Raw genomic sequence first — 288,358 nt, 5'->3', positions numbered from 1 at the left:
ACCTCAAGGAGGTAAGGGTGACAACAAAAGGATCACAGAGGGAGAGAGAAATACAAAACTAGGTTAGAGAGGTAGTACATGTTGTGTCTGTGTGAGGGCTCAGAGGCTCTGTTTTTTGCTCTGAAGCCACTGGAGAGATTTAGCAAGGAGACACATGCTCAGTGGGAGATGTCCAGGCAATCGCTCTGGCTGCAATGTTGAAGATCAACTGAAAGGCACCAGGGACAGAAGAAGGCAGAGAATGAGGAGGCTATTGAAATGATCCAAGTAAGAGATGACTGTAGTTTAGACCAAGGTGCCGGAGGGAGCAATGGGGATAAATGGCTGGACACCAGATACATTTAAGGTAAAGTCATCAAAATGTGCTGATGGGTTTGGATATGAGGTGTGAGAGAGAGAGAGAGAAGAGTAAGAACAGTGCCAATGTTTCCGGCCTAAGGATATAGAAGAGGGCCTCTGATGGTTAATACTGAGTGTCAACTTGATTGGATTTAAGGGCGCAAAGTATGGTTCCTGGGTGTGTCTGTGAGAGTATCGCCAAAGGAGATTAACATTTGAGTCAGTGGACTGGGAAAGGCCGAGGCAGACTCACCCTCAATCTGGGTGGGTACCATCTAATCAGCTGCCAGCATGGCTAGGATAAAAGCAGGCAGAGGAACATGGAAAGACTAGACTGGCTGAGTCTTCTGGCCTCCATCTTTCTCCTGTGCTGGATGCTTCCTAACCTCGAACATCGGACTCCAAATTCTTCAGTTCTTGGACTCTTGAACCTACACCAGTGGTTTGCCAGGGGCTCTTGGGCCTTCAGCCACAGACTGAAGGCTGCACTGTCAGCTTCCCTGCTTTTGAGGTTTTGGGACTCAGGCTGGCTTCTGGGCTCATCAGTTCGCAGATGACCTATTGTGAGACTTCACCTTGTAATTGTGTGAGTCAATACTCCTTAATAAATTCCTTTTCATATATACATCTATCCTATTAGTCCTGTCCCTTTAGAGAACCCTGACTAATACAGAGTCCATGTATTAACATTGGAGGTTCTAGAGGAGAAGCAGGTTTGAGGGTGGAAATAGGGTCTCTGATTCGAAAATGTTAACTTTGAAATGTCTATTTTAACTCCAAAAGAAAATCTAGGATAGGCCAGGTACTCATGCCTGTAATCTCACCACTTTAGGAGGCTGAGCTAGAAGGATCACTTAAGGCCAGGAGTTTGAGACCAGCCAGGGTAACATACCAGGACACATTTGCTACAAAATAATTTTTAAAATAGCCAGGTATGGTGGCAGGCATCTGTAGTCCCAGCTACTTGGGAGGCTGAGGCAGGAAGAGTCCTTGAGCCCAAGAGTTTCAGGCTTCAGTGAGAAATGATCACCTATCCCTACAAAATAAAATAAGACCAGGCACGGTGGCTCATGCCTGTAATTCCAGCGCTTTGAGAGGTCGAGGTGAGCAGTGAGGTCAGGAGATCGAGACCATCCTGGCCTACATGGTAAAACCCTACCTCTACAAAAAATCCAAAACATTAGCCAGGCATGGTGGCACGTGCCTGTAGTCCCAGCTACTCATGAGGCTGAGGCAGGAGAATAGCTTGAACCCAGGAGGCGGAGGTTGCAGTGAGCCGAGATCGCGCCACTGCATTCCAGTCTGAGTGACAGAGTGAAACTCCATCTCAAAAAATAGTACATAAATAAATAAATAAATAAATTAAATAAAATTTGGTGTAGACAAGCATGTATGCAATTTTCAAGAGAGGTCTGAATTGGGAATATATGTTTGGAAAAATCTAAGACTGTGAATATTATTTTAAATGAGGTTGAAAAACATTTCCAAGGAAAATTGTAAACATAAAGGAGAATAGAAGTCTAAGGACTGCCTTTAGTTTTATCTAAATTCATTGGTCAGAGAGATAAGAGAAGGGCAAAAAGGCTTAAGAAGGACTAGTCAGGGAGGCAGAAGAAGCCAACAAGAAGGTTGGTGTCCCAGAAAACAAGTGAAACAAGTGTGTAAGAAAGAGAGTGATCACCTATGTCAGTTGCTGTTGATTGGTCTAGAAAGGTCATTGGATTTGGCAACATGGATCCATTAAGGATTTTTTTTTCCAGACATGGGGTTTTGCTCTGTCATACAGGCTGGAGTGCAGTGGCACAGTCATACCTCATGGCAGCCTTCAACTACTGGGTTTAAGGCATACCCCCCCACCCCCCACTCAAATAAACCTGCCCAGTTGCTGGGACTACAGGCAGGTACCACCACACCTATCTAATTTTTAGATTTTCTTTAAATATAGGGTCTTGCTTTGTTGCCCAAATTCCTGGACTCAAAGGCTTTTCCCACGTAGTTGGGAATACAGGCCATCAGTAACTATTCCCACCTCATTAAGGATATAAGCAAAAGATATTTTGGTTACATGGAAAGAATTAAAGCCTAATTTGAAAAAGTTTGCTAGATTTTTTTTTCATATATGCATAGCTGTGACTGACTGTACACTCATGCATGTGTAAGATACACATAGAATCACATCAAGTGGTCAGGAAGTTAATACTATCATGTGGCTGAACAGTGAATAAAGACTATGCTTTTTGTTATGAAGAAAAAAATTCCCAAAAGGCAATAATTTGGAAATGCTTTTGATATTATGGTTCTAATATTTATGCAAAAATATGAGTGACATTAAGTTTTTTTTAAGATGAACATTATTATTAGTTTTTATTATTATACTTTAAGTTCTAGGGTACATGTGCACAACATGCAGGTTTGTTACATATGTATACATAAGCCATGTTGGTGTGCTGCATCCATTAACTAGTCATTTACATTAGGTATATCTCCTAATGCTATCCCTCCCCGCTACCCCCTGCCCACAATAGGACCCAGTGTGTGATGTTCCCCTTCCTGTGTCCAACTGATCTCATTGTTCAATTCCCACCTATGAGTGAGAACATGCGGCATGTGGTTTTGTGTTCTTGCGATAGTTTGCTGAGAATGATGGTTTCCAGCTGCATCCATGTCCTTACAAAGGACACGAACTCATCCTTTTTTATGGCTGCATTGTATTCCATGGTGTATATGTGCCACATGTTCTTAATCCAGTCTGTCACTGATGGACATTTGGGTTGATTCCAAATCTTTGCTATTGTGAATAGTGCCACAGTAAACATATGTGTGCATGTGTCTTTACAGCAGCATGACTTATAATCCTTTGGGTATATCCCCAGTAATGGGATGGCTGAGTCAAATGGTATTTCTAGTTCTAGATCCTTGAGGAATCACCACACTACTTTCCTCAATGGTGAACTAGTTTACAGTCCCACCAACAGTGTAAAAGTGTTCCTATTTCTCCACATCCTCTCTAGCACCTGTTGTTTCCTGACTTTTTAATGATTGCCATTCTAAATGGTGTGAGATGGTATCTCATTGTGGTTTTGATTTGCATTTCTCTGAGTGATGATGAGCATTTTTTTCATGTGTCTGTTGGCTGTATGAATGTCTTCTTTTGAGAAGTGTCTGTTCCTATCCTTTGCCCACTTTTTGATGGGGTTGTTTGTTTTTTTCTTGTACATTTGGTTAAGGTTCTTTATAGGTCCTGGATGTGGCCCTTTTGTCGGATGCAGTAGATTGCAAAATGTTCTCCCATTCTGTAGGTTATACCATTCACTCTGATGGTAGTTTCTTTTTTGCTGTGAAATCTTTGGATTTGGTGGTCGTTTTGTCCGGTTTTGACTTCCTGTTTGATGTGTTTTTGGACATGAGAGTCAGCGCACATGCCTGTATGTCCGCAGAGGAATTATTACCTAGGTTTTTCTTCTAGGGTTTTCATGGTTTTAGGTCTAACATTTGATCCTCTAATCCATCTTAGTTGGTGCTGTATAAGGATTAAGGGAGGATCCGTTTACCGCCTTCTGCCTTGGCTAGCCAATTTTCCAGCACCATTTAACTTCATCGAGGAATCACTTCCCATTTCTTATTTATCCAGGTTATCAAAGATCAGATGGCTATAGATGTATAGTATTATTTCTAGGGAGCTCTATTCTATTCCATTGGTCTATCTCTCTGTTTGGTGCTTGGTACCATGCACTGTTTTGGATTACTGTAGCCTTGTAGTATAGTTTGAAGTCAGGTAGCGTGAGGCCTCCAACTTTGTTCTTTTGGCTTAGGATTGTCTTGGCAATGTAGGGTCTTGTTTGGTTCCATATGAACTTTAAAGCAATTTTTTCCAATTTTGTGAAGACAGTCATTGGTAGCTTAATGGGGATGGCATTGAATCTATAAATTACCTTGGCTCATGGATAGGAAAAAATTGCCCACTTTTATTGTACTCTATAACCATACACATTTGATATCAAGCCTCTTCTATTATGCTGTCTCTAATAATTTGGAAATGTTTTTGATATTATGGTTCTAATATTTATGCAAAAATATGAGTGACATTAAGATATTTTTTAAAACTCCATATCTTTCCAGATGATGTCATTCTAAATTAAAAGAAAATTAAATTGACCTATGCATTTATTTTGATAAAAACTAATATTTGGAAGGTGGTAAGTACTAAAGTTGACCAACCATGCTCTGTCGTATCAAGTACCATTATAGTTTTTTTTAAATGATAATTTGATTTTTATAATATATCCATTGTCTTATTATTAACTATTTTATTTTCATCCTCTTGCTAAAGAGTAAGGCAGAAGGAGTTTTTAATATTTCAGTTACAAGCAAACTCCAAATGTTAATATGGCTAATATTCTATAGTATGACATAAACTCCAGTAGGTTTTTATTACAACGTAACTGTCCAATAAAATGTGATATAAATATATGAATCAGAGATCAAGCAATGGCTCTTGAAACAACTATCTCATACCAGGAAGAAAGTCCTGATTTTAACACACTATGATGTGTACAAGAACTCTGATTACCACACAACTCAACATATCCATCATCTTTAATGAGGTCCCAAGTTTTAACTATATTGGGTATTTTTCACCTCCTACTCTAGAAATAGAGATTAAGGTTGAAGATATATAAACAAGGTATCAAATTTTTGAAAGATGACAGGATTAATATTAATTTAAAGGGAATGTTGGCACGTATTTAAATATCGGACATCATGTGTATAGAAAATGTCCATTTTCATCTGGTAAATCACAGCTTTCAGTGTCTCTGTGTCTCCTTCCTGTCTCCTTCAAGTTAAAAGGTGTTCTATATAGCTTTCAGGTCCTCTTTTTGTAATCAGAGTTTGTAGAACCATCTTTACAAAAATAAAGCACACACTCTGATGCTGCTGAATAGACAAGAACAGAGATAGGTAAATCACAGAATCACATGGATTCATCCCAAGTGGCATGGAATTTGAGAGAAAAAAATGTACTTAAGGAACAAGGGGGAACTGCTCGGGCTGAAAAGTGAAAAGGTCACTCAAGTTTGTATTTCACATCTCTAGTCTTTCAAGTAGATCAAAGGTGCTTGTCTTTGTGTGACTGATTCATGGGGTTGCCAGATGACCACATATGGCAGGGCAGCCTTCGTTTTAAGAACCTGCCCTACCTGGTGTTCTCCTTAGGGGTCCTGACTTCCTATTGACCTTGCCTGTCTTATTCTGGCTGCTCCATGCAACATGGGGAGAAAAGGAAAACTTTGATTTTAGTTTCTTAGGGGATGTTGCACATTTTAGATAAATAATTGTAAGATTTTCAATTTTCTTTTGCTTCATTCACCAGAGATTACCCAGAGTTTTCAAGAAGAAAATGTTTCCAAGATAACTATTTGTAGGGTCTCAAAAAATTTTACATTTGAAACACCTTGGCCTGATGCCCAGGAAAGCATTCCTATGTCTCAGCACATGAAAATCTCAATCTTACTTTCTAGAAGAGCAAACTAGACTAATACGCTTTGTTTGAAACCTGAAGATAATTGGGAGAAGAAAAAGAAAACTCTAAGAGAAGTAGAGTTGAAGGAAGTTAGGAAACGTGGACTACTATGATGGCATTTATTGCAGAGTGTTAGAGTTGCAAAGTGTTTTTTACTTATCTTATAAAATTAGTTCACATTTTTAGTCCCCAAATCAACTATATTACTGATAATGAATATTAGAAAACTGTTTATGATATTACCTTATTACTTTACATTTTTTACAAAACTATATCAATCATTTTTTATTAAGTGAATTGTTTGTCATGCATATAAAAGTATTTAAAAGATTGTGTAATCATGCACTTGAAAAATCCAATAAATTAATACCTGAATTAATCTTCAAAAATTCATACTTTTGTAATATCATTGACTTATTGATGTTACATTTATTCACAAATATTCTTAAATGTTTAAATAAAATGTTTAATGTCAACGATTTTTTTAACTTTTTTTTTAAATTGTACTTTAAGTTCTAGGGTGCATGTGCACAACGTGCAGGTTTGTTACATATGTATACATGTGCCATGTTGGTGTGCTGGACCCATTAGCTCGTCATTTACATTAGGTATATCTGCTAATGCTATCCCTCCCCCCTACCCCCTCCCCACAATAGGACCCGGTGTGTGATGTTCCCCTTCCTGTGTCCAAGTGATCTCATTGTTCAATTCCCACCTATGAGTGAGAACATGCAGTATTTGGTTTTCTGTTCTTGTGATAGTTTTCTGAGAATGATGGTTTTCAGCTGCATCCATGTCCCTACAAAGGACACAAACTCATCCTTTTTTATGGCTGCATAGTATTCCATGGTGTATATGTGCCACATGTTCTTAATCCAGTCTGTCACTGATGGACATTTGGGTTGATTCCAATTCTTTGCTATTGTGAATAATGCTGCAATAAACATACGGGTGCATGTGTCTTTACAGCAGCATGACTTATAATCCTTTGGGTATATCCCCAGTAATGGGATGTCTGGGTCAAATGGTATTTCTAGTTCTAGATCCTTGAGGAATCGCCACACTATTTTCCACAATGGTTGAACTAGTTTACAGTCCCACCAATGGTGTAAAAGTGTTCCTATTTCTCCACATCCTCTCCAGCACCTGTTGTTTCCTGACTTTTTAATGATTGCCATTCTAACTGATGTGAGATGGTATCTCATTGTGGTTTTGATTTGCATTTCTCTGATGGTGAGTGATGATGAGCACTTTTTCATGTGTCTCTTGGCTGTATGAATGTCTTCTTTTGAGAAGTGTCTGTTCCTATCCTTTGCCCACTTTTTGATGGGATTGTTTGTTTTTTTTCTTGTAAATTGGATTGAGTTCTTTATAGGTTCTGGATATTAGCCCTTTGTCAGATGAGTAGATTGCAGAAATTTTCTCCCATTCTGTAGGTTGCCTGTTCACTCTGATGGTAGTTTCTTTTGCTGTGCAGAAGCTCTTTAGTTTAATTAGATCCCATTTGTCAATTTTGGCTTTTGTTGCCGTTGCTTTTGGTGTTTTAGACATGAAGTCCTTGTCCATGCCTATGTCCTGAATGGTATTCCTTAGGTTTTCTTCTGGAGTTTTTATGGTTGTGCCTTTGTCACGTAGTTCTCGTGTTACGGTTTTCATCTCTATCAGTTATTTTAAGGACTTCTCTACATTGGTTATTCTAGTTAGCCATTCATCAAATCTTTTTTCAAGGTTTTTAGTTTCTTTGTGCTGGTTACATAGTTCCTCCTTTAGCTCTGAGAAGTCTGATAAACTGAAGCCTTCTTCTCTCAACTCGTCAAAGTCATTCTCCATCCAGCTTTGTTCTGTTGCTGGTGATGAGCTGTGTTGTTTTGGAGGGGGAGATGCACTCTGATTTTTTGAATTTCCAGCTTTTCTGCACTGCTTTTTCCCCATCTTTGTGGTTTTATCTGCCTTTGGTCTTTGATGATGGTGACGTACTGATGGGTTTTTGGTGTGGGTGTCCTTTCTATTTGTTAGTTTTCCTTCTAACAATCAGGACCCTCAGCTGTAGGTCTTTTGGAGTTTGCTTGAGGTCCACTCCAGACCCTGTTTGCCTGGGTATCAGCAGCGGAGGCTGCAGAAGATAGAATATTGCTGAACAGCGAGTGTTGCTGTCTGATTCTTGCTCTGGAAGCTTCCTCTCAGAGGTGTACCCCACCGTGTGAGGTGTGAGGTGTCTGTCTGCACCTGGTGGGGGATGTCTCCCAGTTAGGTTACTCAGGGGTCAGGGACCCACTTGAGCAGGCAGTCTGTCTGTTCTCAGACCTCAACCTCTGGTGGGAGATCCACTGCTCTCTTCAAAGCTCTCAGGCAGGGGCATTTGCCTCTGCCAAGGTTTCTGCTGCTTTCTGTTTAGCTATGCCCTGTCTCCAGAAGAGGAGTCTGCAGAGGCAGGCAGGTGTCCTTGAGCTGTGGTTGGCTCCACCCAATTCGAGTTTCCCAGTACTTACTTAAGCCTCAGCAATGGCGGGTACCCCTCCCCCAGCCTCACTGCCAGCTTGCAGTTAGATCTCAGACTGCTGTGCTAGCAATGAGGGAGGCTCCAGGGGCGTGGGACCTTCTGGGCCAGGTGTGGGATATAATGTCCTGGTGTGCCGTTTGCTAAGACCCTCGGTAAAGCGCAGTATTAGGGTGGGAGTTTTCTGATTTTCCAGGTGTTGTGTGTCTCAATTTCCTTTGGCTAGGAAAAGGAATTCCCTTCCCCCTTGCACTTCCCAGGTGAGGCGATGCCTCGCCCTGCCTCAGCTGTCACTGCTCGGGCTGCACCCGTGGACCAGTGCCAACTGTCCGACATGCCCCAGTGAGATGAACCTGGTACTTCAGTTGAAAATGCAGAAATCACCCATCTTCTGTGTTGCTCACACTGGGAGCTGGAGGCTCCAACATTTTTAATTGTAATGTTTTTGTAATATCTTGAGACTCGAGCATTCTGTCTTAGCTCTTCTCTTAAAGGCATCTCAGCATAGTAAATGCCCATTTTCTACACAATATTACAGACAATAGCTGAAATAACTAACTCTCTAAGCACTTTTTGCTTATGATAAACCTTCTTTTAGTTTGATTTAGCTTTCTAAGCATTTCCCAACTTTTACTTTTTTTTTGTTCTATGATGCTATTACGTAAGAAAGTCTAATGATTGTTCTCTAAGTCATTTAGAATCATAGAAACCACTGGACCCATCTTATGCAGCTGATCTTTCACTATTCCCAATATGAACAAACTACTTAAAACCTGACTCACCCATCTAGACTCACAACACAGACTGTGAGGAAGGTGTGCATGGAGGACATGGTGGAAGACTCTTGTAGATACCATGCCACATGTAAAATCGACTCAGTCTCATGAAAATAGGGTGTTATTAAACATGTATTAAACATGTATGCCTTATCTCAAGAATATCCAAAGAGTTTCTTGACTTCTCACCATTAGGAACACTCGTGATAAATAGACACTGAAAAATAAAAGTTACGGGCAAATTTAAAACAGAGATGAAGGTGATTAAAAAGAAAGTCATAGAAATAGAGTACAAAGAAGGCCAAATTACTAAATGAAATATGAATATGCTAACATATAACAGAAGGAACTAAACACTGTGTCCCAGAATAATCTGGTACAGAATAGACAACACTGAGTTTTGCCTTGTCAAATTTACCTTACTTCAAGGGTAATAACTCTTCTGGACATTTAAGAAAAAATAAAGTTTCTAAATTGGAGAGGGACAGAATTTAGAAAATCTGGGTGGTCTCAAACTTTTCCATGACAATATTCAAGGATAGAATATTGTTTTAAAAATGGCTATAACATTATACAGAAAAAAAAATAGTATGACCCAATAGTCTTAAATTGAACTAAATTCTTCTTCAAGTACAAAGGCAAGAGACATATCATGATTTGGGGAATATAATACTTTTGAATTTTTCATGAAAAACATTCTGATTTACAGAATCTAGACAATTAAGAAATGAATCAAAATATAGAGTTCAGAAATAATAAAGCCCCAGTAGGAAATAACTAAGGCTACATACCAGCTATAAATACAAAAGAAAATACAACATTATAAGACCTAAAATGTTAGGAAACACGACATGTCTAGCTGCAATTAGGAGGTTATGAGTGTGCTGAGGACACTGGGGGAATGTTAACTGCACCAACTTTCTGATTTTTATTAAGAAATAAAGGTTTGGTGTAAAAACATGCATTAAAATCAGTCCCTAGCAGCAAGATCTAAAAGTTATTTTCTACAGATTATGATATAAAGTACTAAGAGAAAAAAAAAGATATCATTTAGCAGGTAATAAGGCAAACCTCACTGAATTCCAAAAAGTTTCAGTATTGTTAACTCTTTTATTATAGCCCAATAAAACTAGAATTTTCTTTTCAAAAAATAGACACAAAAGAGAAAGAAACTAAACAACTTTGACATTCCACAATTTTGTTATATCACTGTTGATTCAAAAAGGACAACCTAAAATTTAAAGTTGCAGAGTACTTATAAATTAGAAACAATGAAGTCATGTCAGAATTATGAGATATGGTTACAGCAGTTCCTAGTGTAAAGCATAGTATAGATACACAAGAAAGAATCAAAGTAAGTGAATACAAATAAGAGAAATGCAACCCAATACAACTTCAAAAGGGAAGTAACAGAATTTCATAAAGATAAAAAACAACTTAAAGCAATGATAGACAGAAAAACGTAGAACTAATAAATAAATGTAAGAAATTAGAGACAAAAAGAAATCTATAAATAATTTGTGGATGTATAAGTATAAAAAGAAAGCACAAATGCACAAATGTAAAGTATCAGTGGAGAAATAATTTAAGTAAATGGAAATCAGAGTAATAAAAAATCTTACTCAAGTTTATAAACATTACGTTAAACCTAAATAAGTAGGTTTTTTAGGAAAATGTAAGTTACTGAAATGGGCCCTGGAAGAGACAGAAAAATCTAACCAGGATAACGACCATGGAAGAGTTTAAAATAGTATCAAGAAGCTGTATCTACAACAATACCATGAAGCCTACATGGGCAACGATTTTACAATGTGAAGGAAAAGACTATTCTAGTGATATTTTAACAATCTGATGATATATAAAGTGGAAAGTTTACAAACTCTGTATACAAAACACATGATAGTGATAAAAAAGGTAAAGTCAATCTATTTTTATTGACATGAAATCCTAAAATAATTATAAATAAAATGCAACTATTCTTTATAGCAATAAAAATGACATAAGATAATAAACAGAAAATAATGAAGTATAAAAAGGGACATGCCAAATTAAAACAATCTTTAAACAGTGATTTTTTTTTGATATGTAAATAATCATTGTAAATCAATAATAAAAAGACTTCTCCCCTTACACCCCAAATGAGGGGAATTGGCGTTCACCAAAAAAAAAAAAAACAAAAAAACAAACAAACAAAAACAGGCAAAAAGGTCAGAAGCATATTTAAATAATGATACTTATGAAGAAGAAAATGCAACTTAAAATGTGAACACATTTCTCACTTTCAATGAATTAACACTTTGAAAACCCAGTGTGGATGGGAGCATGAGAGAGCATGTTCATCACTACATATTTTGACAGTATACCTGAAGTACCATTGGCAATAGTTGACTAAATTAAAATGCATATGCAATTAAAAAATATATTCCATATATTTACTTCTATATGTATACACATTGTATGCATAAAAAATTTCACAATAGTATTACATTTAAATTGAGATCAAAATAAATTTTTTTTATTATACTTTAAGTTCTAGGGTACATGTGCACAACATGCAGGTTTGTTACATATGTATACATGAGCCATGTTGGTGTGCTGCACCCATTAACTCGTCATTTACATTAGGTATATCTCCTAATGCTATCCCTCCCCGCTACCCCTTACCCACAATAGGACCCGGTGTGTGATGTTCCCCTTCCTGTGTCCAAGTGATCTCATTGTTCAATTCCCACCTATGAGTGAGAACATGTGATATTTGGTTTTCTGTTCTTGCGATAGTTTTCTGAAATGATGGTTCTCAGCTGCATCCATGTCCCTACAAAGGACACAAACTCATCCTTTTTTATGGCTGCATAGTATTCCATGGTGCATATGTGCCACATTTTCTCAATCCAGTATGTCACTGATGGATATTTGGGTTGATTCCAAGTCTTTGCTATTGTGAATAATGCTGCAATAAACATACGTGTGCATGTGTCTTTATAGCAGCACGACTTTTAATCCTTTGGGTATATCCCCAGTAATGGGATGGCTGGGTCAAATGGTATTTCTAGTTCTAGATACTTGAGGAATCGCCACACTGTTTTCCACAATGGCTGAACTAGTTTACACTTCCTCCAACAGTGTAAAAGTGTTCCTATTTCTCCACATCCTCTCCAGCACCTGTTGTTTCCTGACTTTTTAATGATTGCCATTCTAACTGATGTGAGATGGTATCTCATTGTGGTTTTGATTTGCATTTCTCTGATGGTGAGTGATGATGAGCACTTTTTCATGTGTCTCTTGGCTGTATGAATGTCTTCTTTTGAGAAGTGTCTGTTCCTATCCTTTGCCCACTTTTTGATGGGGTTGTTTTTTTCTTGTAGATTTGATTGAATTCTTTATAGGTTCTGGATATTAGCCCTTTGTCAGATGAGTAGATTGCAGAAATGTTCTCCCATTCTGTAGGTTGCCTGTTCACTCTGATGGTAGTTTCTTTTGCTGTGCAGAAGCTCTTTAGTTTAATTAGATCCCATTTGTCAATTTTGGCTTTTGTTGCCATTGCTTTTGGTGTTTTAGACATGAAGTCCTTGCCCATGCCTATGTCCTGAATGGTATTACCCAGGTTTTCTTCTAGGGTTTTTATGGTTTTAGTTCTAACATTTAAGTCTCTAATCCATCTTGAATTAATTTTTGTATAAGGAGTAAGGAAGGGATCCAGTTTCAGCTTTCTACTTATGGCTAGCCAATTTTCTCAGCACCATTTATTAAATAGGGAATCCTTTCCCCATTTCTTGTTTTTGTCAGGTTTGTTGAAGGTCAGATGGCTGTAAATGTGTGATATGATTTCTGAGGGCTCTGTTCTGTTCCATTGGTCTATCTCTCTGTTTTGGTACCAGTACCATGCTGTTTTGGTTACTGTAGCCTTGTATTATAGTTTGAAGTCAGGTAGCGTGATGCCTCCAGCTTTGTTCTTTTGGCTTAGGATTGTCTTGGCAATGTGAGCTCTTATTGGGTTCCACATGAACTTTAAAGCAGTTTTATCCAATTCTGTGAAGAAAGTCATTGGTAGCTTAATGGGGATGGCATTGAATCTATAAATTATCTTGGGCAGTATGGCCATTTTCACAATATTGATTCTTCTTATCCATGAGCATGATATGTTCTTCCATTTGTTTGTGTCCTCTTTTATTTGACTGAGCAGTGATTTGTAGTTCTCCTTGAAGAGGTCCTTTACATCCCTTGTAAGTTGGATTCCTAGGTATTTTATTCTCTTTGAAGCTATTGTGAATGGGAATTCATTCATGATTTGGCTCTCTGTTTTTCTGTTACTGGTGTATAAGAAAGCTTGTGATTTTTGCACATTGATTTTGTATCCTAAGCCTTTCTGAAGTTGCTTATCAGCTGAAGAGATTTTGGGCTGAGACAATGGGGTTTTCTAAATATACAATCATGTCATCTGCAAACAGGGACAATTTGACTTCTTCTTTTCCTAACTGAATACCCTTGACTTCTTTCTTTTGCCTGATTGCCCTAGCCAGAACTTCCAACACTATGTTGAATAGGAGTGGTGAGAGAGGGCATCCCTGTCTTGTGCCAGTTTTCAAAGGGAATGCTTCCAGTTTTTGCCCATTCAGTATGATACTGGCTGTGGGTTTGTCATAAATAGCTCTTATTATTTTGAGATATGTTCCATCAATACCGAATTTATTGAGAGTTTTTAGCATGAAGGGGTGTTGAATTTTGTCAAAGGCCTTTTCTGCATCTACTGAGATAATCATGTGGTTTTTGTCTTTGGTTCTGTTTATATGCTGGATTGCATTTATTGATTTGCGTATATTGAACCAGCCTTACCTCCCAGGGATGAAACCCACTTGATCATGGTGGATAAGCTTTTTGATATGCTGCTGGATTCGGTTTGCCAGTATTTTATTGAGGATTTTTGCATCGATGTTCATCAGGGATATTGGTCTAAAATTGTCTTTCTTTGTTGTATCTCTGTCAGGCTTTGGTATCAGGATGATGTTGGCCTTGTAAAATGAGTTGGGGAGGATTCTCTCTTTTTCTATTAATTGGAATAGTTTCAGAAGGAATGATACCAACTCCTCCTTGTACCTCTGGTAGAATTTGGCTGTGAATCCATCTGGTCCTGGATTTTTTTGGTTGGTAGGCTATTAATTATTGCCTCAATTTCAGAGCCTGCTGTTGGTCTATTCAAGGATTCAATTTCTTCCTGGTTTAGTCTTGGGAGAGTGTAAATGTCCAGGAAATTATCCATTTCTTCTAGGTTTTCTAGTTTATTTGCATAGAGGTGTTTATAGTATTCTCTGATGGTAGTTTGTATTTCTGTGGGGTCGGTGGTGATATCCCCTTTATCATTTTTTATTGCGTCTATTTGATTCTTGTCTCTTGTCTTCTTTATTAGTCTTGCTAGCAGTCTATCAATTTTGTTGATCTTTTCAAAAAACCAGCTCCTGGATTCATTTGTTTTTTTGGAGGGTTTTTTGTGTTGCTACCTCCTTGAGTTCTGCTCTGATCTTAGTTATTTCTTGCCTTCTGCTAGCTTTTGAATGTGTTTGCTCTTGCTTCTCTAGTTCTTTTCATTGTGATGCTAAGGTGTCAATTTTAGATCTTTCCTGCTTTCTCTTGTGGGCATTTAGTGCTATAAATTTCCCTCTATACACTGTTTTAAATGTGTCCCAGAGATTCTGGTATGTTGTATCTTTGTTCTCATTGGTTTCAAAGAACATCTTTATTTCTGCCTTCATTTCATTATGTACCCAGTAGTCATTCAGGAGCAGGTTGTTCAGTTTCCATGTAGTTGAGCAGTTTTGATTGAGTTTCTTAGTCCTGAGATCTAGTTTGATTGTACTGTGGTCTGAGAGACAGTTTGTTATAATTTCTGTTGTTTTACATTTGCTGAGGAGTGCTTTACTTCCAACTTTGTGGTCAATTTTGGAATAAGTGCGACGTGGTGCTGAGAAGAATATATATTCTGTTGATTTCGGGTGGAGAGTTCTGTAGATGTCTATTAGGTCCACTTGGTGCAGAGTTGAGTTCAATTCCTGGATATACTTGTTGACTTTCTGTCTTGTTGATCTGTCTAATGTCGACAGTGTGGTGTTGAACTCTCCCATTATTATTGTATGGGAGTCTAAGTCTCTTTGTAAGTCTCTAAGGACTTGCTTTATGAATCTGGGTGCTCCAGTATTGGGTGCATATATATTTAGGATAGTTAGCTCTTCCTGATGAATTGATCCGTTTACCATTATGTAATGGCCTTCTTTGTCTCTTGATCTTTGATGGTTTGAAGTCTGTTTTATCAGAGACTAGGATTGCAACCCCTGCTTTTTTGTGTTTTCCATTTGCTTGGTAGATCTTCCTCCATCCCTTTATTTTGAGCCTATGTGTATCTCTGCATGTGAGATGGGTCTCCTGAATATAGCCAACTGATGGGTCTTGACTCCTTATCCAATTTGCCAGTCTGTGTCTTTTAATTGAACCATTTAGTCCATTTACATTTAAGGTTAATATTGTTATGTGTGAACTTGATCCTGCCATTATGATATTAGCTGGTTATTTTGCTCACTAGTTGATGCAGTTTCTTCCTAGCATCGATGGACTTTACATTTTGACATGTTTTTGCAATGACTGGTACCTGTTGTTCCTTTCCATGTTTAGGGCTTCCTTCAGGATCTCTTGTAAGGCAGGCCTGGTGGTGACAAAATCTCTAAGCATTTGCTTGTCTGTAAAGGATTTTATTTCTCCTTCACTTATGAAACTTAGTTTGGCTGGATATGAAATTCTGGGTTAAAATTTCTTTTCTTTAAGAATGTTGAATATTGTACCCCACTCTCTTCTGGCTTGTAGAGTTTCTGCTGAGAGTTCTGCTGTTAGTCTGATGGGCTTCCCTTTGTGGGTAACCCGACCTTTCTCTCTGGCTGCCCTTAACATTTTTTCCTTCATTTCAACTTTGGTGAATCTGACAATTATGTGTCTTGGAGTTGCTCTTCTCGAGGACTATCTTTGTGGCCTTCTCTGTATTTCCTGAATTTGAATGTTGGCCTGTCTTACTAGGGGAAGTTCTCCTGGATGATATCCTGCAAAGTGTTTTCCAACTTGGTTCCATTTTCCTCATCACTTTCAGGCACACTAATCAGACGTAGATTTGGTGTTTTCACATAATCCCATATTTCTTGGAGGCTTTCTTCATTTCTTTTTCCTCTTTTTTCTCTACACTTCTCTTCTTGCTTCATTTCATTCATTTGATCTTCAATCACTGATACTCTTTCTTCCAGTTGATCAAGTCAGTTATGAAGCTTGTGCATTTGTCATGTAGTTCTCATGTTATGGTTTTCATCTCTATCAGTTCTTTTAAGGACTTCTCTACATTGGTTATTCTAGTTAGCCATCCATGAAATCTTTTCTCAAAGTTTTTAGTTTCTTTGCGCTGGTTATGTAGTTTCTCCTTTAGCTCTGAGAAGTTTGATTGACTGAAGTCTTCTTCTCTCAACTCGTCAAAGTCATTCTCCGTCCAGCTTTGTTCCGTTGCTGTGGTGGGCTTTGTTTACCTACTAAGCCTCAGCAGTGGTGGGTGCCCCTCCCCCAGCCTTGCTGCTGCCTTGCAGTTAGATCTCAGACTGCTGTGCTAGCAATGACGGAGGCTCCGTGGGGGTGGGACCCTGTGGACCAGGTGTGGGATATAATCTCCTGGTGTGCTGATTGCTAAGACCCTTGGTAAAGTGCAGTATTAGGGTGGGCATTACCCGATTTTCCAGGTGTTGTGTGTCTCAATTTCCTTTGGCTAGGAAAAGGAATTCCCTTCCCCCTTGCACTTCCCAGGTGAGGCGATGCCTCGCCCTGCTTCAGCTCTTGTTGGTTGGTCTGCACCTGCGGACCAGCACCAAATGTCAGACACGCCCCAGTGAGATGAACCCGGTACCTCAGTTGAAAATGCAGAAATCACCAGTTTTCTGTGTCGCTCACACTGGGAGCTGGAGGCTGAGCTGTTCCTATTCAGCCATCTTGGGCGCGCCCCCCTCGTATCATTACTATTAACTTTGGTGCACATAAACTTCAAATTCCTTCAGGGGTTGCCTCACATTATAGTGCTTAATGAGTGGAGCCTGGAAGCTATGGGGTTTTTCATTGTCTTCCAACTCCATCCTCATGTTTAGATGTTTTTATACAACTGTGCAATAGAGGAGTCAGAAAACTTTTTCTGTAAGATACTAAATAATGTGGCTTTTTAGGCTGCATATGGTCTCCGACCCATATTTTTCCTTAGTTTTATTCTACAATCCTTTAAGACTGTAAATACCATTTCTTAGTTCACAAGCATTACAGAAACAGTCTGCTGAGTGGAATTGGCCCACAGGCTGTTGTTTGCCAACTGCTTCTCTTGCTCTGTCTCCCTGGGTAGACTATTTCAGTGCCAGCGTCATGGTGGAGCTAGGTAGGTCCCCTGTTTCTTTGTTCTAGTTTTAATATTAGGAAGATTCTTGAATGTGGGCATTTGGGGGTGGGGCTTTCTCATTTTTCTTGCCCCTTTGTCCTCAAAGCAACCAAATTCTACCTTACATCTCTTGAGGTTCTAGAGCAATAGGGAATTGTCATTTCTTCCCTTAGCATCACATGGAGTCTGCTTTCTATTGTTGCAGTATTATTGGCCCACGAGGTTTTCTTGTTTCTCTCCTGGAAACAAAATGCTTTCATTGGAAGCAATAGATGTTCTCTTGATTTCTGATGGCATGAAGTAGAGCTTTCTATCCCTCTTCAAGAGGCAGAGGGGTTTTGTATCTATCCATCCCACAGTAACCCTGGGGACAATAAGGTTTTCCACCCCTTTCCCAGAGGTGTAAGTCCTTCACTTAGAAGATGACAGTACTGTAACAATAACTACCTCAAAGCAAGCACTAGCTTTCTGTATGCCTGAGCCACTGAGGGGTTTGCAGCAGCCTCCAGCTCTGCCTCTTTCTTGACAGCACTCGGCAGGGTTCATGAAGCACAGCCTTGGAGTGAATGTGTCTTTGGCCTTCTAGGTATTCTAAACTGATGCACTAGCTTGCACTTTAGCCTTTAAAAATTCATTAATCTTTTAGCTAATATCCTCTCACCTGCCTCTAAAGCAACCACCTTCCCCTCTTCAGTTCTTCCAAAGGAGAAACAGGTCATGCTTCCCATCTCTCCTCAAGAAATCTTTTCCCTCTTTGGAATTCAGTTTCCTTCTTTGTGTTACAATCTCAAGTCTTGGATGGGTTTCAAACTAGTTGTAGTGTTTTAAGTTTTCTGGCACTCTCTCATGTTTAGGGTAGGAACGACTCCTTAGGCTTTCGACATCCTAAGCAGAAGCCCTCATAGTACTTTACTCTTTGGGGAGGAATGGCTCAATAAATATTTAGTGATAGATGCATTATTTGAGAACTCACAGACTTTAACCCTTGTTCCTTTACAATAGTGTATTTCATATTATTTATTGTTTTGCTGTATATGGATTTTACATACAGTGAGTATGGCCTTTTAAAATATCTAACATCCCACACACCCAGGGAGAATGACAATTAAACAAAACTCAGTAGTAGAAAAATGTCAGTTCTATTTGTTTTTTGAATAAACAGCTTCTGGAGGAAAGAAGATGACCTGGTAAATTTGTTTAATGGAAATATAAATTTTTTTTTTTACTTTTACATGTGCTGATTAGAATAGAGATATTGTTGACTACTCCAATATATTACTTAGTCATTATTATTTTTTATTATTACTCATTCTTTTTACAAACATTTTGTTTTTATATATGCACTGCCAGACACTCTGAAGCAGGGGTTGTTTTTTCGGTCCCTGGGCCAAATCTGGTTCACAACTTGGTTTTGTACAACTTCCAAGCTAAGAATGTTTTTCACATTTCTTAATGGTTATTTAAAAAATGGAGTTTTGGGACAGAGGCCACCTGTGGCCCAAAGAAACAAAAATATTTACTATTACACCCTTTATAGAAAATATTTCCTACTCCCTATGTCTGGAGGATACAAGGATGCGTAACACATTGTCCCTGTCCTCGAGGCCCTTTCACTCTGGTCAAACAAATCAGCCATACATATAAATAAGTAAAACGTGAATTAGAAGATCACATACCCTGTGAAAAATACCAAATAACATTAAATAAAGAAATAGTGACAGCAATAAATACTTTCAGCGAAGGCATTCTGGAAACCGCTTTGCTGGAGATGGTATTTTAATGGGACAGTAAAATATGGGTAGAATTAATATATGCAGGGAACTAAATAAATCAAAGAAGCAATGGATACCTAGGACTTCAAAACAAGAAAACTGATTTTACAACATATGGATGGGAAAATCATGTGATTCATTTTTCTTTTTTTTTCATCCTCAGTCATTAGCCCTGCTTCAATAAGATTCAGTTTCACTTAAGATTTATTTTAAATATTTTTAGACTTGGTACATAATCTCGCAGAAATTTATAGTTTTGCTGAGGAGACTGATAAAAATAGCTGCAATTTAATCTTTAGGTATACTCCATAAATTGTACTGATGACATAAAACCAAATAGTCATTCTTAAATTAGTGCCTGCATATCCCCTCGTGTTGCACACTTAGGCACCCAACCCATAGAATAATCATGGTGTAGCTACCCACAAAATTAATTTTACTGCAAAACTCGGGCAGAGTCTTTTTCGGTCTTGTGTTGTTGATGTCTTTGAGCAGTTTGTCACATACGTACACAAGAATCGACAGAATGTATATTCCGTGTCAGCTAATCTTTTGCTTTTTCATGAAAGTCCAAAGAATAAAAGGTTTTTGTGTGCTGAACAAGAAATCTATTTTTGTGACAACTGAAAACCTAGCATGCCATTTACATCATGAACAGGGAACACTGCTGTGACAAGACCAGACTGGTTACTAGTCACTGGTCCTCAAGGCTAATTCTTGTCTGTCCAAATAAGTTACAACATGCAAATTTGAAGAGAATTCTCACTGGTAACCCATTTGGGCTTTCCTTTTATTTTATAGATTGGTGTGTTAACTGATAAACCACTGTTTGCCATTTTTGTTTTGAATATATACACTCATATACAATCATTGGTTCTTCCTGACACAACCACATTCAATAATATGTTTTACATACAGAGGATGGATTTCATGATCTTAAAAGTCTCTCCCATGCACTTTCCATTTTATATTCATCTCTGTTCCTAGATTGCATAAAACTTTCATCCTCTGTCTTTGGGGAGCTTATAAATTATCCAAGCTGCTAAAAATGGAGGCTGCTGAAAATATATCTACCAGGGAAAATCGATCAGGTGTCTGCAAAGTATCAGAGCAGATACATTCTCTGCTGGATGATGCATTAGTATATTATGCCCGCTGCTGAGGATTAAAAGGGCATACCCCATTCTCAAAGGGCCTTGGATGATCCACAGGAGTTGGTGGACCACCTTGGCAGCTTCTTGGAAATGAACATTGGTGAGTCTCCTAATGCTGCTCCCAAACCTGTTCATATAGTTCTCTGTGGGCTGAATCTTTCCCGTGTTTGACTTCTCATTTTTCCCTCCAGCTCAATCACCCCCAGGCATACGAACTTCAGAGAAAGAGGGAATTTTTACATCTGTCTCTTTTCCTAATTCCATTGACATGGATTGAACACTTGTTTTCTCAAGTCTCCCCTTCTGATTTTCAAAATCCTGTTCTGGATGTCAAAAAAAACACAAAAAACAAAAAAAAAAGTGAACACCTAGAGGTCTTTTGAAGGCCCATAAAAACATCTCAAGGCAATAGGGATATCTCTTACTAGTCAGCGAAGGCCACATTCAAGTTGGATATAAAATGCACAAAGATAAATATTTCAATCTATGATTCAAATAACTTATGAACACAACTAAATTTAGCTGTAATTTCCACCACAGTAACTGCCACAATATTACAAAATAGCCAAAAATGTTACTTTTTATTATAGTATCACTACTATTGTTTTAAATTACATTTTGTAATGAATGTATAAAATATTGGCTTAGGCCGGGTGCAGTGGCTCACATCTGTAATCCCAGCACTTTGGGAGGCCAAGGTGGGCGGATCACAAAGTCAGGAGATTGAGACCATTCTGGCTAACACAGTGTAACCCCGTCTCTACTAAAAATACAAAAAATTAGCCAGGCGTGGTGGCGGGCGCCTGTAGTCCCAGCTACTCGGAGGCTGGGGCAGGAGAATGGCGTGAACCCGGGAGGCGGAGCTTGCAGTGAGCTGAGATCCGGCCACTGCACTCCAGCCTGGGCGACAGAGCGAGACTCCGTCTCAAATAAATAAATAAATAAATAAAAAGTTGTTTTTTGGCTTAAACCAGAAAGACCTAATGAGAAGCTTTGAAACCTGTGACTGTTAATTTATACAAAATTAGAAAAATAAAATTAGAAAAATCTGAAGGTATTGAGAGTGATCTCAGAAATAGTGTTCCAGAGACTCGTCGTATCTATGATGTTTAGTACATTTAAACTGCTACCCTATAAATAGTAAGCATCTGCAAAATAAAATATATTTTGATGTCTATGTAAAATACGGGTTTTTACAATGGAGGGATAACAAACCTAATACCTGTGAAACCTTTTGCTAAAAAACATTAGGACAAAATAGTCTGACACTATCACTTTTGCAGCAGCATTTAAAACACAATTAGCAAATTTTGAAGAATAATTACTGGAGACGTTTTTCAAATAAAAAAATATAGAACACTGTGCTAGAGAGAATTCAATCAAAATATAAACAGGGAAACAAAATATCTTTCAAAGTTAACTTCAAGGGCATTTTCAAAATACTGTAAAAGATGAAGCTAATGTAACAGGAGACTATTTGATGGCACTCATGCTATAGGCATGGCTAAATCTATTTTGGATCAAAAAGAGGCAGCCAACCTGAAAAAAAGGTGCCCCTATCAAACTTTGGGAGTGGTAACCCGCATCAAGGACATTGCTCATTCTGAATGACCCAGCAGCCTCTGCATCACTTACTAAGAATACTCACCTCAAACAATATGCCTTCTGATTTCCTCAGTGTGTTCAATGGGGTGGCAAAAATGGAAACTTTTATTTAACAAAAAGTCTGGTGATTTGAATAACTTTTTTAAAAAACAATAGGAAGTGACTTTGAAAACTTACTTCACAGATGAACTCTAGCTTCATCTGGAAAATTGCAACCCACCTGTGCAGCAGGGTGCCACAGCATTGTAACTCTGGCTTCAATGATGATTTTCCTCACAGAGAAGGGGAATTAAGACATCCAGCAAAAGGTCAGGCTTTGAATAAGATGAATTAATTCCTTTTTTTGTCCTGCGTGATAAAGAATGTTTAACAAAATTGGCTTATCCAGCCGATACTTTTTCAAGGCTAAATAATGTCAATCAATAATGGCAGGAACCCTCAAGGTTGTTATTGCCTATGACAAGATCATTGCAATTAAAACAAATGCTGGGAGATGAAACAGGAGAATTGCTTGTGGGAATGATGAGGTATTTGAGCATTTTAGTTCAATTAAAAGTAATGATGTTTACAATGTCTTTGTTAAAGATAAGAATAACATCATCATTCATCTTTCTTCACTGAAAAGGGTCCTTTGATGAGTATATGCCAGTGATAGTAAAATGGAACGCCCACCTGTGGAGCCGAGAACTTTCAACCCCATCATATTACTCAAATACACGAACAATTTATAAAATTTCTGACAAATACAGTGTGAATATACATTGTCTTGAACTGTCTCTTTGGCAACATTCTTGGCATTTTTATTCAGTGATTATTACAATACAACCTATCCATCAGTAAAAGAAAAGAGCTATGATCTGGCTTTGCATACATACCCATACTTATACTCCTGAAGGTAACACCAGGATGGATTTCTTGGTCATGGGACCTTCCTCATTTCAGTCCATTTAATTTTTAAAATTCATCAACTCAGTGCAATGTCTTATCCAACAACCAAGAAATACAGAAAACAAATTATCTAAGTGTAAGCAATGGCATTTAAATCCATAAATAATTTACATTAAAGCAAGCACAAATATATTATTGAATAGAATGCAAAATTTGAAAGAATCATTAAGATAAAATATGGTAGCTATTATCTTTGAAGAGTCAACCAAAACACCCAGGACATATTTCCCTCTTATTTTAGGGCTACTAGGAAGAAAAACTTGTGAGGTTTGGCATTATTTAACCAACGGTGATGCTTGTGTTTTCCACGTACTTCTAGTAAGCTAGCCACAGAAGTGACCAACACATTCTCAGTCACTCTCCCCTGTGAAAAGTGGTTTTCAAATGAGATGGTGATGTTTAGAAAAATCAATATCAGTTTTTTATCAAATGAAATATTTAATCATTTTAATCAACTAGGTTTTCTCCACAAGATGAGACACATCATTTTTAATTCATAAATGAATTGGAGTGATCATCATTTTTAAATAAAATGAAATATAACTCATAACATAAACTTATTTCAGTGTATTCATGTCTCTGGTTTAACTATTTATTAAATATATATTTAGAAAGAAAATATATCCTTTAAGGAATCTCACTAAGCATTGGGAAAACTCAGTCTCTTGGTCTAAGATAGCAAAGTTATTTTCTTCAGTGAATTCTGTTTTTTTTAAATTATTATTATACTTTAAGTTTTGGGGTACATGTGCAGAACATGCAGGTTTGTTGCATAGGAATACACGTGCCATGGTGGTTTGCTGCACCCATCAACCCATCACCTACATTAGGTATTTCTCCTAATGCTATCCCTCTCCTAGCCCCCCACCCCCCAACAGGCCCCAGTGTGTGATGTTCCCCTCCCTGTGTCCGTGTGTTCTCATTGTTCAGCTCCCACTTATGAGTGAGAACATGCAGTATCTAGTTTTCTGTTCCTGCATTAGTTTGTTGAGAATGATGGTTTTCAGCTTCATCCATGTCCCTGCAAAGCACATGAACTCACCCTTTTTGGTGGCTGCATAGTATTCCATGGTGTATATGTGCCACATTTTCTTTTTCCAGTCTACCATTGATAGGCATTTGAGTTGGTTCCAAGTCTTTGCTATTGTGAATAGTGCTGCAATAAACATACATGTGCATGAAAAAGTTGGAAGTTAAAAGTTAATGAATAAAAGAACAATGTGGATGCATCCCAGTTTTGCTTAAAGCCTAAACATCAGATACAGTTCGGAGAGGAAATTCTAGTTTGTTAACTGCTAAATGTACGAGTTTGACCAACTTACTTAGCCTGTGTGTCTATCTTCTCATGTATCAGATGATCATAATGTAATCACTGCCACATGGTTGATTTTGTGTGATTATTTTAGATCATGTATGCAAAGTGGTTAGTCCAGTGACTAACACAGATTAAGTATTCCATAAAAGTTAGTATTTTTTAAAGAACCTCAGGATATAATAATGCCAATGTGAGGTTTCAACACAGTAAATGTATTGTTCCTCTCCTCTACACCAGGAAGACCCTTCACAGACAGGTGTGCTCATGGATGTCAAGCCTGGAGAAGAGGCACAGTACTGAGGAGCCTACAGTTATCAGTACAGCTAGGAGCAAGTTCATCCCAGAGTCGCAAATGCTCCAAACTGAATTAAGCTTGAGAAATTGGAGATTTCAAAGGAAGACCGAGATTGGTACAATGGAAATGGGCTTCAGGGCACCCTTCAAACCACAAAGAACCTGAGAAAGAAGAAATAACTGAAATATGAAGGCTGAATAAACATTCAAATTAGAAATTATTAGGAAAAGGTACCTATGCAGATGACAGTCTGCAAAATTCAGAATCAGCAGAAGCAAGGGCAGTCCTGCTTCTGGCTTTTCACATCTTTTCTACCATGTGACACATGGGCAATTTGGGTCTATTTAAAGGATCAATAATACAGCAGGCTACTTGCGGTGTGTCCTGGGGGAACTTGAGATATCCAGAGAAAGAGCAAAATAAGTGATTCGGGTAACATAAAATAAGTCCTATGAAGACCAATTAGAAGTATAATGGCTGTTATGTCTCAATAAAAGGGGAGTAATTATTACTTCAAGCACTTCAATGAAAGTACAGTATTAGAGATTTGACAAACAGCTGATTTCAATGTTCATGGAAGACTCAAAGGACAGAATGCACTTGGATATATTTCTGTTTATAAAAAAAGAAAACCATTTGACAAAGCTTTGTAAAGATCTGCAAAGATGTACTGTGGGAACCTTGACTCTGATATCAAGACAGTGGTCAATCATCTTCCTGAGATGGTGTATTATTAATAGTTAGCTAGGGCTTTCATAACAAAATACCATTGGCTGGGTGGCTAAAACAAAAGGAGCATGTATTTCCTGACATTTCTGGAGGCTAGAAGTCTAAGATCAAGGTGTTGGCAGGTCGGGTTTCTCCTGAGAATTCTCCCGGGCGCACAGATGTTCCTCTTCTCGCTGTGTGCCTGCATGCCCTTTTCTCTGTGTGCCTGCATGCCCTTTTCTCTGTGTGTACATCCCTGGTCTTGATTTCTGTGTCCAAATTTCTTCTCGTGAGGACATCAGCCAAACTGGATGAAGGCCCACCCTAATGGCTTCATTTTAATTTAACCAAACTCTTTAAAGACCATCTCTAAATAAGATTCCATTCTGAGGTACAGGGGGGTTAAGACATCAACATATAAATAATGGGAGGACACAGTTTAGCCTGTAACAGATGACTTAACTGGTGATGGTAACCATGAGTCACCAAAGACCTCTTGCATTATCCCTGCCCTGTCCTACCCCCAACACACAGGCACATAGCCCGTGTTTTCAAAATTTTAACCCACCAAACCATATGTTTAAAAATCTAATTACTTTGTTTACCAGATTTCAAATTAAGACTGCTGTAACTACATATGAGAGTTGCTTAACATCATGGGGAAAAAAGTGTTTTATGGTGGATAGATGTGTATTTGATCCCACACGAAGAAACTTGACCTTTCAATTCTGAAAGCAAATGCATAATTTTGGTTAGATTTCAAAATACTGAAAATTTCTTATGGATTTCCATATCCACTTTGGAGAGGCTGGGGTGGAAACCACTGCATTAGTTGTTAACCTTTCTAAAAGTGAGTCTCTGGTGAGGTTATTTTCTTCTGTCTTCCAACTTTGTGGTTTTATGATAACACTTAGAGTTGGCCTTTGAAAAATAGCTGGCCCCTTTAGTAGAAGGCTCACAAACGATGTGGCAGACATATACGGCCACCCAGGGGCCTAGTCCCGTACTTCTCATAAAAACACTCTACCCGTTGGTGGAGAATTTTTCCCCCAGCATGCATAGTTCAGTGAATTATGAAAAAAAAAAACATTTTGGTCTCCCTTCTGAAGAGGCAGACACTTCAGCTATGCTGAGCTAAGTGGACAGTCTCTTTCTGGAATCTGCATCTTAACCAAAGTAAAAAAAAAAAAAAAAAATTACCTCATTGGAATGCATTCACCCAAAGAATTATTGCCTGCTATCAAGAACACCATTTGTTTGGGTGCCTATCATTCTTAAGCTTGGCTTTTTCATCCTTTCATTCAGATCTGGGAGCACTCTCATGACCTAACCATGAAGTTCCCTTTTCTTCAGTTATCTCAAGTTAGTTTCTGTTACCCGAATGAGGAAAAAAAAAAAAAAAAATCCTAATAATACCAACTACACTAATTTATAAGACTTCAGACAATTAACATCTGTACATGGCTATCTTACTTCTTTCAATAATCCCTATCATCCATATGCCAACTGAGAGTGGAAATACCATTGCCAAGCAAAAGAATTTTCCCGAATGAGGCATTAGGAGAAATGAGGGGGATTTAACTGTGCAGGGATACTCTTCCTGCAACCGAGAATCAGCTGAACACTTACAACTGCAGTCCTCAGATGTCATTACATAGCCAACTAATTTATGAGAAAAACCTACTTTACTAATATTTGTATGTAAATGTACCTTTTATGTATTTGGAGCCATTTGGTCCTTCATAGCAAGTTCTGGGTCAACAGTTCTCAAACTGTGGTTCCAGGACCAGCAGCATCAGTGTCACTTGGGAACTTGTTTAAAAAGCAAATACTTGGGTACCACTCCCAGACCTACTCTATCAGAAACTCTGCAGGCTGGACCAGCAATCTGTGCTTTAACAAGCCCTCTAGATGCTTCTGATGCTTACTGAAATTTAAGTATCTTTGGGTTAAAGTATTGGACTGGAATGAGATCCCTCACCTCAGTAGCTAACAACTTTTCTCGTGGCTAGAGAATATAAGAAATTCTTAAAGGCATCCCTTTAGGGGTCTTGTCCTAGTTGGACCAAAGCCCTCCTCTTCACTCTACTCCTAGCACTTCTTCATCAGTTGCCTCAAGAAAGAGAGGAATGGTCATTAATGAAAGGCAGGAGGTCTGAAAATAGAGCAGTGCTGTCATTTTTGCAAAGCCTGCAACCTCATTTCCAACTATTTGATTGTTTTATTTGCCCAGAGGCACTACTTCTCACACATTTGGCTCCTCTCTTTAGAAGGACCCCCCAACTAATCATTTTCATGTGCTTCAATGCACTGCTCTCCCAAGTATTCTTTTTAAATTGAGTGAAAATTAAAACTAATGCATACAGTTCCATAATAACATTTCTTTTAATGAGACCCGTCTTCTAATGGAAAGGACTGCCCTACTAAATTAAAAGTACGGAAATATATAAAACACATAATCCAGCACATGAAACCAAAAACCTAATTTATTCATTCATTTCACTAGACAATGTGATGAAGCATAACAGTAACATGAGAAAATGAAGTTGTGTTCCCCGTCTCCTCCTGCCATTTCCCCTTTTCTACTTAGAAAAGGTCAGCATGAGAAAAACCTGACCTTAAAATCTACTTCCCATAAAACGAAACCAGTGAAAGCAAATATATTCCATGTCCTACTAATCTGCAAATCTAATTGTAAATTTTTAAAAAACCTCTTCATTATATATAATCTTTTTTTATTTCAAATGTCTTTAAGATTTAAAAAAATTATTTTTAGCAAGCCCAGGATAATTCCAAGTAATTTCAAAATCGCTATCGCAATAGTACTTTGGTTATAGGTTAAAAAAAACAAGTACATAATCTGCAGTGTTTTATGAGGTTATTAATTTGAATTATGAAATTCTAATTGCCTAGGAGTTTGTCCATAAACCACCACTCTCCTCTAGTAGGATGGAAAAGAACACAAAGTATTCCCACCAGGAAGCTTGGAAGCTTGTCAGAACCTACAAATGTTTCTCAGACTTCATGGTTTCTTTTAGAGCTTTGGATATTTTGCAAAACCTCTGATCAAAAGGTAACCATGACCTCAGAGGTAGGGGGGTATGTGTGCATGTGTGTGTCTGCACGCACGTGCATGTGTATATTTAGCTTTCTCTTGGCATGGCTATGCATGCTGAAATGCTGGCATTGCAAGAGTCCAGACTATGTTAACTCCTCTAATGACTGAGATGTTCTTATTTTATAATGACCGCTAACTAAATGGAGATTATTTGATATGTGTTTGTGTGTGTGTGTGTATTTGTGTGTGAGTGTATATGTGTATTAGAAGCTTTTACTTTTTATGTGTGTAACTACTCTCATTTTTTCCAGTCACATAATAATGCAAGTATCCCCATATTTATTTCAGACCTTGGTCATTAATACATTAAGACCACAAATCTTGTTTTAAGATAGAATACTTTTCTATGAAGGATGTCAGCTCAATTATTTATTCTAGTTAGCTTTTTTCATTTTTAATAAACAACATCTGTTTCCTTAAGTTTTCACGATGCAGATAAAAAGCTCTTCATTCCACACATCTCATCATGCAATTGACCTACATGTACACAGAATCAGAGGATTAATGTTGAACTTATTCCCATAAAACAGCATGAGGTCCAACTACAAGCCACACAAAATAAATGTTAGTTGAGTAACATTATAAAAGTAGTAGTGACAGTTTTAAAATGCCTGTACAAAGGAAACTTGTCCACAGCTAAAGCTAAAAAAAAAAAAAAAAATTCAAGAAACAAAACAAATGGAAAAAAAGAAAAAAGAAAAGAAATAAGAAAACCACTTGAAATGAAACAATGTTATAAACTTCTTATGTAAACACCCTTATTTTCTGTAGTTTGTAACCAGAATCTAGTTCCTAGTGGAATCTTGAAGTACATTGTAAATACTAATTAACAAATTCATACTACCCTCCCTGGGTGGTTAAAAAGAAAAGCGTGTAGTGATCCAGGCAGTTCATGAAATTTAAAGATGAGTACGTGGACTGTAGGATCAGTCATAGCAATGATGTGTTGTAAAGAAAAGTATCTTTATTCAGACCTTTGCACAAGTCAGTGGCTGTACTGGACGAATCACCAGCTTCTAGACATTGAGACCAATCATTCAGCCGCAGTGTTTCTTAATTGACTTTATTTGGTTTTGGTGTTGAAGTAGTTTTCCTCCAATGAGTAGGTGGCTCAGTGAGAATCCCAAAAGAAAACAGCTTCTAAAAGGGCTTTTGGTACTTAGAGGTTTTGGAAAAATGACAAGAAGAAGCATTTTCCTGGAGTAAATATTATTCCTTGGAACAAATCAAGGTATTGACTCTAACAACAACAAAAAAAGTTAACAAAAATTCTGTATAGCAGCAACTGGGATAACTTCTGAGAAATTACTTTCTAGTGACATTAAAACAGTAAATATTCAATCTGATTTATAGCTGTTTTTTCTTTTGACTGAAAATGTGCAATGTATGTGGCCTGAATACATGTTCTTGTCTCAAATATTCTACCACACACATTTCCACCAACTGTGAAGGCAAACACATTTTGACTAATGTTATTGCTTATGAAAATTTTCCTTATAACTTAAAATCCTAACTCTGTGTTTTCTTTTGAACATTCACATTTATAAATGGGCAATTGTTAAACCACTAGCTATTTCTCTTAGAGTTACCATAATAAGGTGATAAAGTAAGTGATCCAACCTTTCAGATACGATGAATTTTCTATTTTCTATTTGGGAATACCATGTAGTAAGAAAAGAATCCTTAAGAATGAGAAAATTTTAAGAATCATTCTTAGATGCCACGGTCTCTCCTTACCATTTCTCCAACAAGGTTGTTTCAAGTTGTCTGAAGTTGTCTTTCATACAAAAAAGCAACTTAGGTAAAACTTGTCTGATCTTGTATTTTTAAAACCATTGGCAACATGCATTCCTCATTTAGCTGGACTTGGGGATTCACCCAAATGGAATAAAAATACACCAGCCTATTCCCCTAGTGTTATAGATAAAATTTGGCTAGAACACTTCCTTAGAAGTAAGACATCATTCTCAAAAATCATTTTATATGGTATTTAGAACACTTTATATGGGACATAAGGTGTTTTATGAATTAGTCTCACGCCAGATGCGGAAGATGAATCCCAGAGGACGTGAGCAAATCTCTGTCTCCGATTCAGGAGCAGAGTCCACGTCAAACTGTTTTCTATTCAAGCAGAGCCTCAAAGGGTTTTTCAAATCCCAGTGGCACCTATTAGCTGCCAGGAGTCTGTAAGGTGTGTGAATGTAAGTTTCTGCCAACACTGGTACCTCCTATAGCCTGATGCTGCTAGGTTCCCTGATGGGGGCCTGTGATCAGGTTTGAGTGCCCTGTAACAATGGCATTTAATGAGCCATTCATCCAAATAATACCAACTGTTATAAGGGAAAGAAGCATGGGAGGGTTAGGCTGTGTGAGACAACCTCGAATTTCAGTTCTGACTGTGCTATGTGTTGATTGTATGACTCTAGGGTGCTGCTAAATTTTTCTAAGTATCACACATTTTGAGTAAAATGATTGTGCTGGTCAATCTGCTATGTCTCAGATCCTAATTCACCTCACTACTTTCTGCTTTGTGTGACTGAAGCTGGGACTCTATCCACTACATTTCTTTGGTGCTCGCTGGCTTCTTGTTAGGTTATTCAGAAGAAGGGAATGGGGAGGCCTTCCTTCTTCTCTTTTTCTTTCAGTTCTCAGTGACTCACCTGCCATGAGTCTTCCCATAGCAGGGGAAATGTTGGACCCAATTTTTTCTTGTTGTTGTTGTTTGTTTTTGAGACATAGTCTCCCTCTGTTGCCCAGGCTGGAGTGCAGTGGCGCAATCTCAGCTCACTGCTACCTCTACCTCCCGGGTCCTGGTTCAAGCAATTCTCCTGCCTCAGCCTCCTGAGTAGCTGGAATTACAGGTAACATGCCACCATGCTCAGCTAATTTTTGTATTTTTAGTAGAGACAGCATTTCACCATGTTGGCCAGGCTGGTCTTGAACTCCTGACCTTGTGATCCACCCACCTCAGCCTCCCAAAATGCAGGGATCACAGGCATGAGACACCATGCCCAGCAGCCCCAGTTTTTACTGTCCTATTGGCACTCACAAAATGAGGCTCACAGTCTCATAGAGGTATCAGCAGCAGACACGCAGTGACTCCTCCGCCTAAGTTCCAACTTCTTGGCACCCATTGATTGACATTCTACATTCTGATATTTTTAATTACTTTCCTTTATTGCTTCAGTATTAGGGGTTGTAGTGACTTTCTTGATTACCTCCATCTTCCTTTTTCCTCATTCAGCAAACCAACACCTGTGTACCAACAGCCTATACTAAATTCTTTCCATTGGATTACCCAGTGTGGTTTCCATTTCCCTGACTGGTTCCTTACAGATACAATATAAGATAGAACTACTTAGTTAATCTTTTATGTGGATTAAATGAGATACGGTATGTCAAATGCCTGTTACAAGGTTTGACATATAAAATAAATTATATATCTCATCCTCTTATAACATTATCTCATATTATTCAAAAGTTATCATCATACCCATATCATTATTCATGCCATATCCATTTTTATTTTACACTTCAACCTATCAAAACTCCTCTCTCCATTTGTAAAAGCTAATCTCATTGGCACAATTCCCCTCTGCCAATATATTAAGTTTCTGCAAGTTGTGGCCTTAGATATAAAGTATTTGAATTGACAGAAGAACCCTGGTTTTCTAACTCTCAGCTGCTTTCAATAAGGTATGGAATCATAGAAGACATTTTTAACCACAAGCTCCCTGATGCACTTTTAAAATATTATTATTATTTTAGTGTTTGTGAAATTGTGCCACTAGAGTTATCTTTGCATATTGGAATAAAAAGCTTTGTTGCTCAGTCTCAGTAGCCACATGACAGGACCATAATGTGTCATCAGAAGATCTTCCAGTTCTTCTCCTTAATCATCTATTTTCAGTAAGAATTAGTAAGCCATTTTTATCCATAATCAGCCCTTACTGTCTTTAATATCAAAGTGAATATTCTTTATTTTCTCATCCCCTTCTAATATTATCTGATATTATTCAAAAGTTATAATCATGCCCACATCATTATTCATGCAATATGCATTTTATTTCACACCTAAATCTACCAAAACTCAGTTGAGAAAACTTTCTCCAAGTTTACGAGAATATCTTTAATGAATAGGAATTCATGAGAGATACCTATTATAGCTTCTTGCAATATAGTAATTAATTGTTCTCAAACTAGAAATTTTGTCAGCTCACATAGTTAAAATATCCTAACTTTATTGCATAGAATATGTTTTTTATCATGACTTGTGACTGCCTAGAGAACCTGACATAAATATTTGCTGTCTGATTTGCCAACCTTTAATATTTTTATAATGGGATACATCATCTGAGACTTCCATTTTTTTCTGAAGGCAAGACCAAAATGCCAAAATAAGTACATACATAGTATATTTCTTGAAATTTATCAATGTAGATGGTTAAAATAAATGTTTTAAGATCTTTTCTAATTACAGATTCAGTGAAGAGAACTAACCTTTGAAATAATGCTAGGGACAATATGCCATACTTTTTCTTTCTTTGCCCTATAGCTAACTGCCCCTCCATAGATGTATTAAGACATGTGTAAAGAAGCACAATCCTAATGAAACAACTAGATTTTTAAGTAGAAAAATAGAAATGTTTGATCTTGCATTGTTTTATTCATGAAATCAATAGTATGTGCAAGCTGAAAAATTCCCAATATGTTGGCACAGAAATTAAATTTGTGAAATGAGGAGTCGATCTCTTTGCTTTTCAATTCTCCATCATTATGATGATAAACTCAGTGGATGACATAAGTTATTGCCTTAGAACAACTAATGAATCCAGAAATGGCTACTCACTTTGAAATATGTGCAGATAACAATAACGACAGAGCAGGAATCACCTGATCCTGAAATTAACAAACTCAGCATGAAAAAAAAAAAAAAAAAAAAAACTTAATCATCTCATGACTAATCCCTTGAGTGAATCAATTATTTAACAATATTATCTTTCCTATGCCAATGACCCCTCTATGTGTCTGAACAACTTGAAGGCGTAACAAGGATAAAGAAATCAATGAAAACATAAAGTCTACATTCAGTTTGACTTTCAGGACACCTGCAAAGTCATGAATGTGATAAAGATTTATGATAACTTCCTCACTGTCTCCCCCTATAGTATGCATGCATCATCCTTTACTCCTAATCCATAGGTAGGTAATAAAATTAGAGAGTTATGATGATAGGGACTTAAGAGCCAAGTGTTTCTTACAAGGCAGGGGATAAAATGAGATTGAAACTCTGATAATACTCTCTATTAATTTGAAAGGATACATTTTTCATCTTCTCAAAATGTGCCTATAACTCTAGTACTATGCTTAGAATAAAATTTCCTAGCAATTCTTTACTTCTTTTCTCCAAAATAAGGAAACAATGCTTTCAAAGAAAAATCCTATCTTCTCATAACAATCATGATTCCAGTAAATAAAAACATATATGTGCAAACAAAGCAATGAACCAGAAAAGGGTACTTGTAGTTTCATTCTCACAAATATCTTCAAGTGTGCTTCTAGAATCAACAAAATTTAAAGGGACAGGTGAAGAATAAGCTTTGTTGGCTGAGACTTTAAAAAGTATGCACTAATGGTTTAGAGTAAAAATATGTATATATATCGATCAACTTAGATTTATTTAAAAACTGGAAAATGTAAGTTTGTAAAATTATATGTGAAGATTTGGTAACATGAATGTCTTCTGAGCAGTAAACCACATTTGTAGGAAAGAAATGACTTGAAATTTCAAAATATTTGCATGTTGTTAGAAATTCATAACTCTCTAAATTTAAGTTAGTTTTAAAACTTGGCTTGTGTGAGTCTCCTAATTCTTTGAAAACTAAAAAGGAATGTAAAGCAAGTAAATTTCAGAGGTTTCTTTTCCCTTGGAACAAACTGATGGTTCTATAAATTGCTTTCAACTGATTTTACCACTCCTAATACTTAAACTGAATGCTAATCGTTCTGATATATTCTTGTTCATGTGTATTAGTTTTCTATTGCTGATGTAACACATCACCACAAACTTAGTAGATTCAAATACTGTAAATTTTTAATCTTTTGCTTCTGGAGGTCATAAGTCTAATTGGTTCTATGAGACTAAAATCAAAGTGTCAGGAAGGCCGGGCTTCCTATGGAAGCTCTAGAGAATTATCTGTTTTCATGCCTTTTCCAGTTTGTAGGAACTGATTACCTTCCTTAGCTCATGGCCCCCGTTTACTACAGCTTCAAATGAGACAACACCAGGTTGAGTCCTTCTTAGATCACATCAGTTTAAACCTCCTCCTAGTCATATTTCCTTCTGACTCTCCTACACATCCTTCCTTCTCTTCAAAGGACCTTTGTGATTAGAGTGGGCCCTTCTGAAGAATCCAAGGTAATCTCACCTCAAGGTGCTTAAGATAATCACATCTACATGATCTCCTTTTCCATGTCAGGTAACACATTCACAGGTTTCAGGGACTACACTTTGCTCTCCACTTTTGGAGAAATCCTTGGAAGATACTCATTTCATTTAGCATATGATGTAGAGGCACACAATACTCCTCACAGTCAGGACACTTGAGCATGTAATTATATCCCAAACATTTTTAAAATTACGTTTATGTTGTTTTACTTGGTAAATGAGATTTTTGCATATGTGATTGAGATAGGAAGATTACCTAGGTGGGTAATTGCAAGAATATTTGTAAGAGAAAGAGGTAGGTATGAAATAGAGTCAGAGAAGGAGATGTGATGACGGAAGCAGAAATCAGAGCGATGTGATTTCTGGCTTGGAAGCTGGAAGGAGGCTGTGAGCCATGGAATATGGGCAGGCTTTAGCAGATGGAAAGGCATGGAACTTGACTCTCCCCTAGAGATAATTATTTAACTCTGCTACTGAGTCTAAAAAAGGTCTTATCTATCATCCCTGTGACTGTCAAGAGAATAGATCCTCCATACTCTCTCATACACAGGTTTTGTTTTCTCTTTCCCGTTAAGCAGTTTTCCTGTTGCTTACTTAAGTGGTTTTTTTTTCCGGATAGAGGAGGAACTATTACGTGTTATTTTGTAAATACATACCCTAAATAAACATATGTGTGTACAAATACTGTGTCATTACATACATTCTGATGATTTCTAATTTGTTGATTGTATCACACACTGTGGTTTAGTGTCAAGCATCCAATCATTTGGTCTTTCATAACGTTCTTCTCAGTGTATACATTCACCAACTTGTCATACTTCTTGAATTATATTTGTTTCCTTCAGTAGTCAACATGTTTCTAATTTATCTTAAGAATCCCTTCAAGCCATTCTAGCCTCAAATGAAAAAGTATAATCATTACCTCATTTTCTTCTGCAAACAGATATGCAGCAGCATTTTTTTTTCCGTATTTCTAGAATACTCCCAGAGTTGCAGTTCATGATCATATAAGTTGTACTTCACACAGCTCCAGGGGCACTGTTTACCTCAGAGTCATCATATAATAGGTTGGCATATTACTGATTGCTGCAATTTGAAGGTGGTAACTAAGTACCTTAAGAACGGTCAACTGTTCCTATATTGCACGAAGGTGGCATTCTGGCCAGTGAGTGCTACTTAAAATTTGATATCAAAAACTTATAATTTGATAAGAATGACCAAATTTTTGCCCTTAGATCTGATGGAATAGCAAGGATCAAGCTTACTTTTCTGGAGTAAATAACCAGACAACTGGACTAAATATATTTATCAATTAGTTTCAGGCATTGAACAACAGAACAGAACAGTGAAAGAAAAACAAGGCCAGCTACATGTTCACTACAGTTTTCTGCATAGTTAAAATTTCTGAATCACAGGCACAGAAAGGAGCCCAAATAAAACTTCAAAGACTTTCCGAGTTGAGGATATAGAAACCAAAGAGTGGAGAGACAGTGGGTGCATGGCAGAGCTCCAGAAAGGAGGAAGGTATGAAGAGAAAAAGCTCCTGAAATATGCTTGGGGTACCCTTTGCATTTGTGCAGAGAACTAATCAGTGCATGCATAGAGTTCAAGTCCATGAGACTGGCAGAGGATAACTAGGAATATGCAACCTGAACAATACCCAGAGTTGAAACAAAGAGGAAAGATATATGCATTCTGGCTACTGAGAGTCCCTGGTGATAGCTCATGGGGCCGTGCCTTAGTAGTCAAGCTAAAGTACATCAGGAATGAAGGCTATCGTATGCCAATCATAATAACGCTTAAAAGGAGGCCTTGATGAACTTGATCAAATTTACAAGAAAAAAACAAACAACCCCATCAAAAAGTGGGCAAAGGATATGAATAGACATTTCTCAAAAGAAGACATTCATACAGCCAACAGACACATGAAAAAATGCTCATCATCACTGGCCATCAGAGAAATGCAAATCAAAACCACAATGAGATACCATCTCACACCAGTTAGAATGGCGATCATTAAAAAGTCAGGAAACAACAGGTGCTGGAGAGGATGTGGAGAAATAGGAACACTTTTACACTGTTGGTGGGATTGTAAACTAGTTCAACCATTATGGAAAACAGTATGGCGATTCCTCAAGGATCTAGAACTAGATGTACCATATGACCCAGCCATCCCATTACTGGGGATATACCCAAAGGATTATAAATTATGCTGCTATAAAGACACATGCACACGTATGTTTATTGCAGCACTATTCACAATAGCAAAGACTTGGAATCAACCCAAATGTCCATCAGTGACAGATTGGATTAAGAAAATGTGGCACATATACACCATGGAATACTATGCAGCCATAAAAAAGGATGAGTTTGTGTCCTTTGTAGGGACATGGATGCAGCTGGAATCCATCATTCTTAGCAAACTATCACAAGAACAGAAAACCAAACACCGCATGTTCTCACTCATAGGTGGGAACTGAACAATGAGATCACTTGGACTCGGGAAGGGGAACATCACACACCGGGGCCTATCATGGGGAGGGGGGATGGGGGAGGGATTGCATTGGGAGTTATACCTGATGTAAATGACGAGTTGATGGGTGCAGCACACCAACAGGGCACAAGTATACATATGTAACAAACCTGCACGTTATGCACATGTACCCTACAACTTACAGTATAATAATAATAAATAAATTAAAAAAAAAAAAAAAAATACAGTGAAAAAAAAAAAAAAAAAGGAGGCCTTAAAAGATCACACTGATCTACAGGTAACTCAAACTGCTTGCGACAGGAAAGTACAGCACTTTTTAAAGGAAAACAACAACAATACAACTGCTCACATTCCCAGCATTAAAAAAAATTACTAGACATGCCAAGATGCATGAAAATGGGAAGCATAATCAGGAGTAAAGTAGACAATAGGAACCAAATCAGAACGGTGAAGGCTCTTGAAACTAGAAGATAAAAATGTGATTAGAGTTCATAAAACTATGTTTAACTATTTTGAAAGTGAGTATCATAAACGATTTAGTGTTAAAAGCAACAGCAAAGATGCAAAAGAGTCTCCATAGTATACTATGCTTCATGTGGAAAACGATAGGATTTAAGGAAATATGCATGTATGATCTTCTGTGCAAAATAAATACAGGGAAATGAAATCCAGAAACACGGGATTGTTTACCTACAGAGGGTAGGTGTGAATGGGATGGAAAGAATGGGATAACAGAAACCTAATACCACAAAAGAGGAAAGAATGACATTTTGCGGAGCATTTTTTGAATTCTGATTCTTAGAGCTATAATAATATTTCACATGCCTTCAAACAAATAAGTAATTAAAATTTACCAGGATGTGGGGGAATGGAATACAAACAGTAACAAATGAACTCAACTCTTTTACAAATGATAGTTACAACCACACAGATAGAATTGGGGCAGAAAAGAGCGAAACAAAGTAACTTAAAACAAAAAAAGCAACAGTTTTTGACTGTATCCTCAAGGCTAAAGACAAAAAGAACTATGCACAAATATTTTACTGTAGTTTACAAATGTGTTTTCACAAGGGTATGAGTTTGCAAATATGAAATTACTTTATGTGTATGCTAGGATTGAACAAAATGTAAATATACTGTGGATAATGAGAGCCAGGTTTTCCACCATCAGAGCATGGAGTTACAAATAAGGGAAAGAGAAAGGCTATAATGCATCCTGTAGTGTTGGATTGGAATCAAAAGTATTATATGAAATCATTGTTTTTAGTATACATACAGATGGATAATTGTAGAAATAAATATAGATGTGTATAAATGTGTGACTATACATACATACATTTTCTAGCTCTTCTAACAAAAGGGCCTAGAAACACCACCATCTCAGTAACAATGAGAACACCATTCTCCAATTAAACGAACCAAGGCTCCTTGGAGACATTTTTGACATCAGGGTTGGGCAGGGAAAATACAAGATTAGTTTGAAATATTTTGTCATGCCATAAAGTAAGGAAATGCTCACAAAACAATGGGAAAATGTGAAAAGGAAACAGAATCCAATTTGAGTAAACTTTCGTAGCCAAATTTGAGAACATTTGGGCAATAAAATAAATAACAATAGTGATAGATTACAATCTATAGAAGAAAAAATTCAATTAATGCAGGCCAGGCACGGTGGCTCATGCTTGTAATCCCAGCACTTTGGGAGGCCGAGGCAGGTGGATCACCTGAGGTCAGGAGTTCGAGACCAGCTTAATCAACATGGAAAAATCCCGTCTCTACCAGAAAAAAAAAAAAAAAAAAAAAAATTAGTTGGGTGTGGTGGTGCATGCCTGAAATCCCAGCTACTCAGGAGGCTGAGGCAGGAGAATCGCTTGAACCCGGGAGGTGGAGGTTGCGGTGAGCTGACATTGTGCCATTGCACTCTAGTCTGGGCAACAAGAGCGAAACTCTGTCTCAAAAAAAAAAAAAAAGAATTTAAAGGGACCCTTCCTATCTTATTTTATGAACCCAGTACGGTATTGCCCTGATTCCAAATCAAGACAAGGGCATTATAAGTAATACAACTTCTATGTTTAGTCCTCATAAACAGACTCAAAAGTCCCTAAAACAAAATAACAAATTGAATGTAGCAGTACATAGAACAGATAATAAACCATGAGCAAATGAAATTTCTAAGAAGATTGCAAGGTTAATTTATTATTTGAAAAATCAATTAATTAATCAAATTTATTCATCTGGGCCATTACATCAGCAAAACTCAGCAAACTGTGCACTTAAAATAGGAGTATTTATTTTAGGTAAATTATAGTTCAATACAATTGATTTTTTAAAAAAGTGTTTCCCAAAGTGATCAAAGTGGAGGGCAGGGAACAGTAAACATCAGTGCTTATGTTATAGTTGCTTCTAACACCTTAGCGATAGAAGTGAGAAGAGGGTATTGGACAAAGAAAAGGTGTAAAGCGTTCCAAATGTATTCTCTTTCCAAAGGACACTCATGAATCCAGTGGAAAGCCAACAAGCTGCTAAATAAGTCGCAAGCATGTTCTCATGCAGTTTTGGAATTAACTAAATAGGACATTCAACCAATAAAATTTGTTTTACATAGTTCCTCCTCTAATAGGATGAATTTGTGGATTATGAGATATGGCTGATACAATTTGTTTTCTCTATTTGCTTCTGTTATTTTTTTCCAAGTTTCGGTTGCAATACATTAGGAAAAATATAATTGGGCTATAAAACGAACAAACAAATTACCTATGAAATTATCACTCAGATGTACAGATTGTTACTTCCTATTGGCCTTACTTATGAATATAAATAAGCAAAAATAAATATATGAACATAAGCATGTTTATTGTATAATTATATAAATGTGTGTATAATGTTATATATAACAATAAAGTCATGCTTATACACAGTTTCAATTCATGCTTCTAAAAACCATCACTCAGTGTAGTCATTATCATATGTTAATAAATAATCTCTTAAAATATGCTTGTAGTAGTTGCACAATATCCCATCATAAAGATTGTCATTCCCTTTTTAAGCCATACTTTTGGTTATATAAGTTATATCTGATATTTTCCTTCTACATATATACTATTATTATACATCTATTAGAAGTTGACTTTTTGTCAACACATATGATTGTTTTCTCACAAAAGAGTACAAGAGTTGGTTGTAACTTTATTTCCTTCCAACTTTTAGGTTCAGGGGGTACAAATGCAGATTTGTTACATGGGTAAAATGTGTGTCAATGGGGTTTGGTGTACAGATTATGTAGTCATCCAGGTAGTGAGCATAGTATCTAATCGGGAGGTTTTTGATCCTCACTCTCCCCGACCCTCCACCCACAGTAGACCTTGTGTCTATTTTTCCTTTCTTTGTGTCCATGTGGACTCAATGTTTAGCCCCTACTTGTAAGTCAGAACGTGCAGTGTTTACTTGGTTTTCTCTGCATTAATTTACTTAGAATAATAGTCTCCAGCTCCATTCATGTTGCTGCAAAAGACATTATTTCATCGTATTTTATAGCTGTGTAGTATTCCATGGTGTATGTGCGCTGCATTTCTTTAAATCCAATCTACTGTTAACAGGCATCTAGGTTGATTCCATGTCTTTGCTATCGTGAATAGTGCTATAATGAACATATGTGTGCATACGTCTATGACAGAATGATTTATATTCCTTTGGGTATAAACCCAGTAATGGGATTGCTGGGTTGAATGGTAGTTCCATTTTAAGTTATTTGAGAAATCTCCAAACTGCTTTGCACAGTGGCTGAACTAATTTACATTCCTGATGAAACTGGAGAGTTCCCTGATGGGATGTGCAGGATGTGCAACAGGAGTGTGGCTTCTCTGTTTGGTCATCACATATGGTGTCAAACCCTTTACTAGGTGGGGGGACATGCAGACAGGAAGGTGCAAAAGCCAGGGCAAATGGCCATGGTAGTGTTTAGGGGTGGGTGCCTGTGACTCCCACAGCCCAAGTGGGTGTGTGTTACAGTGCACTCTTTTAGCTTTGCCACCCACAGACAGCTTAAGTGTTAACCAGCTCAGTGCCCTCTTGGTACCCAGGTCCTTGTCCAGCATCAGAAAGAATCAAGTTGCACACAGACTTGAGGATGGTGAATGTGGGGGTTTTATCAAATGGTGGAAGTGGCTCCCAGCAGGATGGATGAGGAGCTGGAAAGGGGATGGAATGGGAAGATGATCTTCCCCTGGAGCTTTGCTGTCCAGAGGCTGATCTCCTCTTCAACCACTGCCAGCCAAACTCCTCTTGGCATTCAGATGCTCCTTCTCTTCTTTCTGCCACATCATTCTGCCATTCTTCTGCTCTTCTGTTCATCTCCTCATCTCCTTGTCTGCTTCTGGAGCCTGAGGTCTGGGGTTTATATGGGTACAGGATAGAGGGGCGTGGTGGGCTGAAAGGCAACTTTTGGGTGCAAAAGCAGAAATGCCTGTTCCCGTTTAGGGCCATGGGTTTCCAGGCTTGAGGGCAGGGACTGTGCCAGGGAACCACCCTCTTCTACCCAGTATTTCCGTGTCTCCTGTCTATCACCACCAGCAGTGTATAAGCATTCCTTTTTCTCCAGAAGCTCACCACCATCTGTTATGTTTTGACTTTTTAATAATAGCCATTCTGACCAGTGTGGTATGGCATCTCATGGTTCTGATTTGCATTTTTCTAATGATTAGTGATGCTGAGAGATTTTTCATATGCTTGTTTGCCACATGTACATCTTCTTTTGAAAAGTGTCTGTTCACGTTCTTTGCCCATTTTTAATGGGTTTGTTTTTTGCTTGTTAAGTTCCTTATAGATGATGAATATTAGACCTTTGTCAGATGTGTAATTTGAAAATATTTTCTCCTATTCTGTAGGTTGTTTGTTTACTCTGTTGATAGTTTCTTTTGCTGTGCTGAAGCTCTTTAGTTTAATTAGGTCCTGTTTGTCAATTCTGGTTACAATTGCTTTTGGAATCTTCATCATGAAATCTTTGCCAGCATCTATGTCCAGAACGATATTTCCTAGGTTTTCTTCTAGGGTTTTTATTGTTTTGGGTCTTACATTTAAGTCCTTCATCCATCTTGAGTTTGTTTTTGTATATGGTGAAACGAAGGGGTCCAGATTCAATCTTCTGCATATGGCTAATCAGTTATCCCAGCATAATTTATTGATTAGGGAGCCTTTTCCTCATTCTTGTTATTGTCAACTTTGTCGAAGATCAGATAGTTGTAGGTGTGTGGCTGTATTTCTGGATTCTCTAACCTGTTCCATTAGTCCATGTGTCTGCTTTTGTAACAGAGCCATGCTGTTTTGGTTACTATAGCCCTGTAATACATTTTAAAGTTGGGTAGTGTAATGCCTCCAGCTTGCTTCTTTTTGCTTAGAATTGCTTTGACTGTTCAGGCTCTTTTATGGTTTCATATGAATTTTAAAAGTTTTTTTCTAATTTGGTGAAAAGTGTCATTGGTAGTTTGATAGGAATAATGTTGAATCTGTAAATTGCTTTGGGCAGTATGACCATTTTAAGACTATTGATTCTTCGAATCCATGAGTATGGAATGTTTGTTTGTGTTGTCTCTGATTTCTGTCAGCAGTGTTTCTTTAGAAGTTTTTATTGTATTGACTGTCACAGCACATTGCCAACTGATTTCCAAAATATTGTACCTATCCACACTTCAAACAATTGTTAATAAACGTGATTATCTCATTGCAGGAATAGTGTTTGCAAACAAAAAGATTCCGCTGGTCTTGGGTGCCATCATCCCGACTTTTCCTCTGTTTCATTTCACCCTCAGTGGCACAAAGGGCATCACTCAAAATTCATTTCTAAAAGGAGGATTGAAATAGTATTTTTTATAAATTGCAAATGAAGGTGTGGGTGGATAAAGGTGAACATTTGTTTCTATGCTTATAGGTTATTTGTATCTCTTCATCTATATATTTTTAATAATCTTGACTCACATTTTTCTTAAGGATATTAGTTTTACCACCCAAATGGTTAAAACTCCATAGATTAATAAAATTAATAATTCCACTAATAGAGCTTTATAAAGAACTTTTCCCAATTTGTCATTTTAATGTTTACTCTTTTTGCTCTTTGGACACTAGTTACAACCAGTCTATCACAGGAGTTGTGTCTTCTTTTTCTGCCCAGGAGAGTGGGTAGAAACAATGTACCAGTCCTAGGATACGCCTGCCATTTTTGTTTCTTCTGTATCTTTCTGTTAACACTGTGTGAACAAATGAAGTAAAATTGATGCTCCAAATTCATTTCAAATTAAATGAAACATCTTAAACAATTAAGAAGAAGTAGTGAAGGGAAAATGGGAAAATCATCAGAAAGGAGAATATTGCTGGAGAAGATGAAAGGAGAGAAGAAACTGACAAAAAGTAAAGAAAACCCATAATATTGTCATCATTTGGGAGACATGATTAAGTCTGAAAATATGCAAGGGAGCTGGAACTTGATTTGGAGTTGGATGTTTATGATGATAAGGAAATAATCGGATCCACTTCAATCTGTTTAGTATTGTGTAGTATCTTTCTGGTATCTTCAATGCCTGTTGTTTAACATTTCAGTGATGAGAGCTTGAGAATTACAGTGCTACCACTGGTATTTGTTAATGAACCTTTAAATTGGCCATTACTGTTATAGCCTGTTTATGTTGGCTTGGCTATGTTGGCTCTTTTATTGAAATAGACAGCATGATTAATTTACTTGAGTCCTCTAACATGTTTGTGTTGAATCCAGTTTAAATGACTGTCAGAAATAATGCCAGATTTTAGACGTGACAGAACATTCCTACAAAAATCTCCAACAAGGAATGCCACTTCTCAAAGAGCAAAAGAGGGAGAAGTGGTCGGAAGAGGATGAAAGAGGTGCACGTTCATGTCAATTGCATAGATAAGAGAAGAAAGAAATCAGATTACAAGAAAATTGTAGAAGTGTTGAGCCTAGTTACCAACACAGATTGCCTGCCCCATTATGTCAATCTTTGGTGGTGTTATGGATTAATGATTTTTTGACAAATATATTTTATTACCTTCTGTCCACTAAAATGTCATATAATACTAACTACTGTATGAAACCAACTTTTCAGTTTTTTTCATATAAAATGTTCATGGTGCATAGCAACAACCAGACACATCCCAGACTTAAGCAGTGAAAAGCAAACACTTCAGCTGGAGAAAACATAAAACAAAGACACATTTTCCATGCCTCACAGATTTTAAGATGCTTTTCGGTAATTTTAATTTTCAAAAAAATTCTGTCAGGTTAGCCATTGATTTTTGTCTTATGCCACTGCCTTTTAAATAAGGTGGTGAAGCAAAGGTGGTATTGACTTAGTTTACAAACAGACTTAATAAAATGTCACATTTTGCTGGTGATTTTGCTGTTATTCTGAATGTTTGCTTTCAAAGATAAAACAGAAAACGGCCTTTGGCAAAGAACTCAAAATAAAAAGAATTTTATTTAAATTGTTGAAATTCTATGTGAAAGAGATATTGTTTTATCTTCTGATATCCAGCATAAAGAATTGAGAGACAAAATTTTTGAGGGTTAATTTAATTTTTAGTTTTCTATGCATATCTTCACATGCTTGTGTTGAATTATTTTATAGTTCAGCCTCTTTGAAGCTGAATTAGTTTGGGAGTTAAATATTGAAGTTTGGAGTAGATAAGCAGATGCATCAATGATTCCACATAATACAAGGACACAAAATGTTAACAAAGTTATTGCATGACAATGAAATTATGATGCTATGGATATTGTCCAATCACTTTCAACTACCTAATAATAAGGTGGCTTGAACAAAAGTTGGAGACAAAGTAACAATCATACCTGCTTAGACATTGTGAAGTAAATTCATTTGTAAGGCAAATGAATTTGACGGTGTAAATAAAAATTAAAATATTTGTGTACCACTGATTAACAAATGATGGATTCTTATATATTTATAAGCTCTCTTTCCACACACATGCACACACACACTAGGAGATGTAAATATCTCTCATAATGTGTAGAAAATTTTTTAGGGGGGCACAAAAATGATGAAATCATTTCTGAAAAGGTTTTCTGGAAATGTATGCCTCCTGCTTCCCTTCCTTCTGCATGTTAAGTGCCAAGAACAAAAAAAAATTTAAGAGTTCAGCTCTCAGTATTTCTGTACAAGATTTTTATTTTTAAACAATTACACAAGAGATTCATGTTCATTATAGAAGAATTAGAAAATGCAAATAAGTGGAAAATACAAATTTTACATTGCATATACTCCCCAAACACAAAAATATTTTCTATGTATTGATGCATATCTTGTATATGTATAGACATGTATATGTATATGTTTATGTATATGCATTTCACTCATTCAGTAAGTGTCTACTAGGATTCAAAGGACACATCAGAGAAGGAAACTGACAAAATTTCCTGCCCCTATAAAGCTTAGCTGGTCAAGCCAAACAAAAGTAAAACAAAAACAATATACAGTATGTTAGAGAGTGAAAAGTGCTAAGGAGTAAAATAAGGCTGGTAAGGGAGATAGGAAATGCTGGAGATTCTGTTTTAAACAGAGTTGCCAGACAATGTTTCATTGGTGTGAGAGCTGAGCAAACCCCTAAAGGAAGCAAGGGAGCAAAGCTATAGGGATGTCTGCTGGAAGGGTTTTCTAGGCAGAAGGAACAGCTATGTCACAGCTTCCTGATGAGTTGACCTAGTTTTTATTATAAATGCCTCTCTTTGTCCCTGAAATGTTTCCTTGTTCTGAAGTCCACTTTGTCTGATTTAATAGGACCATTCCAGGATTCTTTCAAGTAGGGTTTTCAGGGTACAACTTTTTCCATTCTTTAATTTTTAACTTATGTCTTTATACTTAAAATTGGTTTCCTGTAGACAGTATACATATGTAGGTCATAGTTTCCATCCAATCTGACAATCTTTACTTTTATTGGAGTGTTTGGAACAGTGCTATCCAATAAAAATGTGAATCACAAATATAAGCCACATATGTAATTTTAAAAAACTTTAGTAGATACACAAAAATCGAGTGAAAAATTACTTTAATATATTATTTTATTTATCCATACATATTCAGAATATTATCATTTAAGCATGTTATTAATGGAAAAAAATATCAATGAGATATGTAACAATATTTTAACTTATACTAAATCTTTGAAATTCAGTGTTTTACACTTATATCATATTTCAGTTTGGCCTAGCCACAAATTATACACCTAATAACCAAATGTGACTTTAGTATCGGATAGCACATTGTATACAATGTGGATATCAATGATATGGAGGTTAATTCTTTCATCTTGCTCTATATTTCATAGTTGTTCCACATATTCTCTATTTTTCCCCGAATATTCCAATTAGTGAGCTTAGGAAATTAATTTAATGATTATATTGTGCCTCTGCTGTTATCTATAACACATGTTTTATTTTCAGTGATTACTCTATGGTTTATCATATACACGCTTAGCTTGTTAGAGTCTATGTTAAGATACAATTATCACTTACATAGAGTGTTATAACCTTATAGGAGTGTATCTTCATTTCCGCTTTTCCTTTTTGTGCCATTGTTTGTCATATATTCTACTAATGCTATACAGCTCACCATACATTGCTATTATTTTTGCTTTAAACAGGAAATTCTCCTCTACAGAAGTTTTTTAAAGTAAAAAAAAAAAAAAAAGTGTCTTTTTGTATATTCACCATTCCCTGCACTCTTATCCCTTTTGCAGATTGAACTATATATTTGGTATTAATTAATTTTTATCTGAAATTTTTCCTTTAGCATTCCTTTCAGTGCAGGTCTTCTTAAATTTTCTCAAATTTTATTGGTCTAAAAGTCTTTATTTTGCCTTCTGTTTTGAAAGACATTGTCATGGGTGTAGCATTCTTTTTTTTTTTTAGTATCTGAAAATATTATTCCAATGTCTTCTGGTTTTCATAGTTTCTGACAACAGGTCTCCTGTAATTTTGCTTCATGTTTCTCCCTTCGGCGTGTGTGTCCTTTTGTCTCTTGTTTCTTTTAGGATTTATTCCTTATCACTGATTTTTCAGTGATTTTATTACTGAAATTATTCCATTGGTATTGCTTTCTATATCCTTATTATGTTTGTTTTTTCAGATTTATTGAAGTTTTATGTCTATGATGGCCATCACATTTATAATTTTTTTTACCATAATTGTATAACTTTTTTCCTGCCTTGTTCATTTCCTTCTCTTCTGGAACTTTTATTACAAATCTGATAGCGTGCTTAATAATGTCATTACACATTTTTTCCTCTTGCCTTTAAGTTCAATGACTTTTCCTACTCTGGTGCCTAGTTTGCTTTTAATCCCTCTCAATGTATATTTTTTCATTCCATATATGGATTTTTTATCTCTAGACATTCAAGTTGAATTTTGTTTGCAAATTCATTATGATCTTTCTGTTTAAGACATCATTATACTCACGTTTTGTTTTATGCCCTTTCCCATATTCTATATTAATCACACCTATTTTTTAACTTCACAGACTATCTTTTAGAGCTGCTTGAGGTTTATAGAAAAAAAATAGGCAGAAAGTACAAAGTTCCTATATACCCTCTCCCCCAAGATTTAAACAGTTTCCCCTATTCTTAACAGTGTGGTTAACTTGTTATAACTGATGAACCCATATTGATACATTCTTATAAAGTTTATAGTTTAAATTTGAGTTCCCTCTTGTACTGTTTTATGGTTTTTGACAAATGTATTATGACATGTATACACCATTACTGTTTCATACAACAGTTACAATGTCTTTAAAAATCCTCTTTGCTCCACTTATTCATCCCTCCTTCCCTCCTTGAATCCCTAGTAAGCACTGCTCTTTCGACTTTGTCTTTAGTTTTGCTTTTTCCAGAATGTGATATAGATTGAATTATCCAATATGTTGCCTTCAATTGGCTTCTTTCACTTACAAATATGTATTTAGGAACCTTCATGTATTTTTGTGGCTTGATAGCTTATTTTTTTTAATTGCTGAATAATGTCCCATTTTAAGTGTATACCACAGTTTATCTGTCCACCTATTGGTTGCTCCCAAATTTTTGCAATAAGAAAGCTATTTTAAACATTTATATTCAGGATACTGTGTGAAAATCAATTTTGAATTTAATCAGGTAAATACCTAGGGCCACAGTTGCTAGATCAAATGGTAACACTATCTTTTGGATTCTAAGAAACCACCAAAGTGTCTTCCAAATAAAAATGAAGATACAACTCATCAAAACTTGTGAGATGTAGCAATAGCACTGTTTCAAGAGAAATTTACAGAAGTGAAGGCATATACTAGAAAACAAAGAAAATCTCAAATCAATAATCATAACATTTATCTGACAAAACTTAAAAAAAAAAAGTAATAATACTGCTTGCTGCACCTGTTACTTACCTATAGAATGATAAACTGTCTCCAACTATCATAGTAGGTTTGCACATTTCTTCTTGTAGTTTTATCATTTTTTTCCCATACATATTTAGACGGTCCATTGTTAGGCACATATACATTAAAGATTTTATGTATTCTTGGAGAATGGACCACTTGGTCATTATGTAATGGCCTTCTTTATCACGGATAATTTCCCTTATTCTGATATCATCTTTGTATGAAATTAGTATAGCACCTCCAGCTCTTTTTTCATTCATTTTGGCATAATACATCCATCTCCATTCCATTACTTTTAATCTATTTATGTTTTGACATTTAAAGTGCTTTCTTGTAGAAAACATGTAGTGTTCTTTAATTCACTCTGATAATACTTGTTTTTAATTATTGTATTAACCATTTATAATAAAGTGATTACTAATATGATTGATTTAATATCTACCATACTTATAACTATTTTCTATTCACTCCTCCTGTTTATCTTTTTCTTTCTTTCTCTTTCTTCTTTTTTTATCTTTTTGTCTTTTCTCTAGTTTTAATTGAGCATTTTACATGATTTCATTTCCTTTCCTCTCTTAGCACATCAATTATATTGCTTTTCTAAAAAATAATGTAGCGCTTTTCCTAGATTTTGCAATATACACTTAGAACTAAATACATTTTCAAATAACTCTATATCACTTCACGTGTAGTACACAAATCGTATAACAATATATTCCTATTTTTCTCCCTTCCTTATGATATGGACCTCACTAATTTCACTTATCCTTAACCAATAATCACCATATATATAGTTGCTATTAGTATTTGGTACAAAGTATTATCTGTTAGATAAACTAAGAATAAGAAAAAAATGTATTTTATTTTTATTTATTCTCTAGTGTCTGTCTTCCTATTTCTTTCCCTCCCTCCCTTCCTTCCCATAGTTCTGTTTCCAACCTTATTATTTTCATTTTCCCTAAAAATAAATTTTCCAACCTATATTATTCTTACCTGTATTATCTTCACTCACTCTGAAAAACTTACTTTAATATTTCTTGCAAGGCCAGTCTACTAGTAGCAAACGTCCTCAGTTTTTGTTTGTTGGGTGTTCACATTATGTACATGTTAGCTCTCCTGTAGTTGTCCCACAGTTCTTTTGATATTCTGCTCCACTGTTTTTATTCTTTATTCTCATTTCATTTCAGTTTTGGAAGTTTCTATTTATGTATGTTCAAGCTCTCAAATTTTTTCCTTTCCATATCTTGTCTACTGATGAGCCTATCTAAGGCATTCTTCCTTTCTATCAGTGTGTTTTGATTTCTAACATTTTTTCTTATTCATTCTTAGAGTGTCCATCTCTCTGCTTATATTATCCATCTTTTCTTGCATGTTGTCATTTTTTTCATTAGATTTCTTAACGTAGTAATTATAATTTTTTAAATTCCTGGGCTGATAATTCCAGTGCTTCTGCCACATCTGGGTCTATTTCTGATGCTTTTCGCTGTATCTGTTTTTTTATCTTTTAGTATCCCTTGTAATATTTTGTTGAAAGCCATACATGATGAACTGAGTAAAATGAACTGGGACAAAGAGGCCTTTGGTGTGAAGTTTTATGGTTATCTGGCTGAGTTAGGCTGTGTTTGTTGTTTGCTATACATATAGAGGTCAGGAGCTATAATCCCCTTTGGTGTCCTTGTTTTTGTCTCGAATATTACCTTTGGGTTTTACTGGAGATTCCTTCTTAAAAGAGCATGTGAGCCTCAGATTTCTTTTATCTGTAACCCACTGTTACTATACAGGAACCTGGTTGAAATGTCACTAAACTATGAGGGTAGGGAAGTTACAATTCAATCCTATGATTTGGTTCCAGTCTTTTACTGAGCCTATGTTTCTGGCCTATAAGTTTCCCCCATGCCCTCAGGGGAGACAAAATGGCTAAGGGACTTGGGATTTGGGCATTTCCCTTCTCCCGTGTCAAAGGCCAGAGGGAGCTAGAATTAGATATTCCTTTCTCTAAATTGGTTAAGCTCTGGCAAAACGCAAGTCAATTGGCTCTGTTAAAATAGTTTATTTTGAGGGTAGTCCTATGTTAAGTAGACCAGAATGTTCTGGACTTATTTCAGAATAATAACTTTCCTCTTCCACTATTGGAAGCATAAGATAAGTTTTCCCCTGTGTTCACCCTGAGAAGCTGATGGGACTACTAAAGGTAAAAACGCTAATCAAAGTGGGGGATCCTACAAAGCTGTTTCTCATGCAGGTTCTAACTTTCAAACTAGTCCTCTCTGAGCCTCTGACAATTCATCAATTATGGTTTAAGCATTCCTACCAGAACTGGGTTGCAGTGGGCTTCTGCTCTAGAATGTCTGATCCTAGTGAACTGTGATTCATAGGATATGACTCTTTCTCCAGTTTTCGAGTTACATTGTGGTTTATCCTGATCTCAATTCTCTGATGAATCTATAAAGATTGTTGATTTTTAATTGTTCATCTTTTCTCTTTTTGAGTGTATAAAGTGACAATCCAAACTCTCTACACATTGGACTGGAAACTAGATCATAGTATTTTAAGGCCTTTGTATGTTAATTGTGTTATGTTTCTTATTTCTGCATTTCTTTCAGTTGAATTATATTTCTCCTAATCCAAGTTTTTTTTTTCTGCTTCTTTGATAGCCTAGTTTTTTTCTTTTTTTTGAGCATTTTTTTTAAATTATACTTTAAGTTCTAGGGTACATGTGCGCAATGTGCAGGTTTGTTACATATGTATACATGGGCCATGTTGGTGTGCCACACACATTAACGTGTCATTTACATTAGGTGTATCTCCTAATGCTATCCCTCCCCTCTCCCCCCTCCCCACAATAAGACCCGGTGTGTGATGTTCCCCTTCCTGTGTCCAAGTGATCTCATTGTTCGATTCCCACCTATGAGTGAGAACACACGGTATTTGGTTTTCTGTTCTTGTGATAGTTTGCTGAGAATGATGGTTTCCAGCTGCATCCATGTCCCTAGAAAGGACACAAACTCATCCTTTTTTGTGGCTGCATAGTATTCCATGGTGTATATGTGCCACATTTTCTTAATCCAGTCTGCTACTGATGGACATTTGGGTTGATTCCAAGTCTTTGCTATTGTGAATAGTGCCGTAATAAACATACATGTGCATGTGTCTTTATAGCAGCATAACTTATAATCGTTTGGGTATATCCCCAGTAATGGGATGGCTGGGTCAAATGGTATTTCTAGTTCTAGATCCTTGAGGAAACGCCACACTGTTTTCCACAATTGTTGAACTAGTTTACAGTCCCACCAACAGTGTAAAAGTGTTCCTATTTCTCCACATCCTCTCCAGCACCTGTTGTTTCCTGATTTTTTAATGATTGCTATTCTAACTGGTGTGAGATGGTATCTCATTGTGGTTTTGATTTGCATTTCTCTGGCCAGTGATGATGAGCATTTTTTTCATGTGTCTGTTGGCTGTATGAATGTCTTCTTTTGAGAAGTGTCTGTTCCTATCCTTTGCCCACTTTTTGATGGGGTTGTTTTTGTCTTGTTGATTTGGTTGAGTTCTTTATAGGTTCTGGATATTAGCCCTTTGTCAGATGAGTAGATTGCAAAAATGTTCTCCCACTCTGTAGGTTGCCTGTTCACTCTGATGGTAGTTTCTTTTGCTGTGCAGAAGTTCTTTAGTTTAATTAGATCCCATTTGTCAATTCTGGCTTTTGTTGCCATTGCTTTGGTGTTTTAGACATGAAGTCCTTGCCCATGCCTATGTCCTGAATGGTATTACCTAGGTTTTCTTCTAGGGCTTATACAGTTTTAAGTCTAACATTTAAGTCTCTAATCCATCTTGAATTAATTTTCTTATAAGGAGTAAGGAAAGGATCCAGTTTCAGCTTTCTACTTATGGCTAGCTAATTTTCCCAGCACCATTTATTAAATAGGGAATCCTTTCCCCATTTCTTGTTTTTGTCAGGTTTGTCAAAGATCAGATGGCTGTAGATGTGTGGTATTATTTCTGAGGGCTCTGTTCTGTTCCATTGGTCTATATCTCTGTTTTGGTACCAGTATCATGCTGTTTTGGTTACTGTAGCCTTGTAGTATACTTTGAAGTCAGGTAGAATGATGCCTCTAGCTTTGTTCTTTTGGCTTAGGATTGCCTTGGCAATGCAGGCTCTTTTTTGGTTCCATATGAACTTTAAAGCAGTTTTATCCAATTCTGTGAAGAAAGTCATTGGTAGCTTAATGGGGATGGCCTTGAATCTATAAGTTACCTTGGGCAGTATGGCCATTTTCACGATATTGATTCTTCCTATCCATGAGCATTGTATGTTCTTCCATTTATTTGTGTCCTGTTTGATTTCACTGAGCAGTGGTTTGTAGTTCTCCTTGAAGAGGTCCTTTACATCCCTTGTAAGTCGGAGTCTTAGGTATTTTATTCTCTTTGAAGCTATTGTGAATGGAAGTTCATTCATGATTTGGCCCTCTGTTTGTCTGATACTGGTGTATAAGAATGCTTGTGATTTTTGCACATTGATTTTGTATCCTGAGACTTTGCTGAAGTTGCTTATCAGCCTAAGGAGATTTTGGGCTGAGACAATGGAGTTTTCTAAATGTACAATCATGTCATCTGCAAACAGGGACAATTTGACTTCTTCTTTTCCTAACTGAATACCCTTGATTTCTTTCTCTTGCTTGATTGCCCTAGCCAGAACTTCCAACACTATGTTGAATAGGAGTGGTGAGAGAGGGCATCCCTGTCTTGTGCCAGTTTTCAAAGGGAATGCTTCCTGTTTTTGCCCATTCAGTATGATATTGGCTGTGGGTTTGTCCTAAATAGCTCTTACTATTTTGAGATACATTCCACCAATACCGAATTTATTGAGAGTTTCTAGCATGAAGGGCTATTGAATTTTGTCAAAGTCCTTTTCTGCATCTATTGAGAGAATCATGTGGTTTTTGTCTTTGGTTCTGTTTATATGCTGGATTATGTTTATTGTTTTGCATATGTTGAACCAGCCTTGCATCCCAGGGATGAAGCGCACTTGATTTAATTTTTAAAAAATTGTTTGTTTATTTTAAAATAAATTTTATTACGTATATTTAAGGTATACAATGTGCTGTTATGAAATACATGTAGATTGTAAAATGTTACTGTAGTGAAACGAATGAACATTTCTATCCTCTTACATAGTTACCCATTGTTTGTTTTTATGGCAATAACAGTTAAAATCTATTCATTTAGCATGAATTCCATGTGTGGTAAAATTTTATTGCCTATAGTCCTCATGTTATACATCATGAACTAGCCTAGAAGTCTAATATATATCTTATACTTTGTATCTTGTGACTGACATCTCCCAATTTTCTTCCTTCCTCCTCTGCCCCAGAACCACTGTTTTCTTCTCTGTCTTTGCATATTTGAGTTTTAAAAAAATCCTCATTTAAGTGAAACCATGTAATACTTTTCTGTCTTTGGTTTATTTCATTGATGTTGTGTCAAATGAGAAGATCTCATTTTTTTTTAGGGCTGAATAATATTTCGTTATTATTACATGGGATATAAAGAAATATACCACAGTTTCTTTATCCATTCATCCCTTGATGTACAGTTTGGCTTTTCTATATCTTGGCCATTATGAATAATGCTGCAATGAACATGGGAGTGAAGACATTTTTATGAGGTGATTATTTCATTTCCTTTGGGTATATTCCCAGAAGAGAGATTACTGAGTCATATGGTAGTTTTAATGTCTTTAGAAAACTCTATGTGCTTTCCCATAATAACTGTGCCAATTTACATTCCACCAACAATGTATAAGAGTTCTCTTTTCTCCTCATACTTGCCAACATTTGTTATCCTTTGACTTTTTGATAGTAAGTTAAATCATCTCCTAACAGGTATGAGATGATATCTCATAGTGGTTTTGATTTGCATTTCTCTGATGATTAATGATGTCGATTACCTTTCAAGCCTTCTTTTTGACCTTTGTTTTTGTTTTTTCTTATTGAACTTTGTACCCAACCAGTAATTTATCCACTCTCACTCTCCCCCATTTTGTAGTTTCCAATGCCTATTAGATCCATCTTTATATCCATGTGTACCCATTGTTTTAACCTTTGCTAATGTGTTCAGAGGAACCTTGGTTTGAAGGCAAAGTCTCCTTTATTACCAAGGCCCAATGTTTCTGAGTACTCTACACAATTCCCCTATGAATTAGGTCTCTCCTGTCTGCTCTTGAGAATACAAATTATTTCCATCTTTATGTGTGAATTCCTAAAATTCTTTACCCCCTGGCTTTTCCTATTGTTCTTTCTACAACTTCATGACATTTTATCCAACATTTATGCAGATCAATGCTCAGCTAAAAACTTGTGGGTTTTTTTTAACCCTTCTACAGGTCTCTGAACCCTTCTCACTATGCAGCTTCTGCTCTCATATTCTTCCCCATAAGTTCTTGACACTCCAGCTTTCCAGCACCTTGATCCCTGTATCTTTAACTCTGTGAGACTACATGGCTCTGCTTGAGTTTCTACCCCTGGCCTATGCTTCAGTAATCAAGCAAGGTTAATGGTAATGGTCAATTCATATGTTTTCTTCTATCAAGTATCACAATCTCATGCTCCTAGAACTCTGAATACCCTTGTAAATCTGTTTTCTTCCTGGTCTCTAGTTATGGCTTATTCCTACAGCAGTTAGTCCTTCACAAACCTTTGGCGATGTCTCTGTCCTCACACACAACAACCATCTAGATGTGGGGTCACCTTGTTAATTTAGGAAAAATGTTATTTGGAAACTGGTGTTGTCTGATAATTGTTAATAATGAATAAAGGTAATTCTTGATTCCAAACCATTTACATTCATTGTTCAAATATCAATGATGTTTGTCTTTATTAATGCAATGAATTCATTTAATATAATTTGTACACTGTAGAGGAACTGGAGGGTTAGCTGCCAACCAGCAATTAGAAGATTTCTCCTTATAATTCTAGAAATATACATTTCTTCCTTTCCTTTTTAAAATATAAACTTATCTGTTGTCCACTTGGGGATATATCTTTTGTTTAAGAGCATTTGTGGGACATGTAAAATCTTACCAAATCATTTTTTCCAGAGAAAGCAAACTGAAGGTACTATTTATTTGTTATGCTCTGCTATTCAATACTATAAAAAATAAAAGAAAAAGCATCTAAATTATTCTATTTTTATCAGTTATTTTACACAGAAAAACTATACAATTAGAGTTGAATTTCATAATTACTTTTTACTCCAAAATGGAAAATGTGTAATTAATTAAAAGACTCAGAGTACTGCAAGATTTATTTTTTGCTACCTATTTTCTAGTACCTAAAATAGATGAAGGAGGGGCATCCTTAGATCAGCACACCTCACCTTCCCAAACCAGTCACTACTTTTTACAAGTTTGATGTAACCCAAAGTAAAGTTTAATAGCAAACTATTAAATATAGGCATAGTGTCTTTTTCAACATTGTTACTTCAGTGGTGAGAACCACTCTTTAAAACAATTGATATGTGGCTCTAAGTCGTTGGAATAGGAATGGGCAAATTTGCATCATGAATCCACAGCACTTGGAGTAAAGAGTAATTATGAAATTCAAATAACCAAATCCAGTTTGCCTAGGATGCTTTTGTTATGGATATACATGTCGACGTTCAAAATTCAGCATCACAGGGAAGCAATAAAGCTAGTCAAAGAAAATATACTGAAGGTAGAAAGACACGTGTCAATGACTCAATGTATCAGGTTGGCATATAGGTGAAACAGTGATTTTGGACTTACCATACAGGGGACTGAAACATTTCAGCCTATCTCTCCTCAGAGTAAAATTCCACTGTGGAGAGGAGGAGCTTTGTGAGGAATTCCAAAGAGCTGTAACATTGCATGAAATATCTAAGGATGAATTTAATATCTCACTCTCGGTTCAATCTTTACATCTAGATTGACAGAAAATAAAATAAATGTAATCAAAACCCTTTACAAGTTGCCATTCACTAATATTGTCTGTTTAGTTGAGTAGTAGTATCCTATCACACGTTTCTATTTTCCTTGGTATTCTGTCCTTACACAGGTATTTGTTTCTTCTTTTTCTTATTCACAACCATCAGGTAGGCAATTGACATTTCTAGTGTAATGAAAGAGAAACTAGAGACACAATAAAATTAAGCAAGTTACCAGAGTTTATAATCATAGCTACCAAACCCTGTATTCCTAGTTTATTTTTTCACATATTTGCACTATCTCCTGGGCATATATAAAATAGAGACATGGGCCAGGCACCATGGCTCACACTTTTAATCCCAGCACTTTCCACTTTGGGAGGCTGAGGCAGGACAATTGCTTGAGGCCAGGAGTTTCTGTCCAGCCTGGGTAACATAGCAGGACACTGTCTCTAAAAAACAAAAAAAACAACAACAAAAAACCATATATGTATATGTGTTATATATATATACACACACACACACACACAGCTATGGTGGCATGCACCTGGAGTCCCAGCTACTCAGGAGGCTGAGGTAGGAGGATCGCTTGAGCCCAGGAGTTCAAGGCTGCAGTGAGCCATAGTGGTGCCATTGCACTTCAGCTTGGGTGACACAGTGGGATCCTGTCTCAAAATAAATAAAAATAGTTTTAAAAATAAAATAAGAAAAATAGAGACCTGAAAATGAAAGATGACATATACATTCATTGCCAAATATGGAGACAGAATACACTTATTACAGATTATAACTGCCTCCTCCTCTCATCCCTCCTTAGTAAATGCAGTTCTTATATAGATGGTACAGTTTCTTATCCTAAATGTTTAAGTCTAACTCATGAGAGAGACAGATTTGGCATTAAGAGTAATAACATATTTTCTAACATTCAATATCATTTCTCATCAATTATCTTATTCAAGTTTGCTTTGCAACTATATTCCTCTCACTTGTTAAATATCACTGGCAAACTGTAATAGAATTCCTGGACCTTGGTTCAAAGCTTTAAAGAAATTTACTCATGAAAATCTCTTCTGCATAATACGTAACATGTGGATTTCTTGGCTTATGAAGAGACCTTCAGAAGGCATGATTCTTTAATAATCTACCATAAAGAAAGAAAATGTTTTTAAAGTATGTTTAAGATAAAAATAATCTAATTATATAATTATGGATAGAGAAAGAAAGAGCTCTATGTGGTTAGCCTGGATCTAACTATGAGAATGTGATTTTCATGGAATTGGCATAGTTTACCAACTGAGACCACAAATATTAAATTGCTCACTATAGGTGGGCTTTCTGTAAGATTTTAATTATGGACAGCCAATGACTGCTCACATATCAATTCAGCTTGAAATCAAACATGGCTGTACTTCCTGTATTGAAAGATCACATTTGATTAATATGTAAATTGCTGGCAAAAAATGCTAAAGCTCCCTGTTGACCCATTCTTCTTCCTTGGTAGCCAGGGTAGGAACACATTTTACCAATGTGAGAAGTTTTTCAATTTTCATAGGTTGGGAGATTAATTCCAAACTTAGGAAATACTTTAGTTTTTTATGTTGTTTACACTTAGCAAAGCACAATTGCCAGTTTCAACAAAAAATATGGACTTAAATACTTTCTAAGCAAATAAACAAACACATAAATATTAAAAAGACTTGTAGGACCAAAAAATAAGAAATAAAGCCATATAAATCTCTTTTGGTTGCACAAGGATACATAACCTAGAAATTTAAGGATCTAGTTTTCTTTAATAAATGCCTGGATTTAAAAGTCACAGGGAAAAGTATTGAAAAAATAAAGTTGAGGTTTTATTTTAACTGTATTATTTATAAAAATAATTTATGAAGACATGACTTCAAAACATAGCTGTGTCATCCTTTTCTAATTCATGTATAACAAATGGCAACGCTTTAAATATGTGTCTGTCTTTCATAATATGATGCATGTTTTCCTTCCCCATAAAACCTCAACTCATGTATAACAGTATTTTTAACTAATAAAACTGCAGTCATCCAAGTAAATTTAGACAAGTATAAACTAACTAAATAGATAAATTTTTTCATTTGACATTACTTCAAAATTAAGGTTAACAAAATATCACCTGGGACTAATTTTCTTAGGCTCAGACTGTTCCACTCTGTGTTTGTAAGGAATGAGAAATGAAGGAAGAATTTTTTCTCTCTCAAAGATTTTCAACTGGGCAGTGGTTAAAAAAGAATCAGTCATCGGAAGCCATTTTGAAAATTTACAATCTTTTCAGTGGAAAATGATGTTTTAGAGTGTTTATCTCTTTCGATTGTATATATCTAGTGCATACGTATAGACCCAAGAAGCCTACTTGTGGGTGTAGAAGAATTTTAGAGCTTGTTTTTTAAAGTATAAAATTCCTAGTGTAGAAATTTATATAAAAGTAAACAGATGGAAGGCAAAAGAACATGTGGCCCATAATTTTAAAAATTGGGAAAAAATATTTTTCTTGATTCATATTGGAATAGCAACCATAAATGAGGACAATTAGCAGCTCTTCTTTTCCCTTTGTTTGAGTAAAATGTTTGTTTGGCTGAAGTAATCAGAATATAAATTTTCCCTGTAAGGGAGTTGCAGAGAATAGCTCAATAGTGTATTGGAATTTTATTTTCAACATTTTTTCTTTTGCAAAAGACCAACAGAAAATTGTTATGGTTAATAAAATAGGATTTATAGTAATAGTGATATCACATGTCTAATGTGAACCATAGCAGCTGTATCCAGGGCAATAACCCTTCTCCTTTTTTGTACACTTATTTTGTTCTATACCATCCCAATAAATATGCCTCATTGCAATTCCACTTTCCTTCAAATATTGTTTTCTACAGATCATTTCCAGAGAGTTACATAGCTATTTTTTGCCACTGATTAGAAAGAATAGGCATAATTTTTTTTTCCACTGCTATCTTTTATTTGCTTTGTAAGATTATTATGACCAAATATGCCAAAGTAGTATATAATATTGGCCTGTTAAAATCTAAATATTTGAACAAAATTTGAGCAATATTTAAAATGAATCATTTTGTAAATTTTCTAGGTATTGGAGAAAAACAAGGAGAAGGATTAGCTTTCTAATTTATATCAGGATATGAATGAAAACCACTAGGTCTTCTCAAAACGTACACCATTTCTCCAGGATCAAGATAAGATGGCTGACCCGTTAGTTTAGTTCTGATTTCAGTTTTAGCAATGTCTTAGTTGGAAAATGGCAAAACAATGTTGTCATGCAAGACTTCCAGGAGTGCATCTGTTTCTAATGTACAGTGCACAATTTAATGACGAGACACTTCAGTGGTCTACCCACTGCAAATCTCAGTTGTTAAATATGTCTGGAGCGAGATGTCTTTAAATAGTAGGCACTTTTTTGGTACATTAGTTTCCTCACACTCAGAAGCACAAAATGTGATTCTAGCTGTCACTTCATGTAAAGCTTTGTTTACTTTAAAATGCTATTTACAGCCTCAATGTCTTGTTCAAACTGATTAACTATAGTGGAATTTAAACTTTTATAAAACCTATTTGTTATGGTTAATGGTTTCAGAATTTTTTCTTTCCCTTCAGACTATGAATTAAGGAATCACTCTAATTGGCATTCAAATGCAGAGCTCTCAAGGTAAATCTTGAAAAAGATAAACCAACAGTATTCCAGAAGAGATTAAAATCTTAAATGTAGCCACAACTTGGTGTAGAGTTTGGACTATAATCATAGGATATAAACACTTTTTTTTATTCTCCAAGAGACTAGGAATGAAGAGACAAAGTCAGAAAAACCATCCTCACACCACAATACCAAAGTAGTTACCAAACATTATCTTCATTGATGACTCAACTTGGCTAACCACATGCTTGCTGACTTGCTTGGTATCCATCAAATCTTTTACAGCGCATAACATCCCATTATATGTGGTTAAATGTGGTTGTCCTATTTAGAGTTAGTCTAACCAGTATTACAAAGAGATAACAAATGTTGAATGATAATCCCATATTTTACCAGCAGGGTAAGGAAAAAACTCATACTAAGGAAATATAAATTGAACTTTTATTAAAATTGTTAAAATACTATTATAAGCCCCTGTTTGAGCTATGGAGAGATAGTACCTTAAAACAATCTACTTCACACCTCGTTTAGAATATCAAATAACTCCTGAATTTAATACCATCCTATTTAGAGTTGAAAAAAAATTTTCCTAGCGAGATCTTGTTCTTTTTGCATCAGGTCATTGTGAGATAAATAGGATTCTCCTGATTAATGTAAAGAATGTGAAGATAGCTTTACAATTAAGTTAATAATTTTATGTAGCTGACAGAACTTTTAATCCTTGAGTCAGCAAAGACGATTGCAATCAGTTTCTTAAGAAAAATTATGGAGATGATAGATGATGTGACGTCAAAGATTTATTTTGTCATTACTTCTCTAATTCAGTCTCTAACTCCTATTTTAAGGGAATTATAAAGATATCTTCCATACATTATTGCTTTCCAAATGCCTGGGGCAAACATTTTTCCTGTAGCCAGATCTTTCCCAACAATTTAGTTTTCTCCTGATATCTTTTTCATGACTCCCAACCACTGTGTACACAGAAAATATAGGAAACTTGTAATAAATGACAAATTCTCACTTCAGAAACTTAACTTTGCTGGGAAAATAAATCATAATTAGTCAAATTTAAATTATTATTTGATCTATCTTCTTATTTGGGTGACTGCTATAAAGATGATTACATGAAAAGGGACACAACTGTGGACTTTTGATTGGCTATTTTTATTAAACCTTTAAAATTTAATTCAACACATCATGCTTGATTACCTACTATCTGTTGAAAGTTTTTATAAGTATTTTGGATAAATAAGTGAAGACACAAATAGGAATTTCTTGCCATATTCAAGTGAGGAGACAGAAAACAAACAACAAACAGGATAAGAAAAATATAAAATAGGCGAGAAAATGAAAAGTCCTACATACAAGGAAAGGAAAATAGAGAACGGGGAATCAACAGTCGGGTGGTTGGAAAAATAAGATGCGTGTTGCCATACGAAATAGAGTGGGCTGGCCAGGCTTTATTGAAAAAGTGAAATTTAAGCAAAGACTTGAAAGAGATTTTGGAGTTACCTAAATGAGCATATTTGAGAAAAGAACTTTTCAGGGGGAGGAAATAGCTAAAGCAATAGATGAAGAAAGGTGAATAAAATAGGGATGATGAGGAGGTTGGGGGTTTCTGGCGATGGAGGAGTAAGTGAGAGACCCATAGGTGAGGTCAGAGTGGTATTGGTGGGGTTTGCAGAGCAAACATAACATCCACGCAGGGTCTTTGGGCATATTCAAGGACTCTCCCTTTTTCTCCAAGTACAACAGGAAGCCATTTCAGAGTCTAGAGCAGAGGCATGCTATGACACGACTCATATCTTCAGAACAGTACTTGAAATCTTGAGAAGAGACTGCTGGGAAAGCAAGTGTAGAACCAGGAAGCCTAGTTGAGTGAATATTGCAGTAACCCAGGTGAGAAATAATAATGGCTTAAAACAGAGTGATAGCCAAGGAGTTGGTGAGAAGTGATCAAATCCAGGACATATTTTAAAGAAAGACCCAACAGAATTTTATAATGAATTAGGTATGAGGTGGGAGATGATGCAAAGGTCTTGAATTGAACAATCAGAATGTAGTTGCCATCAGCTAAATTGGATAAGCCTATGCTCAGTTTGGAGGGCACAGATGAGGCCATCAGATTAAGGAAGATAGAGTAAGCAAGCCTGTGAAATGGTACTGTGAGGTCAAGTAACATGAGAACCAAAAATTGACCATTTAGACTAGTGATCTGAAGGTTATAAGTAAGCTCAACAGTATCATTTTTTTGGTGGAGTAGTAGGAGTAAAAGGAAAAGAGAACTTGGAGACAAAACATCTGCATATCTCTGAAGAGCTTTACAGTGACGGAGAGCAAAGAAATGTGATGGCAGCCATTAGAGGAGAAGTGGTTAACAGATATTCTTATTTAAGATGAGAGAAATGATAGCATGAAAATAAGAGAAGAGTGGACAATTTATGAACACATGTCTGAGTGGACATAAGGTGATTGACATCTAGTGCACAAGTTGAAGAACTGCATTTGGATAGGAAGATGGAAGAAAAAGCACACTGGTAGATGGGAACATGGCAGTAGAAGCTTTATAGAAATTCTCTTAGAATTGATTTAAATGCTATAAGCTAAGAGTAAAGGTGAAAAGGGAGATTTTGAGACAAGCATAAGGTATTAAATAGTTTTTGAAGAGACTGGGTGCAATGGCTCATGCCTATAATTCCAACACTTTGGGAGGCTGAGATGGGAGGATCACTTGAAGCCAAGAGTTTGAGATCAGCCTGGGCAATATAGCAAGATCTTATCTCTGCAAAATTAAAAGCTAAAAAAAGATAGCTGGGCATGGTGGCATGTACCTGTAGTACCAGCTACTGAGGAAGCTGAGGCAGGAGAATCGCTTGAGCTTAGAAGTTCAAGGTTACAATGAACCATCTATGATCACACTGCTGCACTCCAGCCTGGGGAACAGAGTGAGATCCTGTCTCTAAAAAACATAAATGAATGAGAGATTTGTCTTAGTGCCTGGCAAACTGGTTTGAACAAAACTGAAAAAGTGCCTCCAGTTTAAGAAAATCAATCCTCAAGTTTAGAGAGTTATAAGAAGCCTAACTCTATTCTAAAATTAGAGACTGTATTATTTTTTATTTCAGTTTTATTATAGAATATATCAAAAACATAAAAAGTAATATAATGAATGGTTATGCATTGATCACTCAGCTTTAATAAGCATCAACTCAAGGCTAATATGGTTCATTATACAACTATACCCTCTTTTTTTCATTGACTATTTTAAAACAATCAATATATATAATCTTATAACCTACATATCATTTTATTTAATCTGCAAACACTTCAAGATGTATCTCTAGATGACAGGCACTCATTCTGATAAATATGCCACTACGATACCTAAAATATAATAACAATGACTCTTTATCATTGATTAACTGCTCATTGTTCCCATTCTACCAATTTGCTTCAGCTGAAATCCAATTAAGATCACAGCTTTGCCGATGAATGATTTTTTAATATATCTTTAATTCTATAGTTTGCCATCCATCTTATTTTTTTCTTTGCAATTTGTTTCTATTATTGATTATTCATCTTAAACAATTTGTCACACTCTGAAATTTGCTGCTCACTGCATGTTCCTGGTGAATTTCATATCTCCTTCTGTTTCCTTTACTTTTTATAAATTGACAGGTAGATCTGGTGGTTCGGTCATATTTTGGTTTATTTGGGTAATTTAATTTTCATAGGTGGTGTTGTATAACCAAATCAGGATTTGCACATCAGTGGTCTCTCATTTTGTTATTTTTTTTTTCAGCAATTTCTGATAATTGTCTAGATCTGTTAACTTAATAGGAGTTATAAAATCTTGACATTCTACTACTTATTTCTCACGTATTAACTGAAATAATCACAGAGCAAAATGTAACCACAGACTAGTTTCTCATCCTGAAGTACAGCTCATTTAGAAAAAGCTGAAAAAAATCTTGACTATTTATTATTATATGGGAATTTTCAAAATAATAACTTGGTTCGTTAGTATCCTCAAAGGTCACCTACCAATGTTTATTTTAATACTGTTATAAACAATTGAATGTACATAAATACAATGGATTTCAACCCATTACATTATTTTTAATGATTCTCAAATTCCCCTGTGACTAGTATAAGGCAGTTCAAATGGATTCTGAGTCTTACTAACCTAATTTTTTACTGAATCACAATAATTTTCAAACATTGAAAGAATAACTTCTCAAAATTTTGTACTGTTCACTTTGCAATAGCTACAAATATGGCACACTTTTAGTTTAATCAGCATAATTAACACTTTTCTATTGCTTTCTTTAGTTTAGACCAGTCATAGGCAAACTATGGCCAGTGGGCTGACCTCTTGGTTTGAAAATGCAGTTTATAGATGGCCGAATAGGAACAGCTCCAGCCTCCAGCTCCCAGTGTGAGCAACAGAGAAGACGGGTGATTTCTGCATTTTCAACTGAGGTATTGGGTTCATCTCACTGGGGCATGTCATGTCAGACAGTTGGTGCTGGTCCACAGGTGCAGCACAACCAGTGAGAGCTGAAGCAGGGCAAGGCATCCCCTCACCTGGGAAGCGCAAGGGGGAAGGGAGTTCCTTTTCCTAGCCAAAGGAAATTGAGACACACAACACCTGGAAAATCAGGTAACTCCCACCGTAATACTGTGCTTTACCAAGAGTCTTAGCAAACGGCACACCAGGAGATTATATTCCACACCTGGCCCAGAGGGTCCCATGCCCACGGAGCCTCACTCATTGCTAGCACAGCAGTCTGAGATCTAACTGCAAGGTGGCAGTGAGGCTGGAGGAGGGGCACCCACCATTGCTGAGGCTTAAGTAGGTAAACAAAGCCACTGGGAAGCTCAAATTGGGTGGAGCCCAGCACAGCTCAAGGACGCCTGCCTGCCTCTGTAGACTCCTCCTCTGGGGACAGGGCATAGCTAAACAAAAAGCAACAGAAACCTCGGCAGAGGTAAATGCCCCTGTCTGACAGCTTTGAAGAGAGCATGGATCTCCCAGCATGGAGGTTGATATCTGAGAACAGACAGATTGCCTGCTCAAGTGAGTCCCTGACCCCTGAGTAGCCTAACTGGGAGACATCCCCCACTAGGTGCAGACAGACACCTCATACCTCACATGGTGGGGTACACCCCTGAGACGAAGCTTCCAGAGCAAGAATCAGACAGCAACACTCACTGTTCAGCAATATTCTATCTTCTGCAGCCTCTGCTGCTGATACCTAGGCCAACAGGGTCTGGAGTGGACCTCAAGCAAATGCCAACAGACCTACAGCTGAGGGTCCTGACAGTTAGAAGGAAAACTAACAAACAGAAAGGACACCCACACCAAAACCCCATCAGTACGTCACCATCATCAAAGACCAAAGGCAGATAAAACCACAAAGATGGGGAAAAAGCAGTGCAGAAAAGCTGGAAATCCAAAAAATCAGAGCACATCTCCCCCTCCAAAGGAACACAGCTCATCGCCAGCAACAGAACAAAGCTGGATGGAGAATGACTTTGACGAGTTGAGAGAAGAAGGCTTCAGTCAATCAAACTTCTCAGAGCTAAAGGAGAAACTACGTAACCAGCACAAAGAAACTAAAAACCTTAAAAAAAAGATTTGATGAATGGCTAACTAGAACAACCAATGTAGAGAAGTCCTTAAAAGAACTGACGGAGATGAAAACCATAACATAAGAACTACGTGACAAATGCACAAGCTTCAGTAACTGACTCGATCAACTGGAAGAAAGAGGATCAGTGATTGAAGATCAAATTAATGAAATGAAGCACGAAGAGAAGTGTAGAGAAAAAAGAGTAAAAAGAAATGAACAAAGCCTCCAGGAAATACGGGATTATGTGAAAAGACCAAATCTAGGTCTGATTGGAGTGCCTGAAAGTGACGGGGAAAATGGAACCAAGTTGGAAAACACTCCACAGAATATCATCCAGGATAACTTCCCCAACCTAGTAAGGCAGGCCAACATTCAAATTCAGGAAATGCAGAGAACACCACAGAGATACTTCTCAAGAAGAGCAACTCCAAGACACATAATTGTCAGATTCACCAAAGTTGAAATGAAGGAAAAAAATGTTAAGGGCAGCCAGAGAGAAAGGTCGGGTTACACAAAAAGGGAAGTCCATCAGACTAACAGTGGATCTCTTGGCAGAACCACATGATTATCTCAATAGATGCAGAAAAGGCCTTTGACAAAATTCAACACCCCTTCATGCTAAAAACTCTCAATAAATTCGGTATTGATGGAATGTATCTCAAAATAGTAAGAGCTATTTAGGACAAACCCACAGCCAATATCATACTGAATGGGCAAAACCAGGAAGCATTCCCTTTGAAAACTGGCACAAGACAGGGATGCCCTCTCTCACCAATCCTATTCATCATAGTGTTGGAAGTTCTGGCTAGGGCAATCAGGCAAGAGAAAGAAATGAAGGGTATTCAGTTAGGAAAAGAAGAAGTCAAATTGTCCCTGTTTGCAGATGACATGATTGTATATTTAGAAAACTCCATTGTCTCAGCCCAAAATCTCCTTAGGCTGATAAGCAACTTCAGCAAAGTCTCAGGATACAAAATCAATGTGCAAAAATCACAAGCATTCTTATACACCAGTAACAGACAAACAGCCAAATCATGAATGAACTCCCATTCACAATAGCTTTAAAGAGAATAAAATACCTAGGAATCCAACTTACAAGGGATGTAAAGGACCTCTTTAAGGAGAACTACAAACCACTGCTCAGTGAAATCAAACAGGACACAATGAAAGAACATACCATGCTCATGGATAGGAAGAATCAATATTGTGAAAATGGCCATAGTGCCCAAGGTAACTTATAGATTCAAGGCCATCCCCATTAAGCTACCAATGACTTTCTTCACAGAATTGGAAAAAGCTGCTTTAAAGTTCATACGGAACCATAAAAGAGCCCGCATTGCCAAGACAATCCTAAGCCAAAAGAACAAAGCTGGAGGCATCATTCTACCTGACTTCAAACTATACTACAAGGCTACAGTAACCAAAACAGCATGATACTGGTACCAAAACAGAGAGATAGACCAATGGAACAGAACAGAGCCCTCAGAAATAATACCACACATCTACAGCCATCTGATCTTTGACAAACCTGACAAAAACAAGAAATGGGGAAAGGATTCCCTATTTAATAAATGGTGCTGGGAAAATTGGCTAGCCATAAACAGAAAGCTGAAACTGGATCCTTTCCTTACTCCTTATACAAAAATTAATTCAAGATGGATTAGAGACTTAAATGTTAGACCTAAAACCATAAAAGCCCTAGAAGAAAACCTAGGTAATACCATTCAGGACATAGGCATGGGCAAGGACTTCATGTCTAAAACACCAAAAGCAATGGCAACAAAAGCCAGAATTAACAAATGGGATCTAATTAAACTAAAGAGCTTCTGCACAGCAAAAGAAACTACCATCATAGTCAACAGGCAACCTACAGAATGGGAGAACATTTTTGCAATCTACTCATCTGACAAAGGGCTAATATCCAGAACCTATAAAGAACTCAATCAAATCTACAAGACAAAAACAACCCCATCAAAAAGTGGGCAAAGGATAGGAACAGACACTTCTCAAAAGAAGACATTCATACAGCCAACAGACATATGAAAAAATGCTCATCATCACTCGCCATCAGAGAAATGCAAATCTAAACCACAATGAGATACCATCTCATACCAGTTAGAATCACGATCATTAAAAAATCAGGAAATAACAGGTGCTAGAGAGGATGTGGAGAAATAGGAACACTTTTACACTGTTGGTGGGATTGTAAACTAGTTCAACCATTATGGAAAGCAGTATGGCGATTCCTCAAGGATCTAGAACTAGAAGTACCATATGACCCAGCCATTCCATTACTGGGGATATACCCAAAGATTTTAAGTCATGCTGCTATAAAGACACATGCACACGTATGTTTATTGCAGCACTATTCACAATAGCAAAGACTTGGAATCAACCCAAATGTCCATCAGTAGCAGACTGGATTAAGAAAATGTGGCACATATACACCATGGAATACTATGCAGTCATAAAAAAGGATGAGTTTGTGTCCTTTGTAGGGACATGTATGCAGCTAGAAACCATCATTCTCATAAAACTATCACAAGAACAGAAAACCAAATACCGCATGTTCTCACTCATAGGTGGGAACTGAACAATGAGATCACTTGGACACAGGAAAGGGAACATCACACACTGGGTCCTATTGTGGGGAGGGGGGAGAGGGGAGGGATAGCATTAGGAGATATACCTAATGTAAATGACGAGTTAATGGGTGCAGCACACCAACATGGCACATGTATACATATGTAAGAAACCTGCACATTGTGCACATGTACCCTAGAACTTAAAGTATAACAATAAAAAAAAAAAGAAAATGCAGTTTATTGGAACAAAGTCATACCTACTTATTTATATATTGCCTATGACTGCTTTCAGTCAACAGCAATATAGTAGTTGTAATAAAGACCAACTACATAGTCATCAAGCCTTAAATATTTACTATCTGGTCCTTTACAGTAAAAGTTTGGTAACTCAATCTTGACAATCAACATAATAAATCATGCCTTTATTTACTATTTCCAGTTTCTGTGTTGTGAATACATTATGCCAATTTCAAATCACTAACATATCACACTGAAGGCAGAGTTGAGAAGAAACACACAACATATCATTATATACTGTTTTCAATATATAGATACAAATGGCATAAATAACTACAAGAACATAGATAAAAGCAAATTTAGTGAAATAATTAAGAATTTGTGAATTTTAAAAATGTATTTTTGGTCTGGCGCAATGGCTCATGCCTGTAATCCCAGCACTTTTGGAGGCTAAGACAGGCTTGAGCCCAGAAGTTTGTGACTAGCCTGGGCAAATTGCAAAACCCTGTCTGTACTAAAAATACAAAAATTAGTTGGGTCTAATTAGTGGTGTCTGCCTGTAGTCTCTACTACCTCGGAGGCTGAGGTGGGAGGATTGCCTGAGTCTAAGAGGTCGAAGCTGCAATGAGCTGTGATTGTGCTACTGTACTTCAGCCTGTATGACAGAGGGAGACTCTGTCTCAAACAAAACAAAACAAACAACTGGGTGAGGTGGCTCAGGACTATAATATCTCAGCATTTTGAGAGGTCAAGGCAGGTGGATCACCTGAAGTCAGGAGTTCGAGACCAGCCTGGCCAACATTATGAAACCCCATCTCTACTAAAAAATCCAAAATTTAGCTGGGTGTAGTGGCAGGTGCCTGTAATCCCAGCTGCTTGGGAGGCTGAGGCAGGAGAATTGCTTGAGCCTGGGAGGCAGAGGTTGCAGTGAGCCAAGCTTGCCCCACTGCACTCCAGTCTGGGCAACAGAGTGAGACTTTGTCTCAAAAAAACAGAAAACAAACAAAAAACCCAGAAAAACAAAAAGAATGTATTATTTTAAAGACGATTTACTGTTACGAGTTTCTACAATTGAATGGTTAATAAGAGCTGTGTTTAACGACCTGCTCACAATAGTGCTGATAATTTAACAATCAGTTCTCACAAGTTAATGCAAGCTGGTTCCAATGAACCACTTCTTATATTCCCACTAGTTGGAGCTTACCAGATTTTATTTTATTTTTTTTGAGACTGACTCTCACTCTCTCGCCCGGGCTGGAGTGCAGTGGTACACTCTCAGCTCACTGCAATCTGCGCCTCCCATGTTCAAGCGATTCTCGTGCCTTAGCCTTCCAAGTAGCTGGGATCATAGGTGCACACTACCACGTCCAGCTAATTTTTGTATTTTTCGTAGAGATGGGGTGTTGCCATGTTGGCCAGGCTGGTCTTGATCTTCTGGCCTCAAGTGACCCACCTGCCTCAGTCTCCCAAAGTGCTGGGATTACAGGCATGAACCACAGCACCCAGCCTCATTAGTTTTGATTTTGAACCCTTAGTAGAGACACACATCCATTATCCTATTGGTAGTGTTGGCTGGTAAGTTAGCTATGAATGACTAGAAAGACTTTAAAACCTAAATACCTTGGTATGATTAAATATTAAAACTAAATATAATCATAAAAGTGCCTCTTGTAGAAGAAAATCAATTTAGCTAAATCTAAAGAGTGTTTGGGAATTGAGAACACTATTTGAAAGGGAGGCACTAGTAAATTTAAGACAAAAACAACATGTATTTGACCTTCGAAATGCTGTCTTTGTCAGCTGCTTACCATATGTACTTCACCAAGTCCAATCGTAAGTGACTTCCTAGGGTCAGAGTGGACACTATAGGACATGAGTGTGTTATTCCCACCTTCGACCAAAATGACAAACAATAATGATTTATCAAATAATTTCTACCTTTAGAGGTCGGCCACAACCTCACCATCCCTCTCAACATGGAGTTCCAAGCAAGTCACTAGTGACTGATTATAATTAAACATGAGATTAAGCCCCAAAGTCATTTTTGATTTAACATTTCACAGATACATATATATAATATATATATTCTTATTTTCAATATGCTTCAGTGTACTTCCAGAATAACTTTTAAAATATCTTAAGCTTTTATAAGTAGAATAATACTCAAAATTCTGTCATCCTAACATTTTGGAAAGGCAGAGTATAATTGAAGCCTGCAAAAGGAAGTATTACTAAAATTTATCAGAGATTTGATTTATGAGGTGTTGAGTCTACCCAATTATTTTTCTGCTTGTTAAACAGCACTGAAACTAAAGAAGATTTGGGCTGCTAGAATTAAGGAGCTTTTTCCCAGGCTATATTGTCAATAATATGCATCAGACAAAATGTGAGAAACCTTTCTACATTACGGCTTGTGATCCAGGAAAATCAAGGGGCAGTACCTTCATTCTGAAGTCCCAATAAATGATCTTCTTTGATCAAAAAAGTGAGCCAGACACTAAAATATTGTCACGGAAGAACTGAAGGCAGGGAGATGCTCAAATCCTCCCAAGTCTGGCATTCAGTGCACCACCTGAAAAGAAGTTATTCAAATACAAAGGAATTACCATGTGAATGGTGTTTCCGCACAATTTCTGCATATGCTGCCTTGCATTTTTATCAAGACGACAAACATAAACCAGCGTGAGAAAGCAGGTGCCTTTTTCCACCATATCTTTTGAACATCAGTATTTCCCAGCAGTTAACTGCATGTGATAATGGCCAGAGCACAGAAACGTATTGATTTGGATCCAAACTCTTCACCCAGAAGCAGCTTTTTGTTGTATATTTTAAGCTTGGAGCTTTTGATCCAGATTCATTAGATGGCAGATCATTTAAATAAGAAGGCAACGAGGCTGATTGAGGGGAAACTTCATAAGATGTTGAAGTCTCAAAGAATATTTCAGCTCAGAGGGATTTCTTTCTTGGAGCCAAATTCAGATCCCACCTACAGAGTTAAAGCCATTAATTATTAACCACAGTATTACATATTAAAATTACAAGATATCAGGTTGACAGCACATTGCAACGAGCCTTCAGATTGTGATTTCCCATCCTAATGATGATGATAAGATAGGACTGAATGGCAAATTGCTATTGCTTTCAGTTGAAAATTTGAAAGAGCTGTGCCCTGATCCCTCGTTACAGAGAACTGCTATTCATTCAGCAGCACTGCTAGCAGAAATAAACCCAGGGTCTAGTGCGGTGGCGGCAGAGATGTTAATTCACAAGACAGCAAGCAGAGAGAAGCTGCTAAATGGCACAGTGGGTTAATGACGCACTACAGTGCTTCACCATGGGAGACATATGGGTTGAATTCTGGCATTGTTCACAAGTGAAAATTGGTTTACCAATCTTAGCTTGGTCCCTGGTGGACAGTTGTCCTTGTCCTAGACCTCCTCAGATGTTGTCCTAATTTTCTACACAGGAGAGGCTCAAGTCTGCAAGAGAAGGAAAGTTACTTATGAGAGTGAAATTGGTTTAGCAGAGTTAGAAGAGGAAATGGGCCCAATATCTTCCCTGTTTTAATTCCGGTTGCTGCCAGTATCTCATTTTCACAAGCATAAAAATCCACTCAGGGCCGCAAAAGAAAGGGTATAAGCAAGGCCAATTTTCTTTCTGCTAAAACTACATCCCCAAGAGCTAAGCAGGCTTAGCACTAATTTATTAAAAACAGGATACTTATTTGAAACAGGCCTTGCCCTCACTAGAGAATCTCAGGACTACCAGCTTAAGAGCAGAATAGCTTAGTCAAAAACTTACGCATTTTAAAAAATAGTATAAGATATAAAATAACAGGATTCTATGTAACTCTTCTTATTATAATGCACATGTTCTTAACAGCAAGAGAATGTGCGGAATACTTTTCAAAATGTATTTGTATATTTTAAAGTACTTTTTTTTTTTAACATTAAATAAAAGCCTTTCCTTTAACAGAAAGACACTCACTTATTTACTCTCCTATGTGAAAAAATAGTCACTGGTAATAAACATTTAAAAACGGCAAATGAAATAAAATGATGAGAGACAATGTTTAATAAAACTTTAAAGAACTCAAATGAGAAATAAAAGGAAATTACAGAAGTGGATAACAATTTTTTCTAATTCAGAAACTAACAAAGGCTATGGTGACAGAGACTAAAGCATTGAGAGATTAATGAAATGAAAGATTTCAAAAAGTAGAAAGAAATATCCATGGCCTAAAAAAGGAAAGAAGATTTAATAATAAAAATAAAGACTAATATCTATAAAAGACTTTTGAAAGTGACAAAGAAAAAATAAAAATAAAAATGCTGAAATAATTCTTGTGAATTTCAGGCTATTCAGATATTTTCCATCTCTACAATCATTATTATTTTCTGGGATCATGTAACAGATTCTCTCATTAATTCTGCCTTCAATCAATCATTCCTTCTCATCTATCTGTTTTTTTAACTTTTAATTGGTTTTGAGGATGGCTAATATTCATTGTTAGCTCTTTTCCCGTTTAGGGGGGAAAAAAAGTACAGCTCATTGCCAGTAATCATTTAATTTGACATAAACACACTCTTTGAGGCTGAAGCAAATCTGAGTTTCATCATAAAACTAAAATATAAAAACTGTTCTTGGAGTTATTTCTAAACAGAACAAACATCAAAATCATCGGAATCATCAGAATTGTCTAGTTTGGAAATATCGACTTCATCAAATTCAGCCAACAATTGTTTGAGAATGATGTTAATATCACACATAGGAACGCTACATTTTCTAGGATTTGACGTTATCATCCCTCGAGAATTACTATATTTTGTAAATGGAAATACGACTACTAAAAACAGAATACTGTAAATACAATGATTTCTTTTGTTTCAAAAGTCGACACACCAGAGTGATGTGAAAATAACAGTAAAAGCCAGATACGTTGTGGCAAAGTTCTCAGGGTAAATGCTGCAGCCCCAAGCACTGTTGGCAGGTATTCTTGGGGCAAAAGGGAAAAAAGTTAAAAGTACATACTCGGTAGCCAAACACTTTGGCAGAGGAATCAAACAGAAAGCAAGAGATTTATAAACATCATATTAAAGTAAAAAATGAGAGAAAAATTCAAATGCAAACGTATTTAAACAAATAATTTACTGATTTCACAACTCATGATCCCTAAAGATGGTAGAGGCATCCAGTCCGCAATTCCCTTTCTTTTGGAAACCAGTCTCATCCTCTCTAAAAATAGTCAGCTTCATGAAGCTAAAGTCATCCCTTATTTACTTCCAACAAGACTCATTTGTTCGTGATCTGTTTGTCCTTCAATTCCCATTCCCGTTCCTATACCCACAGCTGATTTTCAAATGAGTTTTCAAAATCCTCTTCTTACATGTGTCTCGTTCTCTGTTTGCATTGCCTCCACTCTCCTGGCCTGCTCAAATCTAATTTGTCTCTATTTCCTCCCTATAAAGCTTTCATTGATACTTTTGGTCCATAGCGATCTCCTCTTCCCCTAACGATAAATGACTCCCCCTTATAGGAATTAGAAAGCAGCCAAATCCCTGACTTGGAATTTCCTATTTGATTTTATATGACTATGAATTTTTCAGGAGTCTTTCTCTAGTTTCTCCAGATTTTAAGAAAAATAACTTGTATGTACAAAGTCATTTTTTAATAAATATAGAAGTATATATGGGTGTGTATATATTCCTCTTCTGACTTTATATATTTATTTTGATATTTCATAATACCTAGCACATTGCCTTATTCAGAGGAGTAGTTTAATAAATATGTTTGAATGAATGCCCACCATAAAATAATTACAACTTCTTTTTCTCTGTTAACAGATTATCCTCCCCAATTCTAATCAGCTATTTAAAACCTTCATAAAATTTAAATGGAACACAAAGCAGAATCATTTAATTCTTAGCTATTAAGGTGATAATGACAGATTTTGAAAGTAATGAGACAGCATTTTGATTTTAAAATACTCCATTTAATACTTTTAAAATTATGATATGATTCAAGTGCAATTTTGGATTATTTTAAAATAAATTGTGACAAATTTGAAATTATTTAAAACCCTTTAAGAACTTTCCTACATAGAGCATTAGATAAGGGCAGTTTTTATTTAATTTTAGGGAAAGTAGCAGGTTCAATGAGAAATATTTATGTATAAAAGAACTTGGACTGCCAAGTTGGACTAAGTATATCTAAAATTTAAATTACTACATGGAGACTTTAAGAACCTGTAGCTCCATGTCAATGGGACTTTGGTCCACGTGCTTTCTTCTGGCACAAATGATTTTGAATAGAAAGTACCGAGGCCAGGCACAGTGGCTCACGCCTATAATCCCAGCACTTTGGGAGGCCGAGGCAGGCAGATGACGAGGTCAGGAAATCGAGACCATCCTGGCTAACACGGTGAAACCCCGTCTCTACTAAAAATACAAAAAAATTAGCCGGGCATGGTGGCGGGCGCCTGTAGTCCCAGCCACTCGGGAGGCTGAGGCAGGAGAATGGCCGTGAACCCGGGAGGCGGAGCTTGCAGTGAGCCATAGCCGTCAAAAGGAAGGAAGGAAGGGAGGAAGAGAGGAAGAGAGGAAGAGAGGAAGGGAGGGAGGGAGGGGAAAAGGGAGGGGAAAAGAGAGAGAGAAAGAAAAAGGAAGAAAGAAAGAAAAGAACTGAGCATGGTGGCTCATACCTGTAATCCCAGCACTTTGAAAGGCTGAGGTAGGAGGATTGCTTGAGCCCAAGAGTTTGAGACCAGCCTAGGTAACACAGCAAGACCTCATCTCTTTTAAAAAAAAAAAAAAAAAAAAAAAGTCTCTAAAGTCACCTTCACAGGGTTAACAAGAATTCTAGGCAAAAATATAGTTATAATTAAGCATTAACTAGGCTGTGCTCTGACCCACTTTTTCATAATCGAAAGTCACATAGCCCTAGATACTGACCATTTGCATCCCAACTATTCTTATAAATAGGATTCCTGATTATAGAATCATAAGGTTTTTAAGAATTGCTTAAGCAGATTCTGAATTTCAGAGAAAGAGCTGACACCAACCAGTTTGAAGACCCTCACAGAAGAATCGAATCAGTATTGAAAATGTCGTTTCTTCATCTCCCTTTCCCAAGACTTCACCCTGCACTTTTCAACCATTCAACGATCTCCACACTTTAGTCCACTCCAAAACTCTTAAAGTCCCTAGCCCCAGACTCCTTGGGGAGATGAATATGAAGTTTCCTCCCACGTCCTCGTTCAGCAGCCCTACGATTAAACCTCTTTCTCTGCTGCCACCCAGTGTCTCAGCGTATTGACTTGCCCTGCATGCAGGGCAATGAACCTATTATGGTTATACACCCATAAATAGAGCAATTACCAATAGAAAGGTAATTTTGCTGTAATAAAAGAATAGCACAAATAGCAGAAGGAAGAAACTCAAGGGGAAAATTTGTAACCACTAGCAGCGTAAGATGTTTTTGGAGATGTATCCACAAGGACAGCACTATAGCTGGGGACCGTGGACAATAGATGAAGCCAAAGGGAACCATAATTCTGTCTATGGACCAGCACCTGATCTGGATGGATTTCTTCATTCAAGAATCTATTATCATTTTTAAAAAAAAGCAAAAACAAAAAACAAACAAAAAAAAAACCCAGCAGTCACAACTATAAGGCAGGCTATAAAATGTCTGCAAAATAGAAAAAAAATATTATCTGAAATGATTTTCTAGAGCCAAGGTTACTAACCAGTGTACTGTGGCATACCTAAAGGTTGCAGATAGGCCACAGATGACTGAAATTTAATCTTCTCAGCTCTCAAAGTAACCAGAGAGAACTTGGGGTAGCTGGGACCCATGCAGCAGTCCAATCAGTTTGCCCTGGGACATCATCAAATGTTACCCTTTTTCTACATGTGTAAAGAATGGTGCCAAAAAAAAAAGTTCAAAAAATTATTTATCATTCTCATTAGTATCCCAGTTGACATGACTTCTATAAAAAAGAAGCAGGAAGTTGATAAGATTTGAATATCTGCATTTGTTTATATTATTCTAAATGCAAACATAAGGTTTCTGGATCAAGGCAGATTGTAACCATAGTAGTAGCTATATCTGTTACCTACACTTCAATTTCTTTCCCCCCTCTGGAAAGAAGAGCCATGTGGATAGGCTGGCATGTGTGTGTGTCATACAACAAGAGAAGAGCCCTATAATTAGGAATCTGGCAGTTAATATCCATGCTGTCCAACTGACATCTTTACCTCCTGTGAAAAGAGGAAATAATCTCTCCAACGTAAACAAATTATTGGGTAGAGAAGGGGAAGATTCCTAGGTTCTTACCTTTGGCATACAAATAAATATCTCTAGGTGTTCTATAAGAATAAAATACAAATTTCTGACCTGTCATATAAGCATTTGCACGATCTTAACTACACATATGTCTCCAGCTTTATATCCTGACCCTGTCTTAATTAAACCCTGCGATTCAACCACAGTGAACTTATTTTACACTGCAGTATGCCATAATTTGTGCTTTCAGGTTTATATCTCCTGGAAATTATGCAAGGATCCTAGTTTCATGCCCCTTGGAATATAAATATACAAACATGTTCAAACAAACAAGGACGTCATCAGGTAAAATTTGAAAGGCTGAAATAAGACTTCCATATACATACAAAAACAGAATTTTTCTGCATTAGAAAATCTAAAATAGAAAAAAATTTTATCCTAGTCATAAATTGGCATATGCACAAAATTAAATTATCACGGCAAACACCAAATCTCATAGGCATAAGGGACAAAACAAAGGTTAGAACAAGTTAGCCATTGCTACAGCCAGTGTTTTCAGAGTGGTTACAATGTTTCAAGACTTTTGATATGAAGCACCCGATGTTTGCCTTCAGGAACTTATTCAGATGTGGGATTTAGACAGAAAATGACAAGACAGTGAGTAAGTTCTAGGAAGGGGAAAATTAAATAGGGGCAGCAATCTCAGTAAGGGTTTGGAAAATGGTCTGAGATGGCTGATTCTGGAATGATGAGTGAGTCAGTATAAAGACCAGGAAAGAATGTTCCAGAAGGGGATGGAAACAGGGGTGTATGATTTGATGGGAGGGGTTTGTTACGCAAATGAAGGCAGAACGCTGTGGATAAAACAAATGATGGCATACTGCAGTGTAATTAAGTTTACTGTGGTTGAATTGCAGGGTTTAATCAAGACAAGGTCAGGATATAAAGCTGGAGACATATGTGTAGTTAAGATCGTGCAAATGCTTATATGACAGGTCAGAAATTTGTATTTTATCCTTATAGAAAGAATTGCTTTTGAAGGATTTTAAGCAGAAGAGCGATCTTTGAGAAATTTTCATTGTAGTCCTTTAGGGTTCAAATCCTCTGTCTACCATTTGACCTTTGGCCTAATAGATATTTCCTCCATGTCTCAGTTTCCTTATCTGTAGAATAGAGATAATAACAATACTTAAACAATACAGTTGTTGTAAGGATTAAAGGAGAATTATTTGGCAAGTACATGACACATAGTAAATTTTCTACAAATAGCTATTATTATTAAGGGATTTTAAACAGAAGAATAATACGATTGGAATTTAGGGAAGTCTTTCTGGCTGCATTGTGGAGGCAGATTCAAAGGTGTAAAACTGCATGTAGACAGAACAGTTAAGAAGCTGTTACACAAGAATCCAGAAAAGAGAAGAAGATCCTTTGAGACAGAGTATTGGCAAGGCACACAGAAATAGACACGTACAAGCTATACGTAGAAGGAAGAAGCCATAGACAGAATGATTAAATGAATATAAGGATTGAGTGATTGCACCCTGTACTTTAGAGCATTGAGAATTGGAGTTCAATAATTAAACATTTGATGATGATTTTGATTGTTTCCAATTAACTGATTGACTTTGTCTTTCCCTATCAGATCCATTAGGTGTCTTTTTTTTTTTTTTTTAAAGACAGGATTTTAAGACAGGATCTTGTCTGTCACCCAGACTGGACTACAGTGGCACTATAACTCACTGCAGCCTTGAACTCCTGGGCTCCAGTGATCCCCCTGTCTCAGCCTCCCAAGTAGCTGGGATTACAGGAGCACACCACCACTCTTAGCTAATTTTTTAAAAATTACTTTTATAGACTTGCTATCTTGCTCAGACTGGTCTCAAATTCCTGGCTCTAGCAATACGTCCACCTCAGCCTCCCGAAAGACTGGAATTACTGGTGTGCACCACCGTGCCTAGCATTTTCATCATCGTATTATAGTGCGTAAAAAACAATAGACATGTTTTAATATGTTGAGTATTTTGTTTGTGTGGTAAGATGATTAATTTGGCTCTGGGAATATAAATGTGAGTATGATTTTGTAAGGCAAGATAGCAGTCTGTACAGGGGTTGTATATGAAAATTTTAGCTGTTGGAGTGAGTGTGGTTATCAAGGAGATAATAGGCAGTGAGAAGACAGTGGGTTGGGCATAGAACCCTGAAGAACATGGGCAGGTAAAGGAAGAAAAGCCTTGAAAGGATTCTAAGAAAGAATGTCTGAAAATTGGAAGAAAGACATGGAATTTGTGTGTCAACAAAAGTGGAAAATGGTGGTTTAAAAGCAACAGCAATACAAAACAGTCTTTTAAGCAATTAAACAGTAGGAAATGTTAAGAGGTCAAGTATAATAAATAGCAAGATACTGGCTAGTGAAGTTTACATACATTATAGGATAAGGAATATAAAATGGGATTCAAGTAGTGACAATAAAATTTAACTTTTTAGAGGTTACTAAGCTACAAAAAAAAAAAAAAAAAAAAAAAAAAGCCCCAGCAGAAATAGGTAAGTAATCAGAAAGAGAAATCATGTTGTGCAGATAAGTGTGAAACTCCCTAAATGTTGACAGGATAATTAGTAGAGTAAAAATCCTGAAAAGGTCAGGATTGGAGCTGGCATATGGAGAAATTATCACTGGGCAGGGGGAGGAATCCTTCTTCCACTATAAGAAAAAGAGGAGAGGATGGGCCAGGTATGTTTTCAGGTTCAGGGACAGAAATATAAGACTTATTTTCTCCATGCATCAGAAGCGGGGGCCAAGAGGGACACATGGGAATCCTAAAGAATGTGGGTAACTATTAAAATAGATATTATAGAGAATGGAGGACTGAAACAGTAACAAAGAAAGACTGCTAGGTGGTAATGAAATTGGAAACCATTGTGTCATTTCCCTAAGCATTGCTTAAAAACCCAGGAATAGGAATAAAGAAGATAGACTGTAGGGCTGTTCGGGACTGGTATGCCTCCAGGCTATTGTGACAGGTGGCCAATGCATAAATCAGTAAGAGGACATTGTAAGGAAAAAAAACAAGAGTTAATGTTGCAGGTTTTCATAAGGAACAATTTTGTCCCCTAAACCCCAGAGAATATTTGACAACGTCTGGAGACCTTTTTGGTTGTCACAACTTGGGAGGGAGGTACTAATGGAATCTAGGGGGTAAAGGTCAAGAATGCTTCTAAACATCTTATACTACAGAGAACAACCCCTCACAAGAAAAGGATTTTTCTGGGTTAAAAAAATCTAAACTGGTTTGGGAACTGAGGAGAGGTAGAAGGGAGCTTACAGGGAGAAATGAGAGAATCGAAGTACAGAATGCCTCCTGTAGTAAAGGGCATAATTTTATCAAGTGGAGAGAGGGAGGGAGAGAGGGGAAAGGAGAGAGGGAGAGAGAAAGACAGTGAGAGAGGGGATGTGAATGAGAAGGAGAGGAGAAGGTCATGGTCTGAGAGTGGTTTATCATTGTTAGTGTTTCATTACATAACATTTCAGAGTTGGAGCAGTCTGGAATGACAACAAATGTGTGCCCATAGAAATGAATGGCTGAAGCAGAGTGGAGGTGAAAATCACTAGAGATGAGTAATTCAAGGATAGTTTACGTCACTCAGAATAATGGCTAGGCTAGGGAGAGTGAGAAGGATATCAGTATAAGTGATAAAATCTTTAGTGAATAAGGTCTTGGAGGAAAGATTGTGATGCAGCAAAACTTTTTATGTATAAAGTCAACATAAATAACACACAGTTCATCTATAGAAAAAAGAATGTAAAGGAAATTGTAAAATATACTTAAAATATTGTCTAAAGGAGAAGAAAAATAGTGATTTTTCACTGGGTGGCATTTTTCTATACTTTCTGAAATAAATATTTGTCTATGATAAGAATAAAAATTAGTAAACATGAGAATAAAATACTTTTAAAAGGAAAGAAACAGTGAAATGCTGGTGTGTAGTTCCCTCACAGCCCATCAGCTGAAATCTGAATAGTTGCTGAATTTACAATTATTATTTTGGATCCAGTCATTGCCTCATTTTACCCTAAAACAAACAATGTATGTTTTGCTCTAAAATAAAAAAGGAAGTATAAAGAGGTTCTGCAACTATCTATACAAGATTAACTTGACTCAGTTATAATACTAACAGGGATTAAAGGAATTTGTGAAAATTGTTGTGGAGAATATGATCAATAGGTGAATAAATACAGTTTCTATGTATCTAAATTGTTGAAACCAGATAGTATCTTCAGTGATTGAAAGATGATTCCTTGATTTTTTTGTTGTTTTTGTTTTTTTTGTTTTTAAATGTAGTCCCTGACTACAAATTCCTTAAACTCACGGGAGGTAAATAAACTCCAACACGTCACCAAAATCATATTTAGTGCTTAGAATCTATCTACTCCTTACTACTTTTGAGAGGAAAATGTGTTTGCCAAACTTGATCTGGACCAGGCTTATCAATAGGAGAGTACCCATAACAACACTAAAGAACCCCAAATAATCATTATTCATCATAAGATGTTTGTTTCCTAGAGACCTTATTTTCTACTGCTAAAAGTATTTACCAGATATAATTTTAGATATATCATTAGTGCAACGAAAAGTTAATACATTTCTTAGAATTTATTTTACGTCCAGAAAAATAAATCCACTTGTGAACAACCCCTCTAAAAAGCATCACACTGATTTCTAGATATTATTATTTGTGACAATAAATCTAAATTTCCCTTTCTTAAGAAGTTTATAAGATGTACATCTTCTAACTTATAACCCTTATGAAAGCCAGGATGAAAAGACAGTGCTATAGTTTGATAATGTTCTGAAACTGGTAATTGCAACTTCCTAGATTTGCCAAATATCTCAGCAGTTAAACATTCTAAAAAATAAGAGTCTAGTTCTGCCCTCTAACATACTATCTAGAGTTAATGGAATAACTTCAAATCAAATCAAATATTTCTAATTCAAACTTAATCTGCCTCATCTTCTGTGTGTTTATGTGTCACATACAAATTTTTGTCTCTTAAGGTAATCATTGCAAACCAAATTTTTGGGTCAAATTTTTGTCTCTTAAGGCAATCATTGCAAACCAAAATATTTAGTTTGCTAATAACTAAAGAGTTACATACAATGGCTAGAGTGTGGAGAGGTGATATGATATATTCAGTCTCATAGATGGTGAAGAGGCCCTTCAGGGTGATGTGACAACTACAGAACATTTAGATGCACTTTTTATGAAGCCAACTGGGTATGAGTATTCAATAATATCTCAGGAGATTTATCTGAATGACAATATGATAATTACAATAGCTCTTTAATGTCCAACACAACTGGCAATATGGGATCACTTGCTATCCTTACGCTTACTAAAATTACATAAACACATACTTTATAAGAGGTACATAATTGCCGACTAAAGCTATATTAGCTAAGAAAGGAAGGGATTTTAATCCATGTCAAGGCAGTGTAGGTTTACATTTTTTAGTTCATGTGTTTATTTTTTTTTTACCATAAGCAAGTGTATTAAGAAAAATTGTTTTGTTGAAATAAATAATTCATTTAGAAGTCTTCCTCATCCCTTTCTTTGTAATGCTACATGAATTTATACATCTGCTTTTTTGTGCAAAATTTTAAAATAATGTGTATATAAATTATATAAGTGAAAGTTATTCTGCACTAATTAATGGGATGTTACTTCCTATAAAAAGAAGACTAAAAATTAAATATTAAAATTATGAGAATAAAGTTCCATATATCTCAAAGCAACATTAGTATCAATTATAATTAAGTATGACTAGACAGAGTCAATACACTAAATTCTGAACCAGAGTGTGTCTGGTCACCTTTGTATTTTTTTCCTTTGCACATTACTAGATATGTAGTTAGTGCATAATAAATGCTTATTAGAACAGGTTAATTATGGACACTTAAGGTCAAGCTATGAGATGAGTACATGAAAAAAATTGAGCCAATTGCCTTATTATCACACATTGCATTTTAATAATAGACATATTTTTGAAGAACTCTAGATTATTGTAGGCAATGATTTATTGGGAACATTCTTTCCTCTAAGAGTTAATCAAATGAAAAGCTAGTGTCAGTCTGTAGTATAGACATGATCCTAGAATGAAGGAAAGGTATAGAATGAGAGTGAATAGCTTGCAAAATTGGTGCTTATGAAAGTTCCACAAATATTCTGAGACAATGACACTTTAAGACCTCAGAAATTTCTTTTCATCTCTGCTTCAGAGAGGGAATAATACATCAGGACTCTAATACCTCAGGATTTCAAAATTTATCTTTCTATTATAATAGGGAAGACAATAAACTTAAAGTACATATAATTATGATTGCCCATGATCCAACTTTAAAAAAGAATAAACTATGGTATGAAGTAATTTAAGCATATTGCTTGCATTGGCTACATAAAATATCAGAAACAGGGTGTTACTTTAAATTATAGCTCTTCCATTAATTTTAATACAAAAAGTTGAGATAATTGTTAAAAGAATTGCCAAAGGGCATAAAGTGTTTTCATCCAATTTTAGGCTTACCCTGATAATCAAAAGGGATTCTTTTTAGATGAAATGACATGTTAGACCTTCAAAAATCAGTCTAATTTCCATGTATTTGTGAATTTTCTAAAATTCCTCCTGGTATTGATTTCTAGCTTCATATCACTGTGCTCAGAAAGTATTCGTAACATAACTTCAACCTTCTTAAATTTGCTGAGGCCTCTTTTGTGCCCTAACATGTGATCTATCCTAAAATTAAGAAACAATTCCATTTACAATAGCTATGAAACATGAAATGCCTGGGAATAAATTTAACCTAGGAAATGGAAGGCCTGTACACTGGAAGCTATAAAGTATTGATGAAAGAAATTGAAGGAGACACAAATAAATGTCCTGTGTTCATGTATCAGAAGAATTAATATTGTTAAAATGTCCATACTACTGAAAACAATATACAGATTCAATGTAACCTCTATCAAAATTCCAAAGTCATTTTTCATAAAAATAGAATAAACTATTTTATAATTCACATGGAGCCACAGAAAAAACCCAAATAGCAATAGAAATCATGAACAAAAAGAGCAAAGCTAGAGATGTCACTACCTGATTTCAAACTATACTATAGAGCTATAGTAATTAAAACAGCATGATACTGGCAAATAGACACATTGACCAATAAAACAGAATAGGGAGTCCAGAAATAAACCCATGCATGTTTGGTCAATTTATTTGCAACAACAGAGTCAAGAATACATGAGTCTCTTCAATAAATAGCATTGGAAAAGCTGAATATTCATATGCAGAAGAATGAAATTGGACCCTTATCACACAACATATAAACAAGTCAGCTTAAAATGGATTAAAGACTTAAATGTATGACCAGAAACTATAGAACCATTAGAAGTAAACATAGGAGAAAAACTATACCACATTGGTCTAGGTAATTGATTTTTGGATCTGATCCCACAAATGCATGCAACAAAAGCAAAAATGGATGAAACTACATCAAACTAAAAAGATTCTGTACATCAAAGGAAACAACAGTGTGCAGAGACAATCCACAGACTGGGATAAAATTTTTGCAAGCCATACATTCACTAAGGGGTTAATATCCAAAATATACAAAAAACTCAACCCAATAGCAAGAAAACAAAACAAAAAAACCTCAATTAAAAAATGGGTAAGAGACAAGATTAGAAATTTCTCAAGAAATACATACAAATGGACAACAGATATGAAAAATGCTCAACACCGAATTAATACCGCTATAAAGACACATGCACACGTATGTTTATTGCGGCACTATTCACAATAGCAAAGACTTGGAATCAACGCAAATGTCCATCAGTGACAGACTGGATTAAGAAAATGTGGCACATATACACCATGGAATACTATGCAGCCATAAAAAAAGATGAGTTTGTGTCCTTTGTAGGGACATGGATGCAGCTGGAAACCATCATTCTCAGCAAACTATCACAAGAACAGAAAACCAAACACCGCATGTTCTCACTTATAGGTGGGAACTGAACAATGAGATCACTTGGACTCGGGAAGGGGAACATCACACACCAGGGCCTATCATGGAGAGAGGGGAGGGGGGAGGGATTGCATTGGGAGTTATACCTGATGTAAATGACGAGTTGATGGGTGCAGCACACCAACATGGCACAAGTATACATATGTAACAAACCTGCACGTTATGCACATGTACCCTAGAACTTAAAGTATAATAATAATAAATAAATAAATTTTAAAAAAAAGAAAAGAAAAATGCTCAACATTGCTAATCATAAGGGAAACACAAATTAGACACACAATTAGATATCATACCTGTCAGAATAGGTATTATCAAAAAGATGAAAAATAACACTTTGGCAAGGATTTGGAGGAATGGGAACTCTGTACACTGTTGATGGGAATGTAAATTAGTACAGCGATTATGGAAAACTATATGGAGGTTTCTCAAAAAACTAAAAATAGAATTACTATATGACCCAGCAATCCCACTTCTAGATATTTACCAAAAGGGTTTGAAATTAGTTCGTCAAAGAGATGTAAGCTCTCCTATGTTCATTGAAGCACTATTCACAGTAGCCAAGTTGTAGAATCAACCTGTGTCCCTGAACCAACAAAGGAAGGAAGAAAATGTGGAACATATATATATATATATATATATATGAGGGACTACTAATCAGCCTTTAAAAAGAAGGAAATTCTCTTAATTGCCACAACATGGATGGAATTGGAGAACTTTAAGTGAAATCAGCCAGTTGTAGAAAAACAAATATATCATATGTTCTCATTTATATGTGGCCTTTAAAACAATCAAACTCATAGGAGCAGAGTGTAGAATGTTGGTTGCTGAGGTTGGAGGTGGGAGGAATAAAGAGATGATGGTCAAAGTGTACAAAGTCTTAGTTAGACAAGAAATATTTTTTTAGTTCAACTTCACAGTATAATGAATATAATTAATAAGAGTATTATAAATTTCAAAATCACTGAGATTAAATTTCAAATGTTCTCACCACAAAAAATGTTAAGTAGGTGAGATGATGAATATGTTAACTAGATTGATTTAATTATTCCACATTGTATTCATAAATCATAACATCACTCAGTACCCCATAAATGTATATGATTATACATTGTCAATTTATAATAAAAAGAGAAAAAAACAAAAATTAGTCTAAAAGGTAGTTAAGAATAAAGATGCACTCACAAACAGATATGGTTTCCCTACTCTTCTGAACCTCCCTCTTCTGATTATTCTCTTTGTAGAAAGACTTACACTTCTATATATCAGTGGAATTTCTGATGCATTTATTTACCACCACAGACCATAATTTTCAGATGCTTTTGCAAATAAAATGCCACAAATTATTTCTGTTGGATGAACCTCTTTGTTATTCCTTCTGAAAAGTTTTGAAGAAAGCATCATTTCATCTGAAGACAGAAAAAGAAAGATAACGTTGAACCTAATTCAACCGTGATAGTTGTTTCTGAGGCAGAATTAAAATAGCATAATTTCGGCAATTTTCTTTTTTACACGAATGCCATAGTTCATTATTTTACACATTGAGGCACTTTAGAAATACTCACATGCTTTTAATCTATCACTTACTAGTTGGCAATTACTACTTCATCTTCGGTCTTTATGCTCTTAAGAATTTTAACTCATAAAATAACATTGTTCTTATAATTGTGTAAAAACCACAGGAAAAGAAAAATTCCCTGTCTTTATCGGGCCCACTTGTGAACATTTTTATGTTCATTATGCTTATTATGCTGTAACATGTTTTAAAATTAAGATGGATTTGCATGCTCTCTTTGGAAAAAAGAGAAGAAATCAAGAAATGGTTCTCACTGGACTAAATGGGAAAAGTACATTTAAAGGGATTTCAAGAAAATTGAGGTCACTGCCTAGCTTGCAAAATGAAGTTTCAAAAGTGTGCAGTCATAAAAAAAGATGAGTTCATGTCCTTAGTTATGGACATGGATGAAGCTGAAACCATCATTCGGAGCAAACTATCTCAAGGACAGAAAACCAAACACTGCATGTTCTCACTCATAGGTGGGAATTGAACAATGGGAACACTTGGAAACAGGGCGGTGAACATCACACACCACATGGGGCCTGTCATGGGGTGGGGGGCTGGGGGAGGGATAGCATTAGGAGAAATACCTAATGTAAATGACAAGTTGATGGGTGCAGCAAACCAACATGGCACATGTATACCTACGTCACAAACCTGCACGTTGTGCACGTGTACCCTAGAACTTAAAGTGTAATAAATAAATAAATAAAATAAAATAAAATGTGTGTGAACTAAAGGTTGGTACCACCTAGGGTCCATACCCAGGTGGAGTGGAGTGGTCCTGTATTATGCTTGCTATGTGAGAAAAATTAAGGGACCAAAAAACATATATATATATATACTTATGAGGAGCCTTTATAAACTAAGCCAATGGGCAGTTCAAGAAAAATTTATGGAAGGGAAAAGAAAGCCCAAGAAACAGAAGACAGTATCTAGTGAAATAGGTATCTATGTGTAAAAAAAAAAAAAAAATGACATTAAAGAATACTGAATGATGAAAATCTTGAAGCAGAACATCAGAAACAGTTCTTTCAAAAGCAAGCTGGTTATCTGTAAAAGTGGAGTCTTCATAAGGAACGTCTAATGAATACTGATTTTCTGCAAAGGCCTACTTTTCAATGGGTCACTTACATACTTTCCTGTAGACCAGGAGCATAGTTTAAAAAGGGCCAAAGCCTTCTTTAAAAAAATCTCATAGATTGAATACATCTTAATTCTATGTTAAGATTATAGCGTCAGAATTGTTGAGAAGGGCAAATTTAATCCATATTATTAACTAATTTTTAATATACTTTTTAAGAAGACTATGTTTATTTTTAGTACTATGGAATTTTGCCTCAAAAGCTTGAAAATTTAAACATCCATCCATGTAACAGTCAACAAAGTTTGTTGATTTCTTTCTTGATGGACATTGAGTTAAGGTCTAGAAAATATAAGGAAAAAAACTGACATGATCATGTTTTCAGTTATCTTACTGGCCAGAGACAAAAATAGACATTTAACAAACAATAACACAGGTAACTATTATAAGTATAATTGATGAAAAAATCACAGTCTACTTCATCTAACTTAAAATTCTGAGTGTGCTGCACATTATTTAGGGCTATAAGCCCATTTCCTGTATTTTGAACTTTTTAACAAAATAATCTCTTTAATAAATCCTGCGATTCCAAATAATGATATTATTAGATAAGTGCACCATCCTTTATTTCTGAAGATGCTGTGTTTCAAAAGTAAATACTTTGAAGTTTGAGAAACATTAAAAATCAGGGAAAAAATCATAAGAGAATATCTTTGACTTTTTGTTTCCCCCAACAAAAAAAAAAGAATCATACTATTAATATATTTCAAGGTAGTAACAGCACTGAAAAGTATATGTTGGCACTTTTTCACTTACAATAAGTTTATAGAATATAGTCTTTACTTTGTGTTTTTTTAATCCTTCTTTGAAATGAAATGTAGAAAGGTCCAACAATAATCAGGCAGTTTGCCACTGAGCCTGTAGCATTTCAAGAATCACAAAGGAAAAATGAATCACTCCTATATACCCTCAAACCACAGTTTCATATCTACCAATAATTTTTACAGCACTTGGGATTTGTTAATAGCTCACTGAAATCATTTCAGCATTCAAACCTCCCATTTTCAATTGTTGATACTTTGTTATTCCAAAATGGCCAGTTAGTCTAGCCAAATCTTGATTCACATCCTACCACAAAAGGTATCTATTTCCAATCACTTTTGCTGGTTTGCATTATTCTTAGTGACTGACTATTGCATTAACAGGTCCAATTTTCATTTTTACTTGCTTTGATTTAGTCAATACAGATACTTAGCTAAGGTGGTGAACTTGGCAAAAGAGCAGCTCCCTTGTAGAATCTGGACAACATGAGAAGATTTAAAGAATGTGTTAAATTATATACAAAACCATGAAAAGCCATGGTTGTTCATTGTCTGAGATTCATATCAATAGGAAAATTGAGACAAAATCAGTAGGGCTGCATTTCAAACTAAATGATATCAAGCCATGTCAATGTCTGGCATCAGTGTGAAATTCCTTAAATACAACCATATGATTTCGGTTTTAAACAAGGTCTATCACTTTAATGATCCAAATGAAACCTTGGATTCCAATTCCACAGGGCAATTTAGTGAAAGCCCTACAGTATTTTTTTGGTCTAAAACCAAGAATTAGGAAGCAATTAATGATGATCAAATGTGAGTGCCATTAAACCCGTATATTTCAATTATATTTCAAAACAGTGTGTTTTTAAAAATAGGTTGTCATAGGGAGTCCTCAGTAAAACTGCAAAGCCCTGAAAACCAAATTAGTTTGAGTCTTATCCTTCTAATATAGAAAAAAGGAAAACAAATATACATGTAGATACATGAAATTGGTATTATTGTGCACAGCATCTGGGCCATACATCATATATGTCACCTTCAATAGCAATAGTATCTTGGAGTTATATGGTGATGTGCCTCCAGATAGCCAAAAATTCTCCTTTATATTAAAGAGTAAAGTATTACTATTAGTAGCAATCATGTTTATAGATGAAGATTTTAATGCACAAAAATACATAATTTACTCAAGGTCACAAGTTCATCCACATTAAAGTCAGGTAAGAATCTAAGATTGCTGTTTATAATCAAATGTCCTATTCATTTGATTAAGAGCTCTTAACCTGGAGCCAAGAGTTTCAGGGACCTTTCAACATATTGAAATTAGACGCAAAATGACATATATGTATGTTTTTCTCCCCTTGCGAAGAGGATCAGATTATCAAAAAGAGTCATGACACAAGATAAATTAAATATTACCTTATTTGACTAACCCATTTATGTACTAGATTTCTATTTAAAAAGATTATATTTATTTCCATAATAAATTTAAAGTTCAGCCAATGTTTTCAAATGGTATGCTAGTAGTCAGATTAAATTAATGTAGCTTGTAAATAACTTTGCAGGAAACAAGTTAGATGATGAGGAACTTAAATTCTTAACTTCCACATGCCTTGACATTTAGTCATATTGCATCACAGAATTCACATAACAAAAGCAGTTAAATGTATTTGGATTATCATTACTGATTTATAACTTTCAGTAAATAATGAAAACTTCACGTTTTATATGAAAATTGTTCAAAACAGGAGGCAATATTTTTCCCCACATATGTGTAACATCAAATCAGCTGTTTTTTACTCATGAAAATACAACCCAATTTTCTTTCTTTTCTATTTTACCTTTTTGGAAATTTAAACACACACACACACACACACACACACACACACACACACACACAAATACTCTAATTCAGAACATAATATAATATTAAATATATTTAATTTTCAGAGTAGAAATGCCATACTCTACATTTGCATTTATTTTAATGCTAAAAAAATAAAAGTCAAAAGCAGTTTAAATATTGATTTTCATGTGCACTTACAGGTAATTTGGATTTGGCTCTAAGTTGAGTACATTTACCATTGCTCCAATAGAAATAAAACGGTGCAGCCTTTATATGAAATCTTCATATCTCCTCAAATGGGGTTGTATCAATACAAAACATTCAGACTGAGTGGACTGAGTCATTCAAGCAACTCAATAAAACAATCTGTTTGATAATCTTTACATAGACTTTACAGAAAATTTTTGATTCATCTTGAATATTATTAAAAGCCATGCCATGACATGTGGAGAAATAGGAACACTTTTACATTGTTGGTGGGACTGTAAAGTAGTTCATCCATTGTGGAAAACAGTGTGGTGATTCCTCAAGGATCTAGAACTAGAAATACCATTTGACCCAGTCATCCCATTACTGGGGATATACACAAAGGATTATAAATCATGCTACTATAAAGACACATGCACACATATGTTTATTGCAGCACTATTCACAATAGTAAAGACTTGGAATCAACCCAAATGTCCATCAGTGACAGACTGGATTAAGAAAATGTGGCACATATACATCATGGAATACTATGCAGTCATAAAAAAGGATGAGTTTGTGTCCTTTGTAGGGACATGGATGCAGCTGGAAACCATCATTCTCAGCAAACTATCACAAGAACAGAAAACCAAACACTGCATGTTCTCACTCATAGGTGGGAATTGAACAATGAGATCACTTGGACACGGGAAGGGGAACATCACACACTGGGGCCTATTTCGGGGAGAGGAGAGGGATAGCATTAGGAGATATACTTAATGTAAATGACAAGTTAATGGGTGCAGCACACCAACGTGGCACATGTATACATACGTAACAACCCTGCATGTTGTGCACATGTACCCTAGAACTTAAAGTATAATAATAAAAAATGCCCTATTTCAATTGCTGAAATTTGTTACTGCCCGAACAACACGCGAGCCAATGTTTCTTGACTATGAAATCAATGGTTGAACCATAGACATCAATAGATAGAATAATGATTGCTAATGTTTATGGTCAATCTCAGGAGTAGGGGAGAAACAAAAACAGCAGCTAGAAATCATAGGTTTTCCTATTCTTTGACCAAGGGATGCCTCACACAAAACAAGGAATAAGGGAAACCAGAGTAGAGGCATAGAAACCATTTATTGGTGAAGCTGACTACAAAGAGCCTACAGCAATGGAAGACAGACTTCATTGGTGCATTTTTGACAGCTGGACTTTCTCTGTTACATCGGTTTGTTGTCTGTTTGTTTGTCTGTTTTTGACGGAGTCTCACTCTGTCACCAGGCTGGAGTGCAGTGGCATGATCTCGACTCACTGCAACCTCTGCCTCCTGGGTTCAAGCGATTCTCCTGCCTCAGCCTCCTGAGTAGCTAAGACTACAGGTGTGCATCACCACATTCAGCTAATTTTTGTATTTTTAGTAGAGACAGGGTTTCACAATGTTGGCCAGGATAGTCTTGATTTCTTGACCTCATGATCCGCCTATCAGAGATGAAAAAAAAAATGTTTCTCTAGATAAAGGCAGTCTTCCTAGAATGAATGAAAACAAGTATGTCTGCTTTTGTGCAGGTGGTTGCAGAACAGGTACACTCTACTTCAATGTGGGAGTACTTATTCATAAAGGAAGTCATCCCAGAAAGACCAAATGATACTAAACCAATCCAAATGAACAGAGATGTTTCTCTTGCCACAGATGACTTCATCAGGACATCTAGTTTATCAAGCATAACATGAATAAATTATGCCAGGTATGTTTGAGTGATAAGTCTTATTATTGCATTTCCAGTCTCTAGTTTGCCATGTAATATTTCTATTCTATTAAGCAAGTCACATACCATTTCTGTTCTTTACTCTCCTTGTTGATAAAATGAAAAAAAAAAATTCTTTTATTTTTAGAAGAAACGTTAGATCTGCAAATTAAGTTAGGAACAAATAGAATTTATTGTCATTATCATCAATGTTGCATTTTTAGTGCTTTAGCTATTTTCTATCTAGATCATTATCACTTTTGGAAAATATTCTGGAATAAATAACCCTCCTCTGTGCTTCCTTAATGCCTTTATTCAAATCTTTTTTTTTCACTCATGACAATTTAAGGAACTTTTTGTGTATCTATTTCTCTGAATGTACTAGAAGCTCCCAAAGCTGAATCTACATCGTACTTACCCTGAATCTCCAGCACTTACTACCTGGCAAATAATATACTTCCAAAATGCGATATGCTGAAACAAATTACTGTATGTATCTTTCTCACATGGCACAATGCTTTGTATGTAGTAGGTGTAGTTGCTTTCCTTATTGACTAATTAAACTAGAAATCATTCATCACCCTCAGTTTATCTTAGAATTTCTTCTTGCTCTAGATCAGTTTATTGACTTACGTAGTATATAGCAAAACAACTTTTTTTTTACAGCAAATCAAGCACTTTTTAAAAAATGAGAAAATTATTTGCCTATATAACTGTGGCACATAATTACAAACAATTATAAAATATCCCAAATGGCATGCTAATATATAAAAGAAAGTCAATAACTAGACATAGTTCAAACTCATGGCCAATATTTAGGTTATGAGAATATAAAAGTTGTGCCATGAACTCTTTGCTGAGAGTTTGCATCTTTGAATTATGCAAAGGCAATAAATTACAAAATACAACAAGAATTCCATTCTCCAGCTCCTTTCTTATCACTCTGATCACCCCCATCAAATCACACCCCTCACCTTAGTGTTAGAAAACCTGAGAATAAACATAGTAATGCCTGAACAAAGCTGTAGATTTCACTTTGGTTTAAAAAAGTAAGAAGGAGCAACTTCTGCATGGGGGAAGGTGGTCAACTTCAGCCCCATCTAGCCTTCCATGTGAGACAGGAAAATACTAAACTCCACCCCCATCTAATCCTTCTTGTCTCACCTAAGGTGAACCACCTGTGAAGGTCACAGCCCAGGGCACAGGCTCACCGAAAGACTGAGACTAAATCCTACGACTACAGAATGTTTCTTCTCACCCACATCTTATCAACATATTACTTAGAGACCTAAGTAACCCAGTTCCTTTTGTGCAGTACATCATGTCAAGCTTTCAAAAACAACAACAAAAATTATAAGGTAAACTAAAAGCCAAAAAAAAAAAAAAAAAAATCCACAGTTGGAAGCAAGCAAGCAAACATTAGAATCAGACTTAAATATGGCAGGGATGTTAGAATTATCCTGATTGGTATGTTTTGCTTCCTATTCTATTGATTATTAACAGAGAAATTTTGAAGTCTCTAAGTATACTTGTGAATTTGTGTATTTCTGTTTTCAGTCGACCAGTTTATTTTTTGTTTGTTCTTGTAGGGAAACCCTCCTAGGTAGAAACATGTTTAGCATCTTCATGTTTTCTTTGCTATTTTGACCACATTTTTGGTATTTGATGTCCTTTCTTATTTCTGTTAATATTTTATGTTCTAAATTTTAATTTGTATTTTATTAATATAGCCATTATAGCTTCATTTTTAGTAATCATCACATAATATATCCTTCATCATATATTTACTTTTAACCTGCCTACATCTTTATATTTAAAGTGGTTTTCTTTTTGACATCTCATAGTTAGGTCTTGCATTTTATACAGGTTGGTAAGCTCAGCCTTTTAATTGCCTAGTTAATTTGCATTTAAAGTAATTATTGATAATGTTACATTAAATCTACCCTTTTAAAATTGTTTTATTGTGTCCAACCATCCTATGTTCCTTTTACTCCTCTTTATCTGCCTTTTTTATTTAGTATTTTTTATTATTCCATTTTATATTTATGCCTGGCACATTATTTATACCTCTTTTAAAAACTTCTTGCTAAATGGTTTCCAATATACTTCATTCTACAATCTATAGTCTTTTTTCGGTCTTGTAAATAAAAAAAGAAGAGCCTTACAATTCCCAATTTATTGCCACTATCTTTTGAATTAATACTGTCATACTTTCATTTTTTTCTTATTTTGTTATAGCTAGTGAAATAATTTTCCCTTGTTATATTTACTAAGCAGCAACAACAATGATAATTAACTAACAAATTCACATTTATTAATATTTATTAAGTGCCACATGCTTTGCTAATTTACGTGAATCATACCATTTAATATACAGACCTCTATAAGGTACATACTGTTATTACTTTCATTTAATAGCTCAAGGAAGTGAAGCATAAGGAATATAAGTGACTTATCCAGTTATATATCTTTGTGGTATTATGAAACAGCCAGTCTAATTCCAGCATTTGCAATCTCAATAAATATTTTACAGTTACTGGCATATGCTAAATTTATTAAATTGTAAAAATTGTTAGTATTTTTTTTTTTTTTTTGAGACGGAGTCTTGCTCTGTGGCCAGGATGGAGTGCAGTGGCATGATCTCAGCTCACTGCAACCTCTGACTCTCAGGTTTAAGTGATTCTCCTGCCTCAGCCTCTTGAGTAGCTGGGACTACAGGCACACACCACCACGCCCAGCTAATTTTTGTATTTTTAGTAGAGACGGGGTTTCACCATGTTGGCCAGGATGGTCTCCACCTCCTGACCTGGTGATCCGCCTGCCTCAGCCTCCCAAAATGCTGAAATAACAGGCGTGAGCCACCACACTGGGCCAAAATTGCTAGTATTTTTAGTTTGTTTTCTAAGATTCCCTACAGAAAATGTTATTTTGTATGCAAAAGGCAACTTGCTCATCTTTTTATATTCACCTACTAGCTAATATTTTTGTTTCCTATTTTATTGTATTTTTAGTACCTCCAGAAAAACCAACAAGAATGGTAAAAATAAACATGTATTTTATTCTTGATTTTATAGGGAATGTTTCTATACTATCTTCAGTTTACTAGGATTTTTAACAGTAAAAAATGAGTGTATTTAAAAATATTTAATAAATATTTTAAATTACTCCTTTTCTCTGCTTTTAATCTTTTATCATCACATATGGCATTATGATGGTAGCCAACAAAAATTTCTAAAGAGAAGAAAAGCTATTAGAGCCAAGTAAAACAAAAATTCTCTAACTCGATGGAAAAAATCATATTCACCAATAAATATATAGTAGTTCCCCCTTATCCACAGTTTTGTTTTCCATGATTTCGACTACCTATGGCCCACCACAGTCTGAAAGTAAGTTGGTACAGTATACTAAGATACTGTGTGTGTGAGAGAGTACCTATGAGAGAGAAAGAGAAACCACTTTCACTTAGCCTTTATTACAACATATTTTTGTAACTGGTTTATTTTAATAGTTGTTAATCTCTTACTGTGCCTAATTTATAAATTAAACTTTATCATAGGAATGTCCACATAGGAAAATCATATTATATACTGGTCGGCACTATTCACGGCTTCAGGCATCCACAGGGAGTCTTGGACAGTATCCCTTCTGGATAAAGGGTGACTACTGTAGTGGCAAATAATTTAAACATTCTTTCTAGTAGACATGATATGATAACATGCAATACATTTACACTACGTGCCTATTATGAACCATAGGATTTGCACAGCTCATAATGACTATCATTTTCCATATGTCAAGTGCCACAAAGACAGAATTTTCCCCACATTCAAATAATGACATTATATTGCTGCAACCTGTTTGGATTTGGTATCCAAATCCAAAAGTTGACTTAATAATTTTAGTGAAGTACAGTGCTGAGTCCAGGGCATTATATTATCAAACACATTTAATTTTTTTGTTTATTGAGGTATAATTGACAAGTAACATTGTATAGATTTATGGTGCAAGACCTTGTGAAATGATTATCACAATCAAGCTAATTAACATCTCCATCACCTCACATAGTTACTTTTTTGTGGTGAGAACATTTAAAATATACCCTTAGTGATTTTCGAGTATATAATAGTATATTATTATTAACCATAATGACCATTCTGTACAATAACTCTCTAGAATATATTGTATCTAACTGAAACCTGGTACCCTTTAACCAACATCTCCCATTTTGCTTTCACCTCCAACCCCTGACAACCACCATTCTACTATCTGCTTTTATGAGTTCAGCTTTTCTTGATTTCCCATGTAAGTGAGATCATGCAATATTTGCCCTTCTGTGTCTGGCTTATTTCACTCAGCATAATGTCCTCCATGCACTTGTTTTAAATGCAGCCAGTGTATTACCATGTGTCATCTAATCCATTCCAAAGGTTAAATGCCAGATTCTGAGAATACAATTATATTTGTAGGATAACCAGAAGTTCTAAGGATTAGGGAAACTCCGGTACAAGTTCTTAAGTAGTAAAAGAATCTCCTTGATTTTGTCTTCTAAATATCAACCAACTGATGAACACATTTTATACACAGAAATTTTCTTTCATCTATCACTACTGATAGCTCCTTGAAACGCAATTACACACACACATGCACACAAACAGATAGACATAGAGATTGAGATAGAGATAGAGATAGATGATAAATAAATAAGATAGATAGATAGATAGATAGATAGATAGATAGATAGATAGACAGACAGATGTTTTCTCTCAGTCATTATCACCATACTATGGTTAAAAATCAGTACTATAAATCCAAATATAAAATAGGGCTACACAGATCGATTCCAAAACAAATATCTGGACAAATTTTCTGGTTATCCTCTAAGGCTGCATTATTGAATATTGCAGCCCCTAGCCATAACTGTCTATTTAAATCATACTTAATTAAATTAAATAAAACAAGTGACACTTCAGGTGCTCAAGAGCACATGTGGCTGGTGGCTACCCTCCTGGACAGCACAAATATAGAACAATTTCATCATCACAGAAAGTTCTATTGGACAGTGCTGCTGTAAAAATCACAGATGGTCCTTCATCACTCAAAAAGAAGAACTTCCACAAAAATTCTACATACTTTCAAATTCTTCTTCATACAGCTCTGACCATGAAGCCTCAAGTCTCACTAAACATAAAGGGCCTTCAATCATAGGACAATGGATGTTTCACAATAACGGATGGAAAGTGTTAAAGAAATAATGTCCTGAGTCATGCCAGAATTGTGACTGCCAAGGAAATATTTAATAATGCTAAAGAAGGAATGTCACAATGTTGAAAATATGGAGAATCAATTTTTTGTTTGCATCTTAAATAGGCAGCAACTCTTTGTATGAAAGGGGGTTCAAAATTCTACATTATCACCACTGCAAAGCAAATACATGTTGAACAGAAACAATACAGTTGCCCAAGAGAGCAAGAGCTGAAACATCTCTCAACTATGGCCAGCATCCTGCAGAGCTCATCAGAAAGGAGCAAAATCATGCGTGAGCATAAATTAAGACTCATTACTTGAAAACAAGATGTACTTTTAGCAAGTACATAAGTAATACATGCATACATACATATGATTTAGTAATAGAGTCCTAAAGCAAGAAGTGGTTCCAGCAAAGTAGATGACTGGAACAAAAACAACATAGGATACAATTTAAAAGTTCAGCTGTTTGTAAGCCATGTGGTTTAAGGTTTATCGTTTTTTCTTACGCAAAGTCAGCAAGTTGACATTAAAAAGAAATATATATCCATTTTACTTTAATTTATGGGTAGATATTTGTAAAATTCTAATTTTTTGAATTGGGTTTTAGTCTTTGAAAAAGTATCTTCCTTTTTTCATCTTTACACACTTCTTAAAGAATATCTAGTTGTTACCATCTGAAAAGGCTCGATTAAATGCAATCCACCTGTCTATAGGAGTCCACATGCTTGTTTCTAGAGTAGAAAACCAAACCGAAGTCCTTTCTCTCTTTATAAAATTCTGCTGAGGCTTATTTCTGTGTATTTATGTGTGAGCACGTGGGTGTGTGTTATATATTACAATCATTCAGATTTTCATGTGATGTGTGATGACATCACTCATTTTTTTCTGGTTGAAATGGAAAGCAGGTCAAAGTTTCAGAAAGAGGTTACACATCTACTGAGATTATTATTTAGGAACAATAAGAATTATTGTTATACGTAGGTTCCTTCTGAAGATGTAAGTTATTTAAAAATATGTCAGAGGATGTCACCCTTCTTATGCTCAAGAAAATGTTGTGTTCCCCTTGCTTATTTCTTGCATGTGACTATAACATAATAAAATACAGTAGATAAAAATTTAAAAATATCAAGGACAGCAAACCAAATTCACCTTCATCAGTTGAAAAATAATTCAAAGCAGTTATTTGTTATATGATATGATATTACAGTACATTATCTGATTTTATATGATAAATATGATAATAGTAGTACCAGTTTCAATACAACAGTAACTTTAAAATACTAATAGGTTATTAACTTAAATGTTATAGGCACAAATTGTAAAACCTCTTAAATGTTTTATATTTTGTAATTTGTAAATTATACATTTGTAAAACATTTCATGCACATTCGACTTCCACATGGCTATCAAATAAACCCAAGAATGATGTATAACATCATTCAGTGCCCTTTCAGGTATGATTTAATATCTGCAAATTTTATTCCTTCTTATTTACTACCCTCTGTAGCTGTATTCTTGGCACTAAACTGTTCCTCCTTCTGAGGTCAGACAGTATGATTTAGAGCATGACTTCCTCCTCATTCCCTACAGTAATTAGTCTGCCTAACTCCAGAAAGTTGCTTGCCAAGGAATATTTTAATTGGGCACTAGTTTCCATAATGAACTAAAAGTCAAGGTTGGTGGCCCTGAAGTGTGCTGCTGAAACATCCAGATAACTCAATATCATTGGGCCTAGATCTGGTTGGAAATTTTAGTTTCCCCTAATGGCTGTTGAATTAACTTAGTTCTTTATAATAAGAAGCATTATCTATTATCTTAGAGTCATTAAAGTCTGTATCCAGTGCCCACACAAACCTCCCAGTAATTATGAAAACCTACACAGTAACCCCAGACTGTTGTTAGATTAGGGTTTTATAGGATGTAGTTACCTGCTCTGCTTAGTTTCTTTAAAAACCCAAATTCACCAAAAGCTCACAAGAGTGAATGTGCCTTTATTGAATTAGTAAAATTATTAGCAGTAGCAGCAACACTATCAAATCATCTATTCATGTATATTGTACTAAGTGCTATACCCTTAGGATATTTGATATGCAATAATTATAATTTCAAAACCGTAGCAAGTTACAATCTAAAAAAATACACCTATGTACTTGTAGTTAAGAACATGCAAATTTTTATTTGTCCATAATCAATTATTATACATGGCACTCAGAATCATAATTCTCTCTTTGAAGCCTTTCTGCATTCTGAGGAGAAAATACATTGACTTTGGAGCCAAATTGAACTAGGTTTTAATTATGCCTCTGCTACTTAGTAACTGTGTGATGTTGAGGATTTTTCTTAACCTCCCTGAGCTCCTTTCCTTATCTGTAAAATAAGAGAATAAAATCCTACCTCATGTACTTTGTAAAGAGAAAGAAGACCATATGTGTGTCAGGACTGAAATACACTGTGGCCTCTACTAAACAGTCAATCTATGAATGCCCTTGTTCCTTGAAAGTACCAATAAACACACAGATATAGACACACAAACACACACAGATACACAGAGACACACACACATAGAAATCCTTTTCCAAAAGGTCTATCTGGAAGCACCTTTGAACTCCTCTAAACACACAGCAGTATTCTGCTGGCCTTGCTTCTACTGAGTGGTTCACCCAAAGTGTGTTTAATAAATATCTGCTGAGATATGCTTGCTGAGACATATATATATATATATATATGGCAAATTTTGCTGTTGTCTTATTTTAAGACATTGACATAGCCACCCCAGCCTTTAGCAACCACCACCTTTATTAGTTATCATACATCAACACTGAGGCAAGACCCTCTACCAGGAAAAAGGTTACAACCCCTGTAACCTTATATATATATATAGATGCTAAAGATTACATATATATATAGATGCTAAAGATTCCATATATATATATATGGATTCCCACCCCCCTTTTTGTTTTCAAAGAAGATTCTTCAGGTAAGCAATATGTCTTTTAAACATTTTTTTAGAAGTTATCATCAAAAATCCTCACATTTCTATGCTTATTTTTTATGTAAAGAGTAGGATCTATAGTAGCTAATAATATATTATTTTAACATGACCTTATCACGGTTACCTAAATCTAGCAGATCTGTAATTTTGTAAAGGATATGAAATACATGTGCAAGCATGCATGCACACACATATTCATAGATCGAACTTCCCAATGGTTCTATCTCTAATTTATGGTGAAGATATTTGTTCCATTTTTCTCATTTCATATTATAGACAAAGAAGTCTTGCATAACAAGGCCTATTTTATTCTTTTAAATGCATTGAAATTACCATTTATATTTCATATGCGTTTTTTAAATGTTAGACAAATCCTCCCACATCAGAACTTAGAACAGGAGAATCCTCCTATAATGCATTTGAAATACTATCACTTCACAGAATGAATTTAACCTGAGCACGAAGCTAATTTTTATCTGAACCAGCTCCTTTGCATGGAAAATGGAACTATAGAATGAGATAAGGAATGTTAGTTCTTTATCGCTCATGTAACAAATCTCTTAATAGTACAGAATGGCACGTTAGTTATTTCTAGTGACAATATTAAGACGGTAATGAGAAAAGAATAGCATTACATATTCATTCTCCTGACAGGTATTACAATAAGATTGGGAATGGACCAAAAATATTAATCAATTATACTTAGCCAAAAGGGAAATTGGAATAGTAAGAACATCCTGGAAACAGGAACAAAAAAATTTAAAAAACAAAAAAACCATACTGAACAGGTTCAATACCTGACCAGTTCTGGAGACTCTTATCCAGTGCTTATCAGAATCTACTTAAATTTCTGTTCCTTGCTCTCAGAGTCTTTTATTGATTGCCCCTTCATTGGAAAATACCTCTGCTAGTTTTCCTTTCTTAACTGCTTCTGCAGTACAACCACAGGGCCCAGCTTCCTGCTACCTCCTAGACAAACTCTCATATCAACAATCCCAGGATTAGAGCAAAGGAAAGGGCCTGTGTTGAAAACAAAGGATTCTTATGTGTGGAACAAAGCCCTAGGAAACCTGACAGTTTTCATTTTAGAAAACTAATTATTTGATGTTCCTAATTACAACAGGGAGAAAATATTTTTGTGAATTAATTCTCGTGAATGGTAGGTGTTTCTTTCTTTGTGGTCATAGTGCAAGTATCAAAGAATGGAAAGAGCACTTATAGGTTTGTGTAAATTTTTATGTTTAAAATACTGGACTAGTAGCTTCTGATCGTTTTAGTAAACCTGAGAATATCATATTACCTGGACCAAAAATTTGGTTTCTTGAGAACTTTCTGAATTTTATGACATTTAACGTATGTTCTTAATATTTTTAAATAAATTTTTTTTGTACTTTTTAACTAGTCTTTGTAAATTAGGAGCTAGTAAAATAATGAGCTGATAACAAATAATTCTGTGAATATAACCAAGGACTCTGACAAATTAAGCTTCTTGTGAAAAAAAAAAAAAAAAAAGAATTAACATCACAAAAATTAGGAAGAATAAGTAACAATGTTTTATGGCAAAGCTCAGCTTGAGATAGCTAGGTCTCTATTTTGGGCCACAGAAATATAAAGCAATGAGAGGAATTTATTTTTAAAAAATTGTCTAGGTTCTGCTGTTCAGTTTTATTCTCCACCAAGATTAAGGGTTGCTTTTGTGATGCTCAATGGCTTCAAGTTTCCAGTGCACTCCGAGATGGCAGAGGTGGTGGCATTTCTTTCTCTTTTGATGCAGGTAGTGCTGAATTCATAAGACATGGAAAACCATACATACCAGTGGTTCTCCAGGTAATGTTCTCAGACCGGTGGCATCAACATCACCAGAGGATTTGTTAGAAAAGCCACTAAATCAGAAACTCTGGGGGCAGGGCCCAACTGTCAGTTTTAAGAAGAGATACCATCTCACACCAGTTAGAATGGCGATCATTAGAAAGTCAGGAAACAACAGATGCTGGAGAGGATGTGGAGAAATAGGAACACTTTTACACTGTTGGTGGGACTGTAAACTAGTTCAACCATTATGGAAAACAGTGTGGCGATTCCTCAAGGATCTAGAATTAGAAATACCATTTGACCCAGTCATCCCATTACTGGGGATATACACAAAGGATTATAAATCATGCTGCTATAAAGACACATGCACACGTATGTTTATTGCGGCACTATTCACAATAGCAAAGACGTGGAACCAACCCAAATGTCCATCAGTGACAGACTGGATTAAGAAAATGTGGCACATATACACCATGGAATACTATGCAGCCATAAAAAAGGATGAGTTTGTGTCCTTTGTAAGGACATGGATGCAGCTGGAAACCATCATTCTCAGCAAACTATCTCAAGAACAGAAAACCAAACACCGCACGTTCTCACTCATAGGTGGGAATTGAACAATGCGATCACTTGGACACAGGAAGGGGAACATCACACTCTGGGGCGTATTGTGGGGAGCTGGGGGGGAGGGATAGCATTAGGAGATATACCTAATGTAAATGACGAGTTAATGGGTGCAGCACACCAACATGGCACATGTATACATATGTAACAAACCTGCACGTTGTGCACATGTACCCTAGAACTTAAAGTATAATAAAAAAAAAAAAAAAAAGTCCTCCAGATGATTCTGGTGCCTGCCAAAGTTTGAAAATTGTTGATTGAAACCACTCTAAGATATCCCAAGCAAGGATCAGGAAAAGACATAAAATCACCAGCTCATATCCATGTGTGCCATATATACTTTTGAGTTCTTGCCTAAATACAAAATATAACATTATAAAAATGAACATACCATGAGTACTGATTTTTTATATCTTGAAAGAAATCTGAATTTATCAAAGGAAAAATGTTTTAAAAGTTTGATGATTCAGTAAGTTTAATTCCCATGGTTTCATATGAAAACCATATTATTACTAGAAGGGTGCTGCATATAAAAAGACACTTAACTTAATCTTTGGAAAATGTTTGTAAATTGGGATCCTTTTACATTGGAGTAAAATATAAAGTGATATAATTGAGTTAGAATTAGTTTAAATATATCCATATGAACTCAGTAGTGAAACAGTTCGCTCAGTAAAATTTTTTTTTCTTTTTTTTTTTTTTTTGAGACGGAGTCTCGCTCTGTCTCCCAGGCTGGAGTGCAGTGGCACCATCTCAGCTCACTGCAAGCTCCGCCTCCCGGGTTCACGCCATTCTCCTGCCTCAGCCTCCTGCGTAGCTGGGACTACAGGCTCTGACCACTACGCCCAGCTCATTTTTTGTATTTTTAGTAGAGATGGGGTTTCACCGTGTTGGTCAGAATGGTCTCGAAGATCTCCTGAACTCGTGATCTGCCCACTCGGCCTCCCAAAGTGCTGGGATTATAGGCTTGAGACGCCGCTACTGGCCCTAAAATCTTACAAACTTCTATAATCACTTTGTATGCAAGCTTTAAGGAATGAATGAAGCAAGCATCACAATTTTGGATTTTATTCCATTTGAAGGAGCCACTGCTTTCAGTGGTAACTGGAACCGGATCTTCGAGGTCAATAAAGCAATGTGGACCTTGTGGTCAAATAAGGATGTTTTTAAAGGTATCAAAGAGTTTATCTCAAAACCTAGTCATGGTTTGTCCTCAAAATATTTAAATAGATAGATGATGTTATTGTCTATTGGGACACAGTATTTTTTTTTTAAGTTCAGGGTATATATGCAGGCCTGTTACATAGGTAAATGTGTGTCATGGAGTTCATTGCACAGATTATTTCATCACCCAGGTATTAAGCCTAGTACCCATTAGTTATTTTTCCTGAGCTCTCCCTCCTCCCACCCTCCACTCTCTGATAGGCTCCAGTGTGTGTTATTTCTCTCTCTGTATCCATGGGAACACAGTATGTTCAAAGGGCCGCAAGTCTGAGATCTGCAAAAAACAAAAGATAGGTAACATTAAGTGTGCACATGGGTTTTTGATAATGCTTACAGGAAAATGTTATATATTTATCAAATTATATATTTATGTATTAAATTAAATATAGCCCAAACTATAAGTGTAATCAATAATTCTCATAATAATTCTGAGTTACTCATCAGAAAATGTAGAAGAGTCTGAAGGAGGCAGACTTAGAATATGCTTTATGAGATGTATTGTTTGTATTATTTTGAAGTGTAAGAGTAATTAAAATATTCATCAGGATGGTAGTATCTTGCATAAAAATTGAGAAAACAGGATGGGTAATACAAGCATACTTCAAAGATATTGTGGGTCAGTTCCAGACCACTGCAATAAAGCAAGTATCTCAATAAGGTAAGTCACACAAATTTTTTGGTTTCCCAGGGCACATAAAAAATATGTTTATATTATACTGAATTAAGTGTGCAATGGCATTGTGTCTAAAAATCAATGTGCATACATTAATTAAAAAAATATTTTATTGTTAAAAGTGCTAAAGATCATCTGTGCCTTCAGGAGTTGTAACCTTTTTCCTGGTAGAAGGTCTTGCCTCATTGTTGATGTATGATAACTAATAAAAGTGGTGGTTGCTAAAGGCTGGGGTGGCTGTGTCAATTTCTTAAAATAAGACAGCAGCAAAATTTGCCACATCAACTTACTTTTCCTTTCAGGAAAGGTTTATCTGTAGCATATAATGCTGTTTGGTGGCATTTTCCCCACAGTAAAACTTTTCAAAATTGGAGGCAATTCTCTCAAAACTTGCTGCTCTTTTATCTACTAGCTGTATGTAATATCCAAAATTCTTTGTTGTAATTTCAACAATTGGTCACAGTATCTTCACCAGTAGTATTCATAGATTCCATCTCAGTAAACCACTTTATTTGCATATCCATAAGAAGCAACTCCTTGGTTTTTTAAATTTCATTATGAGATTGTAACAATTCAGTCACATCTTCAGGCTCTACTTAAATTTTATATCTCTTGCTATTTCCACCACATCTGAAGTTACTTCTGCCACTGAGGCCTTGAACCCTTCAAAATCATCCATGATGAGAGGAATCAACAGCTTCCAAAATCGTGTTAATGTTGCTATTTTTACCTCCTCCTATGAATCACAAATATTCTTAATGCTATCCATCAGTGGATAGCATTAAGAATTGTAAATTTTTCCCAGAAGGTTTTCAATTTACCTTGCCCAGATCCATCAGAGAACGCATTACAGTTATAGCCTTACAAAATGTATTTCTTAAATTCTAAGACTTGAAAGTAAAAATTACCTCTTGATCCATGGGTTACAGATTGAATGTTGTGTTAGCATGCATGAAAACTTTAAGGATATTTCCTTGTACATCTCTATCAGAGAGCTCTTGGGTGACCAGGTGCATTGTCAATGAGCAGTAATGTCTTGAAAGGAATCTTTTTTCTAAGCAGTAGGTCTCAACAGTGGACTTAAAATACTCATTAAACCATGCCGGGAGCAGATATGCTATCATGTAGGCTTTGTTCTACTTATAGAACAAAGGTAGAGGAAATATAGCATAATTCTTAAGGGCCCTATGACTTTCAGAATGCAAAATCAGCATTGACTTCAATTTCAGGTCACTAGCAGCCTTAACCCATAACAAGTGAGTCAGCCTGTTGTCCACTGAAGATTTGAAGGCAAGCATTCACTTCTCTCTAGCTATGGAAATCCTAAGTGGCATCTCTTCCAATATAAGGCTGTTTTATCTATTAAATCTGTTGTTTAATGTAGCACCTTGATCGATTGTATTAGATCTGAAAAACTAGTTTCAACTTCTATATCAGCACTTGCTGTTTTACCTTGTACTTTTATGCTATGGAGATGTCTTCTTAAACCTTGGAAACTAACATCTGCTAGCTTCTAACTTTTCTTCTGTCACTTCCTCACCTTTCTCAATTTCATAGAATTGAAGATAACTATGGACTTTCTCTGAATTAGGTTTTGCTGTGGGGATTGTTGTGGCTGGTTTCATCTTCTATCCAGACCACCTAACCTTTCTCAACATCGGCAATAAGGCTGTTTTGCCTTCTTATCATTTGTGTGTTCACTGAAATAGCACTTTTATTTTCCTTCTAAAACGTTTCCTTGGATTCACATCTTGGCTTAATGTTTGGCACAAGAAGCTTAGTTTATGGCCTAGCTTGGATTTCAACATACGTTCTTCACTAAGCTTAATCATTTCTGTCTTAGATTTAAAGTGAAAAATGTGAACACTTGCTTTCACTTGACCATGCAGAGGTCACTATAGGGTTATTGATTAGTCTAATTTTAGTCTTGTTGTGACTCAGGAAATAGAGAGACCCAGTGAGAGACAGAGATGGGGAAATGCTGGTCAGTGTAGCAGTCAGAGCACACACAACATTTACTAACTTCACCATCTTATATGGGGATGGTTTGTGATGCCCCCAAAAAATACAATGGTAACATCAAAGATCACTGATCACAGTTTACCATTATAACACATTTAATAATAATGAAGAAGTCTGAAATATTGCAAAAATTACCAAAATGTGAAACAGAGAATTGAAGTGATCACATGCTGTTGGAAAAAAATGGTGCCAAAAGACTTCCCTGACACAGAATTGCCATAAACCTTCAATTTGTAAAAAAAATGCATTATCTGCAAAGTGCAATAGAGAGAAACACAATAAAATAAGATATTCCTGTATGTATATTATATATATTTTGTCAGTGATGCACCACATAAAAGGTAAAATTATGTAGCCATGTGTATCTGGTCTTATTTTATTACATTTTACTGGGAAATAAAACAATGTCAAATCAATAGAATTAGGCTAAACATGGCAAAGGCAGGAGGAAGACATTTTGAGCTTCATGAAAGGTACACTTGGTCACACAGTGGAAAGGAAAGGAAAAACAGGGTATGAGCACACAGCTGTTAGAGGAATGAGGAACTGCTGGGAGTTTTAGAAATGCATGCAGAATGCAAGACTGAATCCATATGGGAAAGCATTTTGTATAAAGGCATGAAAAATTGGCCGGGCGCGGTGAATCACGCCTGTAATCCCAGCACTCTGGGAGGCCGAGACAGGCGGATCACGAGGTCAGGAGATCGAGACCTTCCTGGCTAACACGGTGAAACCCTGTCTCTACTAAAAAATACAAAAAATTAGCCAGGCGAGGTGGCGGACGCCTGTAGTCCCAGCTACTGGGGAGGCTGAGGCAGGAGAATGGCATAAACCCGGGAGGCGGAGCTTGCAATGAGCCGAGATCCGGCCACTGCACTCCAGCCCGGGCGACAGAGCAAGACTCTGTCTCAAAAAAGAAAAAGAAAAAGAAAAAGAAAAGAAAAAAGAAAAATTAATATTTTCCTAGTGATATTCTTGACCAATTGTGTCTTCATAAACAAATTATCTGCCTCACAACAGTTCCCTCCACTGCTCTCATGGTCCTTTTTGACACCAAGAGGTTTGACCCCCAAAGTAGAAGATAAGGGATGTCACATTGTATCTATAGGTTCATCAGTTAAGATGTGGGTAGACATGAATGAGGTCTATCTCATTCCTTTCTATCAGGATTTTCTCTGATAAAGAAAGTGTTTCTTAAAAATGAAGGGCAGTAATTTCAGAGCTTTATGTCCTCCACTCAGAAGGATGTCTCTTATTTATGAAATTAGTTACCCCAAATGCTTTAATGATATTACCTTTCTCTATTTCCAATAGATTGGAAAAATTATAGACATGTTAAAGCAAGTTCTAATAAGTTTTTTCTAGATATGTTAAGATTATTAGGGAGAAGAAAACCGTGAATTCGTAACCTCTGGGAAATCTTGTAATCTCATGGACAGCAAGACTTGACAGGCAAAACAATATGCTGTTCCTTGAAGTTTTATTTGGCAAAGTTTTGAGACTGACTGGTAACTGATAGAGGTCTACTTTCCCCTCTTGAAATATTGGGGCCAGATGTATATAATAATTCAGATAAATTTTCATATTTAAGAAAGCTTATGGTACGTTTGTTTTATAATATAAAACTACCCACAGATGGGTCTAGGGTAATACTCTGTAATCAAACATGTTAACTTTTCTGCAGTGAAACAGATAAAGTCACACTAAGTTATATAAATAAAAACTTTAACTGTCACCTCAACTCATTTTGCATCCAAAGTTTGCATCATGTCTCAAAGTTATGAAAAAAGACTCAGTTTTTAGAGATTTTTGGAATTGAAATTGCAGCTAAGGGATTGTTAATCCCCCAAACAAAAATCACTGTTATTATTTACTATTAGTACTATTACTATTATTCATACCGCTACTATTACTATTTATTATATGGCAGACATTTCGCTAGAGGCTTACTAAACACTTTCTAAATCCTCACAATAGTCTATTAGATGCAAAGTAGAAAACTTTTGTTGTTGTTCAAATATTTTCCTGTATTGTGACCATCTGTAGTCCATCGAAGGGTTGTTAAGAGCTTTAGTGCCTTCATTTATCTCAAGACATAGGTATAAGAAACATTTAAAAACTCTAAGAGTCAGGCAGCTGGTAAGAAGTAATGTCAAGATTCTATTCGATAAATGTCCAACTCGAAAATCCACACTGTATATTAAAGTTTCCATTATTTTTTCTTCCCTTCATATTGAACAAATACTTATTGAGTGTCAAGCATTATTATTGACACTATTATTGACTGTCAAGCTTATTATGTGTCAAGCATTATTATTGACACTAGGGAGACACTAGGAAACAAAGGTTCTGCTCCCATAAAGATATTCTAATATCTAGAATATCTATTATCTTGAATATTTAACATCTGGACTATCTAGAACCTAATGTCCATATTCCAATGGAAGAAAAAATAATAAATGAGAATTTATTTAAAAAACTATAAAGTAGTAAAAAGCACAATGTAGGATAAGAAAATAATAAGTAATGATGTGGAGACACAGACAGATATTTGTAGGGACCTCCCTAAGTCCTTTGAGATTAGACCTGAATGAACTGAGAAAATGAGGTAATGAGAAGAGTGGCCCAGGCAGAGGGAAGAGGAAATGTAAATGGCCTGAAGTGCAGGGTTGCCAGGTAAAACACCAGTACAGTGCATCCCAGTGTGCTGCCAGTATGTCCCATGTAATCCAGAACATACTTATACTGAAAAATTACTTGCTACTTTTCTGAAATATAAGTTTAAATCGAAGTCCTCTATTTGTATTTGCTCAATCTAGCAACTTAACTGGTGTGAAAATGTGTTTGCCCTATAAAGGAACATTAAGCAGACTGAGCTAGGAGTCCAAGCCAGCTTGAATAGAATCATCCGAGGGAGAGAAGATGAAGAAGAGACTGTCCAATATGGTAGTCACCAGCGTCATATGACTATGGAGCCCTGGAACTGTGGCTGACGACATTGAGATGTGCTGTAAGTCAAATATAACCTATATGCAAAAGACTTAGTATTAATTTTGAATATGACATATTTCAAGTTTTTTACATTGAATGCATGTTGAATTAATATTTTAGAGGTATTATGTTAAATTAAATCAATTATTGAAATTGATTTTACCTACTTTTTTATTTTTTTAATGTTTCTACTAAAAATTTTAAAATTATATGTGTGAGTTACCAGTGGACAGTGCAGGATTAGAAAGAAAATGCTAGGGAAGGAAAGAGACCATGCAGAGTCTTGAAGACCATGGTAAGGATTTGGGGTATTATTTGAGTGAGACAGAAAGGCATTGAAGGGTTTAAGCAGAGGAATGACAGGACCTGACTAATTGTTTAAAAGAATCACTAAGATTGCTCTCTTGAGTCCCCTCCAAAGAACCACAACTGAGATAACTTAAACAAATATTTCTTACTGGTGATGACTGTTATTACTATCTGCAAAAAAAAAGTTATTGTGTATTCCCTCAGCTTGTCTCCTCAGCTCCTGGCTAAGGTTCTACATGGATTGCAGTTTACAGGCACAACTGACTTATTGCCTGATCTAAAAACGGCTTCTCCAGGTTATTAATTGAAAACTATTTTTGGAAAACCTACCATGTGCCAGATACTATTCCAAGTGCTAGGGATGAAGGAGCAGTAAAAGAAGGGGGGAAAGCAGCAGTGAAAATATGCCTCATGGGGGTTATACTTTAGTAGAGACAGCTTATATTAATAAAACAAAAATGAACAAATATATATAGCATATGAGATTTAAAGTGGTATTGTAAAAATGAAATACAAGATGGTTAAAGAGTACATTTTAGTCTGTTCTTACACTGCTATAGAAAACTGCCTGAGACTGGGTAATTTATGAAGAACAGAGATTTAACTGACTCACAGTTCTGCAGGCTGTACAGGAGGCATGGCTGGGGTGGCCTCAGGAAACTTACAATCATGGCAGAAGGTGAAGGGGAAGCAGGCATAGTCTTCACATGGCAAGACCGAGAGAGAGAGAGAAAGGGAAAGTGCTACACACTTAAACAAACAGATCTCCTGAGAACTCTATCACCAGAACAGCAAGGGGGAAGTCAGTCCCCATGACTCAGTTACCTCCCACCAGGCCCTTCCTTCAACACCTGGGGATCACAATTCGACATGACATTTGGGTGGGCACACAGAGCCAAACCATATCAGAGGACCAGGGTGGAATGGACTACTTCCATTTTAAATGGAATGATTGGCTGAAAGGCTTCACATGAGAGAGGCGTGCGCAACCTGTTTTCATGTGAACGTTTGTGCCCCTCATATTAATATGTTAAATCCTAAACCCCAATGTGATGATGCTAAGACATAGAGCCTTTAGGTGTAATTAAATCGTGAGGGAGAAAACCTCATGGATGGGATTAGTGCCCTTATAAAAGAGCCCCCAGGCTGGGCACAATGGCTCACGCCTGTAATCCCAGCACTTTGGGAGGCTGAGACAGGCGGATCACAATGTCAGGAGTTCAAGACCAGTCTGACAAACATGGTGAAACCCCATCTCTACTAAAAATACAAAAATTAGCTAAGCGTGGTAGCATGCACCTGTAATCCCAGCTACTCAGGAGGCTGAGGCAGGAGAATCACTTGAACCCATGAGGCAGAGGTTGCAGTGAGCCAATGTCATACCACTGCACTTTACCCTAGGCGACAGAGAGAGACTCCGTCATAAAAAAAAAAAGTCCCAGTGACATCTCTTGCCCCTTTCACTATGTGAGGTTGCAGTGAAAAGATGGCCATCTATGAGGAAACAGGTCCTCACTAGACACCAAATCAGCCAGAGCCTTCATCTTGGACTTCTCAGCCTCCAAAATCGTGAGAGATTTCTGTTGTTTTTAAGACACTCAATCCATGGTATTTTGTTCTACCAGCCTAAATGGACTCAGAAATGACCCAAGTGGATATAGAGGAGAGGGGAGAGATCTGGTCATATAAATCAGCTAATGCAAAGGTTCTGAGACTGGACTGTGCTGGGTATGTTGGAGGAACGGCAAAGAAGTGGAGATGTCTAACTAGATGGAGTGAGCAGGTGGGACAGTAGGAAATAAAGTATGCCTTGACACAACTACCTACTTCAAGGCTCCTAAGATACAACTAGAGGAAATGATGTGGTCTTGGGGAATTTTGAGGTTCCTAGAAAAGCAAAAATGGATCCGGTTTCTACTCACAGGTAGGCTACTAGTACCCTCGTCACAGGGTTCTCCTGAAGCACATGCAAATTCTTTGGATTGAAAAGTGCATTTAAGTGGGTTCAATGTAATCAATGCAATGTTAAGCCAGGTAGGTTTCAAATTAGTGTAACCCTCAGGAACTCCAGAACTCACCTAGTAGGAACTGCAACAGGGATGTCGAATGGATGTATCATTAGTGTCAGTATCGCAACTTGTAAATAAGTCTACCCTGAGCTTGTTTAGTCTTCTGGGGAGATGGGTGAGAAGAAAGTTAGGCTAAAATTAAAGATGTACTTTCCCAGAGAAAGTTTCATATAAAAAAGGTAGAAAGAGCAACTGTGGTTTGTCAGAGAAGTGGATGGAAGACAACTAAGAAATTTCGAAAGATTTTATATTCTTAAAACAAAACCAGGCTAATATGTAAAAACCAAATAGAGAATTGAGAAATATTAAACACATCATCGTCAAAATATAACATTCATTAAATAGGCTGATTATCGTAAGTTAGTAAATGGTGTGTTTTAAATGCTAATCAGTGATGAGAAAAAAATAAAGCAGGATAAGTGAAACCAGGAGTGCCAGGTGCAAAAGGGGAAGGGGCAGGAGAGAAGACCTGGGCAAAGGCCCTGAGGCAGGAACAAGGTAGAGAAGCCACAGTGGCAGGAGCTTTGCTCAACACTTAAACACCCTCAGACAACCTCTGGCTCTGTTTCACAATTAAAAAGGCCAAAGGGAAGCAGATGACCTCTGTGGGGCCTCGGGGTCATCACGGACCCTCTAAATGTGCATTTGTTTGCATCAGGAGGAGGGAACAAGGAATAAGGAGACATGACACACAGGAAGAGCTATTTGGAAGGAATGAAAGAATATTTGAAAAAACTGATACGAAAGTAAATCAGGTCTATGCATTCTGTCACTGTGCATGTTGGCCTGCTGACTCATCAATAATTATCCTTTAGTTATTCAGTAAGTGTTCTACTGTTGTGCTCTCGAGGAGGTCCCAAGCTAACCTTGAAGAAAGACATACATGTTGGGTCTACCACTGGAGAAGGTAAGACTCCCCCAATGCAGAACTGAATTCAGGATTTCCCAAATGTGTTCTGGGGGTTGCTTGTCTCATTCTGTGTTTCGTGATAAAATGATTGAAAGATTTGGTATGTTAGGAAACCACTGCACACTCGATCTCTGTCTTGGTGATTCCTAAATAACTGGCACATTAAAGGCTTTCAGAAGCCCTCAGCATAAGACTGAAGGGCTTTGTTAATCCATCACTTCCCAAATTTACTTGAGAAAAAAAAATTTTTATTTATGTAACACATGTTCATATGTATCAGAGTTAATGATCCATAGAATCTGCTATGGGGGAGCAGCCTCTGGGTCAGCTTTCTAGCACACTAAGCAGGGCGGTGTGCAAGCATCCTTCCTCCCACCAAGTTTAGGGTCTTCATAAAGTGCTATCCCTGCCTGGCAGGATGTTGAACTAGAACTCATCCAAACAGAACATAACAGGGTGGCCTGTGATCCTCACCCACTTCTTATTCTTCTTTTTCTTAACAGAGAGAAGAATTATCAGTAATGTCCCCATCAAACTCTCTCTCTTTTTCTTTCTCTCTCTCTCCCTCTCTCTCTTCAGCATTAAAAATTATCTATCCTCCTTTCCTCTTCTTACTGCCTAATTCTCCTTTATTAACTATTATGAAAAATAAATAACATAACTCAAATAATGTAGGTTATGACATCACCAAAGATATAGGATACTACAAAAGAAGCACATGAAATAAGTGCTATTGCAGTTGAGGCCACTGGTAACTGGAGTTTCACAAAACACCAAGGCCTCACAGAAAATGTGAAGGGCTGGTAAAACTAAAATAAATAGAGGATAGGAATGGGCATTCTGGAAAACAAGAATGCCAATATTCTGAGGAAAGAAGTATTAATATCCAAATCATGTTTTCCTCTTCTATTAGCAGTGATTTTACCCTTATGGCTTTAAGTAACCAATTCAATATTTGAAATGCATATTTTCCGAAACATATTTATACGTGTCTATTCTATTAAAGTTTTCTTCTGTATTAAATGTTCAAAGAATAGTAGCATTCTCAAGTGGAGACATTTGCTTTAGCTAAGGTAATGACAAAACCTAGAGGGGAAAGTTGTCTTTCTTCTTCAGGCTTCTAAGGCAACAGGGGGACTGTTTTTATGTGCAAAACATAAAACCGTGAGCAAAAAATAACAGAACGTAATGTGGAATTTTGATATTTTGTGTCCTGCCACTAACTGGCCCATAACAGTGGCAGGCTCTTTTAATCTCTTTGGGTTTTGCTTTCCTCATCTGCAAAAGGAAGCAATAGTATCTAAACCAGGAGTCAGCAAACTGCAACCAATGAGCCACATCCAGTCACTGACTATTTTTGTAAATAAAGTTTTATTGGCGCACAGCCACACCCACTTGTTTATGTGTTGTCTATGGCTGGTTTTGTTCCATAATGGCAGAATTGAAGAGATTTTAGTAGTTATGACAGAGACTGTGTGGCCTGCAAAGCTTTAAATATTTACCATGTGGCCCAGTACACAAAAGTTTGCTCAGTATGGTTTCTGCCAACTCTCACATCATATGATACAAGTATAACCCCACAAGAGGCTTAACTGTTGTCACTGGAGTACAGGTGTTAAGAGTCGAGTAAATGGCCTCAGCAAACCACCCCAATTTAAATATTTCATGTGTCCTTAGTTGATTACTTTTGCCACCCACAGCATTTTGACAATGAACCACACACCAAATTGCTGCAACCAGTGCCAAGGAAACCCAGTTTGAAAACAAAGCTTGCTTTCTGGTCCATGCCTTATGAAAATGTATGATGTGAATCGCTCTCAAATAAGGTGTGTGTTGTGCTGTGTCTCTGGCTTTGCATCCCAGAAACCACAACGTTCCTCAACTCAACCTCCTTCATAGAAGAGGGAGAGCTTGCCTTGCAAACCAGATGAACCAACTCTGACATTTTATTTATTTTTCTTTCTGGAAATGCTCACTCAAAGGGAAAAGGGTCCCCAAATTTTCTGCAGCTGCTGTCTGGATCATTTTTTAAAAATATACTCAAGGAAGCTGCCTGGGTGGCCATAGAGAGTGATTGAATCAGCCTGAATTTCACATAGTGAATGCTTTGAACAGGTCTCAGTGATCAGATTATCACAGGGTCCTGACCATGTCTAGCAACCCTTTCACAATTGACTCTCTGCTATTGCCTAACATCTGCTACAATACCAAAGGGAATTTCCTGGTTGATTCTCTCCCCTTAACATTTAACCCAATATATTGAAAGACAAGCAACTATTCCAGATTTAGCATCAGAGAAGAATTCCTTTAGAAAAATGTCAAAAACATAAAAACTCAATCACCAAGTGATTATTAGACACTAAACCTCAAAGTCTCAAAAAGATTCTACATTTCACAAGGGTACAGTTTCTCATCTTTTATATGTTTTTGAGGGGAGGTGTGCTCCTGTTCTCTCAAACAATGGCATAACCAAGCTATCAATTTTGAATAATTAATAATGGCACATAAAATACAAAAAATAACAACAGGTAAGAAAAGTCAATCATACTGGAAATTTGAAGCAGTTCAATAAAATTGCTACTGGTGGATGTTGAAACATGTTTATGAGTTCGTTCTGACCAACCGCTGGCGCTGTTTATTCTCTTACATCATAGAAGACATCAGACACTGGGGACAGAACCTTACAGGGTTTGGGGTAGGGCCATTTCTTCATATATATGTCACATCTCTATCTACTTTCTATGTTGAAATATGATGCTGCAAGACAAATAAGTATTTTGGTAAGAAAACAGTTTGGAAAGTACTATGGTTTGAATGTGTGTGCTCCAAAATTCATATTGAAACAATCTTGAATGCAATAGTAATAAGAAGTGGGGCCTTTATGAGGTGATTATGTCACCAGGGCTCCCCCCTCATGAATGGGATAAATGCCCTTAAAAAGGAGGCTTCGAGCAGTGTTCAGCCCTCTCTTTTGCCCTTCTGATCCTCCTGCTATGTGAAGACCCCCAGATGGCTCCATCTATAGGAAACAAGCTTTCCTCAGACACCAAACTTACCGGTGCCTTGATTTTGGACTTCCCAGCCTGTGGAACTCTGAGAAATAAATTTCTGTTGTTTATAAATGACCCAGTCTCAAGTATTTTATAATAGCACAAACGAACTAAGACAGAAAGTTTGGGGTATTTAGCTGAACAGACTATGCTTCTTGCTCCCATGAGACTGAGCACTTTGTACACCTGTGCCCAGGAAGTGAATCCCTCCAATTCCTCTCTTGCAGAGGAAAAGAAGAAGAGAAGGAACAGGAGTGGGAATTGAAGAAAATAAATCCCAAACTACCTTAAACCTCTGCAAGCTCCACTTCCCACAGGAACATCCCCAGAATCTGAGGCTTTTCTTGTGTTGAGAAAGAGATGAGGGCAGGTCCTTAGGTTTCCCTGCAAGCATCCTCTTCCCACTTCCAGTGTAGGTACAGGGAAGCTGACATTGACTAATGCAAATCAATATGCTTAGGTGGCATGAATATATTATTTCATATAAAGCTTACAAAGTTGCAAGGTTAACATTATTATATGATGATTATCCCTATTCCATAGTTGAGAAGATTTAGACTCAGACCAGGGAAACTGTCCACAGTAATATATTTAGCAATAGCAAACAAAAAAAATTGATTTGTTTTGTTCCAAAATTCTTGCTGATCACATTACATCCCTCTATGAAGAGAAGTCCTCCTTTTTCAGAGTCAAGCTTTCAAGCTCTCAAGATAAAACCATTACCACTCTCTTTTATCCACAGAGGATGAGAGAACCCTCTGATGTGGAGAGAACAGGACCTAAAATTATTTCCAGAACTATCCTTGGGACACACTACAAAGCCCCAAAGCTTTGACTTCTGAGTTTCTGTAGTCTTGCTGGTCCTGCCCTGGAATGACTCAGCAGGATCAAGACCAATTACAAAATTTTACCACTTCTCTTTGTGCCCAGTCTAGAAAGATTTCTGAGAAGGGTTGTGATGTATCCCAAATGATATGCAGAAGTGTATGTGATACTTCAGTATAGGTGACTATGCTGCAGGTATGTTTGTTTGCCCAGTGTACATTTGTGAGGTCCTGGTCAACATAAAGAATAAAGAGAGGTTGCCTTTTTGTTTTCACACTCAACTCTTCCCACTCTGCTGTGGCTCTTTGCTGCTGTCAGGGACATAGCTGTCTCTCCTCCATCATAACATAAAGCCCACATGGATCTCAGCAACGCAGATACACCAAAGTCAGGAAGAATTCGAAATTGTGAAAAGTTCAAATTTTATATGTAGAATTATGTATCTTACAATCTTATATAAAAGTTCATATATATACATAATTACTTGAAAGTATTACCCATGTGCATACACTTACGTATTTGCATATATGTGCAGGCAAAGAAAGCATTAGAAAGTAGACAGTTGATATTTTCAGATCCTTTGAGAGGCTATTTTAATGAAGAGCTGAGAATGATTTACAAAGCTTAGTTCTTCTAAAGTACTTGAAAGCAATTTCTTCTCAATGGTAGGTAAGGAATCCCTGTTTTTGATCTTGTTTCACTCACTTTTTTAGAAAATGTAAATAGAATATACATATAAATAAGATGATGCAGCATTTGTTTTTCTGTATCTGGCTTATTTCACTTAGCATAATATCCTCTATGTCCACCCACTTAGTTGCAAATGACTGAATTTCCGTTCTTTTTAAGGCTGAATGGTATTCCATTGTGCATACAATGTTTACCAGAGGCTTGGGTAGGAGGAGAAAAGAAATAGAGAGTCACTGGTCAAAAGCTAAAAAATGTCAGAGAGACAGGAGGAATACATTTGAGATCTATTGTACATCAGGGTAACTATAGTCAAGAAAAAATAATGTACAAAAAGGCATTTAGTCAAAAGTGGATTATCAAATTTCAGACTTTGAGAAATTACAGAAACGAAGGCATATCTGAGAAAGTATTTGCAAATAACCACTACTTCACTATTCCAAAATTAATGTCTAAAAGGCCTCTCTGATTATCCAAATCCAGAGAAAATAAATTTTGTATACATAATACAAGGATATCCTTGTAAAAAGTGACAGCAGCTGCCCCTGCACAGAGCAATGGAGGGACTTAAAGGGAGAATTACATATGTATATACTTTTGTGTCTGTTAAATTTTGAATCAGGTGTTTTCCCTATTCAAAAAAAATGGAAATTAACATTTTTAAAATTACTATTCAGTGTTACTATTTTTATTTAATCCCTCTTTGACAAGCCATTTATCTTACATTTATTCTCCTCATGTATTTGCCATGACTTCCAAAATCTTCAAGAAATCCCATTGCTTCGTTTTTATCTCTGCACCATGTTCATTTCTCCTCACTCATATGTCGCACCAAAAATATTCTTCAGCGCATTTCATGTTATTATGCTGCGTGTCTGCATTTGGAAGATGGTTTTCCCAGGGAGATTGCAAAGGGAGGTAATATGAGTGTTAGTTCTCGTTGACAGCCTAGATTAGAATTTTAGCTCCGGCTTCTTACTAATTTTATATCCATGGTCACACGACTAAAAATCTCTAATACTCAGTTCCTTCATTTTGAAAAGAGGATAATAATAGTAATAATATCTTTTTGTGTTGTCAAAATATTAATACATGTAAAATACTTTGCCTAGTACTCTGTACACAGTATTCACTCAACAAATAATCATTGTTATGCCTTTGGGTCTAGTACACTATAATTCTCACTTCAAATTCTTACATTTCAGGAAATCATGTTGTTAGTTTAAAAATTGGGACTGACTGAAGCTAGTCATGCAAGGGGCCAACAAACACATGAAAAAAAAAAAAAAAAAAAAAGCCCAGTATCACTGATCATTGAAGAAATGCAAATCAAAACCACAATGGGATACTATCTCACACTAGTCAGGACATCTATTATTAAAAAGTCAAAAAATAACAGATGCTGGCAAGGTTGTGGAGAAAAAGGAACACTTACACATTGTTGATGGGAGTGTAAATTACTTCAACCATTGTGGAAAGCATTGCGGCTATTCCTCAAAGTGCTAAAAACAGAACTACCATTTGACCCAGCAATCCTATTACTGGGTTCATACCCCCAAAATATAAATCATTCTACCATAAAGACACATGCAGCACTATTCACAATAGCAAACGTGGAGTCAAACTAAATGCCCCTAAATGGCAGATTGGACAAAGTAAATGTGGTACATATACACTATACACTACAGAATACAACGCAGCCTTTAAAATAACTAGATTATGTCCTTTGCAGGAACACAGATGGAGCTGTAGGCCATTATCTTTAGCAATCTAACACAGAAACAGAACAGCAAATACTGCATGTTCTCACTGATAAGCGGGAGCTAAATGATAAGAACACACGGACACAAACAGAGGAACAACAGACACTGGAGTCTGCTTGAGGGTGGAGGGTGGGAGGAGGGTGGGAGGAGGGAGAGAATCAGAAGAAATAACTATTGGGTAATAGGCTTAGTACCTGGGTGATGAAATAATCTGTACAACAAACTCCCATGACATGAATTTACTTATATAACAAACCTGCACAGGTACCTCTGAACCAAAAATAATTTTTTTTGAGATGGAGTCTCACTCTGTTGCCCAGGCTGGAGTGCAGTGGCGCGATCTCAGCTCACTCTGAGAACCCAGAGGCAAGCTCTGCCTCCCGGGTTCACGCCATTCTCCTGCCTCAGCCTCCCTAGAAGCTGGGACTACAGGCACCCGCCACCACGCCTGGCTAATTTTTTTTTTTTTTTTGTATTTTTAGTAGAGACAGGGTTTCACTGTGTTAACCAGAATGGTCTCGATCTCCTGACCTCGTGATCCACCCGCCTCGGCCTCCCAAAGTGCTGGGATTACAAGTGTGAGCCACCGCGCCTGGCCTAAAATAAAAGTTTTAAAAAATAAAATTTAAAAAGTCGTATATAGACAGTGATGGGAATTGGAAAACATGGACAAATGATAGTTGTCATCCAGAGATTACATTTCTTCTACTAATTTCCACACAACAAAATGAAAAGGGAAATGTAAAAACCAGGTAAGAATATTCCCTTTCACCTTGTTTTTTCTTGAGTTGCTTTCTTGATACGTTGCCAACCAGAGTATGGAATCTAGGTTCTGTCAGTTAGACGCTGTGTTCACCCTGAGTTTTCCTCCATGGTCTTTTGGTTTCTCAGTGCTCCCAATTACTTAGAAATAATTCCCAGCCATAACCCAGCCTCCATCATTAGCCATTTGCCTGTCTGGCAAGACCTGCTCCAAAGAGGAAGTGAGTGGAAATGCTTTCATGGTTTGAGTCAGTAAACTTTTACCGAATGTCCAACACATGCTGAGTGGTATTCTCCAGCCGCATGGGGTGCACGCCTACATCCTAGACATAAAAGAAATAATAGATCTGGCTCCATTCCACTGTGGTCTTATACAAAGTCAAAATGAGATACACAAAAGCAAACTTCGTAATATACATGGATGCACTTTGTCTTGTACAACATTGGGTTGACACGTACAAACGGTGCCAGGCTCTTGCTTTCTCCTCTTTCTCCTGTTCTCAGCAAATGTTTGACCTATCATTTCTGACTGAAATATGTTTCTCTGGCAGGAATATCATCTGGCACACATATTTGGACCAATTCTCAAATAAGAAAATAAATAAATAAATAAATGGGTTTGCCTCAGCCTCATGTGTGGAACAGACCGTGGGTGGTCATTCTGAGTTTGGACTCCAGGGCAGGAAACACCCAGCTTGTGCTTTTCAAAGTGCTAAGCAGTCAATTACCTAATTACACTCAGATATATTCTTCTAATCTCCATGGCAGGACAATTCAGCACTGCCAGATACCAACTGTATTGCACCCAGATCTGGGAACGTGTGAAATGGCCATACGTAAGGAACAAAAGAGAATTTTAAAATATGTGGGCAATGAAGCATAATTGTGCCTCTTGTACCAGTCACACAGATCCTGACCCTCATATCCACATTCACTTCATAGACTTGATAGTGATCTTGAATGCAGTCAAGAAAAAGCAAACATTTCACATCCCCTGGTAGAAAGCAAAGGAACATCTTGTTCTGCTTGCTGAAACTTGGCCGTTATACCCAACAGTAAAATGTTCACAGGCGGACTGTGTAGGAAGAACACCTGAATGCTGGGGGAAATGCATCATTCATCACTTTTTTGCTTTAAATACTCAGAAATATTTTTTCTATCATCTTGTGCCTTTTTATAGGCTGTTAATGATGGGAGAACCTGATTAAATGCAGGCAGGCTTTCACATTTAGAATGGGTAAGAGAAAGGGAACGAATGCTAAACATGTGTCGTTCACTACCAGCCCGGGCACAGCTTTTTATTATGTTTTATAAACTTTCAGATTGACATTGAGTTGGAAGAGCATTCACGTTTACATAAACGTGCCTTATTTTGCACACAATTGCTACTAATAATAAACAGTGAATGGTTGAACTAATTCCGTCACTCCTTGTGGAAGAGATTAACTTTCCTGCCATTTGTTTGATATTTGCTGGAAATTGGGAATTCCAAAGGTCATGATGTACAATTTCCCAAATATTTAAAGCCCAGATGTCTATTAAAGAATGCAGGAGCCTTATAGATCCCTTCTTCCATGGGAGATGCTTTCGGAATGCCAGATTTGACATTGTTTTAGCCAATCACATGACTGCCGAGTTCCCAAATGAGCACCAAGATGCCTGCAGCAGCCAACTCACAGAGGCACTGGAGAATATTTTCAATGTTAAAGAAAAATCCAGCAACAGCTGTCTAACACCACACAAACTAGTACTATTAAGTTATTTGGACCTCACTATTAAAAATAATAATAATAACAGAATGGTCAGGTATTTCTCATGAGTTAGAAGTGCCATGACAAAAATTACTAAGACATTAGGGTGTCAGGAAATCAGAAAGTTTGGGAACCTCTAATCTCTCATTTATACGAAACCTAAATTCAAGAACATGAACTTATGTATGGTGTTTAACATACATAAAGCATATTATGTATGCCATATTATGTGCCAGAAAGCATATTATGGGGAGTAGAGAAACCTTAATTAAAATAACATTAATGAAAAAAAAATTCACAGAACAGGGTCTCAGCTTTCTCTTGTTCTCTATGATGATTGCTATTTCCAACATCCTAAGGACTTCCCCTTGAAAGAATGACCAAACAGTTCTCAGCAGGGAGGATCCATGGAATCTGGACTTTGTGTTGTTTGCTGTTTAGCAGAGGGGGATAGAAGTGAGATGACATCTATTGCTCTCATTTCATCTTTCTTCTCTAATGCAAGTCTTGAGGAGCTTGTGTAGTGCTTTTGAAACAACTTGCTCTAACAAGAATTGTGCAAGGCCATGGATGTCAACAGTGTAACAAGGAAAATGCTCCCTGCAGCCCTCCAGAAGAGTCGAGGAGAGTGGCAAGAACTATCAAGCTGTAGAGGGAAATGATCTGTTTAAGAAGCAAGGAATTTGGAGATTAGGAAACTTGTGGAATAATAGGAAGATCTGGAATATCAGGACTCATAGCTAAAATAGAAAATACTTTGGTCACAATCCTTTAAGGAATAGCTGATTGAATTGGGACACTAGGATGTAAATATTGTCAGTTTGTCAAGGAAGCGTAGGTAGGGGAAAAGTACCTGTGGGCAGAGGATAGCATAATCTTCACATGGCCATTGTGGAGTCTGTTGAAGGATTAACCTGCCTCTTTTGCCTTACAAAAGCTACTTAATGAGCCATTCGTTCTTTATAGTTAATTCTACAACATCTTTGGGAAAAAGAAAGTAATGTGACGAATTTCAACCTCAATTGTACTCTTGTAGTTCTGTCCCAAAGACAAGAGCTGAATAATAACATTCCCTCTACAAGGGAGAATCGCACCAAGCATTGGGCATGTGACATGAATCTCTTTCTCTGGGCCCTTCTCTGCTGAACCTCTAAATGTGCCCCAGGTCCTATGACGCCCTTTGCTCCAGAGCCAACTTCTCTCTAGAAATTTCATTCACACTTCCCTTATGGCTTTAGGGGATACGCATCTACTGCTAAAACATATATTTATTTCTCTAACCCAGATCTCTTTCCTAGACTCCAAATTCATGTATCCAATCATCTATTAAACTAGCTCTACCTGGATATCCAATAAATGTTCCAAACTCAACATATGAAAACAGACTTCTTGTTCTGAGATCCAAAACCTGCTCCTCTCCCAGTCACTGTAAATGGCATTGCCACCACTCAGTTATTCAAACCCAAAGCTTATTGATTTCTCTCATTCTTTCATTCCATAAAGTCATTCCACCCAGAAATTCTTTTGATTCTACTGCTTAAACCTCTCATAATCCCTCCACTTCTCTCCATGCCATTTGCCACCAGCCATTATCACTTTCCTGGATCTATAGGCCTTGAAACTCATATCTCTTCCAACCAATTTTCTACATGTAATCTTTAAAACCTAATTAACATCATTTCACCTCTCTACGCAAACCCTGTAATGGCTTCCAAATGCATTAGAATGCAACTGGAACTCTGTAACCACATCTGAGGAGCCTACGTAAGTTATCTCTACCAACTATCCAAACCCATGTGTTACCAATCTCCTCTTCACTCTCCTTCAATCCCTTCAATGCTCTGCTCATATATATATTTTTTCTTTCCTCCAAAGACACCACCATGTTCCCACCCTTAGGACTTTCAGTGCCTGTGTTATCTTCCTGAAATGCTTTTGCCTCAGTTCTTCACATGCCTGGCTCCTTCTTGCCACTTAGGTCTCATTTTAAATGTTATCTTTTTTGTATGGTCTTTTCTGCCCAACCAGTTTGACAAATTTTTTAGTCACTTCCTATCATCATCACAAAGCAATAATCTTGAATACCTATTTATGTATTTATATACTTGGTACATTTATTACCTTCCCCCCCCCCCCCGCCCCGAGATGAACTCTCTCTCTGTTGCCCAGGCTGGAGTGCAGTGGCTCTATCTCGGCTCACTGCAAGCTCCGCCTCCCGGGTTCACGCCATTCTCCTGCCTCAGCCTCCCAAGTAGCTGGGACTACAGGTGGCCACCACCAGGCCCTGCTAATTTTTTGTATTTTTAGTGGAGACGGGGTTTCAACATGTTGGCCAGGATAGTCTCAATCTCCTGACCTCGTGATCAGCCCGCCTAGGCCTCCCAAAGTGCTGGAATTACAGGCGTGAGTCACCACGCCCAGCCTATTATCTGTCTTACTCCTACTGAAATACAAGCTTCAGAATTACAGGAAATTATCTTCTCATTCAATACTGTATGACAGAGCATGCTGCCCAGCACATGGTAAATGCTCCGTACACATTTATTGAAAACTTTTAAACTAATGAATGGGTATCTCCAGCTAGCTCTCCCATTTTGCTGCTAGTTATATATGTCTTCTACAATGGTCACTTGTGGACATGATAACTAAAACTCACTTCTCATCAAGATTTACACAGATAAGAATAACTACATAATACAAAATGAGAAAAGAAAATTGAAAATGGTATGGCAATTCCAGCTTAAATTTAAATAGTTGGCTGTATTTTGCCTGGCGTGGTGGCTCACACCTGTAATCCCAGCACTTTGGGAGGTCAAGGTGGGTGGATTATCTGAGGTAAGGAGTTCAAGACCAGCCTGACCAACATGGTGAAAACCCGACTCTACTAAAACTACAAAAGATTAGCCAGGCATGGTTGTGGGCACCTGTAATCCCAGCTACTTTGGAGGCTAAGGCAGGAGAATTGTTTGAACCCAAGAGGTGGAGGTTGCAGTGAGCCAAGATTGTACCATTGCACTCCAGCTTAGGGTGACCTATCATCCAATTTATAGGCCTGGAACATTGAGAAATAAATAAGGAGTGAAATTGAGGGAGACAAAATAATATTTAATGTTTGAGGTTTGGCCTGAAATGAGACAGAGCGAGACTCTGTCTCAAAAAAAAAGTAAAGAAAGAAAATAAATAAATAAATAGTAGGCAGTATTTTGATACTTAAAAAAACTTCTTTGTATATCTGATAAACGAATAAGACAAACATATTCCATTAAAAATATATATATTTCTTGAATTAGGGGCCAGGCGCGGTGACTGGCTCACGCCTGTAATCCTAGCACTTTGGGAGGCCAAGGCGGGCGAATCACAAGGTCAGGAGATCGAGAACACTCTGACTAGCACGGTGAAACCCCGTCTCTACTAAAAATACAAAATATTTAGCCGGGCGTGGTGGTGGGCGCCTGTGGTCCCAGCTACTCAGCAGGCTGTGGAGGGAGAATGGCGTGAATCCGAGAGGCGGAGCTTGCAGTGAGCTGAGATCCCGCCACTGCACTCCAGCCTGGGAGACAGTGCGAGATTCTGTCTCAAAAAAAAATAAAGAAAAATGAATAAATAAATAAATAGTTGGCAATATTTTGATACTTAAAAAAACTTTGTATATCTGATAAATGAATAAGACAAACATATTCCATTAAAAATGTGTATTTCCTGAATTAGAAAATAGTTCCTACATATTAGAATTTTTTCTAAACTAATTTCACAGCCTTTGATACGATACATAGAACTGGTTGTATTTTAAAAGATTTTAAAAGATTAACATAATTAAACACATTTAAGTAGCTTCTATTATGCTCCCCTCCTGAAGGTTGGGGTGTAAATAGTAGTATAGGATTGTGTTATGTCACATTAAACTCTTGTGTTTCTTGGACGTCTATTTTAAGAATGTTTACTGGGGCCAGGCGTGGTGGCTCACACCTGTAATCCCAGCACTTTTGGAGGCCGAGGCAGGCGAATCTGAGACCAGGAGTTGGAGACCAGCCTGACCAACATGGTGAAACCCCGTCTCTACTAAAGACACAAAAAATGATCCAGGCATGGTAAGGCACTCCTGTAATCACAGGTACTTGGGAGGCTGAGGCCGGAAAATTAGGTGAACCCATGAGGCGGAGGTTGCAGCGCGCCAAGATCATGCCACTGCACTAGGGCCTGGGTGACACAGCCAGACTCTGTCTCAAAAGAAAAAAACAAACAAACAATGTTTATTGGCATGTTTATTGCTCTACTTGAATAAAGTATTACTTGATTCTTTTTTGAATTACCTAAGTTAAGCTAAAATTTTAACATATGTCTTTAAAGCTTTTACAATTAATGTATTTCAAGGGCATAACTCTAAAAGCTTGCTTTGGGGCATGATTTTTTAAAACCCTGCTTTTTTTGATTCCTAGAATGGTAATAAACAACTTATATCAATATTTAGGTTCAAGAGTGTCAAGCAGTCATAAATTCCCTCTTGCTTTCGTTTTACTAGATATTTGCTGCCTAAATAGGTGATTTTCCAGCCCACTGAAGCCTATACATTTAAGCATTTCATTTTATAATTTTACTAATTGGTGTATAAAAAATTACGAAATTTATTATTTCCTTCCTTCTTCCCTCAAAGAAAGAACATGTATTCCTTATTCTTTGAGTTCTCAAAAGTAAGCATTTCCCTAAGTACTTCCGGTATTTTGCCCAAACCCTTAACTATTTCCTGTGGATTTGAAATGAGTTATCTGTTTAGTAAATGTCAATGTCTCTCAATTGAATGAGGCCAATCTTTGAATAGGACTCAAGAATGAGAGATTTGGCCTTTTCTGCCCTCTCTACCACAGAGAAGTGGAAGGCAACCAAGATCTAGATTTTTTTATTTTTTTATTTTTTATTTTTTTGAGACGGAGTCTCGCTCTGTCGCCCGGGCTGGAGTGCAGTGGCCGGATCTTGGCTCACTGTAAGCTCCGCCTCCCGGGTTCACGCCATTCTCCTGCCTCAGCCTCCCGAGTAGCTGGGACTACAGGCGCCCGCTACCTCGCCTGGCTAGTTTTTTGTATTTTTTAGTAGAGATGGGGTTTCACCGTGTTAGCCAGGATGGTCTTGATCTCCTGACCTCAAGATCCGCCCGTCTCGGCCTCCCAAAGTGCTGGAATTACAGGCTTGAGCCACCGCGCCCGGCCCCAAGATCTAAATTGAGGAGCAGGTATAAATATCACACCCACTTACCTAGCCAACTTTACCCATAACCTCCAATATAACTATGTCAATCATATAGGTGACATTTACATGTCCACTATCTCAATTCTTTAACAATCTCTTAACAGGTTCTGAATCTGGATAGGGCAGAAGAGTTTTACTGATTGAATGCTGTCAGCACCTATCATCCAATTTGTAGGCCTGGAACATTGAGAAATAGAAAAGCAGTGAAAAGGAGAACAAAATAATGTTCAATGTTTGAGGTTTGTCCTTAAATGAGGCTAGGATATGCGGCTTTATACCTTAAGCTTTTGCAAGTATGGACCAAGAAAGTTCTTGATCTTGACATTTGCAGCATCTTATATTGTTCCATGCAGTCGGTTATTAAAATGGTGTGGTTTGCTTTTTAAGTGATATGGTTTAAAAGAACAGCTTTAGGACTAGTTACAGCAAATGGTGGTCACATGTTATTTTGACTTTGGTGGATTACTGCAGGTCATCATGACTTTGTTCATACCAGTGGCTATTCATGGGCAGGCAAATGGCTGTTCTGATATAGCCTCAGGCTTCTTAGAAACACATACTGCTTATGGAAATATTTCATTATAGAAAAAAAGAGCTTTTAAAATTTTTAATGAGTTGGCATATTTTCTTTCTGCAGTTTACTGTGTTTCTCAGCCAAATATGGGGTGGGTGGGAGACCAGGAACTTTAATCTTGAGAGAGCTGAGTGTTTTAATCACTATAAGGCCCTACTGATATTGTAGTCTTCAGTGGTTGAACTTCCCGTTTCAGCTACAATACTTGTACTTTCAGCTCCAACATGTAAAGTGCTTTGAAACTGTCACTCCCAACTTTACGACAAGGGAAAAAGTTTGACAAACTGAAAAATGACTTTTCTTGGATCTATCAGAGAATAGAAGTCTCAGGGTAGACCACCACTATGAAATCTGTAGAAACAGGCAAGATGAATAGTCACAGCCAAGATTTGTTTATCCAGAGCAGAAGCTACTGGAGCCATAAACTGGTAGGAACACTGAAATGGTAGTTTAGACAAATTGCTGGAGGCTGAGTATGGACATCCTGGGAGCCATGGTCTTAGAGGATTCCTCACACTTCAGGGCGTTTTACCTCCAGGAACCAAACCAGGTGCTCACCATGAAGGGTCAAAAAAGATTTCCTCTGCAACAGGGGGAAAAACTAATCCTCGTAAAATACACCAAAGTGTTCTCCATAATAAAGGTCTACTTTATTGACCGTGTCTTTTACTTTCTGTATTATTATGCTGTGACATTTCTGGGTCTTGCTGACCGTGGAAGGGACTGTCCTCCAGGGTTATCTAGTTCCTAGAGATAATTAATAACTCATCTGAGAGTGTACTTTTCAATACAAGTCAACCAATCCAGAGCCCACACCCCAACTACCACCTTTATCAGGGTCTTGTACTCTTTACCTATCTGCTCTAATCACCCTAAAGCCACGTGTGAAACAACTAGGGACAGCCTCTATGCCCCAGAGCCCAGTGAAATTATTCACGGTGGCCAACCTTAAACCTGCTTATCTTAGCCCACCCATCTCTTCCCTCAAAAAGCATAATAAGGGTTGTTCCCATAGTTGCTCCACTACTTCGGCCCATGATGGACCCCAGCATCTCCCCTTGTTGCCTGTGACGGGGTGGCATGTCTTCTCCTCTTAGGAACTGTGAGAATTCAATGACAATTGTCTCCTGATATGTTGGCCTAACTAGACCTCCAATTTTGCATTAGTATACTATATTTTAGAACATCTACTCTGTGTAGGGGGAAAAAAAAAAAACTTTACCCGAGCCTTATCCCACCGACTTGGGAGAGAAATGAAGCAATGCTAGCCTTCCTGTTTCACATGAAGGGTGAGAAGATAAGGGGCATAAACCAAGAAACCTTTGCAAAAGTCACAGCCCAGGAACACAGGTCAACTAAAAGATTGAGATTTAGTCAGAATATGATAGAACATTTCCCCTCTCCAGCAATTTACCTGTCCAGATCATCAACAGGGCTTCTGTGTAATAAGTGTATTACAGCTAAAAGAGCTTCAAGGTATAGATTCTACTTAAGGAGGAGTTTATAGGGAAGTGCAAAGAAAACAAGGGAGACAAAATTAAAACTAGAGGAATTTGAAACCTCTCTTACCTTCAGCTGCAACAGAAATTAAACATACCCCAACTCCTAGTTACACTAACATAAAACCCCATACTAAAGGCTGATTTACCTTAGTTCCTATTTCCCAACATAGCATGTCTGACTTTCAACAAAAAATTACACAGCATGCTAAAAGGTAAGAGAAAATACAATCTGAAGACACAAAGCAAGCATTAGAGCAAGAATAATGTATTTTGGAATTATCAGACAGAGAATTTAAAAATAAATGTAATTAATATATTAAGAGACCTAATGGAAAAATGAGGTAACATAAAAGTCCATATGAGTAATGTAGGAAGACATACAGGAACTCAAGGAAAAATCAAAAGGAAAGGTAAAAATCAAAAACAATGGAAAAACATCCGTAAATGACTTTCCTGGGTCCCTCAGTAGATTGGACACAGCTGAGGAAAGAATCAGTGCGCTTAAAGATACATCAATAGAACTTCCAAAACTGAACAACAAAGAGAAAAAAAGATGAAAACAGGAAAAAAGAAAGCAATCCAGACCCATGGTGCAATTTCAAAAAGTACACTTACACTCAATGTAAATACCAGAAGGAGAAGAAAGAGAGAAATATGTAGAAGAAATATTTGAAATAATAATGGCTGAGAACATTTGAAAACTAATAACAGACACTACACCACAGATCCAGGAATCTCAGAAAGCACCAAGGATAATTAATAGGGAAAAAAAAAAAAGTACATATTTAAACTGCAGAAAATAAAAGACTAAAAGAAAATCTTGGGCCAGGCATGATGGCTCATGTCTATAATCCCAGCGTTTTGGGAAGACAAGGTGGATAAATCACTTGAGCCCAGGAGTTCTAGAACAAACTGGCCAACATGATGAAATCCCATCTCTATAAAAATTAGCCAGGCAGCCGGGTACGGTGACTCACGCCTGTAATCCCAGCACTTTGGGAGGCTGAGGTCGGAGGATCACGAAGTCAGTAGTTTGAGAGCAGCCTGGCCAGCATGGTGAAACCCCAAAATACAAAAATTAGGTGGGCATAGTGGCATGCGCCTATAATCCCAGCTACGTGGGAGGCTGAGGCAGGAGAATCGCTTGAACCCAGGAGGCAAAGGTTGCAGTGAGCTGAGATTGCACCACTGCACTCCAACCTGGGCAACAGAGAGAGACTCCATCTCAAAATAAATAAATAAATAACAAATAGCCAGGCATGATGGTACATGTCTGTAGTCCCAGCTACTAGGGAGACTGAGGTAGGAGGATTGGTTGAGCCCCAGAAGTCAAGGCATAATTGTGCCACTGCACTCCAGCCTGGGTGACAGAGAGAGACCCTGTCTCAAAAAATAAAAAAAGAAAAGAAAAAAATTAAAGAAGCTAGAGAATTCTTTTAAAAAAGTAAAACTATAGAAGAATAAGAATTACAGACCTCCCTTTTGAAACCATGCAAGCAAGAAAAAAGCAAGGTGAAATATTTAAAATGTTGAAAGAAGAAAAAAGAACCACCAACCTAAAATTCTATAATCAGTGAACTTATCTGCAGAAGTGAAAAAGAATTAATTTATCAAACAAAAATGGAGGGAATTTGTTGCTGGGACTGCCTTGCAAGAAATGTTAAAATAAGTTATTTAGGGAGAAGGCAGATTATATAGGTCCAAAACTTGGATTCACATAAATAAGAGTGTCAGAAGGCCGGGCGTGGTGGCTCACGCCTGTAATCCCAGCACTTTGGGAGGCCGAGGCAGGCAGATCACCTGAGATCGGGAGTTTGAGACCAACCTGTCCAACATGGATAAACCCTGTCTCTACTAAAAATACAAAATGAGCCGGTCCTGGTGGTGCATGCCTGTAATCCCAGCTCCTCAGGAGGCTGAGGCAGGAGAATCCCTTGAAGCCAGGAGGCAGAGGTTGCAGTGAGCCGAGATCGCATCATTGAACTCCAGCCTGGGCAACAAGAGTAAAACTCTGTCTCAAAAAAAAAAAGGTGTCAGGGAAGGAATAAATGAAGGTAAAATATTTTCTTCTTATTTTTAATCAGAAGCATAACTATTCACTTAAAGTAATAGTAGTTTAACTATATTATAGTATTTATACTTTATTTACAGTAGCTTATACTATTAATACTAATAGTAACTTCACTATACTTTATTAATTACCCTATATGCATGGTTATATATAGGGTAATTCTAGCATATGTATAAGTGAAATAAATGACAGGAATTTTCATAAAGGATGGGAGATATAAGGTACCTATACAACTCATACAACACATAAGCCAATGTAGTGTCATTAGAAGGTGAACTTACATTAGTGATCAACATACATTGCAAATTTTAAGGCAACCACTAAAAAAAAGTGAAAAAGAATCATAACTGATATGCTAAAAGAAGAGGTAAAATGCTCAATTAAAATCAGAAAAGGAGCAGGCCACAGTGGTTCACACCTGTAATCCCAGCACTTGGGGAAGCCGAGATTGGTGGATCACCTGAGGTCAGCAGTTCCAGACCAGCCTGGTCAACATGGTGAAAGCCCATCTCTACTAAAAGTACAAATATTAGTCGGGTGTGATGGTGCACGCCTATAGTCCCGGCTACTCAGGAGGCTAAGGCGGGAGAATCACTTGAATCTGGGAGGTGGAGGTTGCAGTAAGCCGAGATTACACCACTGCACTCCAGCCTGGGTGACAGAGTGAGACTCCATCTCAAACAAACAAAAATCAGAAAAGGCAGAAAAAGAAGAAGGAGTAAAAATAACAAAGAACAAATGCAATTACTAGAAAAGAATTAAAAACAGGTGGATATTAACTAATGCAGCCATATTGATAATCACTTTAAATGGCAAGGGTCTAGATAAACCAATTAAAAGACAAAGATTGCGAGAGTGGATTAAAAAAAACAAGACTAGTTAATGTTGTCTAAAAGAAAACTGCCTAAATATAAAAACTCAGCTTAGAAGTAATGGAGAAAGATATGTCATGTTAACACAAATCAAAAGACAGCTGGAGTACTATTAATTTCAGACAAAACAGAGCTCAGAAAAAGAAAAATTATCAGAGGTGAAAGGGGACATTACAAAGTAATAAAAGGTTCAGTTTTCCAAGAAGATATAATCCTTAATGTGTATGAACCTAGCAACAGAAACCCAAAATAACTGAGGCAAAAAAACTGATAAAATTGGCAAGGAGAAATATAGTAATCTACCACATAATTGCTGATTTCCATATTCTTCATTCAGTAATTGAATATATCAAAAAAAAAAAGGTAGAAAAACACTAAGGATGGAATCAACTTAAATAAGACTATCAGGCAACTTAATCTAATTGACATTTGTATAATAATCCATCTAACAACACTAATACACATTCTTCTCAAGCTCACATGAAACATTCACCAAGATAGACCACATCCTGGGCCATATTTAGCAGAGCTAGAAGAAGGTAATAATACTGGATCATATGCCCCAAATTCTGTTTGTCATTTATTTTTTTTAACTAGATTAGGCCCTCAACAGTCACAAGTTACAACATAGTCCTCAATCAGCTTTAGATTTGTTAATGCAAAAGCTCTGACCAAGGTTCTAGAACCAGACGCCAAGACTTAGAGGGCTATTTTATTAACAAACAAATGAAAAAGAATGGGGTTCTTATTTAGGATATTTCATTAACACAGGTCAAAGAAGAGAAAAATATTGCTAGAAAAGCAATTTAAAATGCCACATCCATGAAACAGTTCTCTACAAATCAAGTTTACTCAGGAATATAAATAGTTTAAATGGTTTGACAAATGTATTTCAGTCTTACTATCAAAACAGGAGCAGTAAAATGTGAAAAACACAGTAAGTGGAATCAGAGACTGATTACAAATAGGGGAAGAAATGTTTCCTAGTCTTCATATATCAGATCAAGATATACACATAATGGAACATAAGGAAATCTAATAAAAGAAGGGAACCAAGATCTCAGAGAGACTAAAATTATTCACTCAGTAGAAGCCAGAACTCAAGGAAATATTGAGACCACACCCTCTAAAAAGTTGTGTACTTAAACTTTAGCAAGAGCTACTGAGAATTACCTTTTGAAGGTGGAGAAAACTTGGCCAATTGGTTTTGGGCATATTTGTGATCTGGAAAGTCAGATAAAATTCCTAATGAGTTCTAGGTGAATTTCAAAAAGATTCATCAGTTTTAGGTGGAGACACAAGTACCACCTTTGTCCTGAGAGCTTGTGTCTAAGGAATATAGAATGAAAAAATAAAGCACCAAAATGGTGAGGCATGTCAATGTAAAGCCAGTCCTCTGGTAGATGCTGTTCGAATGGAAAGTGGTCCCAGCTACTAGGGAGACTGAGGTAGGAGGATTAGTTGAGCCCCAGAAGTCAAGGCATAATTGTGCCACTGCACTCCAGCCTGGGTGACAGAGCGAGATCCTGTCTCAAAAAATAAAAAAAGAAAAGAACTCTTCTCGAGGAGTATCTTTGTGGCGTTCTCTGTATTTCCTAATGCAAATCAAAACCACAATGAGATACCATCTCACACCAGTTAGAATGACAATCATTAAAAAGTCAGGAAACAACAGGTGCTGGAGAGGATGTGGAGAAATAGGAACACTTTTACACTGTTGGTGGGATTGTAAACTAGTTCAACCATTATGGAGAACAGTATGGCGATTCCTCAAGGATCTAGAACTAGATGTACCATATGACCCAGCCATCCCATTACTGGGTATATGCCCAAAGGATTATGAATCATGCTGCTATAAAGACACATGCACACGTATGTTTATTGTGGCACTATTCACAATAGCAAAGACTTGGAATCAACCCAAATGTCCATCAGTGACAGACTGGATTAAGAAAATGTGGCACATATACACCATGGAATACTATGCAGCCATAAAAAAGGATGAGTTTGTGTCCTTTGTAGGGACATGGATGCAGCTGGAAACCATCATTCTCAGCAAACTATCACAAGAACAGAAAACCAAACACTGCATGTTCTCACTCATAGGTGGGAACTGAACAACGAGATCACTTAGACTCGGGAAGGGGAACATCACACACTGGGCCCTATCATGGGGAGGGGGGAGGGGGGAGGGATTGCATTGGGAGTTATACCTGATGTAAATGACGAGTTGATGGGTGCTGACGAGTTGATGGGTGCAGCACAGCAACATGGCACAAGTATACATATGTAACAAACCTGCACGTTATGCACATGTACCCTAGAACTTAAAGTATAATAATAATTAAAAAAAATTAAAAAAAATAAAAAAATAAAAAAATAAAAATTTTAACTTGCCAAAAAAAAAAAAAAAAAAAAAAATTAAAGAAGCTAGAGAATTCTTTTAAAAAATTAGACCTCCCTTTTGAAACCATGCAAGCAAGACTACCAACTTGCCCTGGACTACCAACTGCAAAAGTTGAAGGTGGACAAAGATTTGTTGAGCATTCCTGTAACTTTCTAGTTTTATCTCAGGATGAAACCAAGCAGAGTCTGTTTAAACAACAGATAATTGGGTTGAAAAGCAGAAGAAAGGAACAAGAAGAGTGTCAGTCTTACATAAAGTAGAGAAGGAAAGAGACCAGAGAAGTGAACATGTTACCAACTCTGACAAGTGTTCAGTGAAAGAGAAGGAAATGTAATGCTAGGGGAAATAGAATGCATGGCTAAGGTTCCGAGCATCACAAAACTCCTCAGGCAAGCATTTTCAAGAGCAGCTTCTCACAAATGTTTTTCAAGGGTAGTATGGATTAAATGAAGGAATGTAGGTGAAACATGATTTAAGGTTCTATCACTGGCAGAACTCAGACCTCGTTCATCCTAAGAATGCACAAAAAGATAAGGAACAAAGGAGAAATGGAAATTTAAAAGTTTTTAAGATTCTGAGTGAGAAGAAAATATGACCAAAATAAGACCTGGTTGGATGCCATTCATGCAAACATCTAAACTTTGCAATAAAAAAAGAATATCCCCAACCTCACCTTTGCAGGCAGAGATATTTTCAAACTTTTGCACCAAGATATCTCTGGTTGAGATTTTTGTTTGTTTGTTTGTTTTTTAAGTTCACAAGTGAAAGATTTTGGTCTAGACTGACTTTGCAAAGCAGAAATCTTGACTTTTTTTCATGTATCTTCCTTTTCTCAGGTAACTCTGAGTCCTTAATATGGTCTTTGGCAACACGTAAGTGTTGAGTTCTAGGATCATAATTTTAACCAGTTTATCTGCTTTAAGGGGTAGAGGCTCATTGCATTTAAATTTCACAGGCAGTAGTGTGAAAATCTCATATATCCTATTAGCTTTTAAGATTTTTCAACCTGAAGCTCATGAGAAATTTGCATTAAAGTAATGCAGTTTCTGAGGCTCTGAAAAAAACAGCAGAGGCTAAAAAGCTTCTGAAGGATTCCAAGTGTTGAGAACCTTTCTGACTAAGCCTGAACAAAATATGACATTTGGGAGGGTATTAATTTCTCTGGACTTTGAGCTTTTAACTCATATGGGTTAAGAAGATTTGATTGCAGGTTATAAGTTACTTGGGTATAGGACTTTAACTGCAAAGGAATTTAATCTTTGTTAAATTCTTCTTGGATTTTGATTATAAAAGGGCATTCATACTATTATCAATGGAAAAAACCGCACTTACTTTTGCACCAACCTAATAAAAATGTGCGATATCTCTAGATTGTTGGATTTTCTATATGTGGATTTGTAATCTTTGTACAGTACTTTGAATGTGCTTTCCTAGACAACATGGCCAGACATAAATTGGTCTTTGGTTACAGCAGTGTCTTAGAATTAATGTAATTGTGTACTATTTTGGTCCATGTTAGGGCTTTCTTAGAACAAATCTGAAATAACCAATAGTGGACCCGAGATCATCTAAAACGGAAAAGCTGTTGGTATTAACATCATAAAGGTGGAAATAGGCTGGGTTGTATTCGCAGACTGTTGCTTTTGATGACTGGTAAATCTGATGGAAGAAAGTAAGAATTTATGCCTCAGCCCTCCTTCCTTGGACCCACCTTCTCATGAAGAAAGAATATCTGAGTTATTTCATGATGTAAGCTTTACATGTCAAGGCCAGTTATTCAAATTTATCTAATTATGGGGTGCTTATTAGCAATGAATTTCCATCCAGCCTGAAACCATACCCTTCAAAATAAAACTTGTAATAATGTTAATATTTTGGTTTCTGTATGAATACTGTGACTCTCAGTTGGTCCAAACTCAAGGAACAGGATTGCTATTTATTAGCCCCCTAAACTCCAATAACATGAAACGTAATTTATGTTTTTCTGATGGTTTCAGGAATATGATTTTGTTATGTTCATCAGTTAGTAATATTTTTGGCCACAAGTAACAGAAAACCTATCTCAATGGTTTAAATAAATAGAAGTTTATTTTTCTTGCGTAAATTATAATGTAGAGGTGTGTGACAGTTGGCAATGATTCAACACATCAAAGGTATGAAGGATGATGTTTCAGGGATCTATGTTTACCTTCCCTGCAAGATCACAAGATGTTATCACAGCTGCAAACATCATAGTCATATTTAAGTTATTTTTTTAAAAAAAGGTGGGGTGGGGAAGAGGAGAGAGATGTCAGCTACTTCTGTCTCTTTTATCAGGAATGTAAAAATCTTTTCAGAAATTTTCCAACATAATGGTTCATGTTGTGTCATGTGGTCACTTCTCACTGCCAGGAATGCTGGGAAAATGAGTAATGAGTTTTTCTAGCCTTTATAGTAGAAGGTAACAAATGCATTAGGGGCTGGTAATGCCTATCATAATAGTCAACAAATAGTGTCAGCCACATATGGGTAGTGATGCTTTCAGAGGGTCTTGAGTGGATAAAGTATTTTCCAACATTTGGGTAAAGATTTAATGTGGATGTTAACTTTCCCTCTCATTTTTTGTTCTTGTTTGGTGTATTACCATCTGTTTTTAACCTACTGCCTTACTTTTAAGAACTATATTGCTTGATGATAACTCTTTTACGGAAAAAAAAAAAGTTCATGAGCTTTGTGATTTTTTTTTTCTCATACTGCGGGTACTTTTTTCTTTTATTCTCATGTTACGTGTCTGTCAGAGCCATTAATGTTACTGGATGTCTGACTTTGTTATTATTTTTGAAGTTAAAAAAAAAAAATCCCATTCTTATTTTTTTCTAGCTGGTCATATTTTAGGTTTTAAAAGAGGAAATTTTTATCATATTCAAGAGATTATTTATTTAAATTCTGATAATACTTGGTGAAGGTTACTCAAAATGTGGCTTTCTGTTTTATTTTGTGTTGCCCCTGTTGTTGTCACCACTTTTCCCCTCTCATCTCTTGAAGCTTAGTAAAATAGTATAAGGTGCTAGCCCTACACATTTCATCCAAATGTTTAGCTAATTTTGAGTTTCATCCAGATCGCCATGGGATTCACAATAGATTTATGTCCTGCTTTTCATGAGAACTTAAAAGTATGTCCGTTAAGATTTTTTTTTCTACTTTCAACTTTGAAATATTTGACTAATAGAATGGTATTATTACATTATGATGTAATGTCTGTTGACTTTGCAGAGATTTTAAAAAAATGTCTTGCTCTGGATTAGCATTGGCAAAAACTTGTTAAATGTGAGTGGATTTGTTTACAACATTAACTGTTATAAATGTAAGTTTACTTTTTGTAAGCTTCCTGCTTCATTTGGCTAGAGAAAAAGTACAACGCCATGTATGGAATTTAATAATTTGCATGCACAAAGACTTTAGGTAAGTCTTTCCAGAAAAGGAAATGTTAAGAGAATTTAGCCTTTAAAATAAGAGCTAGCATATCTAGTATAAATAAAAAGGGTTGCTTTTCATGTATGCGTTTTTCACATAACTGTTCATTTTCAAGTTTCCCACATGTGTCTTACATACAGATCACAAGATGGAAAAGGAGCACACCAGCAGTAAGCAGTCCTCAGAAAAATGCTGTACATCACTTTCGCACAAGCTCTCTGCCAGAATAATTAGTGCAGAATCTGCCTCTCATTATGGATACATGACAGGCCTTTTGCTCTGTGTGTGCACCAACTGCATCCCACCACCAGAATAGACAAGCACACAGGGCAGGGCTGGCAGTGACACTGAGGCCCTGCCAGACCACTGCTAACATTGATTGGCGTTCACACTTCATTTGAGTGGGTTTGCATTTGGACGCAGTCTTCATTTTCACCTTTCTTTCTATTTCCTGGGGAAAATGAGCAATTCAGTGAGGCTGGTGTGCTTTTCAATTCTAGGATTGTTCACTGACCCTCCTTTCTTTATAAAAGAAAGGTCTGCATATTTGAAACGTGTTAGATAAAAGGGTGCTATATTCAACTCCTGCATTTTTCAAATAGCTTTTTCTTCTTTTATTATTTTTTTTTCTTTCCTCACTTAGCTTAGGAGCTGTGTGAATGGTTGCTAACTGATAGCATAGATACATAAACTCATCATTTATCTACAGAACGAGGACAAAATTAAACTAGAGAAAATGACTGTACATTAGTTTTCGGTAAGTTTGAACCAGACTTAAAAGAGGTCCCTGGGGAAAAGTTATTGACATACATATGAGCACATGATTCTTTCCACCGAGATGGAGCAATCTGTTTTCTCCTCATAAGGACTTGGCATCGGTCAGTGGATTTTAGAAATGTCACTCTGTAGTCAATTCACGTCAAAGCTATGAGAGTGCTGCTGATACTCATTTGATTTTTTAAAAAGCTAAAACGTAATAATGTCAGACTGCATCAGAATTCCGAACTCTTCTTTCTGCACTAATCTCAGGAAATATAAACCACACACACACACATACACATTTTTGTTATTATTCATGGAAAGAACCTGGTTAATATGAGGCTGCAAAGAAAATTGACCTGAATTCTCGAGATCAATTAACTGTCTGGTGCAAACCACCTTGACAATTAGTCACTTCTACACTGTATTTCTATCATGGTTTTCTCCAAAATTTTGTGCAATCAAAAGACTGTGAGAAAACTTAATAGGTTATTTCAATTATGAGATAAATTCCTATCTTGTGATTAGAGGAAAAGTAGCTTCTTTTGAAATAAAACTCAGATCTCAAGGTCTTTGTATGTCTTCATTCTTCCCCCCGGCAATATTTTCCTGCTTTTTCCCATTCTTTTCTCCTTTATTCCCAAGTGGATCCAGCATACCTTCAAGACTTGGCTCAAATGTCTCAGTGATTACTTCTTTGACTCTGTTTCTATTCATTCATTTAAAAGGTGAAAATACGAAAAATACAAATGTATTTAGTATCGCAATGCTCTTTGTTATAAGATATAGTCTTTGTCCCATGGAGCAAGTCCACTTGATATGTGGCGAGGGTAAATTGAGATGTGCTGTCAGTATAATATACACACCAAATTTTGAAGACCCAGAATGTAAACACAAAATTTATGACTTATTAATAATGTTTCATATTATAATGATATAATAAAATATTTCAAGATGCAGGGTAAAATAAGTTATTACAATTAAATTCACCTATTCCTTTCTGTTTTTAACATGGTTATTAGAAAATTTAAAATTACAAATGTGACTGGCATCAGATTTCTATTTGACAAAATACCTTAGACTATAAACATCCTCAGAATAAGGATTATGTTTTACTAATTTCTGTATTTAAATATCAATTACGTAGAGAATGAACAGGTGCAATAAATATCTTTAACTGAATGTGTATTTTAATAGCCATCATTAACGTTCTAGAGCTAAGAACAAGATGCTAATTTGCAGTGTTAAAAGTTACTTTAGGATTGAAACATTTGATGCTCTAATTTTTTCGTATTTATTTTTTAAGCTATAACAGTTTGGGAAAAACTCTAATGTTTTCTTTGCACAGATGATTTGATTTAGTTCCCTTTACATCCTGTTTGTTCGTGCCCACAATCCTGTCACCGTTATTTGGCCTGCCACATTATACAGAGGTGACTTTCCTCAAACACTGCCTGATGGTTCAGCAGAGGGCCAAATGCTTACCCCAACTTTGCCTGGCAGGATCATGAGCTAGAGATGTAATGAAAAAGATAGCAGGTAATAGCAAAATGCTTGAGTAAATCTGTTCATTTACCACTGGCATTCCAATTAGCTGTCCAGCAAGCCTCAGGAGATCCTCAAATCCATTTTTCATGACTTGTATAATGGAGAGCAAAATCTCTAAGAAATTTTTTATTGCTTTGGGAAGTCCAAGAAGTAGGTAATATATCATTTCCTAGTGGCTTCTAGAATCTCAGTTCAGTCTCTTAAGACTTCAGGATTTGGATTTTGCTTTGTTTTATTTATTTATTTATTTATTTATTTATTTATTTATTTATTTATTGGCAAAAGGTGGGGAGATGAGGACTGTGACTGATTCTTATTTGCTGTGGTCCCAAAATCAATAACTGATCAAGGAGACTAATGAGATACATCAACTAAATACAGATTGAGGATCCTTAATCCAAAAATCAAAAATCCAAAATGCTGCAAAATTCAAAATTTTGGGGGTGGTGGCATAATGCCCCAGGTGAAAAAATTCACACCTGATCTCGTGTGATAGGTTGCAACTATAGGTTCTTATCATGCACAAAATAATTTAAAATTACATAAAATTACTGCCAGGCTATATATATATATATATATACACACACACACACACACACACACACACACATATTATGTATATATAAAACATAAATGAATTTCATGTTTAGAGTTGAGTCCCATCCCCAAGACATTTCAGCACAGCATGCAAATATTCCCAAATCCCAAGAATATGAAGCATAAAACATTAGCATTTTGTTTGAGAATTTTGCATAAGGGATACTCAATCTGTACCACATGTAATCCTGGATTTGATTTTGGGTTAAAAAAAAAGAATATTCCTGGGACAATTCACATAAGTTGAATAAACTCAGTAAAATAATAATAATTAGATTAATGTTAATTTCCTAATTTAGATTATTGTACTATTGTTATGTATGTACATTTACATTCATATTACTATTTTTTCAGAAAGTACATTTTTCACATTTTATGAAATTCTGAATTCTTGACCACTTGAAGTTTGCTGATTTTTTCTAAATTCCAGTTATATTTTTATAATTATATTTATAATTATATTCATAGTTAAAAATATTCATATTTAACTTTCTGAACCATATAGGCTTCTTCTGGTGGCCAAGTAATATTTTCCATAAATTATTTTAGATATTAATATAGTTTTAGGCCGGGCGCGGTGGCTCAAGCCTGTAATCCCAGCACTTTGGGAGGCCGAGATGGGCGGATCACGAGGTCAGGAGATCGAGACCATCCTGGCTAACACGGTGAAACCCCGTCTCTACTAAGAAATACAAAAAATAGCCGGGCGAGGTGGCGGGCGCCTGTAGTCCCAGCTACTCAGGAGGCTGAGGCCGGAGAATGGCGTGAACCCGGGAGGCGGAGCTTGCAGTGAGCTGAGATCCGGCCACTGCACTCCAGCCTGGGCTACAGAGCGAGACTCCGTCTCAAAAAAAAAAAAAAAAAAAAAGATATTAATATAGTTTTAATCTGAGGAATAAGGCTATATATACATTGAAATGAAGTTAAACCAAACATACATATGGATTTTCCATTATGTTTGTTCTCAGTTTCAACTTAAAATATGCATGTTCCACCCAAACTATCTCTTTAAATATGCTTCAAAAATTTCAAGTTGCTCTTAGAATCCTGAGGAGATATCACATTTCATTTTATGGGAATTAACTTTCATTCCTGACTTGGGGTACGAGGAGTTATTTAACTATTTCTAGGGACAAAGTGGAAATTTTAGAAGGAATCTATGCTGACAGTATAAAACAGAGACAATAAAGGGGAGAGACTGGGATTGCAATTGTACGACCAATGATGGGACCACAACTAGAACAGTGGCAATAAAATGAAACAGAGAGTCCTGTTGCAATAGCCTTTTCAGAGGCAGCATCACACTATTGGAATGCCCATGTTGAGGCAGAGAGAGCCCATCTTTTCACTAGAATTGCCAAGACTGGTGACTCAGGGGCCTGAGAGAAGGTGTCCAACAAACAGCATAAAGGGAAGGTATTTTTGCATTATTTTATTAATGCTCAACATTTGAAAAGTTTTTTAAAATATATATACTCTTTAAGATACATTTTCTGTAAAACTTTAGGTATGAGTCCATTATAGATAAGGCTAAGGGAATTTGCATGGAGAAATGTGTGAATCAATTAAGAGGGTGCTCCTGTGAAATCAGAGTCACCCACGTAGATCTGAAAATGTTTTATAGAAACCACACTCACTATGGCCACTGTATTCCTTAATTTTTCAGATTTTCCACAGGACAAAAATACTCAGCTTTAGAATATTAGCATGTAAGGAAAGGGCAGCTGATATTTTCCCAAAATGTCATAATTTATTTTTGCCTATGTATGTCATATGGTAAAAATATTTCTGGACAGATAATAGGGAAAAAAAGAGAGACAGTGAGAGAAATTGGGGTAGGGAAGGAAGGGAGAGAAACAGGAAGGATAGATGGATCATCTGTTCCAACATAAATCCATGTAAACTAACCCAGAAAATAACTGATTGAGTCAAAGGCAGATATGAGAGTTTAAAATGCTAGTCACAATCAAAAGTCTTCTTTTCATCAAAAGCTGACAGCAACTGGCCAAGGCCTTCACTAAGTGATGTGCTAAAGAATCTCCAGTCAAGAGGCAAAAATGAATAAAGCGAAAATTACTGCTATTACCCTGAATTGAAGATGACCGATCAGGCCAAGTCGACCTGTGAGGATTGAAAGTCAGTGAGCCGAAAGCTGTGTCAGAGACCGGGCCTGCCCTGAATCCCAGGAATCCTCCTTCACCCATCAGCAATAATCACTGCTAAAGGCCTGTCATCCTCTGCTTTTCATCATCGCTAATCGGCACATGGGAGTGCCCGCAACCATGCCGTATCATACTCTCCTTAGGCCGAACCTGAAAACCGCCAGTATCCTTTACAATCTGACCTTTATAGAGATTTACTTTCCTCAATTTCCAAATTCTCTTTAGTATTTCTTTCCAACCTCGAAAACAAACAAAAACCCTTGACTATGAAGTAGCGAATATATCTTAGTATTGTTTTTATATACCCTTGATTTAGATTATCTTTAATCTTAAGTGACATGAAATCATTTTCTGATAGCTTCATTTAACCAAACTGCTATTTGTACTTTAACTGGTGGTGGTACAGTGGTTTTGCTGTTTATATCCACAGAGAATTTGGCTGTTTTTCCCAAGAACCTTTCACCTCTTCATCACCTCTACTTCTGACACAGACACGTACATGCACAACATACAGTACACACACAACACACAACTTTTTATTTCACTGTCTACTAAAAAGTGAGTGAGTTTGCTTTACCAAATAGCTGACTAGACGTCAGATTTGAAGTAGGTGGTGCTGAAGATAATTCTAAGCATGCCGGGCTTAGGAATTAAGAGGGTAACTTAAATTCTATGAAAACGCATCCTTTTCTGTTATGCATTCAGCAGTCATTCTCCCCAGCAAAGGGGAGTTAACTCAGGCAATGGCAGGCTCTCTTGAGCTATTACATGGCAAGCTCCATTAATCCTCCAAACAAAAAGAGCAGCTGAACAAGTCTTAGTTCCAGATGTGTCTCTTCCTGCCAGTCCCTGTCCTGCCCAGATACAGGGGCCAAAGTTCTGCCCCTGCTAGTTCACACACCCATGAACATCTAGCCTGGCAGTGGGATAGGCGCAGCTGCCCTATGAACACTCAAGCCTGGAAGCATCTTCTGTGTCCAGGGAGAATTTACTCCTCTGAGGCTTTCATGGCAACTCACAAGGCTGTCACTGTACCTAATCCCAAATGTGTGTGGCTGTTCTGTCTGACTATCCCCATGACCAGGGCTCTTGGTCCAAATCTCCAAAATGGCTTCCTCATTATGGCTCCCACAAACTGAAGCTTAACCCCAATGACCTTGATTGTTTCTACCAATGACATTTCATGGGCTTCGATCTTGCTCCTCAAATCAACTCATACCCCTGGCACTGAGAACTGCTTCCACTCAGAGTGCAGCCACCCCAGAACAGTGGCTCTTAACACTAGGTGTGCATCAGAATCCACTCAAAGTTCAATTTCCTTTCCTCCAAATAAGAAATAGTGACTTAGGTAGCAAGGCCAGACCCAGGACAATATGATAACAATTATGTGCAATTACAAACAATTCTAGTTTGAAAACTGTTGCAAACGTTTTTAGAAGTAATCCGGCTACAAATCATTAAATAAAGTAATAAATATTCTGGTATGGAAACAATTGCGATAATTATTTGCCATGTTAATCTTGGCGTGATTAAATTATTGCTTCAACAATTTCTTAAAATTAGTGAATATCCTTTTTATTTATTTATTTTTTTTTTGAGACAGTTTTGCTCTTGTTGCCCAGGCTGGAGTGTAATGGCGTGATCTCGGCTCACTGCAACCTCCGCCTCCGGGGTTCAAGCAATTCTCCTGCCTCAGCCTCCTGAGTAGCTAGGTTTACAGGCACCCGCCACCATGCCCAGCTGATTTTTTTTTTTTCCTTAATTTTTAGTAGAGACGGGGTTTCACCATGTTGGGCTGGCTGGTCTTAAACTCCTGACCTCAGGTGATCTGCCCGCGTTGGCCTCCCAAAGTGCTAGGATTACAGGCGTGAGCCACCACGCCCAGCCCAGTGAATCTCCTTTCTACTCCCCTACTAATTTCTCCTGAATCTCATGCTATCTGATACTTCTCAGCTCCTCTGACCTACCAGGACTATTGTCATGGCAAGCTACCAGCACTATACAAAAGCAAACCTTATAAACCACTTGCCCTACCTCATCTTGCAACACAGTTCCTGTTTTGTTTTGTTTCTATTTTCTCTGGCATTTGACCTCAGGATTCATCTAGACTCCCTACTACTTATGGTTGGTTCTGATTCTGCAGCTAAAGGATTCACTTCTCTTCTTCTCTATCAATTCAACTTTCCCTCCAGAACAACAACCTTTAGCTGTAAACTGTCCTTAGATATTATCTGTTTGTGCTGCTATAACAAAATGTCTAAGAGTGAGTAATTTATAAGCAACAGAAACTTCCTTTCTGAAGCCTGGAAAATCCAAGATTAAGGCACTGGCAGATTTGGTGTATGGTAAGGGTTAGTTCCGCAAAAATGGCACCATCTAAGTGTCCTCACATGGTGGAAGGGATGGAAGAGCAAAGAGCAAAAATGGTCTTAGAGTGATACCTTCAACCACCTTCATAAAAGGGAAGCCCTCATGACAATCACTTCCCCAAAGGCCCCACATCTTGATACCATCGCCTTGAGGTTTAAATCTCAACGTAAGAATTTTGGAGGAATACTCATTCAAGCCACATAGGCATACACAAATTTATTTCTGAGTTGTAAAGTTACAGGAATTGTTTTCTTCCTTATGTTTCTGTAGGTAAAGACAGTTTAATAATATCTTTATAATGGAAGGTGGAAAAAAACAGTTATTTTTATTTTTATATAAAAAAAAAACTAAACAATATAATCCATCTAATCATCGCAATCTCTGGAATCAATTCACTTTCTACAAACAGGACTTTCACCAAGTTCCTCATGGTCTTCCCTACTGATGCCCACTTTTTCTAAAACTCCTTTTGTGCACCCTCATTTAGCTAATTTAGGATGCTCTAGATGTTAGTTCTGTCCCTTTGTACAATCCTTACATGTGGATTTAGCATGCCTCTCTCCTGGTCCAAAAGATTCATTGATTTTATATTTCTAAAAGTGACCATTACTTGGTGGGACATATCACACTTGGAGAAGTGACTGAATATTTGGGAAATAGGTCCTTCAAAAAAAGCTACTTTAATATTATAAGTATAATTCCAAACCATATTTTGGAACTTTCAAAAACCACATATTGCTTCCATAATAAAACCTATAAAACAGAAAGTTCATTTCCATTCATTTACCAATTATTCGTCACATGCATACTATGTAGCAGACATGAGTCTAGCTGCAAGGCAAGCTTTGTTGGCTTAGTAAGAGGAAGCAGACAAGCTGTGGGTAGTGCTAAGAAAAAATGGTCAAAGTAAAATATGGGGAAGGTTCTACAAAGTGGAAAATGACTTTTCCACTACTTTTGATGCAGTTTACTACATCACGTCTCAACTCTGAATATTTTTTAGCAGCCTTGATAACACAGCTTCACCTAAGTCATTATGGAGGATGGAATAGTGCAACCAAAAAGATATGCCCATGCTGTAATTCCTAGAGTGTGTGAATGTGATCTTATCCAGGTAAGAGCTAAATCCAGTGACAAGTGTCCTTACCGGAGACACACAGGGAGAAGAGGAGAAGGTCATGTGAAGACAGAGGCTGAGACTGGAGTGATTACCTCCACAAGCCAAGGAATACCACCAGAAGCTGAAAGAGGTAAAGAGAAACTCCTCCCTGGAGCCTTCAGAGAGAGCGTGACCCTGCCAACACCCTTTAATTTCAGACTGTGACCTGCAGAATTGTGAGAGAATACATTTCTGTTGTTTTAAGCCACCAAGCTTGTGTTAATTTGTTACAGCAATCACAGTAAACTAATGAAACCATATCCTCTCATTTGCACTCAAGTTTCCACACCCTATAGCAACAGAAGGTGTGTATAGTTGATACATAATAAACTCTTAATGGACTCCAGACCAATGTTTTATATAGTTTAAAAACTAGCTCTGGGGTAGGGGAGAGAGTTGAGGGCAGCCCAAATTGATTCAAAATTATTCTTCTGCTCATACAATATTCATAATCTTACTCTAGAAAAAAATATGGTAAAATACAGTATATTTTTCTTTCCTTGCTTACCATAAGCTATACCAAACAAGAAAGGAAAAACACAGTACAAACAATTTTGATATTTTTTCAAACACAACATGCTCAATTTTTGAGAAAAATTATTCTCTAAATAATTTCAGAAATATTATTTATCTTTTCCATAGATTGATTGGACCCTTATTTTTATTCTTTTATTCTTTTATTCTTTTCTTATCTAAAACATCTCCCATTAATCTCTTCTCTTTAGCTATGTCACTAACACAAACATGACTTTTCATTTGGCAAGAATGGATTTGGAAATCCAATATTTATTCTGAAGCCATTCAGAGTTCTAACTTTGTTACCTAGTTATTATAAATTAAACCACAAACCAAGACTGTACAATACTCAATGCTAAATGTAAAGAAGTTTTACATTCAAATAAAATAAAAATTTCACATAAGAACTAAGCATAAAAGAGCATCGAAAATAGGAACACACTTATATAAAACTTAAAAGAAAACACAGAAAATGAGAGAAAAAGTTAACAGTTATATTTCTGCAACACTTGACCGTAACCTCCTAAAACTACTTTGGGCTGTAATTAAGCAAAAAGATAAGATAGATGGTGAGTGGAGGAAGGAGAAATAAATAAAGCTTGAGTGGGAATTTCCTAACAAATGTGCCTTACCATTGGAGCTGAGCAACATCTGCATTGCTTGCATTTCCTTTCATTACCCCAACACCAATCACTTGCTCATTTATCATCCCCATACATACGGCATTATTGAAATGTGATGATTCATTGCTTTCCATTGATCAAAAAACATTCAGAGTTACTTTTCAAATGCTTTGCATATAGAGGTGACTAAATAACTAAAAACCTGTGCACCTTCCTTTTTAATAACACATTGAGGAAAAGATTTGGTAAACCTGATTTCTAATAATTTTTCCCTTTAGCATGGAGCCCATGCTCTCTTCACCGGCTCCATGGACCTTCATGCCAGTCTCCCTCCATGCCTGCTCATTCCACATGCTTTCATGTGCAAACAAACAAAAAATGTGTCAACTGAGAGCACTTGTGAGCCATTTACCTTAAATAAAAATATAAAGAGAACTGGGAGCAAATGGATGTGACAATTATGTAGGAGATTCTTTAGTATGTCATCTGGGAATATAGTATATTATACATGAACAGACCAAACTTTGTAAATCTGAAGTCATACTGCCATCCTTTCAGACTGTGACTAAGAGAGAGAGTGTGTGTGTGTGTGTGTGTGTGTGTGTGTCTGCTGAATGGAAAGAAATATGATCTATATGTGAGTCATTTCTGTAACCCTCTGAGAGCTTAGTAATATGTCATTGGAGATGTTCAGAAACTGTTTATTGATTGTAATGGACATGAGGATTTTCCTTTTCTACATTGTAGAATCTCAGAGATGCCAGCAAGTGGAAGATTTCGGTTTAGTAATCCAAATGGAAGATGTGTTAGCCCTACTGAGAGTTTCTAGGGCCTCTATGGTATGGCAATCACACATCTAAATTCAGTTCTGAGCAAACTGCTGAAGGCAGCTGTCACCCATGCTTCCCTCCACAGGTAAGCACAGCTGAGGCAACGGCTAAATTCAACAAGAGAATGTGGGCAGTTGTGAAAGGACAAAATCTCTACTATATTGAATCTGAAAAATCTTGTAGTACAACACATATTAGAGTCTCTCTTTCCCATCCTCTTCCGTTTTCCCTTTGTCTCTGATAGGCAGAAAATGGGTGAAACGTTGACATTTATAGAACACCTACCATGTGTTAGTTAAGTTGTGCACTAGGTGCTTAACCTTACTTTAACCCTAACTAACTCAGTTATGGTAACAGTATTGTCTTTGGAGAAACCTCAGCTCAGAATTCTTGCCAGTCCACTGTTCAGAAGTATAAACTGAGGCACAGTTAGCCAACACACACATCCACCATCTTTCAAAGGAGCGCAATAAGATCAATTGCTCAATACGGAAACCTTAGGGCTGAGCCAACATATGAGCAGACTAAATGGAAAAGTTTTCTTTAAATTAAAATGTAAGAACATATTTTATTGATCACAATTAAGGTCGTAAGGCAAGCAGACTGGGGTGCAAATATTCAGAGAATGTTGCAAATACTGGTGGGAATAAGGCTATAGTTTGTAGCCGTAGTCATAGATAAGAATCAAGTCAAATGAAGTAGAAGAAAAAGAGAAGTGATCTACAACCTAGGAAAGATTAAGACAAAGATAAGTTCAGTCTCCAAGTTGGGAGCAAACATAGCTGATAACTCCATAGGTATTAATAGTTTTAATCAGTATTTAAAGCAAATAAAGAATTAGCCAGATGTATCCCAATGTGAACAATGTTTCCCCAGGAGGCAAAAATGTACTGTACGGTTTTCAGGTATATCTAAGTTGTCCTCCTCTAGTTTTTGGAAACCTTCTTAGAGCTAAAGGGACACTAGATTCAAGCCTTGGTTTCCCTTCATTGCATCTTATGCATCTCTCTCTGTGTTCTGTGAATTTAAAAATTTAATATTAGCAAAAATATATCTACCCAATAACTTGGACTAGATATTCCAATTTGTATAGCATATATGTTATGGACTGAATGTTTATGTGCCCCTCAGAATCCTAACCCCCAATGGGATGGCATTTAGAGGTGGGGATCTCTGGGAGGTAATTAGGCCATGGGGATGGCACCATCATGAATGAAATTAGTGCTGTTTTAAAAGAGATCCCAGGAAGCTCCCTTGCCCTTTCCTCCATGTGAGGTTACAGTGAGAAGATGGCTGCCTATAAATCAGAAAGAGGTCCCTTATCAGACACCAAATCTACCAACACCTTGATCTTGAACTTCCCAGCCTCCAAAACTGTGAGAAATAAATTTCTTCTGTATATAAGCCACCCAGTCTATGGTATTTTTATGATAGCAGCCTGAATGGACTAAGACAATGAATGTTAGCAATTTTAACCATATTTTCCATGAATAGCTAATACCATTATAAAACTCTATCCTCAAATGAAAAATAAAAAATGTGATTACAATAAAAATGACATTTAAGATTCTTAACATTTACTTGATGTATCATGTGAGACACTTTGTCTCTGACAACTCCAGTGAAAATGAGCTAAACACGCAATGGATATAATGCTGCAGTGAGTTCAAAATAGACATCTTCTGTAGTATAGAACTGATATGATTTGGCTGTGTCCCCACCAAAATCTCATCTTGAATTGTAGCTCCCATAATTCCCATATGTTGCAGGAGGGACCACGTAGGAGGTAATTGAATCATGGAGGTGGGTCTTTCCCATGCTGTTCTCATGATAGTGAATAAGTCTCATAGGATCTGATGGTTTTATAAATGGGAGTTCCCCTGCACAACCTGCTGCCATGTAAGACCTGACTTTGCTCCTTCTCGCCTTCTGCCATGATTGTGAGGCCTTCATAGCCATATGAAACTGTGAGTCCATTAAACCTCTTTTTCTTTATAAATTACTCAGTCTTGGGTATGTCTTTATTAGCAGCGTGACAACAGACTAATACAAGAACACACATATTCAAAACACACCTGTTTTACTTAAGCAGAAAAAAGAAAAATTGTGTGTATGTTTTTGTTCTATAAAGAAAATATAGCTAAAGAGTAACCATTGTGAAATATAGGGGATAGGTGTCCAGGTCATTCATTTCACTTTTCTCTCTACTCTTGTATATGTTTGAAATTTTCATAATCAGATATAACACATGTATACTCCAGTATGTAAAGCCAGTGGCTTCTATCCCATTGGAGTTTCCCATCACCTCATTGGGAGCTGCATGTGAAATGCTTGTCTCATTCATCCATGTAGCAGCCTATGCCATTATTCAAATGTCTAACAGGTCTCCCTGTTAGGGAAAAAAAGCACTTAACAATGCTTGTCTAATTGTGTCCAGACAATGTAAACAGCCCATCTTTATCCAAGTTGAATTCCTAGTCTCCACAGTAGCATTTCAGTAACCATCAATCAATGTCTTTTTAGACTAGGCCCTGACAAATTGATAATAAAGATAATCTAACACTTCAGAACTGATAAATATTGGAGTAGTACTGATAAGGATGAAAATAAACATTTTCCATGAGGGCTTTTGGAGACAAAAGCTCCAGCATTAAAGAAGTATTGGATATGCAAAATAAAAGCGCTAACACCCCGTTAAGGTGCAAATATAAGACTAGGCTAGACAAGAATGCAGGTGGTACAGATTCTCTGTACTATACTCTCTCATGTAACTTGGTAGATGATAAATCCTTTGGATCTGGACATTTCGAGAGGGGAAGTTGGTCAAAATCTTAAGAGAAAAGGGTGGTAAGGATTTATCAATATATTATCTCTCCACAATCTCCAGAGCTCTGCTCCTAAATATGTTTGTCAAAGAAGAACTTGCTATTGTGAGTAACTTAAGAATTTATGAAGTCAAAATGGCTTAGAGAGACAGGGGTCATAAATACCCTGTGAAATTATTTAAAATATTATTTTATATATAATAATAACAAAAAAGGAAGGAAAGACGATGACAGTTCACAACAAAGAAAAGTATCAATGGTTTCTTACATGTCTTGAATGTGTAAAAAGTGATTATGAGACAGCCAAGTAGAAAGGGGTCCCTGCAGAACCTCTGACAGGTCTGCCCACTGGGAGGAGTGTGCATTGCGGTGGAGCTTTGGGAATTTTGCGCCATTTGCAGTGAGGAAGAACTTGGCCTCTCCTGTTCTGGGGTGGTAACCAGGGTTTCAATTTGTGAGGTGGAAGCCTGCTAGCAGGACTCTTGCTTTGTTGAAAGCCCTTATTTCCCTTTTCACTCAATAAACCCTGTCCTTCTCACCCTTCAAAGTGTCTGCAAGCCTAATCTTTCATGGTTGTGTGACAAGAGCACCTCTTATAGCCGACCTAAGGAGAAAGTCCTACAACAGTTACTAAATGATACATTTCCATGATCTGTCTCTTGCTCACTTAAAAACTTGAGTGTATTCTTTATAATGATGGTCCTGCATATGTTCTGCTTTATGCAGTCATATCCACATGCAAAGACACATAAAAATCTCTTTGGTCCTTCATCCTACTTTTATTTTTAATTAATTTATTATTATTATTTTTAGAGACAGGATCTTGCTCAGTCTTCCAAGCTGGAGTGCAGAGGTGCAACCATAGCTCACTGTAACCTCAAACTCCTGGACTCAAATGATCCTCCCTCCTCAGCCTCACAAGTAACTAGGGCTACAACTGCATGCCACCACACCCATCTACTTTTCACAATTTTTTTTGTAGAGATGGGGTCTTGCTATGTTGCCCCAGGCTGGTCTTGAACTCCTGGACTCAAGTGATCCTCCTGCCTTGACCCCCTAAATATGCTAGAATTTTAGGAATAAACCACCATGCTCAGCCCCTGCACCCTATTTTTAAATTTTTGTCTTGTTTTGTTTTCATCTTACTAGTCAGAATAAATTGTGATTTCTGTATATTAGAAACCAAACTCTCACAAATGTGGAAAAGATATTAAAAGTATTTGTATGTTGTGTTAGTTTACTCTCGCTTTGCTGATAAAGACATGCCCAAGACTGGGCAATTTACAAAAGAAAGAGGTTTAATGGACTTACAGTTCCATGTGGCTGGGGAAGCCTCGCACTCATGATGAAAGGCAAAGAGGAACCATGTCTTACATGGATGGCAGCAGGCAAACAGAGAGAACTTGTGCAGGGAAACTTCCATTGTAAAACCATCAGATCTTGTGACACTTACTCACTATCACAAGAACAGCATGGGAAAGACCTGCCCCCATGAGACAATTATCTCCCACAGGGTCCCTCCCATAATATGTGGGAATTATGGGAGCTACAAGGTGAGATTTCAGTGGGGACACAGAGCCAAACCATATCATATGTCAAATAAAAATTGGAGTTTGGAGGCCGGGTGCAGTGCCTCACACCTGTAATCCCAGCACTTTGGGAGGCTGAGATGGGTAGATCGTGAGGTCAGGATATCGAGACCATCCTGGCTAACATGATGAAACTCCGTGTCTACTAAAAACACACACACACACACACACACACACAAATTAGCTGGGCATGGTGGCAGGCACCTGTAGTCCCAGCTACTCGAGAAGCAAAGACAGGAGAATGGCGTGAACCCTGGAGGTGGAGCTTGCAGTGCACCAAGATCATGCCACTGCACTCCAGCCTGGGTAACAGAGCAAGACTCTGTCTCAAAAAAAAAAAAAAAAAGAATTGGAGTTTGGGGTAAATAATTGAACTCTCTCATTAATTAAAACATTGATTCATTGTGGCCTACCTGACCAGTGAGAAAGCCTGCATAAAAGCTCATGACTCTCATGATCATAATCTACTCATTAACAGGTTGTATCTAAATTGTGGGGGGAAAAAAAAATTTACCAGCAACAATCCTATGAAAGCACATTTTAATTTCCTATCTATTTTTTGTTTAAAAATTGTTCTGGCAATCTCAAGCATGAACTACTGTATAGGAATTTTATATTTTACAATCTCTATTTCATGTTTTTCTCATTGCATACTATCAAGGCCTTCTGGTCTCTTACTCTCCCTCACCCACACTCTCTTTCTGTCACTCTCATTCCCTTAACCCACAGATTATTTCTGAGAGCAAATAAAATGAAAAATGACAGAAAAGACAGATAATACATTCTTCGGTCTTTGATATTCACAATAAGTAAGGAAACAGGGTTTTTGTGTTTTTGGTTTTCCCCAGATAGTTCATAGCCTACACTCAACCAATCCCCTTCACCATAATCTAGGAGTACTATTTTTGTGAGAGCTAGAAAGAAACGTAAGCCCTTAAGACTTGACTTCTCTTGGGTGAAGAGGAGTGTGGTGGCCCAGGAATGCCACCATCTCCTCTACATTGCTCAGGTTTTCGCTCCATTTAAGTGAACCTGTCATGAGCATTCTGTTTCCCAGAGCATCTTCCTCACTGGTCATCAGAAAAGGAAACTGACATGAAATTAAATCTCATTCTACAGGAAATATGATTGAGGGCTTTAAGCTTGTCTTGATTTGTGGAAACATGAATATCTCAAGCCATTATCGTTGGGCCAGGGGCACTAATAATAAAAGCACTGTTTGATGAAGTAAATATCTACACAGGAAGAAACCATAAAAAATGGGTAGTGAAATTAGTCACTGTTCCTGCATTGTCCTTCTGAGAAATGAGATGCGTTTAAAGTAAGCACCCTACACTTTAAGAGGGAGCCATGATGAATGATTACGCTTCAACTTATCCAGCAAGGAAAATAATTTTACATCAAAACAGACACAAGGTGTCTTAAAAATTGTAGATGAAGTAAGAAATGTATTTTCTACCTTAAAAAGAGGAAATAAAAAGCAACAAGCAAGTAATTGCTGCCTCCTTTCAAAGGGTTAAGCGTTTCTGATTAGCTTTGGGTCATGCATCACATTTTGAGTGCCTAAGCTTAACCACACACTTCATTGAACCCCATCTAGCAAGCTTCATGCTTATGAAGGTGTTCCTCTTGATTGCTTCTCATCTGGGCTACAAAACGATTGGGTTGGAGACTGACATTGATTAAGTGCAAGAGAACCATGTTTTACTGTGACAGCTGCTAGGCCTCTGTCAACAAATCAATGTATTTTTTTTTTTTCCTTTTCGTCTTAACTCTCCCGTTAGCATCCTGCTGTTACTAGAGATGAAAAATATCTCTGTAACTGTCTGCTGATTGACCACTTTCTGATTTGCCAATCACATAAAATGTTTTTATGATGGAAAAGACTAACCCTTCATTCTAAGCAGCTTTTTGTGCACAAATAGTGCAATTCACTGGAATTCTCTGGAGTGTGGCTGCTGCTCCTGTAATTTAGAATCACAATAGAGTAAGACATATTTTGCAGAAAAATGTCATGTTACTTCCTGAATTTGATTGGGAAGAGTACAAATGCACCCCGTCCATGAATCTGGGGAGTGTTTTAGCAGTGGTCTCACTCACAAATCTTCAACTGTCTAGATAAGGCAGTCATCCTTAATAGCTTTTTGCTCACAGAATACCTTTAGTTATTTATAACAGGGTGAGGTTGTTAAAAGCTGACCTCCCTTAGCATCATGCTGTGCAGGAGGTGTGGCTAGGAGATAGCAAATACAGAGATCCCCAAGCAACAGTGGTTCAAAATAGGACTTTTACAGATATATTGCTTAAAATAGCAGACTAGCCTCCAGCCTTCTACCACCAACTGTGTGGCTTGGGATTGAGCCCCAAGCTTGCTTGATTGGAACAAACACATGGGGAAAACCTATATAGAATGTGCAAATTACTGCCTAGAGACAAGACAGAACACTCTGGGACTTTTTAATGAAAAGTATATTTTCATATGCATATGCATTTGTATATGATTTTATTTCATAACCAAATAAATAACCACAAACCAAGATTTTCACCTGGTAAAGCTCGGACAACATGGCTTATTTTGCCTAGCCAATTTCTCTTCATGCTGTTAGTAATAAACCCAAAGGACACACAGAATTTCACTGAAAACTTGTTACGTCTTCAACAGGCCAAGCCGCCAATAGGATTTCAGCACTAGAAGGTGCTACTTGATGTTGGAAGTTGAATGTAGCCATGAATTGCCCTAAACTTTCTGCCAGCTTGATTAGCAAACCACAAGAAATAAAGGAAGACGGGCTGGGCACGGTGGCTCATGCCTGTGATCCCAGCACTTTGGGAAGCCAAGTGGGGGTGGGTCACCTGGTATCAGGAGTTCCAGACCACCCTGACCAACACAGACAAACCCTGTCTCTACTAAAAATACAATATTAGCCGGGCTTGGTGGCACATGCTTGTAATCCCAGCTACTTAGGAGGCTGAGGCAGGAGAATCGCTTGAACCTGGGAGGCAGATGTTGCGGTGAGCCAAGATTGTGCCACCGCACTCCAGCCTGGGTAACAACAGCGAAATTCCGTCTCAGAAAAAAAAAGAAAGAAAGAAAGAAAAAAGAAAAGAAGGAAGGAAGGGAAGGGAAGGGAGAAAGAGAGAAAGAAAGAAAGAAAATTCAAATCTCCTGTATAATATGGAAAAAAAACCCTACTTGTTCAGATCAAGGAAAGCATCACTAACCATTTTAAAGAACACAAAGAAATAGTCCACTTAAGAGGTCAGGTTTCCAAGTGGGGTAGCACTGGACAGAAACTCGGGCTGCCTGCCGACTGTCCTCTAACTTACTCCTCCTGGGATGCCCCCTGAAGGCCCCATGCTGCACAAAATCCTGCACAACAGAGAATAGCTATAGTAACGTTAATATGAGTTACTATAGCTAGAAATAGAGTTAATATGAAAAAGTAATGCGTCCAAAGGTAAAAAGAGAAAGAGGGAAGATGGCCGAACTTAGTCATGAGGAAAATAGAAAGGCGTCTGGAGAGGGTTCCAGAAGAATTCAAGCTAAACAGCTCTTTGGTGTTTTCTGGCACTGGTCTCCACATTTGTGGAGTTATTCTGTTATTACGAAAAAGTTAGCTTCCCCTTGCATGTAGGAAAATCTCTTTCTGATTGCCATACAGAGGTCATTAGAGTTTTCAAAAATTTTGAAGTTCCCAGTAACATTTAGAAATAAAGAGTTACAAACAGTAAGTAGATCTGGTTCTGTTATAAATGACCAAAATAGAAAATAAATTAGGATAGGAACAAAAATCAAAAGAAATTATTTCTCATTTGACTTCATGCCCACACAAAAAGTCTCTTAGAATTACGAGGAAATATATCACATATCTCAGAGTCTTTCTTCACATTCACCCATGTTTGCCCTATTATATTATTACTTTAAGAACCAAAAAGCTTGAACAATGGATACTATTGCATCTGTGTGATGGTTAATTATGAGTGTCAACTTGATTGGATTGAAGGATGCAAAGTATTATTCCTCAGTGTGTCTGTGAGGATGTTGCCAAAGGAGATTAACATTTGAGTCAGTGGAATGGGAGAGGCAGACCCACCCTCAATCTGGGTGGACACCATCTAATCAGCTGCCAGCATGGCTAGGATAAAGCAGGCAGGAGAAGAGGGAAGAGCAGACTTGCTGAGTCTTTGTGGCCTTCATCTTTCTCCCATGCTGGATGCCTCCTGCCCTTGAACATCAAACTCCAAGCTCTTCAACTTTTGGACCCTTGGACTTACACCAGTGGTTTGCCAGAGGCTCTCGGGCCTTTGGCCACAGACTGAAGGCTGGACTGTCAGCTTCCCTATTTTTGAGGTTCTGGGACTTGGACTGATCCACCACTGGCTTCCTTGCTCCTCAACTTGCAGACGGGCTATTGTGGGACTTTACACCGTGATCGTGAGTCAATTCTCCTTAATGAACTCCCTTTCATATATACATACATCCTGTTAGTTCTGTTCCTCTAGAGAACTGTGATGAATACAATCTGTTATGAAATATCCACACATAAAAATGTTATATCAGGGCCAGTTGAGGTGGCTCACGCCTGTAATTCTAGCACTTTGGGAGGCCAAGACCAGCAGATCACCTGAGGTCAGGGGTTTGAGACCAGCCTGGTCAACATGGTAAAACCCTGTCTCTACTAAAAATACAAAATTAGCTGGGCATGATGTTACATGCCTGTAATCCCAGCTACTCCAGAGGCTGAGGCAGGAGAATCACTTAAACCCAGGAGGTGGAGGTTGCAGTGAGCTGAGATCTCGCCATGGCACTCCAGCCTAAGAGACAGAGTTAGATTCTATATACAGTTAAAAACATTATATCAAAACATTTTAAAACATTTATAAATGTTGCACATACTCCCTTTTTTAATAACAAAATTTGCTTTTATTTTTTGTTTCTCTTACTTTAATCATAAGGAAATGTTTTATTCTAAAATAAGTAAAAATTAAATTAGAGCAAATAAATGATTAAAACCCATTATGGCTATATTTAGTCCCAGCTTTTTTTATGAGTGAAAGGGATTCTTTATATTATCAGAAAGTTGAGATCCAAAATTAATTTTGTTTTAAGCTTTAAGAATGTTTCTTTCTGTCGTATGCCTTTAAGAACTTTCCTTTTGTCTCTTCTCTCATAAATGAAAGAATAATTCCAGGCATTTAGGGTTTTATTCAGCTTTTTTTAACATATGGGAATTAGGGAAAACTTATATACAGAGACTCCTTTCTAATTGTCCTAACATGTTGCTGAAGAGGAAGCACTTGTCATGATGTTCTCAAGCCCAGCCTTATCATAGGTCTAAGACTATATATTTGGCCTAAAAGGAAAGGACTGAAACTTTATTTGCATCAACCCTAGGTGATGGCTATAATTTAAAGTATTTTCTTGTCTGAGATAGTTCAAGCTTCATATTGAAATTATTAACTGTGCTGGGACAGAAAGGACACGTACATAGGAAAATTTAAATATCCAAGAAAGAGCCTGAAGTCCATTTACATATGCACACCTTTTAGGTACATAAACAGGTACATTGGATTGCATTGTATCTTAGACTGTGTTCCGTGGCAACAGATGCTGAAATGGAGAATTGCATCCAGAAGGTTAACTAAGGAAAACTCTTGAGATCTACACTTATAAGGAAGGAAAAATGGCAGAACTGAGCAGTGCGAAAAGGTGACCTGCAAGGTAGCTGCTGCTGGAGCATCCACACATCCTAGGGAGCGCTGAGGATGAAACGGCCCATAAGAGTTGTGTCCAGTTGAGGCAAAGGTTCTGGCCTTTATCTCCATAGTAGACAGTCTGGGGCCTTAGGCAGCTCCCTATGAGGGAGTACAAATGTGGGTGAGTCAGTTCCTACATCCACGAGCAACGCTCAGGAAAGAAAGCAGCTGTGAGCTGCTAGCCACAGACATTCCAGCCAACTAAGGAATGGGTACATCAGCCAGTAGAGAGGGTCTGGAAGAAGCCAACGAGTAGCAACTGGAGAAAATATATTGTTTATAGTACAGATTTTTTTTGTCTTAGTGTAAAAAATCAACACTTCATTTACAGTTGCTCATTTTCACAGGAAAAATATGTTCTAGATTTGATGTGTTGTTTTGATTTTGTTGTTGCTGTGTGTTTACATCAGCCTTATTTACTTCTAATTTAAAATTAATTCATCTTAGAATTATAAAAAGAGGAGCTTAGAAAAGATCACCCAATCTCCTCATTTTACAAATAAAATAACTCTTCCCATGTCAAAAGGCTGGTCGGTGACAGAGCCGTATCTAGAAGAAGGTTCTAATATAAGTTCCTTTCAGATCACCATTCTGCTTCATTAATTTAAAAATATTTGTGCTGCCTGTATTGAAGACATTGGGGAGATACAAAAGAAAACCCATGGACCCCACCTTCATGCAGCTTACAATCTGGAGACCATTTGTGCTAAAATATGATCTGTTGTTGCTGAAAATCTTATTCTAAGCAGAAACTATCACACCATTTGTATTAGCTGTTTTATGACAATCTAATGTGAAGCTCAGCTTCTTTTTCCCTGTAGAAATGTGCTGATTTTCCCATATTTTAGTTGGGAAATCAATCTTAGTAATGTTCTTCCTATCGCCTCAGTCTGTCTCTGATATGGTTTGGCTGTGTCCCCACTCAAATCTCAACTCGAATTGTATCTCCCAGAATTCCCATGTGTTGTGGGAGGGACCAAGGGGAAGGTAATTGAATCATAGGTACCTGCCTTTGCCATATGCTATTCTCGTGATAGTGAATATATCTCACAAGATCTGATGGGTTTATCAGGGGTTTCCACTTTGGCTTCTTCTTCATTGTTCTCTTGCTGCTGCCATGAAAGAAGTGCCTTTTGCCTTCTGCCGTGATTCTGAGGCCTCTCCAGCCATGTGAAACTATCAGTCCAATTAAACCTCTTTTTGTTCCCAGTCTCAGATATCTCTATCAGCAGTGTGAAAATGAACTAACACAGTAAGTCAATTGCTACCAGTAGAGTGGGGCATTGCTGAAAAGATACCTGAAAATATGGAAGTGACTTTGGAACGGGGTAACAGGCAGAGGTTGGAATAGTTTGGAAGTCTCAGAAGAAGAAAGGAAAATATGGAAAAGTTTGGAACCTCCTAGAGACTTGTTAAATGGCTTTGACAAAAATGCTGATAGTGATATGAACAATAAGGTCCAGGCTGAGGTGGTCACAGATAGAGATGAGGAACTCTTTGGGAACTGGAGCAAAGGTGATTCTTGTTATGTTTTAGCAGAGACTGGTGGCATTTTTCCCTTGCCCTAGAGATTTGTGAAACTTTGAACCTAATATTATTTAGGGTATCTGGTAGAAGAAATTTCTAAGCAGTAAAGCATTCAAAGGTGACTTGGGTGCTGTTAAAAGCATTCCATTTTAAAGGGAAACAGAGCATAAAAGTTCAGAAAATTTGCAGGCTGACAATGCAGTAGAAAAGAAAAATCCATTTTTGGGGGAGAAATTCAAGCTGGCTGCAGAAATTTGCATAAGTAGCAAGGAACCTAATGTTAATCCCCAAGACCATGGGGAAAATGTCTCCAGTCCACGTCAAAGACTTTCATGGCAGCTCCTCTCATCACAGGCCCAGAGGCCCAGGAGGAAAAAGCAGTTTCATGGGGTGGGCCCAGGGTCCCCATGCTGTGTGCAGCCTAGGGACTAGGTGTCCTGTGTCACAGCTGCTCCAGCCATGGCTCAAAGGGGCCAACATAGAGCTTGGGCCATGGCTTCAGATGGTGCAAGCCCCAAGGCTTAGCAGCTTCCATGTCGTGTTGAGCTTGGGGTTGCACAAAATTCAGGAATTGAGGTTTGGGAACCTCTGCCTAGATTTCAGAAGATGTATGAAAAAGCCTGGGTGCCCAGGCAAAAGTTTGCTTCAGAGGTGGGGCCCTCATGGAGAACCTCTGCTAGGGAAGTGCAGAAGGGAAATGTGGGGTTAGAGCCCCTACACAGAGTCTCTACTGGGGCATCGTCTAATGGAGCTGTGAGAAGAGGGCCACCATCCTCCAGACCCCAAAATGGTAGATCCACTGACAGCTTGTACTGTGTGTCTAGAAAAGTCACAAGTACTCAATGCCAGCCCATAAAAGCAGCCAGGAGGGGGGCTATACTCTGAAAAGCCACAGGGGCAGAGCTGCACAAGACTATGGGAATCTACCTCTTGCATCAGCATCACATGGATGTGAGACTTGGAGTCAAAGGAGATCATTTTGGAGTTTTAAAACTTGACTGCCCCTCTGGATTTTAGACTTGCATGGGTCCTGTAACCCTTTTGTTTTGATCAATATCTCTCATTTGGAATAGCTGTATTTACCCAATACCTGTACCCCAATTGTATCTAGGAAGCAACTAGCTTGCTTTGGATTTTACAGGCTCATAGGTGGAAGAGACTTGCCTTGTCTCAGATGAAACCTTGGACTGTGGACTTTTGGGTTAATGCTGAAATGAGTTAAGACTCTGGGGGACTGTTGGGAAGGCATGATTTTTTTTTTTTTTTTTTTTTAATGTACAAACATGAGATTTGAAGGGGCCATGGGTGGAATGATATAATTTGGCTGTGTCCCCACTTAAAACTCAACTTGAATTTTATCTCCCAGAATTCTTACATGTTGTGGGAAGGACCAAGGGGGAGGTAACTGATTCATGGGGGCCAGTCTTTCCTGTGCTATACTTGTGATAGTGAATAAGTCTCATGAGATCTGATAGGTTTATCAGGCATTTCCGCTTTTGCTTCTTCCTTATTTTTCTCTTGCTGACACCATGAAAGAAGTGCCTTTCACCTGGGTGATTCTGGGTCCTCCCCAGCCATGTGGAACTGTAAGTCCAATTAAACTTCTTTTTGTTCGCAGGTTCAGGTATGTCTTTATCAACAGCATGAAAATGAACTAATACAATCTCAAATAACTATGCCCATGAGTGAGAGGGCTGAGCTTCAGAATTAATTAGACCCAATTCAGGCTCAAGTACACTCTTCCTATTCTTTGAGCTGTCCTCTATCCCTGCTCAATATAGTTGCAAGCTGATGTTCCATTTCTCCCTTCATGCCAGATTATTTGTCCTACAGTCATAAATTGCTCCTTTTTAAAGAGAGTATCTGTCAACATTACATGGGCCTTCCTGGTCCCTCAGTCCAGTGGAGGTAACCGAAGACATCTAATTGCCGGAGATAGAAGCTACAGCTGCCAATCCTAGGGAAAAAGCAATACATCCTACCCAGTATGCTGGAACATCCTAATGTAGCACAGCAAGCTTTGGCCATGGAAACTGCTCTGTCCATATGGTGTTTCAATGTTTCTGCTTGCTTCTCTCAACTTGATTTGCATGACATATGACAAAGGTGACAATGACAGCAATGATGATCATCATCATCATCATGATATCTATCAAGCACTGACAAGTAATTTTATAAATACCATCTCATTTTTATTTTGATCTACAAAAAAGGGTATATTTCACAATTTTTGCTAAGATGATCAACTACATATATCACCTTTCTTTTTTGTAGCATTCCATTCTCTCAAACACAATTGTCTGTCCGTCCTAATATCCTATCTGATGCCTCCATGGAATCTGCAAAAGGCATTTCCTTGTTTCGGCTGGAGGTGTTATACCACTATCATTGTTGTTAACAATTTTACATGCTTATTTTATTTATGTGTATTTTCTGTTTGTATAAAATTTGTTAGAACCACTGCTGCCTTCTTTATAGCAAATTAAAAATAGTAGACAAAAATAGAAGACTAAAATCCAGCATAAAATACTCTTTATACAAATGCATATCCCACTCCTTCCAACAATTCCTGCTGAAAGCCGCCAGTATGGAGTCCAAATGTAAAAGTGAATCCTAATGTCACTATGCTCTGTCCCTAGAGCCTGTCTCAGCACAACCTGGCAACACATACAAAAATCAGACACAACTCTAATCTCAAAGCATTAATAAGTTGCAAAATTTTCCTTGTGGTTTTGATGAAGAGATAGAGGAAGAAATGATGACTTCTATCTTATAAAAACAGAAGGGTTCCCTTTAATAAATCCAAACTTATCTTCAAGTTTCTCCTCCTCCAGCAACTGCCATCTTCTATTTTCCTTGAAACCTTTCTCTTTATAGTTATGTCCAATAAAATTGATCCTCTATCTTTCCTCAATCTTTCCCCAAACTGTCCACCAAATCTCATTTTATAGAACTACTTCACAAAATAAAACAAACAAATCTAGTACTTTGGGGAAGTAAAGGAAAAGAAAAACAACTAGAACCTACCTAATATTCAGCGTTTTGTTCCATATGGCAGAAGGTTTAAGGGAAGGCATTGGGGTGTGTGTGTGTGTGTGTGTGTGTGTCTGTGTGTCTGTGTATATGTTCAAGGTGGGAGCAGATCTCAGTGGAGCTGAGCTCATCTCTCCAAAACAACTTGCTGACCTCTTATTCCTTTTTTTCAAAAAAAAAAAAAAAAAAGTAATCTGAATGCCATTTAGCTTTCACAACTTTCCTCAGTTCTGGTCTTATGTTATCAACTTCCTGTTGGAAAACTCTCCCTCAATAGCCTACCAGAATCTCAAAACTATTTTATTAATAAAAATAACTCATTATGTGTGCTGGGACATTTGCTTCTTTTCAACCTGTTTGATTCATCTTATCATCAAAGTGCTCAAAATTTAAACCTTAGAATCTTTTCACCTCCTGCATCCAAGTGGCTCTAATTGAAAGTATCTCAAAGCCTTTCCCATCAGCATCTCCATCATCAAAGCCTTGCTTTAACCCCTCATATCTCTTATACAGTTTTTGCAATAGTCACTTAAATAGCTTCAATTTTCTGCCATCAGAAATTGGTTTCCTCTTTTATATAATACATTCCCTATGATTAAGAACTTTTATTTTTATTGTTTATTATGGAAAATTTCAAACTGATAGAAAAGTAATGGAAATAATAAGAGAAACCTAAGTACCCATCAACCAGTTTTAACAATTCACAATTCATAATTGTAATATCATGATTTATAAAAAACATATATATTTGGTATTTGTCTCCATCCCTCTCACAGAGCTCCCTAAACTCTTGAAATTTCGTAAGTGATAAGAGAGATAAAGGAGAATAGACCATCTTTTGTCATTCATAACAAACCCATTTCAACTACATTTGAGTTTATGTTAATGAAGTGACTTTGGGAAAGCCCCTAGATAACTATGGGATAGAGGTTGGTTGCCAGGCAAACTAACCAAGTGATTACAGAGTTGGAATTTTTAGTCCCACCCCCTGACCTCTAGGTACAAGAGATTTGGAGACTGACTTGATTACTAATGACCAATGATTTAATGAATTATGCCTATGTAAGGAAGGCTCCATAAAAACACAAAAGAATGAATTTCAGAGAGCTTCAGGGTTGGTGAACACGTTGAAGTGCTGGGAGGGTGGCACACCTGGATAGGGCATAAAAGCTCAAACCTCTGAAACCACCATTGCAAAATTGTAACCGAGACAGTGAAAGAGGTCTGACCTAACAAACTCATTCTTTCTTTTAACCTCCAAGCTGTCCTTGTTTATTCTTGGGCATAGGCTGAACTAACCTTGGGAGGAACTTACTTTATGATTTACGGTTTAAAACAAAGATGACACAAGCCTTTCCCAAGGTGAATCCTCTTCTTGTCTGGGGACTAGACTGCTGCCTTTGTAGGACTAACAAATTAGCCACAAGATCAGAAATTATGGTTTAGGAGTCATGCAGCTGGAGGCTACAAGATTCTGACCCTCCCTAAACTGCTCCTAAGATCAGTGCTTTAGATATTTTGCAGACCCTGCACCTGAGGGATCAGCTGGCACCACCCAGATTGATAAACTGGCTCATCTGATCTTGTGGCCACCACCCAGGAACTGACTCAATGCAAGAAGACATCTTCAGTTCCCTATGATTCCATCTCTGACCCAACCAATCAGCACTCCTGACTCACTGGCCTTCCCCTACCCACCAAATTATCCTCAAAAACTCTGATCCCCAAACGCTCAGGGAGACTGATTTGAGTAATAATAATAATACTCTGGTCTCCCACAGAGCCAACTCTGCATGAAAATTACTCTTTCTCTATTGCAATACCCCTGTCTTGATAAATTAGCTCTCTCTAGGCAGCAGGCAAGGCAAATCCATTGGGTAGTTACACCTCTTCCCCCATACCTTGCCCTATGTATCTCTTCCATCTAGCTGTCACTGAGTTGTATTCTTTTCTAATAAACCAGTCATCTGATAAGCAAACTATCTTCCTGTGTTTGGTGAGCTATTCTAGCAAATGATGGAACATGAGAAGGGGACCATGGGAACCTCAAATTTATAGTTAGTCAGAAGCACAGGTAATAGCCTGGACTTGTGTTCGGCATCTGAAGTGGGGGCAGTCTTGTGGGACTGAACTTTTAAGCTGTGGGATTTGACCCGATCTCCAGATAGATTGTTTCTGAATTGAATTAAACTGTAGGACACTCGTAACTGTCCATAGAAAATTGGAGAATTGCTTGGTGTGGAAGGAAAAACCCACACATTTGGTGGCCAGAAGTGTTTTGTTAGTAAGAAGAAATACAATGTTTTCCCTTACGGTTACCAACTTAATTTCATCTATGTTCCATTCCTGATTATACTGAAGTAGATCCCAGGCATTCTATCATTTTAACTCTAAGTAATATAAGACAGGAACTCTATTTTTAAAACCTAATTGCAAAACATTATCACATTTAAAAATTAACCATCATTTCTCAGTAGCAACAAATCCAACAATGTTCAAATCCTCCTGGTTGCCTTATATGTTTTTATTTTACAGTTTGAATCAGGATCTAAATACGGACCATAAATTTCAGTTGTTTCTACATCTCTTAAGTCTTTTCCACTCCATAGATGACCACTCCTTTCTTTCTTTCATTTTTTCTTTTATTATTGTAGTTGTTACTAAAGAAAATGGGTTGTTTGTTTTATCTGGGTCTTGCAGATTGCACCCCCATGGTATGATTTAACATATTTATTTGTTCTCTATGTATTTCCTATAAATTAATAGTTAGATCGAGAGTAGTGATCTGCTTTAGATTTAACATTTTAGGCAAGAAAACTTCTTAGGTCTTCTCATGTAACTAGCATCAAGAGGTAAATAAGAATGGTTTGTCTCTCTTTATTTATGTTACCAGCTACTGCCTAAATCTATTAATTCATTCTTTACTTTAAGCAAAATTATTATATTTTACTGAATCTTGATTTATTAGCTATAAATTTTTTATTAAAAAAGAACTTTTCCTCGCCAATTATTTGTTTACTTTAAACTGTGGTTTTAAGCTTTGTGCTAAATCACTTCGCAATCTAGGCCTGATCTATCTTACCTAGCTCACCTCCTCCTCCTCCACAGGCCACACGTATTTTCCCCAAGAGTGTGGTGGTTTACAAAAATTGTGTTTCAAGATAATTTTTTACATCCCCAGCATTTAGTAATGGCTGGCATATATCAGGCAATTAAGAAATGTTTGCTGAATGGGAGAGTGGATGAGAATTTCCTATATAAGTAACTGATGGTATAATACTTGTATTTATGCATGATTTCAAACACATTCAGACTTTCAGATGCTCATACCTAATGTCAGAAAGAATTCTTTTCAACGTTGAGTACAATAATGCACTGACAAGTCATATTAACTTCTAATACAACATTAGCAGTGAATTAAATGAAGACATCCTAAATTATACCATTCAAGAGATAAATGTTATTCTAGAATAGATTTGGCACCATGCACTCTTTGCAATATGAAGTCACTAGTTCTCAAGTATTTTCTTTTCTATCACCTGCAGTAAGTAGATCATCAGTCTAAGCAGAGACAGATAACATTTGCATTTCAAAGAGAACACTCAACAAACCTGCTTCCATTACAATGAGATTTCATTCTGAGGAACAGCACTTATCACTCCCTTATTCTCAAAACACCCTCCCTTGCCTTAGATGACACCACACCTATAGGTTTTCTTCTCACAAATATCACTTTCAGACTGGGCACGATGGCTCACACCTGTAATCTCAGCACTTTGGGAGGTCAGGACGGAAGGATTGCCTGAATCTAAGAGTTCAAGACCAGCCTATGCAACATAGTGAGACCTCATTTCTACTAAAGATACAAAAATCAGGTGGGTGTGGTGGTGCATGCCTGTGGTCCCAGTTACTTGGGAGGCTCAGGTGGGAGGATCACTTGAGCCTGGAAGGTTGGGGCTGCAGTAAGCTATGATCTCACCACTGTACTCCAGCCTGGGCAACAGAGCAAGAACTTGTCTAAAAAAAGAAAGAAAAACAAACAAATATCACCTTTCATTCTGTGTCTACTGGCTTTTCCTTTCTATATGGTCTTTAAATAAAAGAGTTCCTCAAACATTAAAACTAATCTTGCTTTACTTCTACTTTATATTTTTCCCCTAGGCAATGCTTATCTGCTTATCAACTTCTTATTTATTGCCCACACCTTTCATTTGAATTTTAGAATAACATATGCAAGTGTCTACTTCATCATCATCATGGTCCTGCTCTTCTTCCTTTTATTGTTTAGAATCTCAAAGGAGAGCACAACTGCGTATAGTTAGAACGACTAGGAACGTGGCATCAACTCTGACGTCTCACTCTCCTTATCCCTCATATACAATAAAGTACCAGCTTTCTTTTCTGTTCTAAAAACTAATTATTTCTTGAATAAAATCATTTTTCCTTTTTAAAAGCATTTTTACTTCATACATAATTACAATACATATTTATGGGGTATCTGTGATATTTTGATACATGCATACAGTGTGTAGTGATCAAATCAGGGTAATTGAGATATCTATCACTTCAAACATTTATCACATCTTTGAGGAATATTCAAATTCTTTTTTCTTTTTCTTTTGAGATGGAGTCTCACTCTTGTTGCCCAGGCTGGAGTGCAGTGGCAAGATCTCGGTTCACTACAACCTCCACCTATCAGGTTCAAGCGATTCTCCTGCCTCAGCCACTCAAGTAGCTGGGATTAAAGGTGCCTGCCACCACGCCCAGATGATTTTTGTTTTAGTGTAGATGGGGTTTCACCATTTTGGCAAGGCTAGTCTTGAACTCTGACCTCAGATGATCCACCCACCTCAGCCTTCCAAAGTGCTGGGATTACAGGCGTGAGCCACCACAACTGATCCAAATTCCTCTCTTTTATCTATCTTGAAATATACGATAAGTTGTTCACTATAGTCATCTACTGTGCTATAGAACAATAAAATGTATTCTTCCTATCTAACTGTAATTTTGTACCCATTTATCAACCTTTCCATATCCACTTTCCTACTCTACACTTGCCAGCCTCTAGTAACACAATTATACTCTCTAATTCTGTAAGAGCAACCTTTTTAGCCCCTACACATGACTGAAAAGATGTAGATGCCACATCTTCTTGATTTCCGTTTTTACTATCCCAGTTCAGACCATTAGAAAAGTTGTCTGGGACCATGGCTGATATTTTATAATGGCTTTCTTGCAGAGAATCCTGCCTTGAGTCAATTCAGAATAATGTTTTAAAGAATTCTTTCATTTTCTTGTTTAAAATCCTTTGGAGGCTTCTATTCTCTGAGGATAAAGAAAAAACTCCTTAACGTCTCCTTAAAGCTTTGCCTGATCTGGATACAGTCCTCTATTCCACTCATGAACCCCAACTCTCATTTAGATCATAAATGGCCTCTCAATTTAATAAGTACTCTATCTTATTTAAGGAAGAGATAAGTCCTTGACACATTGGCTATTCCCTCAGTCTGGGGTATTTGCTGTGAAAGTTGTCGGAATTAAAATGGAGTCACTGATATTAGGAAAACCCTGATAAATTGAACCAGAGAAGGCCTTGAAGAAAGGGTTCTAATGCTTGGGGCCTGGTAACAAAATCTATCACAAAAGACTGCAAAAATCACAACCTCATACAACAGCCACACAATCTGAAACAAAAAAAAATACTTCTGTGAGAAGATCTGCCCAGCAACTACCTATCCAACCTGGAACTGGTTGCCACCCTTATTATTAATCCTTGTAGCCAAGGATAATTGTTTCAAAACGATTATGTAAAATCCCCCTTATTTTTTTCCTTTAAAAACCTTTGTCTTCCTTCACCTCCCTGAATATACATATAGTTAACTATGGCACGTATATTCCCATTGCAACACCCTATTCCCAAAACACGTTTCCTTTTAGAGAGACTCAGTCTGCTTGTTATTTGGGCTGACAATGACCTCACTCTTCTGCTTCATCTAATTTATCATCAGAGCCTCATTACAATCACAATTAAATGATTAATTGTGTCATAAGTTGGGAGACCTTTTTAAAAATTATTTTTAAAATACTGGCCTCCGGCCCGGCGTGATGGCTCAAGCCTGTAATCCCAGCACTTTGGGAGGCCGAGACAGGCGGATCACGAGGTCAGGAGATCAAGACCATCCTGGCTAACACGGTGAAACCCCATCTCTACTAAAACATACAAAAAACTAGCCGGGCGAGGCGGCGGGTGCCTGTAGTCCCAGCTACTCGGGAGGCTGAGGCAGGAGAATGGCGTGAACCCGGGAGGCGGAGCTTGCAGTGAGCTGAGATCCGGCCACTGCACTCCAGCCTGGGCGACAGAGCGAGACTCCATCTCAAAAAAAAATAAAATAAAATAAAATAAAATACTGGCCTCCTATATTCATCAGTGTTCTCTAGAGGGACAGAACTAATAGGGTGTGTATATATATATACATATACATATGAGTTTATTAAGTATTAACTCACACAATCACAAGGTCCCACAATTGGCCATCTGCAAGCTGAGGATCAAGGAGAGCCAGTCCAAGTCCCAAAACTGAAGAACTTGGAGTCTGATGTTCAAGGTCAGGAAGCATCCAGCATGGGAGAAAGATATAGGCTGGGAGGCTAGGCCAGTCTAGTCTCTTCATTTCTTTCTGCCTGCTTTATATTCTAGCCACACTGGCAGTTGATTAGATGGTGCCCACCCAGATTAAGGGTGAGTCTGCCTTTCCCAGACCACTGACTCAAATGTTAACCTCCTTTGGCAGTACCCTCACAGACATACCGAGGATCAATACTTTGCATCCTTCAATCCAATCAAGTTGACACTTACTATTAACCACCACACCTCCCAAACTAAGATGTGTGCTTATGAAGGCTAGAAAGACAGGGCTTTGTCAATCTTAATCACTGATCTCTTAATTACTAGCACTGTCTCTGATGCATAATTTACAGTAAATAAATATTTATTGAATAAAGAAAGGAATTAACCAATCAGTTAATGAATCAAAATTCACAAGGAAATTTCATTTTGTACTTTTGATTCCTAGGATTTCAGGGACTTTCATGTCTGTGCCAAAGTAAAATCTTCTGCTAAGGCATACACCTCATCTTTGAAAGCAACTAATAAATATAGTAACTGCATTTTTAGTTTTGTCCAATACAATTTTATACAACCAGCATTTATAAAGCATCTTTTAATAAGCAACAATTAACTCGATCAGCATATATTTTACTGAATGGCAGTTATGAATACTATGCTAAAAGCCATATACTCCTTTAAAGCTCTGAATGGCTGATAGAGATTATTAATCCCTCTGGTGCCCACCAGCATGTTATCTGCTACATAGAATACTTATTTAATTTTTATATTATTTTTTAGAAGTAATGAAGTAACATTGGGAAATACTGGTAGGTAAAGATTATGCAGATTATAAAGGGCTTTGTGTTCAAGCCATTCTTGACTCATATCATAAAATGGAATCTCCACTCCATCATTCAGTTGACATAATATCTCCACATTTTATTGCAGTAAAATTGTATTGATGGAAAATTGACTATAAGGTAATTGACAATGGATTTTTTTTTACAGTGGCTTAAATGGAGTCCCTTGCAGAAGACTGCTATGTAAAATTCAACAGATTCACCTTGGAACGTATTATAGTCTCTTATAAATGTGGAGTCTTTGATAAAGAAATTTCATCAACAAGGAAATCTCACAGAGTATTTTAATTCTCAGTAGCATATCTTAGCTTTGTTGATACAATTATTATTGAATGTTATTTGCTCCTGTATTTATACATAACTTAAGGTTTGCTAGCATTCCTTAAGTTCAAATCATTCCGTCCTTACTGATTTGCCTATCTACTTATTCTGTCGGCTATTGAGACAGATGTGCATACTCCTATAGTTATGGATTTATCTATTTCTTCTCTTATTTCTGTCAGATTTTGCTTTGTATATTTTGAGGCTATCCCATCAGATGCATATAAATTTAAGCTTACCATTTCTTCCTGGTAAACGCATTCAGTATTATAAAATTCCTGTTTTTATCTCTATTTTTTCATTAAGTTACTTTGACTTATATTATTGTAACTTCACTGACTCTTCTTGATACTGTATATGGTATTTCCTTTTAACATCCTCTTGCTTTTAAATTTTATTCATTCTTGTATTTAAGGTGAGTTTCTTGTAGGCAGCATATATTTGGGTTTTATTGTTTAATCCAATATAACAATGTATTTTAAACATTGTATCATTTAATACATTTACATTTATCATAATTATTAATACATATGAACTTATGTCTACTGTGATACTATTTGAGTTTTCCACCCCATCGGCTTATTTTTGTTTTTCTTATTGGTTTTCATGTTTCTCTGTTTCTCCTCTTTTTGGGAGTAATCTTTGTATTTAATTTTCAATTAGCTTTTACTTATACATTTCTTGGTTTGTATTTTTTTGCTTACCTTAACAATTAGAACTTACATTCCAGATTTATTAGTATGTATATTAAATTTAAACTTTTTACACTTTCTAGACAATGCAAGAATCTAGGGCCCTTTAACTTCATTTATCTCCCCTTTTCTGTACTATTCTTCTCACATCTTAAAATTCTACATACATTTTAAAGCTCAAAATGTTTTATTACTGTTTTAAGAAGTTAATATGTACTTAGAAGATTTCCCTACAAATGTATCCTCTTTGTTGCTCTTCAGTCATTCCTACATTACATCAATTCAATCTGAGATAATATTTCAACATTTTCTTAGGAAAATATTTAAACATAACACTGTGAAAGAATTTTACAATGAACAATCATACACTGCCTACTAGATTCTACAATTAATATTTTACTAACCTCATTTCATCACATGTTTATGTAACTTCCCTCCTCTATTATTCCATTCATTCTATTTTTTGAAGTATATCTAAGGAATTTACAGACCACTACATTGCTTGCTAAATGCTTCAGGATGGACACCATTAGTTATAGCTCAATATTTCTTCACAGCTCTTTTGAGGTAAAATTTACTTACAAAGAAATGTACAAATCTTAACAATCCCATTCAATGAGATTTGCTGGGTATGTAGCAGTATCTCATTGTGATTTTAACTTGCATTTCCCTGATATTGAATAGTTTTTCAAGTGCTAATTTGCATATCTCCTGTTGTAGAGTATCTGTTCAAATGTTTTGTACACTTTTAAGGTTTATCATTTACTACTGAGTTGCATAAGTTCTTCTTATACCCTGCATAGCAGTCCTTTCTCAGATACATGTGTTGAAAACATTTTATTGTTTTTGTGTATTTCTAATTCATTCTCTTAATAATATCTTTTGAAAATATTTTTTAAAATTTTTGATGAAGTCTAAATTATCATTTTTTTTTCTACTGTTGTTGTTTTCTCTATTCTGTCTAAGAAAACTTTGTTTCATCCCTAAGTTTTAAAGATATTCTTCTATATTTTCTTTTAAAGGTTTTATATTTTAAGCTTTTATGTTTAGATCCAAGACATCTCAAATTAATTTTTGGTGTAATAGGAGATAGCATTCTAGTTTATTTTCTCCATATGAATATCCAGTTGTTCCAATATTATACACATAAAAGACATCCATTCCTGCATTTAATTGCTGTGAATCTTTGACTGAAAATCAAATGTTAGCCTATTTCTGGACTCTCTGTTCTACTCTGTTGATCTATTTGTTCATCCTTATTCAAATTAAGACTGTCTTCATTACCACAGACTTATAGTAAGCCTTGAAGTCAGATACCATGATTCCTTCAATTTTATTTTCATTTTTTAAAGATGGCTTTTGGTATTCTAGAATCCATACCAAATTTTAGAACCACCTTGTCGATACTAAAAGTAAAAAGCCCAGTGTCATTATAATTAAGGTGGTATTTATTTTTCCCTCACTAAATGTCTAGCATCTATTATTCTTAAAATTGTCCACTCATACCCAACTTCAGATTCATGTTCAGCATCCGTCCAATTTCCGAAATTCAACTTGGATGCACAAACATTTATCAAAATTTCCTCAAGTATCCTCTGGCCTTAAAAGGCAATTTAACAAATATCTTTTGGTTATTGGTTGAGACCTTTGAGGTCTCATCCCCATTCATCATTATCACCCATCCAATTGTGTGATAGGATGGGCAATATCTTTATTCAAACTGTATTAATTTATCCAAGTGTAATTCTGTAAGTAAAATCTTTCTCAAATTAATATATCAGCAAACAGAAAGTAAAATTGTTCGTGGGTTCAGGAAAAACATTCCCTCTTCGAATCTCTTTCTCATACACAAATTTATATAGACATTCAATGTTTTCACTTCCTTTAGTCATTTACCAGCCTAAGATCTATTCTCATATTATTTCTCAGCTGCTGACATGAAAATATTTTATGTGAAAAACCAAAATGTCAAAGATCGTATTCACCCATCCAGCAAACATTCATGTAATGATTAAAAAGAAATACACTCCCCATCAACTACTTCCCTCAATGCCCACCATTAAGCCAAGTATTCAGATTATTTCCAGTTATCAGACCATCATGTATTTTTTTCCCTATTGTTTGGTGTGACAGAAGACATTCCAGAAACCTGACTTAATTTACTTGGGGTCTCATCTTTACTTTTCAAGGCAGTCATGTCACTATCAAATGTATTGTCTTATACCACTTTTCTACATTTCACAATTCTCTCCTTTTCCCATTCCTAACAAATTGATAAATGCCAACTCTTTATTTGTATCCCTGGATTCAGAAACCCAGTCAAGTTCTGATCCTGCCAGTTTTACAGAAGAAATGATTCCAAATATGATTACTCATGACCTGAACCAAAAACTTCCATAAAATGCTTATAGCAAACCCTGAAAACTCATCCTCTCTGCAACTTCCAGGTTAAGTCAAAGACTACATTCCAGCATAATAGATTTTTTTCTTTTAAATTGGCTTTATTTTTAGAGTAGTTTTAAGTTCATAGCAAAACAGAGCAGAACGTACAGAGTGTCTATATATTCCCTATCTCCTGTCATCCTCTACACACATAGAGCTTGCTTCCCCACTATCAATATTCTGCACCAGGGTGCTATAATTGTTATAATCACTGAACCCACATTGATACATCATTATCACCCAAAGTCCATCGTTTACATTAGGGGGTCACGGCTGATGTTGTATCTTTTCCAGGTTTTGACAAATGTATCCAACATTATAGTATCATACAGAATAGTAGTTTCACTGCCCTACAAATCCTCTGTGCTCCACCTACTCACCCTTCCCTCTCCCCTTACCCCTGGCAACAACTTCTTTTTACTATCTCCATAGTTTTGCCTTTTCAGAATGCCATGTGGTTGGAATCATAAAGTATGTAGGCTTCAGATTGGTTTATTTCACTTAGTAATATGGATTTAAAGTTCCTCCATGTCTTTTCATGACTTGATAGCTTATTTCCTTTTAGTGTTGAATAATATTCCATTCTATAGATGTACCACAGTTTTTCCAATCACCTGCTATAGGGCATTATGGTTGTTTCCAAGTTTTGGCAATTATGAATGAAGGTTGCTATAAAAATCCATATGCAGATTTTTGTGTGAACATAAGTTTTCAAAACATTTCAGTAAACACTAAGGAGCAAAATTGCCTGATCATATAAGAATATGGTTAGTTTTGTAAGAAGTTACCATAATGTCCAAAGTGGCTGTACCATTTTTTATTCCCAGCAGCAATGAATAAGACTTTCTGTTGCTCCTTATTCTTTCCAGTATTTTATGCTGGCACTGTTCTTGATTCTGGCCATTCCAATAAATGTGTAGTGGTATCTTACTGTTGCTTCAGTTTTTCCTTAATGATGTGGAACACATTTTTATAGTTATTTTGCATCTGTTTATCTTCTTAGGTGAGGTGTCTGTTCAGATCTTTTGCCTATTTTTAAATCACATTGTGTCCTTATAGTTGAATTTTAAGAGTTATTTATGTATTTTGGATAACAGTTCTTTGTTTATGAGATATGTCTTTTACAAATATGTTTTCCAGTCTGTAGCTTGTCTTCTCATTCCCTTGACGGTGTCTTTTGCAGTGCAGAAGTTTTTAATTTTGATAAACTTTCATGTATCAATAATTTTTTCATAGGTCTTTCCTTTTGTTGTGTATTTCAGAAGTCATTGCAAAATCCAAGGTCATCTAGATTTTCTCCTGTGTCATCTTTTAGGAGTTTTACAGTTTTGCATTTTGCATTTAGCTCTACAAATCCATGTTGAGGTAATTTTTGTGAAGGGTGCAACATTTTTGTCTAAATTTACATTTTGTCATGTGTATGTCCAGTCGTTTCACACTATTTGTTGAAAAGACTATCTTTGTTCCATTGTATTGCCTTTGTTCTAGGCAGTTGACTATTTTTATGTCAATTAATTTCTGGGCTCTCTATTCTAGTACATTGATCAATTCAACTATTATTTTACCAATACCACACTGTCTTAATTACTGTAGCTTTATAGTTAGTCTTGAGGTCAGGTAGTATTGAGATCAGCACATCAGAAAAAAGCAAATAGAATTACAATAAAAATCATATGTTAATAAATAATGGCCAATCTTCATAGATACTACCTTCATAGATACTATAATCAATATCTTATTGATTATAAGAATGTAATCAATATGTGGCAAAACATTATAACAATGCTCAGTCAGGAACACACACACACACAAAGATATGAAGACATATTTTTAGATGTCACTTTAAAGCTTAACAAAATATGGTCTTGTTCTCTTTATCAGAAAAAAATATTTTCAATGTGAAATTATGTTGAATTATATTGAAATTATGAACTTACATCATCATCTTTTTAGCAAATTAATAAATTTAGGTTGGTTGTAGAGAAGCTTTACGTTTCATATTCTTCAGAGCTTCCTAAGCCAGATAAATGAGATATTTTTGACTGTATACTGAGACTAACAGATCACTGCAGTTATAGACAGAATTGCTGCTGAACTTAGAAATTCAAATCTCTTCAGGCCCATCCAATTCTCCCTCCCTCTCTTACCTGTTGTTTCTACCAAATCTGGCAAACTCACTACAAATATAAGCTCCACCAGAGGCAACTGGGGCAATCAAAATAAAAGAGTATAATATCACTGAGTATGCATCGCTCTCAAGATAGCTTTAGAGATTGTACAAAACATTCAGCTTCTGGGTATTGTTTGTTGGAAAATGTCAGAGCAAGAGGAGCAATATTTGTTCTAACACAGTCATTATAGAGGCTCAAGTACAAGAGATTATGTCCCTGGTAGCCAGAATGGTGCAAGAACTACAAAAGGCTAGGTTCTTTTACCTTTAGAAATGATTTAGACATTTTAATTACGAATGAAAGGGATCTTTATTCTTGAGACAGGAGTAATGGATCAAATGATCCAGACATTTCAATATTAGATTCTTATTTAAGAGACATACTCCTCAGATGACACCACAGAAAAGGATGCAGTCTTTTCCAACAGGGTCAATTCTAGCCTTTACAAAGTATAAATTTCAATTTTCACCTAGTCTTTGAACTGGCAAGACTTTGGCTATGTTTGAGGGTGAGCATTACAACAAATTAAATTGTTCTGCAAAAGAAAATTGAGGTTTTTTTGTTTTTTCGTTTTTTTTTGTTTGAGATGGAGTCGCACTCTGTCACCAGGCTGGAGTGCACTGGTGCAATCTCAGCTCACTGCAAGCTCCGCCTCCTGGGTTCATGCCATTCTCCTGCCTCAGCCTCCTGAGTAGCTGGGACTATAGGCACCCGGCTAATTTTTTTGTATTTTTAGTAGAGATGGGGTTTCACTGTGTTAGCCAGGATGGTCTGGATCTCCTGACCTTGTGATCCAACCACCTCGGCCTCCCAAAGTGCTGGGAGAAAAAAAAATTCTTAATTGAAGGGAGGGACAAAGAAGATAAAGCAAATGTTTACAGATGGAAAATTGTTGACTAACACAGAAGAGTGTTGAATTTCAAGTTGATCGTGTTTCTGAAATTGAGTAAACTCCTTCCCATCACCCACAGGCACTAAATCAAAAGTGTCACAAAAAAACAGGTACATGTGAGGATTTTTTTTGAAAGAGACAGGAATCAGAAATTTTAAAAAGAGGCCCATATCCACGTTTGGTTCAATTCCAGCTGGACATAAAGGAACAACCACAAAACAAGGCAAAAATCCAGTCAATGCAGGAAACTGGTCATGATATAGCCACGAGGAATTAACATCTCATCTTGGTTTTTATCTTTCTTCACCCCCTAACCCTGGATACAGCATAGGAATCATGACTGAAAGAGGGGATGTTGAATTTTCAACAAGGCATATGTATGATTTGGATCTGTGGCTCCACCAAATTTCATGTTAGACTGTAATCTCAATATTGGAGGTGGGGCCTGGTGGAAGGTGATTGGATCTTGGGGTTGAATGTCTCATTAATGGTTTAGCACCATTCCCTTGGTGCTGTCCTTGTGACAGTTCTTGTGAGATCCAGTTGTTTAAAAATGTTGGTACCTCCTCCCCCTCTTGCTCCTGCTTTTGCTATATTTGTACAGCCTGCAGGGCTGTAAGCCAATTAAACCTCTTTTATTTACAAATTAGCCAGCTTCAGTTATTTATTTATAGTGATGCAAGAACTGCCTAACACAGCACAGAAGAGAAATTATGCAATATTCATGAAGATCATTAATGGTTCTAAGATCTCAAGCCTACATTGTGTTGACGGCTTCTAAGTTACAATTATAAGCCTAAAAGATATAGGATACAACGGAATGCATACGATATACCTAGAGTTACTAGAGGAGGTTCTGCCCCCAGGTTGCCCATTCACAATTTGATAAATGTTACTGAACACATACAATGCCCAAGATACTGTGCCAGATGATGAAAGGATTAAAAGAGCAAGTAAGTCAGTTCCTTAACAAAGGTACTTACAGTACAATAAGGGGCATAAGACAAGTATCAATATACCATAAAAACATGCAGAATATGGTATGATTTTATGTATGTGCCTGCATGTATGTGCACACACACACACACACACACTGTTTTTTAAAAAGAACTTGAAAGTTCAAAGGATGGAAAATCAGTCCCCATCATTTAGGGGACAGAGGGGATTATTGGGATTGTCTTTATTACCTAATGGCTTTGGCAAAGAGCTTTAGATGCCAGTACATTTTTTTAATGTTGAGGTATAACTTGCATGTGATACATGAAATTTACATTTATACAGGTCTTACATGTGCCATTGAGTTAGAGAAAATGTAAGCATTCAGGTAATTTAATCTCATTTCAAGATAGAACATTTCTGTCACCCCAGAACATTCTCTTGTACCTCTTTCCAGTCAATTCTTACCACACATACTTTTGTCCCAAACAACCACTTTTTTTATTTCTATGGATACAGTTTTAACAGACAGGCAGATGTGGAGGACATGGCATGAGCAAGTGTGTAATAGCTCAGGAAAAAAGCAGGGGTTATTACAAGGCATGCATATAGGTGTGTAGTGAGAAAAAATCTATCACAGTAAGATGGGGGACATAATGTTAAGAATCCTAAATACTAGCCAAGAGGAGATGTTTATATTTCATTCAGAAGAAAAGATAAATCATTTAAGCAAAATGTATTTTTGTAAAATTATCCTGATCACGTGGGAAGCTCTACTGTTTTACAGTATTAAAGGGGACACAAAGGATGTTTGCACACTACCTTAATAAACCTCCGGCAATTTTTGAGTAGTCTAAAAATGCGTCTATCCCTTAAGCTTTGTATACTTGTACTCAGCCCAAATCTGTATTAATTTGGCTGTCATTTAAATACATTTTTCTCTTTCTTATCATTTTCCATTTCCATTTCATCAATGTGCATTTGCAAAAGAACGGTTTCATAGTAAAGAATATTTATCTGTTATAGGCCAAATTCAGAAAAAAAAAAAAAAATAGTGAACATTTTCCAAGATTGGTGTAACTTTTGTGTGAGCCCTTTGCCCTACTTCTTTCTTACTAAAACACACACATGAATTTGGAGGTGGAGTAACATATGAAAAAGTGAAAGAACAGACCTAAAAGTTGGGGTCCCTGTACATTTTTTGAGCACCACTTCCGCCTTGGGCTGTCCTCCCAAAATTCTTGCAATGTGGAATCAATCACCTCATGTGTTGGTGCTGCTTAAGGTTTTCTGTGTCTTGCAGTGGAATGAATTTCTCAGTAATATGTCATGCATCCAATGCTCCTTCCTCTTAGGTTTTTATACAAGAAGGTTGGGACTGAGACCTGAGGACAGGAGTCTGGAAAAGTGATCAGTAAAACCACTGGGAATCAAAAATTCCTTCTCCCTTCTTGTTAGGTATATCGTAAAATTGTCTTGGGGGCTGTTAAAGTTTTCTTGTGGGTATATATCATCCCTCTTTTCCTAGAGTCCTTAATTATCCTCTGCTTCTGCCATTAGTACCTTGGTAATACCGAATCAAAGAATATGCATCATACCATGGAGAAGTCCATGCAAAAGCACCATTTCCTGAAAACCATCGATTCATTGCCCCAAATAACACTTAGACATCTCACATCACTTTCTACAAGATTATTAGTCTAGCCACTCAGGCTACTTGTCCACTCAGGGTAGAGGAAACTATAATTATGTTAACATTCAGGGCCTCACACTTGTCTCAAAGTTCATTCCAATAGACCTTAAACTTGGTCTTACTGATCTTTAAAGGCTGTAGGCACCCCCAAGCACGTACACAAACACACACACACTCATACACATACAAATGTGTACATACATCTATTTCAAGAATAATCTATAGATTTTAATGGCCATTCTGTATGATCTTTGTAGGCTTACACAACTTTGATTACTAGATACTTCAACGTGGATCTTATGATGCTACTTAAAAAATATGTCAGCTGTTTTCTACCAAATATCATATGCTCTCACTTATAAGTGGGAGCTAAGCTATGAGGATGCAAAGACATAAGAATGATACAGTGGACTCTGGGGACTCAGGGGAAAGGGTGGGAGGGGGTGAGGAATAAAAGACTACGCACTGGGTATAGAGTACACTGCTCAGGTGATGGGTGCACCAAAATCTCAGAAATCACCACTAAAGAACTTATTCATGTAACCAGTCTGGGCGCAGTGGCTCATGCCTGGAGACTGAGGCAGATGGATCACTTGAGGTCAAGAGTTTGAGACCAGCCTGGCCAATATGGTGAAACTCTGTCTCTACCAAAAAATACAAAAATTAGCTGGGTGTGGTGGTGTGTGACTATAATCCCAGCTACTAAGGAGGCTGAAGCAGGAAAATCACTTGAACCCAGGAGGCAGAGGTTGCAGTGAGCTGAAATTGTACCACTGTACTCCTGCCTGGGCAACAGAGTGAGTGAAACTCTGTCAAAAAAAAAAAGATCTTATTTATGTAACTAAACATCATCTGTTCTCCAAAAACCTATTGAAATACAAAAAGAGTTTTAAAAAAATGTTTTTCAGCTGTTTTCTTACACAAGCAAACTTTATAATAATCACTTTATCAAGTATAAAAATAAAATGTAATTCAAATGAAGTTGTAAGCATTTTAAACCTCTCAATTAGGAAAGGTAGACATTATTATAGTATAGGCTGCTTTCTTGTTGTGTCCTCAAATGGCAGAAAGAGAGGGGCAGAGTAGACAAAAGCATATGTATTTGTTTTTATAATATCTTGAATAAGTTGTATGGATTTTTAGAAACTAAACTATTTTGAGATAATTGTTGCTTCACTTGAAGTTGAAGATCCATATACTTTTTACTCAGTGTCCCCTAATGGTAACATCTTGAGAAATTATAGCACAATATCACAATACGATACTGACATTGATACATTGAAAACACAGCACATTCTCCATCACCACAGGATGGATCTCTGAGGATTTGGTGAAGTTGTTCCTTGTATCAATAATTTGGGGGTTTTTTTTATGCTCAGAAATTTTTTATGGTATAGATGTACCACAGTTTATTTAACCATTCACCTATTGAAGGACATCCTGGTTATTTCCAGTTTGGGGCTATTGTATAAAAACCTGCTATAATTATCTGTATTACAGTCAGTTTGAACTGCTGTAACAAAATACCATAGACTAGGTGGCTTATACAACAAACATTTACTTCGTCACATTCTGAAGGGTGGAAGACCAAGATTAGGGTGGGTTCTGTTCGGGGCTCTCTTCCTGGCTTGCAGATGACTGCTTTCTTGTTGTGTCCTCAAATGGCAGAAAAAGAGAGACAGAGAGAAAGAGGCAGAAAGAGAGATTCATCCTCCTCTCATAAGGCCACAGTCCTATACTAGAGGCCCACCCTTATGACCTCATTTAAGCTTAACTGCCTACTAAAGACCCTCTCTCCAGATATAGTCGCTTTGGGGGTTAGGACTTCAACATATGAAGTTTGGGGCGACACAGCTCAATCCATAGCAAACTCTATTTGTATAACTTTTCATTTCTCTGAGTCCCCCAAGTCCACTGTATCATTCTTATGCCACTGGGCAGCATGCTTGTTGCATGTTTAGTTTCTTAAGAAGTTGCCAAGCTATTTTCCTGAATGATTGTACCATTTTACTTGCCCATATCTAAGCAATCTAGTTTTTCAGCATCTTTGCCGATGTTTGGTGTTGTCACTCTTTTTTAAGCCATTCTGAAAGATTTGTTATGATGTTGTGGTTTAAATTGCACTTCCTTAATGGTTAATGAAGCTGATCATCTTTTCATGTGTGTGTGTGTTTTTTTTTTCTTGCCATGTATGTATTATCTTCAGCAAATGTCTCTTCATGTCTTTTGCCCATTTTTTTTTTTTTACTGGGGTGTTTGTGTTTTAAGAGTTCTTTATATATTCTAGATAACGATCATTTTGTTGGATATGTGGTTTGCAAATGTTGCCTTCCAGTCTCTCACTTGTCTTTTCTTCTAAACAAGTTCATTCCCAGATCAAAAGTTCTTAATTTTGATGAAGTACAATTTTTAATCTGTTTTCTTTTCTAAATGGTACTTTTTAGTGTCAAGTCTAAGAATTCTTTCCCCACACCACGATTCCCAAAACAGTCTTCCATGCTTTCCTAAAAGTTTCATACTTTTATAATTTAAATTTAAATCTGCTACACATTTGGAGTTAATTTTCATATAAGATATGGGACTTTTATCAAGGTTCTTATATCTGTGGATATCCAATTGCTCTAGCACCATTTGATGAAAAGGGTATCTTTTTGCTATCGAGTTGCTTTTGTACTTTGTGAAAAATTTACTAGACATATTTGTATGCATCTACTACCATGCACTTTATTCTAATCCATTCATTGGTGTGTCTATTCCTCTGCCAATGACACACATTTTTTAATACTATAGCTATATGTGTTAACTCTTCAAAGTGGGTAGATTGATTCTATCTACTTTATTCTTCTTTTTCAAAATTGTCTTAGCTATTCTAGTTCCTTTACCTTTCCAGTCTCCAATTTAAAAACAGTTTGTCAATATCCACGCAATAACTTGGTATTTTCCTGGAGATGACCTTGAATATATAGATGAAGCTGGGCAGACTTAATATTTTAGTAATATTGTGTCTTCTTATACAAAAATATAAAATATCTCTTTTCTTACTTAGATATTATTTGATTTCTGTCATCAGTGTTTTTTTATTTTTCCTCATATATATTCTGTCATTTTTTAAATTTATACTTTCCTATTTAACTCTTTTGATATTCTTATAAATAGTACCTTTTTAAAAATTTTAAATCCCAATTGTTCCTTGCTGGCATACAGAAACATAGTTGATTTTTATGTATTAAACTTGTATGTTAAAACCTTGCTACACTCATTTATTAGTTCCAGGGGTGTTTTTCATTTTTATTGGTTTGTTTTGTCAATTCTTAGGGATTTTCTACATAGATAATCACGATGGGTGAATAAATGGCACTTAGCCATGGTATAGAATTCTTTAAAAAATATTGCTGTGGCCAGGCACTGTGGCTCATACCTGTAAATCCCAGCACTTTTGGAGGCCATGGTGGGCAGATCATCTGAGGTCAGGAGTTCAAGACTAGCCTGGGCAACATGGTGAAACCCCATCTCTACTAAAAATACAAAAATTAGCCAGGTGTGGTGGTGCATGCCTGTAATCCCAGCTACTCGGGAGGCTGACACAAGAGAATTGCTCGAACCCAGGAGGCGGAGGTTGCAGCGAGCCAAGATCGCACCACTGCACTCCAGCCTGGGCAACAGGGTGAGACTCTGTATTTAAAAAAATATATATATATATATAGATGTATGTGTGTGTGTGTGTGTGTATGAATTCTATGTGTTAATATATATTTAAGGATATTTGCATCTATTTTCATGATGTATATTGATTGGTAGTTTCTTTTAGTAATATCTCTGATTTTTGGTCTCAGAGTAATTTAGCTTTATAAAATAAGTTTGGAAGTGTTCTCTCCCATTCCATTTTCTATGAGAGATTTTCTAGAATTAGTATTAACTTAAAAAAATGTTTGATAGCATTCTCCAGGGAAACCATCTTGGCTTGCATTTCTTTTTGGGGAGTTTTAAAATTATAGTCTAATTTTCTTAAGAGTTATAGGCCTATTCAAATTGTCTATTACACATAAGGCAATTTGTTGTAATTTGTGTTTTTTGAGAAACTGATCCAGTTCATACACATTATGAAATTTGTAAATTTATGTTCATAGAATTTCTCATAGTAGATCCTTATTTTTTTGATGTCTATAGGATTTGTACTGATATCTTCTCATTCATTCCTGATACTGATATTTGTGTCTTCTCTCTTTTATTAGTCTCACCAGAGGATTACTAACAAGTATTTTCAAAGAATCCATTATTTTATTTACTTATTTTCTCTATTGTTTTACTGTTTTTACTATTGTTGGATTTCTGCTCTTATCTTTATTATGTCCTTCCTTCTCCTTGCTTCCAGTTTATTTTGCTCTTACTTTTCTAGGTTTTGAAGTGGGAGCTTAGATCAAACCTTTACCGTTTTGAGACCACCAAGTGATAGAAGGCTTACTATTACTGCTTTCTGAGACCATGATGGCATGCTACTACCTGCTATGGCACTGTGACCATCAGCGACAGCAATTACCACTTCAAGCGGACTTGAGACCATGATGACAGCAGTTACTACTGTTACTGCCTGAGACCGTCATGATAGCAGTTACTACTATTACTGCTTGAGACCATGATGGCAGCAGTTACTACCGTTATGGCATCAGACCATCATGACAGCAATTACTACTCGTTACGACTCTTGAGATCATCATGACAGCAGCGTCACTCGTTACTGCTTTGAGACCACTGCGACAGCAGTTAGTACTATACTGCTTTGAGACCAAATCCACCGCGACAGTGCTGCCACGGTTATTTCAGTTTGCACTCACATGCAGCGTACCAGCCACGCCGAGACCAGTCGCATCTGAACGAAGGTATGGAATATAGAAAATGGTAACAAAAAACAAAGGCAAGATGTTTTTAAAGGGAAGGGGAACTGGGGAAGAAGAAGAGAGCTCCCTGATTCTAGTGAGCAAAGGCAGCCCCTGAGCTTCTACAGCCCTTTGTATTTATTGGGTAGCAAGAGCAAGGAGAAGGAGATAACGATTGGTCAGCTGCTTAATTGATCACAGTTCATATTACTACTAACAGGCTTCAGATGTACCTAATCACAAGAAACATTTTTGCCGGGGTCCTGACCGCCCACAGCATTCCTTCTGGGAGTCATACATAGTTTGTCAGTTTGCCAACATTCTGAGTTTATAAGAACAGTTTGTTGTTTGCTCATATACTCCAGTGATATACTGAGTTGATCACAACCCCCAATCTTTCAACCTCCAACAGCCCAGGCTGGTTTTGAATTCCTGGGCTCTAGCAATCACCCTGCCTTGACCTCCCAAAGTACTGGGATTATAGGTGTGAGCCACCATGCCTGGCCTGGAGATTTTCTTGTTATCTTTCTGTTATTGATTCCTAGTTTGATTCCATTGTAGTGAGAGAACACACTCTGCATGATTTCACTTCTCTTAAATGTGTTTAGGTTTTGTTTTAGGGCCCAAGATATGGTTCATCTTGGTGTGCATTCCATGGGCCCTTAAATATATATATACACACACACATATATGTATTTATATTATATATTTTATATATGTATTATATATGCATATATGTATTATATATGTATTATGTATATAAATATATATTTGTATATATATTCTGCTGTTGGCACTAAAGTAGTCTATAAGTATTGAATACATTCTGCTAGGTGATGGTATTGTGGAGCTATTCTATATTCTTGCTGCTCTTCTGTCTAGTTGTTCTATAAATTTGGGCGAAGGGCATTGAAGTCTCTAACTATATTCATAGATTTTTCTATTTCTTCTATCAGTTTTGTTTCATATATTTTGTCTCTGTCGCATTATATATGAGATAATATTTCTGTTATTGGTTTACACCTCACTTTGTTATATCACATATCTGTACACTGAAAAGCACAAAGCATTGCTTAGAGAAATTAAAGAATCACTAAACAAATGGAGATCTACACCCATGTTTATATGTCATAGGTCTTAATATTGTTAAGACATCAGTTCTTCCTAAAGCTAGATTCAACATAATTCCAGTCAACGTCTCAGCAGGATTTCTTGGTAGAATGTGCAAATATAATTCTAAAATTCATATGAAAATTTAAAAACCCAGTATTGCCAAAATAACTTTGAAAAAAGAAAATTTGAAGGACTGATTTCAAGACTTAATATAAAGCAATGGTTATCAAGATAGTGTCTATTGTTATAAAGGTAGACAAACAGATCAATGGAATGGAATAAGAGTCAAGAAATAAACCTAAATATATTTGGACATCTGATTTTTGATGTAGATGCAAAAGCAACTCAATGGAGAAAGGATAGTCTTTTCAATAAATAGTTCTAGGATGTTTGGATTTCCGTATTCAAAAAATGAACTTCAATCCAAATCCCATACCATAAGCAAAAATTAACTCAGGATAAATCAGAGACTAAATTTAAATGTAAACTTAACACTATGAAACTTCTTGAATAAAAACAAAGAACAAAACCTTTGTATCCTTCGGTTAGGTAAAGATTTCTCAGATACCATAACAAAGCTTAGTCCATAAAATAAACCAATGTCTAAAGACATTGTTAAGAAAATGAAAAGACATCAGACTGAGAGAAAATATATGCAAATCAAATGCCTGATAAAGAACACGTATTCAGAATTTATAAAGACTGTTAAAACATATAGAAGAAAAGTTTAACTTTTATAGAAGAAAACATGTAACTGAATAAAAATGAGCAAAATGACTGACATGAACATTTTGCCAACAAAAACATATGGATGCCAACTAAGCATGTGAAAGAGTAGTTAATATCATTAGCCATTAGGAAAATTCAAATTAAAACCACAATGAGATGTCACTATACATATGAGAATAGGTAAAATTAAAAAGAGCAACCATACCATAGGAAGTTTTGGTGAGAATATGAGGGACTAGAATTTTCATACAACTGCTAGAGGAAATTTAAAATAGTACAACCACTTGGGAAATTAGTTTAGCCATTTCTTTAAAAATTAATCGTACACCTCCCATAGGAGCCCAATCATTCCACCTTTAGATATTTATCTTAGAGAAATGAAAGTTGTATCCATGCAAAGATTTGATGAATGCTTATAGCTTCTCTATTTTTTTAATAGCCAAAACTGGAAATAATCCAGTGCTCATCAACAAAAGAATGGACAAAGAATCTATATATGTCCACGCTAAGGAATTCTATTTAGCAATAAAGATAAATTAACTATTTATACATGTTACAACATAAATAAATATCAAAATAATTGTGCTGAATAAAATAACACCCACAAAACAAGTGTACATACTGTATAATTCCATTCACATATGATTTTTGCAAGGCAAACTGATCTATAATGATAGAAAGCAGATCAGTGTTTGCCTTGGGAAATGTTATAGAGTCATAAAAAACGGGAGGAAAGATTTGTAAAGGAGCAGATGAAGATTTTCATTATCTTGATGATGGTGATTATTTTATGGGTGCATAATTATATCAAAGCATTGTATGCTTTCAATGATATAATTTCTTGTATTTAAATTTTACTCAATAAAATTGTTAAATATGAAAAAATAAACAGAAAGTAATAACATATTTGGTCATACTGAGAGTTTTTGAAAGCTTGGGACTGAATTAATAGAACACCAAATATGAGAAATATAAAGCAACGACTAACTGCAAGAAAAGCAACTGATCATAAAGTGGAATTTAATTATGATATATGCTATATGTCCCTGTTAATAATATTTATGTAATTAAAATAAGATATAAAAATAAATATTGATTTATCAAGTCTTCAGATAATCACATTAAGAGGATTGAGAAATAGTTTGTATGGATGATGGTATAAATTAGTTAAATTATACTCTCGCAAAGTAAAAGGTTTACATAGTATAAGTCATAGAGTATATAGTATAGTTATATAACGTAAATGTCATAAATCAATAACAGCATAGCTATACTATTTATTAGGTGGAAATAAATGCCAGAAAAAGTAGCCTAAACGTTTATATGTAGCTGCATGTGAGGTGGAAGAATTGAGGTTTGAGAAGGGTGGACAGGAGTCTGCTGATTTTTATTACAAATTTTGAGGCATTATTTGAATTTTTAACCTATGTACTTGTATTGCTTTTATAAAAATAAAGCCTAATTATTTACAACCCTAAGAAGTTTGTAGTTCATTATGCAATTTTTTTTTGACAAACATTATTGAAATTAAAATGTTTATTGCCTAAAGGAAGAAAATGTTAGTTCAGAAAAGGGCCATGTTGAATAATTCAAAGCTAAGCATTCTGGGTAACTGAAATTTTACTGTATTATTTTAGTTTTGTTCTTCATAGATTTCAACACTTCAGACTATTCTGAGATTCCTAATTCATTATACAAGGTTTATAGAATATGTGAGATTCTCAAGCACTAGAGAAATACAATTATTATTCCTATGAATGTGTCTAGTTTCTCAAGTCATAGGAAGGAGGTGGAATATTTAAAAATTGGTGCATTGGTATAGCAGTAACTGTAGACAGATATTTGAGTTCAATCTTTCAGTTTTATCATTGATATCACAGACATAGATTCCTACACTTTTTTTTCTTTTTTTTAAAATTATTTTTTATTATTATACTTTAAGTTCTAGGGTACATGTGCATAACGTGCAGGTTTGTTACATATGTGTACTTGTGCCATGTTGCTGTGCTGCACCCATTAACTCATCATTTACATCAGGTATAACTCCCAATGCAATCCCTCCCCACTTCCCCTTCCCCATAATAGGCCCCGGTGTGTGATGTTCCCCCCTTCCCGAGTCCAAGTGATCTCATTGTTCAGTTCCCACCTATGAGTGAGAACATGCGGTGTTTGGTTTTCTGTTCTTGTGATAGTTTGCTGAGAATGATTGTTTCCAGCTGCATCCATGTCCCTACAAAGGACACAAACTCATCCTTTTTTATGACTGCATAGTATTCCATGGTGTATATGTGCCACATTTTCTTCATTCAGTCTATCATTGATGGACATTTGGGTTGGTTCCAAGTCTTTGCTATTGTGAATAGTGCCGCAATAAACATACGTGTGCATGTGTCTTTATAGCAGCATGATTTATAATCCTTTGGGAATATACCCTGTAATGGGATAACTGGGTCAAATGATATTTCTACTTCTAGATCCTTGAGGAATTGCCACACTGTCTTCCACAATGGTTGAACTAGTTTACAGTCCGACCAACAGTGTAAAAGTGTTCCTATTTCTCCACATCCTCTCCAGCACCTGTTGTTTCCTGACTTTTAATCATTGCCATTCTAACTGGTGTGAGATGGTATCTCATTGTGGTTTTGAATGAGATTCCTACACTTTTTGTGTTAAACTTGTACTTCATGTCAATAACAAGTTTTCAGCATGTTTGTTTTTTTTGCTATACCAAACCATAAAAAGAGGAGAAAGAATGATGATCATATTACCTGGGAAAGATAATAGGACCAATTCAACTCAATACATAATATGGAGTTGAGAAATAGATCTGATGTTTAAAAGTCAATAAAATTTAAGAAAATAACATTGTTCTTATTACTGTGTTCCAGGTGAAGTTAGATATTTTCTGTAAGAACATTTTGCAGAAAGAACATTTTAACTAGAGATGTAGTAAAGGTGTACAATGCAATTGAGTAAGAATTCTAATAAATTAAGTAACAAATTAGTTCAAATAATGGTGTAACATATGCTCCATCCAAATTAATACTCAGTGCTAAAATTTTATTTGTGTGTATTTTCTACTTTTTATTTTCTCTATTGCCCTTGGTGTTTTGATTTGAATCCAATTTTGTATATGCAGATTTGGTTATAATTTGCCTACTAGGATGACTTTTCTAACTCTTCTAGAAGGTCAGTAACATTAATTAGATTGTAAATGAATTACCTAGATGCATTCAAAGGGTTCTCAAAGTAAATACATTTATCATGTTATGAATTTTAGCCTTGAACCTGCATTGACTGACAAGCAGAAAAATATATAATTATGCATTATAACCTCAAATTACCAGCTTTCTACATGGGTCTGGCTGATGACAGAGGCTCAACCAGTTGGCATCAGCCAGCCTCTGTCTGCAAACTATACATGGGATCAACAGCAAAGATGCTAATTTCAAATATCTAATTTTCTAGCAAGTGAGATCAATGATGAGTTCCCAGAATGGAACCATCCATTGAGGAGACCAATCAGCACCCTTAAATTCTATTAAATTGTGTGAATTGTGTATGCCGTCATTTCAGCAAAGAACTCATCCTGAGAACTGATAAATTGGACTCCAGCAAATATTGTTCTGGGTATAAGTACAGTAATCCTCAGGATTTTCAATACTGGAGCAACATGTAGAAAGCTGGTAATTCATGTTTACTGACAATGTTTTCTTTTAGATCAGTTAGCTAAGATGTCTGTCACTGCCCATGAGTTTGTATATATACTAACCATTGGCCACTTCTCTTTCCACTCTGTGTAAAACTTTGCCCATATCAGTGATCTTTCCAAATTGCTGTCTTTCAAACCTATCCTTGTGTGGGGATGTTTTGGAACAGTTGTTTTTTGGCTTATCCACATACTAAGCCATCCTTTCCTTTTCAGTCAGCTGAGAGCCCCTATGGGATCACAAAAGGAGTGATGTTAGGGAGAGGCATGGGTGAAAGAGAGGTGGATAATATGAAGGTCTGAGTCACCAACTTGTACCTCTTATCTGTCCTGTCCAGTCCTGTTCATGCCCAATCCTCCACTTCCATCTTTCTATGGATTGTTGCTCAGCTTGCTAGATATTCTGACTTGATAAGTATGTTAGAATCCAGTTAATGATGGGCAGTTGTGGCCTTATGGTCACTTCATAACCATAGCCAAATCGTTCATCTTTATTGGAGCCCAATATTATTGCAGAAACTATTTTTCAACTGATGTATGATTTTTCACCGACAATGGCAAATTCTTGCACTAAAATCCAAATAGTGTACATAGTGCTTCTCCTATTGGGGTTTATCTTAACTTCACATGCCATCTTTTCTTCCCACAAGTATCATCAATGTTACATTTTCTTGATCATATAACCCAAACAGCAGGGCCTCCTGAACTGCAACCTGGACATGCTTCATAACCCTTTTCCACTCTTGTCTCTACTCAAATTCGGCAGCTTTCCATGCCATTTAATATATCAGAGGTATTGGTAAATCCAGGAGTTGAGTATGTTGCCTTTGGAACCCAGTGAAACCCACTGGGCATTATATGGTTCCTTCTTCATGGAAAGTAATGTGAGATGCAATGATGAGTCTTTTGCTTTCAAGAGTATGTCATAGAATGTCTCAGACCAATTGACCCCTAAATAGTTCACTAACATGGTGAGCCACTTAGGCTTAATAGAATTAATCTCCCACCCTCTAAGGCATATATGTCTCAACAATGGCCTCAGCTTATTGGCTACTTCTTGATCATCTGGTTCAATTAGCATAGTGACATCAATATAGGCACCAGTGTCATGTTGTCTGAGATGCCCAAACAGCCCACATCACTTCAGACTATTATGACAGTAGGTGGGAGAGTTAATATAGCCCTGGGGCCTGTAAGGCCATAAATGTATATTCTTCTCTTCTAGGTGAATATGAACTGCTTCTGATCTCTTTATGGATAAGATGGAAAAGAAGCATTCATTTGTTCAATGGCCACATACCATGTTCCTGAGGTCATGTTAATCTGTTCTAGTATAAGTATTATATTTTGTCAGTATTGAGTTTATAATAGTCCATTGATTTACAGTAGTCTACTGTTTTCCTTCAGAGTTCATCTAGATTTTAAATGATCCATACCAGAAAAATAAATGGGAACATGAGGGGTTCCACTACCCCTGTATCCTTTTGTTTTATAGCTTTATGTCCTTAGGATAAAATATTGTATGATTTCCCATTCCTCTGACTAAGATGAGAGCCTCTTTACATGCTACTAAGCAGGGCTTCTGGCTTTTATACTCAGTATTTAATTGCTGATTAAACACTCCCTGCTTTTTATAGCTTTTTCCAAACCATTAATCATGCTTAGCACCAGCCACCCAATTTCACTCTTCTTATAGTTATTATTATCCCTTCCCCTCTCCCTCACACCCACAGATTTCTCAAATACTTGATAGATTGCCCCTTGCATGGTAGCTAGATATTAAAGTGGTCACCCAGCAAAACACCTATCTCAGTATTCACATCCTTGTGTAGTCCTTTTCCCTGGAATCTGGATTGGTCCTATGACTTGCTTTTGACGAATTAAATACAATGGGAGTGTTGCTACATAGTTTTAGATGTAAGGCTATAAGAAGATTTTTATCTTCTGCCTGGGCCTCTCAGAACACTAGCTCTTAGATCATTCTCTGATCCTAGACCTCATGTCACATGAAGCCCAAACCACAAGCAGAGACCACATTCCCTCAGAGACCACTTCAAAGCCCCACCTGAGCTCCCAGCCAACAGAGCATATCAACTGCCAGCCAGGTGAGTGAGCCACCTTAAACATCTAGCCCAACTGAACTGTCAGATGTTTGCAGTTGCAGTCAACACCAGAGAGCGACAGCATGGGAGCTCCTAAATTATAACTCTCCAGCTAAGCCCAGGTAACCAAAACACCCTGTTTTAAAGCATAAAATTTGGGGTAGTTTGTTAAACAACAGTAATTAAAACAACTGGCATATTCTTCCTTATTCACTATTGATAAAAAATTTTAATTATTAAAGATTTACTTTGTGCAAGGAGTTATGCATATTCCAGCTACCATCAGTGATGGAGTCGTCATCACTAGCCAATTGATATGTGATTCACTCCTGCATCTCATCTTAGTATCTGTACTATCACACCACTCCTGGTACCAGCTGATAAAGTTTGGGTTTTCCAGGAAGCAGGTTTTAAAGACATATATTAGAGTACATAGAATATATTAGGAGTTCTCTTAGGGACAAGAGATACAGAGAGAAAGGGAAAAGGAAGGAAGAGAAGATAACTAGGCAGAAATGTTGGGAGATGTTGTGGTCTCAACAAAGACCACAATTAAATTCATAGAAAGCTCTGAAGCTATGAAAGCTTTTCAGAGTTGTCACTTGTTGTGCAGAGTCGGTTAATCTTTATGTTCCTCCAGAGAGCAGTTAATGAAAGTAGGTTGCCCCTGGCAAAAGGGCAAATGGAAATTGCCAAAGGAAATGTCCTGAGGACACTGACAGCTGAAGGCATTCAGTCACCAGAGCTCTGGCAGCTGGGAAATAAGTCCCAAAGGGAAGATCCAGGTAGTTTCTTATAGCATCCCCAACACCAACCTTCTCTCTTCTTTGCCTATTAACTTTTAACCAATATTCAGATGTTACCTCAGGTGTATGTTCCATCAGCACAGATTTCTTCACTCCCACATAATGTACGTAGATATCTCCTCTACACGTTCCAAAAGCATCTTCTTCTTGTGTTACTATGGTGCTTATACAATTCTATTATAGTTGATTATTTTCTTGTCTTAGACTAGACCAGACTACAAGCTCTAAGAGAGAAGAGAATTTGTATATATTTTTTTGTATAAACAATGAGAATTACAATGCTGGAAATATAGTAATCCTTTAAAAATATGGATAGAGAAAATAGTCAAGCATTGCAAGTGCATAATGGTATGGCTATTTAACCACTGTTAAATCACAGATAACCATCTTCTCTCTGCCTCCTTCCCAGGCCGTATGACTTTGATTAAGCAGGTGCTAATTTAAAGGGTAGTGGATTTGCAGTTTCAGAGTGCTTACTTCAGTGTAATCCCAGGGGTATGCTCACAGCTTTTCACTGTCTTTGAGTTTCCTGAATCCCTTTGCAACCCAGTGAAACCCAAATAATAAATGTTTCCTGAATCAGAGACTTTTAAAAAGTGGAATGTAGAGTGTAAAACAATCTCAAAAGAATCCAGCCTATAAGACTAATGTTTGATAAATGTACTAAGCAGGATAAGGTAAGCCTGTGATGAATGAAAATGATTACACTGTTATTATTACATTTATTTTTATAATTTGAAGACCATATGAACTTTTATTATTGAATATATGTTTATAAGTAATAAACATCATAAGTATAAAAGTAAGCAATTTACAATATGCCCATACTACTACTCATCCACAGCTAGAAAAATAAATATTAATACATAAACAAAGATGTAAATAGGTAGGTAGATATTATTTTAAATTAAAATATATTGAGTTCTTTAGGATGGCATCTTTTAATGCAAAAGCATATGTGATATGCTTAAGAGTATGCTCTTAGTCAATAAGAATCTGTTGAAAAATATTGAGTCAAAAAGTAATGTTATCAGATTCTGTTGACTGGAACTTTTAGTGATCTAGTTTATCTATTTTTGTTGCTGTTGTTGCTTGTGCTTTTGGTGTCATTCTAAGAATTCATTGATAAATCCAAGGTCATTAAGATTTACTCCTATTTTCTTCTAAGAGTTCTGTAGTTTTAGCTCTTAGATTTGAATCTTTGAGTTAATTTTTGTATATAATGTGAAGTGTGAGTCCAATTTTGTTTTTTTACACATGGTTAGTCAGTTATCCAAGCACTATTTGTTGAAAAAGCTATTCTCTCCCCCATCGAATAGTCTTGGCACATTTGCCAATAACTAATTGACCACAGACACATGGGTTTATTTTAGACTGTAGATTCCATTCCACTGATCTAGATGTGTATCCTCAAGCCATACCATACTTTCTCAATTGCTGTTTAATTGCAGTAAGTTTGCAAATAATGAAGTATTATTTATTTATTATTATTTGTTATTAGTATAACAAAGTCCTCCAACTTTGTTCCTTTTCAAGTTTGTTGGGTTATTATGTGTTTCTTGGAATTTTAGATGAATGTGGAATCAACTTGTTAGTTTCTACAAAAATTCAGCTGGGATTCTGATAGGATTGTGTTGAATCCGTAAATAAATTGGGGAAGTATTGCCAACTTAAAAAAATTCAATCCATGAATATGAGGCTCTTTTTTTTATTTTGATTATTTAATTTTTTAACACAGTTTCATAGTTTTCAAAGTATAAGTTTCATACTTCTTTTGCTAAATTTGTTTCTAAATACTTTATTATTCTTAATGATACTATAAGTGGAATTTTAAAGGACACTATAAAAAAATAAAAAGACAACCCACAAATTGGGTGAAAATATTTGCAAATCTTATGAGGCACTTTTTTTTTTTTTTTTTTTCTTTTTGAGACAGTGTCTTGCTCTGTCACCCAGGCTGGAGTACAGGGGTGTAATCTTGGCTCACTGCAATGTCCACCTCATAGGTTCAAGCAATTCTCCTGCCTCAGTCTCTCAGCTAACTGGGATTACAGGTGCACACCACCATGCCCTGCTAATTTTTGTATTTTTTGGTAGTGACAAGGTTTAGCCATGTTGACCAGGCTGGTCTTAAATTCCTGACCTCAAGTGATCCACCTGCTTCCCGAACACTGGGATTACAGGCATAAGCCACCACACCCGGGCTGATGAGGCACTTCTATCTAAAATAAATAGAAAACTATAACTCAAAAATATAAATAACCCAATTAAAAATAAGCAAAGGAGATAAATAGATATTTCTCCAGAGAAGGTATGTAAATGGCCAATATAGACATAAAAAGGTGATCAACGTCATTAGCAATGAGAAAAACACAAATAAAAACCACAATGAGATACCACTTCATACTCAATAGGATGGTCATAATTTAAAAATCAGAAAATAACCAGTGTTGGTAAGGATGTGGAAAAAAATTGAAACCCTCACACACTAAGTGGGAATGCAACATGGGACAGCTGCTTAGGATAACATTCTGGTAGTTCCTCAAAAGGCTGAATATAGAGTTACCATATGACTCAGGAATTTCATTCCTAGGTAAATACCCAACAGAAATGAAAACATGTCCACATAAAAACTTACATGCAAATATTTATAAAAGCATTATTTAAAATAGTCAAAAGGTGGAGATATTTCAAATGACCGTCAACTGACAAATGGCTAAAGAAAATGTGTTACATCCATACAATAGACTATTATTCCACTTTTTAAATATTATTTTTATTATCAATAAAAAGGAAGTGTGACATAGCTGAATCTTGAAACATTATGCTAAGTAAGAGAAAACAGTCACAAAAGACCATATACGATATAATTCCATTTATATGAAGTGTCTAGAGCAGACCAATCTACAAAGACAAAAATTAGATTAGTAGCTAACCAGGTTAGAAGATAGTGGTGGGAAGTGATAGATAATGGGCACGGGCATTTTTATGAGGTGATAAAAATATGCTAAAATTGATTGTCACAATACTTGCAGAGAATTGTGAATATACTAAAAATCCTTCAATTGTACACTACAAATATGTAAACTTTGACATGTGAATGTTAATTACATTTCAGCACAGCCATTACTTAAAAAAAATTAGATGGAAAAAAATTAGGACTTCTGCTTTCAGCTCCAACACATAAATAGCTTGGAAGTCATCACTACCACCCTCATAACAACAAAAAACTGAACAAACTGAAAACCAATGACTTTTCTCAATCATCAGAGAACTGGTATCACAGGGCAAACCACAACCCCCCAATCTTCAGAGAGAGGAGAATACCTCAAACCACAGTTAAAATCAGCTTCCTAGGAGTAGAAGTTCCTGAAGGCAGTAACTGATAGAAATAATTAAATGGTAATTTTGATAAATTGTTGAAGGGTGAGCATAGGCTAGCTTGAGAGTTTAAAATTCTGGGGATATTTTCCTTTGGAACTTGTAATTTTCAAGCTAGATTATACTCAGCCTTTAGCAATTCATCAAAATTACTATTTAAGTGTTTGTCTTTGTCTGTTCAGGCTGCTGTTACAAACTGCTATAAACTGTGTGGTTTGTAAACAACAGAAATTTATTTCTCACAGTTCCAGAGGCCAGAGAGTGCAATGTCAAGGTGCTAGCATACATAGTTTCTGGGCCCCCTTTCTGGTTCATAGACAGCCACCTTCTTGCTGAGTTCTCTTATGGCAAAAGAAGCGAGGGAGCTCTCTGAGGCATCTTTTATAAGGGCACTAATCCTATTTATAAAGGCTCTGAATGAAGGGACACATTCAGTCTATGTCAGTATTCCTAACAGTCACCGACTCTGGGAGGAGGAGGAAATGATGAGCTCCTAATCAATGGCTATGGTTTCAGTTATACAAGATAAATAAGTTCTAGAAACCTGCTATAAAACATCATACCTACAGTTATCAAGACATATTGCACAATTAAACCTTTGTTAAATGAATAGATCTAATGTTAAGTGCCCTAACCACAATAAGATAAAATTTAAAATTTGGCAAAGGTAAACTTTTAAAATACATTTATAGGTATGTCTTTCAGGTACATTTCTTATTCATGTCTTTTGTCCTAATTTTCATTGAAATTGTTGTCTTGTGCTCTTTATATATGAATACTATTAATTCCTATATCATAGGTGTTGTGAATATGTTTCCTAATCGATCATATGCTGTTAAAAAAAAATCTAAGCAGTTCAGTCTTGGGTGGAATCTCCATGCTTTTGCGAATTTTAGCTCCAGGAACCCTACTAGGCCGTCAAAGTGAAAATATGAGAAAAAACACCCTCCTGTCTTAGGCGGGAGGAATGCAAAAGCAAGCATTTTGAAATATATTCAGAGGTTCTCCATAAGAAAGGCTTACCCTGTCAAAAACTGTTAAATACCAGAGCCAACTCTAGCCTTCATGTCTAGAGAGGTTAAAAAAAAAAAAAAACAGACTAAGAAATCTATTGGAGAGTTACAGCCCAGGGACTAAAGCCCAGCAAAAATTGACATAATCGTAAGATTATGGAATGTTTTCCCCTCCAAGATCACCACATCAGCAGGGCTTCAGTATAAGGATGGTAGATTAAAATCAAAAGACCTTAAAGACATAGGTTCTATTTAAAAATTCTTAGGAACACAAACAAAACAGGGAATGAAAGAAATAAGAAACTGAAGGAACCTAAATCCTCTCTCACATTCATCTATAGAAACATGAAAAAAGGGCAAGCTCCTGGATAGATTAATATAAAGCTTCACACTGAAGTCCTAGTTACCTCAGTTGCTATTATCTGATCCATAATGTCCAGCTTCCAAAGGTTTTTCTTGAAAAGGCAAGAAAAACTCAGTCTGAAGAGACAATACAAGCATCAAAACCAGACTCTGATGTAACACAGATAGTATAATTATTAGAGAAGGACTCTTTAAAAACTGTGATAAATACGCTAAGGACTCTAATGGAAAGATATGACAACATGAAAGAACAGATGAACAGAAAAAAAAATAAAACTCTTAAGAATCAAAAGGAAATGTAAAAAAGCAAAAGCAGCACACATATGTTTACTGCAGCATTGTTCACAATAGCAAAGACTTGGAACCACCCCAAATGCCTATCAATGATAGACTGGATAAAGAAAATGTGGCACATATACACCATGAAATACTATGCAGCCTTGAAAAAGGATGAGTTCATGTTCTTGCAGAGACATGGATAAAGCTGGAAACCATCATTCTCAGTAAACCAACACAGGAACAGAAAACCAAACACCACATGTTCTCACTCATAAGTGGGAGCTGAACAATGAGAACACATGGACACAGGGAGGGGAACATCAAACACTGGGGCCTATTGAGGGGTCAGGACTAGGGGAGGGACAGCATTAGGAGAAATATCTAATGTAGATGATGGGTTGATGGGTGCAGCAAACCACCATGGCACGTGTATACCTAGGTAACAAACCTGCATGTTCTGCACATGTATCCCCAAATTTAAAGTATAATAATAAAAAATTGCAGCAAAAAAGAAAAGCAGTATAACAAAAATGAACACCTATTTCAATATACTGAACACAACCAAGAAAAGAATCAGTGATTTTGAAGACACATCAATAATAACTTTCCAAAGTGAATTTTAAAATGAAAAAAAAAAATTAAAGGAACAGAATATCCAAAAACTATGGGGCAATATAAAAAAGGTATAAAATGTCTGTAATTGGAAAAGAGGAGAAGAGAGAAAGGAGAAAAAAATTTAAAGTAATACAAGCTGAGACTTTTCAAAAATTAATGATATACATCAAACCACAGATCTGAGAAGCTCCAAAAAATCCAATCAGGATAAACAGAAGAAAAAAAACAACCTATACCTAGGAATATCATATTCAAACTTCAGAAAACCGAAGAAAAGGAGAGTGTCTTGAAAGAAGTAAGAAGGGGAGGGAATAAGCATTTTACCTATTAGACGGTCAAGGAAAAGAACTGCACTTGACTTCTCGTCAAAAAACATGAAAACAAGAAAAGAGCAGAGTGAAATATTTACAGCGCTGAAAGGAAGACAAACACCACCCTAGAAATCTGTATCTAGTGAAATTATCCTTCAAAAGTAAGAGAGAAATAAAGACTTTCTCAAACAAAAGCTGAGAGAATTTATCACCAATATACCTCCCCGACAAGAAAATATTAAAATCCTGAGGGAGAAGGGAAATGACGCAGGTCTAAAACTTGGATCCACATAAAGGAAGGAAAAGCATAAGAAAAGAAATAAGTAAAAATAAAATAGATTCCTTTTCTCTTCTTGTTAATCCATCTAACAGATAATCATTGGTTTAAAGCAAAAATAACAATAATGTATTGGGTGATTATAGCATATGGATAAGTGAAATGAAAGACAACGTTATAAGGTTAGGGAGGGAGGAACCAGGAGTGCTATATTGTAAGATGCCTGCACTGTCCCTCACGTGTTATTTGCAAGTGAACTTAGATTAGTTTTAAATGTATTTTGCAAACTCTAGTGCAGCCACATAAAAGTATTTAAAAAGAAGTAGAATTAATATGTCATGAAGAAGACATAATCGAGGCATATAAAATGCTCAGTCAAAACCAGAGAAGGCAGAAAAAGAGGGAAGATTAAAAAAAGAAACAAGTGAAATGAACAGATAACATTTACAAACATAGTACATATTAATACAACTTTGTAACAATCGTTTTATGTTTTAATACTGGTCTAAATATTACCAATTAAAAGATGGAATCCAGCTTTAAATATGAAGACACAGACAGATTAAAAGTAAAGGAATATATTTTAAAAACATGTTAATACCAATCAAGGGAAAGCTAGAGTAGCTATATTAATCTCAGACAAAAAACACTTCAGAGTGAGGAAAATGATGGGGTACAAAGAAGGTTATTACATAAATGACAAACGAGTCAATTCTCCAAAGTAAAACAGTTCTTAATGTGTATGTACTTAACAACAGAGCATCAAAATACATGAGGCAAAAACTGATAGAACTGCAAGGAGAAATAGATGAATTCACTGTGATAGTTGGAGACTTCGACATCTTTCTGTCAGTGATTGACAGGTTTAGAAGTTAGAAAATAAGCAGGGATAGAGTTGACCTGAACATGAGTTTCAATGAACTTGATCTATTCAGTATTTACAGGATACTTTATCCAACGACTCCAATGACAGAGGAATACAAGTTATTGTTTTGTTTTGTTTTGTTTTTGAGTCAGAGTCTCGCTCTGTCACCCACGCTGGAATGCAATGGTGCGATCTCAGCTCACTACAATCTGTGCCTCTCAGGTTCAAGCAATTCTCTGTCTCAACCTCCCAAGTAGCTGGGATTACAGGTACCCGCCACCACGCCCAGCTAATTTTTGTATTTTTAGCAGAGATGGGGTTTCACCATCTTGGCCAGGCTGGTCTTGAACTCCTGACCTTGTGATCCACCCACCTCAGCCTTCCAAAGTGCTGGGATTACAGGCGTGAGCCACCACACCTGGTTCACAAGTTATTCTTAAGCTCACATGGAAACATTCACCAAGATAGACCACATTCTGGGTTTAATAAGTTTAAAGGAATAGAAACTATACAAACCTGAACAAATGTAAAAGAATGGGTACTATGCAAAGCATGTTATCAGACCACAATGGAATTAAACTAGAAGGCAATAAAAATTATCAGGAAAATTCAAAAACATTTGGCCATTATATAACATACTTCTCCATAATGTAGGGATTGAAGATGAAATCTTAAGAGAACTTTTGACATATTTTGAACGAAATAAAAATGAAAATACAACTTATCAAAATTTACGGGATGCAGCAAAAGCAGTGATTAGAGGGAAATTTATAGTATTCATTGCATATATTAAAAAAGAAGAAAGATCTAAAATCAATAAACTCCCAACATCAGAATATGAGACAAAAAGAACAATCTAAACCTCAAATAAGCAATAATAAGAATTATAGCAGTAACCAATTAAATTTAAAATGCAAAATCACTAGAAAAAAAATCAAAGAAACCAAATTTGGTGGGTTTTTATTTGTTTTGTTCTTGTTTTTAAATCAATCAAATAGACAAAATTCCAGCTAGGTTATCCAATAAAAAGTTGGAGAAGAAATAAATTATTGATATCAGAAATGAAAGAATGGTTATCACTACTGGTCATATGAATAGTAAAAGGATTATAAAGGAATATTATGAACAACACTATCTATAAATTTGATGACAGATGAAATGAACTAATTTTTTGGATACACAAACTATCAAAACTTATAAGAGAAATAAGTAATCTGAATAGGCCTATATCTATAAAAGAAATTGAATCAATAATAACCTGTCAATAATGAATGCACAGGCTCAAATGGTTGTACTGATTAATTCTACTAATTTAAGGAAGAAATTATACCAAATTTATACATGCTCTTTCAGACTATCAAAGCAGAGTTAACACATTTTACTCATTCAATGAGGCCAAAATTACCCTAATAATAAAACCAAAGACATTACAGGAAGGGAAAACCACAGACTAGTATTTCTCATGAACATAGATGCAAAATTTCTAAACAAAATATTAGCAAATCTAATTCAACAGTTTTAAAATAGTGTATAATTATATATTATAACCAAGTGGAATTTATTCAAGCTATGCAAGGACTGTTGAACATTTGAAAATCAATTAATATAATCTATCACATCAAGACTCAGACTAAATGAGAAAAATCAGTATGTCAATAAACTAACTCTAATGTTTATATGGAAGGACAAAAGACCTAGAATAGCCAACATAAAACAGAAGATGAGGAGGAGGAGGAGCTGAGTAGGAAGACTGAGAATACTCGACTTCAATACTTTTTTGATGCTGCAATAATTAAGCCAATGTGATGAGAAAGAATAGACAAATAGGTCAATGCAACAAAATAGAAAGCCCAGAAATAGACCCACACATACCAAGTCAACTAATTTTTCTTGAAGGAACAAAAGCAATTCAATGGAGAAATGATAGTCTTTCAAATAAATGGTACTAGAAAAGTTGTGCATCCGTACGTTAAGGAAATGAATAAAGACGAAGACTTTATTCCTTACATAATAATTAACTCAAAATGGATCGTATACCTGAATTTAAAATTCAAAACTATGAAACCTGAAACTATGAAACTAAGAAATAACACTGGAGAAAATCCAGGTGACCTTTGTTTTGGTGAGGAAATTTTAGATGTAACACTAACACCATGATAGATGACAGAAAAAAATTGATAAGTTGGACTTTATTAAAACAAAAACCTCTGCTCTATGAAAAACACTATTTAAAAATGAAAAGACAAGTCACAGACTGGGAGAAAATATTTGCAAAACACATGTCTGATAAAGAATTTGTAACCAAAACATGTAAGGATTCTTAAAACTCAGCAATAAGGAAATAAGAAATTCAATTAAATATAGACAGGAGATCTGAACAGACATCTAACCAAGGAAGATATAGTAAATAAGCACACACAAAAATGCTCAACATTATAGGTCACTAGGGAATAAAATATTAAAACGGCAATGAGATACTACCACACACCTATTACAATGGTTAGAATTCAAAATACTGACAATATTAAATGCTTCCGAGGATGTAGAACAACAGGAACTCTTATGTATTGCTGTAGAAACGCAAAATGATATAGCCACTCTAGAAGAAAGTTTGAGTCTTACAAACCTAAACATAACCATATCATATAATCTAGCAGTTGAAGTTCTAGGTATTTACCAAGTTAAATTCAAAACAAAAGCATGCCTGGAGATTTTAATCACAACTTTATTTATACTCACCAAAAACTGGAAACAATCACCATGTCCTTCAATATGCGAATGAATAGATCAGCATTCAGACATCATATAGTGGAATACTATTCAGTGCTAAGAAGAAATGAGCTACCAAGCCATGAAAGGAGATGAAGGGACCTTACGTGCATATTGCCAAGTGACAGAAGCCAGTCTGAAAAGGCAGCATAATGTATGATTCCAATTATATGACATTATAGGAAAGTCAAACCTACAGAGGCAGTAAAAAATCAGTGGTTGCTGGGGGCTCACAGTGGGGCTGTGACATAAGTTAGTAAAGAACTGGAAATTCCTAGAGCAGTAAAACTACTCTGTATAATACTGTAAGGGGTGGTTACATGACATCATGCATTTGTGAAAGCCCATAGAACTGTAATATACAAAGAGCAAATCCAAATTTAAATCATGGACTTTAGTTCATCATAATGTATCAATATTGGTTTATTACAACAAACCACATGACTATAAAATATTCATAACTGTAGAAATTGTGGGACAGGGGTGAGAATATGAGAATTCTCTGTACTCTCTGCTCATTTCTTCTGTAAATTTAAAACTATTTTTAAAAATGTTTATTGATTTAAAAACAAGATTAACATGTGATGAATACAGAAATAAACTGCAGAAGCTTCAAGAAGAAAGGCAAGGAGACCAGTTAGGTAACATTAGAGAATGATGGTGGTGCTCTGAAATATGGTAGGTACAATAAGCATGAATTAAAATTGAAAAATTCCAAAGACTGTGATAATGTAGAGTCAATCAAATTGTCGAGAGAGAGAGACAGAGAGAGAAAGTTAAAGGGTAGACAGGAAGTTGTGACAGATAAAGAGAAGACAAGTTGATCCCTCAAGTTTCTGGCTTGAAAAAAAAAAAGTTATCTTCAGCAATCACCCACCACTATTACACTAGAAAGAAATAACCATAGGTGATACGGGTATTTATCTTGCTAAGAATCAGCAAACATTGCCACTAATTTTGCTAAAAATAATAGATTGGAACTATTTTATGTTCCAATGTTTTCTATGGCATTTCACAGGCTTATAGAGACAATATTCTACGGTTATGATGAAAGATTCTTGATACGGAACAGTGCCTAAATCATTTGCTTTTGTAGTCAGACCTTTAGAAACATGGATTTTGATCAGTTCTTCTCATGTTGGGTATAGTAAAATTAATTGCTGTTGACTCCATTGGCAATTTAAGTCTGCTTTTAAACAGACTTTAGCAATGGTAAGGTGATCAGTTACCTGTGATTTCAAGAAAGGAGATTCTGAGACATGTTGTGGAGCAGCAGAGGCATCTTTTTAATCTCCGGGCCTTTTTGTCATTGCTCACACTCCTGTTGTCAAAACCTGTGATGAACTGAGGAGAAAAGATATATTGGTGTGTTTTCCTGTCATATAAGACAAGATACAAAAGAATGGATGCTTGAAATACTCATTAATAAGACATGGGTTGTCAGTATTATATAGCAGGGCAGGCTAAATCCATTATGATTAAGGTAAGGGCCCTCATCTTAAAGGTAATTTGCACTAAAAGGTAGACAAAGAGCCAAAGACTCTTAACCTTACTTGCATTTGAAGGTCTTGGAAGAAAAAAAGAAGAGGCACTATTTTGTTTCACGGTATTGGTTTGTAGAAAATGTGCTCTCTCTCGCTCTCTCTCTCTGTGTCTCTCTCTCTCTCCCCCTGTGTGTGTGTGTGTGTGTGTGTGTGGTATGTGTGTGTGTGAGAGAGAGTGTGTGTGCATGCGCATGTATACTTATGCCTGCCAGCAAAGATAAAAGTCAGAAGTAGAGATCTACTTTCTCCCCTAGTTTTCACTTAATATGAACTGCATGATTATTCAGTAAAAAAGAGAGTTAAATTCAGTCAATATTTTTGGACTACTGTGAGGAATCCATAGAAATAGAAACATGACACATTTTCCTTGATGACATTAATTTCAAATTTTTGCTCAAATGATCAAATAAGCCATGTTAGACTTAGCTGAGTTTAAACTTGGCTGAGTTTAGTCTAACAGAGCTGACTTCATAGAAGAGATTTCCTGTGAAACATCAAATTAAATTCATCCATATTTGTGGACAAAATTCTCAATAAGTTAGGATTTGATTCATCTACACACAAAGAAAACCCTATTACAGTAAGGTTTAAGTTTGCTTACAGAAAAAGAAGTCCAGAAAGAGTAGCCCCTGTGTATATTAATTTTTGAGAAATGTTTTTCAAGTGAAATCATTTATCTTATTTCTCAGATATCTTCTAATGCAAATATAAGTCTTTTAAAAATATTTCTCACAGATTTCTCTATTGACTTCAAATCTATTCCTTATTTCCAGGTTCCACATGTATGTTGTCATAAATCCAACTTAGCCAAAGGATTGTTTATGTATTTTAGCACAGAATCAAGATACTTTCTTCCCTCTCTATAACAAAACTCTCTTTCTAGAGCCTCTGGTATGGAACAGCAGGAAATAATTTTAAGAAACTCTCAAAGACTGAAATTCCATAGGTCACTTTGACAGTGTCAGAATTCTAGTGTTAATTTCCAAAGTTCACTCAAATACTTCACAATCACTCACATCTGATTCCTAATCACAGCAGTTTCTGAAAGGTGATTCGTATCTACCTAGATGCTTTCAAAGTAAAAGATATCTAGGATAAAAACTCTTTGATAATACCAACCAGACAACTTTTAAAATGTTTGAATTCAGACACAAGAATCCAATTCCACAAAAATGAAATGTAAGATTAAAACCATCTGACTTCACCATATTTCACATTAACTAAGCCCCAGCTCAGCAAAAGTCAAGAACATAACTAAACTCACTTTTAATAATATTTTTTTTCTAATCAGCTAATACTTACCCAGTGCTCTAATAAGTTGACAGGCTCCCTTCATATACATTGGTAAGTCATATTTATAATAAAAATAAAGTCTTTAATTCTGGGATCTGGGGAAATAAATAGTATAAGTCTTGAGGATGGTTAAAATAATAGGGGCCTGGAAAAGTGTGTTATGAGAAAGCTATGACTGTTGAAAGAGCTAAGAATTTTTAACAGGGAGAGAGATAACACCAGGTCAGGGGATAGGGAAGAGATACACAGTAAATAACTATCTAGTTATTTATGAGGTAATTTTTTTTTTTTTTTTTTTGGCAAAGCAAATGATGACACTCCCTACTTAAAAGCCTCATTGTATTCCCAGTGTATATTATTGCTAATCACATGTGGGCCTGTAACCACTCAGGCCACATCTTGTACCACTTGTTTTTGTGCCCACTTTTGTCAGATCTGTAACGCTGAACCATTTCTGATGATGTTCCCAGAGAGGACTTTGATGACCACATTCCTAAAAGGAGTGTTCCATCTCTGTAGGCACTTTTTTTAGGTACTACCTTTTTTATTTCCTTCTCTCTCAGTATTATCTTCTTTATTTGTTCATTGACTCACTTCGTCTTTGCCTTTGCGCTAGAATATATGCTCAATGAGGTGAGGGAATCTTTGCTTTTATTTACATTTGCATTATTAAGATCCAGAACAGTGGTGCATAGAAGGTGCCCAGTAAATATTTATTGAATTAATCAATTATATCAGAAGGTAGAATTCATTCCAATGGAAAATAAAGGGTGATACATTTTCTTTCGATATGAGAAAGAACAGGATAGTAATCTGTGAAGGTAAAAATGCAGTGGTTTCTCATGAAAGTGCTGAAGCCCAGACTGAAGATGACTTACGTAGAGTTGCTTTAGAAGCAAGTTGGAAATCAGTGGCAAAACTAAACAAACCAATCTCAAATATCCCTTCCACAGTATGATTCTATGATACAAAATAAATGGACTATGCTGTGAGTTCCTTGAGTGGAGGGGCATTGTCTTATTCATTTTTATACTCCCAGTGAAATACCTGGCTCAAATATATTAAGTGAGAAAGTCATTTTGAAGTTAATCAATATTTCCAGACTTTTCTCTGTGTAGCCATCAGGGTCTAGTAAGGACAGAGAAGCCCCACCAGTAATTTGAACAGTGAATGTAGAACTGTTAACTGTGGTGGTTAAGCAGAGTAGAATGTGGTTAACAACTGATGAAGAAGAAGAGAATTCTAAGGTGTAACAGAAATAGGAACTGCAGGAAGTGGCTCCCTCCCCTAAGGGCTGAGAGAAAAGTGAATAAGAAGAAACATAGAGGTTGTAAGTGTGAGATTCAAAAACTCCTTGCCCACCAATGCAGTGAAACCCATGAATTTCAGAACAAACAGAGCTACTCATCACCATGTGAAACCCAAAACCAGAAAGCAGCAAGTCCCCTCTTCTCCCTCCAGCCTCACAATCTCCCTCTGTGCGCAGCAGTGGGAGAGCCTAATATTGAGCCAGAAGAAAAGAAAAAATATTGTTTGCTGAGTCCTGCTCCAGTAGCGCAAAGTAGAACAAAGAAATGCAAGTTCAGTGCCGAGGAGCAACAAATAAATGGCACACTCTAACTTTTTCTAACAGTTTTGAAGGCAGTTTTCAAAGGCACATGTCCTTCAGCAACATAAAAGTAAACACATACATAGAGTCAGAAATACAGAAGGGCAGGCAAACTAAGATACACACAGAGGTTTTATGAATATGCAAAATGCATGCTTTCATGGATGGTATCTGTTTTGTACCCATTATCAAAATTAAGTCTCAAAACATTCTTCTGAAATAGCTGATATCCCACGTTTTATAGATGAAGAATCCCCGTGAGAGTCATGCTGTTTTAAATCGCAGGATGAAAAACTGGTTACACACCGAAGTTTATAATTTCCATTCTATTGAACTACCTCCTTGGGAAGTGTGAAGAGTTGAGATAGGATTAGAAAGAGACACATTCAGAATGGAAAGTGCTGCCTTTGCTCTTTACTTTTTTCTTTTTATTGCTCTGCTATATTACCAGGGCAAATTTCCTCACCAACATCTCTAGCACATCTAGGTATTAAAACAAAACATGGAGACTCAGCAAGTGTAGCAACAACATATTACATATAGGTGAAACTCGCATGCAAACCCCTGCGCTCCTCAAGGGAGTAGTAGAATCCAGTTTTCTCTTTCAAATGAATAAAAAGACAAAAATGTGCAGCTATAGACCCATCGGTACTCAAAGCTACGCTTTCAAACCAGCAAATAAACAATTAATATTTAAAGAAGAAATAAAAGCCAGGTCAGCAGCAAGCATCCTTTAGAAGTCATCATAGAGACCATTTTTATTGACACTTTCATTTTGTTGACCCATTTTTACGTACTTTTATTATAGGATACCTTTAGTTATACGCTCAAGAGCATCATTTCAAAACTCCTTTAAGAAAAATATAAAAATTTGAGGCATCACTGAATATTTTATCAGGGTTCATTAGGAACTGAACAATAATGATGAGTCAACCTTGAGTGCAATGAGAAAGCAACTGCTTCTTTGTGCACAGAAAATGCCACACAGGGTTCATTTGAGTAAGAGGGACATTTGTTACTATTGTTGAGACTTAGCCAATTTTGTCATTGCAATGGAAAGTTTACATCCAAAGCATATTTAGAATTTGCTCTTATCATCAGTTTCATTGTATAACAAAGACTTTCTAATACAATCTTAATCGCATATTAGGATCTAGGAGACACTTGGCTAAACCAGTACAAATCTAGCCACTCTGATAATGACGTGACCCTAAAATAAAGATTGAGGTTCTAGGGTAAAAACACTTCTAAGGAATTTTCTGCTGGTAGATATTAGCTAGTATGATGGTCCCTTTCAAGTCACTAAAATAAGATAGTGCTTCAGTGTACGTAACAGTGGCTGAAATTAGCCTGGCATCTCAAATGAGCCAATAACTTAAAAAGAAGGTGACTTTACAGACTTAAAATGAATGTGAAGTTGGCATAAGCATCATCAAGATATATTTACTTAGCTCCTACAATGCAACGTGCCACATGGCTACAGATATAAATAGGAGCACAATTTCTTGCCTCAAACAGTCCAAAAACAGTTAACATCTATTTGGTAATGTGGTAGAACCCAGCTAGATGTTCACCAATTCCTTTTTTTTTTTTTCCTGGATGCTAAGAAAGACCACATCTTCCAGTTTCCTTTGCAGTTAGCTTGCTGCCGTGTAATTTGATGCTGCCAAAAGCGATGTAAGTGGAAAATTATGTACACCACTTCCAGGCCAGCCATGAAACAGGCTTTCCCATTTTTCTTACTATGGCTATTTCATGCTAAATGCAAGGGTTTCAGCAAAGTCCAGTGGAGATGTAGAAGCTAGCAGCATCACAAGCTGGAAAGCTACTTGATCCCTGAATTACTTGACCCATGCGGAAGGCTGCCTAGGAAACACCCAAGCAAACTACGGCATAATTTAGAAATATATCGTTGAAATTTAGGGACTGATTAACATAACTAAAGAAGCAGCTATTACATGTTACACACTAAAGGTGGGACAAATAAAGGAAGACTATAAGTGAGGCTAAATTTTAATCAATCCTGAAGAAAAAGCAGTCCTTAAGCAGAAACAAAGAGCCAGAAGTGTGGGCAGGGTCCACACTATAGGAAAGTAAAAGCAGAAATGCTCACATTTACAAAGGAGTAAAAGAGTCAACTTGGTTGAGGATTGGTGTAGGAAGAGTTGGGGTTGGAAAATAAGTAGAGGTCAGATTACATAAAATAAGTAATAAGAAGAAGTTGGCATTCCTATATGCCAGAGGTTGACAATTCTTTTTTTTTTCTCTAAGGGGCCAGATAATCAATATATTAGGTTTTTCAGGACATACCATCTGCATTACAACTATTCAGCTCTGCCATGGTAGGTGAAAGAAGATATAGATATTATATCAAGAAATCAGTGTGTCTGTGTCCCAGTAACACCATGTATGAATGCTAAAATTTAAATTTCATGTAATTTTCATATATCCAAAGATGGCATTATTCTTTTGATTTTTTTGAAACCATTAAAGCTGTAAAAACCATTATTGGCTGACAGGCCATACAAAAGCAGGCAAGGTGTCAGATGTGACCCATAATTTGTCAAACCCTGATACATGCAATGGAGCATCACGGGAGTTTTCTGACAATGGAGTAAGGACAGGGACACTAGTGATAATTAGCGTTGTACCTCTTAACCTGGCCAAGTGCACAAATGGGTATTTGCAGAAGGGCAACTGGAGAAAAAGAGACCAAGAAGCACACCAATGCCAGTGTATACAGGCTTGGATTATTTTATTAATCAGAAAGGAAGGGACAAGATAGATAAGAATAGAGGAGAGCATCAAGATTTACTGAATATTTTAAGACCAGATAATTGAAAGAATAATGACATCAATAATTAGATTAGAACAACCTAGAGGGTAAAGATTAGGCCAGGTCACCAATCCCTAACCCAACAAAGATAGAATACTATATTATTAACATCTCAAGTGGTACACATAATTCATTTTTATAATTGTATCTGTGTAGGTTTTCCTGTTGTGGTCTCTCATAATTTATCTCTGAAATACCCTGTGATGGTTAATATTAGGCATCAGCTTGACTGAGTTGAGGAATGCCTAGATGGCTTGTGAAACATTGTTTTTAGGTGTGAGGGTGTTGCTAGAGGAGATTGACATTTGAGCTGATGGACTGGGAGAGGAAGACCCACTCTCAGTGTGGGTGGCCACCATCCAATGGACTGAGCATGGCTAGAACAGAGCAGGTGGAAGAAGGTGGGATAAGTTTGCTTGCTGAGTCTTCTGGCTCTATTTCTTCTTCCTTTGCCAGATACTTGCTTCTGCTCCTCCTGTCTTTGGACATCAGACTCCAGGTTCTTCACCCTTTGGACTCAGGTATTTGCACCAGCATCTTCCTGGGACTCTCTGGCCTTTGGTGACAGACTGAAGGCTGCAACGTTAGCTTCCCTGATTTTGAGGCTTTTGCACTTGAACTGAGTTACTACCAGCTTCTCTCCCCAGCTTGCAGATGGCCTATGGTGGGACTTTGTCTTGTAATCCCATGAGCCAATTCTCCTTAATAAACTCCCTTTTATAAATACATATATCATATTGGTTCTGTACCTCTGGAGAAACCTGACTAACGCAGACCAATATCCAGAAGAAAACAAAAGCTGATGACAGTGAGGCTAATAATTGTCAGGATGTGAGGATTTTCATAAACTACAAATCAGTGGAGAATATTGGGAGGAAATTAGATATATAACCGATGTTTTCCCCACATAACTCAAAGATAGTAAGAACATGAATTTGCCCTCCCACAAAATATATGCTTAGGGTGCTCTGAATCTTGTGGTGTGGTCCAACTGTGATAGATAGATAGATAGATAGATAGATAGATAGATAGATAGATAGTCAGACATATAGACAGAGGTTGACAAACTTTTTTGATAGAGCCAGATAATAACCAATCTATGTTTTGCACCTAATAAAGTCTTTCTGCAACTACTCAACTCTGCCATCGTAGCATGAAAGCAGCTATAGACATTATGTAAACAATGGGCATGACTGTCACCCAATAAAATTTTATTTTACAAGATCAGATGATGTCTTATAGTTTGGTGACCCTTGCTCTATGGCACATCTGGATTTTGTTTTGTTTTGCTCTTTCCGAGTGACCTGAGCAATCTTTTTGTCCCCTACCACTCCCGAGCTACCATCCATTCATTACCACCAGTATCACTGTGACCCTCATTTAATCTTACTCATCCTGAAATTTCACATTACTTTTTACTTTCTCTGGAAAGCCTTCCCTGGCCTCACTGATAAAATAAGATTACTCACCTCATGCCTATTTCCTTCCCCTTCCATTGCACACATCCCAAATATAATTTATATTTTAATATTTGCTTTTGTCAGCTAGACTTTCAACTCTATGAGGCAAGGGCTATATCTGTCATCAATGCTCAGCAAAGCTCAGTATGTAATGATGCTCAATAGATAGTGGTTGAACATAATTCAATACAATTGAAGTGGGCTGAATTAAGAGAAAAGAAAGACTCAATTTAAAACTTAATACTTAAGAAAAAGAGAGCAATTTTGCAAAAAAAAAAAAAAAAGCTACAGCACAATTAAAAATACTTTTATAAAGTGAAGAATAAAGGAAAACAAAAAGTTTCACCAAAAGAAGGCTTAAAATAAAAGAAAATCTGTATGTAACATACTTTGGAAAAATACAAAATACAAGAATAATAAAAATATTCTCAAACATGCTGAGAGAAAAAAATACATAAAAATTTAAAAATTTGTAAGGGTTTATCATCAAACTTATTTTACAGTCGCAAATATTACCTAACAATATATTAATAATCATGTATCTTAAAAGGAAAAGGTTATAAATCTAAACTTTTATTGCTATCTCATTTGTTATTTACTTGTGAAAGCATATTTTCCAGATATATCAGAGTTTAGATATGCCAACTTTTACCTTTTTTGAAAAAAAAAATACATTTTATACAACCTACAGTTGACCAAGTGATAAACCAAAAATGATACGTAATAATAAACAATTTAAAATGTCAAACTTGTATTGAATCCAATTAAATGTAGAATAGAATTGAATCTTACTAAATGTGAATTGAATGCAAATAATTCTACAAACAGGATATTTGTAACATGATTATATGATCATCTAATAGCAGTAATCTGGTCCTCATAGCCAAACCTCTACATACAAAATCTGGGACTAGAGTGAAAAGTGAAACTAAAAGTTTCAAAAATGCTTCATCTTATCTGAATGGAACTCAGGATTTTTAAATTTTCATCTTATTTTAATAACTAGGGACATATAAGGAAAACTTTTAAAACATTTTAAATAAAACCATCAGAATAATTAAAAGCAATGTTAGTAACTGCCAAATCATTTGAAAAAGTAAAAATAAAACAAGTTTGTATAGTAAAATATCAAAAACAAGGAAACATAAAATGACAGAAAATAGATATTGGTTTAGTTGTTGAATGTCAATAGACTGGCCTTCTGTCTTAAAAATCAATGACCCTCACACTGTATTAAAACCAAGTCCCACAGGCATTTCTCTCATGAAGATATACAAATAGCCAATAAGCATATGAAAAGAGATTAAACACTCTTAATCATCAGGGAAATGCAAATAAACACCACAGCAAGAGACTATGTCACACCTACTAGGGTGATAAAAAATAATAATAATAATAAAAGGCAGACAGTATAGTGTCGGCAAGGGTGTGTAGAAATTGGAACTCTCATACATTGCTACTGGGAAAGTAAAATGTGCAACCACTTTGGAAAAGTCTGGCAATTCCGCACAAAAGCTGAACATGGTTAGCATTTGACTCAGATCCCATTCCTAGGTATATACCCAGGAAAAATGGAAGCCCAAATCCACACAAAAAATTGTGCACAAATGATCACAACATCATTATTCATCACAGCCAGAAAGTAAAAAGACCCAAATGTCTATCAATTGATGAACAGATAAGCAAGAGGTGGTATACACTTATAATAAAAAGGGATGGGTGACTGATAACATGTTGCAACGTGAATAAGCCTTGAAAATATTACGCTAAATGGAAGAAATGAAACACAAAAGGCCACACATCGTAAAATTCCATTTATATGAAATGTCTCTAATAAGGTATATAGAAAGAAAGTAGGTTAGTTTTGCCTAGAGATAGGGACAGGGTGATGGGGAGATAATGATGAAAGTGTACAGAATTTTTCTCTGGGGTGATAAAATTGTTCTAAAATTATGGTGATGACTTTACAACTCTTTGCCAATACTAAAAGCTATTAAATTCTATACTTAAAATGGTTGAATTGTATGATATATAATTCATATCTCAATAAAGCTGTTACCAAAAAATGTAAAATAACTATGAGCTATTTTGGAAAGGTAAATAGACAGAAAAAGATTTAGCAAAGATCAGCAGGTAAATTAAAGGAACGAGTGGGGATAAGCATAGTAACTTCAGATAAAGGGGAATACGAGTGAAAAAGTAATTAAGTAAAATAAACAAGGCCATTGTAGATTAGTAAAATCAGTGCAAACCAGCATGAAGATATAAAAGTTATCAACATTTGTGCTTACTAACATAATATTAAAATAGATGAGGGAAAAGTAATAGAAATATAAGAAAATATTAACAGAACCATAGTTTCTATAGAAAAGTACAAGTATAGTAAACAATAAAAAGACTAAGAGCAACAACATTTGAATAAATATCACAAGGTAGACTTTTTGAAGCATCCATCAAATATTTGCACAAATTTAAACCAATAACAGCAAAAAAACTTAACAAAAACTTTACAGCATAAATTATACAGACTACAATTTCTAAGAAAAGTTAAATAAAATTCAAAATTAGCATTGTTTTAAACAGCAACAAATGCAGTATTTTGAAAATTAAAAATTATTGTGATAAATATTTCCAAAGGCAGTTCTCTCTGAAACTCCGAAAATTATTTCCAAAATCTATACTACTTCCTTTAAAAAGTATTTTCTAATGGCTCCAATCCAATGCAGTCTTTCTCCTTATTATATCTGTTATTGCTTAGTCTAATTCACATGATTATTAACTTAATAATATATGGCCTTGCTTTCTAATATACGCTGTCTAATAATAATATATGGCCTTGATTCATGCATGTAAATTCCTGAAAGACAAAGATACTGCGCTGAATTTCTTTATTATCACTGTATTTAAATATCTTCCTGAACATAGAAAGTCAGTAAATGTTTATTAATTGATTTCATTGAATAATTGAGAAGAGAGTTGGCTGGAAATTAAGGAACAAGAGTTCTTGACCATTATTGGAAAGCCTTAATGACTCTCAGCATGTCACTTTACCTCCCTGGATTTTAATATCCTCCTTCATTAATGAATTAGTATTAAAACGTTTCTAAAGTTCCTTCCAGTTCTAAAATGTGTGACTGAACTTACAGGGGAAGAAAAGACATCCTTCAGTACACCCAAAAATTCCCCTCCCTGTGCAGAAACACTGGTTTCTTTGAATGTCAGGGACTGGAACAGATTGTGCATTGTCGAGAAGAGAGTCACCCTCAATTACTCATCAATGGTGGAATTCTTTGTGGTTTACTCTCACTAACCTAGTGTTTCCTTAGTACCACCCACCTAGGTCCAAGGGGATATACATGTGTCTGAGTATGTGTGTATTTTTGCCTCTCTGACGACATTCCAAGACTAATATAAACAGCTTTTAAATTACCCATTACTCTGTCACTTCTCTCTTCCACCAGAAAGAGGTTAGCCTATATTTACATTTGAATTTCTAATATTCTACCCTTTCCATCACCTTTTTCTTTCTTAAATACTGATTTCATCTCTTCTATTTGTGGTCCAAATTTCAATATTTCTTTAAATTTCTATATTGTCATAAGTGTCCTATACTTATCATTTAATATTATATTGAATTATATTTTTATTATGATATTAATTAAATGTAATGAATTATTTATTTAATATTTAACATAGGTAATATATTCTATTAATATAATTAATTTTAATTATTAATGCTATTGCATATATAGAAAAAATTCAAAGAATGTATCGCAAGAGATTAACTAGAAATGAGATTATGTGTGATTTTTATATTTTGCTCTTTGCGTTTCTGCTTTTCTACAATTTTATGAATTGCATACATAATAATTATATATGCATTCACCCATACATACACCTTAGTTACCTGAACCAAAATCAAAAACCTTTACACAACTCTTTATTATTCTTAATTTCACTTTACGAGAAAACATCTCTTGACACATAGAAAGTCCAGATGAATACATAAAAATATACTCTAAAAACAAATATTTTAATGTGTAAGTGGTTTTAAGTTACTGACATTAATCATTAAGTTAATAATAACCTTGATCCTATAAGACAGTCAGAATATGCTTATTTTTAGCATAGTACACTTGCTAAGGCAGCAAAGAGGAACAGTATACTTGAACAGTATACTTGAACAAGATTTTCAATTATCATGGGCAAAATAAAAAGACACAGTTAACCAGAAAATTCAATTACTTAGAATATATTCTTTAAACATCTATTAGTCAGGCAAGTTTCACTTTTCAGGGCCTTGTATCAAAGCTTTTTAAAAATTATAAAAACCCATAAACAATGCTAATTATTCACATTTACAAATTAAACACCAAAGTCCATTACCAGATTAAAACAGAATCTAAATTGATGTGCTTTTACCAAGACTTCCTGTGATCATTATCCATCCCTTCGCACTATTCCTGAACTCAAATGAGCCCCTCTGATAAAGCCTATTTTACTGGGTATGCTTCCATAAAACATTCACATTTTATCATATAGTAAAGTTAGAATTTATGCTAAATACTTTATTATTTCCCTAAAGATAAATTCAAGTGAATCAAATACTAAATGATGTAGCAAAGTGTATTATTATAAAACTAAATTCCTCCAAATATCTTAATAGTCTTTAATGTTGATAAGTAAATGGCTGTGATGTTTTCTTTTTAATACTTCAGTCTCACTAAGGCTAACAGTAAGCCTAATTCTCTCTCATTTCTGCCAATTCCTACTAGATACAAAGAGAAGTACATTGTGTTTATGAGACTAGGGTTCCATTTCTACTAAGCATATAAAAGCTTCCATTAATCTATCTTAACAGTTATTGAATTTGCCTTTGAATGTTTGCTAAGACAATGATGGACATTCATTAATAAGAGGATAGACTCTCACAGTTTGCATATGTTAGTTCCAAAACTTTCTTTAATCAAACTCAAGAAACTAAAGGAAGAAAAATGTGTCAAGTACATAAAACATTTTACACAGACTTAAAATGCTTTTATTTCAACTTCAATTTATTTCCACTAAGGCTTCAGTGGTAGGAAGGAAGACAGAGAATATTCGTTTTACTGCCTTAACAAATTACCACAAATTTAGCAGCTTAAAGCAACGCTCATTTATTAGCTGACATTTCTGTAAGTCAGAAATCCCAGCGAGTTGAACTGGGTTGTATACTCAGAGTCTCGTAAGGCCATAATCAATGTGTCATTGGATGGGTCCTTATCTGGAGGCTCTGGAAAAAAATATTTGCTTTTACATTTATTTAAGTAGTTGGCAGAATTCAGTTCCTTGGGGAGGTCAGACTGGGTCTGCCTTTTCTAACCGGCTATTGGCTGTGAGGTGGGTAAGATAGTTGTCTGCATTTGTTGGCGTGTGGCCCCCTCTATCTTTTAAATTAGCAAGACAACTTCAAATCTCTCTGACCTCTCTGATCAGCTGGAGAAAATTCTCTGCTTTTAAAGGGGTTTGTGAGATTGGGAGACCTGCCTAGGTGGATAATCTCCCTAACTCAAGGTCATCTGTGCCATATAACATAACAAAATCATGGAAGTGATATTAATCTCTCATTATAATCACAGGTTTTGGGAATTAGCATGTGGAATGCTGGGTGGCATTTTTACAATTCTGTTTGCTGGGGAATTGGAAACATCGAGATTAGGAGTGTACCCAGGCTCTAGATGTCAGATTCTATAAATATAGAAGCCAGAGCAAAGATCTCTTTCTGGCAGAGGGGCATTCAGGAATATCTCCTAATGTTAATCCCATACTGATATTAGAAAAGGAGCATCAGGCCTTAAGCATTATTTGCATTACTTGCAAATGTCAATGAGCTTAGAATTCTTTTCAAGTAGATAAAAAAATCAAGGGATCAAAGAAAGAGGAAACAGTGCAAAACTGGCTACAGTCTTGCAGCTGAATGACTCTTGTTAGGGAACTCTGGGTGGAGTTATTAAACATTCAAGATTGAGAAAACTGGGTTCAGAATTAAATCCAACTCTGAAAACTACGAGATCATGGAGGCACTTCCTATATGACTTTGAGTCACTAGAGTTCAAGTCAGGGATGCCATTACAGAGTAATCAGGAGACAAGATAAGGTACTGGTTACTGAAGGACTCAGAAGGAAGCAAGTCATCTGGTCTGGCACCAGGATCCCAGGTGTTCAGGATCACAGCACAATTAGCATCTAACCTGACTCAGAGCTGAGTCACTAATTTACTAACCCAAGGCTCACAGTACACTCACTTCCCAGGGCCTTGACCGCTTTCAGATTCTGGGGTAGGGCTGGACGTACAAGTAACCCCATCTGCAGAGCAGGAGACAGCTAGGCCAGATGTCACAGGACTGTCAATGTCAAGTCTAAATTCCTCTCTTTCCTTCTCTCTCCTCCCGCTTTCCTCCTGTTCATATTACCAAATGCCATATGCCCAGCTTTAAAAGATGCTGAAAGAAACTTACCGATTACTGGAGATGCTGGTGCACACAGGCTAATAACAACAAGGTCAGCAGGTCTATGAGAACCCCAAAGAGGTGCTGGGAAGACGAGCCTTAGGAGAGCAACGGAGCATACAGAAGCTCTCTCCAGCATTTTTTATTCATGCCTTTTCTCTCCTTAGAGATCTTGTGGAGCACAGAGAGAGAGACCCAGGAGGCCTGAGACTTGCTGGGAGCCTGTTATCATGTAGATGAGTCATTAAAACACATTGCATCATTTAACAATTACTCTTCAAAAATGGCCCTACTCCAAAATGCTCCCATTATTTTACACTGTCTCATTTGTAAAATATATTTTGGGGCGGGGATGGTGGTGTCAAAGTATTAAATTAAATTTGGCCTAAGGTCATCTCTGAACTCGGCGTCTTTACTTAAGGAACTACGACTGAACTTAGTACCTAGACAAACTGAAACCTACCTTAGGAGTACATTTTTGTGTAACAGATAGGTCTAAGCCAATCAGAAGCAGCGGAGCTTCAGCCAATCACAGGCTGCCAACGGATCAGCTATGCGCAAATAAGGCAAAAGCCCAGCTGTAACCAACGGAACTATTTCTGTACGTGACTTCCCTCTTCTGTCTATAAATACTCACGGCCCACTTGCAGAGCAGAACTCTCTGAATCTCTTCCGGTTCTGAGTGCTGCAAGATTCATGAATCATTCTTTGTTCAGATAAACTCTGCTGTTTCTAATTTGTCTAAAGCTTCTCTTCACAGGTTCCATTCATTTCCCAGAATTTTGTAAAACAAAATTGTATACCAAATAGCTCCATGGCCTCCTACTGCAGAGTAAAGAATGGGAACGAACCTTTTACTCTGAGCACCTTTCCTGGGCTTTCACATTCCTGGTACAAAAAGCCAATAGATCCCCTTCTGGGGTATGCTTTTGTGGGAAGTTTTTGTTGGTTTGTTTTGCCCCCAGGCTGTTACAATAGGTCATGTGTTTTTCTGGTTAACCATTAGGCATTACAACCTAAACACAATATCCATGATTTTGTTGATGGAACAGATGTGAGGACAGTGAGGGCAGGGATGTGGGCTGAGGGGATGGTTTGTCCCTGCAGAGTGCAAGAAAGAAACAGAGGCCTGTGAGTTGTTTCTAGTAGTTTGTGGTAAAGAGAACCCTGTGTCGTGCTCCGAGACTCCAGAGTTTTAAGACAAGTGGCGTGCTGCTTCAGGGCATTTATGTTTAAAAAGCTCAGCGGAGCAAGACAAGATAAGGAATACACAAAGATTAATTCTGAAGTTCTTGTTAAAACCAAACACTTTAATCCTAGAAAGAGAGGGTGGGGAAGAAACCCGTCTTCTAATACACTCAGCTGAGTTCATTTTCAAAATTACCAGAAGGCGGACATACATGTGGCAGGAAGGAGGAGGGAGGGAGATGTGTTTAAAACAATTACTTTTTCTCTGAATCAGGTTTCAGTTATCTACTGTGGCCATTGTGTCTGTCAAACATCAACAGATCTATTTTTTTTTTTTTTTTTGGAAATGATCCCCACGACAATTTTGAGATTAACTTGATGAATCAAAAGAACTAGAGAAAAAAACTTGTAAAAAAAATGTGTTTGAAGAGGGGATATTTATTTCCTAGCATTTATTTTTTCATGCCGTTAGCTGTAAATGCAAAAACCAGGCAATAAGCAAGAATGGTCATAGATGCCTTCATGAAAACTGAATGCTGGGTACATCCTCAAGACCAGTTCATGGCTTCGTGCACATGGTTTTGAGGCAGTGCACATTTCTTGCTTATGTTTTATAAATTCATTATGTTATTCTGTCAACGTTTCCTCAACTGGAAAGTAAGCTGATAGGGGACAAATGATGTCTACTTTTTATTCTTCACTAACTGATTTACTCAAGAAGGGAGAGAGTAGGGAGATAAGGAAGTGGGGAGGAAAGGAGAAAGGGAGAGATGGGTGAGAAAAGCAAGGAAGAAAAAGGAAGGAAAAGAGAAGCAAAAAGAGAGGACAGATGTGGGACATGTTTGGAGATTCACTGTAGTTTACTGAGGGAAATTAGAAATGTAAATGTCCACTGCTCTTTGACCATGTGCACGCACATTTTATCACAGGAGTCTGATCATGCAAAACTGGAGTCTACAATACAACAACCTTTCAGGAGTCAGCCTCCTAAGAAAACAGCTTTGCCTTGTGTCAGTCATTAAATTTGGGAGCAGATTCTGGAAAGATCCCCTGAAGCATCTATATACAAGTAGTGGATAGAAGACTCTTTTACAGGGTGACCACAGTAGAGCAGTCCATTTTGGAGCTTGTTGATTTAAGCTATAAACATGACCCGAGGGATATTATGCTAAAGAAAAGGATTATTATTTCTTGATTGTAGCTCAAAGCCAGTGAACCCCTAAAACAGACTCTGACATATAGCCTTATAGTATGTGTATTTGATATTTGGAGATGCCCACACAGTACAAACATCAGCCTTCTGCTATTATCAGGCGACCATTGTAACAAAAACACAACACATTGGTATATGCGTCACCTGCTGCCAAAGAGGTCCTTCAAAGAGATAAGATACAGAAGGCCCCACAAGCTCGCTCCTGTTATCACCAAGTCCGAGTAAAGATAACTCAAGAGCTCGAAGTATCTATAATCTGTTCTGCATTTAGTTGGCATATTGCAGATGTCTGCCCCAAATTTAATCTGAGAAACAGGAGAGTTAAGATAAATTATGGGAGTATAATTATCAGGATTAGTAAGGAAACATCCAGAATATATTTAGATAATTTTGGAAGTAGTAAAATGTATTTATGATCTTTCCAGAACCAACCAGAGGCTTTGTTCAGGTCCACAACTGCAAGCTGGTAGTATGTATATTGTCACTCTCACTTCCTGCACCCACTATATACACATTGCTGCTTACCCATAGCACACTCTTCCCCACTAGGACAGAAGCAACTTCTAGGTCTTTTATAAAGAAAATATTCCTGGAAGCTTCCTCCAATCATCCTGAGTTGATCCACAAGTGAAAAATCTATTTGCCATCATTTGACTAAACCATAATTTCAGAATTCTTCATGGATCTTCCCTGAGCCGCACACAAACCCCATGTTAAGCATAATCATCTTTGACAGCTGATAATAGTTTGTAAATTGTATCTTTCAAGCAATTAAGAACTTTTTCTATAATTCAGATTTCACCCTATTTTATGCCTCAAGTTTTCTCATCTTGATCGTTTACTCTCTAGATTTTAATGTCTTTATGTTAATTCAACATTCAAGAAATAGATTCAATCAAGTCATGTGGCGGTTTTCAAGAATGTCAAGTTCCTAAGAGTTTGGCTTTAATTGTCCATTAGGAACAAAATAAAAAGGTTGTTGATTCTCAATTATGATGTTTCATTCTAAAATGTGAGAGATGTTCTCTGGGATGAAAGTGAGTCATTTAACATTTACGTTTCTCAACTGATATCCACTGAGGGAAAGCATACACCAATTAATGGAAAGGATCTGTCTAGAGATAAGCATCAAAAAGGAATCTGGAGAACTTCATTCTGACTTCAAACCACATAAATGAAAGGCTTGCAAGCATTATCCCTACTGTAGCCAATGCACTGTGTCCAACGCCATAATTATGCCTTACAGCCAGAAAAGTGAGCTGCCAGGGCTTTAAGCTAAATGACACTCCAGCTGTATTATTCACTCTGAAGAAACTGCCTCTAGGAAGGTGCTTTATAGTGCCTTTAAAAAGGTAGATTCTATACCTTTAATGCCTTCTTTCTTAATTCTTACCCCCAATATTAATACTTCAAATTTAGTAAGACTTATAGAGCTAAATGGATGAAAATTTTTAATTAAAATTATGTCTACAAACTGACCAAGTTATTTATAATTTTTGAACCGCCCCAGTGGACATCATATTGCCACTAAAACACACACCACTGGAAAATCAGAGTGAAAAGCTCATTGACTTGATGACTTACTCTCATCCCATATCAAGTTAATGAGAGTTAAGGACATGGTTTTAGCTAATCAAGAGGTGTTTTAGAAAAAAAAAAAAAAATATATATATATATATATATATATATATACACACACACACACACACACACACACACCACCCAAAGACAAAGCCAAAGCCAACCAGGAATTCAGATAAAAACAAAAAGGGACAAAACTCATTTTTGGAGAAAATGTCACTTGCCAAAGCCAGAATGAGCAGAGATGCTGGTAGCTTAAGAATAAAAAAGCGCCAGGTGCGGTGGCTCACGCCTGTAATCCTAGCACTTTGGGAGGCCAAGGCGGGCGGATCACGAGGTCAGGAGATGGAGACCATCCTGGCTAACATGGTGAAACCCCATCCTTTCTAAAAATACAAAAAAATTAGCTGGGCATGGTGGCAGGTGCCTGTAGTCCCAGCTACTCGGGAGGCTGAGGAAGGAGAATGGCGTGAACCTGGGAGGCAGAGCTTGCAGTGAGCCGAGATCATGCCACTGCACTCCAGCCTGGGCGACAGAGCGAGACTCCGTCAAAAAAAAAAAAAGAAGAAAAAGAAGAAGTAACATAGGAAATTCAAAATGATGTGATAAAATCTCCTTAATCAAAATGATGTTCTTGCTCCCAACACAGATGAGATGGGGAAACCACCCGAGAGTAGGGAGCAGAGGAGAAGCACGATCCAATGGTAGAGAAAAGAAATGTTTTGCTTGAGAATAAATCACTGACTCCAGAAAAATAGTAAAATATGCTAATAGGAAGTAATTTTTATTAATTGCTCAGTGGACAAACTTATTTAAGCACCTTTCATGTTCTAGGTTCTATGGTAGAAGTTTAAAGACCTACTTTAGTGGAGGGAAAACAATGGGAGAACTTTGTGACTGATGGGTAATAGAGATTTGCCCAGGGCACACACCTGAAATTCAGCACCCATTGAGACTGGAAAGTAGAAAGAAAAGCTTCTCAGAAGAGGTTCCAGTTATTCTAAGGCTTGAAGAATGCATGGGAGTTACTGAAGCAAAGAAGAGAAAGAACATGGAGTTAAAGATACTGAAGACATTTCAGGAGCGACTCAATTAAAAATCAAAAGGAGATCTTAGGTTAGTGGTTCCCAGCCTGTGACATTTTAGGAGCAATCTACAGTGTCACATTGAAACAAAATGTGTATGTTCCCCCCTACTCACATTGACTCTTATTTGGTAAGAATAAGCCCCTGAAATGATGGATGTTGTAAAGGAGTAGGACAACCACCAGCAGAAAAATTAGAACTATTTGGCCTTAAATCCTTGCTCTACAACTTCTACCTGTGTGGTCTGGGGCAATGACTTGACACTCTTTAATCTCCGTGGAGTCACTGGCAGCAACTTCATAGGTGTACTTTGGTGATAAAATGATGTGATACATGATTAACTGAGTATAATGCTCTATTCAAATTCAGTGCATATGAAGTACTCATATTAGAATTATTATTAATGTAAATGAAAGAACACGAAACTTGGAATCTGGAGACATCAAATGTGTGACATTAGGCAAGTTGCTTAGCCATTCTGAAAATCATATGGCTTAATTATTTAAAAAGAAAAAACTTTTCAAACTTTGTAAGATTGTTTTAGGAATTAAATATGCCAACATAAAAAAAAAAAAAAACACCTAGCACAGAAAAGGACCCTACTAAATTGTACTTAAATCTGGGTCTGAAATACTCATATTTTAGAAACAAAATTGTATACAAAAATGTACTTTAATAAATAATAACAGCAAATAATTAAGTCTTTCTCTGTGTTGGGTATCTTAGGCATTTTTACATATACTTTCTCATTCAGTCCTAAAGATCACCTTTTTATTATCCCTGTTAATCCTGAGAAGTACAGTTACTTACCTAAGGTCTCACAGCATTTTTCTTTTTTACCATAATAACACCTTCTTTAGAAAGACTTCTAAATTTCAAAAGGTTCTTTGAGTAATAATAGAAAAGAATCTAAACTCTGGCTCTCCAAAGAAGAGCGGAGTCCTCCTATGAAAGCAGCCCCAGGGAAGGGCATCATCATCTGTCAACCAACATTGAGGGTTTGTGTGAATTACCATAATGGTGCCTTTGAAGAGGCACAGAAATCTCTAACCTCTTAGAACTCGCTCTGCAGTTTGGAGAGATAAAGCATGTAAACAGATTAGTCTTCTTGATGCAGTGTGTATCGAAGGTAGATTGATAGTGCAGTTATTAGTGTTAGATTAGTTCAGAGGAGATTAAGGCTGCATCTGGCTGGGATGATAAAGGAACCTTCCCAGAAGAGAGCAGAGACTGAGCAACGGTTTGAAGAATGAGTAGGATCCTGATAGTCAGAGATGGATGGAAGGTATTCTAACTTGAGGATAATACATAGACTAACAGTGGAAGAGGGGGGGAAAAAAACCACACACCCAAAGAATATTCTGGGGATGATGAACAGGATTTTTGGACCCAAAAGATCCCGCAGGACCATAGTGAACATTTGGGTAGGTGGGATAGGACCACATGTGAGGTGGCCTTGACTATTAGCACTAAGAGTAATTATGACTATAATTGCAATAACTGTTAGCAACTACCATTTGCCAGCATTCCTCATATGTCAGAAAAAAGGCCAGCACTTAAATATTTCATCCTCCCAATCACCTTATGAAGGAGGTATTATTATCTGCTTTGTAGAGATGAGGAAATTGAGGTTCATGAAGGCTAAGTGACTGTCCTAAAGTCACAAACTAATGAGGATCAGCCCTGGGACCCAAGCCCAGATCCATCTGATTCCAAAGATGTGTTTTTCATGATGATAGTGCTGCTACTTCTCAAAATTTTTTGGTATTTTTCTTGCAAAGAAAAGGAATTTCCTTACATGATTTTACTTGAACCTGCTAAAGTTTTTGAAATATTAATGCTCATTCCTCTTCTCTCCTGACCTGTCAGCAGTATGTACCACAATTGATCATTTCTTTCTTGATATACTTTATTTGCTCTCAGGACAAAACACTGTCTTGGTTTTTCATCTATTTCACCTTCTACATCTTTTTGAAAGAAGAAAAGTTTATTTTCGCCAACCTGCTAATGTAACGGTGGTTCAACATTTTATTTGCCACTTCTTTCCTCTATCAACACTCACACCCATTTGTGATCTCATCCAAACTAGTTTTGTTTTTTAAAAATAAATTTTATTGTATATATTTAAAGTTTATAAGATGGTAGTATGGAACACATATGGATAATAAATAATCCATTATAGTAATTATAGCAAAATAATTACTATAGTACAGCAGATTAATATATTAATCATCTCACATAGTTACTTTTTCTAACAAGAGCAGCTAAAATCTGTTTATTTGACAAAAATCTCCAACACATTACAATTTTGTAAACTGTAAACTACAACTACGTTGTATTTAGCTCTCCAGACTTTTTCCTCCCATTTATCTGCTACTTTGTATTCTTTGGTCTACATTTTCCCATTTGCTTCCCTGCCTCTCATCTGTAGTAATTATATTCTCTATCTCTCTATCTCTGTAGGTCTGACTTTTTCTCCCCCTAGACTCCACATGTAAGTGAGATCATGCAATACTTTTCTTTCTGTGTCTGGTTTATTTCACTTATCTCTTCCATGTACTGATGAATCAAAACCCAAAATCTCTAGCCCATACCTTTTTCTGGGAAGCCTAGACTCAGCTCCGACTGATTTCTTTATTTCTCCACTTGGTTGTCTGAAATAGAATTCCTAGTCCTTCCCCACCTAAACCTACTCCACCTGCCGTCTTCTACAGTTTTGTTGGTATCAACTCCATCTTCACCATGGTTTATGCCAAAGCTGTGACATCATGTTCAACTCCTCAGTTTCTTTCCCATCCCAGTGTCAAGAACTTTGGAGATGTTCAAAATATTCAGAATCTGTTCACTTCCAACACCTGCTCTGCTGCCACCCAAGTCTAAGTCACCATCATTTTCCACCTGCCTATCTGATGCCACCTTCCGCATGTGCTACCTCTGCTCTTCCCCCTTGAAGGTCTAGTCTCAGCACAGCAGCCAGAAGATTCCTTTAAACTGTAAATCAGATCACTCAGTGGCCTTTTTTTTTTATTGTATTCCCTCTCTTACTTCCCTCAGCAGCTCTACAATCACACTGGCCTTCTTTGTGTTTGTCTCCTCCAGATTGTACTAGCTGTTTCTCCTGCCTGAATTGTCCCACCTCAAATACCTGCTTGGTTAGTTCTCCTGCCTCCTTCAGATCTCAGAGCTCATTTTTCCAAGAGAATTTGTCCTGATCCTCCCATGTAAAAGTGAAAAGTGTCACAGCCCACCATCATCCCTGATTGCCCTTATCCTGATCTAATAATTCTTCTTCCATAGGACTTATCCATACCACATAAATTACTTAATGACTTATGTGTTTATTGACCATTTCCCCCAGGAGAATGCAAGCTCCTGGGAGAGGACAGATATTTTTATCTGTTTTGTTTACTCTTCACAGTTCCCAAATGGCTAGAAACTGCCCGGTACGTAGAAGGCGTTCCATTAAAATTTGTTGACATTCATCTGAATGTTGAATAAATAAACACCCACAGTATGCATTTTTTCCTCTCATAGATATATGTTTTCCAAGTGCCCAGGTAAAGTCATTTTTCTCTTCTAAGAAGTGAACATTATGCCTGAACACTTTAAAAACTTGAGTGAGATATGCAGAGAAGTAAAGCATATTGTCCTCAGGACACAAGTCTTTCTATGTCCAAACTTACCTTGAGGAGATAATATCTGGCACATTGTAAATGTGAATGAAATAAGTAACTGTATTTCAGCTATTACAATAGATTGGGAGAACAGATAGCCAAGGGTTGACCTGGAAATATGTATGAAGGAAAGTGTTGAAAATAACTAAAAAAAAGTAGTCTTTGAGATAACAAAATGGCTATGTTTCCTAAACAGAGAGATTTCTTATGTTCATATTAAGTGATTAAAGAGACAGGCACGTAGAAACATTTATAAGTAGCTGTGTTTTTACTATGCTCTACCTTGAATATGTGATGCAAAATGTGGACATCTACAGAAAGCACTATGAAGGAATTATCAGAAATATTGAGATCAGTGAAGCCTAAACTGTCTCCAAGAAAATAAAACTCGTTTTAAATGAGACCACATGGTACAATACCACACACTGCACATATATGTGAGCATTTGCATACATGCAACACTGATACAGAAATAAAAATCATCCATACAGTCTTAAAAAGTAAGAGTACAAGCAATGGAATATAATTAGTCTTCCTTTGGCATATCTGTATTATGTTTTCATGGAAAAATAATATGATAAAATTCAGCATAAATTAGGTACTGAAAAGTCTGCCAATCAAAGTTTTCCCAGTAGTGAAAAGCCCTGGTTCTTGTTTGCAGAAACTCTGTCTTTATAAGTAAACCTCATCACTGTACTCCTCGAATTCTGAATACAGTCTGCTTTGGTGTAGACTGAATTCCTGTTTCAGTGCACTCAGTTGCTAGTTTATAAAAGTCTACAATATTCTTTTCCTAAAGTGTGTGTGTTTGTGTGTGTGTGGTAATTACCAAACTTTTAGTTTAATGAAAGCAGTTCACAGTGATATCACATAATACCAGGGTCTTACCATTCACTCATATATCCATTTTTCTCTGCCTCCTTCCTAGCAAAGTAAGTATTAAAATCAAAAAATAATCATCTTCCTTTTGATGCCATCTCTATGGCATCAAAATTAGAAAACTAATTTTGTTACATCTTGACACATCAGTATTCACTGTGTTGACTATGGCTTTATTTTTATATAAAGCTTAAAAAGAGAAAATATTAAACAGTAGTGTAACATATTTGTCATTTTTACAGCCCTAGTTCCAACCCTCAGTTGAGAAAGGTTACTTTTTCTTTGATGGATCCTTCAATGAAATATTTATTTCTGTACCACCACGATTTCACAGTGTGCTGTTATGCAAGTAACTCAAATATTACATATTTAAATCCTAAGTTTCTCCATAGTGTCAATGAGCGGGAGATAAAAGGCCAACAAATAAAGCCTTTTATTTGAGAAGAGCCAGTAAATAATTTTAAAACACAGTAAGAAAATTTAAATTATAAAAGGTAAATGGATTTATATTTGGAAAATGACACATTTAAAGTATTCTCTACAAAAATCTTGTTTTAAAAACAGTGTTTCATCAATTCTTCTTGACATCCATAATAATGGCAAAATATCCTTACACATTTTCATATGTATTATTTTCTAAATGGTATAATAAAAGCTGTCAGCTACCCCCTCTGCATAAAAACAGAAAAGTAGAATCCTTTGTTCTGTGAGTGACTGCATTTGCACATTATAGAACTATGAAATATTTACAAAGGGAAGGTTAAATCAATACGGCTCTAAAATTTGTACTTCAGTCTTCGGGGATTTATATCATCTTGATTTAATGAACTACGAGGAGTGAGAATGTTGACACACAGAAAAAAAATATTTCGGTTTCTCCTTTATTGTACATACAGGAAGTATTGAAGTAGGATTTGTTGATACCTAGGCAGTAACTAATTATTACTTCAACTATCATTTGAGAAATCTCACAGCTAAAAGCAGATGCCAGCCATCAAAAAGAGAAAAAATATGCTGCATACTACAGTAAAGAAATACTGTATCTTCATTTAACTTAGTTTGTCAAAAACCTTTTAAAATATTTTATATTAATAGTATTTAATTTTTATAATACAAAGATTAGCCCAGATATATCAAACATATAAAAATATAAATACTATATATAGTTATCTAAAATATATTGTACATGCTATATACTATAATGTACGTGCATTTAATATGTCAATTATGCCTATATATCTCATTATATCACAACAAATCTGAGTTGTGAACCTAACTTTTCTTATTGTAGTACAAGACTATGTTCATCAAACAGAACAGAAACATCTCTTATTTGCAAAAATAGCCAATCTCAGTTTTTTCCAATGAAAGTATTAATGAGGAAGTACAAGGATTGAAGGAGGGAAACAAAGAGCTTTGAAAAGCGTATTTTCTTGATACATAAGACAGAATCATAAATACTTATAAAAGGGCATAGGATATGTCAAGATGAAAGCTTAGGTGAAATGCAACTTGCTTCTGTTATAGAACTGATTCGTTCGTTTCAAGTTCACATTGTTACATACATATGTTATATTACATTGTATAAACTAGAAAATTCTTAACATCATCAGTGGAAACATCAGACTGTATTTAGAGGTACTGTTCATAAGGGTATTCAATCTAAATTTACTAATTTACAAGACCCAGTGATTTCAAACTCTTGATAGAAAAGAGACCAAGGGGAAATAACAAAATTTTAGTAGACTCATGACTCTGGTTCTAACAATTGTCTCCTCTGTGATCTAAGGCAAGTTACTTTTTCTCCCTGAACCCCAATTACCAGCCTGTGTAAGATAAATAAACCCGCTTACCTCACACGACTATTTTAAAGACCCAAAGATGTTATAAACTCTGTTTGTAATGTGTTATGTAATTCTGGTGGGACATAAAAATCAGTTTTACCTCCATATTACATATTGCTTAAGTTTTTATTAAAACAACCCCACAGTAATTAACAACTATTTATTGAGCACAGATTCCCTGAGCACATACCTGTTAAAAAGCAGAAGACCAGAATTCCCTTAAGTGTATAGCAGTGAAAAGGGGAAAGTCAAAATTAAATTAGAAAGGAAAGGAAAAACAAAATTCATTGCATTAAACTAAACATAATTATGTAATATTTCTATTCAACTGGAAATGCTTACCTCATCTTTTATTATACTTCACATGGGCCTCTTAATTAAGTAATGATGTTATTTTGCTACTTGGCCAAGGTTCCCCAGAAAATAAAACATTAGATATAGCTCTAAGTGCTAATGTGCAATTAGGGACTGCAGAACCCGAGAATAGAAGCAGGAGACAAAGGGAGTAAAGGAAAGATGGATGCAGTGGAAGCTAACTGAAAATGTGTCATCAGGTGGCTGAAAATAAATGCAATTGATTGCTTGATTTCCTGGGACCTTCCTCTGAGAAACCATATAAGCTACATCTCAGGACCATTCTTTGAGTACACAGAGAAAGGGGAAAGAAAAACAATTTTCAGCTAGCTCCTACCCATCAAAATGTTTGGTACACAGAGCATTAATTCTTGTTGACTTTCAGAATCTTCCAGTGTTCCATGGCTCTTGGTGAATAGGAAAGCCCTGAAGCAGAGGTGAGATAGATAGTATGAGGTGAGACACTGTTAGATCACATCTGTGTGAAGTTAGGGCCCATAGTGCAGCTGGATCCACTGAAAAATGAAGCTGAGAAAATCAGAAACAGGGTGTAAGAGATAGCTGGTACACAACACACAGAGTGGTTACTATGTTCCAGTTTTATTCTCACAAAAATACCTACCTACCCCTAATCTGATGATATTCTCATCTTACCAATGGGTCACTAGATCACGACCGAGCTAAAAATTCCAGCCTCCGTCAAGTACCTCTTGCCATGTCATGCATATGTTAGAAACAGGCACTCCAAAAGAAAACAGGCTTATTTACTGGACAAAGCAGATAAAGGGAAAATACTGGAATAGCTCTTATTGTACCATTATTTTACTAATAATTTCCAACCTCTAATGCCACAGCAGAAAAATCGTAGGATCTTAGTGTTTTCCTCGTGTACATTATACTAATTACTCAGCACTCTTGAACTAAGACTTGAACACTGTTGAGTGCCCATTAAGTTACTTTGCTTCTCATTTCAAAAGAAAAAAAAAAAGTCAAGAGGAAAGGATCTGAAGTCATCAATGTGAATGATCAAGTGGTATGAGCAAGCTTCAGCAACCCAGGCTTTGTCTGTGGCTCGGCCTCCTTAGAAATCAGTGCCCCTCCATTTTCAAACTCTTGTAAATGTAGGCAATGCTAGTTTCTCCTTGATCTTTCCAGACTGTTTTATCAGATAATTATGCTATCTGATAAAAGGAGAGAACGGGGCTGTCTCCATTAGCTAGTTCATGCAGCTAGCTTATTTTTATAGTTATAGACAAGCTAATTCTAAAATGTATACGCAATGGCAAAGAACCTAGACTAGCCAAAACAATTCTGGTATAAAAGGAAGTTGGAGGACTCACATTTTATAATTTTAAACTCATTATAAAGCTTTGGTGATCAAAACATTGTGGTTTTAGCGAAGGGGTAAGGCTCCTACTTCAATAAGACAAAATGGAAAGTTCAGAAATAGACCTATACAAATATGCCAATTAGTTTTTGACCAAGGTTCAAGGCAATTCAATGGAGAAAGAATAGCCTTTTCAGCAAGTGGTGTTGGGACATCCATATGCAATAATATGGATATCAACATAAACCTCATACCTTCCACAAAGATTAAATCATGATGGATCATAGACCTAAATGTAAAATGTTAAATGTTTAGAAGAAAGCATAGGAAAATATCTTTTAAAATCTATATTAAGCAAATAGTTCTTACATATAACACCAACTGCATAATTAATTTTTAAAAATAGATGTTAACAGCAAAATTTAAAACCTTGGTTCTGCAAAAGATACTATGAAGGGAATGTAAAGAGAAGCTAAAGGCTGGAATATATCAATTGCAAATCACTTGGATCCTGAACTTTAAAACTCAACAGTAAGAAAATGATCCAGCTTTAAAAAAAAAAAATGGGCAAAAGGTTTGCACAGATACCTCATCATAAAAGATATACAAAGAAACCAGATAGATGGCAAACAAACACATGTACAGATGTCCAACGTCATTTGTCATTAGGGAAATGCAAATTAAAACAACGATGTGATATTACTAAGCAACTAACAGAAGGGCTAAAACAAAAAGAACTAACAAAACTAAGGGCTAGGGAGGAAGTAGAGCAACTGGAACTTGCATATAATGTGAAGATGGCAATGCAAAACGGCAAAGTCTCTCTTACAAAGTTAAACATACTTACTATATGACCCAGCAATTCCACCCTTAGGTATTTACCCTAGAGAGATTAAAACTTATGTTCACACAAAGCCTATACAGGAATGGTTATAGCAGCATTATTCTTATGTGCCCAAACTAAGATATTACATATTCTTATGTGCCCAAACCCAAATGTTCTTCAATGAGCTGATAAACAGTGTTACAGACAATGGAATAATACTCAGCAAGCAAAAAGAACAAACTACTGATAAACAATACTCAGACAGATCTCAAAGTTGTTAAGCTAGGTGAAGAAAAGCCATTCTCAAAGGTTAAATACTATATGGTCCCATTTATAAGACATTTGCAAAAAGACATAACTGTAATATCAGCAAACAGGTTAGTAGTTGCCAGAGGATAGGGTGGGGAAGGATATTTTTATAAAGGAGCAGTAGAGAGTAGGTACAGGGTAGGTTTGAAGGATGATGAAATGGTCTATAACCTGATTGTGGTGGTCATAATACAAATGTATACACTAAAGCTTGTAGAACTTGCCACAAAATAGTCATTTTAACTCTATGTTCATTTGAAAATAGGGGATTGTGGGAGTAAGTTAACTTCATTCTGCAGAGGAAGATACCCCCAGTGTAGTCCAGTGTACACTTTCTTGTCCACTCTCAGGCAACTTTAGATAATTTTAAGAAAAGGATTAAAAGAAATGATTTTACACTGTATTTCTCTCCAAATCCCTAAGATTTCCTATGAATAATATTTTCTAGGCAGGTAACCTTTTAGATTATAAGAATATAATTCATGCCCCAAGTTCTTCTGTATTTCAAATTATCATTTTTTCCAATCAAGGTATTATTAATCATAAAATAACATTTGAAAGGCACACTTAGAAAGTAAAATAACCTTTTAGAAAACTAATTGTTACCCAAAGCATCTATTTTCCCCTGTCACAAAACAAATGTTTGTGAAAGATGCTATAGCCTTCCAGGAAATGTGGTCAACCTTCGTCAAAATCACAGTGCTTCTGTCCAAGGGTGTCCTAAAACACCATTCAGAATAGTAATTTATTGTGATGCCTTTTAAAAAGAAATCATTTCTTGTCTACATACAATTGCGACTTATTCATACCCAATGTACCCAATCTGGACTAAGTCCATGTTGCATGACACATATTAGACGGTAATGATTTTTTAGATACAACAAAAGCACATTTTTCAAACCTATGACCTGGAAGTGAAAGACTTTAAATTCCATTAATAATTTCTTGAGACAGCAGCCTCCCTACTGTGAAGTCCAGGGAAAGGTGTGCATCTCTTATTAATACATTACCATAATGTTCCAACCATCTGCCTAAATAAAAACTAGGATAGGGAGGTATTTAAATAAATATTCTTTCTGAGAGGGAGACTAATTACGATGTAAAATTCCAGAGGCTTTTACCAAAAATCAATACTAGATCGGTAGTATTTTTTCTTCTACTATGGTTTTTTTTACTACTATTTCTTTTTAAAAGACTGAATTTCCAAAATCTACTGGAATAAACAGGAAAACTCTAGATCTGTGTGAGCTCTATTCCTAGATTATGTTTGTTGGTATTTTGGCTGCAATAAACCACATGGCAACTAGTAGCCTGCCATTTGCTATTGTCCTTGATGTGTTACCCAATGTGGGACTAGAGCTGCATCCTAACAGCTTATCTAATAAGACATTCGCAGCTGAACACAATAGTTATACCGTATCTCACCGGTAAAGGGAGAACAAAGTTTATACATAATGGCTTAAGCTCTATTCTAGGAGTGTATTCTAGAATTCCAAAATCCTAGAACAAGTTGGTTTGATTTTGTTTTCAAACCCCTTGGTTGAGCTTTCTGTCCTTGTAAGGTATTATTCTTCCTTCTGGGTTTGATCATGGGGGAAAAAAGTCCTAGCCATTATCCTGCAACTGTGCTAATGTCTTCACCGGTCTTAGACCTCAGGACTTAATCTTAATTTTTACAGACATGACTCGAAATGCACCTCTGGTTGGCTTGGATAGCTGATCATCATCTCTAGCAAAACTTTTAAGCCTCTAAAATTGCCTTTGTCTTCTGGTTAGTCTCATGTCAAAATGAGATGTAGGAGGGAACGAGAGAGGATAAACTCTCCACATTGGAGCAAAGGAAGAGGTCAAATGCTCAGGCTCACTCAGACCCACGGTATGGGACTAACAGCAGTGCTATCAAAAATTCTTTCTCTTTCAGAACTGGGATGCTTTCTATGTTCCAATACAACATGCTGAACTCTGACCTCACATGTATCTTTTAGAGAGCAGACGTTATTCACCAATTGACTTAGTTAGTTTCTAGTCCTTGCATATTTATGTTTTCTATATCTTATGGCACAAAACAGACTAAAAATTTGTACAGTATGAAATGTATATCGAGTTTGTACCTGAAATTGTGCCAGATAGTAGGTATATAGAAACATTACCGCACCTTTCCTCTAGGTGTTTGTATTATAATGGGGAAGGCATACATAGAAAGACTAAGATACAACAGAAAGAGAGGAACATAAACAGATGTTCATGAGAAAGCTGTGAAAGCCCACAAGAATGATTTACTCTCACACACAGTGCAGTCAGGAAAAAATATCAGGCTATTATGACACAGATCATGGAATCAAATCAGATAGAGAAGTGCATAAAGGACATTTCAAACCAAAATTCTTCATCCCACAAAATGTTTCCAGTCAGTTGCACTTATTTTTTCAGTGGGCTTGTTACAGAGTAGCATAATCAATATTCATGTTCAGATGATTAATAGTATTTTAAAACATGTATGAATAGAAGTATTGGCAGTAAAGAAAAAAGAAAAAAACATTCTTTTCTGGAAAAAAAATACTGGCAGTGTGGCAATTCTGGACTCCTTTCTGAATATTACTGCCTGTTTTCCTAGTGGTGGTTTATTGTGCATATATCAATTCAAGTGTTAATGAATATTTTGTGTATATTCAGTGTCTGCCACAGTTCTAAATGCTTTACACGTACTGCATTTTCTTGGTTCTAAGACATATGTTTTTTCCACATTTTAACAACCTTTGACATTGGAGTATGACTCACATATGATGGCTTATAATAATTTAATTAGTGGCATTTTCTTTTTTCTGGTGCATAGCATAAAATAATGCTGTACCTTTAAATCAATAATATCATCGTATTAATTAAATATCATGGTAATTCTTTCAAAACCCACATCATTCTATGTAAAATCTGCATTTTAAAGAGAAGACAAGACACTTATGTAAGCATCAGAGCCAGTAATCAAATCCAGGGAGTATGGACTCCACATTTGTGCTCTTGGACACTGTCTGTAATGTCTCTCAAACAACACTGCATATTACAAACCAGACCTTTTGTTCTCTAATAAGATCACACCTACTGAAGAAAATATAAAACATCCTATTCATATTAATTTTTAACAGAAAGTGTTTTTGTAGTACACTCCCCTGGAAAACAAAAACAAAACCAAAAAACATTGTGGCACAAGATGACCATGAAAGAAATAGAAACCTCCAAGCAGTCATGCAAAGACTCCAATACTTTCTCCATATAGAAAAACATCATGTATAATTACTAATGGAAATTCCATATTAGAAGTTGTGAAGAATCAGGAGAAAAGCACCTGGTAGGAAATTGCTGAGCTGACACCAACACTGAGTATATGGTAAAGACAGAAATTACATAAGGCAGAGTTTCTCCACCCCAGCCTTCCTGACATTTTGCAGCAGGTAATTTTTGGTTGTAGAGAGCCTTTTCATTGTCCTTTTATTGAGCAGTATCCTTGGCTCTACCCAGTAGATGCCAGTAACACTCCCACAGGGTGACAAGCAAAACTATCTCCAGACATTGACAAACGCCTGTTGGGGAGCAAAATCATCCTCAGTTGAGTACCACTGATTTAAAGTATCTTCTATTATCTCATATTCTGTAGCACACAGAATATATTTAATGTGTGCTGTTGGTGATAGGAGTGAAGAATAGACAAATGAGTGAGAGAAAGAAAGAAAAGGCAAGACGGAGGAAAAGAAGGAGACAGAAACAAAGAGAGTCTACACTATTTACTAATATTCAATCAATAGCAATTAATTTTGACTCTAAATTCAGAGACTAGACAGTATTCAGTAGTACTATAAACCAAACAGAAAACTCACTCCTTAATGCAAAATCATATTTAGTAACTCTTATATGTTATTTTAGAAAGAATTTATATAAAATGTCAACCATAAGAGTGAAAAATAACTGTTCCCTTAGGAGTGCAATGGTTATAGATCTGATTTTCTTAAGCATATTATGAGTTTGTTTAAAAGAGTTAATAAACAGTGTTATTGACAGACGTATGCTCATTTCATTGAGAGCAAATTGTAATTGAATTGATAGGTAATGACCCTTTAAATCATAAGAATAAAACCCAAGTGGATTCTTGCACAAACCCCAAGGCAGAATTTCTCTACATTAGTCATATTATTATTGATATGCTGTCATGCTGATATTAATACTCCTGCATGATGCTACATCAATAAGGCATTAAGGTTTTTATATTTTCTGTTCTTATGAGGAAGTTTTAGAAAATATAATAAAAAGGAATAGCTCTGTGTTAACAATATAAATGTATTCCAAATGCATTTATCCGTTCAGTAAATATTTATTGAGCACCAATCCAGAAATTGTGACATAATTGTAAGTTTTCTTGAAATATATTCATAATAATAAAAACCCAATTCTATAGTTCAAATATGTGTAATTAATATGTTGTTATTTGCATTTATATGTTCTAGCTGTCAAGAGGTTAGGTTTTTGTCATTAATAAAAATATGTAGTTTAATTCTTAAAGTACTAAAATGCCCTCCTCCCCCAAGACATTCCACAATTAGCTAAAATAAAGATAATGACATAGAGGTATCCTGTTTCACTGTTGCAGCTACTTTCACCAACAATCTGTCTCTCTTGATGCTCAAAACCACTCTGTGAGATTGAGCAGGTTTTATTATTATTTATCCATTTTTAAGATGGGCAAATGGAGATTTTAAGGGATTAAAAGACTAAACTGAGAATATCACACATTTAGTCAGTGAGAAAAAAATGGGATTTTTTTATTCCAAGCACTATTTTTATTACACTATAGTAATGTTTCATTCATTTTTTATAATAGATAATAGAAAATTATTCTTGCATTTCTGTTTAATAAAATATATTCTAAAAGCAGTGCTTCTCCAATCGAACTGGGTGTCAAAATCACCTGAGTCAGTGAGTCTGGGTAGTTCATGATCCACTCTTTGAGAAACATTGCCTTTAAATATTAATATTTTAATATTTGAAAATGAATGAATACATTAGATTATATTCCCAGGCTCAGAAAAATTCTTTAGAATGGAGATAAAATAGAGAAAAAGCAAACAGGACTGAAATGGAAGGAAAGGCGTTAAAAAAAAAAATGGAAGCAGATAGTAACATGAATTCCACCCATTGTATGAATTTGCCTTCAGGAATCCTTGCCGTAAGCCATACTTTTAAGACTACACTTATCCTCACTCAACCATCTATTTTGAATTAGAAAACCCATTTCCCTCCAATTGCTCTTATAGTAATGCCAAGCACATAACCAAATTTCCAATGACTGTTTTTTTGTTTTTTGTTTTTGTTTTTTTTAGAACTAATCCAATGTCAGCTTGATCTTGTATGTATATCACAGTAAGTCTTGAAAAATTTAGTGTGTCCTCTGTTCTGTATCTTAGAAGTTATTGACCTAGACTATTTGGTAGTCCTGTCAATTTTTAGTAATGTTTATTTCAATGTAAGAGATTATATTATACCCAAAGGTTGAAATTATAAGCCCACTTAACATCCCATTTAGTAGAAAGGAAGAAAGGTCAAAAGTGATAAAATATGTCAGTATCTAGAAAATAATAAAAACTTACATTTATATGGTGACTTGGAGTGTTCCCAAGATGCTTTAACATATATTATCTTATCTGCTATAGACCTATAAATCAGGCAGGAGCCATAGTCTCATTTTGTATAGGAGAACTTAAGATTACAATGATGTTAAGTGATGTGTCTATGGCCACATGCCTAGAAACAGCACAACAGTGCACTTCATCTGACTCTTAAACTAGAAGGCCTTCCTATGTAGTATATATCAAATGCTTAAGGGGTTTACACCTATCCATGCTTTTTCTATGTCTTCTTCGATACTTTCTATTTCTTCTGTGGTTACATGATATCTATGCTCCCCAGAGATTTGCTCTATGCCTTCTGCTCTTCTTCCTCTACATTTTATCCCTGAGTCATGTGATCCAAATATTCTTTTCCATTTCAATTTCCTTATTACCAATACTGCCTAAATTTATGTTTTCAATTTAATCCATATATTTATACATCCAACTATCTAATGAATTATATCTCCTTAGATATAATTACAGGTGTGTCTTACTCATTGTTAATGAATATGACCTCACCATGTACACTAATAAAACTGCTTCTCCTGTATTATCTCTTTCCTGGAGAATGATATTACAATGAACTCAGTTGCCCAAGAGGGAAGTCTGAAAGTCATTTTAGACTGTTTCATCTCATTGCCCATTCCCCACATCCAAATGCACAAGCCACAGTTCTGGTGGATTTTACTTCTAAAATAGTATCTACCATTTTCTCTTCCCTACCACTGCTGTCACTGCCTCCCTTCGTCACTTTATTTTATCTTGCCTGAATCACAACAATATTTTCCTAACTGGTCTCTCTTTAGTTTCTCCAATTTCTACTGATCATAGCTGCCAAAATATATTTTTGAAAACAAATCTGGTCATATTGATCGCATGCCTCCCTGAGGAACTTGCCAGAGCTTTCAAAATCAAGATCAACCATTAGTTTAGTTCATATTTCTAATTTCTGCTTCTTTCCTCTGCCTCTCTGCTGACTCATATTTCCACCCACCATACTTCTTTGGCCATATGTGACTTTCACCTTCAGCTATACTGAACTACTAACAATTCTTCAAACATATCATGCATTTTCTGTCTCCCAAACATGCTGGAAAGTCATTTATTCCCTAACCCATGACCTTGACATAGTTAACTACTTTTCCTCCAGAACTCAGCTCAGATATCAAATTATACATAAAACATTTTTCTATCTAACCACACTCTAATTTATATGCCTCCTCATTGTATTTCCATTTGTGAAGAGCCATTAAGATGTTCATACATTTTAAACATGTATTTACCCTAAAAATTCCAATATATAGGAAAGGTTATAAGTATGAAGTCATTGGCCTCTTCTAGGAAAACACCTGACTTTTTAGACTTTCAACTTCTGTGACTTCTAAACTTATTACACAATACATCAGTACATCAACTGAAAAAGAATATTTTAAGCTATTGTTTTGCTCTTGGAAACATTCAGGTTTGGCAGTGTTGACATCAGTTTTTCTCTTCAGCAATATTTGTGCAATTATTTTGATATATTATTGAATGTTATGGTTATTTTGTAAATAATGTAAAATTTAGAAGAAAAGAAAAAATGCTGATACAAGTAAAAATACTGGTTCTACAAGTGTAATAAAATTGCAAAAAGAAAGAATTCAGGAAATTTTTAGCTTCAGTCAGTCACTCACTAGAATTAAACTGGTTGGCAGTGTCCCACTGCAAATAAAAGAACAAAGGCCTTCTGTGAATAACTGTTGGAAACATATTGTCTTAAAAGAAATACAGTCATGGATTTTATAAATTCTTTTGCTTTGGAGAATGGACTTTCCCTTATAACTAGTAAGCATATTGTACAAATTTCACACATTGTACTTTCATAGAACTATCTAGGAATGCATTATATCTTATCACATGGGCCAATTTGTACCCATGAAAACTGAGAAGCAATCTAGATATGCACCAGTAGAATGGGAACAAATTAATTGATGCCACAGTCACTAGATAGAATATTATGCAGTCTTTATTAGGAAGGCTATGTAGGAACCTGAAAACATAGTTATAATTTAGTATTAAATTGAATGGCAAATTAAACACTGTATGCCTATTAATTCATTTTATTTATATATTAATAATATATCCCTATATATCAATATCATTTTATACATAATATATCACAATGGAAAATTATTTGAAAGGGTTATATCAAATTTACAAAGCTCTTCAGTTTTAATAGTGAAATTATAGATAATTTATCCCTATATTTCAAGATCTTTATGATTGTTATTATTTCTAGACATAATTAGATGGTAAATTTCTAAAAGTTTAGGAGGAGGCTATTTCTATAAGCTCAACATCAGGCAAGGAATGAACATCAATCATATATAAAATAATTATCTTGCAGCTTTGTAAATCCTCTATTGAGGAGAAAGCATATTTTCAGTTATAAAAGAGGCAGATGCATATTAGAAGCATGATTTTGCTATTTTTTAAACTTCAATATGATAAAAAGAACTGTGAGATGTCAAGGTGACAAGGGCTGAAAAATACTGAACTGTCCTATTGTCAATTTGTTTACATGGATCTATGTTTTCTAGAATCCCCTTATATCACTTCAGCTTAGAGTTGGCTAAATGGGAAGTTGCATGAGATTTGAGAGATAGAGGTGAAACACCAGCCATTACACTCTAAATATCAATATTCGTTGGTGGTAAGTAGAGAAAGGTGCCAAGGATATCCAACGTGTTCCAGTTTGCCTTCCTTTCCTACTCAGCAACCAGCTTTCCTTAGCAACTGTTGGCCATAATAACTAACAGACGCCCCAGGTCTATCACCACCATTTAGATGTGCACTAACCCAGAAAGGTAGCAGTCACAAAGCACCAACTTCCATAGATGCCTGCATCAGACCTCTTTATGGTCCTACTCTAGTAGTAGTATGACGTAGCTTCCAGAATTTCCAGCAAATTCTGACTCATTGCCTTATACTAGAAATGGCTAGGGACATTTCTCTGATTTTCTAACTTCCACCCTCCTTTGGAACACTATTGCCAGAAAGGATATAGGATCTTATATCTATAATAATTTCCTTATACCAAGATATACTTCCGTGTAGCAAACTAAAGCAGTTATTGATACCAGAAGCTGAGAGTGTCATAAAAATCTGAAATATGTGGACTGGCAGTAGACAGAAGTTATGAGTGTCTTACTGTTAGTAAAGGCCTGAAAGATGGACAATTTCTATTAGAGGCTGAAGAAAAGGGGATCTAACATGGAAAATTAAGCTATCAAATAATCACATATAATCTAATTGGAATATATATATACATATATATATGTATATAATAGGAATAGACAGTGGTACTGAAAAGTAGAGGCTGAGAATTCTCCTAAAGCAGTATATATGATTACAGATGAACTCTGATTAGGGAAATGGTTACTCCAAGGGTGCTTGTTAAAATAATGTGGATTGCACCTAACTTCCAGACTTTCTGCTTCAGTCATCAAGGAAAGGTCCAGGAATCTGTGTTTTTTAAAAAAACCCTAGAAGATTGTATTATCAATGAACCAATCACCATTAGACACGCAATCACAGAGAGGGAGATGGTCATAACAGAAAAATTAAATAAACTAGCCAGGTCAATGGAAAATGGAACACAGGTCAAATCTCACTCGAATTTATAAGCAAAAATTCTAGATATGTGCATTAGGTTGAGGAACATGCACACAAGTCAGTCATGAAATAGAAATTTAAAATAATATAAGACATCCTCCAACTAATAGTTATTGTTCTTTTTTTGGTGGGGGAGGGTACTTCGTATATATTAATATTGACAAAGTAGTTTCAAGAGAAAGTAAAAGCAACAGAAACGTAAGCACAAAAGGTAAAGTAGTCAGATTCTAAAAAGGAAAGGAAAATGAGAGTTTTTTAGATATTACATTTAGTTACACTATAATCTCTTCATGTAATTGCATATAAAATATCAGTTTCGAACATTAAGAGATGAGTCTCAGACTAGGAAAGAGACAGAGACTAAGGTAGATTCTTCTTACCATATCTGAAAAATTCATTTGATCAATTAGTCCTACTAGAGGTCAACATCATTTCTCACAGTCTGAAGTTGCTATTGCCTTTTAAGCAAACATCTTACTCTTGTTAAAGCATTTTTATGACGACTACAGCAAATTAAAGATGATCTAAAAAATTGCTATGCTTTGGGAGGCCGAGGCAGGTGGATCATGAGGTCAGGAGATCAAGACCATCCTGTTTAACATGGTGAAACCCCATTTGTACTAAAAATACAAAAAAAACATTAGCTGGGCCTGGTGGCAGGTGCCTGTAGTCCCAGCTACTCGGGAGGCTGAGGCAGGAGAATGACATGAACCCAGGCTGCGGAGCTTGCAGTGAGCCGAGATCGCTCCAGCCTGGGGAACAGTGTGAGACTCCTTCTCAAAAAAAAAAAAAAAAAAAAATGGTATGCTTGCTATGACGTTCAAATTCTATGTGTCAATTTGGCTAGGCTAGGAAGTCCAGTTGTTTGTCCAAACACTGATCTAGACGTTGCTGTGAAGGTATTTCATAGATGTGATTAACATCATCAATCAGCCGACTTTAAGTAAAGATTACTCTCGACATTGTGAATGGATCTCCTGCAATCAGTTGAAGGCCCTAAGGGTGAAACTGATGTTTCTTAAAGAGGAAGATATTTTGCCTCAGGACCATGACATAGAGATTTTGCCTGAAGTTTTGGCCTATCTGCCTACCCTATGAAGTAAGGACTCAAACTGCAATGTTAGATTTTGCCTGAGGTTTTGGCCTATCTGCCTACCCTATGAAGTAAGGACTCAAACTGCAATGTTAGCTTTTGCCTGAGGTAACAGCCTGCCAGTCTGTCCTACAGATTCAGGACTTATCAGCCCCCACAATTATGTGAGCCAATTCCTTAAATTTCTTTATACGTCTACACACACTATATACACATGTACATACACATATCCTGTTGGTTCTGTTGCTACTGACTGATACACCTCCCAGTGAGCAGCAGAGGCTATTTCCTTCCCATCAAATCTGTGCAAGCCTTTGTGGAGTTCTTGACCAGTAAAATACAGTGGAAGTGATGTTCTCAGGACTTCTGAGGTTACATCATAAGAAAACTTGCAGCATTCACCTAGGTTTTCCATGACACTCACTCTTGGGACGCTTGTTCTTGGAAGCCAGAGCCTAACTCACATGGAAAAGCATATACAGGTTCTCCAACAAATAGTCCAGCTGAGCTCCAGCTGAAGCCAGCACCAACAGCCAGTCATGTGAGTGGCCATCTTGGATGTCCAGTTGACTGTAGCCTCATGAGAGACCATGAGCAAGAATCACGGCAGTCAACCCACAGCACAAAAATAAAGATATTTTAAGCCAACAAATTTGGAAGTGATTTGTTATATAGCAATAGATAACTTGAGTGATGATAAAGCAAAAGGAAATGCCTCAAATAGTGCACCCAGGAAGAGAAAATTAAACATTTCTTCTTCACAGAAGAAATATCACAGAAAAATTACTATGGACCCAAGGGCCAAAGATTTAGAATTAACTTATTTTTAATTTTATTTTTAATTTGGCTTCTTGCAAGTGAGAATTAAAATACAAATCTGAACACTACCCAAAGCACATTTTTTATCATAAATTTCTCTGCCATCAGATATATAATCTTTAAAAAACTACTCACAGAGAAGTGTCTGGTGAAAACTGAACGCAAGTAAAATCTGTATAGGCCAAGCAGCTTTTCTGTAATAATCTGCAAGGATAATGCTACCATCTAATCAACCTAATTTGCAAAATGCCAAAAGCCAGTAGTATGTAATCCTGGGTAATGATTAACATAGATTTCTTAAAGATGGGCAAAAGCAAAAAGTAAATTATTTTAATACATAGATTGAGCATTATAAATGCTGGGAAAATGTGCATTTTGTCCTTTTTATGTTTTTCTAAAAGCAAAACTATATGATGCTTTTCAGAGACAAGGTAAAAATGATAATGATTAGATTGCTGTTATTTGGGGTATAATTACACTTAATAGAATAATCGTCACCTAAATCAGAATTTATAAAGATCAAATGGGATAAAACCATGTTGATTTTAAAATAAAGGGAAAGGTATGAATGTTTTTCCTTTTAGAAAGGGCAATATTTTTATCTTTAAGATCTCTTTTGACTATGATAGATACAGAGGTAAACAAAGACATAGAAATAGGTGAAGACGTAGTCTGTGTGCTCCAGAATGTGAATAAAGGCTATCCTTTGCATTCATGTGATTTCTGGATGTAGTTAAATGGAAAAATCATGACCCTCACAAATGGAACTATATGGTTTCAGTCTGAAACACGCAATTTCAAGACAAAATAAAAATGGTTATCACACTGACATTCACCACTTTTTTTTTTTTTTTTTTTTTTTTTTGAGACAGAGTCTCGCGCTCTGTCGCCCAGGCTGGAGTGCAGTGGCACGCTCTCGGCTCACTGTAAGCTCTGCCTCCCGGGTTCACGCTATTCTCCTGCCTCAGCCTCCTGAGCAGCTGGGACTACAGGCGCCCGCCACCACACCCGGCTAATTTTTTGTATTTTTAATAGAGATTGGGTTTCACCCAATGTTAGCCAGGATGGTCTCGATTTCCTGACCTCGTGATCCGCCCACGTCAGCCTCCCAAAGTGCTGGGACTACAGGCGTGAGCCACCATGCCTGGCCAACATTCACTTCTTAAGTAGAAGACTAGAGGTAGTAGAGACATCTCAAACTTAAGACTATTCTATTAAAAAAAAAAAAAAAGGAAAAAGAAAAAAAATACGAAAAGTAAGATTTTAAAGCTCAGGCTCTCTTGCAGTTACCTTGATCCTTATGAAATCAGTTATATTTTACAGATTAAAATCTTAAAAACATGTACAATTCAATTCTACAGCCCCTTAAAGTCAAACTAAATCTTTTTCTAACACTGATGTGAGGAAGGGGAATTATATACACCTTAAGGCATTAACTTCACAATTTTACTCAGCTGGGAAGACAGTTACACCACGATCTTTTCAAAAATCTATGTCAAAAGAAAGATTAAGAGCTTCTATGCTATTTCTTTCTTAATATTTGAGAAATTTTTCATCTATTCATAAGAAATGAGGTTGTATCTTTGATAATGTATGTCCATATAAAGAGATCATTCCGAAGAAGTTTGTATTTGCCTTTCCTTCACCATCATTTTAATTGTGCATACAATAATTACCTAATGAGTCAGGGCAGCTAACTCAGCATATTCTTCCCTTTTTTCGAAAAACTGAAGAGTTCTCTAGGAGGCTTGAATTGTTTCAGCAATGGACGTTGGGCTGTGGGGCATGGGAGACACCACCAGGGAGCTCTAAAATGCAAAGTCTCCCTGAGAACAGTCTCTGTCATAAAACCCGTATCTACAGGGACATCTCTAAGAAAGTTAACTCTCTTTTGGATTAAGTGCCCAATGGAGAATTTGAAACCCCAGAGTTAAGCCAACTTAATCAAGACTGAAGGTTTTAGAGGACAAACAAAAGGGTTTGTGGAATTGAACTGGGCAAACATCTTTCTCTCAAATCATTTGATATGGTTTGTTTTAGTATATTCTTTCTATCCACATCATTTATCTGTCTCTCTCTCTCTCTCTTTCTCTCTCTATCTATCTATCATCTATCTTATTGTCTTATGCAGCCAAATAATGTAAAAAACACTCCATCATGAGGGTTGCCAGTGTGATTTTTACATCCCATAGAAGGCCAGGAAGCTAGAAAGTTAAGTACAAGGAAAAGGAAAAAAACTGGGCCAATTATATCTCTAGACCTGTAAGTGAGCCCTGGTTCAGCTGCTTGCCACTTGAAAGCCAGACATGAGAGATGAGGGTTGGTGAGAGGAAAAGCAAGTTTATCTGAAGGTCCAACAAACTGAGAAGATGGTGAACTAGCATTCTAAAGTACCATCTTACATTTCTTCAGGTTGACCAGAGGGTTTTTATGGGAGGGAAATATGGGGAAGAAGAGAGAGCTGGTATCAAGAGGTACTAATGACCACAGACATGTGGGCACCAGGGAGGGTCCAAGGAGATGGAAACTTGTTTTTCCTTGGTCAGGTGGCAATGCTTTCATAAAACTTTTACAAAACATAGTTGTTTATACACTTTTTTAATCCCAGAGTTAATTTTAAAAATTACATGATCACTGTTTTTGCATGTTATCTCAGTGCTCTAAAATTATCCTAGCCTACATGCAGGAATGGGTGAAGGCCTCTTAAATAAAACTTAAGTTAGTTACATTAGTTCTTGTGCTGTTTCACTATTACAGGCTTGGTACTATAAAGGCCAGGGATCTTCTAAGCTCGTTTGAGTCAGATGCCTTCAAGTATTTGAGACAAAGCAAGTAAAACAAATGGTGCTTTTGTTTACTTTTTTAATTTTTGTGGGTACATGGTAGGTGTATGTATTTATGGGGTACATGAGCTATTTCAATACAGGTATGCAATACATAATAATTACATCATGGAAAATGGGGTATCCATCCCTTTAAGCATTTATCTTTTGTGTTACAAACAATCCAATTACACTCTTTTAGTTATTTTAAAATTTACATTAAATTCTTATTGACTATAGTTACCCTGTTGGGCTATCAAATATTAGGTCTTATTCATTCTTCTATTTTTTTGTACCCATTAACAATCCCTACCTCCTATCCACCAACCTACTACCCTTCCCAGCCTCTGGTAACAATCCTTCCACACTCTGTCTCCATGAGTTCAATTGTTTTGATTTTTAGATGCCACAAATAAGTGAGAACATGTGATATTTGTTTTTCTGTGCCTAGCTTCTTTCACCTAACATAATGACCTCTAGGCCCATCCATGTTGTTGCAAATGACAGAATCTCATTATTATTTATGGCTGAATAGTACTCCATTGTGTATAAGTTACACATTTTCTTTGTCCATTAATCTGTTGATGGAAACTTAAGTTGCTTCCAAATCTTGGCTATTGTGAACAGTGCTGTCAACAAACATGGTAGTACAGATATTTCTTCAATATGCTGATTTCCTTTTTTTTTTTTTTTTTTTGCTGTATACCCAGCAGTGAGATAGCTGGATTGTATTGTAACTATTTTTAGTTTTTTGAGCAACTTCCTAACTATTCTCCATAGTGGTTGGACTAATTTACATTCCCCCTAGTAGTGTACAGGGTTTTCTTTTCCACATCCTCACCATCATTTGATATTGTCTGCCTTTTGGATATAAGCCATTTTAACTGGTATGAGATGATATCTCATTGTAAGTGTAATTTGCATCTCTCTGATAATCAATAATGTTGAGCACCTTTTCATATGCCTGTCTGCCATTTGTATGTCTTCTTCTGAGAATGTCTAGTCAAAATATTTTTCTATTTTTTGATCAGATTATAATTTTTTCCTATAGAGTTGTTTTGTTCCTTATATATTCTAATTATGAATCCCTTGTCACATGAGTAGTTTGCAAATATTTTCTCCCATTCTATGGGTTGTCTCTTCACTTTGTTGATTGTTTTCTTTGCTTTGAAGAAGCTTTTTAACTTGATGTGATCCCATTTGTCCATGTTTGCTTTGGTTGTCCTGTGCTTATGGGCTGTTACTCAAGAAATTTTGCCCAGACCAATGCCCTAGAGAGTTTTCTCAATGCTTTCTAATAGTAGTTTTATGAATTGAGGTCTTAGATTTAATTCTTTAATCCATTTTGATTTGATTTTTGTATATGGCAAGAGATAGGGGTTCAGTTTCATTCTTCTGTCTATGGATATCCCATTTTCCCAGCACCATTTATTGAAGAGACTGTCTTTTCCCCAGTGGTTCTTGGCACCTTTGTCAAAAATGAGTTCATTGTAGGTGTGCAGGTTTCTTTCTGGGTTCTCAATTCTGTTCTATTGGTTTATGATATGGTTTGATGTGTCCCCACCCAAATCTCACCTTGAATTGTAGCTCCCATAATCGCCATGTGTCATGGGAGGGACCAGTGGGAGGTAACTGAATTGTGGGAGCAGTTACCCTCATGCTGTTCTCATGATAGTGAGTTCTCACAAAATCTGATGGTTTTATAAAGGGCGTTTCCTCCTTTTGCTCATACTGCTTCTTGCTGCAGCCATGTGAGAAAGGATGTGGTTGATTTCCCTTCTTCCATGATTGTTTCCTGAGTCCTCACCAGCCATGCTAAACTGTGAGTCAATTAAACCTCTTTCCCTTTTAAGTCATCCAGACTTGGGTATGTCTTTATTAGCCATGTGAGAATAGACTAATACAGTTAAATTTGTACCGCAGAGAGTGAGGTGCTACTGTAAAGATACCTGAAAACATGGAAGCGACTTTGGAACTGGGTAACAGGCAGATATTGGAACTGTTGGGAAAGCTCAGAAGAAGACAGGAAAATATGAGAAAGTTTGGAACTTCCCAGAGACTTGGAGGGCTCAGAAGAGAGGAAGATGGGGAAAGCCTAGAGACTTGTTGGATGGCTTTGACCAACATGCTGATAGTGATATGGACAATGAAGTCCAAGCTGATGTGGTCTCAGATGGAGATGAGGAACTTTTTGGAAACAGGAATAAAGGTCACTCTTGCTATGCAAAGAGACTGGTGTCATTTTGCCCCTGCCCTAGAGATCTGCAAAACTTTGAACTTAAGAGAGATGATTTAGGGTACATGGCAAAAGAAATTTCTAAGCAGCAAAGTGTTCAAGAGGAAGCACAGCATAAACGTTTTAAAAATTTGCAGCCTGACAATGCAGTAGAAAAGAAAAACCTATTTTGGGGGTAGAAATTCAATCTGGCAGTAGAAATTTGCATAAGTAACAAAGAGCCAAATAATCACCAAGACAATGGTGAAAAGGTTTCCAGGGCATGTCAGAGACCATGGCAGCCCTTCCCATCACAGGCCCAGAGGCCTAGGAGGGAAAAATGGTTTAATGAACTGGACTCAGGGCCCCCCTGTTCTCTGTGCAACCTCAGGACTTGGCATGCTGCATCCCAGCCATGCTATAAGGGGTCAACATACAGCTCAGGCTGTTGCTTCAGAGGCTGCAAGCCCAAAGCCTTGGCAGCATTGAGGTTTGGGAACCGCCACCTAGATTTTCAGAGGATGTATGAAAATGCCTAGATGTCAAGGCAGAAGTCTGCTGCAGGGTAGGAGCCCTCATGGAAAACCTCTGCTATGGCAGTGCAGAGGAAAATGTGGGGTTGCAGTCCCCACACATAGTCCCCACTGGGGCACTGCATAGGAGAGTTGTGAGAAGAGGGCCACCATCCTCCAGACCCCAGAATGATAGTTCCAGTGACAGATTGTGTCATGTGCTGGGAAAGGGGTTGTACCCTGCAAAGCCACAGGGGAAAGCTGCCCGAGACCGTGGGAGCTCACCTCTTGCATCAGTGTGCCCTGGATGTGAGACATGGGATCATTTTGGAACTTTAAGGTTTAATGACTTCCCTGTTGGATTTCTGACTTGCATGGGGCTGGTAACCTTTTTATTTTGGCCAACTTCTCCCATTTAGAAATGGTGTATTTACCCAATGCCTGTACTTCCATTGTATCTAGGAAGTAACTAATTTGCTTTTGATTTTACAGGCTCATAGGCAGAAAGGACTTGCCTTGTCTCAGATAAGACTATGAACTTAGACTTTCAGGTTAATGCTGAAATGAGTAAAGACTTTGGGGAACTGCTGGGAAGGGTATGGTATGATTGGTTCTGAAATATGAGGATACGAGATTTGGAGGGGCCAGGTGCAGAATGAAATGGTTTGGCTGTGTCCCCACCCAAATCTCATAATGAATTCTAGTTCCCATAATCCCCATGTGTCATAGGAGGAAACTGGTGAGAGATAATTTAATCATGAGGGCAGTTACCTTCATACTGTTCTTGTGATAGTCAGTTCACATGAGTTCTGATGGTTTTATAAGGAGCTTTTCCTTCTTTTGCTCAGGACTTCTTCCTTGCTGCCACCACGTGAAGGAGATGTTTGCTTCCCCTTCACCCTGATTTAAGTTTCCTGATTTCTTGCCAGCCATGCTGAACTGTGAGTCAATTAAACCTCTTTTCTTTATAAATTACCCAGTCTTGGGTATGTCTTTATTAACAGTGCGAGAACAAACCAATACAGTCTATGTCTCTGTATTCATGCCAGTATCGTGCTGCTTTGGTTACTATAACTCTGTAGTATAATTTGAAGTCAGGTCATTTGATTCCTTCCATTTATCCCTTTTTGTTTGGGATAGCTTCAGCTATTCTGGGTCTTTTGTGGTTCCATATGCATTTTATGATTGTTTTTCTATTTTTGTGAAGAATGTCATTTATATTTTGAAAAGGGATTACATTGAATCTGTAGATTGCTTTGGGTTACGTGGACATTTTAACAATACTTCTTTTAATTTATAAACATAAAATATATTTTCATTTTTTGTTTCCTCTTCAATTTCTTTCATCAGTGTATTCTAGTTTTCATTGTAGTTATCTTTTACTTCTTTGGTTAAGTTAATGCCTACATATTTAATTTTGTTTGTGGCTACTGCAAATGAGATCACTTTTTAAATTTCTTTTTCAGTTTGTTTACTGTTGGCATATAGAAATGTTGCTGATTTTGTATCCTGTACCATTACTGAATTTGTTTATCAGTTCTAACACTTTTTCAGTGAAGTCATTAGGGTTTTCCAAGTATAAGATCATATCATCTGCAAACAAGGATATTTTGACTTCTTTCTTTCCAATTTGGATGCCCTTTATCTCCTTCTCTTGTCTGATGGCTCTAGACAGGACTCCCAGTACTATGTTGAATAACAAGTGGGCATTCTTGTCATTTTCCAGATCTCAAAGGAGAGGTTTTCAGTATTTTTACATTTATTATGATAGCAGCTGTGGGTCTGTCATATATGACTTTTATTATGTTGAAGTATGTTCCTTCTACACCCAGTTTTCTGAGGATTTTTATCATGAAGGGGTGTTGAATTTTATCAAATGGATTTTCAGTACCAATTGAAATGATCATATAGATTTTGTTCTTCATTCTGTTGATATGATGTATTACATTGATCAATTTGCTTAGGTTGAACCATCCTTGCAACCCTGGGATAAAGCTCACTTGGGATAAATCATCTCACTTAAGATCAGTAATCTTTTTGATGTATTATTGAATTCAGTTTGATAGTATTTTGTTAAGGATTTTTGCATCAATATTCATCAGAGATTGGCCTGTAGTTTTCTTTCTTTGATATGTCTTTGTTTTTGGTATCAAGGTAATAATATCCTTGTAGAATGAATATGAAATTATTCCCTCCTCCTCTGTTTTTTAGAACAGTGTGAGTGGGATTGGTATTAAGTCTTCTTTAAATGTTTAGTAAAATTTAGCAGTGAAGCCATTGGGTCCCAGGCTTTTCATTACTGGGAAAGTTTTTATTACAGCTTCAATCTCATTACTTGTAATTGGTCTGTTCAGGTTTTGAATTTCTTCGTGGTTCAATCTTGGTAGTTTGCATGTGTCTAGGAGTGTATTCATTTCCTCAAGGTTTTCCCATTTATCAGCATATAGTTGCTCATAGTAGCCACTTAAAATCCTTAGAATTTCTGTGGTATCAGTTGTAATGTCTCCTTTTTCATCTCTGATTGTATTTATTTGAGTCTTCACCTATTTTTCTTCATTAGTCTGGCTGAAGTTTTGCCAGTTTTGTTTATTTTTCAGAAAACCAACTTTTGGTTTCATTAATTTTTTATATTGTTTTCTTCATTTCAACTTCATTTATTTCTGCTGTGATTTTTATTATTTCTGTTCTGCTAATTTTAGATTTGGTTTGCTCTTGCTTTTTTAGTTCTTTATCATGCATTGTTAGGTTATTTATTTGAAGTTTTTCTTCCATTTTGATGTAGGTGCTTATAGGTGTAAATTTCTATCTTAGTGCTTTGCTGTATCCCATAAGTTTTGGTATTTTGTGTTTCCATTATCATCTGCTTCAAGAAATTTTTCAATATCTTAATTTCTTCATTGACCTACTGGTCATTCAGGAGCATATTGCTTAATTTCAATGTGTGTGTATAGTTTACAAAATTCCTCTTGTTATTAATTTCTAGTTTTATTCCATTGTGATCAGAGAAGAGGCTTGATATTATTAAAATGTTTTGACTATTTTAAGACACGTTTTGTGAGCTAACATATGGTCTATCCTTGAGAATAACCTATGTGCTGAGGAGAAGAATGCATTCTGTAGCCACTGGATAAAATGTTCTGTAAATTCTATTAAGTCCATTTGTTTCATAGTGCAAATAAAGTCTCACATTTCTTTGTGGATTTCCTGTCTGGGAGATCTGTCCAATGCTGAACATGGGGTGTTGAAGTCTCCAGCTATTACTGTATTGAAGTCTAGCTCTCTCTGTATTTCTAATAATACTTGCCTTATATATCTGGGTGCTCCAATGTTGTGTCCATATATATTTCCAATCATTTATCATCTTGCTGAATTAACCCTTTTATCATTATATAGTGAACATTTTTGTCTCTTCTTATGGTTTTTGTCATGAAGTCTTCTTTGTCTAATATAAGTATAGCTACATCTGCTCTTTTTTGGCTTCCATTTGCATAGAATATCATTTTTCACCCCTTTATTTTTAATCTATTTTTTCCTTGTAGGTGAAGTTTGTTTCTTGTATGCAACAGATCATTCAGTCTTATTTTGTCATTCATTTAGCCATTCTGTGCATTTTATTAGATAGTTTAGTCCATTTACTTTCAATGTTATTATTGATAAGTAAGGACTTACTCTTGTAATGTTATTTGTTTTAAGGTCTTCTTTGCCTTCTTCCTTCCTTTCTTCCTTTTAGTGAAGGTGAATTTCTTTGGTGGTGTTATTTAATTTCTTGCTTTTTATTTTTTGTGTATTCATTGTATTTTTTTAGTTTGAGGTTACTATGAGGCTTGCAAATGCAACTTATAATCCATTTTTCTAAACAGATGACAACACTGATTACATAGACAAACAAAAACCATGCAAAATAAAACTAATAACCACTCTAAACTTTAACTTCATCCCCTTGCTTTTTAACTTTTTGTTCTTTCTCTTTATGTCTTATACCAAGTATTAAAAAGTTGTTGTCGTTATTATTTTTTATTGGTGCATCATTTAGTCTTTCTACTTAAGAGTTGTTTACAAACTACCATTACAGTGCTACAATATTCTGTTTTTCTGTGTGCTTACTGTTACCAGTGAGTTTTGTATCTTCAGATGATTTCTTCTTATTCATTAATATTTTCTTTCAGATTGAAGAACTCCCTTTAGTATTTCTTGTAGGACAGATCTGGTATTGGTGAAATTTTTCATCTTTTGTTTGGGAAAGTCTTTTTTTCTCTTATATGCTTGAAGGATATTTTTGCCAACTATAGTATTCTAGGGTAAAAGTTTGTTGTTGTTGTTGTTATTGTTGTTGCTGTTGTTATTGTTGTTTTCCTTCAGTGTGTTAAATTTGTCATTCTACTCTCTTCTGGCCTGTAAAGTTTTCATTGAAAAGTCTGCAGCCAGATATACTGGAGTTCCATTGTATGTTGTTTCTTTTCTCTTGCTGCTTTTAAAACTCCTTTCTTTATCTTTCACCTTTAGGAGTTTAATTATTAAATGCCTTGAGGTAGTCTTCTTTGGGTTAAATTTGCTTGGTGTATAACCTTCTTGTACTTGGATATTGGTATCTTTATCTAGATTTGGGAAGTTCTCTGATATTATCCCTTTGAATAAACTGTCTACTCCTATCTCTATTTTCTCTTTAAGGCCAAAAACAGTTAGCTTTGCCCTTTTAATGCTATTTTCTAGATCCTGTAGGCATGCTTCATTGTTTTATTTTTTCTTCTTTTGTCTCCTCTGTGTATTCAAATAGCTTATCTTCAAACTCACTAATTCTTCTGCTTGATTAGTTTTGCTATTAAGACTGATGCATTCTTCATATGCCAATTGCATTTTTCAAGTCTCACATTTCTGCTTATTGATAACAATATCTTTGTTAAGGGTATCTGATAGAATTCTGAATCCCTTCTTTGTGTAATCTTAAATTTCTCCGAGTTTCTTCAATGCAACTATTTTGAATTCTGTCTGAAAGGTCACATATCTCTGTCTCTCTGTGATTGCTCACTGGTGCCTTATTTAGTTGATTTGATGAGGTCACGTTTACATGGATGGTCTTGATGTTTATAGATGTTCATTGGTGTCTGGGCATTAACAAGTTCAGTACTTATTGTAGTCTTTGCAGTCTGGACTTGTGTCTATCCTTCTTGATAAGACTTTTAAGTTGTTCAAAGAGACTTGGGTCCCAAGTCTAACAATACTGTCATTTTTGCAGACTCATAGAGGTATTGCTTTAGTGGTCCTGGATAAGATCTGAAATAATTCTCTGGATTACCAGGCAGAGTCTCCTGTTCTTTTCCCTTACTTTCTCCCAAACAGTCTTTCTCTGTGCTGAGCCATCTGGAACTTAGGGTGGAGTTATGTGAGCAGCCCTGTGGCCACCACCAGTGGGACTGTGCCGTGTCATAACTGAAGCCAGCACAGTATGGGTCTCACCCAGGGCTTGCTGCAACCACTAGCTGGCTACCATCTATGTTCACTCAAGTCGCTAGAGCTCTACAGTCAGCAGGCAGTGAAGCCAGCCACGTTTGTATACTTCCCTTCAGGGCAGTGAGTTCCCCCAGGCTCCAGGCAAGTCGAGATATATTGTCTGGGAGCCAGGGATTGGAGTCAAACATCTTAGAAAGTTACCTGACGTTCTATTCACCTGTGGCTAAGCTGGCACTCAACCATAATGCAAAGTTCTTCCCATTTTTCCCTCTCCTTTCCACAGACAGAGGAGCCTCTCCCTGTGGGCACCACCACTACTGACCCATAGAGGGTTCTGCCAGGCCACCGCTGATGTTCACATAAAGCCCAAGGGCTCTTCGGTCAGGTTGTGGTGAATGCCGCCAGGCCTGGGACTCATCCCCTTCAGGGCAGTGGGCTTTCCTCTGGTCCAGGGAAGGTCCAGAAATGCTGTTCAAGTCCAAAAGCCTAGGCCTGGACAGAGGGACCCCAAGAGCCTGCTTGGCGCTCTACCCTACTGTGGCTGAGTTGATACCTAAGGTACAAGACAAAGCTCTCTTTACTTTTTCCTCTGCTTTTCTCAAATAGAAGGGGACTTTCACCATAGCTGCAACAGCTGGGAATGTGCTGGGTTACAGCTGAAGTCAGATGTCAGAGCCCAAGGCCCACAGTGTACCATCTGGATATCCCTGCTAGTTGTTTGGAGCCTAAGGGTTCTTTAGTCAGCACGTGATGAATCCATCTAGGAGTGGTTCTTCCCTTCAAGGCAGCAGGTTCCCTTTTGGCCCAGGGTGTGTCTAGAAATGTCTGGAGCTAGAGCCTGGAATGAGGGCTTCGCAACTCTGAGAGTTACCCTAGCCTACCGTGGCTGAGCTGGTAAACAAGATGCAAGACAAAATCCTCTTTAGTCTTCACTCTTCTCTCCTTAGGCAGAAGGAAGGAGTCTCTTTTGTTTTTGCACGCTGCACTGCCTGGGAGTGGGGGAGGGATGGCACAAGCACTCTCTAGCTGCCCCAACTGGTGTCTTCCTAGGTCACTTGCCACCCTAGTCCTCTGGCTCTGAGCCCAGCCCAGCACTAGCAGTTGTCTAGGAATTGCAGTATTTGTGCCTAGACTGCCTTTCACGTTCATCTAAGACCCCAGAGTACTTTGACTCATGGTGGCGAGGTTTGCCAAGAAACTCCAGTTCTCATGGCAGGATGGACAATTCCCCTCCGGCTAGGTCTAGTCCAAGTGCTCCCTTCGTTTGTGGGTACTGACGGAGCTCAGGACAGCTTTGCTCTCTGCTTTGCTGGGCAGCACTGAGTTCAATGTAGAGTTGCGGTACTCTCCGTCCCCTAAGTGCACGCTTGCCACATGGCCACTGCCAGAGATAAGGGAGGCACGGTATTGGCAATTCAAGACTGTCTCCTGCCCTCCTCAATGCCTCTTTCAGCAATATAAAGTTAAAGCCAGGCACTGTAATTGCTCACCTCATTTTTCGGTTCTTGTGACATTGCTTTTCTGTGTGCAGAAAGTTGATAAAATTCGGTGTTTCTGCAGGGGGTATGAAAAGTATAGGCTTCTATTGCACCCTCTTTCTCTGCCCTCTGGGTGCTTTTCTTTTTTCTTTTCTTTTTCTTTTCTTTTTTTTTTTTTTTTTGAGACAGAGTTTTGCTTTTGTCACCCAGGCTGGAGTGCAATGGCACAATCTCAGCCCATTGCCATCTCTGACTCCTGGATTCAAGCGATTCTCCTGACTCAGCCTCCCAAGCAGCTGGGGTTATAGGCATGTACCACCACACAGGGCTTTTTTTTTTTTTTTTTTTTTTTTTTTTAGTAGTAGAGACGGGGTTTCACCATGTTAGCCAGGCTGGTCTCAAACTCCTGACCTCAGGTGATCCACCCGCCTCAGCCTCCCAAAGTGCTGGGATTATAGGCGTGAGCCACTGTGCCCGGCCTCTTAAGAAATGCATCTACATCTGCAGCACCTAATGTAGCAGACAGTAACTGGCCAGTATTCAAGAACTTTAAGATCCTTATCTTAACAACATAGAAAACTAACAAGGGACATTTTATGCATTTTATCTTCCAATAGCCCAAACAACTAAATATAATATAGACTGTGTCCCAAATTAATTCTATCACTAAATGCTTTCAGTTTGAAAAAAAGATTGTACTATTTAAATATATCAGTACAAATCCTGATATAAAAAAAATCTTGTCTGCCTGATTTGAAAGAAGTCAAGAGTGAACATAAAAATCAAAAATTAAGCATTTTTGAAAGTAACAAGCATCTTGTTATGGTGCATGCCATGGCCACACTCCTAAGGAAAGCAGCCCACATCCACCTGTTGCTGAGGGGCTATGGCTGTGTAATGTACTGCAGGGTCAGAGCTGGCCACTTCCTAACCTGGACAAATCAGACAATGTCTCTGGAATATGTCCAAAGAAGGACTGGGTCTGATCCACAATGAGAGTTGAAGCAAGAAGGTCATGATGAAGAGGGGCCACAGGCAGGCCAGACGTGCCCATGGCAAGTTGCATGCAAGTTGAAATGATGACTGTAAACCAGCAAGCAAAGGAAGCCTGCCACTAGAGAAAAGAGACAGAAGAAGGAAGATGGAGATAAATGGGAGCCCCAGAAAGGAGACAAGTTCCTTGAGCAGCAGTCTCCATTTTTTAAAAACAATTATTTTAAAAATATTTTTTAAAATTGACATGCAAAAAAAGTAACAATCATCTTAACATTATAGATTCCCGTGCTTAAAGACACTAGATTCATTATGTATGCAATGTACCCTAAATATTTTCAACTTAAGTGCTGTCAGAACCTTGCTTGGCTAGCATCAACTTTTCTTTATTTTCACCCATTCTTTATTTTTTTTCTGTCTCAATAACCAGTCTTGTAACTACTAAAGTATGTTTCACCAAGAAACACCTGGTTCTGCCCTCTAGCGCATGTGGGATAATCTCAATGTAAATGCAGCAGCTACCTTCTTTCCAATTACTGATCCCTCAACTTGGTAATTGTAGAGTTAAAAGTCTCCTTCTCACACTCTAAACAACCTGAAAGTGAAAACTGCATCTCATTCAACTTTCATTTGTAGCACCTTGCTAAGTGCTAAATTAAATGAAATAAAATTTATTAGCTTTTGAAATTAAATTGAGAACAAGATTCCTGAGAATGAATGAATCATTCTAGCTAAATTTATACAATAAAACCAAACTTTTCAACTTGTTTTATGATATAGCTTGTGAATTAGAATAAACATCTAAAATACTTGCTTATTCAGTAAAATAAGGATATAATATATGATTGTAAGTTTTTGTCTTTAAAATCAACCCAAGATAATCTTTTAATCCTTTCAGGTGTGAAGAGCCTGGGTACCAATGGGATTGTTTATCAGGTCAACTATGACTCCCTCCAATCAGGAGTCACTTCAGAAAAAAAAAAAAAAATGGTGTTCATCAGTTTGTATACGTGTGATTCTGTAGACATAAAAGTTCTATACTTAGCCGCCACACCTTAATAAAGTACTACAAAACACATCAACATCAATCTCAATCATCTTTAACAGCCACTTTAGAAACTGTGCTGATTTTACAGCAATACTTTATGATCTGAGATGGCATCTAGCTATTCACTATTTGCAAGAATCCTGCCCTTGAATGTTGAAGAGTTAATATCAGCTAAGTATACTCCCCTGCATGGTGAATGACTAGGGCAAAACACCTATCATTTGGATTTCTTATTACTTTGAATCATTTATGTAGTCTTGCTCCAGAATTACCCATTTCCATCTAAACCATAAAGCACACACATGCACACACACATGCAGATGCATGCACAAATCACACAGAAATAGGAGCTACTCTAAAGCAAGACAGCTGAGATTCCTTCAAAAATCACATGAATTATTTGGCTTTAGTGCCATTCCACATTTTTAAGACCATGTAAATCATCTCAGTAAACTAAAAAGAAGATGAAAGTTATGATTTCCCCTCCAATAAAATGTGGACTGCATGCAACTCTTCATTTACAACTACATTCATTGTGAACAACTTCCCCATTTTAGAATCTGGAGAAATAGCACAAAGAATGCTCTCAGCCCTCACCACTGAGCCATGACTCTAGGCCAAACAAGCACCTTACTTAGCAGCAGAGTGTAACTTTTGGGATATTTCTATTGAGCCCATCTCATTTCCAGAATTGACTCCAAGTAATAGTAAAAGGGTGGCCAGACTATACAGAAAACAAAGGCTCAGCTTAGAAAGATATACTTTTAGAGACTTAGATTTAGATTTTTCTTTTTAAATATTTTGAAAGCTAGTTTTGAAGTCTTCATCATCAAATAAATAATAGCGATTTCTATTTGTGACTTGGTTGGGGGCTTCATAAAGGGTCTTCCAGATCAGTTATTTCTCCTCATTTGATTGGCCATGTGGGGAAGCCCGGGCCCAGCAGATGTTACTGTCTCTTCATCTACACTGAGGCATCTGAACCTCAGATATTTTTGTTGATTTATCAAAATCCTCCAGGGAGTAAGTGGTTCAAATCAGAATTAGAACCTGGGATGCAGGTATCCAATCTAGGGCTTTGCAGAGTTCACTCTTTCTACATAAACAAGTCTATGTTTGATAGCTGGAAATGTTAAATGGAGTATAGGAGTAAGACCTGCCCCCACCAGCACTAACTATGTCTCCAATGCTCCAGTTATTCATATTCTTCCCCAAGGACATAATTTAGTTCTGAGAGTAGCTTAGGCCCAAGGGAGCATTTGGTTCACTGATGTTTAGGACACTGTGCACTCCCCTAGCCATTGGGTTTAATGTTTCCTATTTTATAACTCCAGGCCCAGTCCCACCTCTCTGCTGGATTGCATTGTCCTGAAAAAACATTTATATGTACCCAGGGATTCCAGTAATGGGCCCATAAAAAATTCAATAAAGAAATGTTTTAATCAAAATACTCTGTCTGACATCACAGAGTCACCAGAATTCTCATTTAAAACTGGAGCGCATCGCTGAAAAACGTTGATTGCTGTTGTAACCTCTCTGGTTTCTAAATGCATTCTCTTCATGCTCTGCTGTTGATGGAACTGGCTACTGATGTGTATCCTTAGAGGAACCTTTTTGTATAATGAATAAAGAATCTCAAAAACACATGAGAAAGGCTTACCATCTCTCTTAGAAATTGTGCCAGAAAAACAGAGAAAGGGCAGCGGTCCCACTTCCTTTTGTTGGTTATAATGATCTTATGAGCACCATAAAAAAGAATAATATATCTTTAAGAGGAAAGAAATGTCCTTTTATTCCCCCCTGAGCAACTGCACGTGCAAGTTTCTTAAAGTATCTTTTCAGTGCAAGCTGTAGGTCCTTTTCCAAGGTGAATAAAATCCCCACAAATGCCTGCAAGGAGAGATGTTCCCAATGCTTCCCTTGGGCATTTGCTGAGCTAGCCAAAGTCTGCACTCATGCTATAGATCACTTTGGCACCATTAAAGAATTACAGGGCATCACATGATCTTGTAGGAATTAATCACTGCTTAACAGTATGTGCTCCTGTGTTTATGAAGTCATTTGGAATATCTGCATGCAACCACTGGCTCGGTGAGTCAAGTATCTGCAGGTAATGAACCATGGCATTGTGTTATGGTCGAACTAGGGAATGTTCCAACTGGCAATTAATATGCTAGCAGTGAAATGTATTTCCTTTAGAGAAAGGTGAATTCATAATTTGAAAACTTTTGTGAACCACAGAGAGATCCTATTTACATTATATTTTGCCAGTATAGATCCTCACAAAGGATTTCAAGGTGGGGACAGGGTAGAATCAAAGATAAATACTCTCTGGCATTACATGACAAATAACTATTAAAGACATTGCTCAGATAGCCTTATGCCTGTATTTTTCTTTAACTAAAGAATATAGATTAAGTTTCAGTTTCAAGTATTCGCCATCAGTGAAATAGAACTGCAGATTATGACCTACTAAAGCATTAACAACCTTGAAGAAACTTTTGACAAAAAATAAATAAAATGAAAGGAAAGAAAAAGAGAAGAAAATAAGTGGAGATTTAAAAAAATTATACTTTATATAAATAGGTAGTAGCAGTTAGTGGTTAAAGAGTACACTGAATATTAAGATCAACTGAGGGAGTCCCTTCCTGGATTTCTCAGTTACACAATTTTTACTTATAAATATTTATCTTGCATGTGCGATTCAGATGATATACTCAAACATCAATTAGCCTCCCAATAAAAGACAAGATGTAAAGACGTGGGGGATTTGTGTAAGGCTGTTGAGCTGTATGCTGCCAATTCATTTCTAGTTCAAGTTGTTTATCATTATTGTACCTCATTTTTAAAGTGTTAAAGGAGTTTTTAAATAGATACTTTTGGAATTTACATATAACAGGTACCCTAGAAAGAAGGCACTCTGCTTATACTAGAATTCTGGAATAAGCACTAACCAAATCATTGAGAATTGTATATAGCTGAGGCAATATAAAGATATAATCTCATATGGTCCTATTTGATTAGCAGTGGAAACCATCACCTTCAAATTATTTTCCCCCCTTTTAGCCTACCTTTACTTCGATCATGCTACATTAGAGAAATAAAGTCAACATCACCAGTAACCATAAAGACATGCTCCATGTAGCTATCAAGCTTTCCTGAGCCAGGATTTAAATTTTCAAACCTCCCAGGCATGTCTCTGAGTTCCAAAATATTAGAATACGGAAGTATCCACTCATATTCACATAGGCATGGACTATCCTACCATTACCCCGATATGTGCTGGTTACACTATACCAAAAATGTCTGAGGTTAATGTAGGAAATAAGAAACTAGTACTAAACACTGATATATTGTTTTTATTAGAAAATAAACACATTTGAAGTCAGAATTGTTCCCCTCCTTAGGGGGTGGGGAGAGAGAGAGAGAAAGAAGAAGATACTTTTCAGGGAATGAGATCTAAGAATGTCCAGGTCCATGAGAAAGTTTGGAACAAGATGTGAGTTGACTTATTCAGACCCTGTTTCATTTTTATAGTCTAAAGATATAGGATCCTTTAAGGATGTCCATATATCTGTTACATCAAAGAGGAGAATATCTTAGTCTCAATCCTCTCCTAGAATCAAACCACCTTTTGCCTCTCATTCTGTTTATAGCTCTCAATGATGTCTCTGCTATCCAAAGGTAGTCAGTCAACCCTGAAACTCTTTCTTTCGAAGCAAAGTCAGCAGGGGAAATGATTTCCTCATGCTATTGAGACCCATCTCTTGCCAAGAACTTTTGCTGCAAATCAAGGAAGCAACTTCCCATGTGGTCATTTCATGCTTCAGTTCTACTGAATTTTTGGTGCTCTTTGAACCCTAATTTGGAATTGAAATTCCATTTGCTTGTATTAGGAGTGGTGGGGGAGAATCTCTGGAAATGCATTTGTGTTTAAACGCGAGTTCTCCAAGTTGCTCGATGCTTTGGTCTTGGTTTTAGGAAGAAAATTAAAATCAACTGGAATGGCCTGGCTGCCACAGCTCAAGTCAGAATCACTTTGATTCCTGGCCTTCCAGCCTTGACTTGCTCTAATGTAATCTTGTCTGCTGAAGCAAGATGTGTGACCACTGTGTTATTATCTGCATTTCAGCTCTAAACCCCTAACGGCAGGGTTTTCTCTCTCCAGCATACCTCTCAATCTTATTACACCAGGCTGTGAAAGTGAACCCTGGCTTCTCTATTTGCCCCTTCTGCAGCTGTTCAGCCTATATCTTGAATGTTCTAGCAACCTCTCTGAATGCCACTGTTATGCACATTCTCCTGCAATGCAAGGGTAAATAAAAGTTACATGCCTATCAGGAAATCAAGAGTTTCAGAGTAAATATAAGTTCTCTCATCATCTCTAATTGTCACTTGCTGTGGATGTCAAACTGACAGAGTAGCAGAATCTAATTTCCTTGTTTGATTCACCATGAAATTAAACTGAACTGACAATTTTTATTTTCACCTGGCAAATTCATCTGACACTATTTAAATCTAGCTAATCAAGTACAGTTATCTGCTCCGCACACTCATCTCTCCCACCACACCTCTGATTTGCAGTATCCCACTTCCTGAACTCCCTCCGACAGCCGTGTGTTGGATTACATTTACAGTTTTAGAAGGTGTAAAGGAATGCATGAACATAGTGAGCCAAGGTGCCAGCAAATGTTTCATGTCACAAAATTACTACTGAAAGATGAAAAAAAAAAAAAAAAAAAAAAAACAGTGAAAAACAAAACTCCTGGACTGCAGCACAGTTCGAAAGCCCAACCAGTTGGATGGTTTAGTGAGGCCTGTGCTCCGTAGAGTAGAAAATATAATTCTGAAGTTAACTGACTTTTAGGGGGGGAAAAAAAACCATGTTTAACCTCTATACAGAAAAATAAATATCACTGTTCAGATACAGTCAGCATGATAGTAGGAAGTGCTGGATACGTCTGTCTTAGGAAACAGGCTTGTCTGGTAGTGTGGGAGTGGTCAGTGATAGAATGAATTATAATTTGAGTTTTCAAAGACAAGGAAGGTTTCACATTTTGTCATTAGACACTGTCTCAAGAAAAGGTTTTTAGTATTGCAGGGCACCAAAAAAGACTATAAGGCTCACCCATTAACCATTGGTAATTATCAGCATCCATGAAGGGACTGCTTCAAGGATCATCAAGGAAGGAAGAAACCTGGACATAGTTAATCCACAGAACAACTAAATGGTTTTTTTGCTGCCTGGATCCACCAGGAGGAGGCTATTAGCTTGGCCCAAAGCTAGCAGACATATTACATTTTTACCTGTAAACATCCTTCAGTTTCAGACTAGTTTCAAGATTTCTAAGCTCTTTTCTACATGTGCTTGGTCTTTCTTTACTCTGAAACTGAAATGAAGATCCATGGGTTTAACCCTAGCCCCAAGACACCATCAAAGATGAACAGAAACTCTGGGTTGATTTCACATTTTAGACAGAATCTAAAACATCTCTCTATGCTTACTGATTAAGAACCATGTAAGAATCTGATTAAACATGTGTCCCAGTCCTTAGAAAAATACATATGATGAATAATTGGCATATAATTTCACAATGTATTCATGTACCCCTTGAAGCCCTTACATTAACCGAACATAATCATAGCTACAATTGCGGGAGGACATTTTCTACATGCTGGACATTGTGTTAACACTTTAGAGAGAGCTCACACTATCTGGCTTGGCCTCTTCAGCCCTTCTGAGAAGACTCATTAAAAACTCCAGGCCACTTATCTTGAGGAAGTTACGTGAAATTGTTCTTGTGACAAGCTGCGCAAGCATAAATAAGCATCTGCAAGTAGGAGTGCCTGCCATTGTAACTTTAATTTAGGGCTTCTATTTTAAATTACTGATTGTTTGCATTGCTTCCAGCATCTTAGTATATATAACATTTTTTCTCTTCATAGGAAGTCAAACAGGCCTGTTCACTGAATCTCAGTGAAAGCTGCTCTGGAGAAAGACTGGCTGTCTGTATTTCTCCCAAGGTTCCCTAAAGTGATTTTTGCATCTACCATATAATGTAGGTTTTGGACCATACAGAGCATATTCCTCCAGTCATTTTTTTTTTTTGTAATAAGAGGTACAAAAACTTTTAGGTTTATTTGTATAGTTTGATTCCTTATAGCATTGGAAGAAGGTATCATTATTCCTATTTGATATAGTGGAAAACTAAGTCCCAGAGAGGATGAATAGCTTGTCTTGTTCACATACCTGGTAAGTGGTAAAGCAGGGTTTAGAATCCAATTTGGTTTGACTTCAACAGCCAAGTTCTCAGTTGTTGTGGTCTACTGCTCTAGACTTCAGAATAAGAGCCATTGCTAAAAACACTGGTGTATTATAAAATTGACGAGCCATCGTTTTACTTTAGCTCAAATAGAATAAACAATAAGAAGTTAAACTTAAATGTATGATAAAGCATTCAAGTTATTTCTGGCTGATAAACAAGTTTAGACATTTCATTGCATAAATCCTACCCTATCCACTGCCAAGAGTATCTTCCTTCCTGCAATCTCCACCTAGTCAACCAGTCCTACTTATTGGAAGACTTTGTGATTACCTACAGTAAGCCCAATAGAAAACATAGACACAAGGAGAATCTGAGCCCTGGATTCTTAAATCTGTATTTTTGCACAGTGTCTATGCCATTTTTCATAATAAATATGAGCTATGAAAATACTTGCCCCTAGCAAACAGGAAACAATGAGCTACATGGAAACCTAGTGAGCTAAGCTTGAGTAGTATGTTTAAGGTAAAGAATTTACACAGAAAAATAATTGGGGAAATGAAGATTGCATTACAGGAGCAACTGCTGAAAAGCAGAAGAGAAGCACTGGAGTAAATGTCACTGAGTGGTAGCAGATGATGTAAAACTTGGGGAAAGTTGAAACCTCCAGGAGCAGCAGCAGAATTGGCAGGACAAATCTGAGGAACTAAAGCAAGATGATGGAAATCTGTGAAAGAATAAAGGGCAAGAGAGCAAGGAGAAAAGAAAAAGTGCAGGGCCTCCTGATGTTCTAGACTCACTGCACCATGGGTCATGCTGGGGGAAAGGAGAAACAAGAAAAGGCCTTTGACGGAACAATTCCCTGAAAAGATCACTCCCAAGGAGAAACAAGTGGCCACTTGACTATAGACGAAGGCGTGGGTAGGAGGCGAGCTCAAGAAAGTTCTTCCTCAAATACCCACCAGTTAATTCATTAACGCTACTTTCTAATCCATGTATAGATGTTGGACACGGAATTCTAGAAAGAATGTCTAGATGTTGTATACGGAATTCTAGAAAGAACTCCATAACAAGGACTCAGAAAAAAACAGAAAGAACTCTAATTTTTTCCATTGGAGATACTGAAACCTGAGCATTCTTTCATTTTGTCCCCCTTTTTAAAAAAGAGAAAACATTATTAAGAGGCATATTGTAGCATAGTACAACATACTTACCATTCTAGTGAAAGCAGCGAGCAAGTTCAGGCAATGCCCAAGGAAGAAATGTGAAACTGAATTGCTGAAAGGGAAGAGAGACTTGATGATCTACTGTATGTTCTAAGAACAGAAAAGAACTACATCTAGCAAAAGGCTCAACTTTCTTCCAGCACAAATTATGGGAGAGCCAGAGTATCTTCCATGGGCAGCCATCAATATGCAGAACAATACTCTTAAGCTGGAAAAAGATTTAAGGGAGTGTAGGAAGGACAAATTTAAATTAAAAACACAAACAAACTAACAAGAAAACATCTACATTTAGGAACCTGGACAAGAAAATAGAGCTGGAGAAACAAGATTGTTGGCATTTCAAAGGTAAGACAGAATTATGGACTAACAGGGGCAAGTAGAAGATGTAGACCAGCTCTACTCAATGTGCCGGACCTTGACGAGGTAAGTTGCTTGAGCCAGACTAAATCAACATGCTTTTTCCTTCATTGAGAAGGTGTGGCTACTACTGCTACTGCTACTATTCAAATAATAGTAATAGCTGAATAGACAAACTAAACAGTAAGTGAGTTTGGTAGTACAGTTAAGTTACATTACTGGTGAAAATTTCTTATCTCCCCATGGACTGGTAACAAACCTAGTAACAAATAGGACCCACATGTTAGCTAGGCTGCTTTAGACTTCAAAATAGAAGAGACGGTCAACAAAAGTTTTAAAGTGAGACCAGAGAGCCAAGCAACAAGTAAGCACATCAACACCTAAGGCAGGAGAGAAGATGTAGCTTCCACATCTTCACAGGAAGTGAGTCATCCAGAGAAAGGGGTGAAGAAAGGACACTGAAGGAGAGACAGAGGAGAGGGATAATAGTCACTGCACATGGAGGGAACATGTGGATAGAAGGGAGAGATGTGGTGTTATTGCTGAAAGAGTATCTGGCCTTTTGAATATTACCCCACATAGGTAGTGCAGTATAGAAAGAAGGGCTTCTCACCTTCCAGATGCATTGGTAAAGAAAACATGGGGGCTACTGAGAAGGCTACCAAGTATGTTTTTAGAGTAAACCATTGTTCTAAGTATGATTTTTAAGATGATTAGTTAATACAATTTATGCTCAAATATCATACTACTAAGCCTTTCATCATTGATAAAGTACAGCTTTCATTAGTTATGAAGTTCCTACACTCTGAAGCCGATTCTTGGCACAGAGAATGATAGCATATTTGTTTGCTAGGGCTGCCATAACAAAGTACCACAAACTGGGTGGCTTTAACACCAGAAATTTATTTCCTTACAATTCTGGAGGCTAGAAGTCTGAGATCAAGGTATCAGCAGGGTTGGTTTCTTCTGAAACTGCTTGCCTTGTCTTGTAGGTGGCCATCTTCTCCCTTGCCTTCTTCACATGGTCTTCCTTCTGTCTGCATCATAATTTCCTCTTTTTATACACACCAATCATTTTAAATTAGGACCCACCCTATTGACCTCATTTTAATTTAACTACATCTTCAAAGGTCCTACCTACAATGCAGTCATTTTCTGAGGTACGGTGCTGGGGATTAGAACATCAACACATCAACATATAAATTTGGAATGGGCAAAAGTCAGCCTGTAAAATACATAAAGCTTCAACCCATGGTGAACGCTGTGAGCACATAGTGCCATGTGCAGCTGTGCTGTCTGCACACTTACCAGCACAGCACATTGCCCATGAAGTAGGGAGATGCAGAAGTCTTCATTTATATTGGTTGAGTAGATTGTTTTAAACCACTTCCCAATTCTCTTTCAAATTCTTGAATCAGCTATCAGTTTCGCTTTATTAACAATTCAGCTTGAAAATAATTTTAGACTAGGGATCCATATATCCAAAGGGAAAAGTGGGATGGGGTGATGCACAGAAGATTAGAGTCATGAGTGGCACAGCTCAGGCCAAAACGTGTTATGAAGGATTATATGGCAAATTGCTGGTAAATTTAAGGGGCTGGGTTCTTTATGCCTTCCTTAACTCATTACAAAGTGCTCTGTCAACACGTGACAATATTATTTTCAAACCATAGAGGTCGCATTTTAGAAAATTTAGAACTTGAAGTCTAGACCTCCAAGCTAAAATCTAGACCTCCAGGCCAAAATGCAATGAATTTGACTTCAGTAATTCCATATTTCAAGCTTTTCATGTCTTCCCTGACTTCTTTGAACTAAAAGGCTTATCTTTTGGATTCAATCAGATGACTTTGTGGCTTTCTCCTACCTTTGGGGCATTTCTTCTCCATTCAGTTAGTTCTCTTCTGTGGGCAAGAATTCAATCCAGTCACCCAGGTCATGGAAACATGATACTTCATTTGCATCAAGTAGAAGCAAGTCCTTAAGGTGATCAGTTTGGATGAAACTCATCCAAACTGAAATATTTCTGCAAGGTTTGTGTGCAGGATTTGATTTTACTTTATTCCCTTTATAGAGACCATCCCAACCCGCTCTGGTTCTTTGCTCATTAACAGCATAAATCATGCAAAATGTTAAAAGTCACTGTTGCAATGGTATTTGATACAGAATTTAAATTAGACCACAGAGAAAAATGACAGTACTCCTCTGAGGCTCTATGATTCATTTCTTGGTACCAAACCAGAAGTTGAAAATGCAATGCAATTTTATAATGAACAGAAGCATTGCCTCTGGCCTTCATACAACTCCAAAAATAGTTAGAACAAGTCTGACCAAAAACCAGGAAGGCCCTATGCAGAACATTTTCAGAAGGTGGTTCCACGTTCATCTTAAAATACATACATATACATATATTATGTATATCATATATACATACACAAGCACACAATTCTCTTTTTGTCTGTATCCCCCCATGCCATGACTCTCTTTCCATCTTTGGGCTTCCCTCTCTCTCTTTCTTTCTCTCACTCTCTCTCCTTCTTCTATCTCTTGACATCATTTTTTCCACTTCTCACTCCCTTTCTCTCTGTCTCGCTCTGTGTCTCTATCTTTCTCTGTTACTGTGGCTGTGTTTCCTCTGGCTTTGCCTATGCCTTCTTCTCTGTTCTTTTTGTCACTGTCTCTGTTCCTCTCTATCCTCTCCATTCTCTTATTATCTTGCTGTCTCTCACAGTCAGTATACCTTTGCGTCTTCGTCTTTCTTCCTGTCTGACTTGTTTTCCTGGCCATGCATCTAAGCCTCTTTTCCTATGTGAATCTTTTTTTTTCCCCATCATGCACATATACAGACACTGAACAGTGCCTAGAGCAATTCCATTTTGAAATGTTTCTTTTTTATAGAGAAGTTATTTTTTGAAAGTCCTGCAACCCCCTCTGCCTACTGAGACATGGAGGAGCCCTTTCTTCTCTGCTCTTCTCTTGCCAAGACTGTGTGTGTATTTCACAGATCATCCAGCAGAGGAAGTGCAACCAGTGCTTTCCACGCTGCTTCACCCTGGAAGCTAAATGTGTGCCCTTCTTTCAGGCTACTCAGCCCAGCTTAACTCAGTGGGAAACATGCCAGGAGGCTTCAGATCTTCTGCATAGCCAGTTTGCCCAAAGACAGTCTGCTAAAGCCATCCCCCACTGGCTTTGCTATTTTTGCCATTCTAAGTGACTTCTAGGTTACTTAACATACGCCCTACATAGTGCTTCAGTTCTAAACCTCATGATAGAACTCCAAAGGGTGAATAGGTTCTCAGGCTTGAAGAAGAGAGATTGTGAAAAGGATTTAGATTCAGACTTTTAATAGTGTAGTCCTGATATAGTCTTGAAATGAGAGAAAGCTGTCAGGGTCAGAAAACCAAGGAAGAAACCCTGTAAGCAAGTGTACACATTACTTCAGAAATGGTGTATATTTTACTTTACGTATGTTTAATTGCACAGTTTTTAGGAAAATAAAACAGCACCATGATCACATTACTGTATAATTACCATTGTTTTCTAAGAAGTTACTATGTAGTTACTACATTATTACGGAAAAATAAAGCATGTTATTTCATGGTAACTATGCAATTAGTTCATGTCACCATCAAGCGTACACTTATTGAACCAACAAAGAAATAAAATGTTCCATTTATTTCCCTCCATGCTCATGAGTCATAATATTGTCCCTCTTTTAGAAATGACATAATGAATCAATGTACTAATGTAGGAAATATGCAGATTATGCTTTTTTCCTAATCTTTTTTTTTTTTCTGGTGAGCAAATGAATACCTTGGAAACTGCAGATGCAAAACAGTTAGTTAGCACGCCAGATAGGCAGGCAAGCAAAAAGATTCTATCAAGCAAATCTACTGTATTTAATGAGAGAGGAACAAGGACTCCTTTTTGGCTGTGGCTAGGCAGGGATACCTTGGCAAGCCAAGTCCCTCAGTGGCTAGAAGGAATGAGAAAAGGATTAAACATATTTCCTCCTATATTGCATGCAGGCTGAAAGTATAGCAAACAAAAACTGGTACCATGTTATGTGTACATTCACAGAAGAATTTCAGTTTCTGTTGCACATACTGCGAAGGAAAAATCTAGTGTTTCAATATTTAAATCAGTTCTATAAAAAGCAGACCACTTGGTAAAAGTTTGAATTCACTATCAGAAGCTGGTTCTGGTAGTGCAAAAGAGATGTAGAATTAGAAATAAGGAATACACTAGATTCTTTGTCAGTGGCAGCGTGTCTTTCTACTTAAAGCTCTGGGTACAGTCATCTTTCTATGAAGCTAATTGCGAGCTGCGTAAAATAATGAGAATAGTTCTGTTTATTGTAACTAATTGCAATACTTCAAGATTAATTGGGCAGAACAGGTTCTCTCAAGTTTTCTTTGAGGCATGCTTTAGTGGCTCTGAATTAAAGAAATTATTTGATAGATTAGTATAATTTATTTTCACATTTGTTATTTTTTTATAAATAGCTTTAAAATTCTCCAGAGAAGATACCCTATTCCTGTCCCTTTTCTCAATCCTTTCCATTTTTTTCCTGAACAGCATTCAACTAACTTCTTTTTATTTCTAGCAGGAAAATTCCTCTGTTCTCTAGCTGCTCTTAATTTAAATTCTAATCATGAGAGTAAAGAATGCCAAAGAGCATCTAAACTCACTAAAGTCTTTAAAATACACAATACTCCCTCTTCAATGGACAAAAAGATACCTGGGGGAAAATTATATTTGTATTATCAGTTTTATAGTATTTACATTTGTATGTAGATTTCATGAATCATGGCTGATACATTATTTTTGGAGGCTGTAGATTGAATCCAATACAAGTTTCCACTATTCCTATTAGTGCATACTTTTAACGACTGTTTAAAAGTAGGGAAGCAAATAAACTCATCAATGAAGAAGTTCCCTAAAGTTGTACTTGTCTGATTCAATAACTGTCAGTCATGACAATATATATATATATGATTTTAAAGACAAGATAATCAAGGGCTACAAAAAATGCCACAGGGATTCGGACTTCTTGAAGGCAGATGCAAATGGAACTACATCTAAGTCTACCTGTGATTAAATAAATCAGGGTTGTTGTGCCTTTCTCTTCACACCTAACCTGTCTTCCCCCCTTTACGATCCCCAACCTTTCAGAACTTTTATTATACACAAGACACAATCATTCAGATAAATATCACCTTAAAGTCTTTGTGTGCCATTAAGGATTCAGGGGAAGACTTATTTCTTCAAAAGGAGAAGCAGAGGTATAGTAGGCAGCATTTTAAAATGGGCCTGGAGATTTTCCACCTTGCTGGTGGGCATCCCCTGCATAATCCTTAGGACCAGGACTATGATGGATTTTACTCCCATCATTAGGCTATGTTAAAACAGGGAGACTGTCCAGGTGGGCCTGGCCTCATCACCTAAGCCCTTTAATTGATGACACTTTTCTACAACCAGTCACAGAAAAGGAGGTCAGACAGATGTTCCCACTGGCCTGAAAGAAGACCAATATCCATGATGTGAACTGTCCATATGGGCCACTCCTATGGTAAATAACTACAAAATCCTCTAGTTACTGAGAGAGGTCCCTGGCTAATAGCTAGAAAGAAAATAGGCACCCACAGTCCTAAACTACAAGGAAATGAATTCTGACAACCATCAGTGAGTCTGGAAGAAGACTCCAAGCCCAGATGAGAACCTCAGGCCTAGCTGACATGTATAATTTTATCCTGATGAGACCCTGAGCAGAGAATCCAGTCACCGACACGGGACACTCGACCTCCAAAAAAAGAAGAAAAAAGTAAGATTAAAAAAATACTGTTGTTTTGTGCCTCTAAGTTTGTGGTAACTTGCTATGCAGTGAGAGAAACATAATACAACTGGAAAGAGAGGATCTCCCCTTTGACTCTGTATAAATTTTTTTTCTCTCATACTTTTCATCCCAGACAGTCTGGAGCTTTGCTGTTGAGGTTTTCACACCATATTACTTTTTCACTGCCAAAGCTGTAGATACAACATTCAGTAATAAATGAACATACCTAGTATTTAAAGACTTTATGGCAACAACAAAAAAATGTTAATAGAACCAGGGTTCCCTCAAGAGTATCCACACTCTCTGTTAACTTAAGTGTTTCCATGAATGGAGCCTCTTTCTACCCAAACCATAACACTTCTTATTAAGAAAAGGTTAAATAAGCACTTCATGCCACTCATTACCGGGATTTGGTTTTATCTGAAGCATCCACTAGGCTGGGATGTAAATGATCGTATGTCGAATGGTATAATTCACAGACAAAGGGAGGGGGAAGAAAATCCAGCTTTGCATCAGCCCACATCAAATCTGTGAAAATCACAAAAGGGATAAGGTTTCAACTCACACAGTTGATGCTGCTTTGTTAAAGGGCTATCCCATCAGACTCCCACACAGAGACTCCAAGAGGAAGCCTGATATTGGCAAACTTGCAAAGACATGCAACACTGTTTTCCTTTCATGAGTGTTACCGCAGATAAGGATGTTACAGTGATCTTGGAGAAGCTGAGCCCATGGATAGACTGTCATTTAATAGTACAATTAAATTGCCTTAAAGGTAAGCCTTATTACAGAACTTGAGAATCCCAAATGGAGTTGTCTCCTAAGTGTTTACGTACTGCCCGTCACTTGCCACCAGGTCATGCTTCACTGAAGAATTGGAGGTCGGGGGAGCTTGTTTCTCCACTAGAATCTATTTTTGTTTTAATATATGAGCCGAATATCTTATCCCTGTTAAATCATGCTCGTGTGTTTTGTTTTGTTTTACCCTCAAAGCACCTGGTTTTTAATTCAGTTTTTTTTTGAGATATAATTAACAGACCATAAACTGTACCTTTTTAAAGTGTAAAATTCATGAGGTTTTAGTATATTCACAAAGCCGTGCAACTATTAACACTGTGTAATTTTAGAACATTTTATCATCCCATAATGAATTCCTTTACCCATAATCAGTCACTCCCCAGCTCTCCCAGACCCTGGGAACTTCTAATATTCTTTCTATCTCTATGGATTTGACCACTTTGGATATTTTATACAAATAAAATCACATAATGCATGACCTTTTGTGTGTGGCTTATTGACATATTTCCAAGGTTTATCCATATTATAGCATAAATAGCATAGTACTTCATTTCATTGCAAGTAGTTCATTTCATTGTAAGGCCAAATAATGTTCCCTTGTATGAATATACCACTTTTTGTTTATCTATACATCAGTTAGTGGATATTTAGATTTTTTTCTGCTTTTTGGCTGATGTATAATGCTGCTGGGAACATTCATGTACACGTTTGTATATAGACCTGTGTTTTTGCTTCTCCTGGAAATAGAACTGTTGGATTACATGTAATTCTATGTTTAACATTTTGAGAAACTGCCAAACTGTTTTCCAAAGTAGCTGCACAATTTTGAAATCTTACCAACTAGGTATAAGGTTTACAATTTCTCCACATCCTCACTAACAATTGTTACTGTCTGGCTTCTTTATTTTAGACATCCCAGAGGGTTTGAAATATTACCTTTAATTTACATTTCCATAATGACTAATGATGTTGAGCATCTTTCTATGTGCTTATTGGTCATCCGTATATATATTTTTCATTCGTATATCTTCATTGGATAAATGTCTACTCCAATTATTTGCCCATTTTTAAATTGGGTTATTTGTCTTTTTATTGTTGACTTGTAAGAGTTCTTTATATATTCTGAATCTATGTTTCTTATCAGGTATATGATTTGCCAACATTTTTTCCCATTCTATGGATCACCTTTTCATTTTCTTGGTATTTTTTGAAATATAAAAGTTTTTAATTTTGATATGTTGATATGTTAATTTTGTTATGTCCAGTTTATCTAATTTTTGTCACTTGTGTTTTTTGTGTCATGTGTAAGAAACCATTGACTAATCCAAAGTCATAAAGATTACTGCCTGTTTTCTTCTAACAATGTATAATTTTAGTTCCCACATTTAGGTCTATGATTCATTTTAGTTTTGTGTGTGTATGACACAAAGTAGGAATCCAATTTTAGTATTTTAACTGTGAATATCCACTTGACCCAGCATCACTTCTTGAAAAGACTACTCTTTTACCATTGAATTGTCTTGGCACCCTTATCAAAAGTCAGTTGAGCATAAATGTATGGGCTTATTTCTGGACTTCCAGTTCTATTCCATTGATGAATATGTATAACCTTATGCCAGTATCACACAATCTTGATTACACTAGCTTTGTAGTAAGTTTTGAAATAGGGAAACGTGAGTCCTCCAACTTTGTTCTATTTCAAGATTGTTTGGGCTATTCTGGGTTCCTTGCATTTCCATATGAATTTTAGGAACGACTTTTCAATTTTTCCAAAAACTGTAGCTGAGGTTTAGATAGAAGTTGCATTAACTCTGTTGTAAAATGTAATTAGTATCGCCATCTTAACAATATAATTCTTCCAATCCATGAACGTGAGAAGTCTATTTATTAGCTCTTTAATTTTTTCAATGATTTCTTGTAGTTTTCATTATAGTATGCAAGCCGTGCACTTCTTTTGTTAAATTTATTCCTAAGTATTGTATTCTTTTATTGTTATTGTAAATGGAATTGTTCTCTTAATTTCATTTTCTTATTTTTAATTTTCAAAAAGCAAACAAGGGCCTTGCTTGGTGATCTCAGTCACTATTTCCTTACTCTGATATGGTTGGTAAGGATTGCTTACAATTTTGTAAATATTATTTTTCACTTTGCTTTAAACTCTAACTCTCAGTAATCTTCCACCCCCAAAATTACTGACTTTGAACTAAGTCTAGCCAGAGCAATGTGTTTTTAGTACAATACGATTATGATGATTCCTAGGACACCACATCATGATAAAATCATTATTTGAACTTCTTTCAGTGGTTGTGTTGCACTTGCAAGGAATTTTGTGTCTTTGTTTCTCACATAGGATACTTGTGATTAAGGACATTTTAATATAAAAATATAGCTATCAATATAAGATCAATCTCCTACATTATTCATTCAGATAACAAACATTTATTGATCATTGTTTATGTGCCAAGCAATGCTCTAGGTGCTAGGATACATCAGAGAACAAATCAAAGATTCATGCCTTCTTGGATCTCACAGTTTTTATGCTCAGAATATGTTTACTGTTTGAAAATGAAAAAATATAATTATAAGCATCTTGTTCTTGAGAAAATTTTAATCTATTAAGGTAGTCAACAAAGTAACAGCCTGATATTTGCCACGGATATAATTATTGTATATACATACACATTGTTCAACTTATTTAATTATATTGTAAGGACTTGGAGTATCAAGATCTATGTCAAGTGCTATTTAAGACATAGGTCTGTCTCAGATGACTTACATTTTAAAATGAAAGCTGTGTTGTCAAAGTAATGCTGCTGAATGGTACAGAATAAGCCATAAAGATGATGCCAAACAATTTTGGAAATGAGAGATCACATCTGGCTAGATTCATAGATGTGGTTGAATTTAAGTTGAGACTGTAGGATTAGTATTTGGATGAGTATTATGACATGGGACCTGCATTATAGAAATGATAATATACACATATATACACATATGTACATATATGTACACCCTCACATATATAGATGTGTGTGTATATATCTCCTTACTTATATAATTTGATTTAATTTTACATGAGGAGGAGGAAGAAGAGAATAATAGGAAAGAAAAAGTGGGAGAAAAGAAAAGGAGAAGAAAAAGAGAAGGATGCTAAGTAAAAGGATATGAAAGGTAAAAAGGAGAAGAACAGTGCAGAAGGGATGGGAAGAGAAGGCAACTAAAAATTTTTTGGTATATTCTATGTAGAAAGCACTGAATGAAGCATTCCACATGAATTGCCACCATATAAATAGAGACATTATTATCATCTCTAGTTTGCAGACGAGGTAACTAAGGTTTCGATAACTTACTCCAAGTCATGTATCTAGTAAGTGTAGAGGCAGGATTTTTCTCCTGTGTTTGTCTAACTGAGTTCAAAGTCTATATTTTTGAGAGCAAAAAGATTACTGAGAGTTAACATTTAAAACAAAATGAAAAAAATCTTTACAAAATCTTAAGCAATCCTTGCCAATTATATCAGAGTCAGGAGTCAGCGAATGAGATCGCTAAACAAAGTCCTTATTTCTTCATTCTTCTCTACTCCCAGCACCTAGTACAGTGGCAGACACATCTTAAGGGTTGTTATATTTGGAAAGTAATGAGCATTTGAAAAAATATTATAAAAGTGATAAAAATCACACAGTAGCATCAGAGAAACAAAAAAAAAAGCCTCAGGAAAAAAGATGGTGAACAGGGTCCAATGCCACAGAGACTGCAAGAAGCATGAAGACCAAGAAAAGATGACTACATGAAGCAATTAAAAAACCTTTTCATTATCTTAATCATGTCATTACTAATTATTTTTTCCTTTGATCAATGTTATTCAGAGATAATTTACATACAAAAGCTTGATCTAGTTAGAGGCTACATTTTGATGAATTATGACTGTTGTGTATCTCTCTAAACCACCACAGTCAAGACACAGAATAATTCCACCACTCCCAAAAGATTTATCATGTAATGGTGTCTTTTAAATTAACAATATTTCTTAGTTTTAATGTACTTCAATTTTGATGAATAGTATTTCTTTTCATGAACAGAACTTTTTAATATTAATGTAGTTCAGTGTATCCATCTTTTTTTCCTTTTAGTTAATGTGTTTCATGTTCTATTTAAGAAATCTTTCCATATCCCAAAGTAGTAAAGAAATTCTCACGTATTACTTTTAAGAGCATTATTGTTTTGACATTCATAGTAATATTCCTGGAAATCAACCACCCATTTGCTATAAAAACTGAATAAAATAAAATGTGTATACCTATCAGAAAATCTAAAATTTAAAAGATTGACCATTCAAGTGTTAGAAAGCAGTTTTCAGTTTTAAGTAGTTAAACACATGCCCACACTATGCCCTAGCTTTTCTCTTCCAAAGTATTTCCTCAAGAGAAATAACTTTTGTGTTCTTATAAAAACTTACACATAGGCCAGGCGTGGTGACTCGTGCCTGTAATCCCAGCACTTTGGGAGTCCAACGCGAGAAGAGCATGAGGTCAGGAGATCGAGACCATCCTGGTTAACATGGTGAAACCTCGTCTCTACTAAATACACAAAAAATTAGCCGGGCGCGGTGGCGGGTGCCTGTAGTCCCAGCTACTTGGGAGGCTGAGGCAGCAGAATGGCATGAACCCAGGAGGCGGAGCTTGCAGTAAGCCGAGATGGTGCCACAGCACTCCCACCTTGCGGACAGAGCGAGACACTCTGTCTCAAAAAAAAAAAAAAAAGAACTTACACATAAATGTTTATAGCAGCTTTATTTGAACAAGTGAAAATAATTCAAATGTATGTCAGAAAGTGAGTGGATAAACAAATCTGGTAGAATCTAGTAGATCCATAAAATAAAATATTACTCAGAAATAAAAAGGAATAAAGTTTTTTGTTGAATGAATTTTAAAATAATTATATTGTGATAGAAGCTAGATGTAAAATAAATGCACATACTGTGTAATTTACAAAAATTTTTGAAAATACAAACTTTAGTAATAGAAAGGAAATAAGCAATTCTTTGAGAATGGGGCAGAGCAACATGAAAGAGAAGAATTAAAAACACACACTAGGACATTTTGGAAGGTGGTTAATATGTTTGTAATCTTGGTTGTAGTTATATTTTTATGAACATATACATATATTAAAACCTAACAAACTACATTTGAAACATGTGCAGTTCATAGTATGTCAATAATGCCCAAATAAAGCTGTTAAAAATTCAATTGTGTATATTCTTACAATGGAACACTAACCAGCAATAAAAATAAACTACAGCTCTATGTGGCAACATAGATGACTCAAATTGTTATGCAAAATAAGCTAGAAAATAAAAAGCAAAAACATGTCAAAATGTAAAGTCCATTGATGCTAGGAAGAAACTGCATCAACTAGCAAGCAAAATAACCAGCTAACATAATAATGACAGGATCAAGTTCACATATAACAATATTAACCTTAAATGTAAATGGACTAAATGCTCCAATTGAAAGACACAGACTGGCAAACTGGATAAAGAGTCAAGACCCATCAGTTTGCTGTATTCAGGAGACCCATCTCACATGCAGAGACATACATAGGCTCAAAATAAAGGGATGGAGGAAGATCTACCAAGCAAGTGGAAAGCAAAAAAAAGCAGGGATTGCAATCCTAGTCTCTGATAAAAAAGACTTTAAACCATCAAAGATCAAAATAGACAAAGAAGCCCATCACATAATGGTAAAGGGATCAATTCATCAGGAAGAGCTAACTATCCTAAATATATATGCACCCAATACAAGAGCACCCAGATTCATAAAGCAAGTCCTTAGAGACTTACAAAGAGACTTAGATTCCCATACAATAATAATGGGAGACTTTAACACCCTACTGTCAACATTAGAAAGATCAACGAGACAGAAAGTCAAAAAGGATATCCAAGAATTGAACTCAACTCTGCACCAAGCAGACCTAATAGACATCTACAGAACTTTCCACCCCAAATCAACAGAATATACGTTCTTCTGAGCACCACATCTCACTTATTCCAAAATTGACCACAAAGTTGGAAGTAAAGCACTCCTCAGCAAATGTAAAAGAACAGAAATTATAACAAACTGTCTCTCAGACCCCAGTGCAATCAAACTAGAACTCAGGACTAAGAAACTCAATCAAAACTGCTCAACTACATGGAAACTGAACAACTTCCTCCTGAATGACTGCTGGGTACATAACGAAATGAAGGCAGAAATAAAGATGTTCTTTGAAACCAATGAGAACAAAGATACAACATACCAGAATCTCTGGGACACATTTAAAGCAGTGTGTAGAGGGAAATTTATAGCACTAAATGCCCACAAGAGAAAGCAGGAAAGATCTAAAATTGATACCCTAACATCACAATTAAAAGAACTAGAGAAGCAAGAGAAAACACATTCAAAAGCTAGCAGAAGGCAAGAAATAACTAAGATCAGAGCAGAACTGAAGGAGATAGAGACACAAAAACCCTCCAAAAAACTGGTGAATCCAGGAGGTGGCTTTTTGAAGAGATCAACAAAATTGATAGACCACTAGCAAGACTAATGAAGAAAAGAGAGAAGAATCAAATAGAGGCAATAAAAAATGATAAAGGAGATATCACCACCAACCCCACAGAAATACAAACTGCCATCAGAGGATACTAAAAACACCTCTACACAAATAAACTAGAAAACCTAGAAGAAACGGATAATTTCCTGGACACTTACATTCTCCCAAGACTAAACCAGGAAGAAGTTGAATCCCTGAATAGACCAATAGCAGGCTCTGAAATTGAGGCGATAATTAATAGCCTACCAACCAAAAAAAGTCCAGAGCCAGACAGATTCACAGCCGAATTCTACCAGAGGTACAAGGAAGAGCTGGTACCATTCCTTCTGAAACTATTCCAATCAATAGAAAAAGAGTGAATCCTCCCTAACTCATTTTGTGAGGCCAACATCATCCTGATACCAAAGCCCGACAGAGATACAACAAAAAAAGAGCATTTTAGACCGATATCCCTGATGAACATCAATGCAAAAATCCTCAATAAAATACTGGCATACCGAATACAGCAGCACATTAAAAAGCTTATCCACCATGATCAAGTGGGCTTCATCCCTGTGATGCAAGGCTGGTTCAACATATGCAAATCAATAAATGTAATCCAGCATGTAAACAGAACCAAAGACAAAAACCACATGATTATCTCAATAGATGCAGAAAAGGCCTTTGACAAAATTCAACAGCCCTTCATGCTAAAAACTCTCAATAAATTCGGTATTGATAGAATGTATCTCAAAATAATAGCTATTTATGAGAAACCCACAGCCAATATCATACTGAATGGGCAAAAACTGGAAAAATTCCCTTTGAAAACTGGCACAAGACAGGGATGCCCTCTTTCACCACTCCTATTCAACATAGTGTTGAAAGTTCTGGCTACAGCAATCAGGCAAGAGAAAGAAATCAAGGGTATTCAGTTAGGAAAAGAAGTAGTTAAATTGTACCTGTTTGCAGATGACATGATTGTATATCTAGAAAACCCCATCATCTCAGCCCAAAATCTCCTTAAGCTGATAAGCAACTTCAGCAAAGTCTCAGGATACAAAATCAATGTGCAAAAATCACAAGCATTCTTATACACCAGTAACAGACAAACAGAGAGCCAAATCATGATTGAACTCCCATTCACAATAGCTTCAAAGAGAATAAAATACCTAGAAATCCAACTTACAAGGGATGTAAAGGATCTCTTCAACGAGAACTACAAACCACTGCTCAGTAAAGTAAAAGAGGACACAAACAAATAGAAGAACATACCATGCTCATGGATAGAAAGAATCAATATTGTGAAAATGGCCATACTGCCCAAGGTAATTTATAGATTCAATGCCATCCCCATTAAGCTACCAATGACTTTCTTCACAGAATTGGAAAAAACTGCTTTAAAGTTCATATGGAACCAAAAAAGACCCCTGCATTGCCAAGACAATCCTAAGCCAAAAGAACAAAGCTGGAAGCATAAGGCTACCTGACTTCAAACTATACTACAAGGCTACAGTAACCAAAACAGCATGGTACTGGTACCAAAACAGAGATATAGACCAATGGAACAGAACAGAGCCCTCAAATAATACCACACATCTACAGCCATCTGATCTTTGACAAACCTGACAAGAACAAGAAATGGGGAAAGGATTCCCTATTTAATAAATGGTGCTGGGAAAATTGGCTAGCCATAAGTAGAAGTCTGAAACTGGATCTTTTCCTTACTCCTTATATGAAAATTAATTCAAGATGGATTGGAGACTCAAATGTTAGACCTAAAACCATAAAAACCCTAGAAGAAAACCTAGGTAATACCATCCAGGACATAGGCATGGGCAAGGACTTCATGTCTAAAACACCAAAAGCAATGGCAACAAAAGCCAAAATTGACAAATGGGATCTAATTAAACTAAAGACCTTCTGCACAGCAAAAGAAACTACCATCAGAGTGAACAGACAACCTACAGAATGGGAGAACATTTTTGCAATCTACTCATCTGACAAAGGGCTAATATCCAGAACCTACAAAGAACTCAAACAAATTTACAAGAAAAAAACAAACAACCCCATCAAAAAGTGGGCAAAGGATATGAACAGACAGTTCTCAAAAGAAGACATTCATACAGCCAACAGACACATGAAAAAATCCTCATCATCACTCACCATCAGAGAAATGCAAATCAAAACCACAATGAGATACCATCTCACACCAGTTAGAATGGCGATCATTAAAAAGTCAGGAAACAACAGGTGCTGGAGAGGATGTGGAGAAATAGGAACACTTTTACACTGTTGGTGGGACTGTAAAGGAGTTCAACCATTGTGGAAAACAGTGTGGCGATTCCTCAAGGATCTAGAACTACAAATACCATTTGACTCAGCCATCCCATTACTGGGTATATACCCAAAGGATTATAAATCATGCTGCTATAAAGACACATGCACACGTATGTTTATTGCGGCACTATTCACAATAGCAAAGACTTGGAATCAACCCAAATGTCAATCAGTGACAGACTGAATTAAGAAAATGTGGCACATATACACCATGGAATACTATGCAGCCATAAAAAAGGATGAGTTCATGTCCTTTGTAAGGACATGGATTCAGATGGAAACCATCATTCTCAGCAAACCATCACAAGAACAGAAAACCAAATACCGCATGTTCTCACTCATAGGTGGGAATTGAACAATGAGATCACTTGGACACAGGAAGGGGATCATCACACACCGGGTCCTATTGTGGGGAGGGGTGAGAGGGATAGCATTAGGAGATATACCTAATGTAAATGACGAGTTAATGTGTGCAGCACACCAACATGGCTCATGTATACATATGTAACAAACCTGCACGTTGTGCACATGTACCCTAGAACTTAAAGTATAATTTTAAAAAACTTATAAATAAATACATTTATTTGAATACTTGGAAAGACAATGAGTCACTGCTGAACTCAGTAAATTAAAAATTTAAATAAAAAACTAAATAATATAGAATGAAAAAATTGAAATATGAACAGAGATTAATACAAATAGAAAACAAAAAAATGCCAACGATTTATATACCCAAAGCTGTTGCTCCGAGGAATTTTGTTACAAACAAAAGCACAAATCTTTAAGAATCAGCTAAAAATCAAGTAAGTGAATATCAAATTATTTCATTTCAATAATGGCACCACAAACAAAGCTTAACTTTACTTATTGACTGGAAGCAAAAATTTGCAAGGACATAACTGATGAAGGCTTAGAACACTGAAAAACAAAAACTTTTGTATAAATAAGAAACTTACTACCAATATTTGGAATTGATTAAAGAGACCATTAAGGAATTCACAGAATGGACAAAAACATGAACAAATCCTTAACCTCACAATTAGTCTGAGACATACAAGATGAAACAACTAACAGTTACCATTTCATGTATGACAATGACAAAAATGTTTAAATGTGATAAAAACCCCTCCATGAAGGCAGAAATCTTTGATTTTTCCTTGTTTCATCTTCAGCACATAGAACAGTATTTGGTTAATGGGAACCACTCAGTAAGCATTAAGTGATGGGATAAAATACTCAGTACTAGTAAGCATAGAGAAACCAGACTTCTCATTTACTCTAAGTAGTCTAAAATAATTCAGTTACATTAGAGAATAATCTAGTCAAGTTGGAAAGTGTACATGCCTTTCAATCCAGCTCTTCCACTTCTAGGTGTACTCCCCCGGGTAGTCTTCCACATGGGTTAAAGAATATTCACTGCAACATTGCCTCTAATGGAATATTTGAAATAAAACCCTTAAATCCCTTTTTAAAGACTGGTTAAATAAGTAGAACATATTCATATTATAGATGTTTTCCATATGGATGCAACAGTAAAGATTAGTGAAATAAAGCTTTATGTAATATCATAGATTATCATAAGTATAGCATACAAATGAAATCTTTGTACTAAAGCATGCTTGGGGATTTTATTTGCCAAGTTTAGGATAGTGATTGCCTTTGTTGGGGGCCAATAAGAGATGAGAGTGAATACAGCTCTTCTACTGTACATGTCATGGACATTTTTGTTTGTTAAAAGATCTGTTTTTGTTTGCTTAAAGAAAAGATCTGAGTCAAATAAAAGGTTAAAATTTGTTGAAGTCAAATGGGTAGTAAGGATATGAATTTTCTTTAAATTATCTTTATATTTTATGTATGTCGGAAATATTTTATAAGCTATTTCATATAAGATAATTCATATTCTTTTATAAGATAAAAGAATAGAAAAAGATATGGAAGAACAGGATTTTGCTTGCCCCTGAGCCTGGGCAGTGTCTTTTTCAATTGGGGAGCAATGTGTGCTAAGCAAGAAGAAACTTGAAGTGATATGGGACTAAATGAGTGTGGTAATATAAGGCCCATAACCTCAGACAGCAAGATAAGAATTGTGGTTAATAGTCTATGAAACATCCTGAGCTATCTAGATCAGTGTATGAAATGCATATCCATAACAAAGATGGAGTATATAAAAAGGGTACAGGATCTGGAGAATTGGGGTACCATATATTTTAAAAAGGCAAGATCTGGAAAAGGCTCTTTGTGATTTCAACAGAAATCTTCTGACGAATTTAAAAACTTTTCAAAAGAAGGCTAAGTCTGGTAATGCTGTTCTGAAGATGAAAACAAATAAATATCATTACTACCGGTGGGGCACGGTGGCTCATGCCTGTGATCCCAGTTCTTTGGGAGGCCTAGGCGGACAGACCACCTGAGGTCAGGAATTTGAGACCAGCCTGGCCAACATGGTGAAACTCCGTCTCTACTGAAAATACAAAAATTAGCCGGGTGTGGTGGCGGGTGCCTGTAATCCCAGCTACTTGGGAGACTGAGGTGGGAGAATCACTTGGACCTGAAAGGCAGAGGTTGCAGTGAGCTGAGATCACGCCACTTCCAGCCTGGGTGACAGAGCAAGACTCCACCTCAAAAAAAAAAGAAAGAAAGAAAGAAAAAAAAAAGAAAAGACAAGAAATGAAAAAGGGCTTTGTGATTTAAACATTAATCTTCTGACAAATTTTAAAACTTTTCAAAAGAAGACTAACCCTGGTAAAGCTGTTCTGAAGATGAAAACAAATAAATATCATTACTACCAGAGACAGAATGATGTCATTAGCACACACACACACACAAAATGAGTAGCTTGCTTAGGACCATACTGAATGCCAGGGACAAAGTCGACATGAACATCCCAGTCTTTTCAAGTCCTTTCTTGTCCACACAAGGAAATCTGTGTATCTGCAACCAAATGAAGATTTAAGCTTTGGCTGGCCTTGGCTCTGCCCCCATCAAACCGGAGCTCATTGAACTGTTTAATTGTGAATAGCTTCTTTGGTTTTTAAACTGGTTAAATATGATGAAAATCTGTGCACAAACTTGCAAATGAATCAAAGACAAAGGCCTTTGAAACGGACATTTCAAATTAGCTAAGTAGGCAAAGGAGCCTGCAAGTAATTGTTCATATTTCATGGGGACTTGGCTTTTCATGAATTCATCTCAGTGTCATCTTTCATACATATTACAGTGTCAGTTCATTAAAATTCTTGATGCAGTGCTGAACCTGGTCAGACTGAAATGGGGCTGACAAACCTCATGTCTGCTGCACAGATAACCAGGCCTTATGAAGGTGAAATTAGTTTTCAGGAGCTGCACTGCTCACTTGATTGATTCCGTCTTAGAAGTCATATGACTTAATGTTTCCTGCTTGGGCTGCCTCTGTCATGCAAACATGACCTGATAACATATTGTCAGGAGCGCTCCAGAGAGCTAACAGCAATCTAACATCTTTCTACTGAGTGTGAAGTTCCATCTGAAATGTGCATATTTGATAAGCAGCTCGTCTTCTCTCTGTCCTTTTCATTTTCAGAAAGTTAATCTTCCCTGCTCTATTGAGTGCACTGGAGGGATGAGGTGGGCAGACATGCCGCAGGTGGCCCCCAACTCTGGCGCCTGGGGAGGCTTACTGTGTAGAGGCCAACGTGTCTGGACATCACTTCCAAGAGGTAGCCAGGCAAGAAGTGACAATGCAAGTCTGCCATCGTGTTCAGAAGGGCCAGCAATGCCAAGGACTCATGAGGAGAATTAAATCAGAGAGTTTCATTACTGAGTGTTGTTTGACTTTGTTGTCACAGATTCGTTTAACCATCTCTCTACCATGGTAAAAATTTGTATCCTATGTCCAGAATGAAATAAAAACTGCCTCTTTCCAAATTAGGGGTGACTGAACCATAGAATTTTAAAACTGGAAAACACATAGAGCCCTCCTACTTCATAGCTCCATTTTACAAATAAGTAAATCTAGGCTGGGAAGGGCTAAGTGGCTCATCAAAGTCACATCGTTATATTAGTGGTAGATCCAGGACTAAGACTAAGATCTCTAGGTCATTTTAGTTCTTCCAGCACTCCCTGTACCATTCTTCACCTCAAAGTCTGACTCAGGTGTCAACGAGCTTCCAAGCAAGGGTCACATTTGAATTGAATACAAGTTTTCATCCTGATCTAGCTTCCAATTTCCTCATACAATAATATAATTTTTTATTGAACTTCACACATGACAAAGTATAACCGCAGACATGATTTCATTGTTGTATACAAAGAAATTTTATAAGATAAAGCATGGCAGGCATTGTTGTCACTTTACTGGTAAAGAAGCCAAGAATCAGAAAAGGTGACTTCTACAGGGTGAGTCAGAAAGTACTTGGAGGAGTACTAGTTTGATTTGAGATAACCAAAGGAGAGAAAGGCATGAGAACCCAAGAACTAGAATATCCAATATTGAAGAGTGGCCAAGTGTCAGTTACGTTGCCAGACTAGAAAGCAACCAGACCAGATGAAAAGAAGAGGGCAGGGTGGTCCAGAAGGAAGACTCCAAGAAAATAAAACCAAAGTAAGTGATCTTATTTTTTAAAATTACTAACTTTCCAGCTTTAGTAAAATATAATTGACAAAAATTATATATATGTACAGTGTACATGTTTTGATACATGTATATGATGTGTAATTATTAAATCAAGCTAATAAACATATCCATTTCCTCATATACTTGTCATTTTTTGTGGTAAGAATATTTAAGATCCACTTTCTTACCAATCTTCAAGTAGACTATAGTCTCTGTTCTGTATAATAGATCCCGAGAACTTACTTATCCTAACTCAAACTTGTACACTTTGACCAACCTCTCAGCCCACGGCCACCACCATTCTATTCTCTCTGCTTCTGTGAGTTCAACTTTTTAAGATTCCACATGTAAGTTAGATTGTGCGGTATTTGTCTCTCTGTGCCTGACTTCTTTCATTCAGCATAGTGTCCTCCAGGTTCATCTGTGTTGATATGGTTCGGCTCTGTATCCACACCCACATCTCATCATGAATTGTACTCCCATAATCCCCACATGTTGTGGGAGGGACCCAGTGGGAGGTCATTATAATTATGGGGGCAGTTTTCCCCATATTGTTCTCATGGTACTGAATAAGTCTCATAAGATCTGATGGTTTTGTAAGGGGTTTCCACTTTTGCATCTTCCTCATTTTCTCTTGCTGCCACCACATAAGAAATGCCTTTTGCCTCCCACCATGATTCTGAGGCCTCCCCAGCCATGTGGAACTGTAAGTCCAATTAAACCTCTTTTTAATTCCCAATCTCGGGTATGTCTATCAGCAGCATGAAAATGAACTAATACGTATGTTGTCACAAATGACAGGATTTTCTTCCTTTGTAAGACTGAAGGGTATTCTATTATATATACCATGTTTTCTTTATCCATTCATCCATCAATGGACACTTAGGTTGGTTGCATATCTTGGCTATTGTAAATAATGCTGCAATGAACATGGGAGTGCAGCTATCTCCTTGATATACTGATTTCACTTTCTTTGGCTATAAACTCAGAAGTAAGATTGCCGGATCATATGGTATTTCTATTTTTAATTTTTTAAGAAACTGCCATTCTGTTTTCCATGATAGCCATACTAATTTACATTCCCACCAAAAGTGTAAAAGAGTTCCCCTTTCACCACATCCTTGCCAACTCTTCCCTTTTTCCTCACCCCCGACTTTTCCCTTTTTTTGATAGTAGCCATTATAATAGGTGTGAGGTGATATTTCTTTGAGATTTTAATTTGCATTCCTCTGAACAGTGATTAAAGATTTTTTTCATATGTGTTAGTCATTTACCTGTTTTTTGAGAAATTTTGATTCATATCCTTTGCTCATTTTTTATTGGGTTATTTGGTTTTTTGCTGTTGAGTTATTTGTGTTCCTTATATATTTTGGATATTAATCCCTTATCAGATGCATGGTTTGCAAATATTTTCTCCCACTCTGTAGGTTTTCTGTTCACTCTATTGATTGTTCCCTCTACTATGCAAAAGTTTCTGGTTCGATGCAATCCATTTGTCCATTTTTTATTCTGTTGCCTGTACTTTTGAGCTCATATCAAAAATATCATTGCTCAGATCAATGACAAGAAGCAAACATTTTCCCTATACTTTTTTCTAGTAATTTTACAGTTTCAAGTTTTACATTTATATCTTTAATCTATTTGCAGCTGATGTTTGTA

General features: G+C 36.6%; 2 long non-coding RNA genes across 3 annotated transcripts in view; both read right to left on the bottom strand.

The window, feature by feature from the left end:
* LOC116269994 overlaps positions 1-10,718 on the bottom strand; it is a 21,444-nt gene extending 10,726 nt beyond the window's left edge. Inside the window, exon 1 of the long non-coding RNA XR_004177816.1 lies at positions 9,140-10,718. This is a non-coding gene — a long non-coding RNA (uncharacterized LOC116269994). The remainder of the gene's footprint in view (positions 1-9,139) is intronic.
* Positions 10,719-71,593: 60,875 nt separating this feature from the next.
* On the bottom strand, positions 71,594-224,318 carry LOC103878450. Of its 2 annotated transcripts, none has more exons than XR_001895984.3 (6): positions 223,623-224,318; positions 204,708-204,822; positions 193,663-193,829; positions 190,761-190,927; positions 72,306-72,395; positions 71,594-71,902 (listed from the first exon to the last, which is right to left on the bottom strand). It is a non-coding gene; the product is annotated as an uncharacterized LOC103878450 (long non-coding RNA). The 2 variants fall into 2 exon arrangements; XR_002517665.2 differs by lacking the exon at positions 223,623-224,318 and adding an exon at positions 206,325-206,581 and having other exon boundaries at positions 71,595-71,902.
* Positions 224,319-288,358: the final 64,040 nt, after the last annotated feature.

This window comes from Papio anubis, chromosome 13 (assembly GCF_008728515.1).
Source record: "Papio anubis isolate 15944 chromosome 13, Panubis1.0, whole genome shotgun sequence".
Classification (NCBI taxonomy): Eukaryota; Metazoa; Chordata; class Mammalia; order Primates; family Cercopithecidae; genus Papio; species Papio anubis.
Note: the sequence above shows the minus strand (reverse complement) of the source record. Positions and strands in the feature narration are given on the sequence as shown.